This window comes from Phoca vitulina, unplaced genomic scaffold (genome assembly GCF_004348235.1).
Source record: "Phoca vitulina isolate PV1807 unplaced genomic scaffold, GSC_HSeal_1.0 scaffold88, whole genome shotgun sequence".
NCBI lineage: Eukaryota > Metazoa > Chordata > Mammalia > Carnivora > Phocidae > Phoca > Phoca vitulina.
Genome location: NW_022589791.1, coordinates 3,525,393 through 3,771,638, shown reverse-complemented (window position 1 = coordinate 3,771,638; position 246,246 = coordinate 3,525,393). Strand labels below are relative to the sequence as shown.

At 39.0% G+C, this 246,246-nt stretch overlaps 1 protein-coding gene and 1 pseudogene across 2 annotated transcripts; both read left to right on the top strand.

Moving 5' to 3' along the window:
- Positions 1-3,134: 3,134 nt before the first annotated feature.
- On the top strand, positions 3,135-3,243 carry LOC116626530 (annotated as a pseudogene).
- Positions 3,244-67,394: 64,151 nt separating this feature from the next.
- Positions 67,395-190,880, top strand: ARHGAP12 (Rho GTPase activating protein 12). Of its 2 annotated transcripts, XM_032395835.1 has the most exons (20): positions 67,395-67,577; positions 82,888-82,923; positions 83,068-83,158; positions 84,598-85,352; positions 131,838-132,101; positions 139,240-139,377; positions 140,437-140,517; positions 151,704-151,829; positions 155,749-155,823; positions 163,907-163,968; positions 169,055-169,136; positions 175,541-175,642; positions 178,513-178,611; positions 181,632-181,734; positions 183,162-183,278; positions 185,368-185,466; positions 186,981-187,058; positions 187,158-187,292; positions 187,528-187,630; positions 188,488-190,880. In XM_032395835.1, exons 4-20 carry the CDS (start codon positions 84,675-84,677, stop codon positions 188,660-188,662), a joined length of 2,517 nt encoding a protein of 838 aa, XP_032251726.1. In that variant the 5' UTR covers positions 67,395-67,577; positions 82,888-82,923; positions 83,068-83,158; positions 84,598-84,674; the 3' UTR covers positions 188,663-190,880. The 2 variants fall into 2 exon arrangements, with proteins under 2 accessions (XP_032251726.1, XP_032251727.1); XM_032395836.1 differs by lacking the exon at positions 155,749-155,823.
- Positions 190,881-246,246: the final 55,366 nt, after the last annotated feature.

The following is a 246,246-nucleotide window of genomic DNA, read 5'->3' as shown; positions in this document are numbered from 1 at the left end:
AAAAATGCTGTTGGTATTTTGATAGGGATTGCATTACATTTGTAGATTGCTTTGTAGCATAGACGTTTTAACAATATTCTTCCAACCCATTAGCATAATGCAGTTATAATATGGGCACTTACATATACATTTATAACTTGGCCAACACTTCTGTTATTTATTTATTTTTTTTATTTTTATTTTTATTTTATTTTATTTTTTTTTAAAGATTTTATTTATTTATTTGAGAGAGAGCAAGAGAGAGAAGAGGGTCAGAGGGAGAAGCAGACCCCCCGCTGAGCAGGGAGCCTGACGTGGGACTCGATCCCGGGACTCCAGGATCATGACCTGATAACCAACTTAGTCGCTTAACCAACTGAGCCACCCAGGCGCCCTATTTTTTTTTTTTTAATTTACTTGACAGGAGAGAGCACAAGCAGCGGGAGCAGAAGAGGGAGAAGCAGGGTCCCCACTGAGCACGGAGCCCAATGCGGGGCTCGATCCCAGGACTCTGGGATCATGACCTGAGCCTAAGTCAGACGCTTAACCAACTGAGCCACCCAGGCACCGCCCAACATTTCTGTTATTATTACTGTGCCTATATATGCACCCCTCCCGCCATGATGATGCTTCAGATTTCTGGGTGTCAGTGTCAACCCCGACCTGTGTCCAGTAGCCCTCCCTCAAAATATTTGGGTATCCCTATCCCCCTTTCTCTGTTGTACAGTTCTGAATAAATGACCTTAATTCCTTTTGGGGCCAGATGGGCAATTGTTTTAGTCTGTGCATGCTTGTGTTGCTGCCAGGTCCTTCCTTCTGGGTTCTCAACCTCTATTGTGTGTTCTGAGGTGGAAAACTGGCTTGGCTAACTGGGGAAAGGGTTGTGACTTTATTAGGGCAACTACCCTCAGCTTCCCTGTCGTCTTCCATCAATATCCTGCTGGTAAAAACTGCCCATATATGTTGCCCCTAGACATACTGTGTTCTGTTAGTCATATCTATAATTCTCTTTGAGTCCAGTGCCCTCGGCTGCCAGGCCAGCCCTGTTGCACAGTATGATAGTTGTATTCATCTGTCTTCTGGTAGTTAGGCACCACCACCTGGCCTTTATATTGGAGAGGGTGGGGAGAATTTCATCCCCTCCTTTGCTACCAGTGAATCTAGTTCTCTAACAGCCTCATTTACCATCAGGCATCAGTTCTACCTTACAGAAGAGAGCCACTGCTGAACTTTTTACCTTAACCAAGTGATTGCCAATGATACATGTAGATATTTTGTACCCCTCATATGTGAGGAGGGCACTTCACCACTGTTATTCTCCCCCAAAACTCCTAACCCCAGTCTAATTGTGAGAAGAACACCAGACAAACCAATTAGGGGATCATTCTACAAAATGCTAACCAGTACTCTTCCAAAGTGTCATGGTCATGAAAAACAAGGAAAGACAAACTGTCAAAAATCACAGGAGACTAAGGAGACTTGACAACTAAATGCAGTGTGGTGTCCTAAGATTGGATCCTGGAACAAAAAGATACCAGTGGAAAACCTGGTGGGAATAAGGAACATAACAGTTAATTTCTTAGTTTTGATGCAATGGTGATGTAAGATGTTAACATTAGGAGAAACTGGGTAGAGGGTATAAGGGAATTCCCTCTATTACCTTTACAACCTTGTAAATCTAAAATTATTCTGAGATAAAAGGTTTATTTAATAATTTATAAAGCCACAGGAAATGGAGATGACAGCAATAACATTCTGGAAGCTGGAAAGCAAAACTTAGCAGACCCCAGAAACCTGACTCCTAAGCCAACAGTGGGGAATGCCAAGAAGCAACCCAATATTCCCCCATAGAACTCCCAAACGTTATGAATATGACATCAGGTACCAGCAGGAGGAGCCTGAATATAGGATTAGTTGAAAGTATTTAGGACTTTAAATTTGATCCCCAGATGGGGTCTTCAATACTACGCAGCTTGGCAACTGCCTCTCCAACATCCCTGCATGAGCCTGTGTGTTTATTTAGAAGGGATAAAACAGAGGGTCTCTATACTAGGAAACACCAGGAAGAGCTGAGGGTAAGGTGACCTACTGAGGAGTAAGAAGCATGCCAATTATCAATTTATTGTCTCTCATCCCCAAATTCACCCTTAGTTGCTATTAGGGGTTGAATTGTGCGCCCCCCCCCTTCAATTCCTATGTTAAAGTCCAAACCCCTAGCACCTTAGAATGTGACCTTACTTGGATAATGGGGTCTTTTCAGAGGTAATCAAGTTAAAGGTCACCAGAGTGTCTCTTAATCCACTATGTCTGGGGTCCTTATAAAAGACTAATTTGACACAGAGGGAAGATGGTGTGAGGAGAACACAGCCATCTACAACCCAAGGAGAGGTCTGGCATAGATCCTTCCCTTGGCCCTCAGAAGGAATCAACTCTGCCAACACCCTGATTTTGGACTTCAGCCTCCTCAGTTGTGAGACCATAAATTTCTGTTAAGTCAGTCAGGCTGTGGTGGGGGGGGTGTGTGTGTATGTGTGATGAAGAGGGTTCACTCCTCATCTTCCATAGTGACAACTGATAATGCTTAACCATGAATAATCAAGAAGTGGCAGGGATTTGGAGATGAAAAAAAAGAAAGTAGCTGCTTCTGGAGAGTGGGAAACAGGTAAGGTGGACCAGGGGACCCTTTTTTTGTTTTGTTTTGTTTTGATTTGGGGGTGGGGGAACCACTGCTTTTTTTTTTTTTTTTTTTAAAGATTTTATTTGACAGAGCACAAGCAGAGGGACAAGCAGGCTCCCCGCTGAGCAAGGAGCCCGATGTGGGACTCGATCCCAGGACCCTGGGATCATGACCTGGGCCGAAGGCAGCTGCTTAACAGACTGAGTCACCCAGGCGTCCCGGAACCACTGCTTTTTGAAACAAGTTTTCTAAAGCATGTTTGACTTTTCAGGGCTCAGCTTGGTATTCTGTCTTCAGTGGCTCTCCTTTGAAGAGGGCTTTGGATGCTAGTTCCAGGTTCTTGACCTAACAGAATTTAACTTACTCATTTGTAGAACAATGCATTGTCATTTGAAAACCTCAAGGTGACTCTTCCATCTCTTGTTGCTCTATCATTCTTTGATGCCAAGTAACCTTTTCTAGAGTTAAAAAAAATCTGGTGCCTGCTTCAGCAGCACATATACTAAAAATTGGAATGATACACAGAAGATTAACATGACCGCCTGTGCAAAGATGACATGCAAATTTATGAACATTCCAAATTTTTTAAGTAAAATGTTTCTCTGAGTTCAAATATATATAAAAACAAATGTAAATAGATATATCTCACATCTGAAGGGTTTATTTTAAATTAAGCCTTCATAATCACTGACTATATATGAAAACAAATCCACAAGTTCTCTCAAACGGAAATAAACATTTATTGAAAGTACTTCTTTATTAAATAAATGCTCCAAATTTTGAAAATTTAGAAGTTTTTCTTATTGTGGTAAGATGCACATAAAATTTACCATTTTAATCATTTTTAGGTGTACAATTCAGTAGTGTTGGAAGAGAAGTGCTTTTTAAAGAAAATGTATGCAAAAATTAGCTCAGGATTGGAATTATTTGTGTCATGACCTACACCAAAATATTTAATGTTCCTCATTTCATATTAGCTTGATGAAATAATGTTAACATTATAAACTTTCAAATGTCTCCACTGTAGGTAAGATTAGAACCTATGAGAACTATTTAAAATATTCAAGAAATTAACTCATTTTTTCACCCATTTAAGAGCCATTTGGGGAGCCATTTGAAATAAAAAGTAGTGTAACTAAATCTAAGCAATTCCAAATAAATGCCCATTGTTTCTTGAGAGACAAGACATCACCAGTATGAGCTACAGAAAACACCCACGTTAACATCTTGGATATATTATTTTCTCGCTGAACAAAAAGTTAGGCACACAGCTTTTCTCTACAATAACTGGGATTGTGCACAGTCCCCTCCACACTGCTCTGAAAATGGACTTTTGTTTTATGCAGATGTAGGCGAATTAGAATGAACAAAAGGCACGCATTTGAAGGCTGAGAACATTCAACTGAAAAGGAAAAACAGATTTTTCTTCCATGAGACAGGAGACCAGATGTAACTGGTTTACAGACTGTTTTGCAGCGGGCAGGTTAGAAGGTTCCAGCTGTCCTGTCTTTGAAAGTGGCGGTCTATCAGCAAGTATTTTCTAACTGCTCCTGCCAAGGTTGCCAACACGGCCTATCTGAAAGAATAAACGGAAGAAGTCGAACCTCCTTCTGGTCTCCTCTGGCCCAGCATCAGGGTCGAGGACCAACTTCTGCCCACACCCACTATCGCAATAGCTCGTGCATGTTAAGGGCTGAGCCATTTGCTAGAGGATGGGGCCCACAGGGAGCTAATGGGGCTGGGAAAGTGCTGCAGATCTTTTCACAGAACTTATGGGAGAGGAAGCCTGCATAACCCTTCCCAAGAAGACTGATGGAAATGTGCTGGGTTGTTAGGAATGTTGAGGCCAGATCCCTGAGCCTGGACACAGAGGCAACCATGAGCCCTTCCTGCCCCATTCCCCGCACACATGCTCCAAAAGGCTACATTCACTCTGACATCCAACAATAACTCCACTGAGACTGTGAAGCCAGGCAACTGCACTGTGTCGTCCATGGCCACTGTTGCTGGTCACAGTCCAGAATGATCACACCTCTGCTCTGTCCAATTCCTGCTTGCTTCTCCACGCTTCTTCATTCATCCCTTAAACACCGATGTTCCCATTGCTCTTCTGGCAATGCACAGTTTCTGATATGTGCCCTCATGATTCTAATGTAATCATCATCTATATGCTGATAAATCCAAAATCTGCTTCTCTAACCCTAATCTCTGCCTTGAATTTTAACTCCTATATCCAACGGCATGCAGGCCTTATTGGGTGGAAGGCCTCACAGGCACTAGAAAACCCTCAAACATTATGTGTGTAAATAAACTCCCCAATCTCTTACTTGAAATCCTTGGGGACAAAGGTTTCATGGGATTTTGAGTTTTTCCAAACTTAGAAAAGGTAATATATAGTATATAAATACTACCACCAGTGAGGTCTAGGCCAGTGCCGTATAATCAGTTTTTTTCTTCAGTTTTGCTGAAGAAAATTCCACTATTCACATTAAGTGGAATATACAAAGGCTAAAAATAGTCTTATGTCAGCTGAGGTCACATTTTGTTATCAAATGAATTTGCACCAAATTGACAAGAAACTTAAGGGCTTCTTAGGTGTTGGAATTGTGAATCAGTTTTTATTGACCTTTATCTGTCACACATAAGATATTAAAGGGCAATTATCCCTAATATACACAGAGCTCTTAGAAATTAATAAGAACAAGAAAGATGAAACCCAGAAGGAAATTGGACCAAGGGCATGAATAGACCATTTAAAGATAACATTTTAAAAATGTTCAACCATACTAACTGCAAGTTGTAAAGATATGCAACTATAAGATATTTTCTGCTTCTCAGATAAGCAGGAATAAATAATAATTTAGCAAAGGTATAGAGAAATAGGCATTCACATATACTATTAGTGAGTTAATATTTGTAAAAACCTTAGAACAGTTGCCTAGCACATAGTAAACTTTACATAAGTGCTTGTTAAATAAATATTGGGAGACATTTTTGTTGGTAGAAACTTGGGGGAAGACAACTTACCAACAGTTGATATTAAAATTTTAAATGTCTGTATTCTGATGATATATCCAGCACCTCCGATTCTAAGAATTTATTCCACCAAAATACTCAAACAAAGATATATTATGTAGAAAGATGTTCATCGAATTACTGTAATCATGAAATTTGGAAACATCACTGCCATCTTTGGTGGTGTGTTTCTCCTCAAGCTGGTAGGAAGGCAGCCCTGGCAGCTCCACGCATCACATCCAGACACATCAACATCCAGGGGAAGAAGAGAATGCCTTCCTGGGGCTCACTTCTAGGACTAGACAAACTTTTCCCAGAAACTTCCCAGTAGACTTCCTCTCTGTTCTCATTGGACATTTCTGAGGTCCATGAACCTTCCCACACCAACCCCCAGCAAAGGGAATGGCATTACTCCAGGCCAGTGGTTCTCAAACATTGTTTATCTTGGGACCAATTCAGGTGCTTAAAAATTAAGGATTCCAACACCTGGGTGGCTCAGTCATTGAGCGTCTGCCTTCGGCTCAGGTCATGATCCCGGGGTCCTGGGATCGAGCCCCGCATCGGGCTCCCTGCTTGGTGGGGAGCCTGCTTCTCCCTCTCCCACTCCCCCTGCTTGTGCTCCCTCTCTCGCTGTGTCTCTCTCTGTCAAATAAATAAAATCTTTAAAAAAAAAAAAATTAAGGATTCCAAGTTTATATCTATTAGTAAAATTTCTAAATAATTATTAATTTAAAAACAACAACAAGCCCATTAAATGTTAACATGTTAATAGCTATATTTTCCAAAGCAAAAGCATTTTTAAAATAAAAATTACATGTATTTAAGATGTAAACATGATGATTTGATATACATACAAGTGCTTACTACAATCATGCTCATTGACATACTTGTCCTCGCACATAGTTACCAAGTGTGTGTGTGATGACAGCACCTGACATCTGTTCTCTCAGCAAATTTCCAGTATTCAATACAGTATTATTAACTCTAGTCATGTTGTATGTTAGATAGACTTACTCATCCTACATAACTGCAACTTTGTACCCTTTGGTGAACATCTCCCCACTTCCCCCTACTTTAGGCCCTGGAAACCATCTTTCTACTCTCTGCTTCCATGTATTTGACTTTTTTTAGAGTCAACATAGAAGTGAGATCATGTAGTTTTTTTTCTTTCTGTGTCTGATTTATTTCACTTGGCATAATGTCCTCCAGGTTCATCCATGTTGTCACAAATGGCAAGATTTCCTTCTTTTTTAAGGCTGGAGAATATTCCATCGAATGTACATACAATTTCTTTATCAATTCATCCGTCGACGAAAACTTAGGTTGTTTCCATGTCTTGGCTCTTGTGAATAATACTGCAATGAACATGGGAGTGCACATATCTCTTCAAGATACTGATTTCCTTTTGGGGAGTGTTATACCCAGAAGAGGGATTGCTGGATCATATGCAAGTTCTGTTGTTAGCCATAGTGAAAGCATTGAATGAGAACAGTGGCCTTGCTTTCCATTTTTGCAAATACTTTAATATTTGGCTTAGTGTAAGACAGCTGGATTCTCATATATGCTTTTGCATTCATTGAATCTGTTGGAATCTGTTGGTAGAAGTAAGTATTTAAAAAAAAAAAAAAATCCAGCCTCATTCAGATATGTAGCTGGAAAAGGGAGAAACTCACAGACCCCTAAAAAGGGTCTCAGAAACCCCAGGGGCTCTGGCTGCATTTTAGGAACCTCTGCCTTATGCAGGGAGGCTCTGGATCATTCTCTCCTAGAGCTTACAGCTGTTAGGAGAGGGAGTGGAAATGTGAACTAAGTCCTACTCTGCCAGAAGGAGAGAGGAGAAAACAGATAATGGTCAGGAAGAAGGAAGGTTACTGACGGGACCACCAGCCATGTCCCTCTACAAACTTTTCTCTAGAACACATCTAGAATTATGGTAAAGCAGGCCTAACATAAAAATTTCCCATTTTAGGGGCGCCTGGGTGTCTCAGTTGGTTGAGCGACTGCCTTCGGCTCAGGTCACGATCCTGGAGTCCCTGGATCGAGTCCCACATCGGGCTCCCTGCTCGGCAGGGAGTCTTCTTCTCCCTCTGACCCTCCCCCCTCTCGTGTGCTCTCTCTCATTCTCTCTCTCTCAAATAAATAAAATAAAATCTTTAAAAAAAAAAAAATTTCCCATTTTAACCATTTTTAGGTGTACAGGTCAGTGGCAGCTGTTACCATCCACAGAACTCTTCATCTTGCAAAACTGAAATTCTGTCCCCATTAAACAACCCTCATTTCCCCATTTCACCTGGCTCCTGGCAGCCACCATTCTGCTTCCTGTCTCAAGAGTTTGGTGACTCTACGTACCTCCTATAAGTAGAATCACACAGCATTTGTCCATTTATAATTGGCTTATTTCAGCTTCATCCATGTGGTAGCAGAGCCAGAATTTCCTTCCTTTTTTTAAAGCTGAAGAATATTCCATTTATGTGCATACACCTTTTAGTTTATCCATCCTGATGATGGATATTTGGGTTGTTTTCACCTTTTGGCTATTGTAAATGATGCTATTATGAACACGGGCGTACAAATAGCTGTTCAAGTCCCTGCTTTCAATTCTTTTGGGGATACATCCAGGAGTGGAACCACTGGATCCTCTTATAATTCTATTTTTAATTTTTTTGAGGAACGGTCATATTGTGTCCCATAGTGCCTGTACCACTTTACATTCCCACCAGCCGTGCACAAGGGTCTCAATTTCTCCACATTTTCACCAACACTTAAATATATAAATATATTTGACAGTAGCCATCCTAGTAGGTATGAGGTGGTCAGAGTAAGCTTTTAAAAACATAAATCAGATCATGTCATTTTCCTGGTAAAACTACAGTGTTTTTCAGCTGCCTTGTAAACTTGAAACTCTTTATTATGAGGGCTGACCAGGTCCTGTTGATCTGGCTCCACTGTCTTCTCCAACCTCATGTCCGACACTCTCCCCTCGCTCACCACCCTCCAGCACATGAACCTTTTTGTTTTTCAAACATGCCAAGAAGTCTCAGCTTTTGCAAGCCTCTTGCCTCTGCCTGAAAACCCCTGGAAACCCTTACCCTTCCCAAGGCTGGCTTTCTCCCCTCACTCAGCTCCCAGCTTAAATGCAGGTGTTCCTGAGTACTGCTCCCAATCACTATCATATCTTGTTCCAGACTTTTTGCAAATCCTTCTTGAGTATCTGCTATATGACAGGCCCTATTCTAACTGCTGGGGATATAGTGGTGAACAAAACACATTAAAATCCTTACTCCTGGAGCACTTGGGGTGGCTCAGTCAGTTAAGTGTCCAACTCTTGGTTTCAGCTCAGGTCAGGATCTCAGGGTCGTGGGATCGAGCCCCGTGTCAGGCTCACACTCAGCTCAGAGTCTGCTTGAGATTCTCTCTCCTGCTCCCTCTCCTTTCCCCTCTGCTCCTCCCCCACCCCCGCTCACACTCTCCCTCCCTCTCTCTCTCTCAAATAAATAAAATATTTTTAAAAAATCCCTACTCCTATGAGGCTTATATTCTGGTGATTGTCTACAAAACACTGATCACTACTGCAATTATCTTGTTCATTTTTTCAATGTTTATTTCATCAGCTGGTCATTTCAGCATCATTTGTAAAGCAAAAGTTGGAAACAACCCAAATGCCTGACAATGGGAACTGGGTTAAAAAAATCATCATTCATCCTTATAATATAAAGCCATATGTCTGTTTTGAAGAATGAGTGGGCCTATAGGTACTGCCATGAAAAGGTGACCAAGATACACTTGTATCGGACACAAGGATATATGCCTTCCCAGCTCCCTTGGCACCAGCCACCTGTCAGACCCTCAGCTTCTTGTTTCACCTCAGTGCATGGCTCTACCTCTTGCTGCCACGACATAAACAGGCAAACCACATACCCAGAGTTTCCACCTGCTCCTATTTCTGGACTCAGATGAGACCACATGGCAGGGTATGGGTTCTGACATACTAAATGGCCACACAAAACGACAGGTGATGCAACTTAGAAGTGTGAAGGTTAACACCCCTTGGGAAATGTTTGCTGCTACTGAGTATTTCTTTTTTTTTTTTTTTTAAGATTTTATTTATTTATTTGAGAGAGAGAATGAGATAGAGAGAGCATGAGAGGGGGGAGGGTCAGAGGGAGAAGCAGACTCCCTGCTGTGCAGGGAGCCCAATGCGGGACTCGATCCCGGGACTCCAGGATCATGACCTGAGCCGAAGGCAGTCGCTTAACCAACTGAGCCACCCAGGCGCCCGCTGCTACTGAGTATTTCTAAAAGCTTTTCTTGATGTGGTTTACATCTATCCATATTTATCATATTCGAAATTAAAAATGAGAAAACTTTAAAGTATTTGTCAATTGATTTTAGACATCAATAAAAACTCATTATATGCAAACATAAATAGCATATTTTATATAAAAACAAATATATTTTCTGGACAAAAAAAATAAGCAAGAAGAGTGGTATTGCTTTACACATTTGCAGGTCTCTTTAAAGCCTGGTTTAACAGAATGCTCAATTCTCCTAACTGTTTCTGCATTCAATTTATTGCAGTATCTTGTTTTGGTTTAAATTTAGGAAGATAATCTGGCTTTATACAGAGTGTAGTTGGAAAAGTAGACATAGCATTTTCAGATATTCTTCTTTGATACTACACCAAAACTTGACAAGTATTAGTTTCTGAAAGGTTAACTGCAGTGTGGAATCGGAAACCCTATCAATGAACACTTTGTCCTCCATTATATTAAAATCCATTTTTCATTTGTACTTTGGATGGGTATTTCACCCATGTGTAATATTGATCTTGCAGACACCTGAAAGGGTCTTGGCGATTCTCAAAAGTCCATGGACCACACTTTAAGAAGTGATGACTTATTTATTTACTTGTTTATAGTTTGCTCCTCCCAACCCTCCCCTCCCAAAGTAAGCTTCATAGGAGCAGGAACATTGTTCATCTTGTAGCCCTTGCACCTGGAACAGTGTCTAGCTCATTGAAGGTACTCAATAATCCCTAGTTCACAATGAATGGACCTCAGTGATTCTGTAAGAGAAGCAACCCATAAGGTTATCTTATCACTTCGTGGGGGTGGTTCATAGTTCTATATGACCTTGAGACTACATTAAATTATTTTCCCAGGATTTAAAAAATTGATGTCATAAAGATAAATTAATTTAAAACTAACTAGCTTTGTTTTCAAACAAAGTTTTTATTTAAATTCTAGTTAGTTAACATATAGTGTAATATTGGCTTCAGGAGTAGAATTTAGTGATTCATCACTTACATATAACACCCAGTGCTCATCACAAGTGCCTCCTTGACACCCATCACCCATCTAGCTCATCACCCACCCACCTCACTCCATCAACCCTCAGTTTGTTCTCTATCATTAAGAGTCTCCTATGGTTTGCGTCCCTCCTTTTTTTCCCTTCCCCTATTTTCATCTGTTTTGTTTCTTAAATTCCACATATGAGTAAAATCATATGGTATTTGTCTTTCTCTGACTGACTTATTTCGCTTAGCACAATATATTCTAGCTCCATCCATATCGTTGCAAATGGCAAGATTTCATTCTTTTTGATGGCTGAGAAAATGACGGCCATGCACTTTCACCTTGCTTTGTTGGGACACTTGGTGAAACCCAGCCACCACGCTGCAAGGAAGCCAAGCATTCACTTGGAAGGGATACATATGAGCTTTCTGGTCAAAAGCCCCATCTAGGATCTCGGTTAACAGCCAGCATCAACCACCAGACTATGAGTAAACCTTCAGATGATTTCAACCCCCAGCTGTTAAGTTACCCTCAGAATCCAACTTTCCCATCTAAGCATGTATGGGGACAAGCTATCCCTATCAGGCCTTGCCCAAATTGCAGGTTTGTAAGTAAAATAAATGAGTAATCATTTAATGGCTGTTTTAAGCCACTAAGTTTGGGATGATCTGCTGTGCAACAGATAACCAGAACACCCACTGAATCATTTTAACAACACCCCTCAATAATTCATATGCATATTGAGGCGCCTGGGTGGCTCAGTCAGCTAAGCTTCCGACTCTTGGTTTCAGCTCATGATTTCATGAGATCAGGCTCTGCACTCAGCATGGAGTTTGCTTGAGGATTCTCTTCCTCTGCCCCTCCCCTACTTGCACACGCATGCATTCTCTCTCTCTAAATAAATAAATAAATCTTAAAAATAATAATAATTCATATGCACATTAAAACGTGAGAAGTATTGATTTAAAGTAAAATTGTGTAACGTGTAATTTTCCTACTGCCTTTAACAACACTGATTGCAAATTATGAAAAACTGCATACTGAGTTAAAATTGTATTTAGAGTAATTGTTCCCAGAAAGCTAGATAATTGTCTCTGTTAAATGTGCTGTGTTCTCCAGGTGTTAGAACTTGTCCAAATCTTGGGTCTGACTCACAGTTGGAGAGTATTTTCTCCACGAGAGATAGAGAAACTGACTAAATAATTGAGGCAAGTCAAAGGATTTTAGAAGCCAACACTCCTGAAATGTAAAGATGAGGACTGAGGATGTGTGACTAATACCTAGCAAACTTGTGTCAAGGGCAGTAATCATTTTAATAGCAGATGACATAAGGAAAACTTTTGAAAATAGATGGTGTCATGCTACCAAAATTAAATGTAGATGAACATATGGAGATGTTTGCTATTGTTAAGGTATAACAACAAAGCTGTAATTCATAGCATTCTCCTGGGGTCAGGTTTTAAAAGTGTATTAGCTAAAGGCGTATGGTTTCATAATGCAGTCAACATATAGGGTGGCTTTCATTCCCATTAGTCTATGTGGTTAATTATCATCATGCTTAAGGTCTTCGTTCAGTGAAGTTTAACATTTCATTCATTCATAGTGTTCTAAATTTTAAGTCAATCCAAATCACAAAGATCAGTGAATAATAATCATCAGCTGTCACATGATGTCAAATAATTGGATATTTGGGAACATCTAAATTTTTAAATTAGTTTTTCCAGTTTCCAACCAGATATTTGGCATCCTGTGACCAGAGCCAGGTCATTTAGCATTTCCTCCTAACCCTATCAAACTCACCTGTGTTTAGACTATTCTTGCAAAAAATAGCCCTGTAGCTGCTGTTGTGTTTAAGTGTAGCTTGCTTTATTCGTTTTCCAGTTATTAAAAACAACTTATTAGTAAGAGTTCTTGGTTGCAAGCAACAGACACATATTCTGGCTAATGTAAGCAAAAAAGGATTTATTGAAAGACTAATGAGCACACTAGGAGGAGGAGTTCCAGGCTTGGGAAAGGGCAGGGGTCAAAGAAGTCTCAGCCCACCCACTTCTACACTCACAGTGCTACCACCACACTGAGACTATGCTCCCAAAGATCTCCCATTCTTGTAGCGCTGCCTCCTGGATCAAAGTCCTCCTGGCTTCCGTTAAGTGAGAGGTGGATGTGAGATGGGCGAGCTAAAACTTGCCCTCCTGTCAGGATTCCTCACTGAGGGACAAAGATTGTTTCCTTTAAGAAAACTGGGATATTATAAGGAAGTGGGATGATGCTGGGCATCCAAAATCCTATATATGTTGGCTATGAATATGTAGGGCTTGTTTAAATTATAAAATAATGCATGCTCATTGTGGAAAATACATAGTATTGTCTTTCTACATTTTTTCTAAAATTGGAATTATTATTGAATGTACTATTTTTAACCAAGCTTTTTTTCTCCCAACATATTGTGATCATTTTCCAGTGTCATTAAACTATTCATCTGTTTTTCAATTTTGGTTTTCTTTTTTTTTATCTGCATTTTTAAAATTTAAATTCAATTAATTAACATATAATGTATTCTTTGTTTCAGGGTTACAGGTCTGTGATTCATCCATCTTATATAAGGCCCAGTGCTCATTACAACACATACCCTCCCCATGTCCATCACCCAGTTACCTGATTCCCTCCACCCACCTTCCGTCCAGCAACCCTGTTTGTTTCCTATGATTAAGAATCTTTTACGGTTTGTCTCCTTCTCAATTTTGGTTTTTAATGTTGGTATAGTATCCCTTCTCTGTTTATATTTTAATACCTTAGGTAATTTCTTTTTTTTTTTTTTTTTTTTACGGTTTTGTTCACTTATTTGTCAGAGAGAGAGAGCACAAGCTGGAGGAGGGGCAGAGGGAGAGGGAGAGGCAGACTCCCCACTGAGCAGGGAGCCCTATGTGGGGCTGGATCCCAGGACCCCAGGATCATGACCTGAGCCAAAGGCAGACACTTAACCAACTGAGCCACCCAGGTGTCCCTCACTTAGGTAGTTTCTATTTTACCTTTTACCATCGTAAATAATGCTGCACTGAACATAGACTTCTTTCTCTCTCTCGCTCTCTCTCTCTCTCTCTCTCTCTCACTTAAGTATATTGAAGGCTTACCAGGTATCAGGCACGATGCTAAGTGCTTCGTGTGCATTTTCTCATTTACCCCCCACAAAGCCCTGTGTGGTAAACCCTATTATTATCACCATTTTACAGATGGGGAACATGCTGCATGGAGGCTATAAAAAACTTGCCCAAGATGACATAGCCACAGATAGTCACTAATCAACCTGAGGGTGACCAGCTAGCAGATGGCAGCCTGTAAACCTACCGCTCGGGCTCTGAACCTCTTAACTTCCCTCATGTAGAAATTGTTGGATAATCCATAAATATTTCCTTAGGATAATAAATCAAGAGAAATGGAATTGAGGGAATAAAGGTTTTTGATACATACTGTCCGCTGCTCTCCTGAGAGCCCCCAGAAAGAGATTAAAGGGCCTATTTTCCCACACCCTTGGGCCACACCTCCAGTTTTACCTTTATCAGAGAACCTTTGTCAATCTACCTGGTGAAAAAAGATAGCGTGGTTTTTAAATTTTGCATGTCTTGTATTATATTATAACGCTAGCTATGTTTTATGATTTTTTTACTACGTGTCAGTCAAATACATGCCCCAAGAGGGTAAAGACTTCTGTCGTTTTGTTTATTGCTGTATCCCTAGCACCTAACAGAGTGCCTGGTACACAGTAGACACTCAATAAAAATTTCTGGAGTAAACACATAAATGAGTGAATGTGCACTTTATGTGGGTTATCTCATTTAGATCTCACGACACTCGATGCTTTAGCTGGTATTTATACCATTAATACTTTCACTAGTATGTCTGACCCAACAGGCAAGGCCAAGGCCTTGCTCTGAACCTCCAGTTCAGGTGCTCTAAAGTAGAACTGCCCAACTCCCTTGGTTTTTCCCCAAGTGGATTCCTTGCATGATTCCTTGTTATATTTTAAGTCAAATCACCCCAAATCACGCCAAACTTTTGAAAATATGCCTATCCATTTTCCCTGATGTAGTAAAGGAAGAAACTTAATTTTTGTAGGAGTCTTTTGATTTTTTTTATTATTTAAAAAAGGTCCATTTTGGGGTGGCTCAGTTGGTTAAGCATCTGTCTTTGGCTCAGGTCATGATCTCAGGGTCCTACTCAGCGGAGAGCCTGCTTCTCCCTCTCCCTCTGCTGCTCCCCCTGCTTGTTCTTGTTCTCTCTCTCTCTCTCTGTCAAATAAATAAAATCTTTAAAAAAATATAGAGAAAAGGTCATTTTTAAATCTAGCTTTCTGACATGTGCTTGTGCCTTCAACACTTTCATAATGATTTTCTGTTCCTCAGTAAGAAAAGCACTCTTAATCTTGTCATGGACACATTTTGCAACCATGGAAGCACCACGGGCTTGGACGACATGTTTTTTGGTTTTAGACAATCTCATAAGAACTTTGGATCTCATGGCACAAATCCCTTGAAGTTGACCTGGGCTCATGCCACAGGTGGATTTTGTACTGTACCACTCTTCTTGTTATAAAGGTAAACAATTCTATGCAAGGGACTCAGGGCAGCCTAGTTTTGTTGGACACTGTTTTGTAAGATAGCCTACAGGGTATGTCAATAATGGCCCATTTGAATGCCTCTAGATTATCCCCAAAAGGGAAAAAACATAAACCTAATTTTATTTATAGAGGTTGGAAAAACTCTCCACGTATTAAAAACATTAGCTCTAATCCTTTGTCATATAATTTGTAAATACTTTCCATTATTTTTATTTGCCTTTTAGTTTTATTTATGTTTTTTTTTAAACTTGTAAATATGTTTCCTTTTTTGTAGCGAAATCTATCAGTCTTCCCCTTTATGTTTTTTTCTTTGCTATTATATATAGAAGTCTTTTCTACTTTAAGTAGGCTAATAATCATACATAATAACCATTTCTTGATGGAATGATCTGGATGTAGAATAAAAACCGCTGGCTTTCCAACATAAAATCAAGATGGTGGTGCACAGAATCCCTCTATTTCCATGTAATAGAATTAATTATTGGAATTACCTGGATTAACTTTGCAATTGCTCCAGGGCAATCTAACACACCCAAGGGCCTGGGGTGTCAAAGTTCTTGACTCTGGGAGAGAAGATGGGAGCATCAGTTCTGTTTCTTCTCCAGATCCTACAGACTGGTAATATGCTCTCTGAAAAGCATCTATCATCACAAACACTACTTGGACTCAATAACTTTGGGTATGTTAAAAAAGAAACATTAGGATTCTAAAATGGAACCACTTGTGCTAAACCCCACATCAGCAAGTCAAAAAGAGTTAATACCTTACCTAAGTGCAGCTTCAGCCCCTCCCAGGATGTAATCTTTTTTTTTAGGTTTTTTGTTTATTTTAGAGAGAGAGAGAGAGCAAACGTGCTCAAGTGGAAGGAGGAGCAGAGCGAGAGGGGGAGAGAGAATCTCAAGCAAACTCCCTGCTGAGTGCAGAGCCCAACGTGGGGCTCAATCCCACAACCCTGAGATTGTGACCTGAGCTGAACTTAAGAGTCAGACACTTAACTGATTGAGCTACCCAGGTGCCACCCCCCAAGGATATAATCTTAACCAGTCAGTCTGGAATGTCCTGATCAGCACTAGTGAGGTAATCCACCTGGTGGATCCCTTTTGTCTCCTCAAGGAAAGTGACTGTGCCTAAAACAATCCACTCTTTTCCCTCTTCTGCCTATAAAAGCCTTCCATTTTGTATAGTTCCTTGGAGGTCCTTTCTATTTGCTAAATGGGATTCATGAAGCATTGAATAAAGTCAGTTAGATCATCAAACTTACTCAGTTGAATTTTGTTTTTAGCACTATAGGCAATAAGAAGGTATGTATGTATGAACATGTGTATATTCATATAGTTTTTCTCATAAAGCTTCAAAGAACTAAACAACATCAATAAAACTTAAATAACTTTAAAACAGTTCTCTACAATAATGGAAAGTTATATAAGGAAGAAAAAAACCTCAACCAAATGTAATATATGTTAAAACAGAATTTTCTATGCACATGAATGAATTTGTACCATCCAATGAGTTAACTGGTAACAAGTAGTGAATTCCAAGTATTCACTGAATTCCAATGAATTTCAAGTAAAGGGCCGTGCTTTCAGTCCCTTGAGAGAAAACCTGGAGCCTGAAGATGGCAGCCAAGGAAGACTCTGAACTCGCCTCTTTCCACAGACAGCAAATCTACAGCTACATATGGGATAATTCCCATTCAAAGAGAATGGAAACCTAGCTGAACAGCTCTCTCCACAGCAAGGGATAAAAGGGCCACATTGAGACAGGTAGGAGAGGCAGAAACACAATCTCACCAAAAACCACACCCCTGTGCAGCAACCCACAATAGGGAGGGATCTCACAGGTCTGGAGCCTCTCTCTGAAGAGTGAGAGGTTCATGCCCCATATCAAGCACCCCAACCCTTGGGATCTGCACCAGAGATGAGACCCCCAAAATATCTGACTTTGGAAATCAAAGGGGCTTACAACTGGGGAAACTGGGAGTCTGGGGAGATCTGAGATATTCCTTATGAGGGGCTCACATGCAGACTCACTTATCCCAGGAACTAGCACAAAGATAGCATTTTGAGAGGTAACTGGATTACATGTGAAGGACATTCATTTGCTAACCTTAAAGGATCTGCCAGAGGGGCAGGGATGAGTGGGAACATTCTTTGGGGATGGAGGCACTGGCTAGTGCCATTTTTGCACTCTCCCTCTACCTTGCCAGCACAGGCAGACGTGTGTGGACAAGGCCTCGCTAAAGCCATGGGACAAACTCCACACCCAGTGCTCCCACATCTCCTTAAAGCTGTGGAGATGCCTGGCTCTCAGCACTCTCATGCAGCCTTCTCAAAGCCAGTGTGTGAGTGTAGTCCAAATAGGGGATGCCCCTTGATTACCTGGCCCTGGTGGTCTGAGGAACTCTTGTTTCTGGGTCCCACAAGACGATAACAATTAGAAAGATGGTTCTGGACAGGCAATAACACCCAGGCACTGCACAGATAGCAGATGAGAGGTACTCTCAGTGTGCCCAATAAAAAGGCCCATCTACTTGTCCTGGACTTTCATTCAGAGGGACAGCCTTCAAGTCTGCCCCACACTGGAGGCTACAGAGGCACTCTCAGGGAACATAGGCAGGAAAATACCATCTTGAGCCCTCCCTTAGTCTCACCAGAGCTCTCTGCCCCCCACCCCACCAGGAAGGAACTTATATACTAGTTTGAAGCTGATTTTTGCAACTGTTGTCCAGGGGAGCCTCCAGATCTCCTGATCTGGAGATCAGCAGGGTTTATTATTATGGTCCCACCGGTCTGTGTCTATTTGCATACTTTAAAATTTGCTGCCTGAGGATATGGCTTTCAATCAGACTGAAACTAGGTTCTGACTGGGATCATTTTTTTTGGAAACACTGACAGGTCTTTGTACACCCTCAACAATTGGGACCTATCAAGAGTAAATCAGGCTACTATGACAATCACAAAGGTTCAAGAGACAACCAAGAGCTAGGGCAAGGTTGAATGATAAGTTTCATCTCCTATACAGGGTCACTTTTCGAAGACTGGGAGAAGTAGCCATCTTACCTAAACCACAGAAACTAACACAGAGAGTCAGGCAAAATTAGAAAACAGAGAAATATGTTCCAAATGAAAGAACAAGACAAAACCTCAGAAGAATACCTTAATGAAATAAAAATAAGTAATCTACCTGATAAAGAGTTCAAAGTAATGGTCACAAATATATTCACTGAACTCAGGAGAAGAAAGGATGAACACAGTGAGAACTTCACAAAGAAACAGAAAATATAAGAAAGTAGTCACAGAGCTGAAGAATACAATAACTGAACTGAAAAATACACTAGAGAGGTTCAACAACAGATGAAGCAGAAGAACAAATCGGTGACCTGGAAGACAAGGTAGCCATACTCACCCAAAGAGAACAGCAAAAAGGAAAATGAATAAAAGTGTGAGGATAGCTGAAGAGACCTATAAGGCAACATCAAGCAGAATAAGGTTTGCACTATAGGGGTCCCAGAAGGAGAAGTGAGAAAGGAGCAGAAAACTTATTGGAAGAAATAATGGCTGAAATTTTTCCTAACCTAGGGAAAGAAACAGACATCCAAGTCTGGGAAGCAAAGACAGTTCCAAATAAGATGAACCCAAAGAGATACACACAGAGGCACATTATAATTAAAATGTCAAAAGTTAAAGAGATAAAAAGAATCATAACGCAGCAAGGGAAGGGACGCCTGGGTGGCTCAGTTGGTTAAGCATCTGCCTTCAGCTCAGGTTGTGATCCCAGGGTTCTGGGATTGAGACCCGCGTTGGGCTCCTTGCTCAGTGGGGAGCCTGCTTCTCCCTCTGCCTGCCACTCCCCCTGCTTGTGCTCTCTCTCTGACAAATAAATAAATAATTTTTTTTTTTTAAAAAGCAGCAAGAAAAAAACAACTTGTTACATACAAGGGAACCCCAAAAGACTATCAGCTGATTTTTTAGCAGAAGCTTTGCAGGCCAGAAGAGAGTGGCATGATATATACTAAAAGTGCTGAAAGGAGACTACTTCCAAGCAAAAATACTCTATCTAGCAATATTATCATTCAGAATTGAAGGAGAGATAGAATTTTCCAGAGAAGCAAAAGCTAAAAGAGTTCATCACCACTAAACTGGCCCTACAAGAAATGTTAAAGGGACTTTTTTTTCTTAAGATTTATTTATTTATTTTAGAGAGAGGGAAACAGAGAAAGAGAGAGAGCACACACAAGTGGAGGGTGGGTCAGAAGGAGAGGGAGAGAGAAAATCCTCAAGCAGACTCTCTGATGAGCATGGAGCCCAACACAGGGCTTGATTCCTAGGACCCTGAGATCATGACCTGAACCAAAATCAAGAGTCAGCTGCTTAACTGACTGAGCCATCCAGGCACCTTAAAGGGATTTCTTTAAGCTGAAAAGGCACTAGCAGGAAAATACATGAAAGTAAAAATCCCATGGGTAAAGGAGAATATATAGTAAAGGTATTGGATTAACTCCTTATAAATCTAGTATGAAGGTTAAAAGTCAAAAGTAGTAAAATTAACTACAACAGCAATTATTATTTAAGGGACACACAAAATAAAAAGATGTAAAACATGACATAAAAATACAAAATGTGGGTTGGGGGAGTAAAAGTGTAGAGTTTTCAGAATGCATTTAAATTTAAGATACTATCAACTTAAAATAGAGTGTTATATGTATACACTGTTATTTATGAACTTCATGGTAACCATAAAGCAAAAACCTACAGTAGATACACAGAAGATAAAGAGAAAGGAATCTAAACACAACACTAAAGAAAAGAATCAAACCACAAGAGAAGAGAGCAAGAGAAGAAGAAATGAACAGAGAGGAGCTATAACAACAGCCAGAATGAACAAAATGACAGTAAGTACATACCTATCAATAATTATACTTTAAATGTAAATGGGCCAAATTTGTCAATCAAAAGACAGAGGAGCTACAAAAACAGCCAGAATGAACAAAATGACAATAAGTACATACCTATCAATAATTATACTTTAAATATAAATGGGCTAAATTCGTCAATCAAAAGACAGGGGCACCTAGGTGGCTCAGTCGTTAAGCGTCTGCCTTCGGCTCAGGTCATGATCCCAGGGTCCTGGGATTGAGTCCCACATCTGGCTCCCTGCTCTGCGGGAAGCCTGCTTCTCCCTCTCCCCCTGCTTGTGTTCCCTCTCTCGCTGTGTCTCTCTCTGTCAAATAAATAAATAAAATCTTAAAAAAAAAAAAAAAAAGACAGAGTGGCTGAATGGATAAAAATCAAGACTCATGTCTATGTTGCATACAAGAGACTTACTTTAGATCTAAGGACACACACAAACTGAAAATGAAGGTGGAAAAAGATATTTCATGCAAGAAACCTGGTGTAGAAAAACTATACCTTAAAAACAAAGACTGTAATAAAATACAAAGAAGGTCATTACATAATGATAAAGGAGTCAATCTAGCAAGAGGATATAGCATTTGTAAGTAGGTATGTACCCATTATAGGAGCACCTAAATTATATAGAGCAAATATTAACAGACCTAAAGGGAGAAGATGACACCAATACAGTAGACGATTTTAATACCTCACCTTCATTAATGGGATAGACTATCCAGACATAAAATCAATAAGGAAACATCAGCCTTAAAAGACACATTAGACCAGATGGACTTAATATATGTATACAGAACATTTCATCCAAAAGCAGCAGAACACACATTCTTCTCAAGTGCATATGAAATATTCTCCAAAATAGAGCACCTGTTAGGCCATAAAACAAGTAACAATAAATTTAAGAAGACTGACATCATATCAAACATCTTTCCTGACCACAATAGTGTGAAACTAAGAATCAATTACAAGAAGAAAACTGAAAAAAAAAAAAAAATCACAAAGGGGCACCTGGGTGGCTCAGTCGTTAAGCGTCTGCCTTCGGCTCAGGTCATGATCCCAGGGTCCTGGGATCGAGTCCCACATCGGGCTCCTTGCTCAGCGGGGAGCCTGCTTCTCCCTCTGCCATTCCCTGCCATTCTGCCTACTTGTGATTCCTGTCTCTCTGTGTGTGTGTGTCAAATAAATAAATTAAATCTTCAAAAAAAAAAATCACAAATATGTGCAGAATAAACAATATGCTACTGGACAATGAGTCAATGAAGAAATCAAAGAGGAAATTTAAAAAATAGCTTGAGACAAATGAAAATGGAAATACAGGGGCACCTGGGTGGTTCAATCAGTAAGTGTCTGCCTTCAGCTCAGGTCATGATACCAGGGTCCTGGGATCGAGCCCCGCATCGGGCTCCCTGCTCCGTGGGGAGCCTGCTTCTCCCTCTCCCACTCCCCTGCTTGTGTTCCCTCTCTCGCTGTCTCCCTCTCTGTCAAAAAAATAAATAAAATCTTTAAAAAAATAAAAGAAAAAGAAAATGGAAATACAACAATCCCAAATCTATGAGATGCAGCAAAAGCAGTTCTAAGAGGAAAGTTCATAGTGATACAGGCCCACCTCAGGAAACTAGAAAAATATCAAATAAACAATATATCTTTACACTCAAAGGCACTAGAAAAAGAAGAACAAATGAAGCCCAACATTAGGAGAAGGAAGGAAATAACAATGATATGAGCAGAAATAAATGAAATAGAGACTGAAAAAAAAAAATAGAAAAGATCAGTGAAACTAATTGCTGGTTCTTTGAAAAGATAAACAAAATTAACAAATTTTTACCTAGATGCACCAAGAAAAAAGAGACAAGGCTCAAATAAATAAAATTAGAAATTAAAGAGAAATAGCAACTGATACCACAGAAATACAAAGGATCATGAGACTACTATACACAATTATATGCCAACAAACTCAACAACATAGAAGAAATGGATAAATTCCTAGAAACAGACAATATTCCAAGACTGGGTCATGAAGCAGAAAATCTGAATAGACTGATTACTAGTATGGAGATTGAATCAGTGATCAAAAACCTCCCAACAAACAGAAGTCCAGGACCAGATCGTTCACTGGGTGAATTTTAACAAACATTCAAAGGAGATTTAATACCTGTCCTTCTCAAACTCCACCAAAAATTGAAGAGGAAGGAAGGCTTCTAAACTCATTATAAGGCCAGCATTACCTTGATACCAAAACCAGACAAGGACACCACAAAAAAAAAAAAAAAAAAAAAAAAAAAATTTACAGGCCAATATCCCTGATGAGCACAGATGAAAAAAATCTTCAACAAAGTATTAGCAAACTTAATTCAACTATACATCATTAAAAGGATTATACACAATGATCAAGTGAGATTTATTCCAGGGATGCAAGGATTGATCAATACTCCCAAGTCGTTCAACATGATACACCACATTAACAAAATGAAGGATAAAAATCATATGATCATCTCAATAGAGACAGAAAAAGCATTTGACAAAATTAAACACCCATTTGTGATAAAGATTCTCAGCAAAGTGGGTATACATAATAAAGGCCTCAACATAATAAAGGCCATATATGACAAGCCCACAACTAACATCATACTCAATGATAAAACACTGAAAGCTTTCCTCCAAGACCAAGAATAAGACAAGGATGCTCTCACTCGTGCCACTTTTATTTAACACAGTATTAGAAGTCCTAGCTGTAGCAATTAGGCAAGAAAAAGAAAACAAATTGCATCCAAATTGGAAAAGAATAAGTAAAACTATCACTTTATGCATATAACATGATACTATATATATGGAAAACCCTAAAGACTCCACCAAAATTTGTTAGAATAAATGAATTCAATAAAGTTGCAGGATACAAAATCAGTATGCAAAAATCTATTGCATTTCTATACACTAATAACAAACTAGCAGAAAGAGAAATTAAGAAAACAATTCCATCTATAACTGCATCAAAAACAGTTAAATACCAAGGTGCCTGACTGACTCAGTCGGTGGAGCATGCGACTCTTGGTCTTGGGGTCGTGAGTTTTAGCCTCACACTGGGCGTAGAGATTACTTAATAAGAAAAAAAAGTTAAAGACCTAGGAATAAATTTAATCAAGGAAGTGAAAGACTCGTATAGATGAAAAACACTGATGAAAGAAATTGAAGAACACAAAATATATTCCATGCTCATGGATTGGAAGAATTAATATTGTTAAAATGTCCATACTGCCCAAAGCAATCTACAAATTTCATGAAATCTCTACTAAAATTCCAATAGCATTTTGCTATTGAACTAGAATAATTCTAAAATTTGTATGGAACCACAAATAATCCTGATAGCTAAAGCAATCTTGAGAAAGAAGAACAAAGCTGGAGGTATCATGCTCCCTGATTTCAACCTACACTACAAAGCTATAGTAACCAAAACAGTATTGTATTTGTATAAAAACAGACACACGGATTAACAGAATAGAGAGCCAGAAATAAAACCCACACATATATGGTAAATTAATTTACCACAGAGGAGCCTAAAATATACAATGGGGATAAGACAGTCAATAAATTGTATTAGGGAAATTGGACAGCAACAGGTAAAAGAATGATATGCCATACAAAAAAGTTAACTCAAAATGGATCAAAGACTTAAATGTAAGACCTGAAACCACAAAACTCCGAGAAGAAACCATAAAACTCCTTTGACATACTGGTATTGGCATTAAAGTTTTGGATCTGACTCCAAAAGCAAAGACAATGAAAGCAAAAGTAAACAACTGGGACTACATTAAACTAAAAGCTTCTGCAGAGCAAAGGAAACCATCAACAAAATGAAAAGGAAACCTACTGAATGGGAGAAAATATTTGCAAGTCATACATCCAATAAGGGGTTAATATACAAATATATGAAGAACTCAAACACCTCAACAGCAAAAAACCCCAAACAATCCAATTTAAAAATGGGCAGAGGATTTAACTAGACATTTTTCCAAAGAAGATATGCAGATGCCCAACAAGAACATAAAAAGATATTCAATATCACTAATCATCAGGGAAATACAAACCAAAATCAAAATGAGATATCACCTCACAACTGTTAGAATGGCTATTATCAAAAAGACAATAAATAACAAGTGTTGGCAAGGATGTGGAGAAAAGGGAACCCTTGTGCGCTCTTGGTGGGAATGTAAATTGGTGCAGCCACTGTGGAAAACAGTAAGAAAAAAAAAATAATAGAACTACCATGTATCTACCTATTTCACTTGTGAGTACCTGAAGAAAATGAAAACACTAATTTGAAGAGATCTAGACACCCCTAAGTTCATTGCAGCATTATTTGCAATAGCCAGTGGAAATAACTTAAATGTACATTAATGGGTGAATGGGTAAAGATTTTTTATATATATATGATTTTTTATATACACAGTGAAGTAATAATCCATTGTTTGTGTGTGTGTGTACACAATGGACTACTACACAATCATAAAAATGAAGGATATCATGGGGCGCCTGGGTGGCTCAGTCGTTAAGCGTCTGCCTTTGGCTCAGGTCATGATCCCAGGGTCCTGGGATTGAGCCCTACATCGGGCTCCCTGCTCAGCGGGAAGCCTGCTTCTCCCTCTCCCACTCCCCCTGCTTGTGTTCCCTCTCTCACTGTGTCTCTCTCTGTCAAATAAATAAATAAAATCTTAAAAAAAAAAAATGAAGGAAATCTTGCCATTTGTAACAACATGGATGGACCTTGAGGGCATTATGTTAAGTGAAATAAGTAAGAAAAGAAAGACAAGATTTCACTTATATGTGGAACCTGGTGGTTATCCGAGAAGAGAGGGGTAGGGGTTGGGTGAAATGGGTGTAGGGGGTCAATTGTATAGTGATGGATGGTAACTAGATTTATTGCGGTGTTCGCTTTGTCATGCATACAAATATTAAATCATTATGTTGTACACTCAAAACTAACATACTGTTGTACACCAATTTTACCTCAACTAAAAAAAAAGAAAATGTAATAAATAAAATCTTTAAAAAAGGTTGGGGGGGGCACCTGGGTGGCTCAGTCGTTAAGCGTCTGCCTTCGGCTCACGTCATGATCCCAGGGTCCTGGGATCAAGCTCCGCATCAGGTTCCCTGCGCAGCAGGACGACTACTTCTCCCTCTCCCACTCCCCCTGCTTGTGTTCCTCCTCTCACTATCTCTCTCTCTCTGTCAAATAAATAAATAAAATCTTAAAAAAAAAAAAAAGATAACGTTGTAGCCTATAAGAAGATGGGAGGCATATTTTCGGCTCACTTTGAGACACTGATATTGCAAAATATATAATTAAATCAACTTTGTTTTGGATTCTACATTGAGCATCCTAATTATCCGGATACAGTTGTATCTTACAGAAATAATAGCAAAGGTCGTGTTGTTCCCTGTGTTATATAATTATCAGAGCTTGTTGGAGCCTCCATCTGTCATATTTGAAGAAATGAAGTTACAGCAGCAGTGTGGGGGTTGTGTGATGACAGGGTGGAATGGTAATTAGTTGCTAATTAGAATTTTCTGAAATATTAGGGCAATCATCATAGGAAAATCCCACTCAACATTACATGTAAGTTAAAAATGCCCCAGGGTAGCTATTAACTTCTGAAAATAGTAGCAGGTATAAGTACTGCAGTTGGAGGTAATCAACATTTCCATTACCAACTCAATTTTCAGAGGTAACAACTTGATATTTTTTATTGGGCTACATCAGTCTGGTGTTTATACCCAGGTTTATAGATATATAAACTTTAAAATATCTTTTATTTTATTGTAAAGCTGCTGCTAATGAAAATTTGCTTTAATAAACATCCTTTTTTAAATTTAAATTTTACTTAATTAACATACTGTGCAATATTGGTTTCTGGAGAATTCAGTGATGCGTCACTTACGTACAACACGCAATGCTCATCACAAGTGCCCTCCTTAATACCTATCACCCATCTAGCCCATCCCCCACCCACCTCCTTCCATCAACCCTCAGTTTTTTCCTCTATCATCAAGAGTCTCCACGGCTTGTTTCCCTCTCTCATTTTTTTTCTTTACCCCCTTCCCTTAGGTCCATCTGTTTTCTGCCTTAAAATCCACATATGAGTAAACCATCTGGTATTTGTCTTTCTCTAACTGACTTATTTCACTTAGCATAATACACTCTAGCTCTGTCCACATTGTTGTTAATGGCAAGATTTCTTTTTTTGATGGCTGAGTAATATTCCATTGTGTATATATACCACATCTTCTTTATCCATTCATCAGTCGATGGACATTTGGGCTCTCTCCATAGTTTAGCTACTGCTGGTAATACTGATATAAACATTGGGGTGCATGTACCCCTTCAAACCTGTATTTTTGTGTCCTTTGAGTAAATACCTAGTAGTGCAATTGCTAGATCGTAGAGTCCATCTATTTTTAACTTTTTGAGGAACCTCCAAACTGAATAAACATCCTTTTGATATTGGACTTAGTCCTCTTTTTCACTTGGAGTTGTTTTTTTTTTTAAACTTTTCATCAGGGAGAGGTACTTAGGTAACCTATAAACATGAAGACATAAACAGATCTCAAAGACAAAGTCACATTGACCTTATATGGACCTTAACTTCGTGGTGATTTATTTCAAATTTTTAAACAATGAGTCAAAGGAAACTTGGCAAAATGATTCTTTTTAATCTCAGATTACAATTGAAAACTTCATTTGAATGACTAAAAAAGTAGAAAAACAGCAAAGAACATAGCCAAATAATGAAGTCTAGACTTTACCTACTTACAGAATGCTATAATAGCTCTATCTCCATTTAAGATTTTTTTTTTAATATTTTATTTATTTATTTGACAGAGAGAGACACAGCGAGAGAAGGAACACAAGCAGGGGGAGTGAGAGGAGAAGCAGGTTTCCCGCTGAGCAGGGAGCCTGACGCGGGGTTCGATCCCAGGACCCTGGGATCATGACCTGAGCCGAAGGCAGACACTTAACGACTGAGCCACCCAGGCGCCCCTCCATTTAAGATTTAAATTTAGGGGTGCCTGGCTGGCATGTGAGAGCATGCGACTCTTGATCTCAGGACTCTTGATCTCAGAGTCATGAGTTTGAGCCCCACGTTGGGTGTAGAAATTACTTAAAAAAATAAATTTAATAAATAAGCTGTAATGCAGCTACTATGTATTCAGTCTGTTCATGGATACAAATAATCCCTGATAGTTTCTTCTAGGTGTGGAAATTTAGTTTTCTTCACATTCAACACAGACAATATTCAAAATGACAGAAATCACATTTGACATTTTAACAGATTTTTTTTTTGCCTTATCCTGTATGTATTTATCTATTTTGGGTCATTTGTACATAAGACCATAAATATTACCTTCTTATATCAACCCCAGTGTATTTGTTATCTATTGCTGTTTAACAATTGCCCCCAAACTTAGTGGCTTCTAAGAACAGAAATGTATGATCTTCCATTTCCATGGGTCAGGAATCTGGGCACCACTTAGCTGGGTGCCTCTGGCTCTAGGTCTCTCATGAGGTTGCAGTTGAGCTCTCATCCAGGTCTGTTGTCTCATCTAAATACTAGACTGGGGAAAGATCCACTTCCAAGCTCATACACCTGGTTATTATCAAGAAAACCCACTTCCAAGCTCACTTACATGAGCCTCTCCATAGGACTGACTCACAACATAGTGGCTGGCTTCCCCACAGGGTGAGCAATCAAAGGAAAAGCTAGAAAGAGTCAGAACATCCAAGATGGAACCTGCAGTCTTTTATAACCTAACTCGGAAGTGACATACCATCACTTCTATCATACTCTTTTCTTTAGAAGTGAGTCACTAAATCTAGCCTACATTTAAAAGAGAGGGGATTACAAACGTGCGTGAATACCAGAAGGTGAGGATCATGGTGGAGGGAGTATCTTTAAGGCTCCTATCATAACTGTCATCGGTCTATGATGATCTTTTAGAGAAGTAGGTAGTTGTTGTCACTAATTTTTTGTCTGCCTAATGTCTTTTTGGGAAATGACTTCTTCCTCATTCTCAGTCTGTGTGGCTCTGAGAGTCTGACTACTCCCCTTCACCCTAGCTTTTGTGGGAGGCACTGTGGTGCCCAGGCCTGGCCAGTAAGAATACTTCAAATTCTTGGCCACAGTAAGTGGTTCAAGGATGGGCCATTTGGTGTCTCTTTTCAGGAACTGATATGGGTGCTGGGAGAAAAAGAGTTTCCTAAGATCATAGGTGGAGAACATTGAAAACTGGAATTTCTTCCATCTCGCATACTTATATACAGGGCTACCTTTGTTCCATGTGGAAATATTCTTAGAATGAAACCACAGAGAAAAAAACAGAGCTGAGAGGTGGAAAATGAGTGAGCTACACCAAGTTCTCATAACATCTCCTGCCTCTCTATACCCAGCTACCCCTAAAGCCAGGCTTACCTTCTTTTTTTTTTTTTAAAGTTAGTTTTGATTTGAATTTTGTCACTTCCAACACAAATGGTCCTAATACGCTAATATATCCAGATGTTATGGATGTAGCTGCAAATATTCTAAGTTACCTTAACAATACCAACACAGCAGTGTCTTTTATGAAATTATCTAAATATTGAGATTATTTATATTTTTCAACCTTGTCAGCTTAACTCTTAGAAACCTAAGCTCCATGTGTTTCCTATTATGTGAACTACTTTTTTATTCACCTTAAATTTACTTTTCCCAAGATTCAGGAAAAACCTTTTTATTGTATTTAAGTTCTCTAAAAGCAGGGAGAAGTGCCTTCTTAATTATTAATTTCCTCCCAAAATTGTAGCATAATATCTGGCCACATAATTGATCCTCAATAACCATTTAATGAATGAATGAGTACATGAATCTTCTCAGTACACTTTAGAGTATTTTGGTCTAAGTTCAATACTTTTTTTTGCCCATTCAATTCAATATTTTCAGCCTATTCACATAGCCTCATGTTAACTTCAGGTTATCCCCACATACTTGAGCTTTTCATACTCAGAAGAACTTAGTGTCATTATGTCTTCCCTCCTCCAAATTACTAATAGAAATATTAAACAAAGCAAGTTAGAGAGGAATGCCATGTTTACACTTCTTCCTCCAAGAAGTGCCCTTTTATCCTAAACCATTGTTTCTTGTCTCTAAGCAACTTCCCTGTGCATTACACCAGTCTCCATCATACCATGATGACTCAATTTTTAAAATAGCCTTTTGTGTGGAACTTTGTGAAAGCCTTTTTGAAAATCTAAATAGACGCCATTCATGAGCTTTGTCCATATGCATTTGTGCGTCCTAAAAGAACTTTAATAAACTGATGAGGCCTCATTTCCTCTTATGGAAACCAATAATTTTTCTCCAGCTCCTTCCTTGCCTCCCCCAGTTATATTGCCATACAATTGTCTTTTGGGGGAAAAGCTCTTTCCTGTTGATCTGCTCTGATTGGGTCTTTAATCCTTATTAGGTATTGTAGAATAATGTAGGTTAAGATAGCCCAAATCAAACTATCCTAAACGAGATTCATAACTATGGTTAAGTTAGCATGTTGAGGTCAGAAACAGGGAAATATGGACTCATATGTGGTAAATATGGGCAGAAAAAAGGAAGTAAGCTTAGAAATGGAGGAAGCCAACCAAGGGTCAGGAATGTCTTAGGTCCTTCGGGAAATTGACAGTGTTACTGATTTCTCTTTTCTTTAGATTCTCCCTTTCTTTGATTTTCTCAACAACAAGCTCTCACCCTAACTTGGTAAACATTCTTTCTCAGAGTCTTTCCCTGGATGCTCTTTTTGTCTTTTTAATATGCTTGTTTTCCAGGTTCCATCACTGGTTTTGTATCTCCCTCTATATATTCTCCATTCTCAAGTTCATATAATCCCATGGATTTAGGTAAACTCTTATAGATTTAGGTGCTCTATTTATTCTGTAGAATCAAAATGTAAATTTGGGGCTCATGCTTCTATTCTGAGCTTCAGAAAAGTCTATTCACCTACCTAGTTGATATTTCCACATCAATATTCCATAGACACTCCAAACATGCATCCACAAATCAAATAACATTTTAACATGTCCCAAATCAAATGCATCATCTCTGTATAATTTAAGACCTTTTTTCATTATATGTGGCAAAAAATCTCATGGAATCTAAGAAACAGCTGAACAGATAGGGATACAGCTCAGCTCAGAAACAACTGGACTGGAGCGCCTGGGTGGCTCAGTCATTAAGCGTCTGCCTTAGGCTCAGGTCATGATCTCAGGGTCCTGGGATCGAGCCTGGCATCGGGCTCCCTGCTCGGCAGGAAGCCTGCTCTCCCTCTTCACTCCCCCTGCTTGTGTTCCCTCTCTTGCTGTGTCTCTCTCTGTCAGATAAATAAATAAATAAAATCTTAAAAAAAAAAACAACAAAAAAACAAACAAACAAAACTGGATCTAGGACCTGGAAATCTTGATGATTTCTCTCTCCAGATTATATCTCTACTTTCCTCTGTATGTATCTTTTTTCCCTTGTTACAGACTAACTTCTGCTTCTCAGTCTACCTGGTGAAAAACAATGAAGATTTCCATGTTCTTATTACAGTCACACTGAATGAGACTGGCTTGATTCTCTTTGGGTTCTAAATTCAAAATTCCAAGGGAGAAAGTCCTTGGTCAAGGTGTCCACCCATAAATCCATCAACTCTGGCCTCAGGTACAGAGTTATAATGTATGCAGCTTGAAGTTGTCCCATAGCTCACTGATGCTCTGGTCATTTTGTTTTCAACACTTTTTCTCTGATTGCTTCATTTTAGTTTCTATTGCTATGTATTCAACTTAACTACTCCTTTCTTCTGTTGTGTCTAATCTGCTATCAATCCCATCCAATATATTTTTCACCATAGATGTATTTTTCATGTCTAAAAGTTCAGTTTTTTCTTAATACCTTCCATTTCTCTACTTAACATGCTCAATCTTTCCTTTAGATTCTTGTACTTATGGAATAAAGTTATAATAACTGCTTTAATGTCTTTGTCTACTAATTCTATCTTTGTATATTTTGATATCTGCATCATTTCTGGGTTTGTTTCTATTGATTGATTTCTTTCCCTCATTATTCATTGCATTTTCCTGCTTGTTTGCATGCCTGGTCCTTTTTCACTGGATGCCAGAAATTGTGATTTTTACCTTCTTAGGTGCAATTTTTTTTATCTCTATAAATATTTCCTTGAGCTTTATTCTGGGAAGCGGTTAATTCACTTGGAAATAGTTTGATGTTTTCAAAGCTTCTTCCAGGCTTTGTTAGGCAGGATGAGCAGCCTTTATTTCAGAGCTAATTTAGCCACACTACTTGAGGCAATGCTCTTGAATACTCTCCCTAATGCCCTGTAAAGTACAAGGCTTTTCATTCAAGGGTTATTCCCTCTGCTCCGATAGGGAGTTAAGTAGTTTCTCCATACTCAGGTGCTGATCGGTACTCAGCTGAAGACTCTTGGGGGCCTTCCGTAGGTCTTCGGAGCTTTCTCCCTGCACAATACTCCTCTCCCTGCTACTCTGCCTCAGAAGTCAAGATGCCAGAGCCCCCCCGGACACCCGCGGCCCACACAGATTCCCACTCTCTCTTTCTCTCTCTTTTTTAAAAGATTTTTTTTATTTATTTTGACAGAGAGAGACACAGCGAGAGAGGGAACACAAGCAGGGGGAGTGGGAGAGGGAGAAGCAGGCTTCCCGCTGAGCAGGGAGCCCGATGTGGGGCTCGATCCCAGGACCCCAGGATCATGACCTGAGCCGAAGGCAGACGCTTAACGACTGAGCCACCCAGGCGCCCCCAGATTCCCACTCTCTTAATCGCACACCAGAAACTCCCTCCCAGGCAGTAAGCTAGGACAATCACAGGGCTCACCTCATTTATTTTCCCAATCTCAGGGGTCACTGTCCTCTGTTCCCTGATATGCAGTGCCTGAGAACAGTTGTTTCCTATATTCTTCCTGTTTTTAAAGTTGTTTCAGATGCCAGGAAGGTAAATCCAGTTCCTTCTCAATCCATCTTGGTCAGAAGTGGAAATCCAATTCAGTCTTTTAGAACTATTAGCAGTTTTTCAGAACCCTGGGCTCTTTCGTGTCCAGCATCCCTCTTCTGTGCTCCACGGCATCGTAAGCATCCCATACAGGTTGGTTCCCCTCACAAAACTCTACGTCCTGTGTCCACAGATCAGAACTGACTCACCTTTGTGTCTTTTAACTTAGCATAGCTGGAACATAGCATGTGCTCAACATATGCCTGCAAAAAGAAAGAAAACATTGTATACAATGGCACCAAAACAGAGAACAATCGTCACTATTTATTTCAGAGAATTTATAAGCTATTACCTGAAAAATGGGCTATAATTTAAACATAGCTATATTTGGAAGTTCTGATGTTACATTTCTTTGAATCAAGTATGTCATTAGCAAACTTGTCAGCCATTAGACAGATGCTTCTCAACAAAAGCAGTTTGGGGCGAAGTGCGTCTATTTGTAGTCTTTCTTTGAGGAGGGCTGGGGATTGTTTGGCACATATCTGTGCATTTGGTTTGGTTGCATATATTGAGCATGAAATCTTTTCAGTATGTCATAGATTCTGAAAAAGCGCTTGTGTATTTACAGCTCATGCTGAGCAGAGTGCAACCACGGGCTGCCAAACATACAGTCTCGTGATCGGCTTCTCATGTAGTGAGAGCCTTCTCTGACTCCAAACTCCAAACAGAGTCACACCACAATCTCTAGCTGTGCATTATAGCCTTTGTTAAGTTCCATGGCCTGCTCAGTGCAAATATATGTAAAATTTTACATTAGATTTGTCAAGAGTTGGATCTCTGAGATTCTGTGATAGACCCTTCCTGGGCCATACGTGTTCTCTTTTGCTAAAATGTGACATCTCTCCCCACTCCACCCCAGATCTCTGGAGCATTCTGAGCCTAAACCTACAGGAGGCCTCAGTGCTTTCTTTTTTTGACCTGAAATGTTAACTTTATAAAAAAAATTGACAAATAGGGCCAGTAGTATCTGTAAATGAAACAAATTATTTGTGTATGAGCAAATAAATAATAAATATCACCTATAATCATGCCAGTCAGGATGCACTATATATCACATACTATACACATTGTATGCATATATATATTATATATTCTATATCTTATATTGTAGCTACTACTTCATAAATGGTAATCTGCTTTCCATCCCCCCATATCTTTTCAAGTCAATGAATATCTTTTTTAATTCCCCAAAGCAGTAAACTTTAAAATAAAATCTTTTACAAACATTACTTCTTGGTACATTCTCTCTCCTGCTCTCTTTCTTTCTGGAGTAACTGCATTTTAATAAAAAAAACTCTTAAGGGCAGGATGCCCAACATAAAGGTACTCCTCTCAAGTGCTGGAGTTTCAGGCATGATGGCAATAGATATTTTGAGTGTTTTTAAGTTCCTGGACTCATTTCATTCATGCATAAGGCTAACTCTGCCATATTATGAATAACAATAACAGTGTCACTAAATAAAAAAGCAGGACTAGAAGAGACCATTTTAAAAATTCCAAATGTAATGCCCCACTATGTCCTAAGAGACAGCTGCTTTTAGTAACAGCAATGATATTTGTGAAACTTTACTACCTAAAGGAAAAAAGAAAAATCAGTGGCTTGACATTTCCAACATTTTCCGGCAACCTACTCAAGCCAACAACGAGCCGTTTAATTGATTTAATTCAATTTTACATTTGTATCTTGAGGCAGTCTACAGCCAATTTTCTTCCCTCTTTTTGGGGAAAATATCAGTCTCTGAAATAGTGTAATTTGGGCAGATAAAAACATCAATGTTCAGATGTTGGGGAGGATATACTCCATTCCATGATGGCAGGAATGATGTCCACCTCTAGTATCTACCATGGTACCTGGCAAGGAACAGGTGCTCAGTACATATTTATAGAATCTTTTCAAGTGTCCGTGTGTTTGTAAACAATTATAATCGAACGACAAAGATTCAATATTTGCATTTGAAAACAAAGTATCATCTAAAAATTTCTTATCCCTGTATTTTAGAATGACATCGATATACATACATACTACACACACACCCATCAGGGTTTCTAATCTTGATACTATTAACATTCTTTGTTGTGGGGGCTGTCTTGTGCACTGTAGGATATTTAGCTGTGTCTTTGGCCCCAACCCACTAAATGTCAGTAACACCTCACTCTCCACCAAGTTGTGACAGTCAAAAATGTCTCCAAACATTGCCTAATATCCCCTGGATGGGGGGATCGCCTTCAGTTGAGAATGACTCTCTTTCTCACTCTCTCTCTCTCTCTCTCTCTCTGTCACACACACACACACACACACACTGCACACATACACACACACCCATACATACACGAAGTTAGGATTTTTCAGAAGTAATTACAAGGACTCTTTAAAAGGACAGATCATTCAAATGACATATTACTAGTAACACATCAGTTCAAAGGAAAGATTATCAGGGCTTTTGACTGGCTCAGTTGGTAGAGCATGCTACTCTTGATCTCAGGGTCATGAGTTTCAGCCACATGTTGGGTGTAGAGCTTACTTTAAAATAAATAAGTAAATAAATAAATAATTGAAAAAGAAAAATAAATAAGTAAATAAATGAGCAGCTTTTAAAAAAATAAATGAGCACATACAAATTAAAAGAAAAGGAAAGATTACTTTAAGAAGTAGGAATATTTACCTCAATTTGCAGAAAAATGGCTAGTTATCTTGACAATATTAACTGAGTCCTGAAAAAGAAAAAGACACGTACTGTGTAAAAAAACAACCCCTTTGAAGTAGTCAGGCAGTAATTTTATGCATCCAGTTATTTATGTACTTGAACTTTAAGAAAAATGTCATCTGAAATCAAATAGGCACCAATATCTTAGTGATTCAGCTAGATTACATTTAAATTTCCCTCAAATTCAGATTATTTCCTAATTAATGACATTCTTGTTTTCTTCACTATGTAAAAGTTAATCTCAATGATCTGTGCATTGATTATCCTGGTTCTGCCAATGACTTGTTGTATGATCTTGGGCAAAGAGTTTATACACATAGGGCCTCAGTTCCTTCATCTGCAAAATAGAGATAATACTAATATCTACTCCTACATGTGTTGTCACACCTGAAAAACTAACCACAAGTACATAGAACAATGACTGACACTCAGAGAATGCCCAGTGAATGTTAACAATATTAACATCTACCAATTGTAACCAGTTTTTCATACCATACGACCCATTCTTCTTCTTCCTTGCCACACATTATTCTTGGTGAATCTGTTTCACTAACTTATACTAAGCAAAGTAAATTAATTTCAAGATTAGCTTACATAAAGTATAATTGGATATATACAGTTGTCTCACTATTCTTTATACTTATATTCTTTTCTTTAATATAAATAAAAAACTAAGAATTCACGAGAAAAGGGGCACCTGGCTGGCTCAGCGGGTAGGGCATGTGACTCTTGATCTGGGGGTCATGAGCTCAAGTCCTATGTTGGGCATAGAGTTCACTTTAAAAATAAAAGAATTCCTAGGGCGCCTGGGTGGCTCAGTCGTTAAGCGTCTGCCTTCGGCTCAGGTCATGACCCCAGGGTCCTGGGATCGAGCCCCGCATTGGGCTCCCTGCTCAGTGGGGAGCCTGCTTCTCCCTCTCCCACTCCCCCTGCTTGTGTCCCCTCTCTCGCTGTGTCTCTCTCTGTCAAATAAATAAATAAAATTTAAAAAAAATAAAAAAAATAAAAATAAGAGAATTCTTGAGGAAAGAACAATAGTGGCTTTCACAGATTCTCAATTTCCTTCTCCCCAAGTTAAAAAGCAATTTTTAAATTCACTTTTTCAGGTAATATTTTTTTTCTGTGTGAATCAAAACAATAACAATAAAAAGTATAATTGACCCATGAATAACATGGGTTTGAACTGCCAAAGTCCAATTATATGTGGATTTTAAAAATAAATATAGTACAGTACTGTAAATATATTTCCTCTTATGCTTTTTTTTTTTTTTAAAGGTTTCATTTATTTATTTGACAGAGAAATAGACAGAAGAGCACAAGCAGAGGGAGAGGGAGAAGCAGGCTCTGCACTGAGCAGGGAGCCCAATGCGGGACTCGATCCCAGGATCCTGAGATCATGACCTGAGCCGAAGGCAGACGCTTAACCATCTGAGCCACCCAGGCGCCCCACCTCTTATGCTTTTCTTAACAACATTCTTTTCTCTAGACTACTTTATTGTAAGAATATAATATATAACACATATAACATATAAAATATGTGCTAATTGATTTTCTATGTTATCAATAAGGCTTCTGGTCAATGGTAGGCAATTAGTAGTTAAGTTCTGGGGGAGTCAGGAGTTTTGACTGTGCAGAGGGTTGGCACCCCTAACCCCCACGTTGTTCAGGGGTCAACTAACTGTACTTACATAGCATTTATCCTCTGCCAGGTACTTCCCCCAGCATAAAATTTAATCCTCAACCCTATAAGAAAAGTATTTTACTATTCTCATTTTACAGATGAGGAAGCTGTGGCAGGAAAGATTACATGACCTGCTCAAGAACATTCAGCTACGAAGTGGTAGAGCTTGGATAAGAGTCTAGGAATTCTGGGGCATGTGGGTGGCTCAGGTTGTTAAACGTCCAACTTTGATTTTTGGCTCAGGTCATGATCTTGGGGCTGTGGAATTGAGCCCCCACATCAGGCTCCCTGCTCTGTGGGGTGTCTTCTTAAGATTCTCTCTCTCCTTGTCTCTCTGCCCTCCTCCCGCTCATGTTCATTCTCTCTCTCAAATAAATAAATAAATCTAAAAAAAAAAGAGTCTAGAAAGTCTGAGTCTGTGCTCACAAGTTTGTAGGACTGTAAAACAACAGCAACAACAAATATAGACATAAAATAAAAGCTCTGTTCCTTTGGATTTTTCTTTATGTATCTTCTCAAAATAATGATTTCTCATTGTCATTGTGAAGCTGAATGACAATATCCCAATTCAATCACTTATCTGCAATTGAAATTTAAGTAAATTAAGTAAGTTAAGTAAATTTCCAGTTGCAGCAAAGTGAGCAAAATTAGCTCTTAGTCCAAAAAAAGCACATTGTATTATACTTAAAAATAAAGCTCTAGAGGGTGGGACATCGGTAAGATGGCAAAATAGGAAGCCCCAGCCCTTTGTCCCCCACAGAGACAGCAACTTAACAATATACAGATCAAATTGCTTCTGTCAGACCTCCAGAAAACTAAGAGGCTGCAGCACCTAGGCTAATACAAAGCCAAGAGAGCCACACTGAAGTGCGTAGGAAAGTTTGTTGCATTTTGCCTGCCCTAGCTTCTTCCCCACCCACCCCACCCATCCCACAGCATGGTGCAATCGGGAGAAAATTCCCAATGCCTACTCCTTCCTTCAGGAAGGAAAGAGAAGATTGGAACATATGTCTAAAGATTTTATAGGGCTTGTTGAGGGAATATTCTGTTTCACTTGACTAAGTGCTGATGCGAACTAGTGGCATAGTTGCTTCCCAGATTGGAAGCCACTGAGAAGAAAGGCGAGCATCAGGTTGTCGCAGCATTACGGAGACTGCAATACCTCAGGAAAATACCAGCAAGAGAAAGAGATTACAGGCTCATGAAAAGAAATAGGAACAAGATTTCTTTTTTTTTTTTTTAAGATTTTATTTATTTGAGAGAGAGAAAAAGAGAGAGAGAGAACAAGCACAAGCAGGAGGAGGAGCAGAGGGAGAGGGAGAAGCAGATCCCCTGCGGAGCAGGGAGCCCGATGCGGGGCTCCATCCCAGGACCCTGAGATCATGACCTGAGCCAAAGGTGGACGCCCAACCGAGCCACCCAGGCACCCGGGAACTAGACTTCTTAACTGGGCAATCACATGCACAAACTCAAAGAAGACATATCTCCAGAGAAATTTTGAGAGGTCCCTGAACCAGCTGGGCTGATTGGTCGTGGTCTTCCCTTACACGAAGGCAGTCTATAAAGACTGGGAGAGGTGACTGTTTTTCAAATGCCAAAATCTCAACAAAAGATCACAAGGTATACAAAGAAATAGGGAAACATGATCCAATCCAAAGACCAAAATAAATCTCCAGAAATTGATCCTAAATAACCAGAGATTAATGCTATACCTGACAAAGAATTCAAAATAACTATCTTAAAGATGCTTAATAAGGTAAAAGAGAACACAGACAACCAACAAAATCAGGAAAATGATGCATAAACAAAATGAGAATATCAATAAAAAGATAGAAACTATAAGAAAGAACCCAAATAGAAATTCTTAAACTGAAAAATACAATAACTGGATTGAAAAATTCACTAGAGAGGTTTAACAGCAGACTTCATAAAAGCAGAAGGAAGAATCTGTGAACTTGAAGATACTGAAATTATTGAGTGAAAAGAGAAAAAAGAAAAAAAAAATGAAGAAAAGTAAAGATAGCCTAAGGGTGGCACCAATAAGCAGACTAATATATGCATTATTGGAGACCTGGAAGGAAAAGAGAGAGAGAGAAAGGGTCAGAAAGTTTTTCTCAAGAAAAAATAACCAGAAATTTCTCTAGTTGAGGAAAAAAATGAACATGCAAATTAAAGAAGTTCAAACAATTTCGACTAAGAAAAACCCAAGGATACTTATACTGAGGAATATTATAATAAAACTGCCCAAAGTCCATAGTAGGAGGATCCTAGGCTCATCTCATCCCTCGAACACAACTAGATAACTATCAGATCATTTGGAATACTCAAGAAATCAACATGAGGACTGACAGAACAAACTGTACAACTAGAAGAAGAAAGGGGGTCCACATCAAGGAAGGTAGGAAGTGCAGAGATGTGATTTAGGGAAGAGACAGATTGCAGATGTTGTGGAGGGATGGGAGCTGTGGTTGAGGAGAAAGCAAGAGAGTGGAGTGCACAGGGATATGCACAAGGAGAATACTTCCTTAAAGTTATTGACTGGGTAAACAAGAAGGGATGATGATTTTCGGGAGTTTTTGCAACTCGCAGGGCTCAAAAACTAGAGTTTTAAAGGTTGGCGGTCTTGGCTGGACTAGAGCCCTGAGGGCACTGCCCTACTCCTGGAGAGAAGGCAGGCAGGTAACCCAGGGGACAGACTACATGATCTGAGGAACGCCTGGGGCACATGAGCGGGAGATTGTTCTCTCTCCTTGGAGCACATCTGTGAGAAGTGGTATTCACAGAGAAGCCTCTCTGGGGACAAAACAGCTGGTGGGTGCCATTTTCCTCCCCTGCCTCTCAGCATAAACATGGAACCACCTTCAGTAAACAGCACAGCACTGACACAGGCTGCCTAAGCTGCTTACACTGGGTCCCACTCCCTTGTGCTCTACTGGTACTGCTGGTCAAGTGTACCTCAGTCCCAGCACAGCGGGCCCCTTCCCCAGAAGACCAGCAGAAATCCCCTGACCAGGGCACCTGGGTGACTCAGTTGGTTAAGCAACTGCCTTTGGCTCAGGTTATGATCCTGGAGTCCCTGGATCGAGTCCCACATCGGGCTCCCTGCTTGGCAGGGAGTCTGCTTCTCCCTCTGACCTTCCCCCTTCTCATGTGCTCTCTCTCATTCTCTCTCTCTCAAATAAATGAATAAAATCTTTAAAAAAAATCATTAAAAAAAAAAAGAAATGCCCTGACCACACCACGTCTCCCAACCCGAAAGTCTGGCAAGGATTTGGTTCTAGTGGAAGTAGCATCAGGTCTCATTTAACAAGCACACCAGAGGAAACCTAGTTAAAACTCACCACATTCTGGCTAAGGACCAAACACTGCTCACTGCAGGCAAGGAGAGCCTCTGCAGATGACTGACCTGAAGGATAGAACAGTCAAAACACAACAGCAGAGTGCACACAGCACACACCAGAGACACTCCTGGAAGTGCCAGGCCCTGGACACTATATGACCTCTTCTTCATAAAGTCATTACTTTCAGGAGCAGGAAACATAATGGGCTTTTATAACACAGAGATGAAGACAGAGACTTTAGACAAAATGCCAAGACAAAGTAATTCCTCCCAAATGAAAGAACAAGAGAAAGTCATGTCCAGAGAGCTAATCAAAACAGATATAAGTAATATGCCTGATGGAGAATTTAAAGCAACAATCATAAGGATACTCGCTGGGCCTGAGAAAAGAATGGAAGACTTCAGGGAGGTCCTTACTGCAGAGATAAAAGAGATAAAAACAATTAGTCATAAATGAAAAATACAATAACTGAGATTCAAAAAAGACTGGACGCAATGAGCACCAGGATGGAAAAAGCAGAGGAATGAATTAGTGGTATAGAAGATAGAATAATGGAAAATAATGAAACTCAACCAAAGAAAGAATTATGGAACACAAAAATAGACTTAGGGAACTCAGTGACTCCATCAAACACAAAAACATTCATATGATAGGAGTCCCAGAAGAAAAAGAGAAAAAAGGGGGCAGAAAATTTATTTGAGGAAATCATAGCTGAAAACTTCCCTAATCTGGGGAAGGAAAAAGACATACAGATCCAGCAGGCACAGAGAACTCCCATCAAAATCAACAAAAGCAGGCCAAGACATACTGTAATTAAATTTGCAAAATATAGTAATAAAGAAAAATCCTAAAAGAAGCAGGACAAAAGAAGTCCCTAACTTACAAGGGAAGACCCCTAAGGCTATTTGTAGATCTCTCCACAGAAACTTGGCAAGCCAGAAGAGAGTGGCATGATATATTCAAAGTGCTGAATGGGAAAAAACTGCAGCTCAGAATTCTCTATCCAACAAGGCTATCATTCAGAGTAGAAGGAGAGATAAAGAGTTTCTCAGACAAAAACTAAAGGAGTTCATGACCACTAAACCAGACCTGCAAGAAATATTAGAGGTGACTCTTTCAGTGGAAAAGAAAGACCAAAAGTGACAAAGACGAGAAAGGAACAGAGAAAATATCCAGGAACAACAACAAAACAGGTAATAAAATGGCACTAAATACATACATATCAATAATTACTCTGAATGTAAATGGACTAAGCACTCTAATCAAAAGTTATAGGGTGTCAGAATGGATAAAAAAATAAGACCCATCTATATGCTTGCAAGACACTCAATTTAGACCCAGATTGAAAGTGAGAGGATGGAGAAATATTTATCATGCAAATGGAAGTCAAAAGAAGGCCAGAGTAGCAATACTTATATCAGACAAACTAGATTTTAAACCAAAGACTGTAACAAGAGACAAGAAGGGCACTGTATATAACAAATGGGACTATCCAACAAGAAGATCTATCAATCGTAAATATTATGCCCCCAATTAGGGAGCACCCAAATATATAAAACAATTAATAAAAAACATAAAGGAACTAATTGATAATAATACAATAATAGTAGGGGACTTTAACACCCCACTTACATTAATGGACAGATCATTTAAGCAGAAAATCAAAAAGGAAATAATGCATGACATTGTATGACACACTGGACCAGATGGACTTAACAGATATATTCAGAACATTCCATCCTAAAGCAGCAGCACACACATTCTTTTTAAGTCCACAGGGAACATTCTCCAGAACAGATTACATACTAGGTCACAAATCAGGCCTCAACAAGTACAAAAAGACTGAGATCATACCATGTGTATTTTCTGACAACAATGCTATGGAATTTGAAGTCAACCACAAGAAAAAATTTGGAAAGACCACAAATACATGGAGATTAAACAATGTGCTACTGGACAATGAATGGGTCAACCAGGAAATCAAAGAAGAAATTTAAAAAAATACATGGAAACAAACGAAAATGAAATCACAATGGTACAAAACCTTTGGGATGCAACAAAAGTGGTCCTAAGAGGGAGTATATAGCAATACAGGCCTACTTCAAGAAGCAAGAAAAATCTCAAATAAACAACCTAACCTTACACCTAAAGGAGTTAGAAAAAGAACAACAAACAAAGCCTAAAGCCAGCAGAAGAAGGGAAATAATAAAGATTAGAGCAGAAATAAATGTTATAGAAACAACAACAACAACAACAACAAAATCCCAGTAGAACAGATCAATGAAATCAGGAGCTGGTTCTTTGAAAAAAATAATAAAATTGATAAGCCCATAGCCAGACTTATCAAAAAGAAAAGAGAAAGGACCCAAATAAATAAAACCACAAATGAGAGAGGAGAAATAACAGCCAACACCACAGAAATACAAATGATTGTAAGAGAATATTAAGAAAAATTATATACCAATAAATTGGACAACCTGGAAGAAATGGATAAATTCCTAGAAACATATGAACTACCAAAACTGAAACAGGAAAAAATAGAAAACTTGAACAGATTGATAATCAGCAAAGAAATTGAATTAGTAATCAAAAATCTCCCAACAAACAAAAGTCCAAGGCCAGATGGCTTCACAGGGGAATTCTGCCAAACATTTAAAGAAGAGTTAATACCTATTCTTCTCAAACTATTCCAGAAAATAGAAGAGGAAGGAAAACGTCCAAATTCATTCTATGAGCCTGCATTACCTTGATACCAAAACCAGATAAAGACTCCACTAAAAAAGAGAACTACAGGCCAATATCCCCGATGAACATAGATGCAAAAATTCTCAATAAAATACTAGAAAATTGAATCCAATAGTACATTAAAACAATCATTCACCACAATCAAATGGGATTTATTCCTGGGCTGCAAGGGTGGTTCAATATTCCCAAAACAATCCACCAAAACACCACATTAATAAAAGAAAGGATAAGAAACACATGATCCTTTCAATAAATGCAGAAAAAGCATTTGACAAAGTACAACATCAATCCATGATAAAAACCTTCAACAAAGTAGGGTTAGAGGGAACATACCTCAACATAATAAAGGTCATATATGAAAAACCCACATCTAACATCATCCTTAATGGGGAAAAACTGAGCTTTTCCTCTACAGTCAGGAATCAAGACAAGGATGTACATTCTCACTTTAATTCTACATAGTACTGGAAGTCCTAGCCACAGCAATCAGACAACACAAAGAAATAAAAGGCATCCAAACTGGCAAGGAAGAAGTCAAACTTTCACTTTTGCGGATGACATGATACTCTATGTAGAAAACCCAAAAGACTCCACCAAAAAATTACTAGAACTGATACATGAATTCAGTAAAGTCACAGGATACAAAATCAATGTATGGAAGTCTGTTGCAGTCCTATACACCAAAAATGAAGGAGCAGAGACAGAAAACAAGGAATCGATCCCATTTATGATTACACCAAAAACCATAAGATACCTAGGAATAAACCCAACCAAAGAGATGAAAGATCTGTACTCCGAAAACTATAAAACCCTGATGAAAGAAATTGAAGATGACACAAAGAAATGGAAAAACATTCCATGCTCATGGATTGGAAGAGCAAATATTGTTAACATGTCTATACCACCCAAAGCAGTCTACACATTTAATGCCAACAGTATTTTTCACAGAGCTACAACAAAAAATCCTAAAATTTGTATTTAACCACAAAAGACCCCAAATATCCAAAGCAATCTTGAAAAAGAAAAGCAAAGCTGGAGGAATCACAATGCTGGACTTCAAGTTATATTATAAAGCTGTAGTGATCATGAGAGTATGGCACTGGCACAAAAACAGACACATAGATCAATAGAACAGAATAGAAAATCCAGAAATGTAACCACAACTATCTGGTCAACTAATTGACGAAGTAGGAAAGAATATCCCATGGGAAAAAGACAGTCTTTTCAATAAGTGGTATGGATAAAACTGGACAACAACATACAAAAGAATGAAACTGGACCACTTTCTTACAACATACACAAAAATAAAATAAAATGAAAATGGATGAAACACCTAAATGTGAGACTTGAAACCATTAAAATCCTAGAGGAGAAAACATCAGTAACCTCTTTGACATTGACCATACCAACTTCTTATTAGATATGTCTCCTGAGGCAAGGGAAACAAAAGCGAAAAAAAAAAAAAAAGCAACTATTGGGACTTCATCAAAATAAAAAGCTTCTCTACAGAAAGGAAACAATCAACAAAACTAAAAGGCAACCTACAGAATGGGGGAAGATATCTGCAAATGACATATTTGATAAAGGGTTAGTATCCAAAATATATAAAGAACTTATAAAGCTCAACACCCAAAAATCAAATAATGCAATTAAAAAATGGGCAGAAGACATGAATAGACATTTTTCCAAAGAAGACATACAGATGGCCAACGGACACATGAAAAGATGCTCAACATCACTCATCATCAGGGAAACACAAATCAAAACTACAATGAGATATCACTCACATCTGTCAAAATGGCTGAAATTAACAGCTCAGGAAACAACAGATGTTGGCCAGGATGCAGAGAAAGGGGAACCCTCTTATATTGTTGGTGGGAATGCAAACTGGTGCAGCCACTCTGGAAAACAGTACGGAGTTTCCTCAAAAAGTTAAAAATAGAACTACTCTACAACCCAGCAATTGCACTACTGGGTATTTACCTAAAGGATAAAAAAATACTGCCTTAAAGGGATACATGCACCCCAATGTTTATAGCAGCATAATCAATGATAGCCAAATTATGGAAAGAGCCCAAATGTCTATTGACTGATGAATTTTTTTTCTTTCACTATGAAAATGCTTTAATGGTGGCGTCTGTATAGCACGTGACGTCAAGACAGGAAGGAGAGCAAGTGCACACAGAGAACAGGTTGTGAGTGAATAAAGAGTTCACACAGCTTCCACGTGCTTTACCAGGTAACAGCTCTAGGCCACCCTCCTCAGCCTCCTCCTCAAACTCGCCCTCCTCCTTGGCCATGGTGTCCTGGTACTGCTGGTACTTGGACACCAGGTCGTTCATGTTGCTCTCGGCCTTGGTGGACTCTATCTTGTCCATGCTGTCGCCCGTGTACCAGTGCAGGAAGGCCTTGTGCCTGAACATGGCGGTGAACTGCTCTGAGATGCACTTGAACAGCTTCTGGATGCCCGTGCTGTTGCCGATGAAGGTGGCAGACATTTTTAGTCCCTGGGATGGGATGTCACATAAAAAAGAATGAAATCTTACCATTTGCAACAACGTGGATGGAGCTAGAAAGTATTATGCTAAGCGACATAAGTCAGTCAGAGAAACACAAATACCTCTCATATGTGGAATTTAAGAAACAAAACAAAGGAACATAGAGGGGGAAAAAAGAAAGGAAAACCAAGAAACAGACTATTAAGTCTAGAGGACAATGATGGTTACCAGAGGGGAGGGAGGCAGGGGGATGGGTTAAATAGGTGATGGGGATAAAGGAGTGCACTTATGATGAGCACTGGGTGCTGTATGGAAGTGCTGAATCACTATATTATATAACTGAAACTAATATTACACTGTGTGTTAACTAACTGGAATTTAATAAAGACTTGGAAGAAAAAAAAAGTAAGGATCACTGATTGTCTTCTGTTAGATTCCTCTACAGTGTTAGCAGTATTATATGTTATGCTTTTTATTTTTTTAATAAATGTTATTAAAACTGTCAAAAGTCACAAGAGAGAATCCTGAAATTAGCAAGAGAAAAATGATTTGTCACATGTAAGGGAGCTTCTTTAAGATTAACAATGGAGTAGAGGGGCGCCTGGGTGGCTCAGTCTGTTTGGCGCCTGACTCTTGATTTCAGCTCAGGTCATGATGTCAAGGTTGTGAGATTGAGCCCTGTGTTGGGCTGTGCACTCAGCGGGGAGTCTGATTGAGATTCTCTTTCTCTCACCCTCCCTCTGCCCCTTCCTCCCCCCCCCGCCCCCGCTTTCTTTCTCTCTCTGTCTTTCTCAAATAAATAAATAAATCTTAAAAAAAAAAAGACAGAGATTGTTGAAGTGGATCAAAAAGCAAGACCCAACTATATGTTGTCTGCAAGAAACCCACTTTATTTATTTATTTAAAAATTTTATTTATTTATTTGAGAGAGAGAGAAAGCACGAGCAGGGAGAGGGGCAGAGGGAGAAGCAGGCTCCCCGCTGAGCAGAGAGCCTGATGTGGGACTCGATCCCAGGACCCTGGGATCATGACCTGAGCCAAAGGCAGATGCTTAACTGACTGAGCCACCCAGGCACCCCGAGAAACCCACTTTAAATATAAAGACACATATAGATTAAAAGGAAAGGGATGACCATATGATTTCAGTCATATCTGGAATTTTTTTTTAAAGATTTTATTTATTTATTTGACAGAGAGAGACACAGCGAGGGAGGGAACACAAGCAGGGGGAGTGGGAGAGGGAGAAGCAGACTTCCCGCTGAGCAGGGAGCCCAATGCAGGGCTCGATCCCAGGACCTCAGGACCTCGACCTGAGCTGAAGGCAGACACTTAATGACTGAGCCACCCAGGCACCCCATATGTGGAATTTAAGAAACAACACAGATAGGAGAAAAGAGAAAGAGAGAGAGGCAAGCCATAAAACAGATTCTTAACTACAGAGAACAAACTGAGCGTTCCTGGAGGGTAGGTGGGCAGGTGGATGGACTAAATGCGTGATGGTTATTAAAGAGGGCACTTGTTGTGATGAGCACTGGGTATTTTATGTAAGTGATGAATCACTAAATTCTATTCCTGAAACTAGTATTACACTATATGTTAACTAACTAAATTTAAATAAAAACTTGAAACAAAAAAAAAAAGAGGAAAGGTAAGGAGAAAAATATGCTATGCTAACACTAATCAAAAGATAGCAGGAATAACAATATTGATTTCAGACAGAGTAGACTTCAGAGCAAGCTAAGTTATCAGGCATAAAGAAGACCATTACATAATGATAAAGAGATCCATACTTAAACAAGACATACATAAATATCCTTAACACGTACATGCCTACCAATAAAGTATCAAAATAAGTGAGACAAAAACGGATAGAAGCACAAAGAGAAACAGATAAATCCACTATTATTGTTGGAGATTCTAGCACCCCTCCATCAGAAGTGAACAGATTTATTTCTCACAGTTCTGGAAGATGTGAAGTCCAACATCAAGGTGCCAACAGATTTGATTCTTGGTAAGAGCTATTTTCTCGGCTTGCAGATGGCAGCTTTCCCAGCTGCCTTCTTGGCTGCCTTCTGGCTGTATCCTCATATGCAGAAAGGTCTGATTTTCTGTTTCTTCTTATAGGGCACCAATCTCATCATGAGGCTCCAAACTCATGATCTCATCTAAACCTAATTACCTCCCCCAAAACCCACCTCCTAACGCTACTACACTGGCAATTAGAACTTTAACATATGAATTTGGGTGGGATAATTCAATCCATAACGGAAGTCTCAACATTGTCAGGCTGTCTGTTCTTCCCAACTTGATCCATAGATTCAATGCAGTCCCAACCAAAGTCCCAGAAAATTACTTTGTGAAAATTGACAAAGTGATTATAAAGTTTATAAGGAGAAGCAAAAATACGAATAGCTAATTCAATATTGAAAGAGAAGAACAAAGGACTGACACTTCAAGACTTACTATGAAGCCTAGTATCTAGATGGTATAGTATTGGTGAAAGAATAGACAAATAGATCAGTGGAACAGAATGGAGAGCCCAGAGATGGACTCGCATAAATATAGGTAACTAATCTTTGACTAAGGAGCAAAGGTAATGCAATGGACAAAAAACAGTCTTTTCAAGAATTGGAGCTGAAAAACTGGATATCTGCATGCAAATAAAAGAATCTAGACAGGCCTCACACCCTTCACAGAAACTAACTATGATCCAATATGGATCATGGAACTAAATGCCAAATTCAGAACTATCAAACTCCTGGAAGGTAACATAGAAAATCTAGATGATCTTTAGTATGGCAGTGACTTTTCAAATACAACAGCAAAAACACAATCCATGAAAGAAACAATTGACTTCACTAGCATTAAAAAACTTCTGCTCTTTGTAACACAATGTCAAGAGAATGAGAAAAGGAGAGACAGACTGGGAAAAGATATTTGCAAAAGGCATATCTGATCAAGTACTATTATCCAAAATAAACAAAGAACTCTTAAAACTCAATAATAGGAAACAAAAAACTTGATTTTAAAAAATAGGCTAAAGACCTGAATAGACACCTCACCAAAGAAGATAAACAGATGTCAGGTAAGTATACGAAAAGATGTTCAACATTATACCTCATTAGGGAATTACGATTAAAACAACAGTAAGGGGCGCCTGGATGGCTCAGTCAGTCAAGCGTCTGTCTCTTGATTTCAGTTCAGGTCATGATCTCAGGGTTGTGAGATTGAGCCCAGCGTCGGGCCCAGTACTGTTACAAAACTAAATATACTCTTACCATATGATACAGCAATCATGCTCCTTGGTATTGAAATTTTATGTCCACACAAAACCTGCACACAGATATTTATAGCAACTTTATACATAATTGCCAAAACTTAGAGGCAACCAAGATTGTCCTTCAGTAGGTGAATAGATAAACTGTGGTGTATCCAGACAATGGAATATTATTCAACGCTGAAAAGAAATGAGCTATCAAGCCTTTAAAAGATATGGAAGAAACTTAAGTGCGTAATACTAAATGTAAGAGGCCAGTTTAAAAGGCTACAAACTATATGATTCCATGTATATGACATTCTGGAAAAGGCCAAAGTACGGAGTCAGTGAAAAGATTGGTGGTAACGAAGAGCTGGTAGGGAGAGTGGGATGAACAGACAGAGAACAGAGAATATCTAGGGCAGTGAAACTATTCTGTATGATACCATATTGGTGGATACATGTCATTATACACTTGTCAAAACTCAGACTGTGCAACACCAATAATGAACCCTAATGTAAACTATGGACTCTGGATGATAATCTATCAATGTCGGTTTATCAATCATAACAAATGTATCATGGTAGTGCAGGATGTCAAAGCAGAGGCAGTTAGCCTGTGTGGGGACAGGAGTATATGGGAATGCTCTGTACTTTGCACTCCATTTTGCTATGAACCTAAAAATGCTCTAAAAAATAAAGTTTTTTAAAAAAATAAAAGCATAACCTAAGAAAAAACATCAAAATCTAACCCCCTTGCAAACAAATAAAAAAAAAAAATGACAAAGCATGTCACTGCAAAAAAATCAATGAAACACAAAGGAAGGCAGTAAAAGAGGGATAGCTTCAGACATAAAGAAAACAATTGACAAAATGGCAATATTAAGTCTTTGCCTATCAGTAACTATTTAAATGTGAAAGAATTGAACCCCAATCAAATGACATATATTGGCTGAATGGATAAAAAATTACACACTGTCTACAAGAGACTCACTTTAGATCTAAGGACACATAGGCTGAAAGTGAAAGAGTGGAAAAAAGATAGTCCATGCAAATGGTAACCAAAAGACAGCAGGGGTAGCATGCTTACATGAGACAATATACGATTTAAGTAAAAAACTCACAAGAGACAAAGCACATTATGTAGTGATAAAAGAGTCAATTCACCAGGAAAATATAACAGTTTTTTTTAAAGATTTTACTTATTGGGGCACCTGGGTGGTTCAGTCAGTCAAGCGTCTGCCTTCAGCTCAGGTCATGATCCCAGAGTCTTGGGATCAAGCCCCAAGCTGGGCTCCCTGCTCGGTGGGGGATCTGCTTCTCCCTCTCCCTCTGCCTGCTGCCCCCCCTGCTCATGCTCTCTCTCTGTAATAAATATTTATTTGACAGAGAGGAGGAAGGGAAGAGGGAGAAGCAGGCTCCCCATGGAGCAGGGATCCTGACATGGGGCTCAATCCCAGGACTCTGGAATCGTGACCTGAGCCGAAGGCAGATGCCTAACTGACTGAGCCACCCTGGTGCCCCAAGATGTAACAATTTTATATATATATATATATATATATCTCCACCTAACATCAGAGCTCTTAAATATAAGAAGCAAACATTGACAGAATTGAAAGGAGTAACAGACAGCAACACAAAAATAGTAGGAGTTTTCAATATCTCACTTTTATTAATGGATGCAAAAGCCAGGCAGAAGAGAAATAGCAAAACAGAGGACTTGAATGACACTATAAACCAAGTGTAACGAACAGTTATATACTGGATATACACAATCCATCCAACAACAACAGAATACACCTCCTTCTCAAGTGCACATGGAATATTCTCCAGAACAGACTACGTGTTAGGACACAAAAGAAGTCTTAAAAAATTTAAGAAGACTGAAATTGTACAAAGTATGTTTTCTGAATACAAGAGAATAAAACTAGAAATCAATAGCCCAAGGAAAATGGGAAAATTTACAAAGATTTGGAAATTTAACAATACAGTATTTTTTTTTTTTTTTTAGAGAGAAAGTGAGGGAGCGTGTGAGCAGGGGGGAGGGGCAGAGGGAGAGAGAATCTTAAGCAGGCTCCACACCCAGCATGGAGCCCAGTGCAGGGCCCGATCTCACATGACCCTGAGATCATGACCTGAGCTGAAATCAAGAGTCGGATACTTAACCAACTAAGCCACCCAGGCACCCAACACACTCTTAAACAACCAATGGGTCAAAGAAGAAATCACAAGGAAAATTAGAAAATATATAACAGATCTAAAATATGTTTAGTGTTTTCTACTAGGGGTTACAATTTACATCTTTCAGTTATCATAATCTACTGCCAAATAGAATTTCACATAAAGTAAAGAAACTTACAATTTACCTACATTTCTTTCTCTCAGTCTTTCCACTATTGCAGTTATTCACTGTACATGTAAATATGTAATAAACACCAAAATTTATTAGTACTATGTTTTCTTTAAAGAGTAAAAAATAGTTACTCCCATATTTACCATTGCCTGTGCTCTTCATTCCTTTAACATCCAGATTTCTATCTGGTTTCACTTCCCTCTGCCTGAAGGACTTTCACCTATATTGATGTGTTGGTCAAAGGGTGATGAATTCTTTCAACATTTATATGTCTCCAAATGTCTTTATTTTACCTTAATTGTGAAAGATATTTTTACCAAGTAAAGTATTCTAGGTTGGCTGTTCTTTAATTTCATTACTTTAAGGATATCACTTTACTATTTTCTGGTTTGCATTATTTTCAATGAGATGCTTTTGTACTAAATGTCATTTCTCTTTGTCTGCTTTTAAGATTTTTTTTCTCTTTAATTAACAGTTTTAAGCAATTTGGTTACAAAGTCTTATAAATTGCATCATGTTTCTTGTTCTTGGGGTTCATTGAGCTACATGGATCTTGTGGGTGTATACTTTTCATCAAATATGGAAAATTTTTGGTCATTATTCTTTAAATAGTCTTTCTACTTCCACTCACCCATTCCACATTCTCTCCCTCTGGGACTCTAATCACACATATATTAGGTGGCTTGATGTTGTCCCATAGCTCACTGAACTATGTTCATTTTCATATCCAATCTTTCTTCTCTCTGTTTTTCATCTTGGATAGGTTTTGCTGCTTTGTCTTTAAATTCACTAATCTTTTCTTCTGTGGTATCTGATCTGCTGCTAATCCCATTCTTTTTAAATTTTTTTATTTTCCGCATTTAGAAGTTTATGTGGGTTATATCTTCTATATAGCTTTTCGCCATGCTTCTTTAACACATGGAGAATATTTATAATAACTGTGTTTTTATTTTTTATTTTTTTTAAGATTTTATTTATTTATTTGACAGAGAGAGACACAGCGAGAGCAGGAACACAAGCAGGGGGAGTTGGAGGAGGGAAGCAGGCTTCCTGCGGAGCAGGGAGCCCGATGCGGGGCTCGATCCCAGGAGCCTGGGATCATGACCTGAGCTGAAGGCAGACGCTTAACGACTGAGCCACCCAGGCGCCCCAATAACTGTGTTTTTAAACATATTTAAAAAAAAATAGGGCCTGAACTCACGACCCTGATATCAAGACCTGAGCTAAGATCAAGAGTCAGACACTTAACCAACTGAGATACCCAGGTGCCCCTATAATAACTATCTTAATGTCCTTGTCTCCCAATTTTATCATATGTTCCATAGGTGGGTCTGCTTCTATTGATTGATTTTTCCTCTTACTATGGCTTGTATTTCCCTGTTTCTTTTTATTCTATAATTTTGTTTATATGCCAGACTGTGAATTTTACATCGTTAGGTGCTGGATTTTTTTTTTTTTTTAATTCCTATAAATATCTTGTGAGCTTTGCCCTGGGATGCAATCAAGTAACTTGAAAACCGATTCTGTCAAGGCTTACTTTTACACTTTGGGAGGCAGAACGAAAACAGCCTTTACTCTAAAGCTAATTTGGCCCTTTTCCTGAATTAATGTCTAATAATGTCTATTTAATGTCTAATAATTATGAGGTTTTCATTCCATTTAATGTCTAATAATCATGAGGTTTTCCTTCTGGCTGGTGGGAACAATAACCATTCCCAGCCCTGTTTGATCTCTGAGGATCATTCTGCCTCTTCCCTTCTGGTGGTCCTTTTGCTAGCCTCAGGTAGTTTCCTCACAGGTATGTACTGATCAAAACTCAACTGGAGACCTGAGGGGAATGCTCTGCAGTTCCCTGTGGCTCTCTTTCTATACAGTTCTTTCCTCTCCAGTATTCCACCACGCAAATTCTAACCACCTTCACCTCAATTCTGTCATTTCCAACTCTGTTTCCTCAACTTAGGCTCTGCTTGGGTTTCCCGAACATCTTTGAGCTATAGTCTGGAAACTGTAGACAGTAAGCTGGGACAATGGTAGTGCTCACCTCATTTGTTTTCCTTTTCCTAGGGGGAACACTGTCCTCAGCTTTCTGTTATCCAATGTCAGTGAACCAATGTCTCATACGCTTTGTCCAATTTCTTATTTAAGGTAGGAAGGTAAATCCAATTCCTGTTCCATTAAAGTTGGAAGAAATAACCACTTGATGGTTTTGGTTCTATTAAATGACTTTACTTATAGTCTGAGATCTAGTAATAAGAGAAATAGGCCTAATAATGAGAGTAAAACACTCAGTCAAATATCCACTGTGTATCAGTGACATTTTGTATCATGTGCTACAAAGAAGCATTCCCCCCCTTTAAGATTTTTTAAAAGACTATTCTCCTCAGTTTGGGTTTTCTTTCTCTCCCAATTTTTGATTTTGAAAAATGTGAAGGCTTTGGAGAATTTGAAAAAATTGAACAATGAAAATCCATAGCTCTTCATCTAGATTGACAAATTAATATTTTACTATGTATGCTTTATCTCTATATATTTTTCAATCAATTGAAAGTAAGTTTCACACCTAAATATTTATCCTTCATCTTCCAAGGAAAGGATATTCTCTTACATAACCACAATAGCATTATTCTACCTAAGAAATTTAATAGTGATACAAGAATACTAGCTAATACATAGCCCATATTCAAATTTCTTTAATTATCCTTTTCTCTTTCCAGAATAACAATCCAATCAAGAATTACTCACTGCATTTGGTAATTGTGTGTCATTAATCTCTTTTTATCTGAAACAATCCCCCTGCTATCTTTTGTTGTTTATAATGTTGACATTTTTTGAGGAGCTCAGGCCTGCTTTCTTGTTTAATTTAGATTTTTAAAAATTGTGATAGTGTTAGTAAATTTTATGACAATTTGGGAAAGAGAAACTCCTCATTATTTTAGAATTATATTCATCCTGTCACTTTGAAGACTACGCTAAATTTTGAATATGAATAAATCTCATTTTAAGAACTAATATACTTCAAAATTGCTTAATGACTCAAGTGTGCTATTATAGAACTTAGAAGTAGAAAATATCTAATACTGCATTCCTCCCTGGCAAAGGGAAAGGCAATTGAGACATGTTAGCTTTGTTTTGTCATTTTTGTTTTATAGTACTAGGGTTAAAAATGTGGCCCAACTTTTTCACAAGCCCTATTCTTGTCTGATATAGAAAGTCAGATCTTTCATGTATTCAGCAGCTGAACTTATTGTATACTCCCCCGAAGTGAAATGGAATAGGAAAATGCTTGCTGTTTTAGAACCCCAGAATATGCATGAGAGAAACAAATGCATATTTTCCCCGATGAACACGACTTCACTTTACTTCCGGATATTTCAAAACTACCATCTGGTTGTCCGCCCTGTTTTTCCACCAGATGGCAATAATCCATAATGGGTGAGCAGGACGAATGGAATGTACACAAGGGCGTGAGCATTAAAGGCTATGAGCTTGCGATGTGGTAATGTAGGAAAAATGATGAGTCCCAGGAGAAGAGGATAAATAATGGGTTGCTAAATCTGGCATGCTGAAGGCTAACAACAGCCATCATAAAAGGAATCACATCATTCATCTTTATTCGTGTAAAATTTAAGAATACAATGAGCTGTACCATTGTTACATTTTTGTTTGTTTTCAGAATCATATAGGAAAGACAAGCTAATAGAGTGGAGAAGTTGTTGGTAGAGTTTATCAAATTCAGCACCAAAAAGACACTGTATATTCCTAACAGAAGTCACAAATTCAGGGATGCCCGGCGGGCTCCATCAGTAGAGCATGTGACTCTTGATCTTGGGATTGTGAGTTTGAGCCCCACATTGGGTAGAGAGTTTACTTAAAAAAATAAATAAAAAATTAACTTCATTAAAAAAGGTCACAAATTCAGGGTATTTTAAGAAGAGGACAGGAGAAAGGAATCTTTAGGAACTGCTCTTGAAACCTGGAGGCCATTTCTCTTCCCTTCCCCCATGACTTGAAGAGGAAGAGGAATCCTGCTGACATTTCTTTCTTTTTTTTTTTTTTTAACATTTCAGTCTTTCTTTTCTTTCTTTCTTTCTTTTTTTTTTTTTTTAAAGATTTTATTTATCCATTTGACAGGGAGAGAGAGAGAGCACAAGCAGGGGAAGTGGCAGAGGGAGAGGGAGAAGCAGGCTCCCCGCTGAGCAGGAAGCCCGACATGAGGCTTGATCCCAGGACCCCGAGATCATGACCTGAGCGGAAGGGAGACGCTCAACTGACTGAGCCACCAGGCAACCAGTTGCTGACATTTATTCACTGGTCTTTCAAAATCTGTTTAATTGAGCATACCTATTTGTTTTTGATTTTAGGTGGTATCATACAAATCCAACCTAATGCTACACTATCTCATGCAAATAATCCCCAGTGTGCTATAGTGCAAAATTCCTGTACAGCTCTATACCTTGGCAGGTTACATGGGAAAGGATTTTCTGTCACTGGGTATCTGTCATTTTCACCTCTGTGTGAGTATTTTTTTTTCTAAGTACTCACTATTCCTGTGATAAAAGCCAGGCTGTTCTTTTTGAAGACTAAATAGTACTAACTTTTATCATTGTTTTTACCATTTTCCTTTCTTCCGTTTTGAAAAATAATACGGTCACCCAAATTTTAAAAAGAAGCTCCAGCTTATGAGATAAAGGTTAGAATTTTAAATAGAGTTCAAAAGAAACTGGAAAGAATCTAAATGAAGTTGTTTATTAGAGCATAATCATACAAAACTTCTAAGGAAACTGCTAGGAACATTTTTTTCTTGTTGTTTTGGTAAATAGATCAATTATCTAATGTAGGTAAAGTATAAGGGAAAAGAAAAAGACAACAGTGAGAAGAGATGTAATCCAGGGAATTCAGTTTTTCGTTTAGACAATGTTTTTATAAAGGGAGCTATAATAAAAAATATTAAGCTTTTATCCTTTTTTAAATACGTTTTGTCTTCATTATAAGTGATCAATAGAAAAATATTGAAATGCAGAAAAGAGTTACCAATCTGAAGACAACTGCTATTAACATTTTAGTGTATTCTCTTCCATAGTTTTTGTCTAGAAATAAGTTTCCTTTTATCTTTTGAACACGTTTGTTTGTTTTCATGATTGTTTCATGCTTTTTATGAACTGATTTCTTACATTGCATGGTAAAATATGTATTTTCCTATGTGATTAGAAACACTTACTAATTTCAATTGCTTCATAATATTTTGGTAAGGATGAGCCATACTTTAATTAACCTATTATTGCACATTTATTTAGCTTCTCCTTTTTGGTTTAACAAATGGCACAGTGATGAACACGTTGGTGTACACAAAATACTGTCCACATTTAGACTTTCTTAGAATGGCTTCCCAAGAGCGAAATCACTAGTTCACAAGCATAAAATATTTTAATGCTTTAATTTTGATTTCGATCGCTGCCAATTTTCTTTTTAATAGAGCTAAGTCGGTTTACACTGCTAATAGCAATGTGCAAAATGCAGCTTTCATGTTGATGCCAGTGCTGAGTAGTCTCATAAAAAACAAGCAACTGAACAGTTTGCTAAATGGCCTCTTACTAGTGCTTTAATTTGCATATCCTTGATTACTAGTGAGATGGAACCTAGTCCCACTGTTTGTTAAACAGTTGAATTTCCTCTTTTATGAATTGTTTACTTATGCCCTTTGTCTGTTCATCTCTTGGGGTCTTTGTAATCCCCATTTACAAAGAGAACTAACAAGCCCGGTCCAGAGAAAGGCCTTCTGTATGCCACGCTGTGAATTCCTCCCCTTTCAAGTCTTGTCAGAGGCGGCACTGGAACAGCAACGTGAGGGGAAACCAGGAAGGGCAGGAAAGATCAGTGGTATATTTCCCTCTGCTGTACAAATGAAATAAAAGATCATGTTGCCGTGGGGAAACGGCTCTGTTCCTTTACTTAACCCAGGGCTCAACTTGAAAACTGCATTCTACTAAGTTTTGACCACTTTTCAATGTCACGTTCTGTATTATATAACACCAGAAATACACATCAGTATGAGTCACTGTGGGGCCATGGTGGTTCCGCAAATGTTGCCATTCCAGGGTCATCTTTTAAACTGATTTAATTAGATTTAATTTAATTTAATTTAATTTAACGTGGAGTCTCATCCTTGATTCTCTAGCCACTTCCTGAGAGCTAGATGTATGTATAATTTTTCCATGTATAATTTTTCTTATATGGATACAATTGGAGTAAGTACAGAAAGGGGCATAAATGTGGAGTCCTGGCTCTGAAGTGATGCTGAACTATTCTCTGCACAGGTGACTATCCAGACCCAGGCTCAGAGAACATTCCTCCTACAGGCAGTAACGGGGCTCTCTCTAATGCTGATAGGGACTCGAAACTCCCTCAATTCCCAATCTGAAATATGCAGGTAATCATAGTTCCTCCTCTTATCCAACGGATATTTTAAAGATTACATTATAAGAGAAAAATCTTTGAGGTTGAAAGGACTAACATTAAGTATTATTACATTGTAGTAAATCTTATTTTTAAACATAAGTCAAGACTCAAAAATGATCTCCTTTGTCAAATATCCTGAGGTCAATAAAGAGAATTAAAGACTGTAGAATCATCAGAGCTAACTCTCTTGTTTGACAGAAGAAACTGAGGCTCTGAGAGGTCTCATCCAAGATGATGACACTTGTATAGGGTGACGCTGCTAATGCATGCTAGTCCTGAGTTCCCTCAAGACATCTGTCTACTGCCTCCCTCCCCTCATCAGTGGGTAGAAACTTACTAAGCACCACTGAGTAAAAAACTCAATTTTATTTCCTGATCATCTTTAACAGGAACTGTTTCCAGCTCCCTCTTTATTCTGAGAGTTAAATTTCTGTTCACAGTAAAAATAATTATTTCAGGGGCGCCTGGCTGGCTCAGTTGGTAGAGCATGCAACTCTGGATCTCAGGGTTGTGAGTTCCTGCCCCACGTTGGGTGTAGAGCCTATTTAAAAGAAAATAATTACTTCAAATAGGCTAAAATATGTATGTAAAGTTTTCTCACAAAAGAATGTGAGTTTATGTAAACATAAAATATTATATGTCTAAAAGCTTAAGAAATAAGCCTCAAAGAGCAGGTTTTAATCAAACTGAAGCATCTTTTTAAACGTACACTTGCAATGCAACACCATCCTCTATCAGCTGGGGCAGAGCTGCAAACACAGGACAAAGGTCACCGAAATGAAGTGGAACCAGTTGGACAGAGAGCCTGCAATCTGGTTTCAACTGTTTGATTAATATCAGAAGAAACAAATTTGTTACACTAAGGAAGAGGGTTCTGGAATCTTTGTGATTCATGAGTATATGCCCCTCTTTTCAGAGATAAGTGAATGTGTGAACTCTCTGTGGCATTAATGTGGATTGCGATAAGGAAATTGAACATCAATACATCAGAGAATCCTCTTCCTCAAAGATGGGGAAAACAGACAGCAAGTTGATTTATTTGTGGGAAGCTAAGGGGAATCATATTAGCAGATACTTTCAAACGATCAAGAATTCAAACATGTAATCATAAGCGGTGCCTGTGAAGCCACACACTTAGATGGAGAGAGGAGACACACTGTCAAATCAAGAGAGAGAATCTCTTCCCCCCCCCATTTCTTTAACTATTAAAGAACTTTTACTTTCTTTTATATATTTTCCCCCAACCCAAGTAGGATTTAATAGATATTTGGATATACAAGAATCTCTCCTTTTTCATCCTGTGCATACATATAAACACACACACGTGAAATGGTATGAGTTAATCAAACAGAAAAAAAGACCAGTAAGAAAGTTCTACGTGGCAAGAACTTTTTTGATGCTTTTTCAGAGTAGCCATATTTATTTATTTATTTATTTATTTATTTATTTATTTATTTAAAGATGTTATTTATTCCCAGGACCCCGGGATCATGACGGGGCATCCCTAAGTGGTAAAAGATTTACTTCAACCGTAAGAATAAAAGTAGGTAAATAATATGGCTACTTTGGGATGCCTGGGTGGCTCAGTCGGTTAAGTGTCTGCCTTTGGCTCAGGTCATGATCCTGGGGTCCTGGGATCGAGTTCTGCATCACTTGCTCAGCAGGGAGCCTGCTTCTCCCTCTCCCTGCAGCTTCCCTTGCTTGTGCTCTCTCTCTCTGACAAATGAATAAATAACATCTTTAAAAAAATCTTTTACCACTTAGCATTCTGCGGATAATTGATGTTTCAGATCATTAAATAGTTCATTCTGATTTCACAGATCTCACAGAATACACAAACATAGGAGCTTTATTTACCACAACTATGGATTTGAATTCAGTAGTCCTGACAATTTGAGATTCTGTGATGGCATACCAGGAAATGAAGACAAAAACTATCTCATTTTAACCATTGAATTCAATCTCTTTTCTCACTTTTTTTTTTTTAAAGATTTATTTATTTATTTTAGAGAGAGAGAGTGTGTGAGTGGGGGGGGAGGGGCAGAGGGAGAGAGAATCTCAAACAGACTCCACACTGAGCGTGGAGCCCAACAGCGGGTTTGATCCTACAACCCTGAGATCACGACCCTGAGATCATGATCTGAGCTGAAACCAAGAGTTGGACACTTAACCCACCGTGCCACCCAGGCGCCCCTCTTTTCTCACTTTCAAACAAAACTGGTGAGGCAGCAAAAAGAACTGTTTCACTTTCTCACTGACCCCGCACCCAAAAGAAAGTGAAGAATATGTTTTGAATTGCCTGAAAACAAAAGGAAGAGAAATAAAGGCTGCACATTAGCACAAAGTGAAAATCTGTCTCAAAATCCATGAACATAAACTTTACAAGAATATTTAAGGAAACCAGTACCTTGCTCTTGTGGAAACTGTCACAGTTCATGTAGCGGCTGCATTTTCTATTGCCTACACTGAGTGAGAACATTGGTATTTTCCTGACTCACAAGGACAAGAGTGTGCTGCCTGCTGAATCACCCTCCTCACTTCCCAGGGTGCCTGAGTGTTCCAAGACACTAATGAAGGATTAAATTGTGGTTGCCATGACAGTTACCTAAATGCTGTCATGATAATATCAACAGATATAGTGCAGTGTTCCCTGAAAGTTGAATATTTTCCCCTTCCAAAACTTCAATAATTTTAATCATTGAAGTTCTTTAATAACTATGCAAAGTTGATCTAAAGAATTAGTAAAATCCTTTTTTTTTTAAAGATTTTATTTATTTATTTGTCGGAGAGAGAGAAAGGGAGAGAGAGAGAGTGTACAAGCAGGGGGAGTGGCAAGCAGAAGGAGAAGCAGGCTCCCCACCGAGCAAGGAGCCTGATGCGGGACTCCATCCCAGGATCTTGGGATCATGACCTGAGCCAAAGGCAGACGCCCAGTCTACTGAGCCACCCAGGCATCCCAGTAAAATCTTTTTCTTATCTAGATAGGTTGCTATATTAAGATACAACTCATCTCTTTACTTAAAATGTATTTCTCCTGGGGCGCCTGTGTGGCTCAATTGGTTAAGCATCTGACTCTTGGTTTCTGCTCAGGTCACCATCTCAGGGTTGTGGGACCAAGCCCTCCTTGGGGCTCCTGGCTCAACGGGGAGTGTGCTTGAGATTCTCTCCCTCTTACCCTCCCCCCACTCATGCTTGTGTGCTCTCTCTCTCTCTCAAATAAATAAATCTTTAAAAATAAAATGTATTTCTCCTAGTGAATGGTGATTGACAAATGATGCTGCCTATTGTATTCTTAGAAATTGAAATGAATATCACAAAGTAGAAATAAAAAAGTTTTATCAATTTTCTTAAAGTCTAGGAACTCAAATTTACGAAAACAAATCTGAATACCTTAAGCATTAGCCAGCATCTTGTGGTAACGGGCTGTTTTTTCTGTGTGCCAGTGTTTTATGTAAACCATATCATGTAAGAACCTGCCTGTGGAGGGTTTGTATTTGGTAGGCAGATGTTCTGTCCCTCCTTCCCTCCATTCCAATGATTAAACCATCAATAAGAACAGAGAAGCAGGAGTAGAGGTTCCTATTTTTATTTTAAAGATCTTACTTTTTGGGAGGTTTACAATATCTTTTAGGATTACCATGAAGCCCCAATTACTGGGAGGACTTAGAGTCATTAAAATGAACATCAGAAAAAATTCAATGACCCTGAGGGTTCTTGAAATGCCTTTACTAAATGTTTCAAAACTGGGCTTGAGTATTTGCTGCTTCTGGTAGAGTGTTTTTCTCCTTTCATTTCATCTGCCCTCAGGGTGTTGGTTATTATTATTATTTTCTTTTTTTTGCCAAGGTGTCCCTTGGAATCCTTTTAATTTCAGTGGCACAAAAAATTATCAAAATTATCAAAGGCTAAACCACTCCTGATTAGGAACACGGTCAATCAAATGTGTCAGGCAGGGACGTATCAGGAAAAGGTGCACTTAAATGAATGTAGTGGAAGCAAATTTAATGATGGGACTATTCACAGAGGTGTGGGTAGGGTTAAAGGAGCCAACAAGAGGGTGGGGAGGCACTCAGAGAATAGTATAGCCAGGAGTCATTCCCACCATCCTGACCTCTAGGTGTGACAGGAAAGACCAGTCCATGTTCCCAGACCTGGAGAGAGTAGAAACCATGAGAGAAGAGCTGCCTAAAGGGAGCCGCTTTCGTGGAGGTGAGCAGCTACCTTACTCCCAGAACATCGGCAAGACAGGGAATGGGGTGGTGGGATAAACACCAGACCGTCCTCTCTTTCCACCTTCTATCTTTTGTCAGTGCTTCCCAACCCAACCAACAGGGCAAGGGAGCCTGGTTTGGATACAATTCCAAGGGATTGGTCTCCAGGGCATAAAGCAGGACAGAGAAGGGTGGAGAATGAATCTGGGGATAGTGGTTAAGCTATCTGATTTATAGCTGATCTGACTTAGAGTTTTGTAGTCATAGCATCACATTTGGATTGATTCTGGAAAATGATAAGGTTATACTTTATGTAGCAATAGAGATGACAACATGCATTTTAGTGTTCTAATATTTTTAACATAATTCTGGCCACACAAAAGCAAATGTTTCTTTTTTTTTTTTTTTTTTTTTAATTTTTTTTTTTTGACAGAGCGAGAGAGGGAACACAAGCGGGGGGAGTGGAAGAGGGAGAAGCAAGCTTCCCGCGGAGCAGGGAGCCCGATGCGGGCCTCGATCCCAGGACCCCGGGATCATGACCTGAGCCGAAGGCAGACGCTTAACGACTGAGCCACCCAGGCGCCCCAAAAGCAAATGTTTCTTCCTAAGTGTGGAACAGAGAAAATTCTCCAGGATTAACTCCTCAAACCAATATTATACACAATTATAAGAGTGAATTGGTAGTCCGTACACTGCAAGCAATGCAAATTTCACATGCTCACCTGATAGTAGCATAGGCCCCTGCTACCATGGAGGTGGAGGTTCATCCAGCATCTTTAGGAAAATAGGATTATGATGGCTGGTTCCATCTTGCACATATCTTTAGAAAATCTTACAAACTTAATTTGTATTTGATCTTAGGGCTGCTATCAGTTTTATTTGAAAATAGAAGAGACGTTATTCTTGCTCCGCTCCCAGAATTTCCCTGGTAGGGTTAACCTCCAACTGCCCATCACAGGCATCCTTTACTAATTGCCCTCTTCCCTATCTCCTTCCTTCACTCTCATGTTTCCTCTATCATCTCCCAAATAAACTTTCTGCACTTTAATCCTTGCCTCAAGGTCAGCTTCTGGAGGAACCCAAACTAAGAAAGAAGTATATTGTCTTTTCTAAAAGATTTTATTTATTTATTTATTTATTTATTTATTTATTTATTTGAGGGAGAGAGAGGAAGAGAGAGAGAGAGAGTGCAAGTGGGAGATGAGTGGGGGGGGGCAGGGAGGAGAGGGAAAGAATCCCAAGCAGACTCGTCGCTGAGCGGGGAGCCTGATGCGGGGCTCTGGGCTCAATCTCGGGACCCATGAGATCACGACCTGAGCCGAAACCAAGAGTCAGGCACTTAACTGACTGAGCTAACCCAGGCATCCCAGAAAGAAGTCTATTTTCATCCCTTGCCTGTATAAACCTGTAAAGATCTATCTTCAACTACTTAATAAATTACTCTTTCACGAAGTGTTGAAAAACTCCACAGAACTTCAAGTTTATCATTTGCTGACCACCTACCAAATGGCAGGTTTGGGGTAGGTGCTTTTATCTTATTTAATCCTCCTGCCCAAGCATATGGATTTTAGTAATGTGATTTGTTTGTGTGTTTTATCTACCGTACCAAATTATATAAATGTACATAAAGTTTTATCTACAAATTTAGTTATCGCCAGATACTTGGTCGAACCACCAGTACAATGTTGAGTAGGAGTGGTGAAAGCAGACATCTTTGCCTTATTCCCAAAGTTAGGGAAGTGTCTTCATTTTTAAATCAAGAAATATTATTTCTATTTTAGCTGTGTTTTACATTGAAACATTGTACTACTGCTTACTTGTGACAAGTACCAAAGGTTTTTCATGTGGTGTAAACAGACTTAAATAATGAGTTATTGATCATCGATTTGTATTAATTTTAGAGTTTTTTCTTAGTGCCTATATCTGAGTTATATATAAAGCTTAAATGAGTTCATATTTAATTTAAAGGATATAAGAGAAGAAAGTAAAATATATCTTTAATTGTTGATTAAAAATAAATTAACATTAAAATTAAAATATATCTTTAATTATTGATTGGCTGGTTACATAGTTTAATTTTTAAAACCCGTTACTAATTTTCTAGTGTCAGGCAGCCCTGGCTATACAATTTTGGAAAAATTTCCAGGTGTCATTTCGTCCTTCAGTCCTAATTATTTATGCTTGCATTTGTCTTTAACAAGAGTATAAAAACACTGATCATGTAAATATGTTGTGAAAACTGAGATTTCACAAGAAAATATTTACAAAGCCTTTAAAATCCTTAAGGAGATGGTGTTATGTAAATTTGAATGCTACTGTAGTCTATGATTATAATTCCCTTAGAAATTTCTGGAAATTAAGCCTAGAAATAAATAAAATAAAATGCTGAAACATAGACAAAATAAGTTCCAGGGCTTCTGAGTGACCTATTGAAAATAGGAGGCAGTTGACATTACGGCGAGTTAACAGATAGACATAGAAACACATGCCTTCAGTGTTTTATCCCAAATATATTTTTCTTGACCTCAACTAGGAGTGAACAAAAGGTCCATGAAATTCTAGTTTTATTACTTAAATCAGAGGATCCAAGTCATTAAAACTTGTTCAAGTCAGGCTCTACTTCAAGAAAAATAAAGTACTTTAGAAAATGTACATATATTTGACATTGTGTATACCAAGCTTCAAACTAAGTGCAGGACCTGGATCTTAAATTATTTCAGACAGGACTAGTTATTATTCAATCGGAACTTAACAAAAATTAAGAAATTAACTGGATTTTTAAAAAGTTTACCTGATGTATGTACTAGTTTACCTGATATACTTCTTCTGATCAGGTAAACTTTGATAAAATAGGTGAAGCCTGAATGTTTTAATAACAAAATAAAGATACCAGAAAAAAATTAAACATTTTATTTAACTTTTTGAATAGATAAAGCACTCTCATGGCTTGAATATCAAAAACTTTAGATATGAATACAATGAAGGGTCTTTCCCATGACTTCCATCCACAGATTTCTTATGCCTCAACAGTTTGTCCTAGTTTAATGCATATACAAGCCAATATATTATTCTGCAACATTTTCTCCTTTAACAAAAAATTCTGGAGATTGTAATATTAAAACATAAAGATCTGTGTCTTCTTTTGTTAACAGCCACATTTGAATGTATGGATTTATCATAATTTAACTAGTGGTCCTGAGGATGGGTATTTAGGTTATTTCCAATCATTTGCTATTCTCAACAATACTATAAGAAATACCTTCTCATTTCTCATGTGTGGAAATACATCTGCAGGATAAATCCCTAGAAGTAAATTCAGAATATGTATGCATTTGTAATTTTGATAGGTCCTGCCAAATTTCTGTTCCTCTAGAGCCTAGCCAAAGCAGGGATGCCAAACATAATTTTATGCCTTTTCATTTAGAAATACACAATGAAAAGTGGGTTACCTATTAAAGAATTAGAAAGCAGGGCATATCCAGCAATTTACAGGGTATGTTTTCACTCAAAAATACATTCAAGGGAAATTTATTGTGCTTTTAGGCGCTTTGGAGACACATACATACATACATACACACACACAAATCAAACTCAAACCTCTGCCTTTGTGGAGCTTACATCTGAATTCTACATTTTGGAACTCTATGCTACCTCATTAGAAGCCAGTTAAATGTCAATATCCTGAAAATGATCTGTTAAGATCCTGAGCACAGGCGCCAGACATATGCTACTGGTGTTATTTAAAAACTAACTAGAGGCAGTGTTGCAAATGATTTCATAGCTCTCCATCAGGTCCTTTTCAAACAACACACTTGGGTGAGAGCTCTTTTTACCTGACTCCATCTGCTGTTGGTAGTGATCAGCATACTGTGGGCATTGTGGTATCATCTGAGATTATGTTGTGAAATAGGAAGTAGAGTTACAGGCAGATCAGCAAGTATATGCAAACTGTTCAGTTCTATCTCTTGCTGAAACCAAGGGTGCCCAGTTCAGGTTTGGGGAGTAGGGAAGATAAAGTTATCAGCACATTCCCGTCACGGCACAGTTTACTTTTCACAGTCGTTCCTTGTTTTGGTTCTAGAAAGAGATCACGAGAAATTCTATGGCAAATTGTTTCAGAAGCATACAGCAGCAATACTCCGTATGCTGAACAAGGGCATAGAAAAGGGAACATGTTAGAAAGTGAGGAAGACAGAAAAAACCATCAGTGCCAAGGGAAGGGTGGTAGCAAGTGCAATGGTAGAGACAGTATGGTCTCCGGCTTTTTTTTTTTTTTTTTAAAGTATCTTTCCTTTCTAAAAGGAAAATATTTTAAACTTTAGCGCCGCTCCCCCATCCCATTAGATTTAATTTAATTAGTAAGAAGGTGGAAAACTAGAGCTCTTAAAATCTTGCCAATATCCCAGGGGTTCTTTGCAGCCATTAAAAAACAACAGGGAGTTCAGCTATGAGAAGGATACCAGACAATGGGGGCATCTTTAAGTATGAGGTGAAGAACAGAAAGGGGCCAATTCCAGAGAGTAGCTCCCCAACCATACCCTGCCTTTTTATTTTTTTTATTTTTATTTTTTTAAAATTCTGGTATCATTAAAATTTCATCCGGCACCATAATAGACAGACTCAGCAACTGGTTACTGAATGACTGGTTTCTTATGACCTAATACTTATGAGTTAGTTTTCCTCACAGTCATTAAATTTAGGGCTAGAAGGAGGAGGAGCTTTTTAGTTCGGTCAACACACTCCTTTGACAGCTAAGGTCGAGAAGTGACAAAGGCAGAAGCTAGGTATCTTTTCCAGATTCCCAGTCCAGTACCACTGCTGCCATAGGATCACCCTCACATGAGAAACCTTTAATGCCCCTGACTTCTGGATTCTGTGCTGCCAAACTGCAAACGCTGCAGACTGTGATGACTTTGGCCAATGACACTGTGGCCCTGGGGCTTACACACAGCAGGCCCCGTGGGCAGCTTAATGAGTGGTTATGCTGCTTTGGAGCAGCAAGATCATGGAGCGGCTGCTCCTGGGTCCCCAGGGCCTTCGTCAGCCCTGAGTGTGCACAGCTGGTGAAGAAATCTGCCCTGGTGGCCCCGGCGCAGGACAGCTCGGCATGGCCCCAGTAAATGGACTCAGAGTCTCCAGAGTTCCATTTCGTCCCCTTGAAGTGGCGTGTGGCACTTTTTCCGAGTCTCCCCGCGGGATTTCCGGGGCCGTGAACGACTGACCTACGTCTGGCAGTAGCTCCCAGCAGGCCAGTGGGCCAAGAAAAGGAAAGGGCAAGGCCCACCGCCCCTCTTTCCCTGGGCTCCATTCCTGCCACCCTACTGCTCGGTCCGTTTCCTGTTCGCCCTTCCCTCGTTTTCTCCCCAGCGTTTTCTCTCCACGTTTCCCACTTCATGTTTACAAACTGCTTACGCCCACTTGGCGGGCAGCTACCTCGCAAGCCTGAGTCCCTCATCCAGTCCCTCCGCCTCCCCCCGCCCCGCCCTTCTCCCGGATCCGCCTCCGCCGATTCACCCCGCGCCCGCCCGGGTCATCACGTGAGCCTCGTCCCGCCCCCTACCGTCACGTGAGCCGCCAGCCCCGCCCCGCCCCCGCGCCGGCGCGCTCCGACGTGCCCTGGAACTTACCCTCCCTCGGAGACCAGCCTGCGGGGACGGGCCGGCCGCGGCCACCGCGGTGTGAGCGCCCTTCAGGCTCGCCTCGGCGTCCCGCAGACCCCGTGCTAGTACAAGAGGGAGCTGCCTCCTGCGAGGCCGCCGTGCTTTCGGTAAGGTGGCGGGACGCGGGCCCCCGTGGACCGAGGGCAGGTTGGTGAGGTGCTGCACAAAGGCGTCCGCGGCCGGGGCTGTGCCCGCCGAGGGCGGTGGAGTTAGGGGGAGGTGTGTGCGGGAGGCGCGTCGGCGCCGAGGTACGCGCGAGGTGCGGCGCGGGAGGGGTCGGGGCGCGGGGTGCAGGGTGGGCGCGGGGGGAAGGGGAGCCTTTGCCAGCCCATTGGCTGACGTGGGCGAGAGGGTTTAAATGGCTCGAAGTTGTGGCTCCTCTGCCCCCCGGGTTTCCTGACTTCCTGTGTGAGGGCAGCGCCCGCCCGCCCCGCCCCTAGGAAGGAGGGCGTCGGTGTGTGTGTGTGTGTGTGTGTAAAAGGCAGGCAGGCTGGTGCCGCCCTCTTTCCTCGCCTTCTGCAGCTGCGTGTGCCCGCTCTCTGACTGATGTGGGGTGTGCAAACCTCCGCCCCCCCCCCCCCCAGGGAGCCCACCTGGGGCCTCCCCTCGAGCACTGCTGACCTTAAACTGGTGCTTTCGTCTCTGCAGTCTTTAGAGGTGCCCCGCCCCTGTTGAATGGACACTTGCTACTCTAGCTCTTCTGGGAGCAATCTCCTCAAAGTCCTTGAATTAAAAAAAAAAAAAAACTCTTTACAAGCGTGCTGCCCTCCTCCCATTTCAGCGTAGATTGTCTTCCAAGAATGGCTGTCCTTTACGTGTTGTATCTTAAGTTACTGCAGACCTCCGAGAAGAAATGTCTGCAGGGTCATCATTACAGAAAAACGCACGGCCTTCAGTTTCAGAGGCTTGTGATGTTTTCCTTCGACCGCAGCAGCAGTTTTAAATGCATTTGCAAAGGTTAAAGCAAAATGCTTAAAAGCATACCTTTAGGAAAGTTCTAATGTCATTCCAAGTGAAGTGTTTATGATGGGTAAAGGCAGCTAACACTCGAATTGCTTTATGGCTAATTATGACACACGAGAGCAGCTTTTATCGAATATTTATGCACATATTCCAAAGGGAAGGAAATGTGGAGGAAGGCGCATCAAGTGAGGAGTCACTCGGCTTCTGGTTCAGATTCTGCCACACTTCCGAAGGTGAGACCTCGGAAGACTGTGTTGGAGTGGAAGGTTGTTAAAAAGTATCTAGCCCCTAGCCACGCCTGTTTTGTACTGAAAACTTGGGAAACGGTGGCCTAGAGCTGTCTTCCTAGATCCTAGATCCAGTTCCTTACCTGATCTATAGGAAGGCGTGTTACAGACTGGGTCATCTTTCTGTACCTTTTCTTCTCTGAGTAGACATTCCGGCTGCTGGTGTTAGTAATTTTCTCTTTTCCTTTGTTTTGAAATGCCTTGAAAACGTTTCAGAGTAGGGATTTGAGAGCCGAGAGCAGTGCCTGAAAGCAGGATCTGAAGACAACCTTGAGCCATGCACCCTGAAGAGCCAGACAACCTGGACGCATATGTATGACCCATGGTTGCATGTAGCTCTGGCGGTGTTTCTTCTTGGGGAAAAAAATTTAATGAAACAGATTATATGTGTGTATGTGTATGCCCAGTATTTGTTGATAGGTTTCTCTTTGTACTTTATCAGCCATAAAAGTTGGAAAAGTTTGCTAACTCATTGATTCTTAATATGCCATTCGTAAAGATTAGTTATCCATGTATAGTCAATATGTATCTTTAAGTGGTTTTTTTTTACTTACTATACCAGTTGTGAGGCACAAGTGAAAACTTGTACTATAAATGCTATAGAAAAACAGCTTATTATTTGTAGTTAATCATTTGTTTTTCATTTCCTTAATTAGAAAGTCTCTGGTGCTTTTTAAAAATAGATGGATAGACCATGGGCTTTACAAATTTATGTACTTGAAGTTGTGCAGTTGACATTCCTGAGAATAATAGGGTAATAAAAAATTTTAAATTGACTGAAATAAAACAGTGAATATAGTGATGTGTAAAATCCTTATGTGGCACAACCAGTATTTTGCTTACCTGAGAAAATTGGTACTAAGAAAAGGTAACTTAAGGTGAATCTGCCCAAAATGGACATTACAGTTTTCTAGTAGTGGGAGAGAAAAGAGAAAGTAAACCTTTATTTTATCTTATATTTAACATTTTTAGTTTTAATTGCAAATATGCACTGTTTTGTGGAATGAATCAGACATGAAAAAGTATTGTGGTATCACATAGCATCATTGTATTTCAAATCATGCTTTTCAAATTACCCTCTTTTGAGGAACCCATTGGGCCACTATCTATGCGGTTTTTCTTTTCTTCAACTGTTAAGTGGTCTGATTATGCCACATCCTCAGTTGTGGATGGCTTTGCTGTGATTCAGCCATTTCCCTATTACTTTTATTGACCTAACATATCTTGCAGTTTCAGTTTGCAGTTGATTAGCTTTTTATTTGAACCAAACTGCCAAATGCTGACGTGTCTAAGTATCCCTCCCCTGTTGATAATTAGTGCTTCTCAAACTTTAATGTGCATGGGAATCACCTGAACTTCTAAGAAGCCCCCAGGTGACACCCTTGCTGCTCTACTGCCCAGACCACAAACTACTGCCATCCAGTAGAAGTTCCATGCCAGTCACCTATGTCACCTTATTTTATTTTTATTTTTATTTAAGTAATCTCTCCGCCCAACATGGGTCTCAGACTCGACCCAGAGATCAAGAGTTGCATGCTCCTCCGACTGAGCCCGCCAGGTGCCCCTCACCTGTGTAATTTTAAAGCTTTTTAGGACTCACATGGTAAAAAGTAAAAATGGGGAAAAACCCAAGTAAAATAAATTTTTTTTATCATCTCATCATGTAATCAACATGATTCTTTTATTCAGACTAAGTCTTCAAATCTTCGGTGTATTTTACATATACAGGGCATCTCAGTTTAGATTAGCCACACTTAAAATGCTCAGTAGCCACATTTGGCTAGTGGCCACTGTGTTGAACATCACTTCTGGAGTCTAGAATCTAGACCAGAGCTGTTCTCCATGTATTTTTAGATTGGCCCCATCAGCATCCTTTGGGAACTTGTTAGAAATGCAAATTTTTGGGCCCCACCTCATACTGCTCTCATTAGGAATGTTTGGGTTTCAGTAACTTGTGTTTTAAAAACTGCAGGATATGACTACAAAATGTATATGTGGTATTCTGGATGGGGTTCTAGAACAGAAGAAGTCCATTAGGGGAAAACTAAGGAAGTCTGAATAGAACATGGCTGTTACTATGTATCAGTATTGGTTCACGGAATATGACAAATGTACCATACTAACATAAGATGTTAATGGTAGGAGAAACTGTATATAGGATCTATGGGAACTCTCTGTGCTATCTTTGCAATAATTCTTTAAATCATCTAAAAAAGTTTTGTTTTTTTAGAGAAGCTCTCCAGGTGATTCTGCTCACTAAAAGTTTGAGAAGCCCTGCTCTAGATCACTGATATGACCTACACTATTGCACCTTGGACGGGTAGGATGGCTGCTAGGTTTAGGTTTGGTAAGGTAAAAATAATAGTATTTTGTTAGAAGAGCTAAAATCTGTAAAGCATTATACCAAGTGCTTTACACGTATTTACTCATTTCAGTATGTGGTATCTACTGTTAATAAGCTCCATTTTACAAATGGAAGAAAACGAGGCTCAGGTTAAGTGACTTGTCTTAGATCACATAGCTAGGAAGAGGCAGAGGCAGGTGTGTGTTTGAGGAGGGACTGATTTTATAAGCCATCAGTTAATCTGTCAGTATTTTTCTAGTCACAACTTTTTTTTTAAAGATTTATTTATTTATTTTAGAGGGAGAAGGAGAGAGAGCAAGCACGCATGCACCGGGGAGGGGCAGAGAGAGAGAGAGAGTCTGAAGCAGACTCTGCACTGAGTGTGGAGCCCATCACGGGGCTTGATCTTACAACCCTGAAATCATGACCCGAGCTGAAACCAAGAGTTGGACCCTAACCGACTTCGCCACCCAGGCGCCTCCAAAACTCTTGCTTTTTTTGAGTAAGCAGTGATTAGCGTGGATACTTTGTATCATGCCTTATAGTTTACAGAATACTTTTTCTCTTTTCCATTCTCACAAGAATCTTTTGAGATTTGTATTGTTTTACAGGTAAGTTAAGGTGCTCAGAGTCTGAGCACCAAAAAATGGCAAATTGTAATACTGTAACAGGCCTCTAACCCTGAGTTCTGTGCTCTCTTGCCACAGAAGAATTTAGAATACATTTTGCAGTTAGAGTGGTATCTTTAAAAGTTTGCTGAAAATTACCAGTATTTTGCTATATATTACTGGTTTGTTCAAAAAATCAGTTTTATTGAGTTAGAATATGTGTACACTAATATACAGTAACACTCGACAATAGAAAGGAGTGAACTACAGACACATACAACAACATGGATGAATCTCAAAAGTGTTCTAAGTGAAACAAGCCAGATATAGAAGGCTCATATGGTATGATTTGTGGGTACCTTCCTATCACCACTTTACTTCCTTTAGTAAGCAGTGATTAATGTGACGCTCTGTGTCGTGCTTTATAGTTTACTAAGTACTTTTTCACATTTTCTCTATCCATTCTCACAAGGATCTCTTAAAAATTTTTTTTTAGTATAATTGACACACAGTTACATTAGTTTCAGGTGTACAACAGCATTTCAACATTCTCTATTCCTTATGCTGTGCTCCCCACAAGTGTAGCTACCATCTGTCACCATACAACACTATTGCAATATTATTGACTATATTCCTTATGCTGTGTCTTTTATTCCCATGACCTAGTCATTCCATAACTGGAAGCTTGTATCTCCAAGTCTCTTTCACCCATTTTGTCCATCCCCTTCTGCTCCCCCTCCAACCCTTTCCCAGGATCTCTTAAGGTTTGTATTCTTTACTGTTTTACAGATGGATGTACAGTTCGTTTAGGCATTCATTAGTTGATAGGCCTTTGAGTTGTTTCCAGTTTCTGGCACTTAAGAATAAAGCTGTTATGAATGGTCATATAAGGCTTTTGCGTGGACTTATGCTTTCATTTTTCTTGGGTAAATACCTAGAGGTATTGAAAAGCAATGGCTAGATCATATGGTAAATGCATGCTTAATAACTTTATAAGAAACTGCCAAAATGTTTTCCAAAATGGCTTTGCCATTCTGCATTCCCACCAGCAGTGAACGAGAATTCCAGTTGCTGGTATCCTTACTATATGAAATATCCTTTATATATACTTAAAGCCATTCTAATGTGTGTGTGGGGAGTGATAGTTGGTGCTTTGAATTTACATCATTAGGGTTTTTTAAAAAACAGTATTATTGAGGTATAACTGCTGTATAATCTGCATATATTTTAAATGTGTAATTTGATGACCTTTGATATATATGTATATACCTGTGAAACCATCACCATTATAAGGAATGTATCTAACTTCCCCCCTCACCCCCCAAGTTTCCTTGAGCCGAAGGGTAATTCATTACCTTGTATTCTGGTCAATATTGATTTGCTTTCTGGCACTATAGATTTGTTTGCATTTTCTAGAATTGTATGTAGATGGAACGATATAGTATGCACTTTCTTGTCTGGATTTTTTTTTCACTCAGCAAAATTATTGTGAGATTTATCCAGTTTGTTGTGTGTATTAGTAGTTAATTCCTTTTTGTTGCTGAGTGATAGCCTATTGTGTGGATATACGACAATTAGTTTATCCATTCACCTCTTGATGGTCATTTGGATTGTATTCAATTTGGGGCTATTAGAAATAAAGCTGCTGTGAACATTCACCTACAGGTCTTTGTGTGGATACATGCTTTCATTTCTCTTGGGTAAATACCTAGGGGTAGCTTCCCTGGGTCCTATGGTAGATGTATATTTAAAATTTTAAGAACCTGCCAAACTTTTTCCAAAGTGGTCTTACCATTTTACATGTCCACCAGCAGTGTGTGAGAGTTTTAATTGCTCCACATTCTAGAAAACACTGGTGTATGAATATTAGTCATTCTAGTGGATGTGTAGTATTATTTCTTTATGGCTTTAATTTGCATTTCCCTAATAACTAAAGATGTTGGGCATGGGCTTATTTACCATCTGTAGATCTTTGGATAAGTGTTTATATCTTTTGCCCATTTTTTATTGGGTTGTCTTATTGACTTGTACAGTTCTCTGTATATTTAAATGTGAGTCCTTTGTTGAAGATAAGTTTGTGTCTATATTCATGAGGGATGTAGGTCTTTAGTTTTTCTTATAACATCTTTGTCTGGTTTTGGTCTGAGGATAATGCTGACCTGATAGAATGAATTGGGATGTTTTTCCTCTGTTTCAGTTTGCTTCAAAAGCTTTGTGTAGAATTGGTATTATCTTCCTTATATTTTTGGTAAAATTCTCTACTGAAGCCATCTGGGCCAGGACTTCGTGGGAAGATTATTTATTTATTATTTATTTTTAAAGATTTTGTTTATTAGAGGACATGAGAGAGAGTGCATGCTCAAGAGCACACAGCAGAGGGAGAGGGAGCAGGGAGACCGACTTCCACGCAAGGCTTGATCCCAGGACCCAGGGACCATGACCTGAGCCGAAGGCAGATACCTAACCAACTGAGCCACCCAGGTGCCCCTTGGGAAGATCTTAAAAGATTTTTAAAGACCGATCGATTTATTTAGTAGGTATAGGGCTATTTAGGTTATCTGTTTCTTCTGAAGTTCTGGTAATGTGTCTTTCAGGAAATTTGTCTGGTCATCTAAGTTGTTGGATTTACAGGCTTAAAGTTGTTCGTAATATTATCTTCCTTTTGATGTCTTTAGATCTGTAGTTGTGTCCCCTGTCTCATTCCTGATATTGGTAATTTGTGTTTTTTTTCCCCATTTTATTCTGGATCAGTTTGACTACAGTGTTATCAGTATTCCTGATCTTCTTTAAGAACCAGCTTTTGATTTCATCTAACATTTTTTCTGTTTTTTTTTTTTTTTTAATTGACTTTTACTCTGCTCTTTATCATGTTCTTTCTTCTGCTTACTTGGGGTTTAATTTGCTCTTCATCTAGTTTCTTAGAGTGGAAGTGTACATGATTGATTTGAGACCTTTCTTTTCTAATATGGGCATTTAGTGATATGAGTTTTCTCTGAGCACTACTTTAGCTGCATCTCATAAATTTTGAGATGTCTTGTTTTCATTTACATTTCAGTTCAGATTTCCTGTTTGATTTTTTCTCTTCTGAGTTACTTAGAAGTATGTTGTTTAGATTCCAACAAATTTGTGGGTTTTAAGCTATGTTTTGTTAATTTATAACTTAAATTCAGTTGTTAGAGAGTATACCTTGGTATGATTTCAGTCCTTTTAAGTTTATTGAGATTTGTCTCATGGCCCAGAATACAGTTTGCAGAAAATGTATGTTTATAGGAGACTGCTGAACTGGCTGTCCCGTTTTTAGCATTTCCATCAGCTCTGTATGAGTGTTCCAGTTGTTGGTATCAGCACTTTGTATTGTCTTTGTTTTGTAAAAATAACTTTATTGTGGTAGGTATGTGATAATCTCGTTTTGATTTAACTTGCATTATTGGATTTTCAGTGTTTTGTAAAATAAATTTGAATAAAAATTAAGAATCATGGTGTGTTTTCTTTTCCAGTAGAGGACGAAAGCTCTGAGGCCTTGTAGTAGTAGTAGTAGTTCATCATTTGTGTGCTACATAAATGCTACTTTTCAGTTTTCTAAAAGTTTGAATGTTTGCCTTTTAAAATTTACTTTGAAAGAGGATCTGTAAAAGCTATGTGAGGATTTTAGTGACTTTTGTGGTTTTTGAGTAGACAGGTATAAGGTGATTTAAATTGTTGTCTGCAGTGACTATTGTGGTAATATATACACAATAGTACTGTATGTATATACCACATTTTTTTTAGGCATTTATCTTTTATGGACATTTGGTTTGCTTCCACCTTTTGGCTATTGTGATTAGTACTGCTGTTAACATGGATGTACATAAATCTTTTCAAGTCCCTGCTTTGCGGTGTTTTGGATGTGTACCCAGAAGTGGAATTGCTGGGTATTTTGAAAAACCACTGTATTGTTTACCCCGGTGGCTGCACCATTTTGCATTCCTACCAGCAGTGAACAAGAATGGCAATTTCTCCACATCCTCACCAACACTTATTTAGGGTTTTGTTGTTGTTGTTGTTGTTTGTTTGTTCTTTACAGTAGCCATCCTGATTGGTATGAAGTGGTATCATTGTAGTTTTGATTTGCATTTCCCTAATGATAGTGATGTTGAGCATCTTTCCCTGTGCTTATTGGCCATTTGTGTTTCATCTTTGGAAAAATATCTATTCAAGTCGTTTGCCTATAGTGACTCTTATCACAATGTTAATTTGGAGTAGATTGGCATCATTTAAGCATTAAAAAGAATATATATTTTTTATTTTTTTGAAGTTACTGATGTCTGACTAGAACTTTGCAATAGCCAGATGTTAATAATCACTACACTTGTATTTGCCTGTTTTGTAGATTGTCTTTTTATATATTTTTTTATTATTTTTTAAAATTTTATTTATTTATTTGACAGAGACACAGCAAGAGAGGGAACACAAGCAGAAGGAGTGGGAGAGGGAGAAGCAGGCTTCCCGCTGAGCAGGGAGCCCAATGCAGGGCTCCATCGCAGGACCCTGGGATCATGACCTGAGCTGAAGGCAGACGCTTAACGACTGAGCCACCCAGGCACCCCAGATTATATCTTTTTTTAAAGCACAGGATTTGGTAAACATTTGAAAGTAGTTGAATGTAAATAGTTATTTCAAAGATTTTCTTTAAGAGGGTAATGTATATAGTTTTGGAGGAATATCTGAATGGGCTGTGAAGAGAATGAAGTTTTTCTTCTAGAGTAAATTATTAGAGGATTAGAAATCCTGTTAAGTTTTATAAAGACCAAGGTTGTGATTTTCTGATTAATATATGACAACTTGTATGATGGTATGAACTGAGACCGTGAACATGGGTGCTTCCCCAAAGGAAAATCAAGGTGTTCTTACTATAAGGTGGGCAGGTGAAAATGCCACAGAGGCAAGATCAAATTTTTGTGAACTGTAAAAAAAGTTAATTTCTTTCTTTCTTTTGTTTTGTTTTTTTCTAAAGATTTTATTTATTTGGTAGGGAGAGAGAGAGCACAAGCAAGGGGAGCAGGGGGCAGAGGGAGAAGCAGGCTCCCCGTTGAGCAGGGAGCCCCATGTGGGGCTCAGTCCCAATCATGACCAGAACTGGAGGCAGATGCTTAACTCTTAACTGACTAAGCCACACAGGTGCCCCTCTTTGGTTTTTTTTAAATTAAAAATGATCATTTTAGAAAGTTCTTAGTAAGAAATTTAAAAAATGGGGCTCAGGTGTTGAGGGTATAGAAGAAGAATCCATTGATTGGAGTGCATTTAGAAGAGAAAAAAACTGAAAAATATGGAAGCAGAATTGATCATCAAAGAAGAGTGGTTTTAAAGGTTAACATGGAGCCATTATCAATGTAGGTAGCTTATGAAATAGGAGAATCTGAAGGAAAAGGAAGTTAACTTACTGGCTCAAGAAAAAGTTTTTGTTTCTTAGACTTTTTACTAGTTCTGAGGGTTTTTTTGTTTTTGTTTTTTGTCTTTTTTTTGTTTTTTGTTTTTACCTTATAGGGTATCTTCCTGGTATCCTACACCATCACATTAAAACTCTTAGTGTGTGCAAATGGACCTGAAGGAATTAAATTCCAGTTTAATCTTTAATCCTTTTGGTCTGAAAGGGCTTGATCAGGGTGCTTTACTAAAGTACTGAGTGTGCGAATTTTTTAATACAGTAGGCTCCTCACTTTCTGCTGTCATATATCAGCTGGATCAGTATTTACTCTCCACATATAAGAGATTATTTTAGAATGATTTTGAAAATATAACAACCACTGATAGTAAAGAATCCTACTACCCCTTAAATAATTGTAACTCATGTTTTGATGAGAAAAACAGGCACGGATTCTCCATAAATGCAGTGTGTAAAAGTAACTAAAGAAACATGAGTTTATTTAAATTATTCAAACATGTCAGCATAATGTAAGATATTTTAATATGAATATAAAATATGTATGATATCACTTTTAATTTGGATTTAAATCTAGTCCTTAAAATCCAGAGGGGGAAAGGTCAGTATGGCACTATAAGATGCTCTGGGCTCATCTTGTGTATTTTCTGCCTCAGTCCTTGGATCAGCCATTTCTGCAAAGAGCCTTGATTCCTTTATTTGGAGAATGGTATTAGAAACCATATCTGGGTGCTAGGTATACTTGTTGATGCTAGGCTGTCATTTTTACTGACAGGGAAATATGCATGTGTATACTAAGCAATATATAGATGTATATCTGTAATATTTCTTTATGAAATCACCTTTATGTAATTTTATCTGTAGTAAGCTAAAAATGAGTTCATATTGATGTCTCCAGATCTAATCCATGGATCATTCTCATCTTTTCCGCAGGATTATAAATTCCCACTCAGTCATTGAGAAACCTGGCTCCCATCATCCACATTCCATTTAATTAATTATTTAATTCTAGTATACATATATGGCAGTATCAATTTTTGACTTGTACCCCCATGAGAAATGTTTTTATCAGCTTAGAATACAGTACTTATGTGTAGTTTCTTTGCCTATATTCTTATAGACCTCACTTATTTCCAAGATAAGTCCGCATCCTCCTTCAGAGGTTGTTCCATATATTTGTCATATTGTTAGACTGTCTTGTCTTACCTGCTCTCTTGGGAAATCCTGTGATTTCCCCCAACCTCCTGAATGATTTTTTAAAATTTGGGTACATGAAAGCTCATGATTTGTGTTGTAAAGATTAATGGGTTTTGACAAGTGTGCAATGTCATATATCCACCATTACAGGATCCCCCAAAATAGTTTTATTGACCTAAGAGAATCTCCTGTGCTTCACCTATGGAACCCTCCCTCCTGTCCTCCCATTCCTGGCAACCACTGTTTCTATGGTTTTGACTTCCCCAGAATGTGATATACTTAAAGTCATTCAGTATGTAGCATTTTCAGACTGGCCTCTTTCACTTTGCAAAATATATCTAAGATTAATTTGTGTCTTGTCCCTTAGCTTGATGCCTTATTTTTATTGCTGAATAATATTCCATTGTGTGGGTGTCTCACAGTTTGTTTATCATTTCTCCTATTGAAGGACATTTTGGTTACTTCCAGTTTTTGGCAGTTTTATAAATAAAACTGCTGTAAACATTTGCATGCAGGGCCTTTTGTGGACATAAGTTTTCAACTTACTTGGGTAAATACCTTGGAGTGTGATCTCTAGATCGGATGGCAAGACCATGTTTAGCTTTGTAAGAAATTGCTCAATTGTCTTCAAAGTGGCTGAACCATTTTGCATTCCTACTGGCAATGAATGAAAGTTCTGTTGCTCTACATCCTCACTTGCACTTGGTGTTGTCAGTTTTTTGGATTGTAGCCATTATAATAGGTATGTGCTGTGTGTCTTGTTTTAATTTGTAATTTCCTAATGACATAATGTTGAGCACCTTTTCATGTGCTTATTTGCCATCTGTATGTTTTCTTTCATGATATCTTTTTCAGATCCTTTTCCCATTTCCATTCCATTCAGAACCCATTCCATACTGGGTTCTTTTTGTTGACTTTTAAGAGTTCTTTGTATATTTGGTATACAAGTCCTTAATGAGATATGTGCTTTGAAAATACTTTCTTTTTGTGTGTGGTTGACATTTTTATTCTCTTAGCAGTGTCTTCCACAAAGCAGAAGTTTTTAATTTTAATAAAGTCCTAATTTTTTTTATGGGTTGGGTATTTGGTGGTATACCTTAAAACTCATTGTCAAACCCAAGGTCATATTTCTTCTCTTTTAAATTGGAATATTTTCTCCATTCTTGTAACAATCCAAGAAAAAGCCATTATGTCCACCCTTATTTCTGACTAAGACTTCATGGCATGAATTGCCCTAAAATACCCCACGCAAATGTCATTTTTAGTAAAATATGCTTGCTTCCCCAAATGCTTCTTTTGTTGTTTCCTCATTTTTGTTTCAGATTTAAATCTTGGTTTTGAATTTCCTTTACTAATTTATGTTTGACTGTGTTCTCTCCTGCTTTCCAGTTACCCAGTTATTTCCTGTTATCCCTCTGCTGTCCCCATTTTGCTATTTCTTTATGGCTAGAATAGTTGATAATATCAATCACTGTATTTTCCTTCCCTTCTTTAGACTTAAAGAAATGTCTTATATTCTATACTTTTTTATTCTTGGAAAATAAGGATCATGCATTATTAAAATAAGTGCTCACTAGGGGCCTATGATTTTTTGTTGTACAAGTATACAGTTTACAAAATTATTTGGTATAATTTCTTATTCTGAAACTTAATACTGGAATTGTTCTTAACTATTTGTTGTCCTCATTAAGTTTAATTGATTTATTTTATGTTATTTTATTTATTTGACAGAGATACAGTGAGAGAGGGAACACAAGCTGGGGGAGTGGGAGAGGGAGAAGCAGGCTTCCCCCTGAGCAGGAAGCCTGATGCAAGGCTCGATGCGGGGCTCGATCCCAGGACCCCGGGATCATGACCTGAGCCGAAGGCAGACGCTTAACGACTGAGCCACCCAGGCGCCCCTAATTGATTTCTTTAGTAAAAGCCTGTTTAGGGATTCTTCATTTTAAGCAAGTACTTTTAAAACTTCTTGGAGAACTTCACGTCAAGAATAGTGGCTTAAATTGTATTTTTAAGTTGGTTAGTAATTACGTGTGTGAGGCTATATTAATATTTTGTTGCTCATGGCACTAGAATTGCTAAATTGGTTGTATATCTGTGTATTAAGCTTAACGTGTAGACTCATTCCAAAAAAAATTGTAGACTTATTAATTATGGATGCATTTACTGTATGTCTCTTAAGATTGTGTTTACTTTTTTGATATACTTAGTAAAGATATCATGCTGAGAGATGTACTTGATTAAAACAGATGTCCTAGGGGAGGGAGATAAGTGCTGAGGTGTGTAATTTTTGGTAGGAAAGAAAATGAGAAAAAATGACAGACAAAGGAGAAGGCTATTAAATTTTAAAATAGCCTCATAGGAAGTTCTGAATCTGACGTGGGGGAAGAGAAGTAAAAGATGTAAGCAACTGTGTGTGTATCTGTGTGTATATCTGTTCTTGTTGAAACATGAGGAAGAAGACTGGTAAGAGGCATGGAAAGCCTATGTGGGTATTTTTGAAACTGCCAAGTAAAGCAGTGGTTGGTACTGGGCAGTAGATATGCAAAAACTTTATATGTATTGGTGGTTGGGTAATTAGTTGTAAGTGTACTCGTGATGAATATGGATGGAGGAGTGTGGTGATGAGTACAGAATGTATTTCAACTGGAGGAGAGTTGCCTTCAGAGGGTTTATAGTTGGATGAGTAAGATTCTAACCAAAATACTTGAGAGGGTAAGATAGCAGGATAAACGGTGTTAACCTTATCCAAAGAGAAGAATTCACAAGTTTAGAAAACAGAGAAAGAAACAAGCAAATGAAAAATTAAAAAGGTAATTGTTTTTTTAATATAACTTCTGTTTTTAAATAAAATTAGGCAACATAACTTACACATTTGCAGGTAATTTTCACTTAGTTCTGAGTTTTTAGAGCTACCCCACAATTGTTCTAATTTTCTTTGAATCCATAGTTTATAATAAGGCTTTTCTCTTTTTTATTTTATGTAACTTTTCCCAGACCTTGGGTTGTGATACATAATTCCTGCCATGTGACTTCCTAGAAGTTTATAATTTTATTAGTCTCTCTTAGGAGCTTCCCAGTTTCATTCCCCATCTCACCACCCCAGTATTATAACTAGAAAACGATCTCGGCTCCAGTTCTCCTATTCTTATCCCATTGTGTCTACTCTTGTTCATGTTGCTTGCCTTGATATCCAACTACCTTTTATGTATAGAAGTTTTTGACTACTTCTCCATCTTCCTTGTCCTTCCAATCTCATTTTCTTTAAAGCTTAGATTGCATGTCTCATGTTGAACGTGGTGAATTGACTTCTCTTTCTCCCTAACTCCTCCTTCGTACTTATCTTCATGGTCACTGGGCAAGGTATAGTCAAAGCCTGGCAGTGAAAGGGGCTGAACTCGGACTGGCTTTTAACCTGTTGCTGCTGCCCACTGCCCAGCCTCCCTGCTACTAGCGTGACGTCCAGTTTTTTTTTTGTTACTCTTCATACTTTCCTTTTCTCCATTCCTGTGGCTGAATATCTGACTAGTTATAGTACATCTGAACTCCGAGATGTTGCTTAAGTTATTTTATTTCCTGGAAAGAAAAAGAAAAAAAGATCACCTGAGGATAAGTGCTTCATTGTGGGGTTTTGAAAAGTTGTAGTGAAAAACTTTTATGTAGGTAAAAGGATTAAAGCACATAGTGACTAATGTCCTGGAAATGAAAGTAAAGGCTGAACATTTGGAAGGTTAGAATCTCTATTTACCGCTATGGGAGAGACCATGCAGACTTGGCAGGGCTCGGGTGGGATAGAGATAGGAAGTAGATTTTGGATATGGTAAGTTTTAGGTACCTATTAGAATGCTAAGTGGATTTGGTTTCTGTGTTTCAGTAGTCTCCTTTAATGTAGAAGAATCTTCTTCCCTTTTTCAATTTTTATAAAATTGAATTTTTTGAAGAGTTCAGGTCTGTTATCTAATGGGATGTCTTACACTTTGGAATTAATTGTTTTCTAATAATTAGCTTAGATTTAACATGTTTTTGACAAGAATACAACTTAGGTAACATTGTGTACATCATATTAGGCATTTATTATTAAGGTTGTCCCACTGTTGGTGTAATTAAGTTTGATCACTTGGCTAAGCTCATGACTGTTGGATTTCTCTTATATAAAGGTATATTCCTCTATTTATAGTTAGTAAGTAGTCTGTGGGGAAGTATGTTAGGACTCCCAGTAGCTTTTAGTGTTTGTTTTCATTCTCTCTGTCTGCTCCGTACCATAAACTTGAAAACCTGTTCTGTCATTTTAATAATTTTACAAAAGTTGTTTCTCGTATTATTAGAAATTAAAAAAAATATTTGTTAGAATAAAAAATAAAGGGCAGAAAAGTTGAAATTATGTGGTGGAAGTGAAGTAGGAAGGGGCAGTGTGGAAGCATACCTTGTTTTTGTACACTTTGGAGGGTGGCACTCAACACAATTGTGATATATAACGTAGCTGTTATAAAAATGTGAGCAACCCATTACAGCTCTTCTAAAACATGAGCAACGTTATATTATTAGCCTTCTTAAAGCAATCCTGCTTAACGTTAATGAACTTCATTTTTTTTCTTACAGGTTTAAATGTAATACTGGATATTTATTTCTTTTAAGGTAAGTTTTTTCTTTTCTTTTTTTTGAAACATTACTATATTAAATTTGTTATCCACGTAGTTTCTCTAGAAAGTAAATTTCTGTTACTGAAATTGGATCACTGATTTATTTATCACCTGGGCTTATGGGCTTTGTCTGTTGCAGAGAAGAAAATTGTCTTCAGGAGAATGATTGTTAACTGCATATATAGCACCCAGTAACATGATGCCCAGCAGCTGGATGCTGAAGAAGATTGGTAGGTTGTCATGGGACCTTGGATTTACACGTTTCTGGTACATCTCAGTATTCAGAATTGCTTAGGTTTGCCTGGGGACCCTTGAGCTTTGGGCTGAATATTAGTTTCCTAGGGCTGCTGTAGCAAAGTGCCACACACTGGGTGGCTTAAAACAATAGGAACTTATTCTCTCCCAGTTCTGGAGGCTAGATGTCCAAAATAAAGGCATTGGCAGAGCTGTGCTCCCTCTATGAAGGCCTCTTCCTAGCTTGTGGTAGCTGCTGGCAGTCCTTGGGCTTCCTTACTTACAGCTGCTTCACTCCAGTTTCTGCCTCTGCCTTCATGTAGCCTTCTTCCCTCTCTGTGTCTCCTCTCCCTGCCTCCAATCCCCCTCTTTTTATAAAAACACCAGTCATTGGATTTTGGTCTCACTCTAATCACGTATGACCTCACTTAAATTGATTATATCTGCAAAGATCCTATTTCCAAATTAGGTCACATTCACAGGTCCTGAGGTTAGGACTTAAACATCCTTTTTTGGGAAACACAATTCAGCACAACACATTCATGGTTGGGGCTTGGCTTGAGTTATAGCAATATCGAGAGGCTGTGATCACTTTGAAGCTTGAGTACTGTGTTCTCTGAAGTACTAAACTGTTTTGGAATTGGTAGAGAAACAAAAATGAATCCCTAGATTTCTCAAGCCAGTTTAGAGCTATTTCTATAGTAGACTTTGGCAGAGGGGGTGAGAATTTTTAACATATACAGATAAAAAGACTGGTTATTTATTTGCATTTGTGGGATTCAGTCTGACAAGAATTGTGGCCCTCCTGAGGTAGACATAAGAGGGAAACAGCTAGGAGTTTTCTTTGTGTGCATACTTTGCCTAACAATAACAGTGCTGTCCTTTTTATCTGTTTATGTTAGGAAAGGAAACTTGTATAATTGGGTAATTTTTTTTAATGTCATTAATACCCTTGAGCATTTTAGAAAATAAAGGGTACAGGGTTATTGAAATTCAGCTTCACCTTCAAAGAAGGTCTTAGATAAGCAAACGTAGCTCAGTGAACCTAGCTCAGTGCCTGGCCCTTGGTAAGTGCCTAATACATATTTGTTATTAGCCTAAGAAAGTGAAGGAGGTTTGAGGTAGTTAATGAAAAAAAGGAAAGTTCTCACCTCTTATTTTCTGGATATTTTCTGTCTGGCTGGTAGGGTATTTACTATTCCAGTAATTGGTTTGGTTTTGTTCATAAATGACTCAAAAATATAGATTATAGTTAGAGTGTTTTTAATATAGGACAGTACATATGATATTAGACACATGCTTATTTTCTGGGGTTTGAGATTTGAAGGTAATATTCTTTAAGTGCCTGTATTATATGATGCTTGTGAATAAATCTTAAAAATCCAGGCTGTGTTAATGGTTTCTTCATTCTTTTCCTCCACTTAAATAAAAATAGCTCTGTTAAATCAACAAGCTGTAAAGCCATAATGTGGCATACCATCCTGTTTGAGAGGTGAACATTGTTGAATAAAAATGGCTGACAGAAGTGGGAAGATTATTCCAGGACAAGTGTATATTGAAGTGGAATATGATTATGAATATGAAGCCAAGGACAGAAAGATTGTGATAAAACAAGGGGAACGATACATCTTGGTGAAAAAGACCAATGATGACTGGTGGCAAGTCAAACCAGATGAGAACTCCAAGGCGTTCTATGTGCCAGCCCAGTATGTTAAGGAGGTCACCCGCAAAGCTCTCATGCCGCCTGTTAAACAAGCAGTTGGACTGCCAAATAATTCTATGAAAATGATACAGAGTCTCCATCTTCAGAGGTCAACAGAAAATGTGAACAAATTGCCTGAGCTTTCAAGTTTTGGAAAGCCATCATCGTCTGTTCAAGGAACAGGTCTTATTCGTGATGCAAATCAGAATTTTGGACCCAACTATAATCCAGGTCAGACTGTGAACCTAAGCCTGGACCTGACCCATAATAACGGAAAGTTTAACAGTGACTCACATTCGCCTAAAGTTTCTGGCCAGAATAGGACGCGCTTATTTGGTCACTTTCCCGGCCCGGAGTTCTTGGATGTAGAGAAAACTAGCTTCTCCCAGGAACAGTCTTGTGATTCAGCAGGAGAAGGCTCGGAAAGAGTACATCAGGATTCTGAGTCTGGTGATGAACTTAGCAGCAGCTCCACTGAACAGATAAGGGTAAGATGAAAAGTAGAATGATGGAACACTTAACACCACCATAACAAAAATGCTACAGATTTTACTTAAAATCTTTGTAGGAGTTAGGAATTATTTGTTTTGCTTTGTTTTTAGAATACACGGGTTCTGGGCGCCTGGGTGGCTCAGTTGGTTAAGCGACTGCCTTCGGCTCAGGTCATGATCCTGGAGTCCCAGGATCGAGTCCCGCATCGGGCTCCCTGCTCAGCAGGGAGTCTGCTTCTCCCTCTGACCCTCCCCCCTCTCTCCCATTCTCTCTCTCAAATGAATAAATAAAATCTTTAAAAAAAAAAAAATTTTAGAATACACGGGTTCTATCCTGATTTAATGAGATGGAGAATAGTGTAATAACTTGTGGAGTTCATAAAGGCTGACCTTATGGTTTCTTTCTTTTTTTTTTTTTTTTTTTTCCTCTCTATTGATCCTGCATAGGGTAGGAAGGATTTACTTACTTAACTTACCCAGTGATGATATTTCTTTTACTAGACAATGTCTGTTTTCTAACTGTACTCATTTTGACTGGTTTCCGGTAAGTTTTCAGGTAATAATGGGCATATGAGGAAAGATATCCCTGGAATGTTAGCTACTTGTTCTTTGAAACTGGTTTAGTAACCTTGAATATTTAAAAAGATACAGAGCTCACAAATCTTTACCTTCATTCTTGCACTTTTGTGTCTTAAGTGTCTATATATATACACTTGCTTGACTGGAACATTAGCCTGAAAAAAATTTTGTGTCCACGGTTTGATTCCCCGCCCCGCCCTTACCTAACTTTATTTTGAGATTAGTTTATACCAGTTTGTCAAGTCAAGTGGAATAATTTTAAAAGCAAATGCAGGAAATTGAACTTGAATGTATTTGGATAAGTCTAAGTGAAATTGAAAATTGATAAATTTTTGGCCTAAAGCTCTTTTATAAGATTTATTCATCAAGTTAAGTCAGTATTTGTGAGGCTGCTCTTAGATGTGGTCTGATTGTAATGGAACCAGTTTGTTCTTCCTGTAGCTTTTAATTTTTCTTGTGACATTTTGAATGAAAATAAGGAAAAGGAAAGATTCTCTAGAGAAACTGCTGATGTTTGAGATCGAGGCAGTTATATGAAGTAGCACTATCAGTTTACCATCATGTGGCTTAGCAGGCTTCTGTTTTTTTAGTCTTTATGTGATACTTTGACATAGGATATGTAATGTTTCCTGGAATTTTTCTGTTCATGCTCTTTATTGAACTAGCGGGACCTGGGAAAGATGTGTTTTCTGTTACCAGTAACCATCACTGTCACTGCACACTTCAGATTACGTTTTATATTTAGATACCCTAGCAGTCCTGGCTTCTCTTCATCATGCTCATCTTAAATTCACTGCATGGAACTTCATGGCTCCTAACCTCTCCGGAGCCCTTAACACTGGAAATCCTGTTAGATCTCTCTAGCAGGTCCTTTTCCTAACTCGTCACGGCAAGTGTTTTAAAACTTTTTCATTTCTTTCAATTTTCTCTCATTCACCTGTTTTTCCCTGCTCTCTTATCTCAGATAACCTTGCCTTCTATCTCACAGCCTAAATAAAAGCTTTGGGATGGAAACTCTTTGGCTTTGGGGAGGATGTATTGCACAGCAGTTGGTAGTGCTGGCTTTAGATTTGGATCTGGTTCCATACCACTTACCAGCTGTGCCATAATTGGGGCAAAGTACTTAACCTCTGTGTGTCTCAGTTTCTTCATATTAAGATGGGGATCACAGGGTTGTTGAGAATTGAGTGGGTTACTATATCTAATATACTTAGAGCAATGCCCTGTGCATGAATGCATTATGTATCTATTGCTACTTGATAAATTACTCTTAAGTCTGGTGGCTTTTTTTTTTTTTTAAAGATTTTATTTATTTGACAGAGAGAGACACAGCAAGAGAGGGAACACAAGCAGGGGGAGTGGGGGAGGGAGAAGCAGGCTTCCCGCCAAGCAGGGAGCCCGATGCGGGGCTCGATCCCAGTACCCTGGGATCATGACCCGAGCCAAAGGCAGACGCTCAACGACTGAGCCACCCAGGCGCCCCAAGTCTAGTGGCTTAAAACAGTAAACATTATCTCAGTTTCTGTGCTCAGTAACTCAGAAGCAGGTTAATTGAGTAGTTTTAAAGGCTTGGGGTCTCATGAGGTTATAGTCTTATGAAGGCTTGGCTGGGGCTGGGAAGCTGCTTCTGAGATGGCTCACTCACAGGGAGCTAGTTGTGCCTTGTGAAGAATGATGCTTGAATGATGTAGACCAGCTTTCCCTCAGAAGGAGCAGTCCAAGATGGAACAAGGCATTGTCTTTTAAAAGCCAGAGTCTTGGAAGTCACACACTGTCGTTTCCTATTGGTTACACATTTCAGCTGTATTCTGTGTGGGAGGAGACAACATAGGGATACGAATGTCAGGAGAGGAGGATCATTGGGGGCCATCTTGGGGCTGGCTAGCATAGTAAGTATTCAGTACTTACTTACACAGAGAGCTGTTGTCGTTGTTTCTATTGTTATTTATTGTTATTTCCCCCATCAAATCTATAAGCACACCTGTACCAGCAGTTCCCTTTCCCTTTTCTTGTACAGTGCAAGCATTGCCTCTCTTATCCAAGGGCAGTCTCTTCAGATCTGCTTTCCCCCATTTTTCACAAACCTTTTGCTAAAGATTATGCAGCATTGTGCTCATATGGCTTTAGACTGATTATTTACCATGTTTTCTCCCTTATCATTTAAATCTGCTCATGTTTTTCCCATTTTAGTAAAGCTTTTCAACAATACCTTCCCCTCTGAGTATCACTCTATCACCCTTTCCCTTTACTGGCAACTTCTGGAAAGAGTTGTATATATTTGCTTCTCTACATTTCATCATTTTCTACTCACTCCTTAACCTATTCTAGTAGGGCTTCTGGCTCCAACATTATACCTAAACTGCTTCTGCTAAAAGGTACTCATTGTTAATAAATTTACAGACAATTGAGAACATTTATACATAGTCAGTGTCATCATCACAGTGAATAAGATTAATAACACATGGCAATTTAAAATAATCTTTTATTGAGGCCTTGCATACAATCCAGTGGAGTAGTCCTAAATGCATGACTTGATGGATTTGCACTTATGTATACACCTCTGTACTAACCTTGAGTCCTTCCCAGTCAGTATCTACTCCCTTCCCCCTTTATGTTTCTGTTAGGATATTTTCATTTTTCTGACTTACATTGCCAGAAAACTATGCTGTAATATCATAATCAAGATACTGGCATTTGTACAGTCTAGATACTGAGCATATCTTTTTTTTTAATTTTTTAATTTTTTTAAAATTTTATTTGAGAGAGACAGAGACAGAGATAGTGAAAGAGAGCACGAGTGGGGAGGAGAGGGAGAAGCAGGCTTCCAGCTGAGCAGGGAGCCCAATGCGGGGCTCGATCCCAGGACCCCCGGGATCATGACCTGAGCCGAAGGCAGACGCTTAATCGACTGAGCCGCCCAGGCGCCCCTAGATAACTGAGCATTTCTGTCACCACAAGCATTCTTTATGTTGCCCTTTTATAGCCACATCCTCTTCCCTCCCATGCCTTTCCCTCCTTAACCCCTGGCCACCACTAATTTGTTTTCCATCTTCATAATTTTGTCATTTCAAGAATGTTATATAAATGGAATCATATGCTATATACCTTTAGGGATTGGCTTTTCCATTCAGCATAATTCTCTGGAGATTGATCCAGTTGATTGTGTATTTTGTTGTTTTTGTTGTTGACTAGACTTCTGTGGTCTGGATGTACCACACTTCATCTCACCATTAATCCATTGAAGAACATCTAGGTTTCCAGTTTCTTGCTATTGAAAGCAAAGCTGCTATATAGATATACATTTCTGCACAGTTTTTGGGTGAACATAACTTTTCATTTGTCTGGCATTAGTGCCCATGAGTATTGCTAATGATATGGTAGATGCATGTTTAACTTTTTGAAGGAACTGCCAAACTGTTTTCCAGAGTGGCTATACCATTTATATTCCTACCAGCAATGTCCATGATCCAGTTTCTCTGCATGCACATCAACATTTGTCACTTTTTTTTTTTTAAGCCATTCTGATGGTTTGTAATAATATCTTGTGTTTTGATTGGCATTTCCTAACAGCTAATGAAAATCTTTTCATATGCTCATTTGCCATCAATAGATCCTTTCCATTGAAATGTCTTTTGTCCATTTTTTTTTCTCTTCTATTTTTTTTTAATATTTTATTTACTAGAGTGTGAGCAAGGGGAGGGGCGGGGGGAGGGAGAGTATCTCAAGCAGACGCCATGCTGAGTGCAGAGCCCAAGACAGAGCTCAATCTCATGACCCTGAGATCATGACTTGAGCTGAAACCAAGAGTCCGATGCTTAACTGACTGAGCCACCCAGGTGCCCCCTTTTGCCCATTTTGTAATTGGACTGTTTGTTTTTGTACTCTTGAGTTTATCCAGTTCTTTATGTAGTCTAGATACTAGTCATTTGTCAGATACATGGTTTGGAAATATTTTCTCCCAATATATACCTTGTCTTGTCCTCTTAACAGCATAGCTGTTTTAGTCAGGTCTCCAGAGAGACAGCACCAGTAGGTTGTATGTATGTATCTACACACATACACACATGTATACATTATATAGAGAGACAGATTTATTTTTAGGAATTGACTCATGTGATAATGGAGATTGAAAAGTCCAAGATCTGCAGAGCGGATGGTAGGCTGGAAACCCAGGGAAGAGCCAGTATTGAAATTCAAATTCCAAGGTTGTCTGCTGGCAGAATTTATTCTTGGTTTGGGGAGATTAGCCTTTTGTTCTGTTCTGGCCTTCAGCTGATTTGAGGAGGCCCACCCACGTTATGGGGAGCAATTTAATTTACTCAGAGTCCACTACTTAAATGTTAATTGCATCCAAAAAACACCCTCGCAGAAACATCCAGACTAATGTTCCACCAAACACCTGGCCCAGCTGAGTTGATACAGAAAATTAACCATCACAGTAGGCCAGGATTCTAAATGTTTCCTTCTTTTTTTTTCTAAGTTTATAGATTTACATTTTGTATTTGAATCTGTGATTCATTTTGAGTTTAACTTTTATATAAGATGTGAAATTAAATTAAGGTTTTTTTTTTTTGACTACTGATATCTGATTTTTCTGTTTCATTCATATATGTGTCTGTCCGTCCTCTAATATCACACAGTCTTAATTACTGTAGCTATATAATATGTCTTAAAATTTGTAGACTGATTCCTCCCAATTTGTTATTCAAAATTGTTTTAGTTATTATAGTAGACTAAATAATAATTCACCAAAGATAGCAGGTCCTAATCCCTGGAACATATAAATAGACCCAGAGATAGATCTATGCCAACTGATTTTTGATAAAAGTGTAAAAGCAGTTTACTGGAGGAAAGATAGCCTTTTCAACAAATGGTACTAACAAATAGTACTATAATTATGTTGTAGCATATATCAGTACTTCATTCCTTCTTATGGTGGAATAATCTATTGTTTATCCATCCATCACTTGTTGGGCATTTGGTTGTTTCCACCTTTTTGCTACTGTGAATAATACTGGTGTAAACACTTGTGTACAAGTTTTTTTTTTTTTTTTTTTAAGATTTATTTATTTTAGAGAGAGGGTGCACCTGTAAGCAGGAGTAGGGAAGGGAGAGGGACAAGCAGACTCTGTGTTAAGCAGGGGTGGGGCAACGTGGGGCTCGATCGCACAATCTCGAGATCATGACCTGAGCTGAAATCAAGACTCAGATGCTTAACTAACTGAGCCACTCAGGAGCTCCTTGTGTACAAGGTTTTGGGTAGGTACATATTTTTATTTCTCTTGGGTAAATACCTAGGAGTGGAATTGCTAGGTGATAGGGTAACTCTTTGTTTAACTGTTTGAGGAACTGTCATACTATTTTCCAAAGTGGCTACACCATTTTACATTCCCAGCAGCAGTGTTTGAGGGTTCCAGTTTTTCCATATCCTTGTTAATACTGGTTAGTATCTGACTTTCTGATCACAGCTATCCTAGTGGGTGTGAAGTGGTATCACAGTGTGGCTTTGATTTGCATTTCCCTCATGATTAATGTTGCTGAGTATCGTTGCATATGTTCATTGACTATTTGTATATTTTCCTTGGAGAAATATCTGTTCAGATTCTTTGCCCATTATTAAGTTGATTTTTTTTTTATTACTGAATTGTAAGAGTTCTTTATATAGTCTAGATACAGGTCTCTTACCAAATATGATTTGCAAATATTTTCTCCCATTCTGTAGGTTGTCTTCTTATTTTCTTGATAATGTCCTTTAGTCCAGTTTGCCTGTTTTTTCCTTTCGTTGCTTGTGCTTTTGGTGTCTTTTCTAAGACCCCATTGCTAAATATGAGGTGAGGAAGATTCAGTCCTCCATTTTCTCCCAACAGTTTTAGCATTTTAGCTCTTACATTTAGTTTTGATCCATTTTGAGTTCATTTTTATGTATGGTATAAAGTAAAGGTCCAACTTAAGTTTTTTGTATGTGGCAATCAAGTTGTTCCAGGACCATTTGTTGAAAAGACTCTTTCTTTCCCTCATTGAATGGTCTTGGCACCTTTGTTGAAAATCAGTTGACCATAGACACATGTGTTTATTTCTGGACTGTCCAACTCTCTTGATTTATATGTGCTTCCTTATGCCTCTGCTAGAACTGTCTTGATTACTTTGGTTTTGAAAGCACAAAGTGTTATTCCTCCTCCTTTATTTTTTTTTTTCAAAAGTGTTTTGTCTATTCTGGCATCTTTGCAATTCTATGTGGATTTTAGAATCACCTTGTTAATTTCTACAATGATGACAACAGCTGGGAGTCTGATAAAGGTTGTCTTGAGTCTGTAGACCAATTTAGGGAATGATGCCATTTTAACAATGTCCGTGTTTCTAAGGGCAGGTGTGGTGGTGCTGAATTCCCTCAGTTTTACTTGTTAAAGAAAGTGTTTATTTCTGCTTCATTTTGCTGCATAATTTCTTTGGATACAGAATTTTTGTTGATTTTCTTTTTCAGCACTTAAAGTATTTTACCCACTCTCTTTGTTTGCATGGGGTTTCTGATGAAAAATATGCTGTACTTCTTACTCTTGTTCTTCATTAGTTCGGGTGTTTTTTCCTCTGGCTTCTTTCAAGCTTTTCTCTTCATCTTTGTTTTTTTGCAGTTTGTGTACGATATGCTTTTTTGTAGATTTTTTAAATATTTATCCTGTTTTCATTTTGGGACCTTTCTTTTGACGTATCTGTGTGCTCATTGATTCTTTCCCAGCATGTCCACTCTAGTGATCATCCCATAAAAGGCATTTTCTATTTCTGTTACAGTGTTTTAATTTATAGAATTTCTTTTTGATTCTGTCTTAGCTTTTCCATCTCTCTGCTTACATTACTTGTTTTTGAATGTTGTCTTTCTTTCATAGTTCTTAAGATACAAATATTTTAAATTCCCTGATAATTCTAACACCAGTGCCATATCTGATACTTGCTTTATCTCTTCAAATATTTTCTTGCCTTTTTCCATATCTTCTGATTTTTTGTTGAAAACCAGACATGTGCTATTGGGTAATGGGAACTGAAGTAAATAGACCTCTAGTGTGAGGTGTTAGGCTAATCTGGCAAGAAATTGAATTGTTTGCTGTGATTTTAGGTACCAGAGGCTCTAAATTTCTCAGGTATCCATGTTTGGGGGCTTTTCTAAGAGTTTCTCATTAACGTCTGGTTCCCCACTAGTCTCCCTGCTCTCTCCCTGGCTGGGAGGGGTTGAAGTACCTCATTACTTGGTCCACATAGCTTTCACTAATACCATGGGTTAGAGGATGGCTTCCTTGCCACTTGGCAGTAAGAGTTTTGACTCTCCCAGTAGGCCACGTGTATACGTGTGTGTGTGTGTGTGTGTGTGTGTGTGTGTTGGGGGTGGAGGGTGTCTTGTTACTGTCTGGCAATGACTGTCCTAGTCCCTTTGCCTTCTCTGACACCACTCATGGGGGTTTTGGGGTGCCTAGTAACAGCCTGGCAAGTGTGTAAATCTAGGTTACCTGTTTGCCATTGCTGGAGATACGTGGTGGAACTGTTGGTTTTTTTTCTGTAGCATTTGGCTGATGTAGAGTGGTTATGTAAAAAGTTTTCAGTCTTGCTAAGTCTTCCCCTTTTCTGGTCCTTTTGCTAGACAGAGCAGGAATTTGTTGGGGCTTTTTGGTCTGTGTCTGTTAGTGTTTCTGGTTTTTGCTGACTTCCCCCTTCAAATCTGGGATATATGAAGCCAAAATTAAACATAGGAAACTCACCATGTTGTTGTTCATTGGGTCCTGAGGTCACTAGTTGGTCTACCTTCTCTCTACCTTTCAGAGTCTTTGTGTGTGTGTGTGTGTGTGTTTTAATAATTTAATAATAATAATTCCTGATCCCTTTCACCTGTTTCACCCACCCCCCTACCTCCCCCCTCTGGAAACAACCAGTTTGTTCTCTGTATTTATCAGTCTGTTTCTGGTTTATTTGTTTATTTATTTGTTTTGCTTTTCAAATTCCACATATAAGTAAAATCATATGGTATTTGTCTTTCTCTGTTTGGTTTATTTCATTTATCATTCTACCCTCTAGGTCCATCCATATTTTCATAAATAGCAAGTCTCTTTCTTATGGCTGAGTAATATTCCTGTGTGTGTGTGTCTCTACCCCATCTTCTTTATTCTTTCATCTACTGATGGACAGATGTGTTCTTGTGTTTGTTTTATATTATGTCCAGTGTTTTTATTTGTACTTAGTGTGAGGAAGAGGGAAAAGTACATATACTCCTTTTTCCCAGAATTGGAAGTGATTGATAAGTTTTCAGTGGTACTTTTTAAGTATTAATTTTCTTTTTCTTTTTTTAAAGATTTTATTTGTCAGGGAGAGCACAAGCAGGGGGAGTGGCAGGCAGAGGGGGAAGCAGGCTCCCCGCGGAGCAAGGAGCCCAATGCGGGACTCAGTCCCAGGACCCTGGGATCATGACCTGAGCCAAAGACAGATGCTTAACTGACTGAGCCACCCAGGCGTCCCTTAAGTATTAATTTTCTTGACCTCTTAACAGTGTTGTTAGTCTGGTCATCTATGGGATGTCCTCTCATCATAAGCTTCCATCACATCCTGTGCTCCTCCTTTCTTGTACTCACTACATTTATGATTATTTTCTTCCTGCTTGCTAGTCAGTCTGTAATCTCCAGGGCATGCTAGTTATCTATCTCTGTGCCTCATGCCTTGTCTATCTCTATGTATCAAGTGCCTTGTATAGTACCTGGCACATAATAGATAGGCTAAATGCTTCTGGAGTGATGACCAGTGGTTAGCCACAAATACTTCAAGTCAAAGGGGAAAGGGAAACCTAGATTAATGTCCCAGTAAAAATGCATGTTTCTTTTTGAAAAACAGTAACCTAGAAGTGCTGTGACCCTTGCCTTACCTACAGCATAGGTTTTATCAAAGAATATTAGGGAGATAGAGTTGGAGGTAAAAAGTTGTAATTCAATACAGAGATTCCAAAATTTGAGTCAAAAATTGTAAAATTCAGTTTGACCCTTCACTCCCAGTAAACTGGATACATCATATTTATTGTCTTCCTTAGAGCAACAGGTTTTTAGGTCATTTCAGAATTCATACTAGTGGTTGATAAGAATATGAAACTTTGAAAATCAGTATGTTAGTTCAGAGTTCTAAGCCTTTTAAACAGCCTTAAAAAAGGGGGTGGCTCAGTCAGTTAAGCATCTGACTTCAGCTCAGGTCATGATCTCAGGGTCCTGGGATTAAGCCCCATGTTGGGGCTCTGCGCTCAGCAGGGAGTCTGCTTTTCCCTCTCTCTCTGCCCCTCGTCCCCGCTCGTGCACTTTCTCTCAAATAGATACAAAATCTTAAAAAAAAAAAAAAAAAAAAAGCCTTAAAAACCACACACTTTGCTCCTGATGCCCTGTTTGTCCCTCATGATCTCACTAATGCTCCTTTAATATATGTCTTACCAGGCTTGAGTATCAAGTTTCCCAGTTCCCTATAGTTATTAGAAAGTATGGTCTAAAATTGGAGAGTAGAAATGGTATGGTAGACCTTTGTCTATGAGCCTGACAAGATGCCAGACAGAGAAAGGTCAGTCAGAGGACTGACAATCTGACATGAATTTAGGAAGCCCAAACAACTCTAATGCCTAGAATCATTATTTTAAAATATGAGTATTTATGATCACCATAAATCTAGAAATATTTAAGTTCTAGATTTTTAGGTGTAGATACATTTATAGAAAGAATATCTTCACTGATAGTGATAAGCTCATGCATTTCTGGCATTTGAAACCTAATCTTAAATTCATCTGGAAAATTTTATCTATGAAACGATTCTTCTATACTGGGTTCATGAAATCAGTTCACTAATTTGTTACAGATTTATACTTTGTTTCTAATTGAAAAGCATTTAAATATTTATTTTTAGTCTTTCATTATTCCCGAATTGTGTTAACTGCTAATATAGTTGTTTATTGCATTTAAAAATTTAACTATACATACATACATATATATATTTACAAAGTCAAAATCATATTGTATGTGCAATTTCACTGTAGGGAACATTTTAAAAACTATGTATTAATACAAACAGAATATCTGTTACACAAAGAAGAATGCGAGAGGGATGTAATTTTTCAGGCTAATTGGATTTCCTGGTTAATACAGGATTAGGTATAAAAGGTTTCAGTGTTTGTTAGAGATTTTCCTAAATCTGTTTCCACACAGATGGTGCTGAATCTAAAAACATATAAATTAGCTTTGTGTAGCAACAACTAATAATGTCCTGTCATCCAGTTCCTTGCTCACTGTATCTTTTTGTTAAGTCCTCCCCCTGCCACACTGCTGGAACCAAAGGAGTCATTATTTAGCCACATTTAACAAAATGTTGAAGTTTTAAAACTGTTTAGTGTCCTTTCCTTTGTACTTTTCTCCCTGAATGGCATCTGGGAAACTCCATCTTCTCTTTTTGCTTCCCAAGATTATCTTCTCGTCACATCTTTCTCCTTAATCAAAACAGGAAAGAATAATAGTTTTAAAAATTGGTTTTATTTGATTGACTGCTTACATACTCAGAAAGTCACAGAACTCTTAGATTTTGATGAAAAATACCAACCCTTTTCTCAAGAAATGCACATTTGCACCAAATTTTGTTAAAATTTCAAGATATACAGAAACCTAGATTTTTTTTTTTCCTAGTCTTCAGTTTTCTAGAGTGAAAGTGCATGTGCACGCATGAGCAAGGGGGGAGGAGGAGAGGGAGAGAGAGAATCTTAAGCAGACTCCACACCCAGCCTGGAGCCCTACGTGGGGCTCAGTCTCAAAACCTCACAATCATGACCTGAGCCAAAACTAAGAGTTGGACACTTAACTGACTGAGCCACCCAGGTGCCCCCAGAAACCTAGATTCTTAAAGTGAAAGTTTTGGGCGAAGTAATTATGGAGTAAAAATTGATAAATCTTCTTTAAGGAAATTTAGGCATGAATGTCTAGGTAGATGGAAATTTGGTAGAGGAGCTAGATCAGCTTGGAATTACATTTGGGTTAAACCCGAAGGCAAAGTTGATTGAGGTCTTTTAGGATAACTGGTCTTCCTAGGTTCCTTTTGGAACAAAGAGCCTGCTTTATTTTAGCATTGACCTGTTTATCAGGTCCCTTCCTCCTTAATTGGTTTTGGTTGTGATCTTTTTGAGGATCTAGTGAAAGCCATGAACTATCTTTCCAAGAAAATGCCTACATTTGCATCAGTGTATACAGTTTCATTGGGCTCACAGTCAATGTAAAACTCCTTTTATGTCCATCTTCCTTTCACCTCTTACCTGACCTTTTCTCACCTTTTCATTTTTCTAAGACAAGTAGGGTCTCTCTCTTTTTTTTTTTTTTTTTAAAGATTTTATTTGACAGAGAGACAGCGAGAGAGGGAACACAAGCAGGGGGAGTGGGAGAGGGAGAAGCAGGCTTCCCACAGAGTAGGGAGCCCAATGTGGGGCTCGATCCCAGGACCCTGGGATCATGACCTGAGCTGAAGGCAGACGCTTAACGACTGAGCCACCCAGGTGCCCCAAGTAGGGTCTCTCAGCTTTCTTCTAAACTTTATCTGTCCTTCTGCTTTATGATTCCTAATGCATTTGGCCTTATTTTATTTTTTCATTTACTTTTTTCTGCTTTAATCCCTGTGATTACTCAGAACTTAGCTGTAAGCGGTAGAAACCAACTGTGACTCGGTGAGGCAAAAGGGAATTTATTGGCTCATGTAACCAGACTACAGGAAGGGTTTATTCGTTGGAGCCAGGGCCTGGTTTACTGTCAGGATTCCTTTTATTGCTTCTGTCTCTTACCTCTGATTCTGTCTCCATGATTTTTTATTCTTCCAAACAGACTTCTTCCACATGGCTATAGATGAGTTGCTAGCAACTACTAGGCTCATGTCCTTCGTTTTTGTGTTAAAATATTTTATTTTCTTCTCTTGGTTCTAATTCAGAAAATCTCAGAGAAGGAATTGGGCTTGGCTTGTGACATGCTTATACTTATGGCCAGGGGCATGATTGGGCCCTACCCAAACTGCATATTTGGAATTTACAGAGAAAGCGCTCCCCCAAAGAAATAGTAGGTATGCTGTTCCCAGAATAAGGGGAGAGGTGCCAGGGAGACAAAATAGTAGTTATCAACCATATCCTCTGTTTCTCAGATTGATTCTCTAGGTCTTCCCACATTATACCTGTCCTGTACCAGGTCATTCATTGACACCAGCTGTTCTGAAGGCCAGGGAATCTGCTGGCAAGGATGGAATTCCCAGACTGATTCTAGTTCAGCAAAGGAAGTTTTGAAGATCCAGATTTCAAGTAGAGAGGAATTTTCTGTGCTATAAAACTGGAACAGCAAAGTAATATTCCCTTTCGTGCATATCTTGCCCTTTTCAGATTGTAGTCTTTAAAGTCAAAGATTGTGTTCTATTTCTGCCAGTAAACTTTTGACAGCAAATAATGTAGTAAATAATCTGTATAGTGAAGATAATACTGATTTAAAAGAAAACACCACCTTAATAAGATATGCCTATAGGTGACAAGAGAAGTGTGAAGAAGAACTGAAATTTTTTATGTCGACTTGGCTGGACCATGATGCCCAGATATTTGGTCAAATATTGTTCTGAATGTTTCTGTGAAGGTGTTTTTTGGATGTGATTAACATGTAAGTCAATGGGCTTTGAGTAAAGCAGATTACTCTCCATAATGTGGATGGGCCTCATCCAATCAGTTGAAATACTTAATAGAGTACAGAATAGACCCTCCCCTCCGCAAGAAGGAATTCTGCCAGTAAACTTTGAACTTAAACTGCTACTCTTCCCTTGGTCTCCAGCCTGCCAGCCTACCCCGCAGATTTTGGATTTGCCAAGCCTCCACAATTGCCTGAGCCAGTTCCTTAAAATAAATTACTTTCTCTTTCTCTCTCTATATACACATACATCCTATTGGATCTGTTTCTCTGGAGAACCCTGACTAATACACAGGATGTGCAACTGACTACCCCAGGCTTTATCATCACGGTTAGATCCAAAAGAAAGACCTGAAGTTCATATGTAGAATCCTTTGCAGGAGCATCTCAGCCTAGCTTGATTAAGTCTTGCGCTCATCTCTGGGCCAATTACTCTGTTAGGTAGGTTGAGTACTCTGATTTGTCAAAACTGCATTTTACGCCAATCCCTTCACAAAGAAGGTGTGAGGTGTGCAGGGTAGTGTGATTGGCAGTCCTATCAGAATCACATCATTTGGGGGAGGGCAGATAACTAAAGAAAGGAATGGGGGTGGTGAAAGGAGAATGCTAGATAGTAAGAAACAATAAATGTTCAGGGGCGCCTGGTGGCTCAGTTGGTTAAGCGACTGCCTTCGGCTCAGGTCATGATCTTGGAGTCCCAGGATCGAGTCCGGCATCGGGCTGGCTGCTTAGCGGGGAGTCTGCTTCTCCCTCTGGCCCTCCCCCCTCTCATGTGCTCTCTCTCTCTCACTCTTTCTGTCTCAAATAAATAAATAAAATCTTAAAAAAAATGTTCATATAGCACAGTTATTTGCTATACTGTGGGATATATCCTTTGGAATATGGAATTAATATATTCATGTTTCAGAATTTTTGGATACTCTGTAAGGTAAATTGCATACAAATTTTTTCGCATCTGTAGATGAATTCTGATAGACTTAAATGCATGAATATTCTAGTCTATGATTTAAAAAAGCCAGACATTATGTTTAAAGATTAAAGTCACTGCTGTGTCAGTTGACTTGGGGGTATTGGGAATTTTCTGTCTCTTGACATATGAATGTATATATATATATAAACACTCACATATAATTGTAGTAGGATCGTAGTAGAGTAGTAATAGAAAATATGGTTGAAAAGATAGCATAATCTTAATAGAGTCATTAAAAAATGTGTACATTATATTCTGTGTTTTCACCCTGTTTTCTTCCTAGGAAAGAATTTGCTAATCTAGGTGACATATCAACAAAAACAACAGATGTGGAAACATTTTCGCATTTTTCTTCAGAAAAATCTCATCTGTATGCATAGAATATCTTTAGCAATTGCTTCAGTAAATGCCAGACAGATGGTTTAGACTCAGAATGACTAACAAATAATTTTATCACCATAATTACTTTGAAGTGTGGTGTAGTAACACATAAGCTCAGATTTCTGGAAAATCATGAATGTAACTTGGCATATTAAGGAAGGAGGTGTAGAATAGGCTTCTAAACCAGAGAAATTTTTGTCTAGGGCCTTTCTACAAGATAATTGACTTCTGAAGCCCTCTTTCTGTAACCTGTGGTTGAACACTACTTTATTTGCCTACTTTTCTGACTCAGAGCAGTGTAGAATTCAGTAACTTGAACGTAGTTGGAAAGTGGGTAACAACTTGATTTCTGATGAGAGATACAAAAATAAACTAGAGGGGATTCATGAAAATAACCACAATTGGAGAGGAAGGTGAAGGGACTAGCCATTGCTGAGTATCTTCAATGTGTCAGGCACCAGAAAAGATGCTTACATATGCAGTTGCTTCACCACTGCTTTGGAAGGTAGGTAGAGATGATTTTCTTATTACACTGAAGAAACAATTCCATATTCTCAGTTTGTAAAGTCAGGGGAGTACTTAATATCTTTTAAAAATACTTAAATATAACAAAATAAAAAATTTGACATTCTTGAATTAGGAGTTGAACCAGTCACTTTTCACAGAACATCAGTTTTACCTGAGAGAGTAATTGAGAAACAGTGTTCATACTAGGGCATTTGTTAGATACTTTCTCAGATATGAACAGAGTAAGCCCATCACTTTAAGGAAAACCGTGTTTGTTGCAAATGATAAAATTCAAGCTTTAAAGTACAAATTAGAATTTTAAAAATTTATATCTGCCACCATGAGCTTATACTTCTCAATCTTAAGACTTTTCTGATGAAACATTGGTAATATTGAGTATTTTGTTTTGTTCTTTGTCTTTGATATTGCCTAATGAAATGTTTCAGTATTTGTAAGATAAGAAACTACCGCTTACTGAGTTTTGGTAGAGTGTCAGAGAAGAATGTCCACAATTGTCTGGAAGGGCTACTGAAATACTTCTTCCTTTTCCATCTGCATGTCTTCATAAGACCATTTTCCCTTCATGTAGTTCAAAACAACATATTACAAAAGACTTAATGTAGAAGGAGATTTGTGAGTCCAGACAAAGAGATTTGTAAATGTAAAACAATGCCATCTTTCTCACTAATGTTTTTGGGGAGACTATTACTAGTTTTCATTAATATATATTTATGCTAACATATAAGGGGCTTATTATTTTTAAATGAACAAATAATTTTAAAAGTTCTTTGTTTTAATTCCTAATAACTAGATAGCAATTGATAGAACATACATGAACAAAAGCTCTTATGTGTCAGGAGTATAAAGGGACTCTAGAACCAAAATTTTGAAAATTGCTGTTTCAGTGAAAGTGTACATCTGGCTGTGTGAAAATGGCATTTGATTGAGGCCTTGCAGGATTCTTCTTCCCCTTAGAATATACTCCCTTATGTAGTAGGTAAAAGTTACGTGTTTAGTGGTTTAGTGGTTGATGATAATAAAAATTTTTGATAAAATGCTTTAATATTTGGCTATATACTTTTTGGCTAAACTCTTTTTCAGTTAGACAACCAGTTAGGTGAATAATTAAAATCTGTGTCGGTTAAATCAGAAAGCATATATTCAGTGGTCTTTTAACAATACATAGAATTGAATTAATTTTTCTGTTGTAAACCCATATGAAATATAATGAATTACAGTAATACTAAAGTGTTGGAAATTTCTTGCCTTAGAAGTAGTTTGTACTTGAATCAAAAATTGTTGTACCTAAAGTCACATTCACACAAGGAAAGCACAATGTGAAAATACTCAGTTTCAAGATCTTAAAACCTTGAATATGTAAAAATAGAAATGACAAGAAGTGAAAGACTTTATGTCTCCAGTAAGGATGCAAAAGAGGAAGGAGTCAGACTGCTTTAAATATCTTTTGTGCTGAAGTTAGAAAATGGGAAACTTAACAAACAAAAAGCCTGCCTACTGTATAGGTTCTTCCTTAAACATAATATGCAGGGTTTTTTTTTTTAGTGTATTGTAATCCATGCTCCAGCATTAGTAACAGTATATGAAAGATTATTGAACCTTTCTGTAAAGAAACCAAGACTTTTGTCATCTTCATAATTATTACTACTAGTTGTCTTTATAGTAGTATGTTAGTTTGTAGTGTCTCTCCAGGACATACACAATGTAATTTTTTGGGGAAAAAAAATTGTACTGTTAGATATCATTTGTCTAATTCCCCTAAAATGATAATGCTGAAAAATTCCAGGTAATAGTTTTGCTTACCGTAGGCTCTGATTACTATAATTTTTTACAATGTAGATATTCAACTTCCTATCTGATTAAAAAAAAATCTAAACAAAAACCTTGTTTCCCTTACTCTCTAAGTTTGAAACATTTGTTTCTCCTTCTGTATGAACTTTTAGTGTGTTTATTATTTCTGACATTCATTTAAAGTCCTATAGATGTAGACTGAGTCTTATTTTGGAGACTCTATCCTCTGAATTCTACTTATCATATTTGGCCTCTTAGTTAGAGCCCAGAGTATACATCTGGCCTTCTTAGTTTTTGTATCTAGTAGCTTCTCCACAGATGAAGACTATAGGTGATGTTAGTTAAAATCTCGTAAGTACCTAAGCACATAATCTAGCTGAATGGTTCACAATGGGGCAATTGTTCTGCCTCCCCTTCTCTTTGAGACATTAATGGAGTGGGAAGGTATTCAGTCCCTTACTTTGGGAGAGTAGACAGAGGTATGGTACTGCAGTCAGAAAGGTATTTGAAAGTATTTTGAAAAGGAAATTGGTGGGTGTGTCATGGCCATTATTTTATAATTTCCAGAGTACTACAGAACCATGAAAATAAATCTTGAAAATTGTCTTTTTCTGCTTAAAACTACCTCATGCGCCATACTTAAAGGCACTCAGTAAGTTAGATCACTCTGTATATTGAATAAAGTAGTAATCTGTTTCCTAGTGGAATATACTTATGCATTGTTAATTATTCTACTTTCATTGTGCATAGCAAAATTAGTTGGACGGTTGAAAAAATTTTGAGCTTGTATTTTTGGTGGTATCATGGATGTGGCAGCCATACTTTATGAACCAAAAATCAGAACCAAAGCCTGTCCCATACTTTGTTGTGACCAAGTATGGGAAGTGAGAAAGTATTTATTGGGACAGTGGGAGGCATTGAAATCTGAACTGAACTGTGTGGTTGCCATGCTTATAGACAGGAGAGTATTATTTAATTATTTAAAATATTTATTGATTACTTATGCTGTGCCAGGCATGTTTAGAAAGTATGGAACAGTATTGTCAGAGCTTTCATTAAAAGATAGGCAAACTGGAATTAAAGTCAAATAACTTAGTGTTTCTTGTTAGTGTTTTTCTGTTTGTAGTTTCAGGGAAAGACAATGTGCCAGTTCTTAAATTTGAAAATATTTTACACTGTGGTAATGAATGTATTTATTAAACACAGCTCTGAGAAATGATTTCTTTTACTACTTCTCGGTCACAACAGTATAGGTACTGAGGAACAGCCTGGACTTTGAAATCAAATAGACCTAGTTTTGATCTGAGTTCAGCAACTTCCTCATGAGGAGGAATAATTAAACTCCTCGGTGTTGAGAAGATTAACGAGATAAGTCAAGTGCTTCAAACAGAGTTTATGCTTAATAAATATTAATTGCTATGTATTATTTTTGTTCCTGCTTAAGGAAAATTGTGTTAAAAAAAGACAGTTGGAAGCTTTGTGGATTTCTATTTGAGACCCTTCGAAAGAGCTTTTCTGAGGCAAGCAAAAATTCTTAAATGCATAGTTTAGAATTGATTTGTTTGGAGTGTGTACTTACATATTTTGTATACTGTATTGGGCCTCTTATAATATGTATCAGTGGGCCCGGGGCATGCATTCTTGTTTTTCTACCTATATGGAAAATGTTAACTGCCTTAGGCATGTTTTTATTTTTTTTTTTAACATAACATTGCTTACTACACATATTTGATAATCTTTTGTCAATTTTAATATTCTTACAGAAAACTGATATGATACAGTTTTTTGAGGAACTTACAATGTAAAGTCTGGGAAATACACTCAACTGCTTTGAGTCTTCTTCCCATCCCTGAGTTGCCATACTTCTCAAGGACAGCGATTTGTCTGTTACTTTTTCTATCCTTTCAGTCAGGGATGTGTTGAACATTTCTTGAATGAGTAAGTGAATGAAAGAGCGCATAAAAGGCTACTAGTGAAATCAGAAGAGCTGGACATTGAAGAATAGGACTTCTCAGTTCTATTTCCTGATTAATGCATACATTGTCAAACAGAAATGTTATTTTATTCTCTGGCACAAGTCCTTTTCTTGATTTTCCAATTTAGTCTTTAATGTACTTCAAAGAAGACTTGAATTTTGGTATGGTTTACTTTCTAAATAGCTTATAACTTTCTATAGCTTAACCATTTCTAAAAATTCAGTATTATATTACACTTATAACTTTAATAAACTTTTTACCCATTAATGAAGTGTAGAGGCAACATAGTGTAAGAGAGGCAGAGAGCATGGATTCTGGAGCCTGGTTGCTTGGGTTCAAAGATCACTTTCTAGTTGTCGGGCCCTAGATGAGTACCTGAACTTCTCTGGCAGTATTTCCTCATCTGTAAAGTGGGTATAATAGTACCTATGTCATAGGGTTTTTATGAGGATTAAATGAATTAATACAAGTACTTAGACTAGTGTCTGGTCCACAAAATATACTATATAAGTGGTTTCTGTTATTATGTGTAGATATATCTTTGTTAGTTTGATCTCAGGCGTACAGATTGTACTGTATATTTTTTGACATTTTTAAAAAGATTTTATTTATTTGAGAGAGAGAGACAGAGCACAAGCGGGGAAGAGATGGAGAAGCAAGGCTCCCTGCTGGGCAGGGAGCCCGACCCAGGGCTCCATCCCAGGACCCTGGGATCATGACCTGAGCTGAAGGCAACCCGACTGAGCCACCCAGGCACCTCTATTTTTTTTTTTTTTTAATTAAAAATAGAAGAAAAATAGCTAAAGCCTATTTTAATATTTACTTAGGAAATAAAATGTACTTATCAAGTGAATGTATGTCTATAAAAGTCATAGAAATACCATTATATGTCTGATTGAAGTATTAAAGGTGCAACTTAATTACTAGGGATAATTTGACGTAGATGCTTGTATGTATCTCTGTTTGGTTATTTTACATGAAGAGATTTGAGGCCATGTTTTTTAGATAAGCATATTTCTGAGACCATAACAAGGCAGGGTATTTGTTTTTTTTTTTTAATTTTTTATTGTTATGTTAATCCCCATACATTACATCATTAGTTTTTGATGTAGTGTTCCATGATTCATTGTCTGTGCATAACACCCAGTGCTCCATACAGAATGTGCCCTCTTTAATACCCATCACCAGGCTAACCCATCCTCCCACCCCCCTCCCCTCTAGAACCCTCAGTTTTTCAGAGTCCATCGTCTCTCATGGTTCATCTCCCCCTCTGATTTCCCTCCTTCATTCTTCCCTTCCTGCTATCTTCTTCTTCTTTTTTTTCTTAACATATAATGTATTATTTGTTTCAGAGGTACAGATCTGTGATTCAACAGTCTTGCACAATTCACAGCGCTCACCATAGCACATATCCTCCCCAGTGTCTATCACCCAGCCATCCCATCCCTCCCACCCCAACCCCGACTCCAGCAACCCTCAATTTGTTTCCTGAGATTAAGAATTCCTCATATCAGTGAGGTCATATGATACATGTCTTTCTCTGATTGACTTATTTCACTCAGCATAACACCCTCCAGTTCCATCCACGTCATTGCAAATGGCAAGATCTCATTCCTTTTGATGGCTGCATCTTATTCCATTGTATATATATACCACGTCTTCTTTATCCATTCATCTGTCGATGGACATCTTGGCTCTTTCCACAGTTTGGCTATTGTGGACATTGCTGCTATAAACATCGGGGTGCACATACCCCTTCGGATCCCTACATTTGTATCTTTGGGGTAAATACCCGGTAGTGCAATTGCTGGATCATATGGTAGCTCTATTTTCAACTTTTTGAGGAACCTCCATGCTGTTTTCCAGAGTGGCTGCACCAGCTTGCATTCCCACCGACAGTGTAGGAGGGTTCCCCTTTCTCCGCATCCCCGCCAATATCTGTCCTTTCCTGACTTGTTAATTTTAGCCATTCTGACTGGTGTGAGGTGGTATCTCATTGCGGTTTTGATTTCGATTTCCCTGATGCTGAGCGATGTTGAGCACTTTTTCATGTGTCTCTTGGCCATTTGGATGTCTTCTTTGCAGAAATGTCTGTTCATGTCTTCTGCCCATTTCTTGATTGGATTCTTTGTTCTTTGGGTGTTGAGTTTGATAAGTTCTTTATAGATTTTGGATACTAGCCCTTTATCTGATATGTCATTTGCACATATCTTCTCCCATTCTGTCGCTTTGTCTTTTGGTTTTGTTGACTGTTTCTTTTGCTGTGCAAAAGCTTTTTATCTTGATGAAGTCCCAGTAGTTCATTTTTGCCCTTGCTTCCCTTGCCTTTGGCGATGTTTCTAGGAAGAAGTTGCTGTGGGTGAGGTCAAAGAGGTTGCTGCCTGTGTTCTCCTTTAGGATTTTGATGGATTCCTGTCTCACATTTAGGTCTTTCAACTGAACATTTGGAGTCTATTTTTGTGTGTGGTGTAAGGAAATGGTTCAGTTTCATTCTTCTGCATGTGGCTGTCCAGTTTTCCCAACACCATTTGTTGAAGAGACTGTCTTTTTCCCATTGGACATTCTTTCCTGCTTTGTTGAAGATTAGTTGACCATATAGTTGAGGGTCCATTTCTGGGCTCTCTATTCTGTTCCATTGATCTATGTGTCTGTATTTATGCCAGTACCATACTGTCTTGATGATGACAGCTTTGTAATAGAGCTGGAAGTCCGGAATTGTGATGCCGCCAGCTTTGCTCTTCCTTTTCAACATTCCTCTGGCTATTCAGGGTCTTTTCTGGTTCCATACAAATTTTAGGATTATTTGTTCCATTTCTTTGAAAAAAGTGGATGGTAGTTTGTTGGAGATTGCATTGAATGTGTAGATTGCTCTAGGTAGCACTGACATCTTCACAATATTTGTTCTTCCAGTCCATGAGCATGGAACGTTTTTCCATTTCTTTGTGTCTTCCTCAATTTCTTTCATGAGTATTTCATAGTTTTCTGAGTACAGATCCTTTGCCTCTTTGGTGAGATTTATTCCCAGGTATCTTATGGTTTTGGGTGCAATTGTAAATGGGATCGACTCCTTAATTTCTCTTTCTTCTGTCTTGTTGTTGGTGTACAGGAATGCCACTGACTTCTGTGCATTGATTTTATATCCTGCCACTTGACTGAATTCCTGTATGAGTTCTAGCAGTTTTGGGGTGGAGTCTTTTGGGTTTTCCACATAAAGTATCGTATCATCTGCAAAGAGTGAGAGTTTGACTTCTTCTTTGCCAATTTGGATGCCTTTTATTTCTTTTTGTTTGATTGCTGTGGCTAGGACTTCCAATACTATGTTGAAGAGCAGTGGTGATAGTGGACATCCCTGCCGTGTTCTTGACCTTAGGGGGAAAGCTCTCAGTTTTTCCCCATTGAGAATGATATTCGCTGTAGCTTTTTCATAGATGGCTTTTATGATATTGAGGTATGTACCCTCTATGCCTATACTCTGAAGAGTTTTGATCAAGAAAGGATGCTGTACTTTGTCAAATGCTTTTTCTGCATCTATTGAGAGGATCATATGATTCTTGTTCTTTCTTTTGTTAATGTATTGTATCACATTGATTGATTTGTGGATGTTGAACCAACCTTGCAGCCCAGGGACAAATCCCACTTGGTCGTGGTAAATAATCCTTTTAATGTACTGTTGGATCCTATTGGCTAGTATTTTGGTGAGAATTTTTGCATCCATGTTCATCAAGGATATTGGTCTGTAATTCTCCTGTTTGATGGGGTCTTTGTCTGGTTTGGGGATCAAGGTAATGGTGGCCTCATAAAACGAGTTTGGAAGTTTTCCTTCCATTTCTATTTTTTTTGGAACAGTTTCAGAAGAAGAGGTATTAATTCTTCTTTAAATGTTTGGTAGAATTCCCCTGGGAAGCCATCTGGCCCTGGGCTTTTTGTTGGGAGATTTTTGATGACTGCTTCAATTTCCTTAGTGGTTATAGGTCTGTTCAGGTTTTCTATTTCTTCCTGGTTCAGTTTTGGTAGTTGATACAACTCTAGGAATGCATCCATTTCTTCCAGATTATCTAATTTGCTGGCATATAGTTGCTCATAATATGTTCTTATGATTGTTTGTATTTCTTGGTGTTGGTTGTGATCTCTCCTCTTCCATTCATGATTTTATTGATTTGGGTCATTTCTCTTTTCTTTTTGATAAGTCTGGCCAGGGGTTTATCAATCTTGTTAATTCTTTCAAAGAACCAGCTCCTAGTTTCATTGATCTGTTCTCCTGTTCTTTTGGTTTCTATTTCATTGATTTCTGCTCTGATCTTTGTTATTTCTCTTCTCCTCCTGGGTTTAGGCTTTATTTGCTGTTCTTTCTCCAGCTCCTTTAGGTGTAGGGTTAGGTTGTGTATTTGAGACCTTTCTTGTTTCTTGAGAAAGGCTTGTATTGCTATATACTTGCCTCTTAGGGTTGCTTTTGCTGCATCCCAAAGCTTTTGAACAGTTGTGTTTTCATTTTCATTGGTTTCCATGAATTTTTTTAATTCTTCTTTAATTTCCTGGTTGACCCATTCATTCTTTAGTAGGATGCTCTTTAGCCTCCATGTATTTGAGTTCTTTCCGACTTTCCTCTTGTGATTGAGTTCTAGTTTCAAAGCATTGTGGTCTGAAAATATGCAGGGAATGATCCCAATCTTTTGGTACCAGTTGAGACCTGATTTATGACCTAGGATGTGATCGATTCTGGAGAATGTTCCATGGGCACTAGAGAAGAATGTGTATTCCGTTGCTTTGGGATGGAATGTTCTGAATATGTCTGTGAAGTCCATTTGGTCTAGTGTGTCATTTAAAGTCTTTATTTCCTTGTTCATCTTTTGCTTAGATGATCTGTCCATTTCAGTGAGGGGGGGTGTTAAAGTCCCCCACTATTATTGTATTGTTGTCAATGTGTTTCTTTGCTTTTGTTATTTATTGCCTTATATAATTGGCTGCTCCCATGTTAGGGGCATAGATATTTACAATTGTTAGATCTTCTTGTTGGATAGACCCTTTAAGTAGGATATAGTGTCCTTCCTCATCTCTTATTACAGTCTTTGGTTTAAAATCTAATTTGTCTGATATAAGGATTGCCACCCCAGCTTTCTTTTGGTGTCCATTAGCATGGTAAATGGTTTTCCACCCCCTTACTTTCAATCTGGGGGTGTCTTTGGGTCTAAAATGAGTCTCTTGCAGACAGCATATCGATGGGTCTTGTTTTTTAATCCAGTCTGATAGCCTGTGTCTTTTGATTGGGGCATTTAGCCCATTTACATTCAGGGTAACTATGGAAAGATATGAATTTAGTGCCATTGTATTGCCTGTAAGGTGACTGTTACTGTATATTGTCTGTGTTCCTTTCTGGTCTATGTTGCTTTTAGGCTCTCTCTTTGCTTAGAGGACCCCTTTCAAGATTTCTTGTAGGCCTGGTTTCGTGTTTGCAAATTCCTTTAGTTTTTGTTTGTCCTGGAAGCTTTTTATCTCTCCTTCTATTTTCAGTGACAGCCTAGCTGGATATAGTATTCTTGGCTGCATATTTTTCTCGTTTAGTGCTCTGAATATATCCTGCCAGTCCTTTCTGGCCTGCCAGGTCTCTGTGGATAGGTCTGTTGCCAATCTAATGTTTCTACCATTGTAGGTTACATATCTCTTCTCCCGAGCTGCTTTCAGGATTTTTTCTTTGTCTCTGAGACTCGTAAGTTTTACTATTAGATGTTGGGGTGTTGACCTATTCTTACTGATTTTGAGAGGGGTTCTCTGTGTCTTCTGGATTTTGATGCCTGTTTCCTTCCCCAAATTAGGGAAGTTCTCTGCTATAATTTGCTCCAATATACCTTCTGCCCCTCTCTTTCTTCTTCTGGGATCCCAATTATTCTAATGTTGTTTTGTCTTATGGTATCACTTATATCTCGAATTCTGCCCTCATGATCCAGTAGTTGTTTATCTCTCTTTTTCTCAGCTTCTTTATTTTCCATCATTTGGTCTTCTATATCACTGATTCTCTCCTCTGTCTCATTTATCCTAGCAGTTAGCACCCCCATTTTTGATTGCACCTCATTAATAGCCTTTTTGATTTTGACTTGGTTAGATTTTAGTTCTTTTATTTCTCCAGAAAGCGTTTCTCTAATAACTTCCATGCTTTTTTCAAGCCCAGCTAGTATCTTTAAAGTGATGATTCTGAACTCTAGATCCGACATCTTACTAATGTCCGTATTGAGTAGGTCCCTGGCAGTCGGTACTGCCTCTTGTTCTTTTTGTTGAGGTGATTTTTTCCGTCTTGTCATTTTGTCCAGAGTAGAATAGATGAATGAGAGAACAAAACGCTAACAGGGTAACAACATCTCCAGAAAATATACTCTAAACAAATCAGAAAAGACCTGAAGCCAGGGGAAAAAGAAAGGGAAAGAAAGAAAAAAGAAAAAGCAAAAAAAAAGAAAAAGATAAAAACAGGGAAAAAAAACACAGAACAAAACAAAAAAAACCAATATGATCATATATGATCAGGCTGGTACATAGATCAGTGCCACACACTAGATTTTGGGTGTATTTTGGTCTGTTAGAAGATAGTGCCTCCCAAAATTTTAAAGAAAGAAAAACTTACATATGTACAAAAATAAGGGTTGATATGACGAAGGGATGGAATGAATATGACTGTAAAGATGAAAAGTATAAAAATATTTTATAAAAGGAATTGATAAGTTGTTTGAAAAGAGGATTTAAAAAAAAAAAAAGAAAAAAAGGGAGAGAATGTGATCAGGCAGGAGAGTAGAACAAAACCATACACTAGAGATTTAGGGTATATTTTGATCTGTTAAAAGAAACTATCTCAAAATTTTAAAGAGAGAACAACTTATATATATATGCCAAAAATACAGGTAACTACTATGAAGGGATAGAATATGACTCTAAAAATGAAAAATAAAAATGTTTTTTAAAAAAGGGATTGATAAGATGTTGATTGAAAAAGGGAAAAAGAAAAATTCAAAAAAACAAAGTTAAAAAAAAATTAACTTTGAAAGACTAAAGAATCATGGTAAAAAGCTATGAATTCTATGTGCAGTATTCCCCTAGCGCTGGAGTTCTGCCGTTCTCATCGATCGGTAAACTTGGTCTTGGCTGGCTGTTCTCGCTGATCTTCTGGGGGAGGGGCCTGTTGCCGTGGTTCCCAAACGTCTTTGCCGGAGGCGGAATTGCCCGGCCCTTGCCCGGTCCGGGCTAGGTAATCTGCTCGGGTTTGCTCTCGGGAGCTCTTGTTCCCTGCAAGCTTTCCGTACAGCTTTGGAGGCCGAGAGTGAAAATGGCGGCCTCCCAATCTCCGCCCCGGAGGAGCCGAGAACTCGGGGCCCCACTCCTCAGTGCGCCCCAGAGAAAAGCAGTCAGTCACTCCCGTCTCCCCGGTCTCCGGCTGCACTCCGTGCTCACCCGGCCTGTGACCGAGCGTTTCTATCTCTGGCACCCGACCCCGGTGTGGAGTCTCCAAACCCAGCAGATCCCTGCGGTGCGCTCCCGCATCTCTCCTCCTGGGGGAAGAAGGTGAGTCTCCCCGATCTGCCGCTTGTTGGGTCCCTGCTGGAGGAGCAGTGGCCCGACTGTGCCGCGGATCATGGTTTGTGGCAACCCCGAGCTGAGAGCCCACTCCTCGGCTCCGTCTCTGCAGCCGGCTTCCCCGCTCCGATACCTGGGAGCTCTGCCGCACTCAGACACCCCCCGTCTTTCTGTGACCCCGAGGGTCCTGAGACCACACTGTCCCACGAGGGTTCCACCCCCCACTTAGCCACCAGAACGACGTCCCACAGCAGAGCCGACTTCTAAAAGTTCGAATTTGTGCTCCGCGGCTCTATCACTTGCCAGAAGCGGCCGCCGGAGGCCCCTCCCCCGCCGTCGGCCCCTCCCCCGCCGTCTATCCTCCCGACTATCGCCTCTGATTCAGTTCTCCACACGTCCTACCTTCCAGCAAGTGGCCGCATTTCTGTTCAGAGAGTTGTTGCTATTTTTTTCGATCTCCTGTTGAGTTTGTAGGTGTTCAGAATGGTTTGATCCCTATCCAGCTGAATTCCTGAGACCAGATAAAATCCAGGTCTCCTACTCCTCCACCATCTTGCTCTGCCCCTTCAAGGCAGGGTATTTGAAAACAGAACCTGCAGTATCTTCCCTGTATTTCAGAGAAGTTTGAACTCATCAAGTTAAACATAGTTTTGTTTTGTTTTTTTTAAGATTTTATTTTGAGGGACAGCAAGAGAGAGAGAGAACACAGCAGGGGGGGAGTGGGGGAGGGAAAAGCAGGTTCCCCTGCGGAGCCGACGACATGGGGCTTGATCCCAGGACCCTAGGATCATGACCTGAGCCACTTAACGACTGAGCCACCCAGGTGCCCCTAAACAATAGTTTTTTAATACCCATTGTTAACTAAGGGCTTTAAGAGAACTGTTTTTTTTCCTTTTTTCATACATATTTGTTAAGTATCTTGCTCACTTCTTATTTGGAAAGGAAGGGAAAACACCAATGGGGAAGAATAAAATAAAAATCATGACTTTAGATTTACTGGAATAATTAATTAATTCATACATTCACTAAATAAACGTTTATTGGGTACCAGCTGCGTACTTTGTATTGTGCAAGGTTCTGGGGATATGATGATGAGCAAAGGATCATGTCTTATGATAGAACGATACCTTACGAAAGAATACCAGATACCATTGTGGAATAGTAGATTATTTCTGTTCCTTTCCTATGATCTCCGATAAGAAATTTCGATTTGGCTGGACATTACCTGACTTGTTAAAAGAACCTGCAGAGAACAGAATAGCCAGCAACCTTGTAGAAGCATGTAGGAGCCATTACTGTAAACATCAAGGAACTATATAGGATATTCCAATATGATTCTGGTACTGTAAGTGGTGATGATATTAGTTATGGTACCTTATCTGATATAGAAACTGCCAGGTTATGCTTTGCAGTGATGTACACTTCAGGTGTTTTAGGTGTCCCTCCTAACACACCTTTCTTTCAAAAGTTTAGGGGTCACCATGTCTTGAGTGTCTCTAAATATATCATAGAAAAATCAAGTTGCACACATTAATTCTTATTGACTCCTCTAGGAGCCAGTGGAGGAAATGGGAGAGGTGGAGTGTCTGGAAAACCAAGATAATTAAGTGACTTCAGCTTTTTTGGAGGACAATTAAATTATTTTGAATAGACAGTTTAAGCCTAAGTTTATTTAGACGAAGGAAAATGTCATTGTTAATCAGAGGGAATGAAATTGCAACACAAAATCACTTATACTCTGTAATATTTATTGCCACAGAGCTTCTTAATTTCCTTTAGAAAATATGTGTATATGTGTTTGTGTGTATTTCAAATCTATGTAGTTGCTATTCTTGTTTTCCCTTCAAGTTTCAACTCCTTTCTGTTTGGATCTCTACAAACTTTTCCCAAACTTTTTCATCCCGCAATACTCACAGCTCTAATTTTCTGTTTGCAAATGCAAAGTAAAAATCAAAATGTAGTAGTACAACAATAAGAATTAAAGCCAGAATATGAATGAGACACCATTCATTGTCTTAAAAATTCCTGACACGTAAGAAATATAAACAATATCATTTAATATAATTTTATAAATAAGCTAGGAAGAAAACTCTGCTAACCTATAGTGTCAGTCTGTTAATCTGTATTGACTTCTTTTTTTTTTAAACTAGAGCCAACTGTGAGCATGTTAGGTGATTTGTTGAAATGCAGGTAATAAGTAGGTTAAAGCAATGAATAGGATGACCTATGAGGTCAGAGGGAAAATATGTGGGGAAGAATAAGTTAAATAATTTTTTTTTTAGATTTATTAGAGAAAGAGGGTACATAAGCAGGGGGAGCGGGAGAAGGGGAAGCAGGCTCCCCACTGAGCAGGGAGCCTGATGCAGGGCTCAATCCCAGGACCCTGGGATCATGACCTGAGCCGAAGGCAGAGCTTAACCTACCGAGCCACCCCGGTGCCTGAAATAAGTTAATTTTTAAAGCTAGAGATTCTGCATTCAATTTGTGTGTCTGTTTGACATTGGCTAGCTACTAATAAAGTTATATTTTTAAAATAAAATTTTTTTGAAGGCAATCACTGAAGGTCTTTGTGATAACTAAGTCTGTAGTTAAGAGAACTATTCTTGTCTTTTAAATAGGTATTAAAACTTATGTGTGAATTAAGAAAATCATTTGAAACTCACTGTTAATATAAAAGCTGAAGATTGCATTTTCTGCTTTCTGAAGTTTATAGAAGGAGAATGTCACTGCTGAAAGGATGTAAATTTTGTAATTTATTTGAGGTAATTTGGAAGAATGTCGTAAAATACATAATTCATCTAATTCTTGTGTATTTGGTTTTAGTAAAATCTAGCTGAATATGGGGAGGGCATCTTCACAGGAGTTGCCGACTTTTTCTATGAAGAACCAGATAGTAAATATTTTAGGTTTTGTGAGTTTATATGGCTTCTCTTGCAAGTATCCAACTCTCATTGTAGCAAAAAAGCAGCCATAGGCCATATGGAAATAGTATGGCTATGTTTTGATAAAACTTTATTTACAAAAATGAGCTGCAAGCTGGATTTGGACTATAGATTGCTTGTCTCTATATCAAATATAGGGGAATGCTGTACTATTTTTTTCAATTTTTATTTTTTGCCTCATTTTAATAAGTGTGAAATACAATAAAATGCTCACACAAAATTGCAGAAACATTGTCCTACAGATAATATATGAAACAGAACTGTTGCTCTTACTCGATTGCTCAAGAGGTTTATCAGCTGGTTTAAGACTGTCCAGATTTTTGTATTAAAGGAAGCTTAGGCATTTCATTTTGAAATTATGGAAGTACGAGATGTTTGAAGGTTAAAAATTAGAAGTGTCCACAACTTCATTTAAGACATCAACAGGGGTTCTACTGGAGTAGTAGATGTCTGGAGTTTTGTGGGTTTTCTTTTTAATCCTATTCTCTATTTTCAAAAAAAAGTATTTTTTTGTTAAGTTTTCTTTTTGCCTTTTATAACTATATTTCATAATTTAAAGAAGAGTCTAATGCCTTGTGCAGCCTAGTGCATCCCTTTTCTAGCCAGCAAAGTATGGTTTTAAAAAAGTTTTATTATCTACTAAACATGTCTCTCAGGTATGCCAGGTTTTCCTTCATTTGATTTGTCATGTTTATTATTGAAAGGCATTGGGGTGCCTGGGTGGCTCAGTCGGTTAAGTGTCTGCCTTCAGCTCAGTTCATGATCCCGGGTTCTGGGATTGAGCCCTGTGTCAGGCTCTCTGCTCAGTGTGGAGCCTGCTTCTCCCTCTCCCTCTGCTGCTTCCCCTGCTTGTACTCTCTCTCTCTCTCTCTCTCTGTCAAGTAAATAAATAAAATCTTAAAAAAAAAAAAAAGCATTATTAAGCAGCTGTGTCATGTTGGTAGTATTGTTAATGTTCGAGTAATGTAACATATGCCTAAGGATTAGATTATTTGTTTTTACGGAAAGGCCATCTATTTCATATTTCAATTCAAGTAATTTTTTTTCTTCATTGACAGTTCTGTTACTGTTACTGTAATTTAAATGAGTTAAGGAAAAATAGTGTTTATCAGTTATAATAACTGTTCAGTTATAATAACTTATAACTAGCTGTTCTTTAGGCATAATCAAGTGGGAAGGAATTCAGCTAAAGATTTAATGATTGAAATGGGAATTAATAAATCTTAATGTTTCTCTAGTAACTAAATATAAATAGAAAAATATGGATACTTTTATAATAGTCACTTGCTTTGCTGTATCATTGTTGTTATGTAATAATTTTCATGTTAGTACATTCACTGGAATCGAATATGAAGACTGAAAACTGTGATAACCAGACTTGTTCCTTCCTATGGTTAGCACTTTCTTCTATTAAAAGGAGCAAGGCATCTTTATGCCACTTTCAGTATGTCTCATGCTGAAGAGCAACAGTATCCTAAACAGACACAGTAAACAAGAAGTTAGTAAATCTTAATTTAGATCTCTGTCACAGATTTTCTCATTTTGTTTTTATAGACTTCTGAACCCTGAATGAAAACCTTTTTATTTCTCCTTGAATGTTCAGATACCTAATGAAAAGGAGCAAGCATATATAAATAACTGATTTGGAGCCAGAGGAGACCAGCATGTTTCAAGTGAGCCTTAGAACAGGGTAGAGTGGGGCACCTGGGTGGCTCAGTCTTTAAGCGTCTGCCTTCGGCTCAGGTCATGATCCGGGGCTCCTGGGATCGAGCCCCACGTCGGGCTCCCTGCTCCACGGGAAAGCCTGCTTCTCCCTCTCCCACTCTCCCTGCTTGTGTTCCCTCTCTCACTGTGTCTCTCTCTGTCAAATAAATAAATAAAATCTTTAAAAAAACAAAAAAAACACAAAAAAACAGGATAGAGTAATTCTGAGTCTTTAGATGAGGGTCAGTAGTTGATTTGACTTAGGGGAACATATCTTTTGTATTTATTTAAAAAAATTTTTTTTAAAGAATTTGTTTATTTGAGAGAGCACAATCAGTGGGGAGGAGTAGACGGAGAGGGAGAAGCTGACTCCCCACTGAGCAGAGAGCCCGATACAGGATTCGATCCCAGGACTCTGAGATCATGACCTGAGCCGAAGGCAGACGCTTAACCGACTGAGCCACCCAGGTGCCCCTTATCTTTTGTATTTAAGAGCCTTTTAAAAAAAAAATCCAAATTGAGAACTAGTTTTGACGAGGAAGAGAGGTTGAAAGGACCCTAAGAGGAGACTGAGGATTTGGGAAATAAACCGCATTTTTGGCTAGCAATAACTCTGTAGAATTCAAGTGTATTTATTAGATGAATTTGATTTCATGTACTTTGAAATATAAGTAGAATGTTTTATATTTTTCTCTTTGGCAGTAAGGATATATAAGGAGGTCGAGAGAAAATTAAATTACTTTTAAGCTTAGTTGCTGAGTTTTCCCCCTCTTTTGGATTAATGGTCTTCCATGTATATGTAAGATGTCAGAATGTGGAAAATATGTAAGGTATTAGGGTTATTTTTTTGAATGATGACCTTTAGAGCTAATGGTAAGTTTTATTTGAGGTGTTAAAAGAGAAAAGGGCTCTTATTAGGGTTCTCAAGACAAAAAGAACCATAGGGTATCTATAGATATAAGAGACTTATTATAGGAATTGGCTCATGCAATCATGGAGGCTGAAAAGCCCAAATCTGCTAGATAGTAGAACCAGAGAAGCCGGTAGTGTAACTCAGTCCAAGTCTGAAGGTCTGAGAGCTGGGGAGTCTGATGGTGTAAGTCCTTGTCTAAGTCTTAACATTCAAGAACCTGGAGAGTCATGGTAAGAGAGTGATTTTGCCCTTCCTTTGCCTTTTTGTTCTCTTTAGGCCCTAAATAGATTGGAAGTTGCCAACCTCCTTTGGTGAGGGTAGTATTCTTTACTTTGCTGATTTAAATGCTTATCTCTTCCAGAGACCCCCAGAAATAGTGTTTTTCCACCTATTTGAGCATTCTCTTAATCCAGTCTAGTTAAAATTAATCATCACAGTATCTAAAAGAATTGAAAGCTGGGACTTGAAATAGAAATTTTGTGTTCATGTTTATAGCAGCATTATTTATAATAGCAAAAGGTGGAAGCAACCCAAGTTTCCATGAAGGGATGAATAAACAAAATGTAGTATGTACATATAGTGGGATACTATTCAGCCTTAGAAAGGAAATTCTGACACATGCCACAGCATGGATGAGTCTTGAGAACATTATGTAAAATGAAATAAACCAGTCACAAAAAGACAGATATTGTATGGTTCCATTTACATGAAGAACCTAGCGTGGTCAGGTTCATATAGACAGAAAGTAGAGTGTTGGTTGCCAGGGGCTGAGGGGTGAGGGGATAGAGAATTACTGTGTGATGTGTACAGAGTTTAAGTTTTGTAAGATGAAAAAAGTTCTGGAAATGGATGGTGCTGATGGTTGCAAAGAGAATGATTACCTAGTGTCTAGACAGGCCTCAGTTTATGAAACTTGAGGATGAACTGCTCATTCAGAGAGGTGTTAGACTTTTGACCACTGTCGTTAGGGAACAGTCTCATTCTACCTCATGCATTTTACCTTTCTCTTCTCTACCCTGTCCTGTTTTATCCTTTAGCAACTCGGAGAACTTGCTCTAATGGGAACCGTATTCTCATTGTGGCTTATGAGGCTTTTAATTCTAAGCACAGTGACTACATTTCTGATTTAGAATGAACCCAGAATATTCATGACCGTGAACTAGCCCTTTCTCCTTGCCTGCTCTAGATTTTCTAGGTGAACTTAAAGTTTTAGATACTGACCTCCATGGGTATCATCAGTGTGTTCTTGCCTTTATAGCTTAGGCTGTAGAATTTCATTTCAGAATTGTTACATAGGTTTAAAACTAATGGCCTTTTTCTGTTCTAAAATTTCTTTTTTAATCTCACTTCAGAATAAGAGAATACAGGTAAACAAAACCAGCCATAATTCAATGAAACAAGTTACAGGAACTTATATGTATCTTTTGATTTTTTTCATGCGTATATGTGGGTGAATGTATGCACATGTTTTTATATTAGTAAGTTCATCTATATGTGTCTAGATACCTATTTTGAATATCTTTTAAGGAATTCAGGGCTTAAACATTTCTTGTTTTAGTATAAAGTGGACATTAAAATGATAGAAAATCATCTATTTTTTATTTACTTTGTATAGGTGTAAGATTTTCAGTACAGCTTTAAGGATATACTACTGTCAACTCTTAAATTATGCACTGAGTTTGGAATTAATAGATTATCCAAGCAACTGTATTACAGTGCTGACATGCAGCCTTGTTAACAAATTGATACGTGTGGTAAGTTAGAAACCCATTTATTTGGTTGTGTTCATTTGAAGTGACAATTTATATTTTCCTTAGATAGTTTTTCAGAATATTTTACTTCAGAATCTTACTTTTGAAAAAACAAAAAAGAATAGGTTTTTATCAGAAAATGACAGAAAGGATGGTATGTCAGCCAATTAAATGTGTACCATGTACTCGATTAATTTTATATTTTTTTGAAATTTATTATATTTTTGGCTGTTACCAGAAACCTCAGTGTCTAAGCTTAGACTTCTGCGTGTACTGTGTGCTTTCAACAAGTAAACACAGATGCATTCTTTTCATTCGTGATTGTACCATAAACTTGTTACTCTCTAGAACTTTCAGCCCTGGAGTATTGTTTAGTCATCCTCTGAATGCTGATCACACAGTTAGCATTCAAGTCCCTAGAGAGGGAGATTTGTGATAATGAATGGCAGCATACCAGGCCATTGCATGTTGCTTCATCAGTATAAAATAGTAGCTAAGTCTTGCTATTTCAGCATAATGTCCTATTGGAGAATTTTGTTTGCTTAACCGACCAAGGACAAGCATATCTTGTTGAATACTTTCAACACATGTTTAACAATGAGGTTTCATCAATAAATATTAGTTTCTAGTAGCTGTTTCATTTACCTTTCTAGTTTTAAAAAATTTCTATGGATTGGGAAAGTAGTTACTGGGAAAAATGATCAGAATCTGAGTCAGGGCTCGAGAAGGGATCTTTAGTTTATATTTATTTGTTTCTAGACTTTGAAAATACATGATCTTCCTCTAAACTCTTGAGGGGCTTCGAGTTTCGTTGAAAAGACTGAAAAATAACAAACATAATGTAGGGTGAGGGGGACTATAGTATAGGTGAACACAAAATACTGTGGATTGATACTCTCCAGTACAGTGGCCAGTTGCCATGTGTGGTTATTGAGCACTTGAATGTGCAGCTGATAGACTGAGGAACTGAATTTACTTTAGTTTCAGTTATTGTTAAGTTAAATTTTAAAAACTGACATAGAATAATTTGCGTATATGAATTTGCTTTTTCAATTGTAAATTTTATGAAATCTAAATATAGATCAAGTACTTTGATGAAAATTTTAGGATTTGAATTGAGATATGCTATAAAATATACACTGGATTTTAAAGACTTATAATTTTTATGTTGATTATATAGTAAAATGCTAATATTTTAGATATATTGGGTTAAATGAATATATTATTAGAATTCATTTCACCTCCTTTTTACCTTTTTAATGTGGCTACTAGAAAATTTTTTTTTTAAGTAGGCCCCATGCCTAGCATGGGGCCCAGCGTGGGGCTTGAATTCACAACCCTGAGATCAAGACCTGAGCTGAGATCAAGAGTTAGATGCTTAACTGACTGAGCCACCCAGGTGCCCCCCACTAGAAAATTTTACATGTCATACCTAGCTCATACTATATTTGTGTTAGTGCTGCTCTAGATACATGGGAGTTCTACATTGAGGCATAGAGGAGCGTCTCAAAGAGAAGGTGACCTTTGAACCAGCTCTTTTATAGTTTTATATGCAGTTCACTGGTTGGTGATTAGGGACAGGATATCCCATACAGAAGGACAGACAAAGATTTGAAGGTAGTGGTAGGGGTGGGGGAATAGCATGACATTCATAGTAGATGTGTGAGTCCCATGGGGGTTTCAGAGCAAAGAATGTAAAGAGAATGGCAATGAATGAGGCAGAAAAGATTGGGACTGGACTGTTCAAGAGCCTTACAATCTCAGCTATGGCATTTGAATTTCTTTTATAGTCAGTGAAGTATTCATTGATGTTTTTAAGCAGGTGAATAACAGGATCAGATTTGTGTTGGGGCACCTGGGTGGCTTAGTTGGTTAAGCGTCTACTTTTTGGCTCAGGTCATAATACTAGGGTCCTGGGATAGAGCCCCGTGTCGGGCTCTCTGCTCAGCGGGGGAGCCTGCTTCTCCCTCTCCTTCTGCCCCTCCCCCTGCTTCTGTGCGCTCGCTCTCTCTTTCTCAAATAAAATCTTTTAAAAAAGATCAGATTTGTGTTTTTAGAGAATTATTATTGGTACCGTGGAAGACCAATTGAACAGGGTGAAGAAATGGAGGCAGTCGCCCCCCATGGGTGCTTGTAGTCATTTAGCAAAAAAGATGAAGAGGACCTAGACTAAGATAGTTATCTTGAGGGTAAGAGAAGAAGGAATTCAAGGTATATTAGGAGGAAGAATTAGTGGAACTCTTTGGAGTAAGAGAAGAGACACAAGATGACTTGGAGATTTCTGATTGAGTAGCTTATGATGCTATTATTTGAACTGGAGAATATTCAAAGATAGTGTGTTACCGGGAAAAAAAAGTTTAGGCAGAGGATATAAGGAGTTTGAGGAATGTGTGGAGGATCCATGCTAGTATGTCTTTCAAAATACATGTCTGTCATTTAGGGGGAGAGGTGGATGTTACAGGGTGAGTTTGATTTTATTGAAACAGTAGAATTAGGTAAGATTTCCCAAGGAGACTATAAAAACAGGAGTAAGGAATTAATTTCAGTATATGGATTCCATAATAGCTTCTTAGTTTATATGAAAGTAATTTTCATTCGGGGACATATTGAGTGTTTACTATGTGCAGGTGCCGTGTTAGGCACTGTAGATGAAGAAATAAACAAGGCAAATATATCTGTCTTAAAGATAATCAAGTTCTAGAAGAAACGGCAGACAAGTAAATCTGAGATTATAGTACAGTGTAATAAGTACCACAATAAGCTACAGCGTAGTAAGGCTGTAGGAAGAGATGCATGTGAGGGCACAACAGAAAATTATTGGAGGAGGTGGGTGTGGGCTTAATCTTTAAGGGGAAATTTGTCTTTTGTTCTTCTTTTGGCAAATCTTTTTACCTGTGATAAACTTCCTAATTGTGCACACCCTCGTGACTATGTATAATGTATTGGTCCCTTTTACCTGGGGCTTTTCACTGTGGTGTCTGTCAGCTCTTACCTATCCACCTTCTAGGTACAGACTGTCTTTACCTACCAGTAATTTTAGTTAGAATGGCATGGCACAATTGCACTATTGTCACTTGGCATCTGTTTTTGCAGGTTGGTAGCACAGAAACGACTTCATCAGTATGTTTGTTTATGGCTTCCTAGAAATAAGCATTTGTTAGACTTCACAGCTTTCCTACTTGGGGCCTGCCTTCTTATTGTCTGTCAGGGGAGAGACAGAAATGGTGGCAGATCTCTGATGGTGTGAAGGGGTTGTTCAAGTTGTTGGCTAAGGTGATCACAGGGGAGGGGAAGAGGACAGAAACAAGATGAAAGATGAGCTAAAAAAGTTTTAGTGTATGAATATAAGGTAACGAACCCTATAGGAGTTCAGCAACCTCAAGTGCAATAAATAGAAAAACTACAGAAAAGAGGTTTTTGTTGTTTTTTTTTAACTGTGAAAATAATATTTATTAAAGCTTTTCACAGTACTGACTCCCCTGAGCCACAGTTATGTTTCATTATGGGAAGGCTGCTTTTTATTTCTTTGTGTTATGTCAGCTAAAACAGATTTTGAGTGTACTTGGAGCGCCTTCACAACTTCCTTTGACTTACTTGGCTTCCTCCTGCTTCCATTTACAGATCCAGTTAAACCTCTGCTGTGAACCTTTCCTCCACATCACGCATCACTCTCTTCTTGTTTATTGCTGCTTTTTTGTGCTCCTAGAGCATCCTGTACACACAGTCCTCTGTGGCACGTAGCTCATGCTATTGGAATCGTTTTATTATCTGTCTCTTTACTAGGTTGCTGGCCCTTAAGGACAGGAACTGTCTTACTTTCATCTCCCACACAGCTTGAAATTAGTTCTCAAATGGTAGCTAAATAAGTAAAATCATAGAAAATATCCCTATGCTCTGCACACCCTGAAATCTCAATGCAGTCATGCTTTAAGATATAAACATTAGAATTTATATTATAAAATTATCAAACAAGGGATAATATGTTTTTGTCCCTAAAATTTCGTTTTAAGCAAAAAGATTTCTTTTGGAAAGTTACATTTTCCAGTTAAAATTGATACGCAGTTTTCAATTGTGAAACTAAAACAAATTTTAGTGTTATGTTAACTGAATATTGGCTTGTTGGCTATTTTTTGTCGCTCTATTCTGTTAACTGGCCCAGTGTTAATGATAATTAGCAATTATGGTAAGGCAGAGTTTAAGCAGGTAAATTACCAAAGGAACATAAATGTCTTTTTTCCATATGAATTAAAATAGAGTTAAAACATAATTTAAATTTTGTTTTGGAGTCTGATATTTGGTAAGTGCCTTTTTTTTTTTTTTAACCCATAAACTAAATAAAAAATATGATTATAGGCTGCAGGGACTTAAACTGATTATTCAGTAACATAAATAGAAGTATACTTATGTAAATATAATTCATCATTATTGTTTTTATTATTGTTAATATGAAGATAGGTACCTAAGTATCAGTACTGAGTAGCATATGCTATTTAAGAAACAATAGGTATAACTCCTTAGTAAATACGTATTCTGCCATTCCCTGAAGTTTATTTTAGAAGCAATTGAACTCATGTTAAAAGAAAAAAGGGGACAAATCTCTGTGTTTTTGGTATTAAAAAAAGTAAGGATTCAGGTAGAGTCTTAAGTTTAAAGTTATCTTCTTATATATATGGTTCCCCAATTTTTTCTTTCTGTGGATAGTTGGAGGACTATTTTAATCTATGTATAGATAAAGTGGAACAGGCCAGGGCTTTTTTTAAATACAAAATTGGGTCATGTGCAGAGGTACTAGTCCTAGTTCGGTTGTTAATTAATGACCGATATGGCCCATAAAATTAACTTTGTTTCTGTGCTCTCCTTTTAAAGATTATTTTGTATGAAAAAAATCACTTACTGTTGTTGTCTATAGTTGATGAACAGGGTTCTTTGTTCAGTTTAAGTGCACAATACTTAAGTCTTAAAAATATTAGAAAGCTAATTTTTATGTGATTCATATGTTGAAAGTACTTCTTGTTATTTTAATTCTCTGACTTATCTGCAGACTGAGAAACAACTGGTGGTATGAACAGAATTGTCTTTAAGTACTTTGCTTTTTATAATACAAATTTATTGGGCCAGGGGGACTAGTTTGCCCTGAGTCCATTCAGGAAGATTTAATTTTATCAGTGTGTTCTAAACAATAGTATACATAAGGATCCCATAGAGTACTTAAAAATACAGATTCTTGACTACTGCCCCCCACCATTGTCCATCCCCAGTGACTCTGGGATATGACTCAAGAATTTTAAATTAAAAAAAAAAAAAATTCCTAAATGAGTCTGATATAGATGATCCACTGACCACCTGTTAAGAAAAGACTCGTTTACGTAGTGTTAATACTCTGGTTGTCACTTTTATGAGTCTCCCTGGACTGAGCAAGTGCCCCGGATTCTTGTCCTAATCAAACTCTAAAGGTAATAATTCTCACTGTAAAATTGGGAAAAATAAAATTGGGAAATAAAGCACATAGAAAAAAAATTATACATATTCCCATTATCCAGAGGAAACTGATAATGTTTTAGTTGGTTTTTCTCCATACTTCTAAATTTTTAGTTGGAGTTTAGTTGGAAGTTAGAAGCAGTTATATAGTCTGCTAATCCCATTAAGCTCATAACTTTTTTTAATAATGTTATTAAAACTCGTCACCATTTTTAGTGCCTCTCTGAAATAAAAATATAAATTGCCTCATATATCATTCTTTACTTAACCATTCCTCTGTTGCTGGATGGTTTTTAGATTTTTTTTTTTAATTTATTTTTTTAAAATTAACATATCATGTATTATTGGTTTCAGAGGTATAGGTCTGTGATTCATCAGCTTTATTAATACCCAGTACTCATTACATCACATGCCCTCCTTAATGTCCATCCCCCAGTTACCCTATTCCTCCACCCCCTTCCCCTCCAGCAACCCTCAGTTTGTTTCCTGTGATTAAGAGTTTCTTATGGTTTGTCTCCCTCTCAGGTTTTGTCTTGTTTTATTTTTTCCTTTCTTCCCCGATGATCCTCTGTTTTGTTTCTTAAATTCCACATATCAGTGAGATCATCTGATTGACTTATTTCGCTTAGCATAATACCCTTTAGTTCCATTCACGTTGTTGCAAATGGCAAGATTTAATTTTTTGATGGCTGTGTAATATTCCATTGTGTGTATATATATATATATATATATATATATATATATATGTACACACACACACCATATCTTCTTTATCCATTCATCTGTCGATGGATGTCTGGGGTCTTTCCATAGTTTGGCTATTGTGGACATTGCTGCTATAAACATTGGTGTGCAGGTGCCCCTTCAGATCACTACATTTGTACCTTTGGGGTAAATCCCTAGTAGTACAATTGCTGGGTTGTAAGGTAGCTCTATTTTCAACTTTTTGAGGAACCTCCATACTGTTTTCCAGAGTGGCTGCACCAGCTTGCATTCCCACCAACAGTGTAGGAGGGTTCCCCTTTCTCCACATCCTCGCCAACATTTGTCCTTTCCTGACTTGTTAATTTTAGCCATTCTGACTGGTGTGAGGTGGTATCTCATTGTGGTTTTGATTTGTATTTCCCTGATGCCAGGTGATGTTGAGCACTTTTTCATGTGTCTGTTGGCCATTTGGATGTCTTCTTTGGAGAAATGTCTGTTCATGTCTTCTGCCCATTTCTTGATTGGATTATTTATTTTAGATGGTTTCTAATTTATTTCTGATAAATAACATTGGAGTGAACATCTTTGTGTGAAAAACTTTTCCGTACTTAGGATTTTTTTTCCCCCTTTGCTCAGGGTTCTAAAAATATTTTTAAAAGCTTTTGAAACATACTGCCAAACTGTTGGCTAAAAAGGTTTCAGCTAATTAAAGTTACCAGTAATAAACTGAAGCTCTTACATTCGACTTTCACCAGCACTGAGTGTGTTTAGTGAGCCAAAAATACTTTTTTTAACATACAAAATGCTGTGTAATTATTTACATTCCTCTTTGAAGTTACTGTGTTTTGTATATATGTAAACATTAGTTTGATATTCTATACTAAGTATTTTTTTCTATTGAGAACATATTTTTAAGAGTTCTTGAGGAAAGTTCTTAGTGATCAATAAATGGTAATTCTCGATTTTTTTTCTCAGTGGTTTTAGCAGTTGATAATAAATATACACAGTTTCGTTTTGCCAGAGGTGAGAGTATTAACAAAAATATTGAGTCCTCTTCTGTTCTCTTTCCACGCATTTTGGAAGTTGAAAGTATAAGCTGATTTTAATTATGAAGTTAATTTTTTTTAAAGATTTATTTATTTATTTGAGAGAGAGAGAGAGAGAGCCAGCACAGAGAGGGAGAGGAAGAGGGAGAAGCAGATTCCCACTGAGCAGGGAGCCCGATGTAGGGCTTGATCCCAGGACGCTGGGATCATGACCTGAGCTGAAGGCAGACGCTTAACCTACTGAGCCACCCAGGTGCCCCATGAAGTTAATTCTTAATTAAGAAAACAAAATTTTTACTTCTGCTAGAAACTATTTCTGATAGGAAATGAGCAACATTTCAAATGAACATCTTTCAAAAAATTTAACTGGTGGTAAGTAACAATGTGAAATACTAAATTTTACCATTCATTCATTGTCAATAAACCTCTTCTAACTATATGTTCTTCTACTTAAGATTACTCTTATATCTCTTGATTTCAGACATAACTGTCACCCTCCATTGCTTAATTTATCAGTTTTGAAGAACACCAACAAAATTTGGAGATTCCCTGGAAAAATTAGGGATCATTCTCCTTTTCCTCTCTCAACGGTGTTTGATATTTATATAATTATTTTCATTTCTTGTATGATTCCCTTTGTCATTTTAAATAATAAATGTAAACCTTTATCTTTCCTGTTTAGTCACTGAAACCGTTTGGGTCTCTCCTCCCTGTGCTGATTTCTGGAAACTACCTCCAGGCAGAAAGCTTGGAATGGTAGGACGCACCTCCTTTGTTTCTTCTTTCTGAGATCACAGTTCTGCGCTGCTTGTTGTACAATGCCTGGATATACTTGTTTCCTAGATTTCATTCACTTTTCTCCTTGTTGATGGCAGGAAGATAATTTTGGATTCTCATGGCTGGAAGCTGAAGTCCTTTAATGACTTCTTAATTTCTAGTGATTGTTCCAGAGCCCCTGTATTGAAGTCTTTGGAATGATATGGTCCAAATTCCCCTTCTTTTTAAAATTTTCTTCTCTCTGATTTTTAAATACTACCTTTTCCTGTTTAGATCTTCTATTTCTGACTTTCCTTGCTCCCCCCCCCCTTTTTTTTACTAGATCCTCCAACTTTGGTACTTTAATTATATTAATTGCAATAATAATTGTAATAATAATGAAAACACTAGAGGTCACCATGTCAGACTCTGTGCTAACTTTATACCTATATTCTCAATTTAATTTCAGCAACTGTTTAGTATTCTCCAGAGTTGTTTTCCTCCTCCTCGCATTCTGTATACTCACTTAAGTTATTGGCCCCATGTAAATACTGATGACTTACATTTATATTTTTAGCCCTGATTTCTGTACTGAACTCCCAGTCTTTATATCCAACAGTCTGTGAGCATTTTTCAAAGGCTTATCAACCTAATACAATCTGAATGGAACTCTTCTTTGCTTCTCTTTTTTTATGTTATTCTTTATCTTGGCATTATTTGATCTGTAGTTAAACACACACAGACACAACAAAAAATATGCTTCACATAAACAAACAAAATCTGCATGCTAATTTAACTTAATTATTTCTTAAATCTGGCCCTGCTGCTCCATTTCTGCTATCCTTGTCCCATTGCAGCTCTCCTCATCTTCTGTCTGTACTTTTGTACCAGCCTAACTGATCTCTGCCTCTGGTTATGTCCCTCTAAAATCTGTAATATTTCTAAATTTTAAATCAAAATGTACTTCCTGGCTTAAAGTCTTCAACCTCCTTGTTCTGTAATTTGCTGTTTCTTAGATCTTTCTCTTGCTACTCCTTTTACCTACTCTAGGAGTCACAACATTCCTTGACTGTACCATGCTGTTTTTCCAAACTTTTGTTCATATTGCCTCTGTATCTCCACCTTTTACCTGACTGACTCTTATTTATTCATTTCTCGGACTCAGTCACTTGTTTCCAGGTCTTTTTCCTTTTTGCTCTCATAGCATGTCCCATACATAGCTCTGAGTCTTGTCTATTACACATTTAAATGATCTTTTGTTTGACTTTTGCTGTATTATGAAGTCTTAGAAGACAGTACATTTTAAAATTCATATTTATAACCTTAGTGTTTAGTTGAGTACTTGACTCCCAATTCATTTTTTTTTTTTTTTTAAAGATTTTATTTATTTATTTGAGAGAGAGAATGAGATAGAGAGCATGAGAGGGGGGAAGGGTCAGGGGGAGAAGCAGACTCCCTGCTGAGCAGGGAGCCTGATGTGGGACTCGATCCCAGGACTCCAGGATCATGACCTGAGCCGAAGGCAGTCGCTCAACCAACTGAGCCACCCAGGCGCCCCCAATTCATTTTTAAATAGTGTCTATCTTAAATGGTGACACAACTGTCCATCCTTTCCCCATACTAGAAATGTGGATGTTTTCCTAGTTTCTTCTCTTTTTATCACATGTAACCAGTTCCTACTCCTTGAATTTTGCTTTTACTTGGGCATTATGTGTTTGCATTCTTTTGTTCACATGTTCATTCATTTAACAAATTTCATTAAGTGCTGCTGTTTGCTAGGCAGTGTACTAACTATACCGCTTGCTGGACATTGCATTGAATTTGTAGAATTTATACATTAATTTTTGCAGAGGTAACATGATTATAAAGTTCAGTTTTTTATTTAGGAACAAAGGTTTATCTATTCAAGTATGATTTTAGGCACCTGAGGGAGATTTTATAAGTGTTCCCCATTTGGTTTTGTACATTTCTTTTAAAGCTTATTTGTATTATTTTCCTATTGTGAATGAGGTTTTTCTGTTGTTACATTTTCCTGTTTGCCCTTGCTCATGTATGGAAAATTGATTAGATGATCTTTTATCAGGCCAACTTACTAAATTTCTTAGTTTTTATGGATTTGAGTTTCCAGATATTTGTTATGTCATTGACAAATATCAGGGTATCTTTTTTCCTCTAAGGTATTTGAGTTTAACTCATTTTTCATATCTTACTAGTACATTGCTTAGAACCTCCAGTACAGTGTTGAATAAAAGCAGTGATACTTGGCATCCTAGTTTTATTCTTCTCATGAAAATGCTTATCAGTGTCTTGCTAACTGTGATGTTTATTTTTAAATAATAATTTCTAAAAGTCAAATTAGGGGCGCCTGGGTGGCTCAGTTGGTTAAGTGTCTGCCTTCAGCTCAGGTGGTGATCCCAGGGTCCTGGGATCCAGTCCCGCATCGGGCTCCCTGCTCAGCGGGGAGTCTGCCTCTCCCTCTCCCTCTGCCCCTCCCCCTCTGCCCGTGCTCTAGCGCGCGCATGCGCTCTCTCTCAAATTAAAATCTTTTAAAAAAAAAAAAAAAGTCTAGGAGTTTTATCCTGAATCCACATTGAATTTTATCAAATGCATTTTTGGTATCTGTGGAGACGATTATGTGAATCTATTAATGTAAAGAATTACAGTAAAAGAGTTCCTAAAGACAGACTTTATTAATATTTCTACTTCTTTCTTGATTTACTTAATGCAGTGCTGGATTTGATTGCTAATGTTTTACTTCGTATATTTTCATTTATATTTGTAAGTGAGGTTGGTTTATAGTTTTCTTTCATTTAATTCTTTGGTTGTGTTTTAGAATTAACGCTAGTCTCATAAACCGTGTTGAAGCATTTCAGTTTTTTAAATTAGAAAAACTTTGAATTTGAACTGTTTAAATAATAGGAATTGGTTGTTTCTTAAGGATTTAATATTATTTTCCATAAATAGCTTTTAGAAAATGGCTGTTTCTTGGCATCTTTATTTCTCCAAGTGTAGTAAAGTATCAGGAGCAAAATAAGAACTTCTTTTACCACTTGTTGAATAAATATTCTCTAGGTAAGGTTCTGAGAAATGATTTGCTATATAGAATTGTTTGTTATATTAACAGACTTCATTGTAGTCAGAGAAACATTGTTACCTTGGCTAATTCACCAGGGTAAGGAATTAGTCTGGAAGAGAAATACTACGTGGAAATCTGTCTTCTTAGATAGATTTTCTTCATAGAAAGATGCTGTTTGGTGGTAGTCTAAATTCAAAGCTAACATTTCAAGGAAAACAGTCTAATTTGTATCATTGAATACAGTAGTTGGGTAATTACCATGTGTAAAAAGACCAAATGTAATCATTTTACATATGTATTGATGTTTGGGGTTATTTTTACTGTGTTCTCTTATAAATCTTATTCTGTGGTTTAGACTCATTATGATTATTTTACAGGCAAATAATATTTTAGGAGTTAAAGTACTTTAATTTTAATAAAACTGATTCAAATAAAACTGATTCAGTGTATCCATCCACATTTCCCTTTTTAAATTCTGTATTTTTAAGCATTCATAAAACTCTTGGGTACATTATAGAAGTAATTAAACATCTGAATATAACTCTAGGATTTATATAGTAAAGCAGTGGTTCTCAGCCAGGGTCAGTTATGTCCCCAGAGGACATTTGGCGATGTCTGGAGACTTTTTAGTTGACATAATGGAAATGCCTCTGTCATCTAGTGGTTAGAGGCCAGAGATGCTAGTAAACATTCTAAAACACACAAGATAGCCCCCCACAGTAAAGAATTATCTGACCCAAAATGTTACTGGTGCCAAGGTTGAGAAACTCTGTCGTAAAAGGAAAGATATGTACACAAATACGAATGCACAGTGTAAAAAGGTGTTCTCAGACATGTGCTTTTTTCTTCAGCTACTAGAATTCTAACTTAATACAGTTTACAGTGTCCTTATGCAAAGTGTATGAAGAATATTCTGCTGTTGACTGACATCTAGTGAGACATTTAAAAGTAAAAAGTAAAGCTGTAGATTGAGATTAAGCATTTTAATCAGTTACTGCTGATTCTTATTATTCCACTGTTAGGAAATTCACAAATAAGGAACCTAGGAAGAGATTAAATGATTTATTGCTACTGAGAAATTTAGCTGAGAAAGAATAGAATGTAGTAAATTCTTAGCTGAAGTATTTTATCTCCTTTATCTTTCACTTATATATTGCTGGTTTAATGTTTGAGTTTACAACATAAAATCTTTTTTGATAGTTTTCTGAATAAATGTTTAATTACTCATATGTAAGACTTTTTGTATTTTAAAAAATTGCCTAAAATCATAGACTTTTAGAGACAAAGGAGACCTGTGTGGTTTAATCTGATTCCCTCATTTACAGAGATTTAAAAATTCAATTTCAGGGAGGATGAGGTGATCTAATCCAATGTCATACAACTTGTTAGTGCCAGATCTTGAACTGGAACCCACAGTTCCTGACTTCTAGTGGACTATTCTTTCAGGGTGAGGGGAAGTTATTAAGTACACTTAAAATCATGAATTTTAATACTGTGAAATTGTTTTTTCTTTAGAGAGAATATGTACACCACCTGTATGTATGTTTTAAAATAAGTTTATATGTATTTTCTATGTCTCATGTTTCATTTAATTTTTATTTGTAAATGCCAGTTTAAGCCTGAATATTTCACATTTTTCACAGGCAACAACACCTCCAAATCAAGGACGTCCAGATTCTCCTGTCTACGCTAATCTACAAGAACTGAAAATATCCCAGTCTGCTCTTCCCCCACTTCCTGGGAGCCCAGCAATTCAGATTAATGGAGAATGGGAAACTCATAAAGATAGTTCAGGGCGTTGTTACTACTATAACAGAGGAACCCAGGAAAGAACCTGGAAACCACCTCGTTGGACTCGGGATACAGGCATAAGCAAAGGAGATTTCCAGAGTCCAGGAGACCAAGAGGTATGACTAATTAAGGACTCAACCAGTGACTTAGCAAACTTTCTCTCTTTTCATTATTCAAGGCCAAAGAAGTGAATAGTTTATTTCTTGGTATTGAAATGGTAGAACACTTGAAATCTCTAAGCTACTAAATGTTCTTTCCCAGTTTCGTTATATTAATGCTAGTTATTTTCTAATGTCTAACTAGTAGACAGTAGCTAACCTTATAATGTGTTTACTAGTTCCTGAATTAACTCATTTAAAATTGCTTAGTGCCAGTGGCTTCCCTCACATTCTAGAAGATACTAATGCAGTTACTGTTATTGCCGAATCAGGGACATTTTTTTAGAAAAAGGAAAGAAAATATATGATATGATTTAGCCACATAAATAAAAACAAAGTTATGAACTGGTTAAAACAGACACTTTTCTGTATTGGTTTGGTTTGGCTACAGAGATGCTTTTCAGTGTTTGTCCTTCAGAGGTACAAGATCACTTTTTATTTATATATAAGGAAAATAAGTATAATGCTATAAATGAGCCATCTTGTAAAGTATGACTGTTTACTCTAAAATCGTTATTTTCTCTATCAAGTGTTCATACTACTTGCCCCCCACCTTTGTTTCACCTTTCCCTGCACCTCTTGGAGGGTGGTACAGTGAACTTGGCCAGCTATATTTTGAGAAACAGTCATGTCAGAGGTCGGGAGAGATTCCTTGGGACTCTTCAGACATGCAGGAGAGACTTGGGTAGGATTGATAGAATGGAGTTAAATCCTGCTGTTTGATAGACGGAGGCCCCTACACCTGCATGGGACACTCTGCTCTTACAGAAAGCATGTATAATAAAAACAGAACTCCAGTTAGGTAGGAGCTGGAAAAAGCAGGTAACACATCTTGTATTTAGTGGAATCTAAAAGCTTTTTGTAGTTAATGACTCCTCCTCTTGTCCTATTTTTCAGTTGGTTATTTGTAGCTTTGGTTTGGTGGTAACTTGTACTTTCAGTGTTCAAGAATGAGATCGGGAGTAGTGAGAGAAATTTGTTCATGTGTTACTATAATAAGAAAAGTGTTGGGAAAATTACTTGAATTGTAGATCTAGAAAGATTTCAAATTACATTGTTCTGTATATGAATAATAAAGTAAAATCTAATAATTTGGAAGAATTAGGGAAAGAGTTCAATTATAGAATAATTTAAGGAAATTTAAAGTACACACAGCAACTTTAAACATGCTTTTTAGCTTTCCATATTAATAAATAGATGAGAGTGATTTGTATATCACAATCTCTGCTTACACTACTCATCTCTAGAGCACATTTTCTAATAATTTCTTGAGAAGGGTTGCATATAGGAGGTAATATTGAGACTTTGTATGTGAAAATGTTTGTATTCTGCTCTTATATTTAATTGATAGCTTGCCTGAGTATAGAATTCTAGGTTGGAAATAATTTTTTCCTCACAGTTGGAGGGCATTTTGAACTTCAGTGTATGGTGTTATGGATCAGCTGCTTGCCAGGAGTCTCTAGTGTCAGAACCATTAGGTCTTTCTTTTAGACTACTCAGTCTTCACAGAAGTCTTAAAATCTGCCAGGAAAGTAAGGGCTGCCAGGGTCTTGGTAGTCAGCATTTAGTTTTGCATATAGTCCCTCAGTCTCCCCTTTTTCTGGTTGGTACCCATGACCCAGTTGTGCCTCTTGTCTTCCAAATCAGAATCTTACTGTTTTTCCCTCATAAGAGGTAATTAATTCCTGTACTTTTACTGGGAAGAGGGGAGGGTGCACACCTAGCAAGCAGGCCTGAAGGAAAGGGATTCTGGCAATTTTAGTCCTCATTGCAATACCCCTGCCTTCACCCTTAGTTCCAGGAGGACTTAATACTGTCAGTTCCTGAGCCATTTGAAGATTCTGCTCTGTAAAGTGGTTGGATTTCACTTCCCTCACCAACTCCACTGCCTACCTCCACCATTTTAGAATCTGCTTTCTTTGTAGATAAGTTAGTCTTTTGTTCATCTGCCTCTCAGCTTCCAGAGTTTTGTGACTGCTCTCTTCTTGTGTTCTCCCTGTTCTTGGCAGTTTAAGTCTTTTAAAACATATTTCAGTACTTTTAGTGGGGCTTGAGAGGGGGAATAAGTGGTCACTCTTCCATCTAATTAGAGCTTATTATTTTAGTGGTTACCCTAGAACAATGGTTCTCAACTGGGGACAGTTTTGCCTCCTGGGGGACATTAGACAATGTCTGGGGACACTTTTTTGTTGTTACAGCTCGGGAAGGGCTCCTGGCATCTCGTGGGTAGAAAGCCAGAGATGCTATTAAACATCCTTGATACATGAGATAGCTCCCACAACAAAGAATCATCTGGCCCCGAATGTCAGTAGTGCTGCTGGGGCGGGCCCTGCCTTAGAAATGCTAACATGCATACTTACCAAAGTCTAAAGTTAGTCAGTATCCTCTTGCTCTTTAAGGCCATGTGAGAACTGTATGTGCTGTTTGCTGTTGGCTTTTATTTCTGTTTTTAGCCCCCTTATTGTTGTACATGTTGATTCTTAAATTCATCCTCCTATTTAGCACTTTTTTCCTCCGTCACACTCCTTTATGCAAATGAGATTATCTTGGATAACGTTTGTCTTGGATAACTTCTGTCTTAAGCACGTACTTTTAAATTTTCTTAGTGAGGATTTGCTAGTGATAGAATCTTAGTTTAAAATTTACTGAGGATGTTAGTGATAGAATCGTAGTTTTTTCTGGAAATTTATTTTTCCTCATTTTTTTAAGAATATCTTTACTTGATATACAGTCCTTTTTGTAAGGATTTTAAAAAATTTATTTATTTGACAAAGAGAGAACACAAACAGGGAGAGGGAGAAGCAGATTTCCCGCTGAGCAAGGAGCCCAACCCAGGACCCTGGGATCGTGACCTGAGCTGAAGGCAGACACTTAACCGACTGAGCCACCCAGGCACCCCTTTTGTTGGGATTCTTGAACTTGAGGAGTCCTATCCTTGATTAGTTCTGGAAAATTCCTGGTTTTCTATAAATAGCCTCTGTCCCACTTTCTCTTTCCTTTCATTCTGGAGCTTTGATTAGATGAATATTTAATCTGCTTACATCGGTCATGTCTTTTGATTTCCCTTTATTTGTGAATTTTATCTCTGTGTCTTTTTGTGCTTCATTCTCAGTAGTTTTTGATGTAGTTCCTGTTCACCATTTTTCATCTTTATTATTAAACCAATCTGTAAATTTTAAAAACATGTTCATGTTAGCTTTTATTTATTTGGGAGAGCTTCTCCATCTTATTACTTTGAAAAGTCTTAAACCTAAAAAAATAGTATAATAAACATCCACATACTAGATAGCCTTTATCTAGATTTGCCTGTTTTAACATTTTGCCACATTTGCTTTTTCTCTTCCTCCTTCTACCTGCTAGTAATTTTTTTTCTGAACCATTTGGATTAAGACAATATTTTATTCTCTAAGTATAAGGACATTTTCCAGCAAAACTGTTGTTGTTGTTTTTGGTGAAAGATTATCATACCCAAGAAGTTTAATATTGGTATGTTACTTAATACACAGTTAATATTCAGTGTTTCTCACTTGTCAGGTAATATCCTTTATAGATTTTTTTTCCTGCAATGAAAGATCCAGTGAAGGATCATGTATTTCATTTATTTGTCATATCTTTCTTTAGTCTTATTTTATATTTTATTTTTTATAATTCTAGTACATAAGGTCTTTAAGAGTTGGATTATGCTGCTTTTCTGCTGACTCTTACTCATGGTGTTTTGTTTCACATCTTGTCCACATATGTGTGTTTTACTTATTTATTTATTTTTTAAAATATTTTATTTATTTGTCAGAGAGCACAAGCAGGGGGAGCAGCAGGCAGAGGGAGAAGCAGGCTCCCCACTGAGCAGGGAGCCCGATGTGGGACTTGATCCCAGGACCCTGGGATCATGACCCGAGTGAAAGGCAGATGCTTAACCAACTAGCCACCCAGGCGTCCCTGTATGTTTGTTTTATTAGACTATGTATAGTGCTTGGAGATTTTTATATATAGAAGTCTTTAATGCTGGGGTTGAAAGATTGTTCTGTCAGAGAGGATTTGCTTTTGTTTCTGCCAGGAAGCTAGTATCCTGTGAACATTTGAAACTGAATTTTCAGCTTTAGTTTTTATAGGCCATCTAGGTAGTAGTAATTTGGATTGCATGAAGCCTGGTTTGTGGTTGGAGATTCTCCCATTTTCCCCCATTTATCTGGGGAGATTCCTGTTATTTCCCTTGTGAGGAATAAAGGGACAAGACTTATTTCTGGCTCACTGATAATCTGAGGGCATAGTTCTTTGGGGTTCCAGTTCTTTATTGTCAGGGGGGAATCCTGTTAACACTCCCTACTTTTGGTAGTCTTGATTCCTGTTCCCCAATACTTCATGGCCTTGAAAATTAATGTTCTAGTTTGGGGTTTGGCAAATGCCTTCAAAGAGAAAGCTGGTCTTTATATTCTACTTAGTTTTTGATCTCTGAGTATTTCTTAACCTCTTGCTTCTGGATGATTCTTGAAAAATTTATGTAATATTTTAAATTGTTTTAATCCAGGTAATCATTTCAGTATCCATGTGTCATTCTCTTGTAAATGGAACATCTCTGTAGCCCCCTCTATAAGGCTATATTTGCCGCAAAATATATACCCCAAAGTTACTGAGCCAAATACCCTGCTGAATGGAGTTATGAGTATAGCACAGTTAACATTTAGAGAATGCTTACCAAAAATAATTTTATTTAATTGCCACTAAATAGCTCTTCTCTAGCAGTAAATACCAAGATTTTAAAGGTACTCCTGGTTTTATAAAGAAATAAAACATGTTGAAATACCGGAGATTTCTTTTCATGCAAGAAAGAAACATCTTACTGCACAAAAATTGGGAAATTATGGGAGCATTTCGTCAGCTTAGAAAGTCATGTTTATGAAAAAATTGATTTAGTGACTTTGTTTCCTAAATTAGTTTTACTGTTATTCAGGTGTAATTGACATACAACATTGTTAGTTTCAGGTGTACAACCCTAGTGATTCTATATTTGTGTATATTGTGAAATGATCACCACAATAAGTCTAGTTAACATCCATCACCACTTACAGAATTTTTTTGTCTTGTGAGAAGTTTTAAGATCCACTGTCTTAGCAACTTTCACATATGCAATACAGTATTATTAACTGTGTTTTCCATGTAGTACATTATACCCCCATGACTTATTTATTGTATAACTGGAAATTTGTGCCTTTTGGCCCCCTTCACCCATTTAACCTGCCTCCTCCCCCACCTCTGGCAACCACCAGTCTGTTCTCTGTGTCTGTGAGTTTGTTCTGTTTTGTTTTGAGGATTCCACATAAGTGGGATCATATGGTATTTGTCTTTCTCTATCTGACTTATTTCACTTAGCATAATGGCCTTAAGGTCCATCTCTGTTGTTGCAGATGGTAAAATTACATTCTTTTTTTTTTTTTATGGCTGAATAATATTCCATTGTATAGATTTCTCTGTTTCTAAAAGATTTTATTGTACTTTGCTTACATGAACGTATATTTTAAGTGGTCTCAATTTAAAAATAAGTCCTGATTTTAGTTTTTTTTTGCTTTTTTTGTTTTTAAAGATTTTATTTATTTATCTGACAGAGAGAGAGAGACAGGAGAGAGGGAACACAAGTAGGGGGAGTGGGAGAGGGAGAAGCAGGCTTCCCGCTGAGCAGGGAGCCCAGTGTGGGGCTCGATCCCAGGACCCTGGGATCATGACCAGAGCCGAAGGCAGCTGCTTAACTGACTGAGCCACCCAGGCGCCCCAAGTCCTGATTTTTGAAATAGGTTTTCCATTTTTAACATTACTGTTACAAAACGTATATAGCTCACTTTATGCAGGGCTTCTTAAAGTTGTCTATGTCAGTTTTTGTGAACATGTTACTATTAGTATGTTTATGTCTTTAAGTTACTTCTACAACATTGAGAATCTACCTAAAAATGACCCTGGAGGGGTCATTTACAAGAGAGCTAATCTCCATAAATATTTGTGAATGAATGAAGTTTAAGTGCAGTAAGCAAGTTCCTACTCACTCACATTATGGTGCCTCTTGTTTGAAAAAGCAGAAATTAAGTTTTGTCAATCTTAATTGCTTGTCTTGTATGTCTGAATTTTATCATGCTTTTATTTTATTTTTTTTTTAAAGATTTTATTTATTTGACAGAGAGAGATAGCGAGAGCAGGAACACAAGCAGGGGGAGTGGGAGAGGGAGAAGCAGGCTTCCTGCCAAGCAGGGAGCCCGATGTGGGACTCGATCCCGGGACCCCAGGATCATGACCTGAGCTGAAGGCAGACGCGTAACGACTGAGCCACCCAGGCGCCCTTTATCATGCTTTTAAAAGTAAAGCATACCTAAGTTATTTCCATACTGAATTTTTTCACTGCTCTATCATGTTTGAATTTTTTCAATATTATTTTTTCTTGTTCGAAGTTTAGTTTTCAACTATCTTTAATAAACATTTGATTGAGGAAATAAATTAGACAAGTAAAATCAATAAATTAGAACATAAAATACAGTATTACAAGACTAGTGTCTCCTCCCTCCCAGTTCCGTACATTAGAAAAAACATAATTCAAGATATATTTATATCTTGAGCACTGTTGTTTGCCAGGCATGGGAATTTTCAAGAAACTCAGTCTGATGAAGTACCCTCATCCCCTATTTTGCTTACACATGGATGTGTATACCCATACACACTCCTGTCGGGGTTTTATTATTATTATTATTATTTTTATATACTTATTTGACAGAGAGAGACACAGCGAGAGAGGGAACACAAGCAGGGGAAGTTGGAGAGGGAGAAGCAGAAACATTGTTTTCAGTTTTATTATGGTGAATTTTTCCAGGGTTACATCGTTGTGATAAAATAACTATTATTAATTTAACCTTACCACTTACAGTGTACTATTTGAAAGACTAACAGTTTGTTTTGAAAATTAAATTTTCAGATATAGTCAAGAAATCTTAGTGCTTATGGCTAATTACAGTTTATTGCTTAGATTTGCAACTGCTGCATATATATATATATATATATATATATATATATATATATATATTCAAAGAAGAAAAATCCTTATGTTTCTGACTATTTATAGCTTTCATCAGAAGAAAACTACCACAGCATTTGTTACAGCCAGTCAGATAGTCAGTGTGGTTCTCCTCCAAGGGGTTGGTCAGAAGAGTTGGATGAACGTGGGCATACCTTATATACCAGTGACTATACTAATGAAAAGGTACATTCTTTTTTTCTCATCTAGTTTTTTGGTCAGAATCCTTTCATGAAATAGTTGTGTACTGAAGTTTTAGTAGTATTTTAAAAATGCATGAAAATATTCTTTATTGTAATTCTGAAATCATGCCAGTTGACAACATGAAAACTCATTATGTAACTACTGATTCATGGTTATAAATTGCTTATAATTACACTGATTTTTGTGGTGTCAAAACTGTTTGAGACAGATCTTTTTAAGAGTAGACCTACTGAGTGTCATTCTGTTTAGACTTCTTCAGTAAGCATATTTCTTTATATTTTTCTTGAGGAATGGTATTTTAGGAATAGTGTTCTCAGCATGTGTCACTATGATACACCATCTCACTTTCTATACTCCTTTTTCTTTTATAACCAAGTTATGTAAAACAAAAACCATGAATCTAGTACTTTATGATGAAGTAGTTTGGGAATGCATATTTCATGTATTTCACATTTAAGATCATTTGTTAAATTAGCAGTACTTAGTCTTTTGCCCCTCATAGTCCCTGTATCATATCGTATGAAGTTTTATTATTAGTGTTATTTAAATGATACTGAGTGAGAAATGTGTTGGCTGAAGGAGGTAATTCCTAAGGGCTTGCATGAAGTTTGGCTTAAATTGTTCAGTAGTTTTATATTTGAAGATTTAAAAAAAATTCTCTTTGTTCATTTCTCAACCCTGTTTTCAGAGTGAGTGTGGCACTGTGTCCAGTGTATATGTATATCTGTGTGTCTTTATGTTATATTTTCTTATGTTAAGTGGTGCTTGACATTGGAACTAGCTTGACACTGGAAGAAAGAGGAAATAAATTCACATTTAATATTGAGTTTACTTACTCTTACCAAACTTAAAATACAAATCTATTAGTATAAGTTTGTAAATTTTTTTTACGGTGTTCTTGAGGAAGTAGAATAAAATTCACAAGAAAAATGTCTAATATCTCTGGTTGTATAAGCTTAAACTCACTTTTACTTAAATTTAAAAAATAACACTTTTTTTGGTTTTTGTGTTTGTTGTTTTACATCTGTTTTGTTTTTGTAGTGGCTCAAGCATGTTGATGATCAAGGTAGACAATATTACTACAGTGCAGATGGATCTCGTTCGGAATGGGAATTGCCGAAGGTAATAAACCTTAACATTGAATTTCTATTTTAAAGCAGTAGATAAAATAATATCTGAAAATGGCCTCAGTAGATTTACTGTAAAATTTTTATTCAGCTTTTAAAAAGCGAAACTTTTTTTTTTTTTTTTTTTTTTTAAGATTTTATTTATTTATTTGAGAGAGAGAGAATGAGAGACAGAGAGCATGAGAGGGAGGAGGGTCAGAGGGAGAAGCAGACTCCCCGCCGAGCAGGGAGCCCGATGCGGGACTCGATCCCGGGACTCCAGGATCATGACCTGAGCCGAAGGCAGTCACTTAACCAACTGAGCCACCCAGGCGCCCTAAAAAGCGAAACTTTTTTTTTGGAATTTATTGAGAATCCTTTGGCTACATTTTTCTAAGATGTGTATGATCTTTGCTATATAATACTGATAATTCCTATTCAAAAATTCTTTTGGTTTAACTTGAAATCAGTTGTTCATCATTCCTAGAAATAAGAATTTCCTTCAGTGCCAATAAGGCCATCTTACATCTAGTCAACTTACATATATTGAATTTTCTACATGAGGTTAATCTTACATCTAATCTTTTTTTTTTTTAAGAGAAAAAAGCAACTCAGTATTCCAGTTTATTTTCGTATGTAAATATGTGTTGTAATTGTGTCAGTCATTAGCAGCATGTGCTGAGATTTTCTGGGGTTTCACTGGATACCTTTTTTCAGATAAGTACATCAGTGCTGAGTTTATCTTAAGGCAGTGGGTTTCAAAGTGGTCATGTGCTTGTCACTATTAGTATTGAGATAATTTTAAATGATATCTGAGCAAATGTTTAAATTTTAATTGATATTAAATGTTGATGTTTTAGAAAATGACAGTGTTAGTAGACATATCTATAGCGTTAGATAGACTTCAATTTTTAAAGAAATTGTCTTTTTGCCAAAGTAAGTCAATTTAAAGAAAAGTACTATTAGTATAAAGATACATGGATATAGAAAAAAAATCACTAGATGTTACTAACTTGAAGGTTGGAAAACACTGTCTAGTAAAGTAGTGATAATTGTGGTTTCTTCCTATGTGAATGTTATCTGGCCTGTATTTTATGAAATTGTAAGGCTTGATACTAGTATAATAAGATATACAGCCAGTACTCGATTATTAAGAACACCTTTGTGACCTATCTTGAGCTAGTAGCATAAGAACTCCATTATAAGTCTGAGAGCTTTTAAAATGCTAAGATACCAAGGAATGATGTAGGTTGCTATAATGCAAACTTGGCGCAGGGTTCAGGGGTCGGTGGTGAGGATAAAGGAAATAATAATTCTTTTGATTAATTTAGCTATAAGTACAGCCCCAGAATTTTCTTGTGTTAAAAAGCCTTGTCAGATCTTCAAATAAGCTTTTGTATTTCCATATTTTACATGTATTTTAGCATGTATTTTCACAAGTACTTTCTCTTTTGCCCAACTCAGCAGAAAAAAAAATTTTTTTAAATATTTTATTTATTTATTTGACAGAGAGATAGAGCACAAGTAGGCAGAGAGGCAGGCAGAAGGAGAAGGAGAAACAGGCTCCCCACTGAGCAGGGAGCCCGATGTGGGACTCGATCCCAGGACCCTGGGATCATGACCTGAGCCGAAGGCAGACACTTAACCAACTGAGCCACCCAGGCGCCCCAGAAAAAACTATTTTTAACCATTTTTTAATACTTTCAAAATGAGAAGTTGTATTAAAATTTTACATATAGACAATAGGATTGTTTTTTGAAAATAATGCTGTTTGCAACATAACATTAGTGTTATTGATGATAACTTTTATATTTTAATTACAAAACTCACATGCAAAGAGTTATGAAGATATATCACATTGTGGGCTTTTTTTTTTTTAAGGCTTAATTTTTTTAGAACAGTTACAGGTTTACAGTAAAAGTGAGACGAAGGTACAGAGATTTCTCTTATATCCCTAGTTCCTCCTACACATGCACAACCTCCCCCGTTATCAACATCACTCACCAGAATGGTCTATTCTTTACTAAGGATGAACCTACCTTGACATGTCATAATCACCCAAAGTCCATAGTCTACCTTAGGGTTCATTCTTGGTGTTGTATATTCTGTGGGTTTGGACAAATGTATACAGACATGTCTTTCATTATCATATCATACAAAGTATTTTCACTGCCCTAAAAATCCTCTGTTCACTACCTCCCCCAGCCCCTGCCAACCACTGATCTTTTTATTGTCTCCATGGTTTTGTCACATTGGTTTTGTTTTTTGTTTTTTTAAGATTTTATTTATTTATTTGATAGCATAAACAGGGGGAGTGGCAGGCAGAGGGAAAGGGAGAAACAGGCTTCCCACTGAGCAGAGACCCCAATGCTGGGCACCATCCCAGGACCCTGGGATCGTGACCTGAGCTGAAGGCGGATACTTAACTGACTGAGCCACCCAGGTGCCTGTCACATTGTTTTTATTTAAAATGAGCCAGGGGCGCCTGGGTGGCTCAGTCATTAAGTGTCTGCCTTCGGCTCAGGTCATGATCCCAGAGTCCTGGGATCGAGCCCCGCATCGGGCTCCCTGCTCCTCGGGAAGCCTGCTTCTGCCTCTCCCACTCTCCCTGCTTGTGTTCCTTCTCTCGCTGTCTCTCTGTCAAATAAATAAATAAAATCTTTAAAAAAAAAAAAATTAACCATAAAATAATACCAAGAATGAATAAAGACCCAAATAAAAATATATTAAAAGTGCCATAAATTGCTCCTCACATATTTCATGCTTGGAAGTTTTCTGTTATCACTCTTTAAAATTATGAAATATAATGCAGTAAAACATTCATGAATTTTTTCCATTTTCATCATTAATTAGTACTTTTGGAATCTGATTCTGCAGATAAAACCATATTTACCTTTTAAACTTTGAAGTTGTACCAACCCCTCAAAATCCTATAGTGTTTTATAAACCAGAGAATAGCAGTTGAATGATACTCTAGCAACAGTTTGGGTTTTTTTGTTTGTGAGGTGTTGGTTTTGTTTTGTTGTGGTTTTTTAGGGGGTCTTTTTGGTTGTTTGTTTCACAAAGAATTGGATATGAAATGGCCTAACTTTATTTTCCCAGTTTGTCTCTTAATAAAACTTTTTAGTGGGAAATAATATTCCAAGTTTAATATGGCTATTTTCAACCTTCAGGAGAAAAGATAAGATTAACAATATTTTTATTTGTGAATGAACTGGGAAGAAATTATAGAATACATCAGCTATTTTTCAAAACTGGTACCATTTATAAATACAATCCTATTTAGTGATTAAATTGGAAAGAAAAATCTTATGGATAGTGGGAGCCAAAATATGTAATACCTATGTGCTGGGAAAGGAATATATATGTGGGGATATAACTATTCAATATTGAAAACTATGTGACATTGATTGGTTCTATTGGGCTTCTAAAATACGCATTCAGATTTTGACTTAAAGATACCAGAAGATAAATCTGCTGAAGGTTTAGTTCATTGAAAATGATTTAGATTATAGAAGAACAATATTTTATTAATATAATAATTAAATAATTTAAACATATGAAATTTTTGTTCCACTTGACAAATTCTAATTGTAGCTCCTATCAGTACCTCAACATTTGAGTTGTAGAAGAATCTTTTGTTGTATTGCATCTTCCTTCATAGTAGTTTCTGACTGCGTGGAGTACTGAGATCAAACACAAGACTTCTTTTGAGTGATTTGTCCCAGGTCGGGGTCCATTGAAAGAAAAGGCTTCCTGGATGACCCTATATAAGGAGCAATTTGGAACCTATACTTAACTCATAGCTAAATATTTCTATTTGTTTTTGTATTAACTCCTATACTCTCCCTGGTCGGAAGACTTATAGGTTCAACATTAAGATACCTACTTGTGGAGATGTCCTGGGTGAAAGAAATAAAGAACTGAGTCATATCAAAACCTTTCAGGGTAGTTCCACAACAGTGGAAATGGATGCTGATTGTGATCATTGTTGAGCCATTAGTTTTGTGGTATTAACTCATTTTCTGCCACCATTTGCCACTTAGGATAAAGTCAGAACGGGCAGTTTCTTGAACTTCTAATTAAATTGAATGTGGGGAGAAGGTTTGATTTGGGTACAGTGGGAATGAGGAAATAAGGCAAAATGTTTTAGAACCTCTACTTAGTAAATCCAAAATAAGTTCTGTCAGATGGTTTTGTAACTCCCAGTGCAGATATTAGAAACTTAGCTACTGTTTTCTGAGTACATCTTTGGTGGTCAGCACTGTATAGATGTTATCATGAATGCAAATGCACAGGGCATGGTCTTTATCCTCAAGGAGTTTGCTATAAATCTGGAAAGAAGAAGCATGTACATATGACAGCTAAGTGAGACAAAATATGTACACACATACATTTATGCATACCTAGCTCTAGATAAGGTGTGGGTGAAGGGGACCATAAAACTAGACTAGAGGAAGGACTGGGAGGGAAAAATAAGGATGAATTAAAAGAGAACAAAACAAAACATCTCCCACTCAAAATGAGTCTGGTATTCAAAATTCCAAGTAAAACACATGAAGAACCCAATGCTAATATAAACATGAAAAAAATCAAGAATCAGAACATTGTACTCCAGTTGAAATTAATTTTGTTAATAACTTAAATACAGACTTTAAATATATTGTAGATGTCTGGAGTTAAATGAAGGCTTTCATTTCAAAAGAACAAGAAGGGCAACCCTCTTGGGTACCTTCCTCTTCGGGAGCTTTGTGCTATCACTCAGTAAACTTTGCTTTGCTGCGCACCAAAAAAATAAAATAAAAAATAAAAACAAGAAATTATGAAAAATAAAAACAAATGATATCTGAATAGGTGAATATGATGAAAAATAGAAATATTTCAGATGAAAAAGCTAGTATTAAAAAGTGCAATTAAAAAGTGCAGTCAGTAGTATAAACTACAGACAGAAGGGCAGAAAGATAATAAATACTAAAGCGTAGTTAAGAGAAATGAAAGATGGGTGGGAAGTTTCCTATATTCGTAAACTAGGAATTCCAGAGGAGAGAATGGATGAAAGATGGGGAAATAATATTTAAAAATATAATTTCTAGGAATTTTCTAAAACTGAAGGAAAGCATGAGTCTATAACTGGAAAATATGCCTTAAATACTGACCAGGATAAATAAAAATAAATTTATATGTTGACAAGTTTTACTGGATGTGCAGAACTTCAATATAGGGAGACAATTATAACAGCTATCAAAGGGTAAAAGACCAGATTACCTGCTCTGATAGATTGCATCTTTGGATCCGTTCTTTACCCATTCCTGTATCAGTGCTCTTTGCTGTTTACCTTTGTAGAGGCCTCCCACTGTGGGTGGGAGTATATTCTGCTGTTACCTGAGTCATATGACTTGCTTTCCCTGATGATTTGTGAGCAAATGTATCACAAAGTATAGTATTGAAATGGGCATGTGCACTAAAAAATATAATTAAAAATTAAAAATTTAATTAAAAAATTTTTTAAAGATTTTATTTTTTTGACAGAGAGAGACACAGCAAGAGAGGGAACACAAGCAGGGGGAGTGGGAGAGGGAGAAGCAGGCTTGCCTCTGAGCAGGGAGCCCGATGCAGGGCTCCATCCCAGGACCCTGGGATCATGACCTGAGCCGAAGGCAGACGCTTCACCGACTGAGCCATCCAGGCGCCCCAAAAAAATTTAATTAAAAATTAAAAAATGAACAGAGCTTCAGAGATCTTTGGGAAAATACAAAAGACCTAACATTCATTTCATTGGAGTTCTAGAAGAAGAAGAGAAAGAGTGTGAGGTTGAAAAATACTTGCAGAAACAATGTTTGAAAACATCCCAAATTTGGCAAAAGACCAACAGAAATCAAGAAGTTGAGCAACACCTAATAAACAGGATAGACCTAAAGAAATCCATCTAGACACATAGTACTCAGATTTCTGAGAACTAAAGACTCCCCCTTTTCTTCCCCCCTAAAATAATCTTGAAAGCAGCTTGATGAAACAACACAGTACCTATAGGGTAATAATGATTTGAAGGGCAGTGGATGTCTTATCAGAAATCATGAAGCCGGAAGGAAGTGTATAACATTTTTCAGATGCTGAAAGAAAAAACTGTAAACCCATAATTGTACATCCAACAAAAATGCCCTTCAGGAATGAAAGTAAAATAAAGACATTTTCAAATGAAAGTAAACTAAGAGGTTTATTACCAGCATCATGTTCTCAGACAATTGCTGTAGGAAGTCCTTCACACAGAAGGGAAATGATAACTGAAGAAAACCTGAAACATCAGGAATGAAGAAAGTACAATGGAAAGGGTGAATATCTGAGGAGACTTGTCTTGAGTTTTAAAGATTGTTTGACATTCAAAACAAAAATTGAAACATTTCTGAAGTACTCATTGTAGGTAGAGATGATACTTATACCGTAAAGAGGGGAGAGTGAAGAGATGTAGTTGTTGGTAAGATTTCTGCATTTCATTTGAAATCGTGAAAGGTTGATACTGTTAGACTGTGATAAATTAAGCATGTGAATTGTAATCCCTAGAACAAGCACTAAAAAACTAACAAAATATAGACTCAAGAAACTATAGATGAATTAAAATGTAATAGTAAAAACTTTTCAAGTGGCCCACAGGAAGGCGGGAAAGGAGAAACTCAAATGAATAACAGGATAGAAAATAGAATGGCAGACTTGAATCCTAATGTATATAATTACATTAAATGTCTAAACACACCTGTTAAAAATTTTTCAGAAGTGGCGCCTGGGTGGCTCAGTCGTTAAGCGTCTGCCTTCAGCTCAGGTCATGATCCCAGGGTCCTGGGATCGAGCCCCGCATCGGGCTCCCTGCTCCGCGGGAGGCCTGCTTCTCCCTCTCCCACTCCCCCTGCTTGTCTTCCTTCTCTCGCTGTGTCTGTCTCTGTCAAATAAATAAATAAAATTAAAAAAAAATATATTTAAAAATTTTTCAGAAATGATAAAAAACCATGACCCACTATTTGCTTCTACAAGAAAATCATTTCAGATGTAGTGCTGTATTACATCATGCTAAAGGTTATTTGTCAAATAATCTACAGTAAATTTCATACTTAATTGTGAAGTTACAGAAGCTTTCTCATTAGAATTAGGAACTAGATTTGAACTTTTTAAAATCACTGCTTCTATTCAACAGTAAAGTAAAAATTGAGAAGAGATACAGTTGTTTTGATTATTAGAAAAATCAAGAGAATTTACAAACTCAAAGCTGTTGAGTTGCTGGATATAAAATCAACATAAAAACTACCCATCTTTTGGGGTGCGTGGGTGGCTCAGTCAGTTAAGTGTCTGCCTTCAGCTCAGGTCATGATCCCGAGGTCCTGGGATTGAGCCCTGTGTCAGGCTCACAGCTCAGCGGGGAGTCTGTTTCTCCCTCTGCCTCTCCCCTTGGCTTTGTGCTCTCTCTTTTTTTCTCTCTCTCTCACTCTCTCTAGAGAATAAATAAATAAAATGTTAAAAAAAAAAAAAACTACCCATCTCTCTAGTAAAAAGTGAGGCTTGAGATGTGACAAATAAATTTCATTACCAGCAGTAGCAGTAGGAAGAGTTGTAACTAAGAATATGCCTATTAAAGGTTTGTAAGATCTTTTTTTTTTAAAGATTTTATTTATTAGCAAGAGAGAGAGCTTGTGCGCAAGCATGAGTGGGGGGAGGGGGAGAAGGAGAGAGAGAAGCAGACTCCCCGCTGAGCAAGGAGCCTGATGTGGGGCTTGATCCCAGGACACTGAGATTATGACCTGAACCGAAGGCAGACACTTAACCGACTGAGCCACCCAGGTGCTCTGGTGTGTAAGATCTTAAGAAAATTTCAGAGCTGAATTGAAGGACGTAAAACCTGAATGAATGGTGCAATATACCATTATGATTTTGGATTGGGAGGCTCAGTGTTATAGCAGTGTCCACATTAATTTATAAGTTCACTGTATTTCCATTTACTTTCTCCCTCTCCACCTTTTTGGGAACTGATGCTAAATTTTATTTACAAACAAAGGTCTATGAAGAACCCAAAGTATTCCTGAAAATGGGTGGGGCATGTGAGGGATGGGCTTCTTGTTACGGTGATTAAGATGGGATAGTAAGAGCACACATATAGAGAAATAGACCAGTTTAGAAATAAACCAGAATAGAAAGCTTACATGTAACATCACAAATCAATGGATTAAGCATGGAGTCTGCTATAAATGTTGCTAAGATTTTTGGTTATTCACGTGAAAAATGAAGTGTAGATCCCTTTTTTTAAAAGGTTTTATTTATTTGACAGAGACAGCTAGAGAGGGGAACACAAGCAGGGGGAGTGGGAGAGGGAGAAGCAGGCTCCCAGCTGAACAAGGAGCTGGATGTAGGGCTCGATCCCAGGACCCTAAGTTCATGACCTGAGCCGAAGGCAGACGCTTAATGACTGAGCCACCCAGGCGCCCCTGACATGTAGATCTTGACCTCACTTCACACTTAATGATTAATTCCAGGTAGATCAGAGATGTAAATGTAATAAGCAAATTCTAAAGGCTACAGAAGGATATATAAAAACTATCTTTGACTTCAGAGTGGGAAGGATTTCTTAAAACTATAATAAGGAAAAACTATAAAAGGAAAGATTGACAGATGTGATTACATCAAATTAAACAAAAATACTTTCTAATATAAAAAGTACCATACACAAAGGGAAAAAGCTGAGCTATAGACTAGGAGAAGGTATATTCAACTCATGTAGCTTACAAAAATGCTTTGAAGCCAAAATACATCAAGAACTTCCTGGTCCTTTCTTTTCTGTAAGAGTAAAAAAAAGCCCAGTTGAAATTGGGCAAAATACATGACTAAGCAATACCGGAAGAGGAAATACATGAAATAAATATGTGAAAAGGTGTCCAAATTTACAGGTAATCAGAAAATGTAAATTAAAACAACAAGCTAACATTTCACTTCTCACATTTTTTTAATGTGTATGTGTACTTAACCTTTATTTTATATACACCAACGCATATAAATTCAGTAGTACCAAATAAGGTTGTGCAAACCAATCTGTTCTGCTGGTAGAAGTGTAAATTAGTATTACTGCTTTAGACATGTCCATTTATAGCAAAACGGTTAAATTGTATCTACATACAATGTAATATATATAGCAGTGAAAATATAAGTTAGAACTGCATACTCATCAGCATGGATATGCTTTGTAAAATAACATATTGAATGCAAAAAGCAAATTGAAGAATGATGCATGTGGTAGGACTCCATTTATAAAAACTCTACAAGTATGTGTATTTATAGATAAATAAGTATATATTAAAGTGTGATGACAGTGTTGACCATTGAGTTCTGTGGTGCTACTGGGGAAAAGAGGGAGAGGAATGGAATCTGGAAGATATATTCAGAGGGCATCTAATAGGTCTATATTTTCTTTCTTTCTTTTTTTTTTTTAAGGTACCTAAAGCAATTGTTTTATATTAGATACGCTAAAACTCGATGGTGGGTTTTCATTATAGTCTTTATTCTTTTGTATATGTTTGAAATAATTCAAATAAAAATTCATCTAAAATTCTTAAAAAATGGTATTTTTAAAGGGATTAGAAAAGTTTGGTTTTTTGGGGGGAAAAGTTTTAAACTTAGCCATCTTGTTAACTAGACTATATTTTATATCTGACATTTTATTTATACTTTGTTTTTGTGAATATACTGTTGCCTGGTAAAACTACCAGCACATTTATCATTGTGATTATTGCCCAGTTTAGTTTCACATTATTTTTGTTTCCACATAGAAAGGATTTCTAAACAACTGTACTAATTACAAAGCTCATAAGCTAAGGTAGTTGTATCTGTTAAAGTTCATACACATGTGTTTACACAACTATACATTTTAATTATTGCTAATGATGATTCTATTGAAAATATAGCTCTGTTTAGGTCTCTTTTCACTAAGAGATTTCTGGCACAGAATTTTTTGAGGGGTAGCCTTTAAGTTTCATCTTTGTTCATCCTAGAAATGATCCCTTTGTGAACTTCTGTGATGAATTTTAAGATTGCTGTTTGTTAAGCAGCGGTAATTTAAAAGCAAATGCCATATGTGATTGCCTAGCTTTGGCAAATTTTAATGTGAAGAATGAAGTAACAGATTTGGGAGATAGTTTGGGGGGTGTGTGTAGCCTCATTTTGGGGAGTAAAGAAATGGCATAGTGTGGAGAAAGATGTTGGAAGATTTTTTTTTAATATTAAAAACATTCTTAATTTTACTGAAATTCTAATGAATCATTAAAATTTTAAGATTTACTGGGCTTTTTAGGGGTGGGAGAAGTAGATAGGTATTAGGTATCCTTTGCTTTCAGGAGAAGAATATAGCCTTTAATTTTCTTTTGTCATTTAATTATTTATAATTTATTAAAATAGGCTGTATAAAACAGCATACCTCTTAAACCTCACATTTCTGAAATGTTTATGCTTGGTGATCAATCTACTTGACATTTCAAACACATGATTTAATTATTGATAATGTGTTCTTAATTTTAGATGTTATGGGGGAGCAGTTATTATCTATTCTTTGTACACAACTGATATATTCAGGATTGGTCTTTCAAACTAGAACTGTTTCTGCCTTCTGACCTGGTTATGTTTCACAACTTCAGAGAAACAAATAATAGTATGTTTGGCCTATAAATGAAAGCAAAAACAAACAACCCTTTAAATGTGGGGATACTGTTGTATATGTAATCATCATTTTTAAAACCTAAACCAAAAATTGGACTCGTGGATTTTCAAGGTAGAAGGAACCTTAAAAAAAATAGTTTGTCCAATGACCTCATTTTATAAATTATGATAACTAATATCTTATTGGGAACCCACTATTAGGGCAATATTTGGCCTTTTTTATACTGCTTAATTTTTATAACACGTCTGTGAATGAGATGATATTTCTGTTATGTCTGTTTTACAGTTGATGAAACTGAGACATAGGGAGACTAAATATTTTGCCAAAGTAACGGTAACTTGGTCTCTCCAACACCAAAATCTTTGATCATCTCAGTTGGGCCACAACGTGGTCAAGGATGAGAAAACAGGCCAGCAAAATTCCTGTGATGAACTTTGCTGAACATCAAATGTCATGTTTAGATTCCACTTTTGTTTCTATTATTTATGAGGTTTTTTTGTTGTTGTTTGTTTTTTTAGTATAATGCTTCATCCCAGCAGCAAAGAGAAATAATTAAAAGTAGAAGCCTGGACAGGCGGCTGCAAGAACCAATTGTATTAACAAAGTGGAGACATAGCACCATTGTGTTGGACACTAATGACAAGGTAGAACTTCTTGAGAAAATCTGTTGAGAATATTGAATGTTCTTTTTATTCTTTATTTTCCTTAGCTGCATCTCATACTTTGGTAACTATTGTTTTATTGTGTATAGCGTCAGTTTGTCCTGGAATGGGTTTAGGTTTTGTAGTTTATCGATTTTTGCACAGTGGACTGACTCACCTGTGGCTTAATAATGTGTATATTTGAGCCTAGGAGGTGGTAGATATTTTTGATAATCCTGTTAGCAAAACCCAGTCATATATCTGTTATTGTTTGTCTTCAGTCTCTGGGAGGCTTTACTAGTAAAGACATTTAATTAATTTCTTCATCCTGTGGGAGAATTGGAATCCCACTCTTCTGTTTCCCTAATTGTTCTCTGCACAAAGGACTTCTTTTATTAATCTGAGAAGTAATGTTCTCTGTTTCAAATAAGGGATAAATTTTGATGCAAACATCAGAATGGAAAACCCATAAAGTTTTTACCTTCCATGTGACTTTTTATGTTGTAGCTTCATTTTGGGGATGGAGTAGGAAATGCGTATGAATTTGTAGAACATTAGCCATACTAATGTAAAAATGTGAGGGTGGTGGTAACACTCTAAAAACCGTATTATTATTATTATTTTTTATGTTATGTTAATCACCATACATTACATCATTAGTTTTTGATGTAGTGTTCCATGATTCATTGTTTGCATATAACACCCAGTGCTCCATGCAGAACGTGCCCTCTTTAATACCCATCACCAGGCTAACCCATCCTCCCACCCCCCTTCTAAAAACCTTATTTTAAAAAGATATTTGTCACTGGGGACTCTCTTTTTGTTTTACCATCAGACTTCTCTTTTGGCATAATTAACAGGTTTCTTACATTTTCAGGTGTGTTAGTGGAAACAGAATGAACTTTCTTAAGGCATATTTCTCTATGTTTGGGTACTTTCACTTGTAAATTCCTTTATAAATTATCTCAATCAGTCCAAACAAGTTTGTTTTTTAGTGACTGTAATGCTGGTTTTCATGAAATTAAATGGAAGACTTTTTGTGCAGCTGTAGAAAAGGTCTACACACATTGTGTATAAGATAGACTAATAGAACAACAGTGAAAGTAGTAGACCAGTTTGTAATTTATATTTTGTAAGGATAATATGTGATTTGAATGTAGAGGGCATATCAAAGGAAATCTGGAATCTGCTATTGAAGAATACTTGAAAATATTTAGCATTGAGAATAACATGAGTAGCTAAGATTCCTAGAGATTTGAATGGAAAATTCATTTAACTCCAGGAACCAGATTACAATTGAGTGTACACAGAAGGCTTGTAAATGTTGTCATATATAATGCTCTAATGCAAAAGCCATTGTTGAACCAACTCCACTGCCTCTTCGTTTTAAAAACAAAAGGGATGATTATTTTGCTGATGTAGACTTATAATTTCTTACTCTTTTAAAATCTTTTTTGAGATTTATTTTCAGTCTGTTATTAGAATAACTTGCCTGAAGTTCTCATGACATTTCTTTTTATAATCTGAGTGTTTCAGAGTTGTGAGAGCATGATTTTCTTGAGACCAGAGATTGACTTTTTTTTTTTTTTTTTTTTAAAGATTTTATTTATTTATTTGAGAGAGAGAATGAGAGAGAGCACATGAGAGCGGGGAGGGTCAGAGGGAGAAGCAGACTCCCTGCCGAGCAGGGAGCCCGATGCGGGACTCGATCCAGGGACTCCAGGATCATGACCTGAGCCAAAGGCAATCGCTTAACCAACTGAGCCACCCAGGCGCCCTGACTTATTTTTGGTGGAAATGTTTTGTTTTTTACCTGCACCTTAACCTTTATAAATGGAATCCTAGATAAAGTAAACTTTTCTGTTTATTATCACCACCTACTATATATGTTTTTAAGATTTGAGGTTATGGGGCGCCAGGGTGGCTCAGTCGTTAAGCGTCTGTGTTTGACTCAGGTCGTGATCCCGGGTCCTGAGGTCCTGGGATCGAGCCCCGCATCGGGCTCCCTGCTCGGCGGGGAGCCTGCTTCTCCCTCTCCCACTCCCCCTGCTTGTGTTCCCTCTCTTGCTGTGTCTCTCTCTGTCAAATAAATAAATAAAATCTTAAAAAAAAAAAAAAAAAGATTTGAGGTTATGAAAGAGGGACTGTACCTGAATAAACTAGCTGACCAATGTCTTATGAGGGTTAAAGGGTGTGTAACTTGAAATGTAATAAAGAAACCTAATACTATGTAGCAAATATTGTTCTGATGATATAAGTCCTAATTCAGTTGTCAGACAACACTGGAGGAGGTAGATGTGTATGTCTGTGTGTGTGTATATGTGTGGGTGCATCTGTTTCTGCCTATGTATGGTTTTTACTAAAATCTGCTAGTTGTAGGCATTTAAAATACATTTAGATATGCACATAAATTTAGAAATATACATGAATATATGTGGGAAATCCTTGTTATAGGAATTATAATTGTTGTACTTACATTTTTCCTCCATTTGCTGTGGTTTTTATTTCTATAGGACTGATAATCCCATGAAAAATAAATTGTGATTACCATTCACTTATTTTCTACTTTGTGGGTCATCAGATCTTTCTTTCATCTTTTTTCCAAGCTTTTAGTATTAGACACTCCTAGAAGTCAAGAAATCGAAAAGTGAAACATCTGAAGTGGTCAGAAAAAAAATACTTAAATGAGGCTATACTGGATTCGGATATTATGTATAATTTTTTTTGTAAAGGTATAATTTGATATGATTTTAATGTTTTCTTCACTAGTAGTATAGGCCTTGGATGTTTGATTTGTAAGGTTGTCCCTTCAAGGATTTCCCTGCTTTCACTGCTATCTAGCTTTTGTGTTTACAAATTTTATATGGTATAAACCTGAAGACTTTTTTCCAAGTGAATGGATATGGTGTTAATGGTTTGTGTATTGTGATTTAATACGAATACCCAGATTTGTTAACAGTACCTTGTCCAGTTTCATAAGCATGGTAAAGTAGACTGATAGAGATGTGGAGATGAATTTGCAAAGACATTATTTGGTTTATAAGAAAATTAATAATCGGTGTTGGCATATGATTTTTCTGATTTTCTTTTCCTGCGATTATTCAAAACATTTAGGATAATGGAAAAGATTTAAATGGAGCTTGGCTGTTGGTACCAAAAATGTGTTTTTTCAGTCTTGTCCTCTATGAAGAGTCTTACAAACATCTGTGGTAGAAATCACATAGTGTGTTTTAATGTTGACAAAGCAGAATTGCTTTTAAAATACACATTATTGATTTGCTCCTATTATATATTTTTGTAGGCTTAAACATTAAAACTTCTTTTTTTTCTGGTGAGTTATTAATCTTTAAAGTTTCTTCTTTGCATTTAAAAAAATCTCGCTTTTTTCCTAATAATTGGAAAGTTACCTGTAAATTACTTTAAATATTAATGCAATTTAATTAAATGTCTTACATAGCCATTGACTTAAATGAAGTTCTCATTCTGGCAGTTGCCACATCATTCCTGTGACTATTGGCTTGCCTAGTCCTGGGTATTCATACCGACTGCAACAGGAGCCAGTTCGTATGGTGACTTATATTTTTATCCCTAAGTGTTTAGATTTTACCTATTTTAAATGTGGTCAGTTCAGGCTGATAAAACATCATGGTTTTAAGGCAACATGCATCATTTCTTTTTATTAATTCTGTATGCAGTATTTAAATTAAACTATAATCAGCATAAAATATGCCATATTTCATAAACTTTCAGACAACTCTAGTTTGCAAATCAGTGTCATATTAGTTTCAGAGCTGAATGTAGAAAGGAAATAACTAGGAAAAGATTTTTTGAGCTTCCCTTATTAAGCTCTCCCACCGTGAATAAAGGGAGAAATGTAATGATATAAAATAGAGTAACATTTTTCATTACTTATTTCTTGTAGGAATCTCCAACTGCCTCAAAACCCTGCTTTCCTGAAAATGAATCTTCTCCCTCTTCACCAAAGCACCAAGATACAGTTAGTATGATAGCCTATAGTATAATATAGTCCAGTTATTTCAATCAGTTTCAATAAATTAATTTTCTCTAAATGTAATGTTTAAATATTTCCTGGGCTTCTGTTAACTTTCATTGGTTTTTCAGATACTAATCACAATTAAAATAGGTTTAAATTAAGAATTTAATCAGTTTTAGAGACTTAAAAGCCCCTTTTAATGCAAAATAGGGTATCTTCATGATTAATTTATATACCATATTTGTAAGTGACAAATTGATACTTGGTTTTTAAAAAATAAAAATCCCTGGAAAATGCTATCAAATTATACTTTAATCTTTTTTCCTCAGGCCAGCAGTCCAAAGGTAAGCAGTTTCCCTCCTTCTTAATGAGCACAGGTGTTCTATTCTTAAAATACAATGCCCAGTCTATGCCGGATGAATATTAGAGATCTGTATCTCAACTGTTAAGTTTGCTCTAAACTGAAAATCTCCAGTTGACTCTCTTCAGAGACCTGGTTTAACTTGGATGAAAGTTTACTTGATCTGTGTCTTTGTAGTCCCTCCTATCTTTCCCATAGTTGGCTGATTCTGCTATAACCCCTCAGTGGCTTTCCTTTTCTTTCAGGATGAAGGCCAAAATTTTTAATGAGGACTGTAAGACTGAGCATGCGCTGGCTCTTGACTGCCTCTCCAGCCTCGCCTCAGACTTCTTTTGTCCTCTTCTTCCCTCCTTGCTTGTTTTCCTCCAGCCGCATTGTACATCTTTCCTCAAAAGAGCCTGCTTTTCAGCTCAAGGTCCTGGTACATGTCATTCCTCTGCCCACTGAACCATTTCTCTCCCACATCTTTGCCTGTTAACGTCTGTTCATTCATTAGAGTTCAGTGCAGATTTTGCTTCCTTAGAGAATTTTATTCGAAATCTTCTGGATTTGGTCAGGTTTCTCTGTAATACTCTTTGTAGCATATAATTATATGTTACTTGATTATATTAAATAGAATAACACTTTTCATTTTTTATTTCTTGTAGAAACCTCAAACCCTCTCTTTGTATCCTTCTTCCCTACTAGACAAAGAAAAGCTTCATTAGCGCAGGAAGAGAGTAATCTCAGTAACTACTGTGTACCATATATTAGCTGTTCAGTAAATATTTATTGAATGAATAAATGAAACTTTTAAAGCTTTTTAAAAGACAAACTTTTATTGTTACTTCCTTATTTTATAAAACTGTAATAGACTTATTAATGGGATACTTCTGATTTTTTTTAGAGGCAAAGGTTTCCACAGATGTCATTTTATTTTTCTAACTCTCTTTCCATTCCCTAACTGAATCAGATTTTTTATGGTTCATATCACATGTTTTACACATTTCTTTCTGACATTGCTCAGGTGGTTCCCTCTGCCTACAATGGTCCTTGGCTTTTGTACACTTAGTTAGAAAAAAAATTTTTTTTAAGATTTTATATATTTGACACAGAGAAGAGAGAGAGCACAAGCAGGAGGGAAGGGGCAGAAGGAGAGGGAGAAGCAGGCTCCCCACTGAGCAGAGAGCCTGATGGGGGGCTCGATCCCAGGACCCTGAGATGAGGACCTGAGCTGAAGGCAGACACTTAACTGACTGAGGCACCCAGGTGCCCCAAAGTTAGAAAAGTTTTTAAGACTGACTCTTTAAGAGGCCTTGCTAGACTAACCTTAGCATAATAATGATCTCTTTGTCTTTTCCTGGATTTCCAAGTCACTTATCAAATAGTGTAAATGTTACCTCATGGACCCCCCTCATCTCCCTACTAAGGTTTTAAACTCCTGCTAAAGGATAGAGTAACTACTTTCCTCTTTTTTGTCTTTTGCATTATTTAACACTGTCCTGGGTACATAAACATTAAAGATGAAAGTGACCATGATTTTAGTGGTGGTGTCAAGAATTATTGTATGAATCTAAGGTGTTGTTACTACAGTACTCTTAACAATGCATCTAGAAAAAAACAGAAAACCTTTCTAACTTACTTTAAATATAGGTAATATGTAATTGCTAAGGAGACCTTTTATAAATTATATTTTGGTAAAAAGGAATCTTTAGGTTAGCCTAGAAACATGAATTTGCAAATGTTCCACATGGAGTTAAAAGGTCAATTTGCAAATTATTTCCCAAACCATTTACCCCTTTTCTCAAATTTGACAGCAGCTAGACCATCCTGGATTCACGATACCCCCTGCTGGCCACCACAGGGAACTGCCTCACCAGTATTTTTCTTTCATTGTTTTGTCTTAGAGTGAAAGATGAAATAGCTTTGTTCATTCTACCTGAGTCCATTCTTTTTTTCCCATAAACATACAACTCTGCTTTCCCGCTCCAGAGGGCACCTCTTCCATGCTGTCTTGCCCCTCTTCATTGAGGCTTTTTCCCTCCTTGACTTTTCCCTCTCTTGGCCCTTTGCTCCCTCCTATCAGCTTGTGCTGTTTCCACTGAGTCTCACCTGTTTTTCTCACTCTTACCCAGTTAATACAAGGAGATATCTTTTCCCTCTTTGTGAGTTAAAATCCTAAGCCTTAGTGGTAAGAAAAAGGAAGCTACAAATTTAGGAATGAAAATCCTGTAATCATTGTTAGCTATCTGATGTCATCTTAAAATCTCTGCAAATTGCCCATCTACCTCTTTAGTCTCTTCTGTTTTGTTTTTATAAAAAGCTTGATTGAAATGTAATTCATATACTGTGTGATTTGCCCACTTAAGTGTACAGTTAAGTGGTTGTTAGTATATTCAGATATGTGCAGCCGTCATCACAGTCAATTTTAGAATATTTTCCTCGCCTCAGGAAGAAACCACATTCTGTTTGGTATCACCTGTCTAACCTCCACGTCTCACCAAGCCCTGAACAACCAGGAATCTACTTTCTGTCTCACTGGATTTGCCTATTCTGGACATTTCATAAGAATAGAATCCTATAATATGCGGTCTTTTTTGACAGACTTTGTTCATTTAGCATGATGTTTTCATGTAAGCTCTTCTAATTAAACCAGATTTAAAATTCCATCCCTTAATACAAATTTTAAACATATTCATTTTTTTCTTGTTTCATTTCCAATTTTCAGATGCATTATTGTTATTTTTCATGGCCCCTTCAAATCCTTTTTTGAAATTCCCAGCATATACTTTTTAAAAAGATCAGTGTTCTATTTCTGTACAGTATGAGTACAGTGTGGGTTAAATAGGATTTTGTGGACTGATCTAAGAACCCAGTCTCTGTCCCAGTGTATCTATGACAGATGTGCATTTTATTTTTTAAAGTTTTTATTTAAATTCCAGTTAACATACAGTATTATATTAGTTTCAGGTGTACAATATAGTGATTCAACACTTCCATACACCTGGTGCTCATCACAAGTGCACTCTTTAATCCCCATCACCTATTGAATCCATCCACTCACCCACCTCCCCTCTGGTAACCCTCAGTTCGTTCTCTATAGTTAAGAGTCTGTTTCTTGGTTTGTCTTCTCTCTTTATTTTGTTAAATTCCACATATGAAATCATATGGTATTTGTTTTTCTCTGACTTAATTTGCTTAGTATAATACTCTCTCGCTCCATCCATGTCATTGCAAATGGCAAGATTTCATTCTTTTTTTATGGCTGAGTAGTACTCCACAGATAAATGTGCATTTTGAAGTTACCAGTCACTGAATACTGAGTAAAATTTAAGAATATATAATTTGGAAACTTGAGTTTTTGACCCTGTATTTCCAATTATGGTATTAAAATGCATTGGAGAGAAAAAAATGCATTGGAGAAAAGAATGTTTTAACACTTCCTTTAGCAAAAGTATTATGGACATAATAATTTTTTTTTCATTGAATAGAACCGTTCTAAAGCCTTTTTAAAAAACATGATTTAAACATCTGATTTTTTAAAACACTAGTTCTTTAAAATATGTATATATATATTTTTAAAGATTTTATTTATTTATTTGACAGAGACACACAGCGAGAGAGGGAACACAAGCAGGGGCAGAGGGAGAGGGAGAAGCAGGCTTCCCGCCGAGCAGAGAGCCCGATGCAGGGCTCGATCCCAGGACCCCAGGATCATGACCTGAGCTGAAGGCAGACGCTTAATGACTGAGCCACCCAGGCGCCCCTAAAATATATTTAAAAAAATTTTTTTTTAGAGAGGAGAGAGAGAGAAGGGGGGAGGGGCAGAGGGAGAGGGAGAGAGAGAATCTTAAGCAGGCTCCATGCTCAGCACAGAGCCCAACACAGGGCTTAACCTCATGACCCTGAGATCATGGCCTGAACCTAAATCAAGAGTCAGATGCTTAACCAACCGAGCCACCTACGTTCACCTAAAATATTTTTTTTTTATTGAGGTGAAATTTCAACAGAAAACTAGCTATTAACCATTTTAAAGTATACATTTAAATGGCATATAGTATATTTACAGAGTGTGCAGTGATCACTTCTACCTGGCTTCAGGACATTTTCATTACCTGAAAGGGCAACCCATTCCCATTAAGCATTCACCCCACATTTCCCCATCACCTTTCCTCTCCCCTGGCAACCACTAGTTTGTCTTCTCTCCTTGTCAACTTACCTGTTCTGGAAGTTGCATCACCTGGTTCTTCTTCAACCACTATATCACTGTGCAAAGTTACTCTGTATTAAAAAAAAATACTTACTGCATGATTAACTGAAGATAAGGATTTTGATGGGTTGTATTGATTTGGGTATATAATAATTGTTAGCCAAATTGGGAAATTCCTGTTTTACTAAATGAATGCAACATTGATTAGAAATTCTAGACCCTGCAGGGGCACCTGGGTGGCTCTGTTGGTTAAGCGGCCGACTCTTGATCTCAGCTCAGGTCTTGATCTCTCAGGGTTAGGAGTTCAAGCCTCACATTGGGCTCCATGCTGGGCATGGAGCCTACTTAAAAAAAAAAAAAAAAAAATTCTGGAGCCTGCAAAGTGATTATGAGCCTGTGGAAATTTTCCCAGATTACTTAATAGAACTGACATTTTATTGTTTTCTTAACCCTATTAGGATAGGGTAATCTAAAGTACAGTCATTTTGATTAAATTGTAACCATATTTTGCTAGTCCTTATTAAAACATTTCTGCTTATTTTCAGTATGAAGTTTCCTTTGGAGTATCAAATATATTTAGACTAAGAAATATTCGTGTGTAAATATGGGCATTTTTTGCAAGATTTAACAAGATATTTTTATGGAGTTTCTTTAATAAGCAACACAAAAACATTGGTTCATTTTGAATCATATTAAGTAGCGAAAGTACACCAAAAAGTATGTTCATCAAAAACTAATGATGTATTATATGGTGACTAACATAACATAATAAAATAAAATTTTTAAAAAAAGTATGTTCAAAATCTGTCTAAATTTTTTCCCCGAACCTCTCACCTGTATAGCCAAACCTCTATTATTCATCTGCCTCTTTAGCACTTTTATATCAAATTCAGAAACTTCAGTGTTAGAAAACTATACACAAATGAAGTAAAAATGAATAAAGAATTTGCTAAACCTTAAAAAAAAAAAAAAAGAAACTTCAGTGTTTAAAAGTTAAAGCTTTATTTTCTCCATCACCGGCATTCTTTTTCTTGGAATAGCACTGCTAATATGTTGGTTAATTACTTCAACAGATATGTATTGTATCAAACATCAACTACATGCTATAGACACTGGTCATACATTGATGAACACAGCAGATATGGTCCCAGTGTACAGCCCATTAAAATAGACCGTAAATAAAAGATATGTAATTGTACTTTGCATTAAGTGCAATGAAGGGACCAAACTGGGGGGCCAGTGGTAAATAATGGGAGGTGTAGAGGAGCTCCTACTTAAGAGTGGTCTGGGAAAGCTTCTCTAAAAAAGTGTCATTAAAACTGAGATACCACCATCTACCCAGTTGTTCAAGGTTGGGAGTTTTCCTCAGATCTGCCCTCTTACCCTCCTGTCCAGTCCCTGTCAATTCTGTCTTCTGAATCTCTCAAATTCGGCTCCTCATCACTTGCTCACAGGCACTGCCCTAGCTCAGGCCTTCACCATCTCCTGTGGTAATTACTAGAATGTATTCTGGCTGGTTCCCTGTCTTGCCATCCTTTCTTAGTTCATACTTTACACTGCTGCATTTCTTTGCTACTTCACCTCACCCATTACTTTGAGGGAACTTAAAGGCCCTCAGATATGATATGCTCTCTTTCACTTCTGTACCTTTATACTTTGTTGTTTTCTTCTTCTACTGTCACCATCTAGCTAACCCCAATTCCTTAGCTCAAGAGTCTCCAGGAAGCCGTCTCTTCGCTCCCTCTGTCTCTCAGGTTAAGTTAGATACACTTTTCTCATAACACTTAACCATGTTGTATGCTAAGTATTTTTGTATTTGTACATTTTGGATGTGGCAAATTTTGTTCTTATTTTATGTTCAAGTTAGAGTGTTTAATACTTAGAGCATTAGTACTGGGGGGTCTTGATCCCTGTGAGAATTTCATGAGCGTTCTGGACCCTTGAACAATGTATATACTATCCACGCACAATTTTGTACCAGTTTCAGTCCATCCATTGCCTCAGGTAAGAATCCCTGATTTAGAATGTCTCTCATCCTTAAGCTTATTTGGTCTGTCACTACTCCTATCCCTAACATTTTTCTTCGGTGTTCCCCTCATGCCTCAGCTCTTTTGTCCTGTTCAATTCCAGCTTTGGCATTTTTTTATAGGCTTGATTGCCACTCCTGCTCTTCTAATTCCTGTGCTCCCTAGCTCACATAAGCAGTGCCATCCTCTCAGATTAATGTTGTACTTAGTTCCTATATCTTTGAAAGTTTTTTTTCCTTCCTGCTTCTGATAGTAAATTGGGAATGTTTTTACTTAATATCTTGTGCATACTTGTAACTGTGTGATTGATGTTTTGTTAAGAGGCAACAGCTCTTAGAAGTATCAGACTTGGATATCTAAGGAGATCTATGCTTTATGAAAAAATTACAATAAAACTTCATGTGACTATTTCCCAAGTTCCCAGTATGCCACAAATGAATTAACATTAATACTTTATCAGCTTCGTTTATAGGTGAGAGTTTTTAATCAGGCTAGGCAAAAACTTTCAAACATTATTTCTTAAACATTATGTCCCATACAAGAAAGATTTATCTTTTTCTAAAGGAAGTACATTGAGAAAATAGCCGAGGTATGGATTAAATAGAAATAAATTCTGAATTGGGAATATTTTTTCTATGTGCTGTGTGTATGTATGTTTCAGTTGAAGTACATTTGCTCTGTCATGTATATACAGTGCTTACTAATATTGATGATATTGCTGTAGACACCGACTCATTTTGATTAAATTCAGTTGAATATTGGAAGCTAAAGCAATGGGAAAGTGTTTCCTTTCTTCTACCTGGAGGAATTTTAAGATGACCGTTAACCTCAGCAAAGTGGCTCTTGCTTTCCTGGGGTTTGATGATAAAGCTGGGTCACTAATATGACATCAGCCAACTAGTGTATCTGGTTTGTCCAGAGCCCCAGTTTACCATCTGACAATATATGTAATGAAGCTCATACTGAATTTTTTAATGCCACCTTAAGGCCAGTTCTATGCATAATAACATTTACTTTTGAGTAATTTATTAATGCAGTTACTGCATTTGTTCTATCTAGTTATTTTTACATTTGACAAAGCAGGTTAGTATCTTAAATGATTTTCAGACTGTATTGCTGTAAAATAACAGCAAAGTAAATAATTGCTTTTTGTGGTATTTATCATTATAGCATTATATTACTTTCTTTGAACAGGAAGTTATAAATCATTTTTCCAGTGCTGACTAGTGGTATTCATGTGGAAATCTGATTTGAGAGCAAAGTACCTTATGGTTGCCAGGACTTGAGAAGAGGAAAAGTTTAATTGTAAAATTACTGAAAATAACTATACAGAAGTGTTAGGAAATTGTATTCCTAATATACTTTAGAACTAAGCATATTACATACTGACTAATCTTTTTTTTAAGCTAATTTTTAGAGTACCAGATCATTTTGATTCAATCCTATGTAAGAATTTGGACCTCATTGTCTATATGAATGATGTATAAACAGTTTTACTGTGTTCCATAGGGTCAAGAAAAATATGGATTACTAAATGTAACAAAAATTACTGAAAATGGGAAAAAGGTTCGGTAAGTACAAAAACCATTAATGTTCTGACATGTTTTATTTGAAATAAATAAAAGCTATGAGTACAGTTACATTCTAGTAAAAATGATTAAAAGGTTCATAAAATTTCAAATAATGTATTTTCTAATATGTATGTAGGATTGTCATGAAATGTATGAAAATCTTCCTTTGTCTTGACATATTTTTTAAGATTATATTAAATTCAGGGGTGATAAAGCATAGGATTCTGAGCAAGCATTAGCTTTATTTGAAAAAAATTTTTCAGGGGCACCTGTGTGGCTCAGTCGGTTGGGCGTCTACCTTTGGCTCAGGTCATGATCCCAGCATCCTGGGGTCGAGTCCCACATCGGTCTCCCTGCTCAGTGGGGAGCCTGCTTCTCCCTCTGCCCCTCCCCCTGCTTGTGCTCTCTCTCTTTCTCTCTCTGTCAAATAAACAAAATCTTTAAAATAAATAAGTAAATAAATAATTTTTTTCAGTAAGCAGTAAGTGCACACGGTAAAACAACAAAATAGAGAGTATTTAGCCAAAAGTCAGTTACCCAGCCATGATTTCCATTCCCCAGAGGCAACTAGTTAAATGAATGAGATGTAGTGTTTTCCTTCGGAGATAAAGGATATATTTATTTCTATATGCATAGATTAATTTCTTTATATATATTTTAAAGATTTTATTTATTTGAGAGAGAATGAGTGCGAGTGCGCACATTGGAAGGAAAGGCAGACGGGGAGGGAGAGAGAATCTTGAGCAGATTCTGAGCTGAGTGCCAATCCCAACGCAGGGCTGGCTCTCACAACCCTGAGATCATAACCTGAGCCAAAACCTGAGCCACCCGGGTGCCCCTGCGTAGATTAATTTTTTAAGCACAGTCTTTGAACAGTTTATTTTGTAGATGGTTCTATTTTGTTGCATGTGGAGCCACCACATTCTTTTTAACTGTTCCGTGGTTATAGTGTGGCTGTATCCTAGTTTATTTAGCCATATGGTAGGTAAATATGCCTATCTACTGCTAGACATTTAGAATGTTTACATTGTGGGCGCCTGGGTGGCTCAGATGGTTAGGTGTCTGCCTTCGGCTCAGGTCGTGATCCCAGGGTCCTGGGATCGAGTCCCGCATCGGGCTCTCAGCTCCTTGGGAGCCCGCTTCTCCCTCTGCATCTCTCTCTCTCTGTCTCTCATGAATAAATAAATAAAATCTTTAAAAAAAAAAAATGTTTACACTGTTTTGCTGTTGCAAACAGTATTACACTTACATCTTACATAGTTCATTTTGCAAATATGTAAACCCCTGTGGAATAGATTTTACAAAAGTGGAATTGCTAAGCTATGTGCAGTAGTCATTTTGATAGTGTTCCATATTATGCTCTAAGGCACTGAAGCAGTTCATACTTCCAAAAGCAGTGGATTTGTCCACATCTTTGCCAATTCAATATGTTGTCCACTTTTTTGATCTTTGCTAATAGAGATTAGAGAGAGAATATTTTTAATTTGTATTACTTTTTAGTGTGGTAGGGTATCCTAAGCCATTTGTATGTCTTTTTTGTTGTTGTCAGTTCATCTCCTCTATCTGTTTGTCTATTGGGTTGTTGGCTTTTCTGGTTGTATGGTATCTCCTAATGAATTAAGGTAATTAACTCTTTGTAATAAGCAAGTTGCATTTTCCCCAGTTTTTAAGAACTGCTAAAATGCTATGAGTTTATAATCAGCCTGTTGTGTAAAGAAGAGTTTAAAATTTACATGTAGTTAAGATTTTAAGATTTGCTCTAAATGAACTGTTTTTGTCACATTTTAGTACTTGGAAATTTTTCTTTTAAGTGCTCTGAAACAACTTTACAAATACTGCAATTATTTGTTCCTTAAATTGTTCCTTGGGCGAAGTCACTTGTGAATGGGGTCTATTTTTCCTCTTCCTTTTGGGCATATGTAGTGCACATAGTTTTTTGGCCACTTTCTTTTTTTTTCATTGTTGTCGTTTTTCCTGTGGTAATTAGTCTTTTAGATTTTCTGCTTATTTTGGAAAACTTTCAGTGATTTATGTTTTCCAAAGAATATCATCCATTTCATCTTTAAATTTATTTATGTAGAGTTGAGCAAACTAGTTTTTTAATTTCTTGTATATTAGTGGTTCTCCAACATTTTGATCTGAGGACCCCTTTAAACTCTTAAAAATTATTGATTACTGCAAAGAACTTTTGTGTGTATAGTTTATAGCTGTAGATTTGAGAAATTAAAACTGAGACATTTTAAGTTTTTTAATTCTTAAAACTAATAACCCATTATATGTTAACGTGAGTAACATTTTTATAAAGAAAACCCCCTGTATTTCCAATACAAAAATTTTCCTTGAGAAGTGTGGCATTGTTTCACATTTTTGCAAGTCTTTAGTATTTGGCTTAATGGAAAACAGCTGGATCCTCATCTTTGCTGGCAGTCAGTCTGTTGTGATACATTATTTTGGCTGAAGTATATGAAGATAATCCTTTTCTTATATAAAGTTGGAAAAGGGAGGAGTGTTTTAATATTCTTCTTAGATAATTGCGTGTATTCTTCTGCTACACCAAAACTCCACAAGTTAAGACTGTGAAAAACTGTTAATGAACTTTTCATACTTAGTTACGTCAAAATCCATTGGTCTGGGGGAGCCCGGGTGGCCCAGTCGGTTAAGCATCTGCCTTCCGCTCCTAGAGTCCCAGGAGCAAGCCCCTAATCGAGCCCCGAATCAGGCTCCCTGCTCAGCGGGGAGTCTGCTTCTCCCTTTGCCCCTCACGACCTGCTCTCGTGCTCTCTCTCTCTCAAATAAATAAATAAAATCTTAAAAAAGCTTTGGTCTGTGTTGCATTTTGAAGGAATCTTTACCTGTACGTAATTTTGTAGCATCTTGCAGATCATGTGGAAAATACTGGTTCACTAAGTTTGCTGATTTTTCAAATGTTGACATATTTTATAATATCAAAGAATCACAAATCAGTAACATCATCAGAAAAGTCATTAGATATTGGAAAATTGTCAACCTCACAGTGGCAGATATGCCAGGTTTTCCAAAATTCTATTTTCCCTTTGAAAGCTTCAATTTTTTGTCAACAAATACTATCATTTAAACGACAGACTCACTTCATTTATTTTTGAGATAATGTCTACCTGCCAGATACTCAAGTCTAAATAATCGTAGTGTGACCATCAGTCATTTTAATTTTTTTTCCAGGAAAAAAATGTGACTAATTCTGCTTGCAACTCAGGTACGCAAGTGCTTCAGTCTTTGAGGCAGCTGTTGTTAATTCAGTATTCAAATATCCAATATTCGGGGTGCCTGGGTGGCTCAGGTCATGATCCCAGGGTCCTGGGATCAAGCCCCACATCGGTTCCCTGCTCAGTGGGAAGCCTGCTTCTCCCTTTCCCACTCGCCCTGCTTGTGTTCCCTCTCTCACTGTGTCTCTCTCTGTCAAATAATAAATAAAATCTTTAAAAAAAAATCCAATATTCTTAGATATATTTACTAGTTCTGTGGTTTTTCTGATTTTGAAAATTAAATTCAAAAAGTTTATTTAAAGTGGAAATATACTGATTTTAGCATTTTTCAGAGGAGGGAGTTAGTAGATGCTCTCTATAGAAATAGAAGATTGAGTATAAAATAAACTTACAAATAAAAATAAATCCCTTCAAAATACCTTGAGATCCACACAAAACAATAAAATGAAGATGTAACAAAATGGTAACACAAGGGCCAAACAGATATCAATATCAATAACTGTAAATGGACTGTACTCCCCTGTTGAAAGAAAAAGATGTTCAGATTGAAGCACAAAACAAAACCCACCTAAATATTATATATAAAGAAAACATCATAAAAATGATTCAGAAAAGTTAAAAAACAAACAGGCATGTCAAAACCATTGATAAATCTACAGTAAAGATCTAATCATTAAGAATAGCCATTCACCAAATAAGTAGCATCAACAGCCATAAGCAAAAACAACAGGAAATAAAAGGAAAAATAGAAACTCAATAGTAGTAAACTTTATTTCACTTTTAATCCATGAAGTTCAAGTATACATAGAAAATAACAAAGTAGGTCTAATTGATAGTTATTAAATTCTACATTCTGAAAATGGAGAACTCCTTTTGAGTGCCCATAGAATTTTCACAGAACTGTCAGTATGTTTGGCAGTAAGGTTTGCTTTAATAAATTTCTGTAGTAGACATATTTGACATTCATTTTAGTCTGCCAATGATTGCATTCCATTGGTTGTCTCTGGAATGTGGATTGAAGGAGAAGAAATGGGGACCTTTCTTATACATTTTTATATTTAGAATTTTGATATATATGTGTTGATTTTATAACTTAGACAATTAAACCCTCATCTTAGTAACATCGTGATCAATAAGTATGTAATTTATTGTACCTAGTATCTCCCATTTACCTAGTGTAGCCTTATTAGGGGAAGGGGGATAACCAAGAAATATAAAAATATATAAAATATAAATAAAATAAGTATAAATATATAAATATATATAAATATAAAAATATAAAATATAAAATAAAACAAAAAATATAAAAAATATAAAAGAAACCTCATCTTAGTAACCTCTGATCAATGAGTATGTAATTTATTATACCTACTATCTACTAATGTGCCTAGTATCTCCCAGTTACCTAGTGTAGCCTTATTAGGGGAAGGGAGATAACCAAGAAATATAAAACAATCTGTATCTATAAAGAATTAGGTGAGGTGGACAAGTTTTCCTGATTTTTAATCATGAATAATTCTTGCCAAATACAGAGTTCAGTTCATGTTCCTTCAAGGTAATTTGGTACCCTTGATCACAAGTGTGCTGGATTACCATGTGAACATAATTAGGTATATTGTTATTCTGATAACATCTCTATTAGCTTCATTTGTTTGGGGGGCCTTTATGGTCAGTTTGGAAACATGAAATGAATGTAATTCCGTTAGCATTAAATCCTCAATAAAAACAGAATGTCAATAATGAATGTAAATTGTGGGCAACATTGATAACTAGGTTGTAATATTTTAAATTTGGTTGGAAAAACTGAATAGCAAAGCTTTAGTTGGTTCTCTTTATACTTACAGAAAGAACTGGTTGTCTTCTTGGGCCGTGTTGCAAGGTTCATCTTTACTCTTTACCAAAACTCAAGGAAGCAGCACAAGTTGGGTAAGTATTTCTTCTCTTTGAAGGCTTTACACATTAAATTATGTGGATGGTATTGTACCTGAATTTCACGAAGTATTTCAGAGTCCTTCTAGCTACAGCTGGTGTGCAAATAAAAGTAAAGTTTTCTAAAACACGCATTTTGACTTGTAACAAAAGAGGAGGGCTAATTAGAAGTCTGATTAGTTGTATTATTAAAATCAACAAAGTCTGTTTTATCCATTGAACTGAAAGATGGGCTTACTACTTGGACATTATAGGACAAAATAGGTATCTTGATTCAGCTCCGGGGTATTACAGGTTTCCCCTGCTGTCCAAAAGCAGGGTGCTCCTATGAAACCTTTGTAAAGCAAAGAAGCAGTTATCATTAATCTATATGGAAAAATTTTTGAGCATTCCCAGACCACCCGCCCCCCCCCCCCCCAAAAAAAACCTTTTAGGCTTTTCTGATACTTAGGATATGTATCTTGCTAATGGATGCACAGAGGAGCTAAAACACAGATGCTCACACAGTGAAAACTATGGTGGAGGGATGCTGACATGTTGAGTGTGGTTTCCTGAGAAGGAGCTTAGTGGGCCACTTTGCTCAGGGTGCGTGCTGCCTCCATTAATTGCTCGCAGTGCAACAAACACTGAACGCTATTTTCACTTTTAACCTTTTTTAATGAAAGTGGAAATACTCATCAGATTTGTTTTGGCTAGCAAAAACAGGTACTAATGTCAGTCTTTTGTAAAAAGCGAAGTGGTGTAATGTGATCTTTCGAAAAGCAGGGGATACCTGTAAAACTTCCTTGTGCTTGTGACTTGGCTAATTCAGCTAGTCAGAAAATAAGCAAAGAAATATGTCAAGCCCCACCTTGAATTGTAATCTGATCTTTGGATACTAGTCGGTGATTCAGGTGTCCATATCTGTATATAATGTCAGCCAGCTTTTAGAAGAATAAGTAAATGTCCCATTACTCATGGGGTTTTGAAGTTTTTTGTATGTCTGAATGTTTACTATTGTTACTCCTTAGTTAATTTGTAATACAAATACTAAAAATTATAATTTGTGACATATAACAGCTAACACTTTTTGAATGCTTACTATGTATCAGGTACTCTTCTAAGGACAGATGATTAGGTATATATTATCTTAAGTCTGATATAGCTACTCTTTATCAACCCCCCTTCCCCTTTTGTAGTTGAGAAAATGAGGTATATATCAGTTAAGGAGCTTGCTGAAGGTTGTATAGCTAGCTACTAAGTGGCAGATCTAGGTGGCATTTTGTCTCCAGAGGCCATGCTCTGGATAGTTCCAAAAATTTTTGGTAATTGAGTTTGAAAGGTCAATGCTTAAATAAAATATAAAATGAAATCAATCTAATGTCTTTAGTTTGCTTTATATCCTACCTTAACCAATATTTCCTTACATTTACTGAGTCGTTTTAAAATTGAACAGGACCTATGGACCTTATGTTTGTTGAAAAAGAAAATCTATTTATAAAATTCAAGCAAATTCTACTCATCTACATTTATAATGCAGCCATTTAACATTCTTCTAAAACAGGAATGTCACAGAGCATGTTAGTCCACAAATACTTTGATATGGCAACCCAAAAATCCTCTGGATTGGGCACTAAAATGAACATTCTAGAATGTTTCTTCTGTTTTACTTCACCTTTGATTTGCTTCATTGTTTAGCCAATACAGTGGAACTGACCTGTAATATATGTTTTCCATATTTAAAGATTGAAAGTCTGGGTTCACTTATCTTAAATTGATAGTTATGTGTTTCTCCTTTTTTTTTTCCCCCTGAGGTAAAGCATATGGTACTTTCTCGTTTGTGTTATTGCATTTCTACAGGGTTATGCAATTATTTCTTCTTCCTACTTGTGGCTCAACTTTTATTTGAAATTGAGTGCAGGAAATGAATGAAAGAAGAGGAATGGAGAAACAGAGATTAATAAGTAATAAAAAAAAAAGTACCCAAAGAAAGCTGGGTAATGGGCATTTATGTGATAATTTCTGATACCTAAAGATTGGAGGTTGTGGTATATACAGATAAAGTAGAGCATTATGGTTGGTAAGAGGCATCATTTAGGTAGGCAGGTTTGTATGCTTGTAAAAGAAAATGGAAACTTCGTTTTAAAGGAAAAGATGTTAAGTGATTGTTAGTACATGATTGTTAGTACAGGCTGGTTGCATTTTATTTAAGATTTTCACTCATGAAGGTTTTACATAATTCAGAACTCATAATTAAATCTCATCCTGACAAAGGGTGTGAGGTGTTTCTGTTCATCAGCCAGAGCTGTGTCACTGTGTTGCCCTGTGGCAATAGTGGAGGCAGAGTTTAAAATTCACTGAGCTAGCCAGCTTGGCAATTGTAGAATTCTTAATGAGTTTTTAATTTGGGGGATTTGCTATTTGAATTTTTGCCTTTAAATGAAATTTTACTAATATATTGTGAATCATACAGTATATCATCATTTCAGATTAGTATAATTAAATAAAATACAGTCCTACTGTATTTATAGTCTCAATAAAAACTAAACAGATGTGGAAGGTGATAAAATGCTTGGTTATTCAATCCTTAATTTTTGTTTTATGGCATATTTAAAGATCAGACTGTCTTGCTTTTTCTTTCCATATGTAACACTTATGAAGGGAATGAAAACTAAGTGGTCTAAGTAAAAGCAAGTAAGATTATTCAAATAAAAAGTGTGTGAGTGTGTATAATGTATTTTGGCATTAAACAACATTCATAAATATTAAAAATTGGTGAAGTATGTGAGAGGGTTCTTAATTAACTCCGTAATTAGAATTGTTAAAAATGATTTGGAAAAAAAAAAAAATAGTTTCTCTGCTCAGTCACCAAGTAGATTTATTGTAGGTAAAATGTATCCTTTTTGTATAGTGAAATCACACCTGAGGATGAGAGTCTAAGGCTGGTATATAAGCCAAAAAGACAAAAATCACCTACAGTGAAAATTGTCCTTGAGTATCTCTTAGGAAGATGTTAGCAGAGCCATCTTTGGCCTTTGATGTGGGGGGAGATTGCTTTTCCTCTAGCTGAGTTTGGTTTATGTTGTTGTTATTATTATCATCATTATTGTTTTTGAGTTTGGTTTATTTTAAGGGGCCGTGTTGCAGAAGTTTTGTTCTTTAAAAATTAGTTTTTCACACATAGTGCAAAAACCTACACCTAGGTCCACTTAAAGAAAGAGCAGGTTCAAATCTTTTGCTCACTCTAGAGCATATATTCATTGATTGAAGGCTGAGCAAAATCATCCACACTATTTGAAGTTGTTTTTTGTTTTTGTTTTTAAATAATTCACGCTTTGTATTTAGTTTTGGTTCCATGGATAGTTAATATTGAGTAAACAAAATGTACATATGCAGCATGCAACTCCACTGTATAAGATAAATTTTACATAGATGCTGTATCATCCAGTGAGCCATTCTTTCTCCTTTAGACTGGATACATTCCAGTTGTTTTCTGTGTATTAGTTATCTACTGGATTGTGATATCAATAGCATAAATTAATACTTGCTTTTTTTCTTACTTCATTTCACCTGGTTTGTTCAACAGACATATAAAAGCCTGTTTTGTTCTAGGCATTGTGTTAAAAGTTTGGAGGTTTTGGAAGTAACATGGTCTCTGTCTTCATGGCTTACACTGTAATGGGGAAGACTGACAAGTGCACGGTGACAATATGACATGACATGTATTGTGCTCCCTTTCAGATATCATTCATCATATTCCTTGAGTATTACAAAAATCACCCTACAAATACCACTAATTATTCAAATTTACTTATATGTGCATTTAAATTTCTAAAATTTGTCTCCTTTTTGGGTCAGATAATTCTTTCTTCTGGGGGCTCTCCTATAAATAGTATGGTATTTAGCAGGAGACAGAAGCATCCCCACCTCTAGTTGTGACAACCCCAAATGTCTTCAGACATTGTCAGATGCCCCCCAGAGGACAAAATTCCCTGTGGTTGAGAACCATTGTCTTAGAGGAAGGGGAAGGCCAACTGGATGGTAGGGCCACTCCCAAGAGAGGACTTAGAAAGGGATACCAGAGGACAGTTGCCCAGCAGGTCACAAAGAGGGAAGCTCAGGGATTTCTGAGTAGGGGGCTGAGCAAGGTGGCAGTGGGCCAGATGTGACTCTCCCTATTACCCCTCAAGTCTTCTGTTGTGAATATAGGCTAAGACAAGTCTGTTTAATGTAATTTCTATAAAGCATTCACCTTAAAAATAAAATATGAATTTATGTAGTAAGAGAAAATATTCTGAGATATAAATGAGAGGGGCTTTATAAAAATATTTGGAAGTTAAGCTTTGTTTGTGTTGTGTCTGCTTGTAGAATTGTATTTTTGTCCCATTTGGTTCCATATGCTTTTCTCTTGTGTGTCATTTTGCCATTGTGCATTATTATGACATCATCATTTTCTTCCCTTTCTCCATCAAGTCATTCTGCCAACAGGGCTCAGTCTCTGAGCTCTTGCTTTCGCTGCTTTCTTCTTGGAAAAATTCTGTCAATCGTCGGCCTGCATATGTAAAATCTGATCCTGTTTCAGCTGTCACTGTATGTGTTCTTGTTGCATGCCCCTTGCCACAGTAATTCCATTTTCTTTGCCCCGAATATGTTGGAGGGTGTATGATCGAGTGGAATTAAAGTTTGAAAAAGGATGAATAACAAACACAAAATTTTGCCAACCGTATTGAATGCATTTTTACCAGCATTCTGTGCCCTATCGTTGTACTTGTATTTGGTTGCCCTATCATACTTGGTTAGTTGTTTGTATCTTAGCTTATAGCTAACCATTGACAGAGCATGTGATGGCAACAAGTTACGTACATTGATTTTTACCATTCGGTTAAATGTGCACATTTAAGTTTTGTAACTTTTGAGATATATCATTTTTACTCAGAAAGTTATCTTTGCCCATTGTAGCTTTATGGTTTGTTAAATGTCTTTTGAATGACAAAAGGTACTTAAGAAGGGCAAGACTTTGTAGAATAGTTAAAATTTTTGTGATTGTTATTATGATTCCACTAATAAAAATTTCATATAATATCCTAAACTTTGTTTTGATCCCACTAATACATTCAAAATAATATCCTAAATGTTGTTTTGTTATAACAAGTACATTATTTAAGTCCACGTTGCTAGCTGAAAAGATGAAGTAAACAGATGAAGTTGAACCATTTATTAAATGCGAAGCCACTGAGTAGTTACTGACGTTATGAATAGTGCATAAGATATCACTAGGGTGATGGGTAAGATCCATTTCCAGTGACAAACATAATATGACTTGAAAATATTTTAAGAAATGAAATTTCCTGTAACAAATCTTTCACCTTAAGATGACAGTTCATTAGCCCTTAAAGATTTTAAAACCTCTAAACCTTTCAGTAAATAGGAATGCTATTTTCTATTCTTAGTTAACAGACTTAACAAAAATTTAACTTAATGATGGCAAGATGCAGAGTAAGTCTATATTTAACATGAATTTTCTGCTACTTGCTAATCTTTTCCTTATCTGGTTAACAAAATATAATAGCTAGCTAAGTGCTTTTTCTTTTCAAACCACCCATGTCAGCTGTCTTCCTATTCTTTTCACAGTTCCTTATTAAATTGCTGAGGCTTTATTAGCATCTGGCTCTAGTTATAATTTCTAACAAAGGCTGAATAAAAGAATATGGGGCTTAGAGTTTTGTTTTTACAAGTTGTTGTTGACAACATAAATAGTCGATAAGGAAATAACTCTTGAAAGCAGAGAATCACATTGGTTTAGAGACTGTTTATTAGGTGGAAAAGCACTTGTTATCTGCCAGATATTATTTATACATATGTAAGAATATTGCCTTGCCTTTTTGAACACATCCTTTTACTTAGTCATATATAGTCTAGGATCATTTCCAAGAAATGAAATTGCTAAAGCCAAAGGATACATGTGTTTGTAAATTTGCAAATGTATTACCAGTTTTCCCTCTCTGGGCATTATTCTAGTTTATACTCCACTTGCATATGAAGACCCCATACTCTATGAGAAACATAGTGTTTTTTATTATTATGTTCAATTAGCCAGCATATAGTCCATCATTAAAAACATAGTTTTTCATCTAACTTCTGGAATTTTTTTTTCTATACTGATGGGTGAAAAAGATTTTAGTGTGGCTTTATTTTATATTTTTCTTATTAAGATGGAAGTTGAGCCATTTTATTTCTGTTTCTATGAACAATATATTCATATCTTACAGACATTTCAATTTTAAAGTAGGAATTGTTATAATAAAGACAAAAATTTGAGGTAATCACCTATTTGGTTTATTGTTAATAATTGGTCTTAATTCTTTTTGATGTACACGTGTACATGAACATCACAAAGGTTTTTCCTTTTTTCTAAAATGAAGTTTGGGAGTAATCAGTCCAAGCCAGAGTTCACAGTGGACCTAAAGGGGGCGACGGTGGAGATGGCTTCGAAGGATAAATCCAGCAAAAAGAATGTGTTTGAGGTAATATGTTTGTTTTCTAGGTATTATTCACATTCTTAACCATAGTAATTGGATGTTCTTTTTTGAATTCTTTTGAGCTGTATTTCAGTGACTGATTAAGGCAAAGTTGGTCATTAAGTCAGTTTGGTATCATAGTTTAAGGGAGAAGAAGCGGGCACGAAGAGCGGGGCTTCATTTGCGTAAGTCATGGGATCTCAGACTATAGATGACAAACCTTTGTTCCACAATCTTGCCTTTCCCTACCAACAAGAAAAAGCGTGTGGTTCCAGATCACCTGGGTGGCTCAGTGGGTCAAGTGTCTGCCCTCTGCTCAGGTCGTGGTCCCAGGGTCCTGGGATCGAGTCCCACATCGGGCTCCCAGCTCAGCGGGGAGCCTGCTTCTCCCTCTGCCTGCCGCTCCCCCTGCTTGTGGTCTCTCTCTGAGAAGTAGATAAATAAAAACTTAAAAAAAAGGGGGGGGTTTCCTTTACCTACAAATCTAATACTGAAAAATAAATTGAAACCTTTCCATTTTGTCATTAAAAATCCCCCCCCACACACACCCAGTAGGGGCACCTGGGTGGCTCAGTCTGTTATGGGGCTGTCTTTGGCTCAGGTCATGATCTCGGGGTCCTGGGTTTGAGCCCCGCATCGGGCTCCTTGCTCAGCAGGGAGTCTGCTTCTCCCTCTCCCTCTGCCGCTCCCCCTGCTTGTGCTCTCTCATTCTCTTTTTCTGTCTCAAAAAAATAATAATAAAAAAATCCCCTCCCCCCCCATAATATACGATTCTGTATCAGTTATTTATTGCAGCATCTCAGACCACCTCAGGATTTAGTAGCTTAGGAAAAGAACTGTTCTGTTTGTTCGGATTGTGCCGAGCTGAGTGATTCTGATCTCAACATGGGACCATTCATGAGGCTTCAGTCATTCAGTGGCTCACCCCAATCTGGATGGTCTAGTTCACGTGTCTGGTGTTGGTCCAGCAGTTTGCTAGGCCTCCTTCTTTATAAGATCTCTCCCTCAAGGAGGCTGCCCCAGGCTTCTTCACATGGCAGTGTCAGGCTTCCAAGAGGGTGAGAGCGGAAGCTACGGCACTTCCTGAGGCTTAGACTTAGAAGTCACACATCAGTGTATTCCGTTGGGTGAAGCAGTCAGAAGGCCAGCTGGGTATTCAGGGTTGTGGGGAACTAGAGCCCACCTGTCGATGGAAGTGCAGTCAAGGCACGTTGCAGAAGGGTGTGTATATGGAGATGGGAGGAATTATTCAGACTGTCTTTACAAACAGTCTTCCACATCCCAGCCTTCATTTATAGCCCCACGTGTCAGTCCTTTTCTGTCTTGTTCATGCAGTTGCTGTTTTCCAAGTGAAACTTAGGTTTCCCTGCTGTGATTTTTACTCTTTATTAGTACTGACCCATGGCAGTCTCTGTCAGTGTTTTCCAAGACCCATCAGAAATGCTACCACAATACTGATGCTTCTTTTTTATTTATGCTTTTAAAATATCATTTAATTTAGTGTAATTTAGGTTTACCATCATCTGTAAATTACTTGTCCCACTAGATGATGATGTTTTTTTTTTAAGCAGAAAGACTATATTTTTCCTTATCTTTAAGAAAGAACCTCTAACAGAGAATATCTTATGTGCAGCGAATATTCAGTATTGGTTGACTGGCTTGACCCACTCTCTTGAAAGAAGTACAAGAAAGGAAGTCAGTGTTTCCTGAATTAGCCTTGTAGTTTCAATAAGTGATTTCAGAGTGAAAACTAATCCATGGTCAAATAAATGTAGGCAGTGGTGTAGATGTTTTTCTTTCTTTAGAAAATCAGAGCACCCTGGAATATCAAAGCCCTGAGACGTTTTGAAGGAGAGAATCTTGTTTAACTTTCTTTAATGCAATATTTCCCAAATTAATACCATATAACTGTTTTTTCCTTTTTTTTTTTTGAGGAATACCTTTTCTAAACATTACTTCGGGAACTATGTTTGAGGCATATGTCTCAGAATGTTGTTTGGGAAACATTGCCATATGTTCCTCAAGGAAAAAAAAATAAACAGTTACCAACCAGAAAATAGGAGGAATGCTTTCTCCTAATACCTCCAAATTTTTCGTCAATCCAGTGTAAGAAACTTTGAACCAAAGAGATCCTTACTTGTTCATGATTTGACATAATTTAGTACTGTTTCTGCCCAAAAGTGATGTAACATTTATTGTCTGTGCCTTCTCTTTGCATTAAGCCATTATATTTATTTACCTATTAAATAGGAAATAATAAAAGTTTTAACTCTTTCATATGTTTTTTTCTACATTTATTTTTTAACTGGAGAGAGAAAAACATTCCTCAGATTTACATAAAACTATCACAGATTTTATTTCTTTACAAATGAATTTTGTTTCAATTCTAATTAAAAATGCACAGCTTTGATACTTGAACTTATTTTTTAATGATACGGTATACTAGATTTCAGCAAGTTTTATGGCATTTGTGTGTTGGAATTTGGGACCCTTAAGTTATTAGATTTTCATTGAGAATTTTTTATGAGGAAAACTTCATGTTTTATACAATAATTCCTCTGGGATTATTTTATATTAAAAGATACTCCATTGCTGTGCATTTAACCTTTCATCACTCAGTATAATATTATGGCATCTACTCTTCTGGCTGGTGGTTCTGTGGACTTTGGCTTGAATATATTCATTTATTTGGGGGCTCCTGGCTGGCTCAGTCAGTGGAGCATGCGACTCTTGATCTCGAGATTGTGAGTTCAAACCCCACATTGGGTGTAGAGATTACTTAAAAATAACAATAAAATCTTAAAAATATATATTGTTTATTTATTTGGTTGAAAGTACTAACCATCCTCTTTTTTGTTTTCTCCTTTTCTCTAAAGCTGAAAACCCGTCAAGGAACAGAACTGCTAATTCAGTCTGATAACGACACTGTTATTAATGATTGGTTTAAAGTTCTTAGTAGTACTATCAATAATCAGGTATGTGTTTGACTTAGGTAAATTTTTTTTACTTCAGAGCTGTTTTTCTTTTCTGCATTTTAATTGGTTATTGCGTATCTAGTTTCCAGTTTATATGTAATAAACACTTTTTTATTATGTATTTTGACAAGAGGTAGGAAAGGCAATGGTAGTTTAGCAATTCCTTGGGGCTGGTGAATGATTTAATATTCTCAGTTATATAATACTTGCTAGTAGTGGATTTTAAATAATTTTCACATGAGGCACTGGTCCAAAAAGAAGTAATTCAAGAAGAGGGACAAACCATTCCTAGTACAGAGTATTTAGTCAATGACCAATGAGTTGGGAACAGTACTATTTGGTGGAGACAGGTCTTAGGTAAAGGTATGAAATGAATGAAGCACTAGTCTCTTCATGAGCACTTTTTCTTTCCTCATGACACCTCTCTAGCTACCCCTGGAGGTGTTCTAGTTCTCCCCTGTCCCCCAACCAGGGAGGTGTTCAGTTCATGTTCCTGGTAAACTTCCTCTTATACGTGTATGTATCTTATATATATATATATATATATATATATATATATATATATATATATATAGTAGACATATGATACGTTATATAATATATGTAGTATATGTTTAACAACCAAAAAGAACCTCAAATTTATATTCTGCTGCTGTTAGTAAGAGCAGGAAGAAACAGATAGGGGCCGTACTTTTTCAGACTATATTCTTACGCCCTCACTATATGGGAACATGGCTCCTGACTAAGGATCATATGTCAGTGACAAAAAGGAAAGTGAATACTTATGGGAGTGTGTTACAGTTTTAAACTAAACAGAGATTGAAAAAAAGTTGGGAATCACAGGCTTTAGTAGAGATTGAGAGGTCTTTCAGAGACTATAGGTGAAGCCTCATTATAATAAGGTTTGTGATCTTACTGAGTGAGGTATTCTACCTCTATGGGTTTCGTGTTTTCACTTATAAAATAGAGAGGTTGGATTTGATTTGTCTCCAAGTGTCCCTTTAAACTCCAAAATTTTTATGATGCACTCGGTTCAAAACAGCCAGATTTGGAATCTTGAGTATTAACTCTTCCTCCTCTTTTACCTCTTCTAGCTAGTTATTCACCCATCTATATAAATATTCTTCCTTTGCAGTTTGTAATATTGTATATTTCTGAATCTTGTCTCTTCCTTTCCATTTATTCCTGAAACCATCATCAGGACTTTATATGTTAGATAAGAGTCAATTCCTAAACAGTTTTCTTACTTCATTTCACCCCCCACCAATCTGTTCTTAATAGCATTGCTGTATGAAACTTCCTAATGTTAACTTTATAATTCTCTCCTGCTCAGTAAAGCTTCTGTGACTCATTAAAATTCAACAACCTGAGCCCAATCTATCTTTTCAAATGTACCTTCTATTCTACCCAATATGGGCTTTCAGCTCTAGTCACTGTAATCGGTTCCCAGTCCCTTGAAAGCAAGTATAGCTGCATTCATTTAACAGATGTGGGAGTGCTTTGCCCTGGAGATAGAGCAGCATGCAATTCCTTTGCTACACCTTTCCCTGTGGAGTTTACAGCCAAAGACAGAAGATTACTGAAGACAGACAACTGAGCAGTTAATACAGTGAAATGTGATGAGGCTTATGATGGTGAGGGATATACAACTTATTATAAAAACACTGATTAGGTAGGAGTTAATCTAGTGTTAGGGATCCAGGAAGGCCTTGCAGAGAAAGTGGGTTTTTTTTTTTTTTTTTAATTGAAGCCTATAGGATCAGGGAATAAGCCAAGTGAAAAGAGCGTAACATATTGTTGACTATGAAATTTAAAATATATACTGTTTATAAAGTGGCAAAAGATACTGTAGAAATATGCACAACAAATGTAGAAAGATGCACGAAACAGGGAAAATTGCAAAACCTGATTGAGAAACATTGAAGAAAATCTAATTATATGAGAAAGTATATCATGGATTAAAAGATTCAATAATGTAAAGATAAAATATTCTTCCAAATGATTTATAAATTCATAGACTTGAAATTTTTGAATCTCATTCAAAATCCTAGTAGGTTTTCTGCTGGAACTTGGCAAGCTTCTTCTAAAATTCATACCAGAATATAAAGGGTAAAAATATCCAAGACACTCTTGAAGAAGAAAGTGGGAAGGACTTGCTCTATCAGATGTTAAGACTTCTAGAACTGTATTAATTAATACAACATGCTGTCCATACCAGGATAGATCTACAGACCTGTGGAGCAGAATAAAGAACCTAGAAACCAACATTCCTTTGGATACTTTATGCCAGATATAGCACTGTAGAAAAGTAAGGAAGAAGAAACTTTAAATGGTACTGGGTCAGCTGGATATCCAGGAAGAAATTAGAACCTTTCCTAGCACTAATCACAAAAATAAGTTCTATGTGGATAAAGACATCAGTGTGAAGGGCAAAGCAGTAATTCTAGCTTTGAGAACTCCAGTTTTTTAACCTGCAAAGTGACTTTGGTTAGGCTCTACACGAGTTCTAGGATTTCTTTCAATGCCTAACATCCATGAATCTGTGAGTGTGATTACTAGCTATTGATACAAAGTATAATTTGAAAAGATCGTTGGTGTGAAAAATTAATGTGCCGTTGGCTAGTTAGCTTTATCTTGTGCTGTTAGCACAGAATGTGGCTTCATCGTGGTCTCTCAGTGTAGCTTGTGGGTCAGGACCTTTTAACTCTTGTTACTGTCATTCTTACGCATTTGATCTACATGAGGGAACATAGCCTCATTATCAGTATATAAAGCCATCATCCTGTGAATAATCAGCATTTTTTTCTTTTTTGAAATTCAGAATTAATGAATTCCCCCTATCTAGGGGGAAAAAGAATATTTTTAAAGATTTACCAAGTATCTAAATCATATATACTATATACTAATTGGTTCCCTAAAATCATTTGGGAGGATCAGTTACTGATTATACTGAGAATTATGCTATTACATCTAAAATAATCTCAAAAGTAATATGTGTTTGGGAAATCTTTAATCAATAGACAGTAGAAACTGATGAAGCTATTGAAGAAGAGATACCAGATTCCCCAGGAATAGAAAAGCATGATAAAGAGAAGGACCATAAGGATCTTAAGAAACTTCGTTGTAAGTTATTTACCTATTTTGTTAGTCATTTGAGCATCTTCTCTTAGATTTTTTGAATATTTTAAATATATAAAGGCTGAGTGGAATCTCCATTGTTACCAGGAAATTATAAGGATAGATATTTGCAATCTTGGTGTTTTAGGAGTACTTTCTCCTTGTTAACTCCTTGTTACTTTTCGGCCTCATCGTGTGCACCCATACAGCATCTTACTAATTTTAAGATGTCGTGGTTCTTTAAGAGAAAAAAGTATATTAGAATGCACTTCTATTGAGGTATCCAGGAAGCTGAACTATATTGATTTAAAAATACATAATTACTGTATAAGGTCTAGATAGAATCTTTACACTTGAAGAAGTCAAAAGTCATGGGACATGTACCATAGTTCACACTGGACACCAGGCAAACATCTCTGGACTAGGATATGTCTGTGCAGGTGCAGCTGCATGCATTCATAGCTCCAGATCATTCATATATATGTATGTATGTGTGTGCAGATATATACATATATATATGTATGTGCTAAAGCCAGCAAATTTAATAGCATTTTCTGATGCAGGCCCCTTGTGAGTTACATTGTTTAAATAGGCCATTAGCTGTGGCTCTGAACTTGTTAAATGTATTTTAACAATCCACATTCAACTGAGAATTTTGGCCTTTGGATTAACTGAATGATTAGAAAATCATTTCTACTTTTGTTCCCCCACATTCTAATGAAGGTTAGGCCTGTTAACTGACATTGTCACTGACATATAACAGTGTAAACACATGAAAATTTGATTATTTTAATGCTTTACTAATAAATTCTTTTGTTCTCACATTTCCTCAGATATAGTTCTTTTCAAGAAATTTACTTTTTGGATATTTTTTATTGGAACCAAAAAAGAAATCAGAGTTATGGCAATGTAGGACATTTTTCAAGTGGTCCCATTCTTAGTTTAGAGGTAATTACGATGAGGTGTGGTTAGCTTAAAGTACAAGTAATTGTGATGGATATATATCCTCTAGACGCCTAGTCCAGTAAGGATACTGCAGGATAAGGACTTTTTTTGTTTATGTTTTATGGACATTTTTTTCTCGTCATTTTACCTTCTAAAACTGATGGAGAGTCAAAGGAGATATAAGTAGTATCATTTATGAAATAATGAGTATAAGTTAGAATAACCAGTATCTAACACATATACCAAAGAAGGTGCAGTTTGTGGTCAGTGTTTAGTGATAAAAATGAAATGTTTTGTTTGGTTTATCACTTTGAAATTGGGTCTGTGTTAGCTTGATTCTTGACCTACTACTCTTAAACTATATTAAAGTTAGAATAACTGAATTTATAACTGATTTTTACATATGAAATATGTTTTGAGTGCTGGTGGAAAAATTTTTATCAAAAAGTTTTTATTTTATGAAATGCTTAATATCCGTTTGTCTTAAGCCACGAAAGTGTCTAGCATAGATTCTTCAGAACAGAAAAAAACCAAGAAAAACTTAAAGAAGTTTCTTACACGGCGCCCCACTTTGCAAGCTGTTCGTGAAAAAGGTTATATTAAAGGTAGGTAGAAGTGATGTTTATAATAATGAACTTTGGCCAAAATCAGAAATAAGACATTTTAAATTAAAAACTGAACATTTTTTGAACAGTAAAAATGTTTTCATTCTTTAAAGTTAGCAGGTTCATTGGTTTAAAATACATTTGAGTGATTAAAATTGATTTTTCGGGGTGCCTGGGTGGCTCAGTCATTAAGCATCTGCCTTCGGCTCAGGTCATGATCCCAGGGTCTGGGGATCGAGCCCCGCATCGGGCTCCCTGCTCTGCGGGAAGCCTGCTTCTCCATCTCCCACTCTCCCTGCTTGTGTTCCCTCTCACTGTGTCTCTCTCTGTCAAATAAAAAATAAAAAAATAAAAAATCTTTAAATAAAATTGATTTTTCAGTGCACACAGAATTTAACTAAGGCATTGAACAGACATAAATACCAAAGTAAGTGTTTAGAGACCCTGTACCAGAGGAACTACAGGGGTGAGATGGATGGATAGAAGACATGACAATAAAGATTTTTAGTTTTGAGGGGCATCTGGGTGCCTCAGTCGGCTAAGTGTCTGCCTTTGGCTCAGGTCATGATCCCAGGGTCCTGAGATCGAGCCCCATTTGGGCTCTCTCCTCAGCGGGGAGTCTGCTTCTCTCCCTGTCTTTCCCCTGCTCATGCTCTCTCTCTCTCTCTCTCTCTGTGTGTGTGTCTCTCTCTCTCAAATAAATAAGTAGAATCTTTTAAAAAAAGATTTTTAGTTTTGAGATGCACAGATCAGAACTTTTGAATGAAACATCACTAACACAGTAGAAAGAAGAAAATACTGAACAATTTTATCTTGATTGTTTGCCTTCAGTTCTCATTTCAGGTGATTTTAAAATTAGTGTGAGATATTTTTTCCTAAATTTTTATATTATTCCATTTATAAGCAACAATAGCAATAATGCACTAACAGGATCTTAATAACAGAGTATTCTTTAAAATCACATGTACTTGTATATACCTTTAGTTCTTACAAGCGCTTTTAATTTCAATGATAAAATTTTCTAATACAGGACTCAGTGACATTTAATTAGTGAATAAAGGCATAGGTAAAGGTAATGTATAACATATATATATCTGTCTTTGAAGTTTCTAAAAAAGACCATCACTAGAACATCTGTTTGCAAAGCATCTAAATTAAAATACACAAATGGGTTTCATTAAAAACATATTTAAAACTTCTGGGTAGAGTTCAGCTAATTAAGTGATTCAAATTAACAACCTTAAGAGTTATAGGTAAACAGGGACTCCCAGATAACGCATATGAATTTAGTATATTAAGTTTAGAACTTTAAAAAAAGGAAAAAGCCTGACAAATCAGTAAATAGCAATTGCTATTAATTTTTCACCAGGCCTTTTTGTTGAGAAATATAAACTGTTGCTGCTTTATGGTGTTCAGGACTTCAAATATTTTGTTTTCCTCGGTAGTTAGCACTAATGTGGCATTTCAGAAGTGTTGGGTTGAAAGACTAATAGAACAGCCTTTGAAATATACTTTGTGGAATCAAGGGTTGGCACACAATGGGTATGCACCGTGCTTGTTTTAATAGTTTAAAAAATATTCAGGTGTTTACTAAGTGCTAGGCATGAGCCTGGGTGCCATGAATACCTATTGGTTTGAGAACTACAAGGTCCCTGCCCTCATGAAACTTACCTAAAAACAAGAGACAGACAAGATAATTATGACTACCATGAAGAATCTACTGTAGTAATGAAATAGTGATTGTACGTGGTTACCTTAGGCTGATCATAAGGTTTTTCTAAGGAGATGACATTATAGCTGAGGGCGGGAGTGATAAAAAGCTAAGTTTGGGGGAGAGGATGGATCTCTACAAAAGGTATAGAAAACTAAAAGGCTCTCAGGTAAAAATGGGGTGTTCATGGAGTTTAGTAAAGCAGGAAAATTGTTTGAAGTGGAATTTGAACGGGTAGGCAGATCACAGAAGGCACGAGTCACAGCAGACCATGTCGGGATGTACTGAATGTCTTCTATAGCACTGTGAATAGTGATCGCCACTTTGCAAACTACATTTTAGCAGGGTGATTTATTTTAAAAAATAAATCTCTTTCAGATCAGGTATTTGGAGCCAATCTTGCTAATCTTTGTCAGAGAGAAAATGGCACAGTGCCAAAATTTGTGAAGTTATGCATTGAACATGTTGAAGCATATGGTAAGAAAATGAATTTTTTTTTTATGTTAAGCACACTAACCCATTGTTTTGCCATCAGAATCCTTAGGATTTTTGATTTTGAATGATGGAACAGTCATAAGATGTTAAGAAAAGCATCTTGTTTGCAAAACTTACATGTTTTAATGGTTACATATATCTGTTTTAAATTAAGACCTTTGCAGGCACCTGTTGAATATTCAGCACTTCTAGCTGATTAAGTGTATGGTATTCTTTGAAGCCATTTGGAGTTGGCCTTTGCTTAAAATGAAGAAGGTGGTGATTATGAAACTGAGTTTATTAAGAAGTGATTTGACAGTGTAGAAGATAGGAGATTGTGTTTACTTACAAGAGAAAGTTGCTTCTCTTTATAATAAAAATGAGATGACATTTTATAACTGTTAAATCAACTATAAAATGTCTAAGTAGACAAACCTTATGTCATTTCCTGTTAAATAAGACTTAAACGAATTTATATTTTGGTTGATTTTAACATAATATTTATACTAGTTTTATATAAAATAATTACCATGATGGTAATCACATTAACTTGTACCTGTACATCATCAAAAACATCTTGTACAATTAAAACATTTGCATAACTTGTGATTTCTGTCAGTTTCAGATCTTGTCGTTGACTTTTTTGTCAACATGACAATAGAGACACTGTGCCTTTATTTGAAGTTCTATGAATAGCTCGTCAGATAATGTGCTTTGTTAAATGTGTACAGCATTATCATTTAATGAATATTTGGATTTTTTAGGCTTAATTGGGTGAATTTCACAGTTCTGTTCCACATATAAAAAGAAATAAACTATATCAAATTATCAATTGTTTTTATAGAGCCTTTATTTTAATTGATAACTTTATTTATTACAAGCACTTATAAGGACAACCATCTTTAAAAGAGTGCTTTAATATGTACATTTACAGGGCGCCTGGGTGGCTTAGTCATTAAGCGTCTGCCTTCGGCTCAGGTCATGATCCCAGGGTCCTGGGATCGAGTCCCACATCGGGCTCCCTGCTCGGCGGGAAGCCTGCTTCTCCCTCTCCCACTCCCCCTGCTTGTGTTCCTGCTCTCGCTGTCTCTCTCTCTGTCAAATAAATAAAATCTTTTAAAAAATAAAAAAATATGTACATTTACATTATGAAATGTGCAAAAAAAAATGGATGGGCTGGTTTTCTCTTTTGGTTTCCTTTACTTTCTGAACTATCCCCAGGAGTAGAAGTTTATCTTAAATTGTTTGTATTTCAAGTTTAATGAGATGATTTGTTTTGAGATGATCCACAGTCTACATGATAAATTAGAATTGTTGCTGTTTATTAAACAGAATTCAGAGTGTTATCTCCACCCCCCTCTCTCTCTGCCAAGCATCTATAAAAAGCCAGTTAGAGGAAAAGAGTATTTGCCCATTTGATTTTAGACTCATGTTAATGAATAAGGATTCTGAAACATGCAAGCATCTTTAGAAGAGGCACCTACTTAAAACACAAAAATATTTTAATTTTCTCTTAGGTTTGGATGTTGATGGGATATACAGAGTAAGTGGCAACCTTGCAGTGATCCAGAAACTGAGATTTGCTGTCAATCATGGTAAGATCATACTCTTTATTATTATGTGCAAAAAAAGCACTCATAACTTTTAGAATCAGTTTAAAGTTATTTAAAAAAATTTCCTATTCTGTTTTTCAGATGAGAAATTGGATTTGAATGATAGTAAATGGGAAGATATTCATGTTATTACTGGAGCACTCAAAATGTTTTTTCGAGAATTACCAGAACCTCTTTTTACGTTTAACCATTTTAATGATTTTGTTAATGCAATTAGTAAGTATGTCATTACACTTAATTTTTTTTCTACATGTTGAAAGTCCTCTGTACCGATTAAGCCACTACATTGTTTGATCTTTCTTTTAAATTATTTCAAAGGATTGTTTTACTTTAGAAGTTTTAAATGTGACCACCAGATGTCACTGTGTATTACCAAATGTCAGGTTCGAAACTATGTCACTGTTTTCAATTTCATGCATAATCTCTCATTATTATCTTTTTTTTTTTTTAGAACAAGAACCAAGACAGCGAGTCGCTGCTGTTAAGGACCTAATCAGACAGTTGCCAAAGCCAAATCAAGATACAATGCAGATTCTTTTTAGACATCTCAAAAGGTAAGAGGTTCACCACAGAAAAGAAATAGTAATTTAATTAGGGAGAAAAACAGAGAAAGGTAAGAGAAATGCACGGTTATGAGGTGTGGTATAGTACCCACGAGGCCAGGGTCCCTCAGACGTTGGTTCACATCCCAGCTGTGCTGCTTGCTGTCTTTGTAACTTGAAAAAGAGAACTCCTCTGGGCCTTTTTCCTCATAGGTAAATGTTCTGGTATGAAAAATATTTACTTAATGTTATATGCGAAGCATTTATATAATGCCTAGCATGTAAGTGTTCAGAAATTGTTGTTTAAGTTCATTAACCTGAAGATGAGATTTTGAGATGAGGACTATTAAATTACCTTAGAAGAAAGCCATCATGGCTTTCAGGTTACTACGTAGCCATTTTAATAACTGATTTTTGCCTTCTGACAGAACACTAAAATAGTAAAGTAAATTATCCTAATGAAGGAGATTAAAAAAAAAAAACAAACATAGGATTAGTAAAATGAAAATTTAATCTCTCTATCCTAATGAAATTTTTTCCCCCATCACCCTAGTGGAGTAATTATTGTTACCTGAATTGTAGTTCATACTTAATTGTGTGTCTTGCTTTAGACACTAAGCTGAAATATCACACATTGAAAGTTTGTTAGAGTATGTATAATTATACCTTTCAGCTGTGTTTACCCAAAAGAAACCTTCATGTGATGTTTGGACTGAATCCTACTTGGTTTTAAGTAGCTTGTATGTATTTTAGGAAAATGAGCACTATTTCTCATTTCTAAATGCAAACTGTTTATGTTTATAATACAGTTTGAAAAATTTTTCCTCTCGTATGTTTTCTCTTTTAACAATTTATTTTTCCCCCCTTAGAGTTATAGAAAATGGAGAAAAAAACCGAATGACCTATCAGAGTATAGCAATTGTGTTTGGTCCCACTCTGTTGAAGCCAGAGAAGGAGACTGGTAATATAGCAGTTCATACTGTCTACCAAAATCAGATTGTAGAATTAATTCTACTGGAAATAAATTCCATCTTCGGGCGTTGATTCTTATTGAAGACAGCCTGTGGACTGTTGAAGCCGGATTCCATCAGATTTCAAATCCTTATACATGATGTATTTTATTTTTGGACCAAGCAGTGACTCTTTGATTTTGCACTTTTTTGAGGGATCAGAAGGGAATGGGGGAGTCAAGATGTGTGTTAGGCCCTCATATTTGCTGCTTTGTTGCAAGTTGATATAGCTGTGTGTAATTTTGAATTAATTTTATCCTGAATGTTTGCATTTCATACTCTGAATTTCAGTAAAAATCAAAACTTGTAACCAGTCGTATACACTGGATAATTTGGTAAGAAAACTACATTTTTTTTTTCTCAAACTGGATAATGTAGAATTTCTTCTCATGATTCATTAGATTCATCACTTGATAGAACAGTACTCACTATCAGTTATTTTGAAGACGCTCTTGGGCATTCTAAACAAAATGAAGTATATCCTTTTTGAAACCTGTGTATTTATTTTTCAGGGTTTCTGCATGCAGTGGCAGTCTTAAGTTCTACAGTTCATTCTAACCCAGAGGTAATCCCTCGGCGAAGGCTTGCCACCTTCCCTGTGTTGCACACCATCCTTATTGGATGGATGTCTTAGTCGCTTGTTGAGCAGCACACTAATATTACTTAACACACTGTGATATACTGGAGTTTAATTTAGCATAAGTCAGTTCAGGGTATTTTGGGGCTGTCTGTGCTACGCTGATTTGTAGCTAAGAATCCTGATTATATCTAGTGCCATACTGAGTTCTTGGTATGACCCTGTGGAAACAGACATTATTTGATGTAAATATAAGCTAAAGACTTAATGTCCTTTAGCTTATGTATATAATTTTGTTGTATAGTCTCAGAGTACATTCTAACCTGACATTTCTAATCATGATATTGGTAATCTTTTCCGTGAATATTAGGTTTCCTCCAGAAATGGGCTGTTATTTGAGAAACTTAACTGTGTGCACTTTTAGATTTTAATTACATTTACAGGCAAATCACTGTAATGCAAATGGTACTGGAAAAATACTGAATAGACTTGCTAAATGGTAAATGCACTACAAGAGGAATCTTTTAGATAATTTAATATGTACAGAATACATTAGAAAAAAATTTATTACAGAATTCTAACTGCAGTATGAATAGTGGAAACCCATATGTAAATTAGATGGATGTCAAATGGAAAATGACATTGCTAAATTTGAGAATTTCTTTTTACATTACTAATGTAGATTGATTTGTATAATAAAACAGGGTTTGGAAGGTTTTGTTACAGAGAGCATGGTCTGTTGAAGATATTTTAAGATGTATTTTTCTAGATTAACTGATGTATATGAAATGTCTAATCCAAATAAAGAAAACTATAAGAGGTTTAGAGATTTTCCATTGGAAATGTGCATTTTGGTTTTTAATTTTTTTCTTGTTTTTGCATTTACTGGCATACTCTTATACCTCATTTTTAAAAAATCAACTGAATCCAATATTTCCTGCGGTAAATATATTTTCCTCATTTTTTCCACACCTTTTCTACTCCCTGCCATGCCAACACCTCCTCCACTCTCCCCTCTCCAATTTTCATTTCTTCATCAATATTTGAAAGTGAATGATTTGTGACCAAGACTCCTTTTCTTAGAATTGCATTTGTAATTTACAGATTGCCTTCCTTGGGAACAAATAGTTTTTGTACAATCCAAAAATCTCTCACCTGAGTTTTGTGGTAAAAATATTGTTTGTTGTTGTGGTCTTGTTAAATTGGTAACAAACCAAGCTACTTGATAGCTATGGAAAGCAGATTGTTTTGGGCAGGGATAAAAAGCCCCAAAATGAGAACGTTTGTATTTGTCTAACAATGTCCTGAACAATACAGTATGCTTTAGAACTGGCCTATATAGTGATTGTATGCCAGCAAAACCATTAGACTCAAACCAGTGACGCTCTTTCTCTTGGTAGCTGTGGACATAACAAAGATTAAAATTGTCCTATGTTTCTTGTTTCAAAGTACATGTGTATGTATGTGGAGTCTTAAATGTTTTATTAGTCTACAGCTAATTAGTTTATTGTAATATTGTATGTACAGTGAGATCAATGTCTTGTGTTTTCATCTTTTGTGAATTAAAAATTCTCACTTGTTTTTTTTTTTTTTTGTAATAACAAAACCAGTAATATTTTCCTGTCTTGACAACTTGGTTTTTAGTAGAAAATATATTAAAGGCTGAAATAAATTGTCAGTGGAATTTCATTTGCTAATAGGCCCTCCTTCAGAATGTCATTGTAGAAAAGTAGTTGGAAATTGAAAGAAATAGTATATTCACATGTGTTATTACATTTAATTAGAAGAAGAAAAATACTTATTTAAATTTTACAACTGTAAGGAATTTTACCTTTTACTCTGGAAAAATGATGTTACCTTTTAGTTAGAGGCAAATCTGCAGAATTTTTTTTTTCTTATGGGAAAAGCACAAATGGCATAATTCAGCCAAACTGGGCTCAGGCAGATGTGTTATGTACACATACACGTGGATGTGTATGGAAATGTGTGTGTGTGTGTGTGTGTGTGTGTGTGTGTCACTGCTTACCTACAGATGAAAACTCAGTAATAGTAATAATGGCAGATACCTGGAGACCTTTGTGCTATTTTAGTTTCATGCCAGGCTTCTTTGTAAGCCTGTAATACTAGATGTTAAGATAGCAGGGAGAGGAAAAAGTTATTCTGTAATTTTGCTAAGAGATTCTTTTCCAGCTCGTGGGAGAGACCCTCTAATTAAATATTTAAAGTAAACACGTAGTTTCCCATGACACTAATTTCTCCAACATCTTTAGGCATTTAAAAAACACAGAGGAGGGGCACCTGGGTAGCTCAGTCGTTAAGCGTCTGCCTTCAGCTCAGGTCATGATCCCAGGGTCCTGGGATCGGGCCCCGCATCGGGCTCCCTGCTCCGCGGGAAGCCTGCTTCTCCCTCTCCCACTCCCCCTGCTTGTGTTCCTGCTCTCACTCTCTCTCTCTCTCTGTCAAATAAATAAAATCTTTAAAAAATAAAAAGAACACAGGAGTCTACAACATGTCATTTTAGTAAAGAAGAAAAAAAGTCAAATGGGTGTCATGCTCTTGCTGGCCTAATAAAAGTCAAATGCTCAAAGATCGCATCTGTATAGAAAATTGAAAATGGGTAGAAAATAAGATTTTATGGAGTTTGCTAGTCTCTCTGAACTCTAGCCATCAGCTCTAATGATCCTCTTTTATAGGAAGCACGGTTCTAATACAAGACTAGAGATGGTGTTTAATAGGGACTGTAGCCTGAATGTAACTGTATATTACATTCCCGGATGTGGGGCACAGTTTTGTTTTTGTTTGTTTTTTAAACAGTATTTCAATATAACTAATACAGTTCTGTTAAATGAAACTTTAGTTTTAAACCAAAAAAAAAAAAAAAACCACACACAAAAAAAACCTCCCCACAAAAAACAAAAAGCAGAGGGGGCTGCAAAACAAAATCAACAGCCTTACAATAATGGTGTATTAGAATCTATTGGAAATTCACAAGCTGCAGACCCAGGCCAAGCAGAGTCAGACTTAGTATTCTAGAGAAGGGGGAGGTACAGAATGCCTAATGAGACATTCTGTAACTACTAAAGACAAGGGACTTCTCCTGAAGAATCTCAATTAGTCTTCTCAACTGAAGTTTTGTGGGCCAGTGGTGGCTGTAAATATATTCAGCTGGATTGAGCTTTTACAAATTAGCCTTATGTGAATATGGCACTTAAATGAACTCTTTCATTTCCTTCATTGCTTCCCTTCTCCCACAGGAAAAAAAGGAAAGAAAAAAAAAAGCACTTTCATGGTACTCTTAAAAACAGCACTTGTAGAACAAGGTAACTGTTTAACAAACCACTACAAAATGTATTTAGAATCTAAAGTCTGATTTCTTATTTTTTCTCATCAATCCCCCTCCCCTTTATTTTACTTCCTCTCCGTGTTTTCAGAAAAACCGGTTCTGGTAAAGATTTTAAAATTACTAATGTCGATAGCTAAATCAGGTAGTTCTTATAGTTGTGGCTCACGCTGTAAGTTGGAACTTGTAATGTCATGAATCTTGTAATGTTGATAAAATTCATGGTGACATCAGAGCAAAAATGAGGATGTGGAAGCTCTTATCAACAGGGCCTTTGCAGAGGTAGACCTCAAACTCTGTAAGCTCATGGTGGAGTGACTGGTGAAGATTCAGCATAACATTCAAGGGCTCCTTTCTCCTCCTGGGCATTTTGAGAGTTGGTTTATATTTAGGCAAGAGAAATGGGACTCTTAGACACTCAAGTAAAACTGAGTTTCATTGATTGGTAAAGCAGGACAGAACCAATAGGGACCCTCACATTCATAGTCTTACTTTATGGAAGCACAAAATGATAAGCCTAAAACTGAAGGGAAGAGATATCTTGACATTATGTCTCTTTAAAGTTTGTGATCAATTTAAGTAAAGCATATTCTGGTATGTTCAAATAATATCCTTTGAGGAAGAAACTAGATACTTCTCTACATATTGGAAGCATCTGTTTTCAAGCTAAGTTAATTTTTATTTATATGGTATATTGAAACTTCTTTTATATATCATGTACATCTATTAGGAATATAGAGGTGTCAGGGGGTTGTGGGTAGGTAGTGCTTTCTTCTGGTCTCTCCTAGTTCTAGTTGTATGAATAGTAAACCAGTATCCCTTTCCCTCCCCTGGCAAATCATCAGACTTCAGTGGTTCTCTTTCTACCTGCTGACACTCTGGACTGGCCATTGTGTTCATTAATCTCTGTTTAATATGGATATCTGCTTTCACTTGAGTTCTGGAGCTGTGCTGTCCCAATATTGTAGCCACTGGCCACGTGTGGCAACTTAAATTTCATTAAAATAAAGTTAAACATGAAAATCCAGTCAGAGCAGCCACTCTAAATGTTCACTAGTGACGGAGTTGATGGTCACTGTACTGGACAGTGCTGTTATGGAAGGTCGGTTGTGAGGAATAAGCAATTACAAAAGACAAAATTCTTTCAAAAAATATATGCTCTAAAGCGTTATATAATCCTCCCTCATGCTTGTCTCAAGTACATGACACTAGAGTTTAAAATCAAGGAGAGAGAACATTTTTATAAAGGTCTGCCAAACTTTGAATATTTGTCCCATTATATGCTCTCATTAGGGGTAGCTGGAAGGGTGGTAAATGTGATTTGACTTCTATTACAGCTCCATTACAATTTGGTGAAAATCCATTTGAAACTACAGCCTAAGAAAAGCCTCAGGTGACACTGTTCTCTGGGAAATGTAGGAATGCTGTACTGGGGTATTTCTGAGACTATGTCACAGTATTCTTACATTTAGATTTTAGGAAAGATTTTCTGAAATCATATTTTAGAAACTGAATAATTAAAGAAATGGTTCTAATTAGAGCATTCCCTTGAGATCCAAGTTCCCTCACCTTGTATTTACTTTTTATTTTTTTATTTTTAAAGATTTTATTTATTTATCTGACAGAGAGAGATGCAGCGGGAGAGAGAACACAAGCAAGGGGAGTGGGAGAGGGAGAAGCAGGCTTCCCGCGGAGCAGGGAGCCCGAAGTGGGGCTCGATCCCAGGACCCCGGGATCATGACCTGAGCCGAAGGCAGATGCCCAGCGACTGAGCCACCCAGGGGCCCCTGATTTTTTTTTTTTTAATTTTTATTTATTTGTGGGAGAGAGAGCACAAGTAGGGGGAGCAAGCAGCAGGCAGAGAGAGAAGTAGGCTCCCTGCTGAGCAAGGAGCTGGATGCGGGACTCGATCCCGGATCATGACCTGAGCCAAAGGCAGACGCTTAACCAACTGAGCCACTCAGTACTTTTGATTTCTAGCAGTGCCCTTTAAGAGGTAGTGGAGATCTTGAAGAGCCTACGTACAAAATTTCTCTTTAAATGAGAGTGACATCTAGCCATGGATACAGGGAAATTTTTGATAGTCAAAGTTAGTCGATCTGCACATGATTTCACCAGATGCTTACTCAAGTGTGGACAGTGACGATACACAGAGGCCATAGACTAGATGGTAATTAGCATTTTTCATTTTCGTCTTTATCAAAATGTTTAAGGGTCCCAGGCCAGAGGTACTTCTGTGCATAGTTGACATATATAATGCTCTGGTTGAAGAAGATGCTACTGTTGTATGTTCAACCTTGTTATAAAGGCTGTTAATAAGTATCTTATTTCTAGGTAGTGAGTTTAATAGTTTGTTACTTATTTCCATTAACCCAACCTGTTGACAGAATGCTTTAGGTCAGACTTAAGCAAATCATAGGGTGAAGAAGCTTTGCCATCTAGTAAAATTAACTCAGAAAACCCTCCTCCCATCTGCTCATTAAGAAGTCCATTGGAATGTGAAATACTTCTTTCTGTGTCTTTTCTTCTGCCTTCCTTTTATCTCCCCTCCCCTCCTCTGTCTCAGTAGTTGCTGTTTGCTTTAGACGATCAGATGAGTGGCTACTCACAGAGGCTGTTTTGAGACTTATTTGAGGCTGTTGTGTCCCAAGTGTCCAGGTTTCCTGGAGGGGAGTTAGACTTAAAGAGGAATCAAAGCCCTCTAGGGAACACAGCTGTGTCAAGGAGGAAACTAAACCTTTTATAAGGAGCAATCCCAGTGTCTTTGGATGACCTAGTTCTGACTGTGAGTTTCCCGGAATTCAATCCATTATGTTAGATGACCAGATCTGATGTAACATTTCTGACATCTGGCTGCATCTTATGACTGCCCTCTCTGGTCATGTCCTTGTCTCCTGACTTGTTATATTAGCCAAATAGAGCATTGTCAAAACAGTGACAACCTTCTTTACCCATCTTGTCACTCTGAACAACTGTAGCATATCCAGTTGGCATGAATGGTTCTACAAAGCCAGCATCAGACAATATGCAATTGCTGTTTTTTTTTGTTTTTTTTTTTTAAGATTTTATTTATTTGAGAGAGAGAGAATGAGAGAGAAAGAACACACGAGAGAGGGGAGGGTCAGAGGGCGAAGCAGACTCCCTGCTGAGCAGGGAGCCCGATGTGGGACTCCATCCCGGGACTCCAGGATCATGACCTGAGCTGAAGGCAGTCGTCCAACCAACTGAGCCACCCAGGCGCCCTGCAATTGCTGTTTTAAATGATGGGTAGTACTGAAACATCTCCCACTGAATAGGAGGTTGGGAAGAGAGTTAATACAACAATCTGCTAAGAGCCCATTTATTCATTCAACAAATTCAGTATATTTGTTTTAGGTGTTTAAGCATAGTGTTAACCTCTGAGGATAAAGTGGTAAACAAAACTGATGGAATCCCTGCTTTTATGTTTGTAGTTTTGAGATTGGTAATATGACAACTCGTATATATTTAATTCTGACATATACGTGTTTTGAGTAGGTGCGTTCAGAATGACCAATCTCAAGTAGTTTTATTAGGGTGCCTTCCAAGTTAGCTACTTGTGTTGTGGTCATGCCAGTCTACTGAGATTGAACTAAGATTTATTGCTACATAATTGGGTAACATGTTAAGAATGACATAATTCTTGAGTACTTGTTGAGGTGATGTAAGGTGAGTTTGTCAAATACAAGAAATGTTGAAGGCTTTGATGAAGCATAGTTTCAATTGATGAGGCCTGGTTTTAAACAAATGGATCATCCTGGCATGAAACAATAAGATGTGAAGTGGAACATTCTCAACGAAAGTGTTAGAAAAAGCATGGATTTAATAACAATAGTGGTTCCACAAGAAATCCACATCATACTTATGTATAAAATACATGGAGAGGATCCTAGGAAGATGGTGGTGGGGACAGCATAGTTTTTGATTTGCACATTAAAACAACAAGCACATTAAAACAACATAATCACATTGATGGTAAAACTAGGTAATGAGGTATCCTCACAACCCTCCAGATACCAGTAGGTGGGATTAAAGCACCAACACCTCCAAGATCTGCAGTGATATTGGTGTCTCAGAGAGGAACAAGAAAGAAGCAACAGGGTAGCATCTGTTAGGTCTGAGAACAGGAAAACCACAATATAACCATCAGGATTTAAGGGGCTAAAACACTCTAGCCTCTGGGAATTCTCAAAACCAGCTTGCCCGAGCTTTCTTCCAGGACAAGTCACATTGATGAAAAGTTGCTGTGAGTGGAATCAAAATTGAACAGGATAGGGACAACAGACCAAAAAGATTGCTAGTTCAAATTGTAGAAAGGAAGTAGAGCCAGGAAATCCCAGGAACCAAGCTGTCATGTTTTTTTAACACAATGCAAAAACAACACAAGAATGAATCTGTTAACGAAGCTTTTCTGAATCCCATTTCAATAGTTCAAGAAAATTAATTTTATACAAAAATGAGCAAAATAATAGTATCAAGGCCAAATACCAAATAAAATTATAAGAAAAAGAATAAGGAGAATAACATCTGTATGGAAAATGGAAGCATGCCAGAAAACACATGCCCACAAAAGAAAACTGTAACCTATTATTGCAAAAGGAACTCAAAATCTTTAAGAAATGACATAAGACATGAAAGAACAACAAAGAACAGAATTATAAGAAATAGCTTGACAACTCAGGAAAGAATTAGAAATAGAAGGAAATATTTCAGAATTGTAAATAGAAACATAAGAGCATATAAATAAAACAATACCCTAAAAGGAACAGAAGATATAAAAAAGAAAAATTATTTTTAAAAAAATTTTTTAAGAAAAATTTTTTAAATCAAAGATTTAAGGAAAGTTTTTTAAAGATTAAAAAATGTTATTGAAGGGAGCAGAGCAAGATGGAGGAGTAGGAGACCTGGATTTCGTCTGGTCCCAGGAATTCAGCTGGATAGGGATCAAACCATTCTGAACACCTACAAACTCAACAGGAGATCGAAGAAAAGAATAGCAACAACTCTCTGAACAGAAAAGCGACCACTTTCTGGAAGGTAGGACGTGTGGAGAAGTGAATCTGAGGCGACATTCGGGAGGCTAGACGGCGGGGGAGGGGGCCTCCGTCTGCCACTTCTGGCAAGTGATAGAGCCTTGGAGCACAAAATCGGAACTTTTAGAAGTTGGCTCCACTGAGGGACGTTGCTCCAGTGGCTAAGCGGGGGGTGGAACTCTCGCGGGGACAGTGTGGTCTCAGGACCCTCGGGGTCACAGAAAGACCTGGGGTGCCTGAGTGTGGCAGAGTTCCCAGGTATCGGGGCAGGGAAGCTGGCTGCAGAGACGGAGCCGAGGAGTAGGCTCTCAGCTCGGGGTGGCCATAAACCGTGATCCGCGGCACAGTTGGGCCACTGCTCCTCCAGCAGGGACCCAACAAGCAGCAGATCTGGGGAGACTCCCCTCCCTCCCCCAGGAGGAGCGGCCCGGGAGCGCACCGCAGGGATCTGCTGGGTTTGGAGACTCCACACGGGGTCGGGTGCCAGAGACAGAAACACTCGGTCACAGGCCGGGTGAGCATGGAGTGCGGCCGGAGACCCGGGAGACGGGAGTGACTGACTGCTTTTCTCTGGGGGCTCACTGAGGACTGGGGCCCCGAGGTCTCGGCTCCTCTGGGGTGGAGATTGGGAGGCCATTTTCATTCTCCTTCTCCAAATCTGTAGGGAAAGCTTGCAGGGAACAAAAGCTCCGGAGAGCAAACCCGAGCAGATTACTTAGCCCAGACGGCAAGGGAGGGGCAATTCCGCCTCCGGCAAAGATATTTGGGAACCACGGCAACAGGCCCCTCCCCCAGAAGATCAGTGAGAACTGCCAGCCAAGACCAAGTTTACCAATCAGTGAGAACAGCAGAACCCCAAGGCTAGGGGAATACTGCACATAGAATCCATGGCTTTTCCCCCATGATTCTTTAGTCTTTCAAAGTCAATTTTTTTTTGAATTTTTCTTTTTCCCTTTTTCAACCAACATCTTATCAATCCCTTTTTTAAAAAATATTTTTTTGTTTTTCATTTTTAGAGTCATATTCTATCCCTTCATAGTAGTTACCCTTATTTTTGGTATATATATATATATATAAGTTGTTCTCTCTTTAAAAGTTTGAGATACAGTTTCTTCTAACAGATCAAAATATACCCTAAATCTCTAGTGTATGGCTTTGTTCTAGTCTCCTGCCTGATCACATTCTCTCCCTTTTTTTTTTTTAAATCCCCTTCTTTCTTTTTTCAACCAACTTCTTATTTTATCAATTCCTTTTATAAAATTTTTTATAATTTTCATCTTTACAGTCATATTCCATCCCTTCATCATATCAACCCTTATTTTTGTACATATATAAGTTTTTCTTTCTTTAAAATGTTGGGAGGCACTTTCTTCTAACAGACCAAAATACGCCCAAAATCTAGTGTGTGGCACTGATCTATGCACCAGCATGATCATGTTTGATCATATTCTGTTTTTTTTTTTGTTTTGTTTTTGTTTGTTTTTATCTTTTTCTTTTTCTTTTTTTTTCTTTTTTTCTTTTCTTTCTTTCCCTTTCTTTTCCCCCAGTTTCAGGTCTTTTCTGATTTGTTTAGTGTATATTTTCTGGGGACGTTGTTACCCTGTTAGCATTTTGTTCTCTCATTCATCTATTCTCCTCTGGACAAAATGACAAGACGGAAAAAATCACCTCAACAAAAAGAACAAGAGGCAGTACCGACTGCCAGGGACCTAATCAATACGGACATTAGTAAGATGTCGGAACTAGAGTTCAGAATGACGATTTTAAAAATACTAGCTGGGCTTGAAAAAAGCATTGAAGTTATTAGAGAAACCCTTTCTGGAGAAATAAAAGAACTAAAATCTAACCAAGTCAAAATCAAAAAGGCTATTAATGAGGTGCAATAAAAAGTGGAGGCTCTAACTGCTAGGATAAATGAGGCAGAAGAGAGAATTAGTGATATAGAAGACCAAATGATGGAAAATAAAGAAGCTGAGAAAAAGAGAGAGAAACAACTACTGGATCACGAGGGCAGAATTCGAGAGATAAGTGATACCATAAGATGAAACAACATTAGAATAATTGGGATCCCAGAAGAAGAAGAAAGAGAGAGGGGCAGAAGGTATATTGGAGCAAATTATAGCAGAGAACTTCCTTAATTTGGGGAAAGAAACAGGCATCAAAATCCAGGAGGCACAGAGAACCCCCCTCACGATCAATAAAAATAGGTCAACATCTGGACATCTAATAGTAAAACGTACGAGTCTCAGAGACAAGAGAAAATCCTGAAAGCAGCTCGGGACAAGAGATCTGTAACCTACAATGGTAGAAACATTAGATTGGCAACAGACCTATCCACAGAGACCTGGCAGGCCAGAAAGGACTGGCATGATATATTCAGAGCACTAAATGAGAAAAATATGCAGCCAAGAATACTATATCCAGCTAGGATGTCATTGAAAATTGAAGGAGAGATAAAAAGCTTCCAGGACAAACAAAAACTAAAGGAATTTGCAAACACGAAACCAGCCCTACAACAAATATTGAAAGGGGTCCTCTAAGCAAAGAGAGAGCCTAAAAGCAACATAGACCAGAAAGGAACACAGACAATATACAGTAACAGTCACCTTACAGGCAATACAATGGCACTAAATTCATATCTTTCCATAGTTACCCTGAATGTAAATGGGCTAAATGCCCCAATCAAAAGGCACAGGCTATCAGATTGGATAAAAAAACAAGACCCATCAATATGCTGTCTGCAAGAGAGTCGTTTTAGACCCAAGGACACCCCCAGATTGAAAGTGAAGGGGTGGAAAACCATTTACCATGCTAATGGACACCAAAAGAAAGCTGGGGTGGCAATCCTTATAGCAGACAAATTAGATTTTAAACCAGAGACTGTAATAAGAGATGAGGAAGGACACTATATCCTACTTAAAGGGTCTATCCAACAAGAAGGTCTAACAATTGTAAATATCTATGCCCCTAACATGGGAACAGCCAATTATATAAGCCAATTAATAACAAAAGCAAAGAAACACATTGACAACAATACAATAATAGTGGGGGACTTTAACACCCCCCTCACAGAAATGGACAGATCATCTAAGCAAAAGATCAACAAGGAAATAAAGACTTTAAATGACACACTGGACCAAATGGACTTCACAGATATATTCAGAACATTCCATCCCAAAGCAACAGAATACACATTCTTCTCTAGTGCCCATGGAACATTCTCCAGAATCGATCACATCCTAGGTCATAAATCAGGTCTCAACCAGTACCAAAAGATTGGGATCATTCCCTGCCTATTTTCAGACCACAATGCTTTGAAACTAGAACTCAATCACAAGAGGAAAGTCAGAAAGAACTCAAATACATGGAGGCTAAAGAGCATCCTACTAAAGAATGAATGGGTCAACCAGGAAATTAAAGAAGAATTTAAAAAATTCATGGAAACCAATGAAAATGAAAACACAACTGTTCCAAATCTTTGGGATACAGCAAAGGCAGTCCTAAGAGGAAAGTATATAGCAATACAAGCCTTTCTCAAGAAACAAGAAAGATCTCAAATATACAACCTAACCCTACACCTAAAGGAGCTGGAGAAAGAACAGCAAATAAAGCCTAAACCCAGCAGGAGAAGAGAAATAATAAAGATCAGAGCAGAAATCAATGAAATAGAAACCAAAAGAACAGTAGAACAGGTCAACGAAACTAGGAGCTGGTTCTTTGAAAGAATTAACAAGATTGATAAACCCCTGGCCAGACTTATCAAAAAGAAAAGAGAAAGGACCCAAATCAACAAAATCATGAATGAAAGAGGAGAGATCACAACCAACACCAAAGAAATACAAACAATTATAAGAACATATTATGAGCAACTCTATGCCAGCAAATTAGATAATCTGGAAGAAATGGATGCATTTCTAGAGATGTATCAACTACCAAAACTGAACCAGGAAGAAATAGAAAACCTGAACAGGCCTATAACCACTAAGGAAATTGAAGCAGTCATCAAAAATCTCCCAAAAAACAAAAGCCCAGGGCCAGATGACTTCCCAGGGGAATTCTACCAAACATTTAAAGAAGAATTAATACCTATTCTTCTGAAACTGTTCCAAAAAATAGAAATGGAAGGAAAACTTCCAAACTCATTTTATGAGGCCACCATTACCTTGATCCCAAAACCAGACAAAGACCCCATCAAAAAGGAGAACTACAGACCAATATCCCTGATGATCATGGATGCAAAAATTCTCACCAAAATACTAGCCAATAGGATCCAACTGTACATTAAAAAGATTATTCACCACGACCAAGTGGGATTTATCCCTGGGCTGCAAGGTTGGTTCAACATCCACAAATCAATCAATGTGATACAATACATTAATAAAAGAAAGAACAAGAACCATATGATCCTCTCAATAGATGCAGAAAAAGCATTTGACAAAGTACAGCATCCTTACTTGATCAAAACTCTTCAGAGTATAGGCATAGAGGATACATACCTCAATATCATAAAAGCCATCTATGAAAAACCCACAGCGACTATCATTCTCAATGGGGAAAAACTGAGAGCTTTCCCCCTAAGGTCAGGAACACGGCAGGGATGTCCACTATCACCACTGCTATTCAACATAGTATTAGAAGTCCTAGCCACAGCAATCAGACAACAAAGAGAAATAAAAGGCATCCAAATCGGCAAAGAAGAAGTCAAACTCTCACTCTTTGCAGATGATATGATAGTTTATGTGGAAAACCCAAAGGACTCTACCCCAAAACTGCTAGAACTCATAGAGGAATTCAGTAAAGTGGCAGGATATAAAATCAATGCACAGAAATCAGTGGCATTCCTATACACCAAAAACAAGACAGAAGAAAGAGAAATTAAGGAGTCGATCCCATTTACAATTGCACCCAAAACCATAAGATACCTAGGAATAAATCTAACCAAAGAGGTAAAGAATCTGTACTCAGAAAACTATAAAATACTCATGAAAGGAATTGAGGAAGACACAAAGAAATGGAAAAACGTTCCATGCTCATGGATTGGAAGAACAAATACTGTGAAGATGTCAATGCTACCTAGAGCAATCTACACATTCAATGCAATCCCCATCAAAATACCATCCACTTTTTTCAAAGAAATGGAACAAATAATCCTAAAATTTGTATGGAACCAGAAAAGACCTCGAATAGCCAGAAGAATGTTGAAAAAGAAAAGCAAAACTGGTGGCATCACAATTCCAGACTTCCAGCTCTATTACAAAGCTGTCAGCATCAAGACAGTATGGCACTGGCACAAAAACAGACACATAGATCAATGGAACAGAATAGAGAGCCCAGAAATGGACCCTCAACTCTATGGTCAACTAATCTTCGACAAAGCAGGAAAGAAGGTCCAATGGAAAAAAGACAGTCTCTTCAACAAATAGTGTTGGGAAAATTGGACAGCCACATGCAGAAGAATGAAACTGGACCATTTCCTTACACCATACACAAAAATAGACTCAAAATGATTGAAAGACCTAAATGTGAGATAGGAGTCCATCAAAATCCTAAAGGAGAACACAGGCAGCAACCTCTTCGACCTCAGCCGCAGCAACTTATTCCTAGAAACATTGCCAAAGGCAAGGGAAGCAAGGGCAAAAATGAACCATTGGGACCTCATCAAGATAAAAAGCTTTTGCACACCAAAAAACCAAAAGACAACCGACAGAATGGGAGAAGATATTTGCAAATGACATATCAGATAAAGGGCTAGTATCCAAAATCTATAAAGAACTTCTTAAACTCAACACCCAAAGAACAAATGATCCAATCAAGAAATGGGCAGAAGACATGAACAGACATTTTTCCAAAGAAGACATCCATATGGCCAACAGACACATGAAAAAGTGCTCAACATCGCTCGGCATCAGGGAAAGCCAAATCAAAACCTCAATGAGATATCACCTCACACCAGTCAGAATGGCTAAAATTAACAAGTCAGGAAATGACAGATGTTGGTGGGGATGCGGAGAAAGGGGAATCCTCCTACACTGTTGGGGGGGGGGAATGCAAGCTGGTGCAGCCACTCTGGAAAACAGTATGGAGGTTCCTCAAAAAGCTGAAAATAGAGCTACCATACGATCCAGCAATTGCACTACTGGGTATTTACCCCAAAGATAAAAATGTAGGGATCCGAAGGGGTACGTACACCCCGATGTTTATAGCAGCAATGTCCACAATAGCCAAACTGTGGAAAGAGCCAAGATGTCCATCGACAGATGAATGGATAAAGAAGATGTGGTATATATATATATATATATACACACACACAATGGAATATTATGCAGCCATCAAAAGGAATGAAATCTTGCCATTTGCAACGATGTGGATGGAACTGGAGAGGGTTACGCTGAGTGAAATAAGTCAATCAGAGAAAGACATGTATCATATGACCTCACTGATGTGAGGAAAGAAACTGAGGGTTGCTGGAGTGGTGGGGGCTGGGAGGGATGGGGTGGCTTGGTGATAGACATTGGGGAGGGTATGTGCTATGGTGAGCACTGTGAATTGTGCAAGACTGTTAAATCACAGATCTGTACCTCTGAAACAAATAATACATTATATGTTAAAAAAAAAAAAAGCAGAAGAAGATAGCAGGAGGGGAAGAATGAAGGAGGGGAAATCAGAGGGGGAGATGAACCATGAGAAACAATGGACTCTGAAAAACAAACTGAGGGTTCTAGAGGGGAGGGGAGTGGGAGGATGGGTTAGCCTGGTGATGGTTATTAAAGAGGGCACGTTCTGAATGGAAAAAAAATACTAACTTAATTACATCTGCAAAATCTTGTTTGTTAGGTAACATACTCCCAAGTTTAGGAATTAGCGCATGTATTTCCTACAAACAAGGACATTCTCCCATATAACTGCAATATAACCATCAAAATCAGAAAATTCACATGGGTACATTACCACCATCTAATCCTCAGACCCCATTCAAATTTTGACAGTTGTTCCAATAATGGCCTTTATAGTAGAAGAATTCAGTTATAAACCATATATTGCAATTAAAAAAAAAAAGTGTCATTGAAGATAGGTAATGAAGATCAAACATGGAATTACTAGTTCATTAAAAAAATCAAGATAAGCAAAAGACAAAAATATTTCAAGAACACTGAAATTAGGAAAGAAATTGAAATTCTGTATTGGAAAAGCACAGCAAATAACTAATATTGACCTAAAATAACCAATACCAAGACATTCACTAGTGAAATTATGAGACTATAAAGAAAAGCAAATCTTTTGGGCATCTGTTAAAAAGGCATGTGATTTGTATTAGATTATCAGAATTTTCAAAAGTAACACTTTACACCAGATGAAAATGGAGAAATACATTAAGATTCAATTTAAGTGAAATAGATTGAATAGGAAAGGCAAGTTGTGTGGTACCTAAATAAGACATTTATTTGTAAGGAAATATATAAATCTAAAGATTGGAAGCATGATGAAGAGCATTTAAGAGAAAATAAAAGGAAATAGGCAGCACTTTAGTATAATTACATGATGCCACTTACCTATTTAGAAAATTTGAATGATGTCTGCTTAGTATAGATTATATAACACACAAAGAAATAATCCATTGAGTTAAGACCTTCAACTATCCTGACGTGTGCTAAAATGCCTCCTAAGCTATATTCAGAGTAAGAAGTACAAGGCCCACATCTCCAGCAAACAAAATAATCTTCAAATAGGGAAGTATAAAATAAGTAATGTAGAGATATGATTGCAGAACAAAGAAAAGCCATGGAAAGTTTTAAATGACTCTATCTCCAGGACCAGGCCAACTACATTCCAGTAGGCTTCTGCTTCTTAAAGAAGTTGCAGATGGAGTCCAAGAACATATGTCAGTGATGTTTGATAGATAATAGAGAAAATATTCATAAATCTCAAAATGGATAATTTTTTCTGAAGTAAAAAATGGTTGATGAAAGGAATGCTGTGAATACAATCTTGGATTCAGCAAAGACTTTGATGAAATTGCACACGATGTCCTGTGGATAAAGAGATAAAAATAAGTTATCTTCTGTTATTTTTAGAGAAATATCCAGCTGTTGAATAGTGAGAGTACTAATAAAGTAGCTTGGTGATATACTACCAGAATACTTTTGAGTGACCTAAGACTTTGTCTTAAACCATGTTGTTAAAAATCTTCTGTTAATGACTTAAAGCATTAAAACCTGCAGATAATACAGAACTGAGAATATTAAGCAATGTGGCTGAAATAATACGCAAAATTATATTAATACACTTATGCTTCTGGCTGCTGTGTCAGATTAACTTGTATCAGATGAACCTTCCAGCTGAGAACAACTAGAAAAGCTGGATAACCCTTTAAAATATTATTGGGGTACAATTTACATATAATAAAATACACCCACTTTAAGTGTACAGTTTGATTAGTTTTGACAAATGCATGTACCTGTGTAAACCACTACCACAATCAACGCAAAGAACATTTCATCACTCCCAGAAATTCCATGTGCCCCCTTTCAGCCAATATCTGTCCTCCACCCCTGGTCCCAAGCAACCACTGATGGGCTTTCTATAACTATAGATTAGATTTGACTTTTCCTGAGTTTCATGTAAATGTAACCATACTACATTCACTCTTTTCTGTTCAACTTCTTTGATTCAGCAGAATGTTTTGTGATTCACTCAGAACCTCTGATGTGTATACCACAGTCTTTTTATTGCTGTGGTATACCACAATTTGTTTATACATTTTGTGTCTATACCACAATTTGTTTATGCATTCATCTCTTGAAATTTATTTTCTGTGGAGAAGGAAATTATTGGGAAGGAGGCATAAGAAGTGATAAAATGTGCCCTATTTTGATAGGGGCATGGGTTATGTATTTGCCAAAGTTCCTCAAACTCTTAAGGTCCCTGAATTTCCCTGTATGCAAATTACGTCACAATAAGAAAGAGGGCGAGAATGTGTTTACATTTTAAAAGTAATTTACCATCTATGCTGGACTATAGGATCATCCAGAATATCCACTTCACAATTTTTCAGAAACAATGTTTGGCATTCAATAAAAAAATAGATAATAAAGGAATAATTGATGAAAATCAATAGAAAAAACAGATAATAGAAACAGTTACATGTGAGTTCCAAATATTGCCATTGTCCTTCTTTTCAAAAGCTGTGATTAGCATGTTCAAGACATTAAATGAAAAGATCAAGCATTTCAGTAGAGAACTAGAAATTATAAGATTCAAATGGAAATTCTGGGATTGAAAAATATAGGAACTGAAATTAACTCAAAGGCAAGCTTACATATTAGACACAGCTGAAGAGAGAATTATACGAGAAGATATGTCAAAAGAAAATATCCAGACTGAAACTCAGAAAAGAACTAAACTAAAGAATTGAGCAAAAGGGTTATATAGGACATGGTGAAGAAAATTTAGCATACATGTAGGAGTTTCAGGCAAGGTGAGAGAAGATATGGCAGAAGCATAATTATTTGAAGAGATAATGGCTGGGAATTGTCTAAAAGAGACTGAAATTCAGAAAACCATAGATTGAGGAAGCTCTACAAACACAAGCAGAATAAACACAAAACTGCATCTTAGGGCATCATGGAGAAACTGCTAAAAACTAAAAAAAAAGGAAAAGGACATATTGCCTTCAAATGAGCAATAATAAAATTGGCTGTTGACTTCTCAATAAAAATTATAAAGTGCTATAAGTAAACTGCCAACCTAGAATTCTATACTTGTGATATTGTGACTTATGAGAAATATATGTTTGGTGATTTGAATGATCAAACATATATTTCTCATATGTATTTGGGGTTTGCCTATAGTTCCTAGCAATGGGAGCATTTTTTGTTATAATATTTGGTCTCTTGTCCTCAGTGTCTGAAATCGCTTCAGAACCATAAAGGTGAAATGGAGGTCTTCATGACAAGCCCCTTTCCTCCACAACTGGGTTTATGTTAATGAACTGACTTTTGGAGCACGTAAGGACGGAGCTGGTTGCCAGGGAAACAACCATGAGATTAGAGGGTTGGAACTTTCAGTCCCACCACCCTCATTTCCACGGAGGGGAGAGGGGCTGGAGGTTAAATCAGTCACCAATGGTCAGTGATTTGATCATTCATGCCTATGAAATGAAGCCTCCATAAAACCCCAAAAGGACAGGGTTTAGGGAGTTTCCAGTGCTGGGACAGTGGCACACCCAGAAGAGGGCATGGAAGCTTTGTGTCCGCTCCCACATACCCTGCCCTAATGCATCTCCTCCATCTAGCTGTTCTTGACTTCTATCCTTTTATAATAAACCAGTAATTTAGTAGGTAAAATGCCTCTCAAGAGTTCTGTGAGGTGCTCTAGCAAATTAATCAAACCAAAGGAAGCGGGGTCACTGGAACCTCCAATTGATAGCCAGTCTGTCAGAAGCCCAGATGATATCCTGGGCTTGCCAACGTGTATTAAAGCTATTATCATATTGATAAAAGAGCCAGTCTACCAGAAAGATACAAAAAGTCTAAATTTCATGCAGCTATTTACATAGCCTCAAAATATGGAAAGCTAGAACTGAAAGAATAAATAGACCTATTCACAACCATTGAGGGAAATTTTAACACACCTCCTTTAATAACTGATGGAATATGTGAAGATCAAGCATATTAGAAATGTAAACAACACCATAAATTTGCCACAATGTTAGAGTGCATGTTCATTTAAAGTGCACGTGATGGGCCGCCTGGGTGGCTCAGTCATTAAGTGGCTGCCTTTGGCTCAGTTCATGATCCTGGGGTCCTGGGATCGAGCCCTGCATCGGGCTCCCCGCTCAGTGGGAAGCCTGCTTCTCCCTCTCCCACTCCCCCTGCTTGTGTTCCCTCTCTCGCTGTCTCTCTCTCTGTCAAATAAATAAATAAAATCTTTTTTAAAAACTAAAAATAAAGTACACATGAAACATTTATCAATATTGACCATATGTTGGGCAGTAAAGATAATTTCAACTTTCAGTGGACTCATATAGAGAGTGCTCTCTGACTAGTGTGGAGTTTTATGCAAGAGATCAGCATCAAAGGGAACTATAAAAGTCACATGTGCTTGGAAATTAAGCAATACACTTTTAAATAACCCAGAGGTCCAAGAAGAAATCACAACAGAAATTTAAAAATACTATAACTGAATGATATTGAAAATATGACAGTTCACCTGCTATAAATAAGCAAAGGACAGCAAATTCAACCCACAGAAGTAGAAGGACAGAAGTCATGACATTAAAAGAAAAAAATAGTGTACAAGAGTAGGGATTAGTAAAGCCAAAAAATAGTCATTTAAAAAAAAACCTAATAAAACTGATGAGAGAGAAAGTAAATAGCCTGTATCAAGCACAAAAATGGAGGTGGACACCATCATAAATCCTAGAGATATCTAAAAGGTAGTAAGGATTTCATGGAGGGGTGCCTAAGTGGCTCAGTCGGTTAAACATCCGATTCTTGGTTTCGGCTCAGGGTGGTGAGATCAAGCCCCTATGTCAGGCTCCGAGCTGGGAGTGGAGTCTGCTGGAGATCCTCGCTCTCCTTCTGCCCCACCCCCCACTCATGTGCGTGCTCTTTCTCTCAAATAAATAAAAATAAATGAAATTTGTAAAAAATAAATCTTTAAAAAGAAGGATTTTATTGAAATATGCCAAGAAATTTGAAAATTTATATAAAATGGGCAAATTCCAGGGGAAAAAAACTTCCTAAGACTGACACAAAAGCAATAGAAAGGAGAGAGTCTGTCATAGACAAAGGGCTAATCTCCCCAATATACAAAGAGTACCTAGAAATTAATAAGCGGAAGACCAACAAGCCAGTAGAAGCATAAACGGAGGAAGGGAAGAGCAATCATGAAGGTAATAAGCGATTCATTATCAGTGGGGGCTAAACTAGGGAGTGAGAGTGGCATGAGAAACGGGATACACACCACACTCTTCTTTCAGTCATTCCCAACTGTAAATGCTTCGGTATCTGCAGACTGGAGTCCTTGCTATAGCTCTATTATTATTATTACTACTGCTGCTGCTGTTTTTCTTATATATCAGCCCTCAATTTATGCTTCTTTTGGGAGAAGGAGCTAGATTGACCTTATCAAGCCTTAGAAACTGTTCTACCCCAACTCAGCTTTGGTGTTCTTGTAATTCTTTCCACTCCCAAGAAGATGCTATCTTAAAGCTCTTCTTGGATTCTCAGCTGCTTTGTTTGTTAATTGGTTAAAGGGGACACAATAGTAAAATTAGGAACATTTAAATTATGCTTGAAATATAAGGAATCTAAATTTTTTTTACAAATTGTATTTCACTCTTTTTTTCAAAACAGATGGTTAGGAAGAAGAACGTCCCCATATGACAGAGATATTGGTATCTGAGGCTAATTTCAAACAACTTACCTATTTTTGAAAACTCAGTTTCTGAGAAGTCTGATAGGCAGTGAGATCTATTAAGACTCTAGTCTCAGTCACTTTTGGATGAGTTTATACCTAGGCTTAAGGCACCAGAGTATGTGTGACATTTATTGATCTAGTCTGTATTGACATAAGATTTTCAAGATCTCTGTCCTATGTTGCTTTGGGTTGGGATAACCAACACAGAACTGTCAACTCATTTTGAAAATGATTACATTTTGCGTGACATTCAAAAGGGAAGGAGAAAAACATCTTTCACTTAGTGAATATGGAAGTTATTTATCCAGAGACTGCCCTGTTTCCCTTCATTTTACCTAAACAGAGAGATCAATCTGCATAGTTTTCTGCTTGTCACACTGGTCATCAATAAAAGGCACATGGTCTCTTTCTCCAAGTAGCTGAGTCTGCTTGAAACTTTAATAGTACTATTTTATGAGCTGAACTGCTTCAAGTTTTTCTCTTAGAGAATGGTTATATTTTATTGAGAATAATTGTGCTGCCAGGTAATGGAAAATAAACATTAAACACTGATACTATCATCCCCTTGACTTGTCTAATTTTCCTAGTTCATAATGCATTGTGGCTAGACTGATGAAATCAAACCGTTAATGGTAAATTACCTGTCAGACTGATTTGTCTGCTCTGTTCATTATCTTTGGTGAAAATACGTCTGAGATGGTGTGTGTGTGTGTGTGTGTGTGTGTGTGTGTTGTTTTAATTTCCTTGAGCTTTGAGTAGGAGCTGCAAATGCCTTTTTGCAGAAAGTAAACTTAGTGTGCCTATGTTTAAAATAAAATAGCTATCTACTCATAACCTAGGTTAGATGTTCAAAATACAATCGTTGAGCTCTTACTGTTTTGGATTTTTCTTGTTTGTATTAATTAATTTCAGGGTCCTAGAAAACAACAGTGGAAACCCTTCCGGTTGTCACCCTTCATCTTTACTACCCAGAGGGATTTTAAGGACATACTTGCACACATCACTATGTGGAGCATGGGACACAGAGGCCTTTCCCACTCCTTGGGTGATTGAAGTTGGAGACAACTTTGTGGTAACTATATGAAGGCCTTCCAAAGAACAAAATGGAAACTGTAAGCTGATTCCAAAGCAGACTGAAGTGTAGTTCTCTTCAAAAACTTAGGAAACGGTACTTTTGGATCTGGAGACAAGTGGCAAAAATTTAAAGCTGTCTTTTGTCTTAAGGTTGAAAGATCATGTTTAAAAACCTTTCGTTAAATGAGAAAGAAAGAACTTTCTTTAGTATCAGCGTCTCCTCCCGTGATCTTTTGGAACTCAAGGACTGCTTGAACTGGTGTGTTTGTGAGCTGCAATCCTCTAATAAAATTCCTTACATTGTTCATACATTGGGTTTTCTTTGGACCCTGTAAGAACCCTGGGAAGTAGGTGGCTAGGTCTCATTATTCCATTATACAAGAGGAGAAACTAAATTTCAGAAAGATCAGTGTGCAACAAAGGGCCCAAGACAAGTGGCAAAGTTGGGACAAACTCTGCGTTCCAACCTCCTGCAATTCAGCCGTTCAAAATTAATTTGGAGTACTTCCTATGTGCTAAATACTAGCATTTATGATGAATATTACCAGATATATTTCCTGCTACCAACGTGTTTATAGTCTTGTGAGGGACAGAGATATTAATCAAATAATCCCACTAAGAAATGTCTAATTCAAAACCGATTTAACTGCTCTGGAAGCAAGGAAGGAAGTTTTATAGAGGTGTATTTACAAAGGGGCCTGACTTAGACTTGGGGGCAGAGCAAGCTTCCCCGAGGAAATGTCCGTGGAGCCAAGGTCAGAAGGATGAGCCTAGGTTAGCCGATCACAGAGAGAATGTAGAGCCCGCGGGGAGGGGCCGGGGGCAGGAGAGCGCGGGAGCCTCCAGGAAATGGGAGGAAGCCCGCGCAGCTAGAGGGCACAGAAGGCAGCGAGGAGGCGGAGACTGCGCCAATGCTTACTGACTCTGTACCTGCCAAGTCGGCTGGGCCCATCCGGGACCACCTTATACCAGAGTCCCAGCTTGATTTCCCTGTGAATCCAGGCTGCAAATCCATTCCAGGGCCAGTGGCCAGGGAGGTGTTTTTCCTTTCATTGTCTTCCTCGCCTGGCCTGCTAGCTGCAGAGCCCTCTTGCCTGTGACCCCCGAGCTGTGTGTGCATGTGGGGTGGGGAGGATGGGTTTGGGCCCCCGTGGGGCTTCCATGTTGGGAGGGTGTCCCGTTGGGTTCCCTGTCTTGGTGGAGTCCCAGGCCTCGGTTTCCGTTTCCTTTTCCCAAAAGTCTGTTAAAGTAAAACCCGTTTCGTTTGCCCGTTCTAGCAACGGCCCTGAAGGTAAAAGCTGCTGAGATGCTTCGTTGTTCTGCTACCTCTCCGGGTTCCCATTTCCCCTTAGACTCGAGCCTGGTAGTTACTATCTGGTCAGCTTAGTGATGCTTTTAAGGAGTTTGCTTCTATTTTATCCAGTATTTTTTTCCTCCAGCAGGCAGCTTCGTCTGAAAATCCGGTGTGCCGTTGAAGGAATTGAAAGTCCACCTAACTATTCCTGGCTTCTTCTCTCCCAGCCTGTGGAAGCCTTATGTAATCTGAGCGTGAGACGGATTGTTTTTCTCCCCCACGAGGAGTTAAGTAACTGAAGAACTTTTTGTTATTTTGGAAAAATATACATAACATAAAATTTACCATTTTAACCATTTTAATTGTATAGTTCAGTGGCATTAAGTACATTTACAATGTTGTGCTGCCTTTACCAGAACATTTTCATCATTCCAAGCAGAAATTTTATACCCATTAAACCACAACTCCCATTCTCCCCACCCCTAGTCCTTAGTAACCTCCAATCTACTGTCTCTATGAATGTTAACTATTCTAGGCGCCTCATATAAGTGGAATCATACAGTATTTGTCCTTTCTTGTCTGGCTTATTTCACTTAGTATGATGTTTCTGAGGTTCGTCCATGTTCGTTCGTAGCTTGTCAGAACTTTCCATTTTACGGCTGAATAATACTAATCATGTATATACACATTCTGTTTATCCATTCATCCACTGCCAGACACTTGGGTTGTTTCCACCCGTAGGCTGTCGTGAGCGATGCCGCCATGCACACTAAGGTACAGGTGTCTGAGTCCCTGCTTTCAGTTCTTTGGGGTATATACCTAGCTGTGGAATTGCCGGGTCATGTGATACATCTGTGTTTAACTTTTGGAGGAACCAGTCATGTATTTTTTCAAGTCACTTTTTAATGACATAAACTTTATGCCCTGGGGCCCTCCCAGCACAGGTCCTCAAACCCCAGCTTCTCGGAGACAGCGTCCTACCCGTGAGCTCTCATACCTCCTGCGCCAGGCGGGTGACCGCACAGACCGCACTTCTGTGCATCTCCCGGGGCTGTCCGTGTCCGTGTCTAGCACGGTGGCTGGCTTGCTGAATGGATTCCCTTTGATGAGTGTTTTTACACTCTGCCCTTCCAACGGCTGTGGCCTTGGAACACAGCCTCTGCGAATCGGTTCCCCCTTCATCTAGACTGAGTGTAGAAGCAGCCTGGACCGGAGGCTCCGAGCTCAGCCACACTCCGTGGACACAGGAGCCTCGGATCTGCCCTGGTTTCTAAGGCTGAGGATTCGAAGTGTGCGGGCGGGTCCACCTGGGGCAGGGCCCCCACCGCCGAGGCGTGCCGCTGCTGGGTGCCGATCGCTGGCCAAGCCCGGGAGCTTGCACTGGCCTGGGTGTTTTCCTTACTCCCGACCAGCACCAGTGGGCTCGGACAGTCTTTCCAGGGGTTACATCTGGAAACAACTGAGCACTTTTCTCTTTATTCCCATTAGGTTTTTCTTCCTTTTTAACAACTGTGGTGGAATATACATGATATAAACTTAATCATTTTAGCCGGCTTTAATTGTACAATTCAGTGGCCTTAGGACATTCACAGCGTTGTGCAACTTGCCCATTAGTTTTGAAAAGATCTCAAAAGAGATTTTGCCTTTCTAAATACCAAAAAGAGCTTTCCCTTAGGGAAGCAGAATGCTCTCCAGTGTATGTGATTTTTCATAAATGTGCACAACATTGCCAATGGAGTAGGTACCCACCACAAGGCAGACCCTGGGCTGTTGAAGAGAGCGAGGGGGCCACAGCTATTCTCCCTTCTCCCGCCTTCCTCCTCCCTCTACCTCCCCTTCTCCCCTCACTTCCTTCTTCCCTTTATTTCCACAGTATTGGAAGTCAATACCACGGAGGTTGTTCACCTCCTCCCGGAGGCATCAGCATCTTTGATGATGTCTGCAGGAACGGTGCTGCTCTGTGAACAATAGTGATTAATTCCTGCCTTTGTCTGCAGTAGGTGATGGGGGCGGGGGGCGGGAAGCCAAAGCAAAACTGAAGAGCTGGAGCTGAAGGCTTTATTTATGCATTTATTTATTTTACCAAACAACGTATTTTTTTTTTTTTTTTAAAGATTTTATTTATTTATTTGAGAGAGAGAATGAGAGAGAGAGCACATGAGAGGGGGGAGGGTCAGAGGGAGAAGCAGACTCCCTGCCGAGCAGGGAGCCCGATGCGGGACTCGATCCAGGGACTCCAGGATCATGACCTGAGCCGAAGGCAGTCGCTTAACCAACTGAGCCACCCAGGCGCCCACCAAACAACGTATTTTTAAGTGATCAGCCTATTAGGTTTTATTTCAGGCCATTTGTTGCAGAGCAGGTGGCATTTCAGAAATGTTGCAGCCACAAAGCAGAGACCTGACCTGGTCAGCTTGTTGCACTGAGCCCTGGGCTGGCCAGCAAGAGACCTGGGCTCTGCTCTCAGCTCCATCATCAAGCCTGGGCCTGTCCGAGACTTCTCTGGGACTAGTCTCCTCACCTGCCGAGTGAAAGAGATGGTGGGCTCAGTGCCTGCTGTGGTCTCTCCCGCTGCAGCGGTCGGACCGCCTTTCTCCCACCATTCCGGGACGAATGTTGCCCCCATGCCCTGCACAGTCGTGGAATCAGACTTGATAGCGCTGGAAGGACCGGAGGGAGCGAGCTGATGGCTGCTGTCCAGGGACAAGTGCCTTTTAGCTGAGGCAGATCCCGGAGCAGAGGCAAACTCTCCGGAGAGAGCCAGCACACTTGGGTCCCCTCCAGACTGCAGGCCTGTCTGCACCAGGTTGGGCAGTGCTGGGCTTGAGTCAGCAGCCCCAGGGCCTGAGATTCTCCCAGGGACCCTGGAGTGGGAGATTGGGGGATCCCTGGGGTTCTTGCCCCAGCTCTGCTGCTCAAAGCCTGGCTTTCGAAGTTGTGAGATAGCCACAGCACCCCCCCAGCCCGCCTTCTTCCTTTCTTTTTCTTCCTTTTTACCCAGGCAGTGGGCCTGTTCAGACCCCCTAAGCTTGCAGGAGCCTTCCCAAAGATGTGGGCCTGTTGCTGATTTACAGGGACACGGCCCCTCCGTGCGCGCCTGGCTGCATAACTTAATGGGATCTGTCACCTTCAGTAGACGGCCACCCAGCTGCGCGCAGGAGTTCCTCTGCCTTTGTCCGGCCTCCGTGCTCATCTCATCCAGCAGCCGTGGGGCCCTCTCCCCTCCCGGCCCCTTCGCTAGTACTGCTGTCTCTGCCCACCAAGTGCTTCGGTTGGCTCGCGTCTTGCACACAGTTTACGATAGTGACAGTGAGCAAGGGTCGTCCATAAACAGTGAGTCGTGGGTGGTAGCATTAGCTCTTAAAAATCATAATCAGCTCTCCTGGTGGCCTCTCAGATGTGTGTGGGGCTTTTCTTCTCATCCCTGAAATAGGCTGCTTTAGACAGAGGCCCCGGAGTTGGCAAGTGTACAGAGCACACGTTTGGCCTTTAGTGCCTCACATGAGAGCACAACCCCCAGTTTGGGCGGGTGAGAATCTGTGTGCCCCTCCAAACACACGTGCACACGTTTTCACGCACACACGAACACTCACGGGCACTCCCCCATGCACACGCACACGCACACACACACTCCCCGGCGGGCATCCGAAGTCCCATGCCACAGTGGCTGGTGGTCGCCAAGTGCCACACCCGTCCGCCCCGTTCCTCGTGAGGCCGCCGGAGCGAAAGTTCCCTGCTGACTGGTCCAGACATAGGCAGGGCTGGACAGGGTTCCCAGACAGACACACCCGGGCTCAGCAGGTCCTAGCTCTCCTGCTTCCTGGCTGTGAGACCTTGGGCAAATTATGATTTTAACCTCTGAGCCTCAGTTTTCTTATCTATAAAAAATGAAGATGAAAGAACCTACCCTCTAGGGGCTGTTAATAGGATTAAAAGAAAGAATGTGTGTAAAGGGCCAGTTGTTTTATTGGGGTCCTCAATACATGGCAGCTATAATAAATACTATTATTATTTTATTGTCTCTTTGGCCCAAGGCTCTGATCCTGGGAAGAGGAAACAGCAGTGGGCCACATAGGCTGACAGACCCAGGACTGATTTCAGCAGCAGGGCCAGGAAAAGCCTCAAGTGTGGTGGATGATGGGCAACTCAGGGCTTCTGGCACATTCCCTAACTCTTCCAGGTTCCTCAAGCTCCCCGTTGGCACCGGTGTGTCTTGGCCTGGGACCCAGCCCTCCGCTGTGATGAGCGCAGGAAGACAGGTGGGAGTCTGACGGGCCGTGGCCAAGGGTGGGCGGTCAGTCCCAGGTCCCCTCAGGTATCTGCCCTGGTCTCCCATCAGGCCTAGAAGACCTGCAAAATAGGCATTGAGAGGCCAGGGGCACTGCTAACCAGCCATTTGGTGTCAGCCTTAGCAAGACCCCAGACCAAGCCCCTGCCTTCAGAGGAGGAAGACTGGAGATGTGGGACCTCAGCGATGTGAGTGCTGAGCAGAACCTGCGGGAACATGGAGTCTGGGACCCACTGCCTTGGGCCAAAGGCTTCATGTTGCCCAGATGCTAGATGCTCCATTCTGGTTTCGCCTGTCAAGAGCAACTCTCTCCTCTTGACATGAGGATTCCAGCTCACGTTGTCTGGCATGTGAGGACAAGACATGAAGTCTCGTGAGGTTCCTTGGAAGAACCATGTTATCATGACCAGGTCATTCCTTAAGGCCGTGCTGACAGAAAGCCCGCCCCAGGACGGAGCTGGGAGCTGGGAAATGCGCCTGCTGGCTCACACTTTCTACTCCCCCTCCATCCGCCCGAGCACCTGGTGCCTGGCTAGTTTTCAGGCGGCTCATGGCTCACCTGGGCTGCTCTCATAAAGCTGAGCCCTGACTCCGGGCCTCCCCCTCAGCCGTCCCCAGTCCCATGAGCTCATTGGTGCTGGCAGTCAGGCATGTTCTCTCACTCTTTTCCAGGGTGATGTGTGCCCTCCACACCCACTTAACCCAGAAGGGTGCAGCTTGGTACAGGTGCAGATGAGCATGAAGTATTGCTAGGCGAACATGTTGATTTGCCTCCTGCCATTTACGTGAATAACTGTCATATGTGTGTGTACACTTTTAAGTATAAAATTAAATTATCCTATATATCCTGTTTCTGAAACTTTTACCATTCAGTATATTGTGACTATTTTCCCATGTCCTTGTATATCATCTGCTATAACATAATTTTTAATAACTACAAAGTAGTCCCTTGTGGTCCCCAAGGTGGAGCACATGCAAGACAATCCACTGGGATGAGGGAAGAAAATCCTGCAACTTCCTTTCATATGTATTTTTATCCAAACCGAAGAAAGAACTACCGTGGCACCAGTGGGTCCTGGGGTTGGGCAGCAGGGCCCCCACGGCATTGTCTGCTTTCAGTAAATTACAGTTTACTGCAGTTTGTGAGTCTAGGTTAAAGAGATTTTGCCAGATTATATTCTTTGAACTAATAACCTTCATAAATGAACAGGTGGCCTAAAAATCTTCCTGCAAAGAAAATGTAGAGCATGAGAAGAGAACGAGAAACTAGCAGAGTGGATTCTTCTTCAATTTCTAGCATGAGCTCGTCATAATTCTTACTAGATGTAAAAGAAAAAAAAAACAATATCATCAGATCTGAAAAGTCAGCTAAAAGTGTATTAATATCTTGAGAAGATTATGTGAATAATGGATATATAGTCATTTCATTCATGATGGCCTTACCTTAACTGTATATTATACAGTGAGTGGTGAGATTATCACCAAGGCAAGATGTTAAAAAATAAACATCGAGAATATAGGGGTAAGTCCCAACATTACACCAATGTTTAAAGTCATACAATATTTCAGTACTGAAACATTTTTGCTAAACAACTACTATTAAATGTTTAGAAGCTTAAAAGCCACATGCCATGGCAAAACTGGCCAGAATAACACATGGACGAAGATGTAGGGATGAACTTAAATGTAGTATTTTGTCAGAAAATATGTTGGAAGGTGCAAGGAAAGCAATTGCTGAATGTTTGAAGAAACAAGTATGGGAACACATAATGCAGTGTGGGAGTGCTGCTGCCTAGTTGGATGAAAGTCCATATGTTTCCAACATGATTCAGTTGTGGCAGTTGCCAAGTTCTGCTTCAAAAACAAAACACATGAATTATGTTTTTGTAAGTCACCATAGGAAGGATAATTGAAGGACATATATCCTCAATATTAAATGAGGTCTTTAATAATGGTTAAAACAACAGAAGTGATGCAGATAGGGCACCTGCTTTGACTTCAACAAGATTCTTTTTTTTTTAAGATTTTATTTATTTATTTATTTATCTTAACGAGGGGGGTGGGGCAGAGGGAGAGGAAGAGAGAATCTCAAGCAGACTCCACGCTAAGCACAGAGCTGGACGCTGGGCTCGATCCCACGACCCTGAGGTCATGACCTGAGCTGAAATCAAGAGTCAGATGCTTAACCGACTGAGCCACCCAGGCGCCCCAACAACAAGATTCTTGAGCATCATTGCACAGATAATGGTCTAGCATGGTGGGGAATAGCACTGTCCCTGAATCCTGGATGTCACAGTTCAAAATCCAGTGCTGCTGCTTGCTAACTGTGTAACCTTGGGCAAGTTACCTAACCTCTCTGTGTCTCAGTTTCCTCCCCTGTAAAATGGGGATAATAATTGTATCTACATGACAGGTAGCTGCGAAAAGAAAATGAATTCATATGTGTAGGGTGCTTAAATTATGCCCAACACATCGTAAGTGCTCAACAAACATCAGCTGATAATTTATACCACACTTGAAATTTATTTACAAACTACTACAGCAAAGAATTTGAACCATATCAGTGATGTGGTTCAGTTAATAAAATGAAGCTTTTAATATATAGTAGAATCTTCATAACATTTTATATATTAATTCATTATTATATAAATATATATATCATTTGTATAATATATACTACGTGTTTATATAATATAAAATACTTATCATATGTTATAATATTAAGGACATAGAGAATGAGCAAAAAACCTTTTTTTTTAAAGATTTTATTTATTTATTTGAGAGAGAGAGTGAGAGAGAGAGAGAGAGAGAGCATGACCAGGGGGAGGGGCAGCGAGTGAAGCAGACTCCCCACTGAGTGGGGAGCCCGATGCGGGATGAGCAAATAATCTCTTATATACACAAAGGTTAGATGTGTACTGTGTAGCAAATTACTTAAGAGTTAATAAATATAAAAATGAGTTAGGAATTTTTGTGGCTTCCCATTCCCCGTTACTTAACTTTTAAAATAATTACATGGAATTTGTCTCTTCAAATTATGGTGACATTTCAAAAAATGAATAAAACAGTACTTTTTGAAAGAAATAGAGCATCTTGATTTCCAATGTTATATGACTCTATTGCTGGAAAAAAGTGCACTTATGTCTAAAAATTCTCCTATACCCACTTTAAAATGCAGAAACCAAATTTACTAACTTGTTTAAAGATCTTCCAGTGAAATTTTTAGTGTTTTGGATGCATTCGTTTAAAATGTAAAAAATGTAAGACCTATAGATTGATATGATAGCAGTAGAAAATTTACTTAACCTAATTTCAATAAAAATCTCTCTACACTTAACATATGAGGATGAAAAATTAACTTCTTAATAAGTGTGCCCAATTATGCCTTTCTTCTATTTGTATCTGTGTCTTTATAAATGATTGTTTCCAATTGTGGCGACTCTTGTAACCAAGTATAAAAATATATTGACCTTTCTATCACCAAGTGTTAAGATTTTAAGAAACAATGGCACATGTCCAATATCATGTTGTTCTAAGCCAAAATGTTTCTATAGTATTAATGAGTAAAATAAAAAATTTGGGATATTGGTTAAAATTTCCATATTGTATATTTTGTAGGGCACACACCATTTTTAGTTCAGTAGTACCCATGTATAACTTATTATAAACAAATATGTATTCATTTAGCAGGATATGAACTCAAAAATTCTGTCTGATAGGAGTACATAAGTTTGACTCAAAGTACAAGAGACCACTTCACTCCCTATTGTTGGGCACTTAAATTATTTCTTATTTTTTTTCCTTTTGCTACATTCCTGCTTATTTTCTGGGATAGATTCCTAGAAGTGGAAGTGCTTAATCAAAGAGGATGTTTGTTTTAAGGGAATATTTTTATATTTATGTACTACAAATTGAAAAGGGAGAGCGAGGAAATCTGTAATAATTGACGTGTCTGCTGCCATCCATGAGAATGTTTATCCCCCATCCTTGGGTTTGTTGGAATCTGATTTCATGCTAGTAGGAGGGGAGGGCCGTGGTCTGTCTCAGGGCAGTCATGGAGCCCAGGGGCTCTGGGGAAGACAGCTTTGGGCAGCGAGCCCAAGTGACCAAAGGATGCCATCGAGGGCATCCTTTGCTTCCAGCCTTTTCTCGCTGGATGATGAGCTCCCTCGGGACTGAAAGGCATGGCTCTTGGGTCGTCAGCCGGGTGGGATGCAGGATGGTGTGGGAACATGGTTGTCCTGTTCAGAGGTGGGGGTAGGAGGTCAGCGAGCGAGGTTCTGTTTCTGGAAAATAACTGTGGGATGATGATTGTTTATGTGCTGCAGTGTCTAAGGATCAAAAGTGGGTGGAAAGAAGCCTCCTCCACTCTCAGGCCACGTGGAAAGCATTTATCTCCTGCTGGAAACCTTGCATGAGAACAAAGGCAAACCTTGCAGAATGCTTTCAAGGCCCTGCATCTTCTTGTTACTGGTCTCTCAGCGTTTTGCTAACAGAGCAGGGTGGGACTTCGCACCAGAATCAGAAAAGCCAGATTTCCCAAGCAGAGTGGGCTCACAGCAGAATGGTGGCATGTTGTTCTCTGTTTCCTGGTCCTGCTAAGCAGACATGTTGTTCCATAGGAAGCTTTTTTCTCTGTCCAGTTCCCAGAGAGAGTGCCTCCTAGTTGAAGATGTTAACCTCACAGAGGCCATTTGTATGTTGGCCTTGGATTCCCTTCCTAAGGTGCAGTTTGGGAGTGGGGGAGAATGACTTGGTCAGATGAGGTTTTTTGGTTCTGCCCCTTACCAGGCTGGTACCCTATAGCCCCTCCTTTGTGCAGGTGGGTCCTTGGGAGTCAGAGGACCGGCCTTGTGGTGGGCTGGGAGGGCTCTGCTTCCACCTTTCTCTGGCCCCACAGGGAACCCTAACCTGGGGTCTCAGCAGTCCCATTCCCTCTTCTTTCTTCCTGGGTCCTCCTAACCCTACCCAGAGCTGGAGGGAGATCAGAGGGGGTGGAAAGTCTGTAGGCCCACGGAGGAGTGAATCCAGCTGTGGGGTCTAAAGAGAGGGTGATTGAACTTGCCCTCCAGGAGCAAAGGACTTGGGGAGATGGTGACCACCCGCTTCCTATCATTTGCGTAGGTGTCCAGGCAGCCAAAGAGACTGGAAGGCTTATTGAGGGATCTTCCAGAATAAGTAGGGGGTGGCTTTAGAGGCCAGAATAACTTCTCCACTGGCCTTCTTGATCCATCTTCTCCCTCTCCTCTGAGACCTTTCCCTGTCTGTCTCCAATTAGCCCAAACTTTCTCTCTCTCTCCACGCATATATGTGTACACACACACACCACACAAACACACCCACAGGTTCCTTCCATCCACCCATTCTGGCCAACCAGCCAGCCATTTGTTTGTTTCTTCACTTGTTCGTTCATTCAGCCATTCCTTCGGTCCATAAACATGCGCGTGTTTTAAAGCACATGGCAGCAGCAGAGAGGGTTTGCAGGCTCGGACCCCCTGTTCATACAACCTCACAGGTGGGCAGGACTTTGCAGAGAATCTAGGTCAGAGCTTTGCAGGTCTAGAAACTGATTTTTGTTCACTTGCTCAGAGGTTCATTCCAAAGAAGTCATAAGAGACTGATTTGTCAACCTAAAGGCCAAAAATCAATTGTACCCCAAGCTAGACTGGGTGAGATAACCAGTACCAGTGTTCCCTCCTGGGGCAAATTAAAGTCCAGAATGGGGATGTCAACTCAAGATCAGTGAATGGATTGCTTTTCCTCACGCCAAGAAGATTCCTCTCTAGATAATGCTATGGTCTATTAGCCACATAGCAGCCAGAGTGTGTTTACAAATGTAAATCAGATCATGCCTCTCCCCTGCTTAAAACCCTGCAATTGTTTTGCACTGGGCTTAAAATAAAATTCCACCTCCTTACATAGGAGTACAGAGTTCTGCAAGTTCTGGCCCTGCCTCCCCTTCCAACTCTACCTCCTGCTACCCTACCTCTGAGCACTTTGCCCCAGCCATCTGCCCTCCTTTCTGTTCCCTCGCGATCCAACTGAATGTCTCACACTATTCCTGCACTGGGAACTTCTGCTGGCAGCTCCCACTACAGCCTAGAGCTGGTACGCTCTAGGGGCAAGGGCTTTCCTTGTCTGCCTCATTCGCCAGTGTACCCCCAGTGCCCGCACAGAGTAGGTGCTCGAAGCGTTTGTTAAATGAATGAGCAGTACCAATTACTGGCCGAGTAGGCTCTGCTTTGAACATGGTGGAAAAGATTTTGAACCTTGCTGTGTAGGGTGGGAAAAGATGCATTTTAGCCCTTTATCTTCTTTTCTTCTCCTTCTCCTCCCCCTCCTCTGCCTCCTCCTTTTCCTTCTTCCTTGGGTTAGACATCACCATGAACTTCCAATTTCTGTGCAGATGGTTAACCAGTTTGGCTGTTTGTCTATATTAGAACAGTGTTGGAGAAATTAGGAAAAGTTGGATTTTAGGAATTAAACTAGAAGAAAACCACGGGGAGCCTGAAAGCTGTTTTGAATGGGTACGCATGGTGGGGGGAGGCAGGTCGCTCTATCCTGGGGCAGAAGGTAGGCAGAGACAGAGGGCAAGAATAGGCCAGAGGAAAGCTTCTGAGATTCTTCGGGTGCCTTATAAAAGTCTTACCATCTGATGAGATTGTAGGGGAGTTCACAAAATGCCTGATGCTGGGTACAGCTGGTGGCCAAAAACGTAGGTACATGGAATGAGGTGAGGTGGGTTTGGTAAAATGAGGAAATCTATCCTTGGATGACTGCAAGCCTTCACAGGTACCAAACCCAACTGATTCTGTGTTGTGGGTTTGGGATATTTGGAGAATAAGAGAATCCAGCCATTAGCCACTATACTGCTGACCGAATGCTTCACCACTCTGCATTTTAAGGTTTGGAAAGCTTGTCAAATCATCTGCAACTCCTGCAAAGTCAAAGCCTATGTGTTGCAGAATCACTGGCATGCTTCAGGGTTTCAGATTGTGGCCAAGTTAAAGGCAACTTCTTCTTTTTTCAAGGAATCTACCTTAGCTAGTATCAGAAAACTCAGCTTGGTCCTTGCCTCCAGTTTCTGAGGGCCAGATTTGTACATTGCCAATTATTATTGGACAGTAGGAGAGGATGAAGAAGAGGGGGAGGCACAGAAAACCAGGGTCCCCCGCAGAAAGCAAATGTTCCGAGCTGTCCAGCATGGTGGGACAGAAGAGACATAGTATTTCTGTTCTGAAAACTGGGCTGCCTTGCACAAGTCCCCTGGCGTCTCTGGGCCTCAGACTTCTTATCTGTAAAGCGGTTGCCGAATGAGATTGTTTATCATCCCTGCCAGCTCTGACATCTGACACTTCAATCAATACTCAGCCCAGAGCGATTCCACATCTTTTTTTTTTTTTTAAAGATTTTATTTATTTATTTGACAGAGAGACAGAGTGAGAGAGGGAACACAAGCAGGGGGAGGGGAGAGGGAGAAGCAGGCTTCCCGCAGAGCAGGGAGCCCGATGCCGGGCTCGATCCCAGGACACTGGGATCATGACCTGAGCCGAAGGCAGACGCTTAACGACTGAGCCACCCAGGCGCCCCTCCACATCTTCTTGGGTTGGATGGGAAATTCATCTCCCTTGCAGATTAAACACCTATTGATTTTTTTTCCTCCGGCAAAGGGGAATGAGACAGCTATTTCTTCCTCTGCAGACAGAAGGAAAGAAAAAACAAAGTCAAACCAGACTCCCATTCGGTGATTTTCTGTTCAGGCCTGAATGCTCAACAGCGTTGGCTCCCAGGGGGTGACTCAGGTTCCGCAGCTCATAGAAATTCGGAGTTGGGAGGTCCCGACAGATTATCCAGTCCTCTCTAAACTGAGGAAACAGAGATCCCCAGATGGGAAGGGACACAGAATTAGGTAGTGATGGAACCCGAACTAGAGCATACACAGGTATGCATATAGGATGAGCGCAATCTGATGGCTCTTCGCTCCAGAAACCCTTCCAGGGCCGGCTGTTGGGGACAGTTCGGGCTCTCGTATTGCTCCTTAATGCAAATATGATTAGATAATCCTGCTCGCGTTTTGCCAGTCTGATTGGAGTTTATGTTAACCTCAATTAAACCATCAGCCTAGCTTTCCCGTATAGAGCATGGCTTCGGGAGGGAGGTGTCTCTCCACCCTTTGTAAGGAGATGCGTGCGGTGATTGGTGCGTTCGGGGAGCGCCGGAGCTGGCGACCAATAGGGAGCGCGGGGAGGCGGGGCGTCCCGGGGTGGGGCGGAGCCGCGGAGCGGCGGGTAGACGGGCGGGGGGCGGGGCGGCGCGGTCGCCGTGGTTACTGCACCCCAGCTGCGGCTGATCAGTAAACACTAATTATGCCCGCCACCCAAGTGCCGGGGCGGCGTGTTGGAGAGTGAAAAACACCTCAATCCCACTCCAGGACTTTGGTATGGTTTTTAATTTTACAGCTCCTGTCCTCGAATCAGTCCCAGCGCGTTAGTATTACGTGCAAGGTTTCCCGACAGGACTTTGATGGATGTTGCCCGGAGAGAAGCTGCTTTCCCGGGCAGAGAAGAGCTTCCCCCCAAGAGGCCTGGATGGACGAGCCCCGCTGTGCCCGCCTGGACCTGATGCAAGCGCTTGGGTGGTCCTTGATGGAGCAGAAACCTCGTTTCCTGTGTGAAGGCCCGTCGTGGCCCAGGTGGACGGCCACGGAGACACACGCACCACCTCCCCCAGAAATCTGCCCCAGGCCAGGGGTGTTGGGGAGCGGCTTCCCCCGGGGGGGGGGGCTCACATATAGCCCCATCGCGATACCCAGACTCTTCCGCCCCAGCACGCTGTCCCCCGCCCCCACTGTCCTGCCCGCGAGCAGTGGGGACACAAACGCGTGCACACGGACGGCCAGGGCCACTCCACGGTCACGCCCAGTCTCACGCACGCGGGCCAGCGCGCACGATCCTGCTCCAGCCCCCTCCCACCCCCATAGCACCCTCTAGCTGGTCTGACTAACCCACTGGAATCTAGCCCCAAGCTCCCACCTTCCCCCGGCGCCCGGGCTACGGTGGGCTTGTTTGATCACCTGCTTTTTTATTTCTTCTGCATTTATGACCCTGCTGACCCCCGGGGAGAGGGCAGCACAGCTAGCCAATCAGGGTGCTGTCATCTCTGAAGGTCAAGGTAATGCCCATTTCCCAAGATCATTCACAGACTTCACAATCCTTGTTCTCAGGACAAAACGTGGCAGTCAGCACTAAATGTGACTTTGCCCCAACCAAAGAATAAAAAGCTGAAGATAAAAACGAACCCTTTTATTAGAATGTAGAGGTCAGTCTTAAGTGAACACAATTCTTCTCACCTGAAACCTGTCTTCAGTCTTAAAGCGCTGACATGGTATGAGCTGGTCTGCATCCCGTGCATTCCAGGCTTGTTTCCCTCATCATTTTAGATAATTTCCTTTTTTCCCCCTTTAGCTATCAAGACACAGACCACCTTATGAATTGCACCACGTTGTAAACGGACCCATTAGGGGCGCCTGGGTGGCTCAGTTTGTTAAATGTCTGCCTTGGGCTCAGATCATGATCCCAGGGTCCTGGGGTGGAGACCCACCACGGGTTCTCTGCTCAGCTGAGAGTCTGCTTCTCCCTCTGCCTCTGCCGCTTCCCCTGCTTGTGCTCTCTCTCTCTGTCAAATAAATAAATAAAATATTTTTTTAAAAAACGGATCCATTTGAAATACATCAATTTGTGATCTTAAATTTCGTGAGAGGTTAGAGTAGGTTCGAGAATGAAGGGACTGGGGGGACAGGAATGTAGACCTGTGGAGTCGCTTTCTTTCAGATAAGGTGCCTGAGGCTTTCAGTGCACTGAACCTACTCTCATTCCCACCTGGGGAAAAATGTGCTTCATCATTATTTCTGTGCTCGAAAACCCAAGATGACTCCTGGTTTTGACCTAATGTACTAAAAACCAACTCCGGCCTCTATAGTCTGAGGCCTGGAGCTACAGGTCTCATGAAACCAGCCTGACTGCAGAGGTTGTTTGTACTTCCCTGCTTTGCCCTGCCCAGAACACCTTCCTTTCATCCCTCTAACTCCACCTGCAAATTCCCCATCTCCATTCACACCCAGTCAGTCCCACAGTTCAGCCCTTCTGGGCATTTGCCTCCTCATTAAGTAGCAGAATAAGGGCCTTTCAAATGGGAGGGTTAGTCCAGTCCTGGGTAAGAGGTTCCCACAGGGTCTGGTTCTAGCCTTCACGTGGTCCTTGGTTTGTGGAGCAGCGTGGGAAGTTTTGAGGAAGAAGGAATTCATTTAGAGTCAGCAAAGAGGAATGCAGGTGACCTAGGGAAGTTGAGGTTGGTATCCTTAGCAGCTGAGACCTGTTTGGGATTTGTCCCAAGCTCCATAATAACCCTAGACAAGACACTAAAATAATTGGGAGAGCTGTGTTTTTCCCTGTCAATTTATGACTGGCCGTGTCTGGCCAAGAAAAAGGAGGTGGAGGAAGCACGCCAGGAACCATTTGCCAGACAACTCGGCAAATAAGGCTGAGTCTGAAACTGAGGCAGGCCAGAAATTGCAATTAGCGTGGAAATGAAGATCTTTTCAGAAAAGAAAATGGCCCCAGCGCTTGTTCCCTATTGTCTCTCCCATCCTCTGGCGCCCACCCAGACAGCCCTGAGACAGCCCCTTGGCTCGCAGACTTGTGAATACCCAGCCAGGATAAGGGGGAGCAGTCACCCGTCCTCACCTGCTTCTGGAAGGGCCACGCTGCCTGTGGCGAAGGGAAACTCAGGGAGGCTGGTGGGAGGCAGGTCCTCAGCAGGGAGGAGGAAGATCTCCCCTGAATGCATTTGGGCAGAGTTTGTTGCAGACCCCCAAATCAGGGGGAGTTTAAAATGGTGTCCTCGAGAGTTTGTCTCTTTCCCATTTGAAGGCATTAGCTACAGAAAAAGTGCATGCGCTCTGTGAGAAGGCTGGGAACTCTGAGCTGAAGTTAGAGGACACAAACTTAGTCAACATTTTTTCGGCAATAAAGAGGATAGGATGTTTTTTTCATTTTCATCCTAATTTTGTTTATAGAATATGGGTGGTAGGTCCTGCTAGCCTACAGTATGCTCATTCTGACGAATCCATCCATCATTTGAGCTTTTACCAGCGACAGACTCAGGGCCAAATGCTTTGTATGTATAGTTAATTTTACAACTCCCCCCACCCCACCCCCACCTGACTGCTCCGGGGGTCGTTAATCGCCCTGTGATGGAAGAAAAACTGGAGGCTGAGAGGTTAAGTAACCTACCCAGGGCCACGCAGCTCCCGAGTGGTAGCGCAGGACTCAGACTGGGGATTCTGACTCCACAGCCCAGCAGCTCTTGGCAGGGCCCTGCGGGTACCGCGCCCTGGGAGCCCCGGCAAGGGAGACCCGTGGCCCTCGAGGCCTCGCAAGAGGCGTCTGCAGGGCCCGGCGGGGAAAGGCCCAAAAGGTCCCGGGGCAAAAATATTGTGGAAACAGCCCCTGGCAGCGGGAAGCGAGGCAGCCCCACGCCTGGAAGGGCCTAGGGCTGGAGGGTGGCGGGGAGGCAAGCAGGAGGTGGCTGAGAGCCGGGCTTTGCGCCGCGGCCAGGATTTGGGCCCCAGCGCGGCCTCCCCCCCCGACCGAGGCTCCGAGGGCCTCAAAGCCCCGGATTCCCCCGCCTCCCCGCCGCGCGCCCTGGGCACTGTGTCCCGCCGCCGCGCCGGTCCCCTCCCCTGCGGCCCAGGAAGGCCGCGAAGCGAACTCGTCCCCGGGCCTGTGCACATTTCCCTGGGTGGGGCCTGGGTGCCGCCAGCTGTGTCCCGTGGGGGCCGAGCACCCAGCTCCCGGTTCTTGACCAGCGCGTACTGGGCCGTGGCTTGGGCCGCGTCGGGGTGACTGGGATGCAAACGTGGCAGAGTGGGCCCGTCGCAGGAAGAGTGATTAGCCATGGTGGAGTGCCTTCCGTGTGCTCTGCGTTTATAGATCCTCGCTTAACCCCACAACAACCCTGGCTGGGGGGGGGGGGGGGGGGGGGCGGATAAAAATCCTTATTCCTGTTTTACAGAGAAAGAGGGAGCCAAAGAGCCCAGGGCCATTCTGCTGGGAGGTCAGAGTTGAATTCGACCTAGCTGGGGCAGGACATGCAAACTTTGGGAAGTGGAGAGGAGTCAGAAAAGTTGTGAACTGTTAGGATCTGTCAGGAGGGCAGCAGTGTGGGGATGTGGGGGCTTATGTGTGTGGTGGCCCGCCGTGCGGTGGGGAAGGCAATGAAACAAGTCTCCTTCTTCCATTTGCTCAGGCCCCAGGCGGTCGACAGTTGATATCGATACTATCCTCAAACTACTTTTTATCACCTCACTACTGTAGTCAAGCCACTATGAAACCTCCCTAGGACTGCTGAGGCCCCCGAGTGGTCTCCCTGCTCCCATCCTCACCCTCCTTTAGTCTGTGTTCAACAGGCAGCCACAGACATCCAGTTAGAACTCAGATTGGGTCATTCCTCTGCCAAACCCCCCCGGATTTCCTCTACATGAATTGTCTCCTGCCCCCTCCCCACCTGACTGACCTCATCTTCTACCACTGTCCTTGTCACTCCCTCTGCTCCTGCCTCAAAGCCTTGGCACTTGCTCTTCTCTCCAACTAGAATCCTCCCCCCATCCCCCATATCCACATGGTTGTTTCCTCACCTCTTCATGTTTTTACTAAAAAATAACTTGAGAAAGGCTTCCCTGGTCTCCTTCTCTGAAATTTAAACCAGCCCTCACACTTCATATCTTCCTTTTGTCTTCTTTTTCTCCTTATCATTTACTTACTTGACACTTTCTTATTTTTCTTATTCACCTTCTGTCTCCCCAGCTAGAGTGGAAGCTCCGTGAGGGCAGGGGGTTTTGTCTGTGTTGTTTGGTTGGTTTCTTTCACTCACTGCTGTATTCCCTGTGCCTGGGACAGGGGCTGGCACACGTTATGAACTTAACAAATATTTGCTGAACAAACAGGTGAATGAATGAGTCCCGTAATTTACCCCATGTCATGGGAAGGAGCTAGAACCTTCTGATAGGACAGGAGGGTGGGGAAGTGTGAGGAGAGGAGGGTGGTTGAAGGAGACATGAAGGAGGTCATGTGGAAGGATAAGGAGAGCAAAGACCTAGGAGCTAAAAATGGAGGTCATGAAAGGCAGTGGGTGTGGGAGAACCCCCTCTGTGTCACCCACCCCCTCTTTTCCATTATCTACTGGATCATTGTGATGGGGCCCTAGCACCTGCTATCAGCTTGGGGAGTCTCACAGGAAGCCCTCCTGGAGATTCAGGAATAGAATGAGATACGTCAAAGACATCAGTGTGTGGAATGTAACCTCCACTGTTGAGCTGGTATGAAGGGGCCCCGTCTTAAGGAACAGGAGGCCAAGAGAAAGCCAAGGAGTCTTGTGGAAACCAGATGCCATTGGCATCAGGGCAGGAAGTGTCTCTCCTCTGGTGGGGCTGCCCCGGCTCCTTGCACAGGTGCTGCTACCCTGCCCACCTCATCAGGGGTGTCACCTGAGACCTGCCAGGTAAGACCTCGGGGCCCAGCAGGAGAGTCCTAGTATGCTTCTAGCTCTTGGCAGCATTTTAAAAAGTACAAGCTTAAGATACTGAAACAAGCCAAACGCTCATCAATGAATGAATGGATAGAAAGACACAGTACATACACATAGTGGAATGTTATTCAGCTACGAGAAAGGAGGACAGCCTGCCATTTGAGACGAAAAGGATGGATCTTTAGCACATTATGCCAAGTCAGACAGAGAAAGACAAGTACGAAATGGTCTCACTAATGTTTTGTAAAAAACAGAGAGTAAAATGGTTACCCAGGGATGGGGGGTGGTGGTAAAGAGTGATGGTATTTAAGGTACATACTTGTAGTGTGTAGTAAATAAGCCATAGAAATCTAGTGTACAGTATGATAAATATAGATAATATTGTACTATAATTATGTAATGTAATAAATATTGCCACATTGGCAATCCTATTACAATATATAAAATGTATCAAAGTAACAGGTTGTGTACCTTAACCTTATGCAATTTTATATGTCAAATTTATTTTGAAAAAAGGACAGGCTTCTTGTCCCCAGATTATGGGCTATCTGGGACTTGGAGTTACACAGGCCTGGGATGAGTCCTGTCTCCAACTTTATTGCACGTGTGATGTTGAGCAGGTCTCTTTAATAAAAGTGTAGAAAATGAGGTCTAATGAGAGCTGGCTATTGGGAGAAGTAATGCCATAATGCATACGAAGTGCCCAGCATCCAGGTGCTCAAGAAGCCCCATCAGAGCCCTATTTTCTTTTCTGTCGGAGTCACATTCAGAAGCTGGGATGGTGTTTAACAGTGCACTCGAGAAAGCAAGAACGCAACAGGAATCTGAGAGGCTGCTCTGGGCTCGGGCTCCTGCTCGTTCTGTGTCCTGGGCAGGCTACCCCACTCCCGACAGCAGTCTCTGTAGGAAAATGGAGGGGCTTGAACTCCATGACCCATTGTGGTGCCTGCCAGCTCCAGGATTCTGCGATGCATGGCTCTGAGCCAAGATCAGTTTTCACTGGGCTCCCTGAAGGGAGGAAATAGGAGGCAAGGGCCCATCGGACTTCACCAAGGGCCTTCTCGGAGGCCTTCTCCGGAGTCTGTGGGCATTTGCATGTTAACGCACGTGAAGTTCGAGGACTCTGCTGATATCCTAACTGCCACGGTCCCTCACGTGGAGGACCCAGCCTCAATCTGGCCGAGGAAACAGGGGCATCGCTCATGCAGTGGCAGGCGGGTCAGTGAGTCTTGTAACTGGCTGCGCCTCAGGTTCACCTAGGAGCAGATTCTCAGGCCCCACCTCATGCTTACTGGTTAACTCTCTGTGGGCAAGCTCAGGAGTCTCTATTTTTATCAGTCTCCCCAGGGGATACCGACAGCCATATAAGGGTGTGCACTTGGGGCCCACTGGAGTAGGTGATCGCCTGTCGGGTAGGCTGTGAGGTGGACAGGACACGTGCTCTCCTAAATGTCTTGGCTGTGTGATGACAGAAGGGGACATCTTGACTGACAGTGTACCCCAGTTGATGGGTCCCGCCCCCACAGATGCGAGAGCACGGTGACAGGGGTTGTGACTTGCTTCTCTGCTGCTTTGCTAGGCTCACTGGGGGATTGGCTCTTTGTGGGACGACATCACCCAGTAGGGCAAGAGAATGAGTAGAAAGGCAGGAAGGGGCTGTGTGAGTTCACTCAGGCTGCTATCACCAAGGACTACATGCTGAGGGGCTTAACACCACAGAAATCTATTTCCTCACAGTTCTGGAGGCGGGAGTCGGCAGGGTTGGTTTCTGCTGAGGCCTCTCAGCTTGTCGATGTCTGCCTTCTTCCAGTGTTTTAGAGTGGTCTTCCCTTCCTATAGTCTGTGCCCCAATCTCCTCTTCTTCTACAGGCACCGGTCATATTGGATTGGGGCCCACCCAGATGACCACATTTTAACTTGATTACCTCTCCAGATATGGCCACATTCTGAGGTACTGGGGGTTAGGGTTTCAACAAATGAATTCTGGGGGACATGATTGATTCCATAGCAGAAACACACAGGGGCAGCGTGGAGAAGAGGAGGGGAGTGAGGGGCAGGGTCTTCCTGTCTCCAGGCTTGTCCCAGGGCCCAGCTGACCTTCCTCTGCACCGGCCTCTGGGGGCTCACCGCCTCCACACTTTCCTTGGAAGGGAGCGCTGGGCTCATTTATTCCTCACAACCTCCTATGAGGCAGGCAGGACACGTTTATCATTATTTTGCAGGAGAACCCAAGTTCAGAGAAGTTAAGTGGTGTATCCCAGGATGTCATGATTGGAACCCAGATTTTCCAGCACCCAGAATAGTATTCTTTCCACAGGTGCACTGAGCACCTGCTGTGCGCACTCTGTCTGTGTTCCTGGCTTCCAGGGACTTGGGTGCAATGTCTGAGCAGGGCTGAGAGCTGGCAAGGGAGGGTACAAAGAAAAATTCCATGTCTCCCTCCATCCCTCCGTTCCTCCCCCTTTTCCCCTTTCTTCCTTCCTTCTTTCCTTCCTTCCTTCCTTCTTTCCTTCCTTCCTTCCTTCCTTCTTTCCTTCCTTCCTTCCTTCCTTCCTCCCTTCCTTCCTCCCTTCCTTCCTTCCTTCCTTCTTCCCTCCCTCCCTCCTTCCCTTTCTTTTTCTTTTCTTTTCTTTCTTTCTTCCTTTTACTTTCTTTCCTTTTCTTTTTCTTTTTCTCCTTTCTTTCCTTTCCTTTCCTTTTTCCTTTTCTTGTTTTCAGCCTTTGTTGTTGTTGTTTGATCACCTCTTACATTCTCTTCTCTAATGAGATTCCTGGGAGAATAAAGCCCATTCTGTGTATATAGTTAAGTGTTTTTCCCTTTTTGGCCCCATTACAAGAATGGGACTTGCCTAATTGATTATAAATCCATGTTCCATTTGCTTGGGTGTGGATGGTGAGAAGGCTGAGGAGCCAAGGAGACCAAGCTCTTGTCAGGCCAGGCCTGGGGGAGCAGAGCTTGGGGGGCTGGATGGCTGAGCTGGGAATTAGAGAACCCTTTGGAGGAGTGGATTCGCTCCACAAACACTGAAGTGCTTGCTGTCCTAGGCCACAAACAAACCAAAGCCTCTGCTGTCGCTTCACGGAGCTAGAGAGGGAAACAGTCAAATGAATGGATAATCCCGTGACAGTGCCAAGCAGGGTGATGGAGGTGTGCGCCTCAGGGCTGGGCTAAGGGCTGGAGAAATGGGGCCGCTGACAGGGAGTGAGGAGCAAGCTGGGGGCTAAAGAAGGAGTTGGGCTGGGAGCACGGATTATCTCTGGCCCTGTGTGTGAGTGTGCACGTTGGTGTGTATATGTGTGTGTGCGCACTCACGCACATGCACACACTGGCTTTTGTGATGCACAGTGCATGTTCTGGTCTGCATTCTCCATGGAAGCTCTGTGGGAGCCCCAGAATTCCCAGGCCGCCTGCCAGCCCTCAGGCAGCCCCGAGGTGCTCAGACACCAGTATGCTGCAGGCGGCTGATGACCAGTGGGGAGAAATGACATGGGGCTGAAGTGTCACAGGACTCCCCAGCCTGTGGGCACCTGGAAGACAAGCTCAACTGCCTACAAGTTTTCTGATGCATCTCTGAGTCACCAGGAGGATGGGAAGGAAAGTTAACACCCAATCTGCAAAAACCAGAAACCAGGGCACCTGGGTGGCTCGGTCGGTTGAGCGTCTGCCTTAGGCTTGGGTCATGATCCCAGGGTCCCAGGATCGAGTCCCGCATCAGGCTCCCTGCTCAGTGGGGAGTCTGCTTCTCCCTCTGCCCTTCACCCCACTTGTGCTCTCTCTCTCAAATAAAATAAATTAAAAAGTCTTAAAAAAACCCAGAAACCAGAAGCAAGTGGGCAATGATCACAAACCACCAAAGGATAGCCTGTGTGGGGTTTGCGTGTGACCGTCTTGTCACTCTGCTGTTGTATTCTGACTTGGGGATTTCCAAAAAGGAGCATCCTTGGATTGCTTGGGCCAGCAGGAGAGTCCCTTCTTGTAGACATAGTTCCGCTAGTCGCTGGGGAGAAGTTTCCCACAGTGACTGGGCCTGGAGGTCCCATTCCTGTCGCCTCTTCCATGATCTATGCTTCGTATTCTGGGCACAATCAGCAGTATGCCTGGGGAAAAGGAAACCCCAGGTTGTCTGAGAGTCTTGGGCAACATAAATGTCTGGGACCCTTAGTCAGTTTGTAAACTGCTCTCTCTGGCTGGGCCGAGGGCAGAACTGCTTGTTTGTTGGTTTTTAAATCCTTATGCTAATCAAGGTGTGATGACAGACTCTTTCTTTGCTTCCAACTACGCTGGTAGAATTGGCGTTGGGTCCGTGATCTAGCTTTTGCCCAAAAGCCAAGTCCCCCAGCTCACTGGCTTGAAGCCCTCGCCCACCCCCATCCAGTCTAGGAGCTTTGGCCAAGCGAGATAGAAAAGCTGACGGGGGTGGAGGGGCTGCTTCTTCAAGCTCCGCCAGGGAGGCTCCAGACCGGTGATTTAGTGAGAAGAAGTCCCCTTGTTCATCTGTCATTTCTGTCCCCGAGGGCCCCGTGCCCTGCATCCTGCAGCCCAGCACTCCTCCCGGCATCTGACAGGGGCGTCAGACCAGACCGGGAAGCCAGGAGGGGTCCTGCACTCCCTGGCCAGGGCCCAGAGCCACTGGGGCTGGGGGAGCCCCACGTCAGGAAGGGGCCAGGATGGGGGTGGGCCGGGGAGCCCGGGGCAGGCTGGGACGGCCGCCAGCAGACAGCTTTGTTTTTCCGAGGCAGTTTGCTTGTGATACTTGTCTTTCCCGAGACGCCAGCTGAGGGGGGGAGGGGAGAAGAGCCAGGCTTGAAAGGGACATACTGTGGCCACGGAGAGTGGGAGCCGGTGCTTGGCACAGCTGCGGGGTGGGGGCCGCCTTGACACCCCGCCCCCTCGGATCTCTTGCATCCGCCCTTCAGATCTCGTGGCCAGGGGAGCAGATGTCTTGCTGGAGCGACTCCCCATCAAGAGCCCCCCCCCAACCCGCCCCCGGGCCTCCCCTCGTCCCCGAAGCACAGCAGGGCAGGCGCCCGGCAGAGAGACGGCCTTCCAGCTGTTGGCTCCGCCGGGCGCTGGCCCTGGCCCTGCTTTGTGTGCGGCAGGTGCCATGCAGGGGGCTGCCCCCTGCAGCTTGTGTCTAGGGGCCGGAGTGTGCAGGGAGGGGGTGGGGGGTTGGCGATAGGGGCTGCTGGAGGGGCAGCAGGTTGCTGAGAGGAAGGGCAGCTGCCTCTTTGGGATTCAGGCCTAGAGGCTGTCCCGAAGTTCCGCCGCCAGCCACAGTCACAACATGGACAAAATACTGGGGGGACAAGAGGATAAAGTCTTGGCCTAAACTGAGGATTCCACATAATTCTGTTTTCCCTTGGAAAAAAAATGGCCGCCAGCCGTGGTCCCTCTTTTCCCAGGCCTCAGACTTCCCCAGGGCAGCGAGTCGTGGAGGAAGGAGCACGGTCGTGCCAGGAGATGTTTCTCAGGCTGTTCTGGCAAAGCCTGCTCTGAAGCTGACCCCGAATTCGACTGGGAGCTCCAGAAGAGGCGGTTGGCCCAGTGAGCAAGTGGCCAGGACTTCCCCAGGCTCCGGCCACTTCTGGGACCGCCCACCGCCCGGACCTGCCTCCAAAACCCTGCAGACATCTTCAGATGGTGGGGACAGCAGCTGCCACTGCGAGGTCACCATGGTGACTGGCGACAGCCGGCAGCCAGCCCCCCAGCCCCCCCAGCCTCCAGCCCCCAGGGAGCAGCGGGACCGCGGGGCTTGACCACCGGCTGCCCCGGGGGCCTCCGTTCAGCCACACATTTCTCTCTGGCAGCCTCAATTCAAAAGCAGGGGTTCTAAGTTGAGGCAAATGGGCTGAAAGTGTCCCTGGAGAGCTCTAAGGCATTACAAATGTAAGGTATTGTTGTTACAAATAAAATCAAACTCATCATTCAGGAGATAATCAAAATTATGATGTTAGAAAGAACCTGGTCTAGTCAGAGTATCCTAATTCTGTGCTTGAGTGTCCCCCGGGCTCGCAATTCATTCATTTAAAGAGTCTTTCTGGTCTGCTGAAATCTTTGCTTTATTTTAAGATCATTTGCTTTCAGTGTGTCGGAGGTGAAGAATGACAGACAGACTCCCTCCTCAGAAACCTCCAGCTATTTTAAGGCCCATCAAGGCTTCTCTTCCTTAAGCGGAGCAACCCCAATTACTCCGAAGGCGGCTTTTTAGTGACCGAACATCTTTTTTTTCTTTTAGAATGACATTGACATATCTGCTCAAGAAAGTACCATCGGCTGACTTATTTGGCTCTTACAAGTCCATTGCCAGTAAAGAAGAGAGAGAGGAGCAAAGCATTAGAGGAGAGGGCTGATGAGTCAGTCTCAAGAGAAGAGAACCAGCACCCAACTTTAAAAAAAATGCACTACTTTTAACCTTTTTTGAGTGTCTAGTTCCCATATTTTTAATCATCTCTATTGCTCTTCTCTGAATCCTTTCTAGTTTTCAATGTCTTTTTGAAGGGATGTAAATCAAAATTACCCATTATTCTGATCAGGGCTCAAGTAGCTACACTGTATCGTAGAAGAATCACTTTGCAATCTCGGTAAGTCATGCAAGTATCCTTTATTACAGCCCAAGTGATCAGGCTGTCACTCTTCCTTCAATTCTAATAACCCTAACTTGTTGGGATGCCTGGGTAGCTCAGTGGGTTATCATCCAACTGATGATTTTGGCTCAGGTCATGATCTCATGGGTCATGAGATCGAGTTCTGAGTTGGGCTCCACGTTCAGCAGGGAGTCTGTTTGAGATTCGCTCTCTCTCTCCCTCTGCCCCTCTCCCGACTCATGTGTGTGCTCTCTCTCTCTCTCAGATAAATAAATAAATATTTAATAACCCTAACTTGTTATTTCATGTTCAGCTTGCGGTCAGCTAGGGCCTCTGGATTTTCGTTTTTGTTTTCTGTTTTCTACGCCTGTGCTGAACTACCAAGTATTTTTGTGTTAGTAGGCGCTCTCCGCCATTCATTTAGCATGTTTTCTCTGAAGCATAATAAACACACACAAAACTGCCCACGTAAGTATACAACTTGATACATTTCTCAGTGGCAGCCCATGTAACCAACATTCAGATGAAGCAACAGATGAAGCCTCTCTCATGCCCCTTTACCACCTTTGCCCCCAGTCCACCTCCATTAACCATTATCTTGATTGCTAATACCATAGATTAATTTCGCCTGTTTTTACTCTTTATAAAACACAATCCCAGAGTGTGCACTATTTTGTGTCTGGTTCATTCATGTTGCCACTCACTTCCACTCTCCTTTATCAAACTCACCCTTTTCATCAGTAAGCCTACAAGGATCTTGGGGTCTGAGAACCAGGGCATTTCAAGCTCAGGCCTGTCAGTGTTGACCGTAGCTAGGTAACACTCCCCGTGACATGCCAGGTTTCTGAGTTAGAATTTTACTTGAACCATTTACTGGTTATTTTGTCCCTTTTACTCCTCAGAATCAACCCTCTTCCTCCTCGGGTCAATTCATACTCTTGTATCAGGGTTATCTCTGAGGACACAGCATGTGTGTGTGTGTGTGTGTGTGTGTGTTTGTGTGTGTTTCTGCATTAGCCCTATGGGGAATGACTTCTGTGTTTCTGAGGGAAAGGATTATGGAGAGTTGTATCTATGTTTAGGGAAGCCTTTAATTCAAATGTTCAAGTCAGCATTTAATCCCTAGTTGTGGTTTGTGCTAATATGCTGTGGGCGTGACAGCCATGGGAGGTGGGGAAATCACACGGGCTGATACCTGAGAGCTAGTGCTCCCCAGCCTTTGTCACAACACAGACTACATTTATATGGCCAACTGGGGTCAATGGAGAACATATTTTTGTATAATGGCTGACAAAACATAAGACCACATTTTACACCATTCAAATACAACAGTTCCATTTTTGTATATATTTATATTTAAACAGGTATAATCTATAACGTATTTAAATATACTGAGTAAATATATAATACATGTATTTATTGTATATGTTTATATTGAAGGAATCTAATAGCTCTTCCTTTTCTTTGTGTCATATGTAATGTTGATTTGTGTATGTTTGATGATATAAATAGAATTTCAAATCCAAACTCATTTATTTCATATCATCTATTTCAGAACAAAGACATTCTAATTTGCAGAATAAACATGCATCGTTAGAGTGATGCTTCGTCAGCTGGCTTGGGCACCACTAAAAGGCATATCAACCAAAATCTCAACAAAAGTATCCAATATACAGAAAACTGGAGAGGGGCACCTGGGTGGCTCAGTCGTTAAGCATCTGCCTCCGGCTCAGGTCGTGATCCCAGGGTCCTGGGATCGAGCCCCACATCGGGCTCCCTGCTCAGCGGGAAGCCTGCTTCCCCTCTCCCATTCCCCCTAGTTGTGTTCCCTCTCTCGCTGTGTCTCCCTCGGTCAAATAAATAAATAAAAAATCTTTAAAAAAAGAAAAGAAAAGAAAAGAAAACTGGAGATTGAGCTGTGCCTGGGGGAGTCGCTGTCACCCGCATGTGGGCCATGCCCCCTGGGTACATGGAACCCCAAAGTCCTGTGGCAGCTCAGGGACTCCTTGCCCACGAACACAGCTGCAGACCGTGGCGGGCTGCGGAGTCCATGGCCAGGTGGTGGAGGTAAAGCCGCAGGTGTGAGGTGTTTCTCATTGTGCATGCAGCCTGTGGGACCACGTGCGTGCCATCAGACCCCACTTCCCCTGGCTGCCCTCCAAGGAGCCGGAGGTGCGGCCCTCCAACTGCTCAGGCCCTGCTCAGCTGCCCTGCAGGATGAGGGGATCGTCTCCCATGGCATTCTTGGAACTCGTCTGCAGCACTCCAGTTGGCTCACCATTTGGAACATTCTTCCTAAGATGTGTTAGTGAAGGAGCCCAAAGCTCTAGAACCGTTGCCTTTAGGCCATTTGGGCTGCTAGCACAAAGTTCAGTAGGCTGGGTGCCTTATAAACAGCAGAAAGGCATTTCTCCCGGGTTTGGAGTCTGGAAGTCTGAGATCAGGGTGCCAGCATGGTCAGGTTCTGGTAAGGACCTCTTCCAGGTTGTAGACTGAAGACTTCTCACTGCATCCTCACATGGCAGAGAGAAGAGAGTCTCTGTGGTCCTGTTTTTTTTAAGGCCACTAATCCCATTCATGAGGGTTCCACCCTTGTGACCTACGTACCTCCCAAAGTCCCACCTCTTTATACCGTCACAATGGAGGTTAGGATTTCAACATACAAATTTTGGGGAGACACAAATATTCTGTTCACTGCCACCCTCCCCCAAGCAAGCTGGTTGCTTCAGTTGAGACCAGGAGAGCCCTGTTGGACAACTTCCTGATTATCTGTTCAGAGGCTGGTGAAATGTGTCTGCATATGTGCGGCGCTGAAGACTTTTACACCAGGATCCAGGCAGGTGAATCACAGATTCAAGAGCTATGAGTCAGGCCGACTCAGAACAGGTGAGGATTGGCACTAGTCTGAGGGAAAATATCCATTCTAAACTCAGCCTGACTAAACTGGGCTGTATCACAGAGGATTGTGATAGATTATTCAAAGATTTTTTATATGAGAGGGAGAGAGAGAGCACAAGCGTGTGGTGAATGCGAGTGGGGGCAAGGGGTGGTAAGGAGCAGAGGTAGAGGGAGAGAGGATCTCAAGCAGACTCCCGCTGAGTGCAGAGCCTGCCCTGATGTGGGGCTCGATCCCAGGACGCTGAGATCATGACCTGAGCCGAAATCAAGAGTCAGATGCCCAACCGACTGAGCCACCCAGGCGCCCCCGATTATTGAAATGGAATAATTGAGAAGAGTTTAATAAAGGGACTATTGACAAGTGTATTGGCAGGGTTAAGAGAAATAAGCAGCAGTTAGTGGATCATCTTGGGAGTAGGTGCCATTACCACTCTTTGGCTTGAAGAGAAGAGGAGGAGGGGTGGGGACAAGAACCTGGAGCACAAAGAGCTGTGCAGTGGAGTCTGTAACCTTTGGTAAAGGAATGTGGCCCCTGACAACCTGTGATGTGAGGGGAAGGAGCTGATGGAAACGTGTTATGACCTCATTGTCCTCCTGCCTCCAGTCTCCCGCCAGAGCCCACCATGGCCAAACCCAAGTGGATGCTGAAGACAAAGGAGCCCATAGGTGTGCTGTGCAGAGGCCGACTTCCCGGAACAGAGCACAGAGTGGAGGAAAGAGAATATCCAGCACTTTTCCCACCTTTTGTCCTTCACCATCCACCTTGTCTGGATGAAGACGTCATGACCCCAAGACCAGGACGTACAAAATCCCATTAGATACCGAATGACATCATACTCCCACCTGAAACCTACAATGTTAGCCATAATGCTCTTCACGTAAGGTTTTGGGGCAAAAGTGAGGAAAGACAATCAAGTAATTAACGTAAAAGCTGCTATAATCCCCACTTCTATATCTGGTCATGAGACCCAAGTTGATAATTGTGGCTTCCTTCTTTTACCACCTATTACACATTTCTTAACTCTTTGCTAGCACCTCAACTTATCAGGGTTCCTTTCCCTCATTTCTTCATGATCTGTGTCCTCGGTGGTCCTATCTTTTTTGGGTTGCCTCTGTTTTCCACTGGCCAGTAATCTAGGTAAGAGAATACTCAATGGTGGCCTGTGAATTCTTGGATTCTGCATCTAGTCCTTCTCAGCCTCATTGTGTAGAGGCAACCCCATTTCGCCTTGGTAATCAGATCAAACGCCTTGGTGAGTAGCATGACCCTCTTTTCTGACTGTTGAATTAGCAGCATGAGAAGCTGAAAATGGTTAGAAGATGGTATCAGCTTCTGTCTTAACAGAACCTCAGCCATGTTTTCTGGTTCTTCCCTTGCACACAAGGACCTCCACGGAGGCTACTGAGCTCAAGGTTGCAGGGATCAGAAGCAAACATCCCATAAGAGGGTACAATAGTGAGGGGCCACTCCCACGTCCGCCCTTGATTCCCAGACTTGGGCATTCTGGTTATGAGACAGCACTACATATTGGCTGCTGGTTTAAGGAATGTACCACATCCAAGAGACTAGCACCCTAATTTTGCAGACTGTTGTCTTCCAGTAGGTACAATAACTGAGCCTTTGATGGGCCATTCCACTGGAATCTGAATCCATCTGTTTCTGGGTGACAGGGCCTGTGGAAAGACCACGTGAATTTAATTGGAATAAACCCTCTACTGTACTTTCTTTGCACTTTTACAAAATGGGTTTCTTGGTCATAGGCATTGTGACTTATAGTGATGAATAAGGCATTCTGCAGGGAATGATGGTGCTGGTAGTGTTATGAGCAGGCAAAGTGAAAACAAATGTGGAGTATTTATCTATTCATAGAAAGACAAATCACTGTCCCCCTCCCCAACCCTCCCCACCCCCATTCTGTAAGGGATTCAGTGTCATCAACCTGTCACTAGGTGGCTGCCTATTCAGCTCGGGGAATAATACCACACTGGGAACTCAGCACTGACCTCTGCTGATGGCAGCAAGGGCATTCAGCAGTGGCACTGCTTAGGTGAACCTTGGTGAGGTAGAGTCCGTGTTGTTGAGACTAGCATAGCTTCCATCCCAGAAAGGGGTGGGGTAAGCTACTCTGTACGTGGTCTCAGTGATTTAGTCCCAGTCCGCCCTTGGGTAAGCACTCTCAGAGAACATGAATATTTAACAGTCATGGCCCATTCAGTGAAGTCTATCCATACGCCCCTCCCCGTTCCTCCTTGTCACCAATTTACTGAATATCAGGGTACAATGGCCCAGCTAAGTTGATACATAAATTAACCATCACACTGCTCATGCAATTTACTTGTGCCTGAATTGGTAGATAAGATAATGCTCAGCTCACGATGGCGGTGCTGGTCACTTGGTATTGAATGACCAGGGATTCAGTATCTATCTGAACCTAGTGGCAAGCAGGGAACTGCTTTGCCAATGGAGAACAGTTGTCAGCAAAAAAGGCCGTACACGCCCACCTTAGAGATCTCTAGGTAGTTCTGCTATCAGAGTTCTCCCAAGCCTACAGACGGCATTTTATATAGTCTATGTACAAACACTTTCTCTAGCACTGGGTCTGCTTACTCATGTAGCCCCAGGCACAGAGTGGCTTACACCGTGACCAGAGTATTTCTTGAACTGGCATCCCTCAAAGCTGGCAGCTGGAATGGGTCAGAGCAGCGTACACAAGGGTGATACATGTTATTCCCCAAAACCCACTGGTCTACCAAATACTGTGGTAGGAAGTGCAAGATGTAACAGTTTGTCACTCATTCCTGACATCTTTCATACCCCTGGGTTCCTAGAAACTTCACAATATGGAATACTTCTAAACTTTCATGGGGTTTCTCTCTCATCCCCCGAAATGCATGTTTCTTATTGAGGCACCTAAAATATCTGCCAGAGGCTGCTCACCAGGTCCAATTAGCACAATGTCACCAGTGAAATACAGTGATTTTTTTTTTTTTAAAGATATCAAAATGATCAAGTTCTGTGGACTGCAGTACAATAGAGAGCAAGACAGCCGACAAAGCCTTGACATAAAGCTTCCGGTGAAAGTACTGTGGTCCCTGCCATGTGAAGGCAACCAGCTTTGCTGCTGCGAATTGAAAAAAAAAAAAAAAAAGAAAAGCTTTTCTAGGCGTATAGCTGCATAGCACGTGTCAAGGGTGTTTTCGCTTGTTCTGGTTAAGATACGCATCTGGAATTACATTTGCAACTGACATCACCACGTGGCTGAATTCTCTGTAGTCTATAGTCATTCTTCACCATCCATCTGGTTTCTGCACCAGCCAAACATGACTTAAATGTTAATGTGGTAGGAATCACCACTCCTGCATCTTTTAAGTATTTGATGGTTACACGCTAATCTGTGCGATTCCCCCAGGGTTATGCTATTTCTTTGGGTTCACTATCTTGGCAGTGGGAGAGAAGGAAGTTCCATTTGGAACTGCCATAATGGCTTTCATTCCATGGGTCAGGGGGCCAGTGTGAGATTCTGTGAGTTAGTAATATTCACTATTATACATTCTGGGCCTGGGAAAGTCACAAGAGCGTGGCTCCTTGGTCCTCTTGGACCTGCTGTAAGACAGACTTGGACTACTATTCCATTTATCACCTGATCTCCGTTAGCTCACCCTCTGACTCGTGGACCGCTCTGCCAATTTGAGTTTCCCGTGGTTAGCCTGAGTTCAGGAACAGAATTTAACAGTCCCTGGAAGTTCTGGATAGTTCCCTTTCCCATTCTGTTTAGTGGTCTCTGGTCTTTCTGGGGAAAGACTGGAGAAGATTCACAGCATAGATTTATGGCCACATTTCAGGTGCTTGCTCAAAGAGACCTCCCTCCACTCCCACCCCCAAGTCAAGGGATTCTGGGCCTCTGGGCCCAAACACTGGGTAAATTCTGATTCTCCACCACGATTTTTCCCACTAGAGCCAGAGTTTCCTGCTTGTCTATGTCAAGCAGCACCTTAAGAGTTTGTACATCTACTGCAGATTAGTTAGCCAGTGTGAGAGATCGCTACAGGCCCAAGCATTCCAATTAGCACTCCAGTTTCATAGCTCATTATGGGAATTGTGTCCACTGTGGCTTTGAGACCCCTGGCCCCTGCAATACTGGGATCCCATTTTTTTTTTTTCCATTAAAATCAGGGAGTCTAATTTCATTGCAACCTCTCCCATTGTCATTTCCTGCTTACAGAAAACAGCCAAAAGCTTTTCAAGGAGGTCTGTGAACTCTTCACAATGGAATTCTTCTGGCCTAGTGAAGAGAGTATCCTCTGGCCTCCTGGGGAATGTGGTTAAGGTGTGGCCGTGCATGTTGCGCCGAATAGATCCCCTCCAACATTCCTAACCTCCTGAATCTTCAGTTTCCCTCTCCTCAGAATGCTAGAAAAGTCCTCATTAATGGCCAGCCGCTGTTGAGTCCAGGCTTCTGTTGGCCAGTCCAGCTGAGACTGCCACTCCCGGATGCTCCAGCCAGCACACGAAGTCCTGAATCTAGAGTGAGCATGCCTGTATCGTTAAATTCTCCCATTCAATGTCCTTACAACCCCCCCCCCCCCATATATGCTGCACAGACTCCTGCTGGGTGTCCTGCAACCCTTTTGAGGTATAGGCTCTCCCTCCCCGTATCAGGCTTTGTCCAAATCTGGGCTAGATTAGAACATAACTCTCACTGTTGGCCTGGAGACAATGAGGGCTGTAGAACAAGGTCCTGAGGTGACTTTGCCACATCTGTGTCTGCTCAAATGTCCCAACCTATGAATCAGGGTTCCACTTTTGCAACCAGTAGAAAGCGTAATTGCAGGATTGAACATTTAATTGACTCTGCCTTTGTCTCACCTTTATAATCAGTCCCTGGGCGTAGCTGCCCACCAGGAGATCTGCGACTGTCTCAAAGCTACCATCAAGGCTTTCTGCATTTCCATCCATGTTCCAAGTATTCAGGACCTTCAATGTGTCCCTCCTCTGTATGACAGCCCCCCCACACCGCAGCAATCACCATTGTCAGTATGGCCAAGCCACTGGATCTGCCAACATCGTATCTTTCATCTGCATTCTTTTAATGTCACTAATGGTGATCATTTGAACAACTATAATGCCGCTGTGTTTTACAGATTCCCTGCGTTCTATTTCCTTGGCCATACACTGCAAATATGTGAGCAATCCAATCCTAGAATCTCATCTGAGGGTTACTTTCCTGTAGGGCGGTCCCTGGTACCATTACTTTATCAGTCAAGGTCCCAATGGGAAAGGGATGGCACATTGAAGTGGGGTAATTGCAGAAAGTTTAACAAAGATATTTACAAAGTTGGGAGCGGCATTAAGGGAGATCAACAGGGTTATGGTATAGCACTCTTGGGCTGGAAAGAGCTGAGATCCCTAGTCTTATCTAGGTCTGAGAGGTTGCCAGAACCTGGAGAGGGAGCTGTAGTTGTAGGAAGGGGCCACAGAAGAGGCTATGTGGCCTTGGGAAGAAGAATGTTTTACTGTCAATCCTCAGCCCAAAAGGACAAGAGCTGGAAGGGGGAGGCTGCAGGATTGTCAGGCCTGGACTCCAGGGGAAAACCAGCCTCTCATCCATGTGTTTGTCTGGGTACAGAAAACCTAGGGGACTCCCATCAGCACATCACCCTGGAAATCCTCAAGCTCTGTGTAGACCAGTGACATGAAAATTGATAGAGCACACTTCCTGATTTGGAAAAAAACAAAAAGTCGCCTATTAAAGATGTTGGGGGGAATATTGGGGAAATTTGAAAGATAAGAAATGATATTCAGTGATGTCCAAATATTATTAAGTGGGATCATTTCTTGTGGACAATAGGAAAATGTCCTTATTTTTATTTATTTATTTATTTTATTTTTAAAAGATTTTATTTATTTATTTGACAGAGAGAGACACAGCAAGAGAGGGAACACAGCAGGGGGAGTGCGAGAGGGAGAAGCAGACTCCCCGCCGAGCAGAGAGCCCAATTCGGGGCTCGATCCCAGGACCCCGGGATCATGACCTGAGCCAAAAGCGGACGTTTAACCGACTGTGCCACCCAGGCGCCCAAAAATGTCCTTATTTTTAAAATCCAGTTTAAAAAATGGCACGGTGTCTGTAATATACTTTAAGATGTTTCGGCCAACAAGGAAAATATGTGGATACATAGAGATGCAGGAAATAGGGCAAAATGCTAGCAGTTCTTTAATCTAGGTGGTGGATATATGAGTGGTCTTTGATTTCCTCTTTTTTCTGTATGTTCAAAATTTTTCAAAATATAAAGTCAACAACATGACAGGGCATCTGTGGCCTCCCATTTCCTCAAAGAAGTGGAGGCAGATGGAAGCATTCAGCAGTTGGACAGCTGTTCGGCAACACAGGGTGCGTCAACATTGCTCCGCACGGGTCACCGGACCAGCGTGTATCAAAGTAACAATGGGACTTGATAAATGCAGATTCCTGGGCCAGATGTTCTCGTGGGCACCTGCACATTTAG

Excerpts from the sequence above, each read along its gene's own strand:
- ARHGAP12 (XM_032395835.1), top strand. The coding sequence starts at position 84,675 with ATGGCTGACAGAAGTGGGAAGATTATTCCAGGACAAGTGTATATTGAA. Across the intron at positions 140,518-151,703 it reads CGGAATGGGAATTGCCGAAG|TATAATGCTTCATCCCAGCA; the intron begins GTAATAAACCTT and ends TTGTTTTTTTAG. Across the intron at positions 185,467-186,980 it reads TGAACATGTTGAAGCATATG|GTTTGGATGTTGATGGGATA; the intron begins GTAAGAAAATGA and ends ATTTTCTCTTAG.